This window comes from Ambystoma mexicanum, chromosome 9 (assembly GCF_040938575.1).
Source record: "Ambystoma mexicanum isolate Mex_15411 chromosome 9, UKY_AmexF1_1, whole genome shotgun sequence".
NCBI classification, from domain to species: Eukaryota; Metazoa; Chordata; class Amphibia; order Caudata; family Ambystomatidae; genus Ambystoma; species Ambystoma mexicanum.
In genome coordinates, this window is record NC_090931.1 from 666,397,910 (window position 1) to 666,686,267 (window position 288,358).

The following is a 288,358-nucleotide window of genomic DNA, read 5'->3' on the forward strand; positions in this document are numbered from 1 at the left end:
GGGCGCATATAATATGCACCCATTTAGCTGGCCTTTTACACCCGTTTGCACAAATCAGCGTCTGTATCTGTACATTTAAAAGCACATCCCCAATTTATAAACAAGATATGCTTTTAAATGTGCAGAAATTGTAGGGAAACCTATGCGCCTGCTTTGTGTAGGTACACAGTGGGTGCCACTGCATTATGGGGTCTTCCTGACCCGGTCATACAATTTTTTTTTTTTACAGCAGTGTTTTTAACCACTGTTATCTCACTTGCATTTCTGTTCCTCAAATAGGATAGAAATTTGTTTTTTGGGTCGCATTTTACATGGGCAGCCCCCTTAAAGGCCCGTAAAGAGAAATGCACTGGGAGCCTGCAGGACGTTGTCGGGAGAGAGCTTTCAACACAAACGTATTCAAGACAGCTGGCCAGCGCCCAACATATCATTTGTGCAACAGCTCAGCCCTGTGGGTATGTGCAGGTCACCTTTGAGAATAAGGTGACCTGCTCATTTCCCAAAAATTGGTTATCTAAAAATAGCATATCCTCTGTTCTTTTTTTAGATGCCCCATTTTTGGAATCAGGTAATATTTTCGCCAGCAAAAATATCGCCGTACATATGGTCGTCGGGAACGGCCATAGCCGATATTTTTGCTGGCGAAAATATTAGGTGCGGGCGTTGCGGGGGTGTCCCCCACAGGGTCCATGTGTTATTTTCGCCGCAAAAATATGGCGCTATTTTTGCACCGCGATATTTTTGCGGCGAAAATATCACATGGAACCCCATTTTTTGAGGATCTGGGCCCAAATCTACATTACATTTTTTTTTTAATGGTCACAATATGAGAGGGACGTGAGAGTGAGGTGGGGGGTGATGGGTGAGAGGTGCAGTGGTAGGCAAGAAGGCAGAGGCAGAGCAGTGGGTCAGAGGGGGAAGCAGTGAGCAAGAGAGCAGAAAGGAAGCAATGGGGCGGTGGGCCAGACATCAGAGAGGGAGCAGCAGACCAGAAATCAGAGAGGGAGTGGATGTACAGAAACTAGAGGTGAGCGTTACCTCAGGGGGAGCACTGGCCCAAAAAGCAGAGAGGGAGCGGTTGGCCAGAAAGAGGCAGTGAGCTGAAGATTGGGAGAAAGGATGAGGGAATAGTGCAATAGAATTGGAGAAAGAATGCAAGATACAGAAGTAGCCTGAAAGAATGAAGCACTGTATAATGCAGGAGGAATTTGGGAGTGTAAGGTGTGAGTTGGTAATATGATTTGGAGTGTGGCAGGGACTGGGGAGTACACATTGTGACTCTGCAGTGTGACAGAGCACATGGGTACATGTATGACAGAGTGAGAGGTTCGGGGATGCAAGTTGTGAGGTGTGTTGGTGAGAGACGTGTGTGGGTGGTTAGGGTTTGGAGAATATAGAAAGTGAATATTTTCAGCATTACAACTGATATTGATCAGTACTGTCAATAATATTAAATAGGCATGCAGAGCTAAGCCTGCAGTTCCGTCCACGTTACCAAAATTGGACAAGGAGGTTTATAATTGACTTGTGCTTCTGGTGTACTAGAGGTGTGGGGCTGATTGATGGTTTAGAAACCGATATACGTCCCTGGACCACTGGTGCCCCAGATCATTTATCATCACAGTTGTAGCAGGACATTCCATAATATACGCAGGAGAATCAGCACTCCGGTTCTGGACCTCTTTGCATCACAGCAGAATGTGAAAGTTCTGCAGTTCTGCTCCACGTTCCCATGTCTGGGGGCCTGGGTTCTGGATGCAATGTCCATTCAATGTGCAAAGGGTCTGTTATGTACCTTCCCTCCTCTCCAGTTGATCCTGAGGTCAGTGGTAAAGATTTGGCACTCATTGGCAAAGGTTATCCTAGTGGCCTCCTGTTGGTGCTAGAGCTGGTGGTAGCTGCTGGGTATCTCCTACCGGTTCGTTCATGTCCCATCAGAGAGGCGCAGAGAAGGCAAAGTCCCAGAAATACCATCTGGAGTGTCTAGAAATTGAAAGGAAGGGGCTGCAACACCAGGGTCTATTATTCAGATTTGCTCAGACAGTGCAGAATGATGAGGCCTGTCACATTAAAGGCGTTGAAGCATTTTTCAGAGGTGGTATGAGAAGAGGGGGATTCTGGCATTGTAATGTGTAATTCCTAATTAGCTGCAATACCCTCGGGACGACTGTGAGTTGAGGTTGGCATTTTCTATGGGCATAATTGGCATCCATCAGGGCATTTAGAGAGTCCTAGTGAAAAGAGGCGTAAATCTGGCAAACTGGCACTTGAAAAGTCTTTCTTCAGCAAGACCGGTAGCAGTAACTGGAGTTTGCCTGTGGGATCTCCCATTGGTATTGGGGTTCTTTTTGAGCCTTGGAGATTGTATCTCTAAAACATCGAACCCTGAAACCTGTGTTTTTGGTAGCTATCACTCTAGCAACAAAAGTACCTCACTTAGTGATTCAGGCGAAGCACTGCTCCTGCGAGTATCCAGTTATATGTTTGAAAAAATAGTTTCTACATACAAAAGTTTCGACACAAATGCATCGAAAAAAAAAGTTTGGAATGCATTTTTTTTCATGTTACAGGTTTTATTTTAGTTTCGTATAGAAAAAAGAGTTTGTTTTAAAAAGAAAACAGGGGGTTGGGTGGGAACCCCCCATTAATCTTTTTTTTTTTTTTTAAAATGCATTTGAAACTTTTTTTCCCGATGCTTTTGTGTCGAAACTTTTGTATGTAGAAACTTTGACTGTCGAAAAAATCACTATAAACCGCTCCTGCGTTGTGATCTTGTCTTTTTGCCAAGCATGGTTTCTAGGTTGAAACCCTACAGGAAAACAGCCTCTTTGGGGCTGCATGCCCAGACATGTAGGCTTTTATTCCTACCACCAGAAGATGGATAAAGGAAACCATTTCTATAATAGCTGGGACCCCTTCTCCCTCAAGGGTACTGGGCAGGTCCACAAGAGAAGTGGCAATCTCCTGGGCAGTGGCGCAGGGGTGGCAATACAGGATATGTGCTGAGTATCCGCCCAGGCAGATCTCAATACCTTTCTTCGGCACTACCGTCTACATCTACACAGGCAGGGGGTGGGTACCTTGGGGATTGGTGTGTTAACTGCTGGTGTACACTGAAGCTCACACTTGTTCTAGAGGCGCAATAGAATGGTGATGAATGCACATGGCCTGGGTGGGGTGGCGGGGGGGTGCAGCATCTGTTTTGTTGGGCCCATCCATACCTAGAGTGGGTATACCTCATAAGTTAGTAGTGGGATAAGTAAGGGGGACGTGGAGGTAATGCCTGGATTACTTACCACTACTCTCCACAACACCCAGTGGCAAATGACATTTTAATACAAACAAGCACAGAAAATAAAACTGTGGGAGCGTTATGCATATAGGGCACTGACCTGTTCGACTTTTCCGCAAGGCTTATTCTGTAACATTCATGGCCCTGTGCGATAAACATATGCAAACCTAATTTGCATATTATTGCTATTATCAGAAGTGGCTTCTTAGAAAAGGACATTACAAAGAGAGTCATCCGTTTTTGATTTTGAGGGCCTCATGAGAAGTGACATTACAAGAAGTTGGCATGACTATGGCAAGAGTCGAATTACTTTGGTGTGCAATATGTGACTGGTCGCTATTATCAAATATGGAGCCACTCTAAAGGCTAGAAAAATATGAGTGAGGCTTGTAAGGGTGCAGAAGGAAGGCTCATACACAAACGTGGCATATTTCTGGCTAGAACCAATACACGGGTAGCCAAAATGCCTCTCTATCCCTGAATGGTAGGAGCAGTGGTAGAAGTGTGCTAAATAGATGTAGTGGAACTGTGGTCTCGGCCGGGGAGAGGGTAGGCGGAAGCATAGTGCAACATGTGACGCGGCATTGTAATAGTCTGATTCATGGAATTATTTGTGTGTAAAACAGAGATCTGCGTGCCATTCTGCTGCAAATCCCTGTTTGACACACAAATAATTCCATGATTTAGGGCCTTGGCTAGTAACTAAGGATCCTATTACAACGCGCATAGGGGCATGGATGGAGAAATCCTCTATATGTCTGCATAGGAAAGTACACAAGCACTGTATTTCTGGAGCGTGCATATGCATCAAGTCAAAATGCTGAAATGTAAGTAAAACAATATATACCCATGCAGGAACACCGTTTTAAATCCTGAATGCCACACACACCACACATTAGAATGCACACATTTTCAAAAGTAACACTGTTACAATGCCCTAAAGTGGGGGGGGGGGGGGTGGCGTAGGGGGCGGAGAGTTATAGCACATTAGCCTAGGCTTTATGCTGGCATAAGGCAACAGCAGCAGCCAGTAACTAATCTAAGTGTATCCAGCCCCATCCTATGAAGTAGTCTTCCACAATGTTATATGTAAGTAACCAGGTTTTTGGCCAATTAGGAGGGAGTTAGCAAAGTTGCTCGAGGTTCTACCATGGGAAGCAATGATGTGCACTTCAGGCAATGCCAGTGCTAGAGGCAATGCCAGTGGTCATACTATGGAGAAGTTAGGTTTCCCATATAAGTAAGCGACAGTTGCAAATCCTGACCCTCAGGGGGACCCCGGTCAGGTATCCTACGTTCAGGCTCTACTGCCAGAGGCAGGCAATGGGGGTTGCTTTTGGGACTTTGCGCCCATTAAAATGTATTGAATCACCCCAGGGCCCTCTTCCTTGCTGGGCGTCGGGGTGCCTTACAGTCTTTAGCTGCAAGCCGCAAAAAGGAGTAAAAACATGGCAGAAATGTGCATTGTTGAATCGTCTACAGAATTCGCCATTTTGTCACACTCTTGCCAGGCACATCGCGTTTGTAGGACGATCGCGAATCCCCCATAGGTTAGGTCTAGAGCATCTCACAGCCAGTAGAAGTTTGAGACCCAGCCTGATAATGTGATAGATGCTGCCCGCCTTATCTTTCTAAATGTAGCGCAGCAAGTAGAAGGCGGTATTATCAGGTATAGGATCGCCCAACGGCTCAACAATGCAGGATCTTATTCCCATTTGAATGTTACGTATTCCCAACAGGCATATTACAAACACCCTATACCACCGCTACCACTCCAGCATAATGATAACCTCTCCAGAAACTACAAAATTGGTTGAGGCCCCCCTGACATTTCTGCCACATATTTACATTTACAGGCCTTTGGAAATGTGGGGTCCCTTTATAGCACGCCACCCGTGTACCACAGCGACTGGAGGGGTGTCTGTTATGCCCCTGTTCCCAGTAAAGGTTACTGGCCCTTTACAGTTTGGTGCTGGTAAGGAGTGGCGTTCCCTCATGGGGTCATTACGAGTTGGGTGCTATTCCAGCGGTAAATCCACCGGAAGACCATCCAATGGAATTACTGTTACCGCCACTTGGTCCGGCCGTATTACCGCCGAATTACAAGTGGCAGTGGCGGTGTAAGTCCACATTTTGTTTTTAGTCCATAAGACTGAATGGGGCATTTTTACCAGAATTACCGCAGCAGTAATTTCACCAAAAATGGCCAGAAAGTCACCAGATTCACCGCCAGCTGAGAGCTGGAGGTGAATCCTCCAACTACCATATACTGCTGCATTTAACCCGCACCGCCCAACTCGTCTCCAGCAACTCCTACCTGTTGAGAAGGCAAGCACTGCTTGTGCATATGACATAATATAATGGGACAGGTGGCCTCCGCCTAGCTGGACACAGACCTCCTGCTGTAGATAGAAGTGGCAGCCATTTTATTCAGCCACACCACTCCAACTGAACCAACCAACCAGCCCTTCCTATAGTATCTCGTCAGACTGCTTAGCAGCGGCAGCGCCCCGGGCAGCAAAACAAAAAGTTGGCGCCACACCTCCCTTTGCCTGCGTGCCCGTGGTCAGGGTGCGGTGCAGGCGGGTTGTACATTTTTCAATAGGCACGTATGCGAAAGCTTCAGCGCCCTATTGTTATTAAATGCGACTGCTACCCGTGGACGAGGTGCATTTAATTTCAATAGGACGCCTGTCGCGCTTTCCCCCACCAGGTCAGCTCGGGGGAGCACTTGAAAGACTCCCCTGAGCTCGTGCGGTGGGGGGGCTAATGGCACCCCAAGCGGTCGCCCATGAGGCCCAGCCCTAAGGCCGGCCCTGACTCTGTCTTAATCTGCAAGAGAAATGCCTAAAGATCCTGCGGGTACCTTCTGAATTTTACAAATGCTGATAAACGCTTATTTCCCATTCTGATTTTGCACAAAGCAATAAAAAAAATACAATTTATTTGTGCACGAACAACATTTTAAATAAATGCGTATCTAGAACATTAGCACAAACCAACACCTGCGTGCCCTGCTGGCGAGTGGGGCCTGGGTGGCAGCCCCAGTACTGGCCCTTGACACAGTGACCATTCGTGTGCGATGTCTCATTGAGATGCGTGTCTGTGTTCACGTGTGACAGCGAGCCTCGGTTCATTTGTGTGTGCCCAGTGCCTGCCCCGGTGGGTCTACCTATGAGTGTCTCTTATGCCCCTGGATAAGAGTTGTGGTAGATCAGCAGAACATGTTAAACACAAATACACGTCAAGGGACATTATTTCTGTTGTCAAGATGGGGTTGGGACAATCTCCATTAGGTTCTAGTGGTTCATCTAAAAAGTAAACGAAGTTCCTCTTTCCGAACAGTGAGAAAAAAGGCGCAGGAACGGTAAGAATTAAAAGGCTCATGGCGCTTCTGTCAGATAGGAATAATGGCCCCTTTCTCTGGATCTCTGGCATACATACAGTCTCTGGGACATAGCTCCTAGAACGCTTCTTAGCTCTTCATGCATAATCTCCAGGATATAGTGCCCAGTTGCTATTTGTATTCCATCCCGGCTGACATCTTTTGCTCTGAAGCTCAATCTGAGGGATATAACGCCCACTTCGCTTCCTTAATGAAATAGTGCCCAGATCAATGTTGTAGGTACATTAGGGCCCAGCTCACTGTTGGAGTGATATAGTGCTCAGCTCACTGTTTTAGCATTGTCAGAATGTCTGGCCCCGTTGGCTCGTTCAGCTCCTGCTGCACCGCCCAGGATCAGTAGCTCTATTGAGCGGGCCAGTTTGTGTAGTTGGTCCAGGCTAGCTGCTTACTTAGGTAGAGTCTCCTTGATCATGTACCTGCGGGCCTACATTCCCTTTGGCTCTGGGTGACTGTTGCCCTGTGATCTCATTTCTTTAGGCCATTTGTGGACCTCGGTCTCAATTTGCCCCTCTTTCATGCCCTGCGTTACAAAGAGGGGGGAACAGAACAACAGGAGACCAAAGTTGGAGGGTTCTGCACAGTTTTTATTTACAACCAGATGGAGATTGCATCTCTCAGGGAATAACAGAATGTATATTGTCCTCCGGGCAGCAGAGTAATACTCAACAATTATAAAAGCTCCCCCCATCATGCAGTCCCCGTGCCAAGGTCCATCCTCGGACAGCCTTTTACCTTCGACACCCAGATCATATAGTTACACAGGATGGTTTAGGAGAAGTCCTGTGAGACCCAGGGGTTTTCTAACACAACAGAAGAAGGAAGTTTTCTCTAATCAAACAGTAATCAAGACGAATGAAACAAAACACTGTATTCCCTATCCTAGAAGGACTTAGTGTCCAGAGTCCAAAATGTCCAGGCCCTTCGCTGAACAGCATGGTTCCTGAGGGATCACCCCAGGACAATGTTCACAAAAGTCACTCACAGTCCTCTGGAGGTAGAAGATCTCTGTGCACTTCATTTGTTGTGGTGGGGTTCGGTCCCCCAAGACCATGGTCATAGTTCAGTGTCTGTGTCCGGCTTGGTATATTGCCTCTGGTGAACACTGGACCTCTTGTATACTTAGAAATATGGTATGACAGGTGTGTAAATCTCCATCCTGCCGTGGGATATATTTCAGGTTTAGCTGCCACACCCGTGGCAGCTTATCAAATGTGTAGGTGTAAAGCTCTCACTCTTGCCCAAGGGGTTCTCTGTGGCTTGGCTGAATCACCTGGCACAGCTCTTCGAAAGGGCAGGTACAAAGTTTTCCCTCCTGTCCTAGAGATTATTCTCGGTTCGGAGCTCATTGCCTGAAGCAATTTGGGTCGGCATTCACCCCACCTAGGTTTGTCTGAAATGGGATTTCCCCACCAAATGGTTATTAACGCTAGAGTCTTGGGGTTGCATTGATGGCCTGCTCAATTCCAAGCTTGCCTGAACCCCAATGTATCTTTGTCAAATTGCTGGTAAGAGGGTTATAGCCCACCTAATTTGCTTCAGTAAGCTTTACCTTAATCTCAGACTGGACCCTACCAGTTGCTTTCCCCAGATACTCAGCAGGCCCTCTACCCCGGCCTATATTCTCCGCTTAATTACTGGATAGCCATCATCCTTTTGAGCTGCCCCCCTCCTGTTTCCTGGCTGTGCTGTTAGGTGACTCTGTGTCTTTACATACAAGCTTGTGCCCTCGGCTTCCTTCTGATGATCTTGCTCCTCCACCAATCCCTGCTTCAGCTTTTACTCCTCCACCTCCTCCTACTCTAGTTGTTAGTAGTGCGAGAATGGAAAGTGAGAAAGACAAAGAGAGATCCCAACTGAGATCCCATGTTGAGAAGACTCGAGGAGCGTACTTGGAAATGTTTGCAAATTGTAGCAAAATCATTAGGGAACCACTGCTTATATAATGACTTAGGTTGTTGTCACCACGGCAAGATGACAACAGAATGGTAGGGAGATCCCATGATTGAGAGTGTTAGCCCTCCCAGCTCAGCAAGGAAAGGGTAGGGTAGATGGAGCAGCAGGTGTCCCAGCCATCTACCAGTGAGCCTGTCAGGAAAATCAAAAACGGACACGTTGTGGGGAGCTGGGAGTGTTATGGTCGCAGTGGAGACGGGTGGGGCGTGTTTGGTGAATTGAAAATATGGAATGGATTTCTGAAGTGGAGGGTGGGCCCTCACAAGCAAGTACTGGGGCAAGGAAGAGGGAAGTGGTGGTAATGCCAGATTTACCCAGATATGTAATATGGGGAAACGAAAAGCCTATACGTTCCTGGTTGCCTTTTCAGCCTTGCTCCATGCTGAGTCACTGTTCTGGCCACCTTGCCTCTCACTTGCAGAAAACAAAAGGGTTGGCTTTAGGACCCTGTGGGAGTTGGGAGGTGCCATGCTGCCAGCACTTCAGCCACACCTTGCCTATTGGTCTGTTCCGTGGGGAGGGGCTGAGAGTGAATTGAGCACGTGTTTGTACATGTTGAAAGAGCTGCCTGGGGGTGTTCATTAACACACTTTAAAAACAAAAGGGGAAATGAACACGCAAAATGGATGATTCCCAATGTGCGCGCCTCTCTAGCTGAGCTCCTTGCATGAGAATTGATTTCATTTTAATGTATGGGCAGCGGTGGCTTCTGGAAGGAGTGACAAAATGGCACTTTACCTTTTACTAACAGAACACATGTTTTCCCAATCTGCTCAGTCTTTTCAGGGTTTTGGGGGAAGGTGGCAAGTGGGGTTTTGTGGGTAGGTAAACAACAGTTTAGATATCTTTCTTATTTCTTGCCAGCATCTTTGTGGGGAGTACATCTTTTCCGTTTACAGCTCTGAGGCAAGATTCCTGCTTTGCTGAGTGATAGTAGCTATTCAAAGGAGTGAGATTGACCCTCTATGTGCCGGGTACCATAGAAAGGACATTGACCTCGTCCTCTTGTACTACTAATTGCTCAAAAATGCCAAATAGCTAGTACAATTGATTTATTAACATTTAGAAAATCATTAACAGGAGATACAAATGTGGTACTTTACTCTTGAGGAAAAGGTCACCTCTTTGAACATCACAGACAGACATATATGCTGTTAAATGCACATACAGTAACACACTGGCACATCTTCCATGATACATTCTGCAAAGGGTTGCTGCAGATGGCTGGGATACTAAAAAGACTGTTGTGGGTCAAACTCAGCAGAAAAATACACTTTCCGGCAGCCTCGACGCTGGCATTACTCTTGAGGTAAATCATAGTTCTGACTTTGGCTTGCGGCATTAGCGTTGGCTGTTGGAGCAGATCCATGAAGCCGGGACCCACTGCGGCTCTTCCTGCGCACAGTGGATCACAGACAGAAGCTGCACGCAGGCAGTCTGTATATTGTCATTCACAACGACCCGGTCGAAGTATTGACTGAACTGCGCTTCCATTTTCAGGGCAGATTCCTCGATCTCTTGCAGATCCTCCTCCTGTGTGAGAATCAAAACAAAGAACGGCCATTAGTTGCAAACCCCAATCATTGTTGAGTATTTTTTCTTTTCAAAAGTCACAGCAAATCCTGCTCACACTTGCAGTGTTATTTATGGGGGCCATTTTGTTATTTTTGTAAATTGTACTCAGGGGACTGCCAACATGCACACTTGCAGGTAGTTTGGCCCCCTTTTTGTAATGTTCCTTGTTTGCAGTACAAAGTGTAAACACGTTGTGTAAAATCTGGCAAAAACAGGCTTACATGCATTTCTTGCACTTCATGGTGTGAAGAAGTGTATATGGCTCCTGAAAAGTATGCAAGCAGTATGCATTTACAATGAATTCCTATGGGATCCTCTGGTTTTGAGCAGTTGCTAAAAGTAGGCCGATACCGTAGGAAGCCAGTGGTTTTTCACCAGCAGAAAAATGTCACGCTGGCAGAAAATGATTTGCTTTTTGCAGGTGGAACGGGAATGGGATACAGGAGAGGTAATCCTATTCCCTGCCCCCCTCGCTGCCTTCAAAAACTACGAAGGAAAAAACGAGAATGTGCAAAGGTGTGTTAAACCAGGTATAAACCTCTTACACCTGGTTTTAGCACCTCTTTTCGTGCTGAAGGGACTTAGAAAATGACTTTGAAAGTATCTTATTTTTGGCGTTAGTTACACTTGCCAATTGGTTACGTTTGTGACCGTAAATGGATTCACAGATACATCAGATGTAAGTGATACTGGTAGAAACACTTATAAGTTACGACTGATTCACAAAAATGTTCCACTTTTACCTAGTATTGGTGGTCTGGTATAGCCTATCATTACTGTGGAATAAGCGTAAGCCATGTCAAAGAGAAAAATATAACTTGGAGATAACAACCTCTGACTATGAATGAAGGAATTTAACTAAAAGAAATGTAATCCCACTCGAGCAAAAGAAAGAATCTTTAGATATGACTGGATTAATACGAGAGCAGAGTGCCTTTCTTATAATGATTAACAAGCATTAGTCTATGAACATAAAAAACTTAATGTTCTGGCCTCTTACCTAAACCAGTCTCCTTCACCTCAAGTAAGAACAACTATTCTATGTCTTCGTTTCAATCTGTTTCCTACGCGTGACATTTTGGCCAGAAGAAGACTCTTGCCCTTGACTGAAAATTACTGCTCCTTCTGTCAGAATGTGACTGTTAAGGAAACTCTCAAACATATCATAGCTGAATGCCCGGCAGTAGAGGTCCAGAGAAAGACATTTTTTGAGTCACATATGTCCCATATTAGTGCGTTACCTGCTGACACTCAATGGTCAGTATTGCTTTCAACTAGCTCAACTAGCATTCAAATTGCTATTCACAATTTTCTGGCTGTAATTAAATTGAATGTGAATTTTGTCTCTTGCTTGGGATCTGAATTATAAGAATTTTCTGGGTCTATCAACTACTAGATAATGCTTTAGGAATTTCAACCCTGAATTGAATTATCCTTTTGTCCATTTATCAATTGAGTGGTATTCTAATTGTTCTAATTGTTTTTTTTTTTATTGGTTTCAGTTTTTGCTCAATTTTGATCCCTTTCGCAATTTCACAACTTTTCTTTTCTTTTTATTTGCATTAAGTTTCTTATGATAAATTAACTTTAGTTTATGTTTTATCACTATGTGTTATGTTTGTAATTTGTAAGATGTTTAAGAATTGTTAAATATTGAAAAAGTTGATTTTTCAGCTATATTCAATAAACAATAAAAAAAAAATAATCCCATGATTCAAAATGCGACAATTGATTGGTTTTACAAGGCAATGATAAATTATTTTGAACATATTAATTCTATTTTTTTAAAAGCTGTAACTTAACCTTAATAACCTTAATACCTTAATAAAAAAAATTCTAAAACAATCTTATGAGATTAAACCAGCAGACAATTTATCCTGACTACAGAGAACTATTTGGAAAAATATTGGTGGCAAATAAGGTACCTATATACCATCTGATACTGACCCACATTACCTTTGAGGAATCTGATTGTGATGCAGGTTGAAGAAAATCAACAGATATCCTTCAGCACACATTTTTTTTTTTATCAAAACCATCCCATAATGGCAATTTTGTACATAATTCCAAAAATACACAAATCATTACAAAAGCCTCTTGGGTGACTTAAAATAGCGGCCATAGACAGTATTATAGAACCATTATCACAATAAATAGATAACATTGTTCATCCTCTCATAGAGTTGACTGACACTTTCCTAAAGGTTATGACTCATTTTTTATAATTAAATGATGATCCTTTCAACAATACCCTTTTTTGTGACTGTATATATGCCTATTCCACCTACAAATGGTTTGGAAGCAATGGAGGAACCGCTATTCCAAAATGGTTATATAAGAGGAAACAAAACATTTGTGTTGGCATACTTAAAACTGATTTTGAACAACAACTTCTTTGACTTTCAAGACCAGTATTTCCCACAAATATTTGGGACATCCATGGGTATCACTGTGGCACCAGTATTGACCAACGAATGCGGGCACTATTTTCAGTCAAATGTATCTATTCTGTGAATAAATTCAAACTACATTTAAAATTCTTACCTCTATATATATTGGCAACAAATTTGGATTTGAACATGGAGTCTATCGGAGTTCAATTGATTTTGGAGCACCTTAACTCCAGACATAACAGAATTAAATTTACAATGCAAAGCAACTAACACACGTGCATTTCTTGGATGTTAAAATGCATTCAGAGACTTTAAACTAGAATTTAAACTAAATCTACAGATGTAAATAATCTATTGCTGGAACTGAGTTTTCATATTACAATTGACGATCCTCCTTACACTCAAGTACTTCGATAGAACGGAATTACTTTGAAAAACTGTGAATTACAAGTGCGGAATTCTGTTTACTAAACCAAATCAGGAAGAGAAGTTTCCAAGATAAAACTGTTCCTATGCCAATGGACTGAGCAGGCACAGTTCACAGATCTGACTTTATAGCAGCATCAAGACTAACTTTAGACCAGAACTGGTGTATTCCATGACTTATTCAACATCAAGTGATAACCGCAATAAAATAATGAAAAACAGGGCAATGTTTTGCATACATGGTTTCCTCAAACACCCATATTTGCCTATAAATAATTATTTTCTGAAAGAACAATTAAAGCTGAAAGAGTATCAATCTCTTGTAAAGAGGCTGCTGAGAGAAATAAACTGTATTTTGTAAAAACTGTCAACATTTAAATAATCCGATTATGGGAGACACCTAATATATTTCTTAGATTGGTCAAGAGATCATGTTACATTTTGCGGCAACATTTGATTCTAACAATTATGTTTACATTATTGAATGTCCTTGTGCATCATTTTATGTAGGCCATAAGGTCAGGAAAGCAAAAACCTGCTGGATATAAAATAACTCTAGCGTACAGCAGGAAATATTAATTCTCCATTGGAAAAACATTTCTTGAAGGATAAACAATCAATATCCATCAAGAGGAGGAAATATTAATCAACCGCACATAGGGAGATATTCTAGATTGACAAATGATCAGCCCTTTCCCCTAGAAGGACAGATTAATATTATGATGTATGCAATTTATTTGTAATTTATATATAACAAAATGCCACTGTACACATATCAAGTTTTGTGCTATGTAATCGCTAGATCCACAGAGTTTATTTACCTGTATACATGATGGACTGTGTTCAGAGTACTATGGCTCACCTCAATGCACATCTGAGTTATCTATATGATGTAAAACCTATGTATATTTTTCTTATCAATTATGTACTTTAGTATTTAAAGACTGAAGTGAATGATTTACTAACACATTTATGTTTTTGTATAATGAGGGTGATGTAATTATGCCTTCATTATAAATGCTTCTCTGGAACATACCCAATATTCAAATATATATGATTGTTGATGTTGACGATGATTGAATTTATGTACTTGTCTAACATTGGTTTGTAACATTCCAAATGATGTACATTAGGTCCTTGACTAATCTAGACACACTTTTTGATTAGAATGCCTGTTGGAACATGTTTAAGATAGTTCAGTGTGCAATTTCAGGTAATCTGTCATGCAGGTTACCTACATGATAATATCATAGGATAATATATGATCTATTAATATTACTTAGACAAACCAAGAGAACTTGAATTGCCTCAAATTAGTTTGTGATGCTTCGCATATTTCTAGAAAAGAAGACAATGCATTGGGAGTATTTAGGAGGAACCATAAAGTAATTTAACCTTTTGGACCTTGTTTACATAGCAAGGATCCTATGCACTGAAGAGATTGTCTCAACTTGTTGCATAACAGTTAACAATTTGTTGCATTATAATATATGAAACATCCAGATGATTAGAGCTTTCCATGTGGGCTTAACACAAGTCTGTCTGAACAGTCGGTAGGCTAGATGTTTTGATGATATATTTTAAAGAAAGACCACTATGTTTCTTATAATATTTGGGCATGGAGTTTAGAAAACCTTGTGAAGGCATACATATCTAAAGTGAATATGCTGAATTGTGTTTTATAGGTTGCTATATTGAAGTGAGGGATAGAAAGTGCATTCTAAAAACAGTGTGGATAATGTGAATCGACAGTTCCTTTAGGGTTAGTGAACTTTGTTTGTCCAACAACACGGAGTTTACAAATACTTGACTAAATGAGTTATGTATAATGTTTTAAAGATGGTTGTATCTGTTTGAAACCTGGGAGCTATTCTTCCATAGGTATCTTTGGGAATCTCTGTCTTCAGTCCTGTTCATATCATGGCTTCTCTGTGGGGTGGAATGGTAGCTTATGCATCAGCAGATAGGTTGCAGCCTGTGACTTCCGTCATGACTCGACAGGGGAGTCTTGCCATCCCCATCATTCACTTGACTCTTTACATTGTGTCTGGTGATGGATTCTATATCAGGGTATTGCCACAAATCCCACTTCTGATACCACAAGTCACAGATGGCCCAAAATACTCTGAGTCTCAAGTTCACTTCAAGGGGTTTTTACTTTGGTTTTGTGGGCCCTAGCGCCATCCCTCTTGCTCTCATCTCCCTCAGACCCAGGCATCTGCAATCCATTGTTAGTGCTACTGATTGGTAACCTCTACTGTGCAATTGCTGGCTTACTGTCATGGTGGCTTTCTAAATGCAGTATATCTAAACTCCCTCAGGGACTTTCTAGCTTTCCCTAACCTACCCAAGGGTTATTATTCTACAGGGAGTTTGAATAGTGCCTTGCACTCACTCTGTGGTCTTAAGGCTACTACAGTCACCCCCACTCATGTCTTCTACTCTACCCTCACTACCATTCCCCTCCTGCTTACTCCTCCCACCAGTTCTCCATGCCTTAGACATTTCACTGTTCCCGCCCTTGCCTCTACCTTTTGATGTTACCACTCCTCCGAGCTCACTCTATTACTCATTTTTCCTTCCCCTCCTCCCCTCATACTACTACCACTACTCTTCCCCTTTCGCTACATCTACTATTTGTCCTCCTACCACTTCTACTTCTATCCTCCCACCACTACTACTCTTATCCTCCCACCACTACTACTCTCCTTCTCCCATTACTACTAATCTCTACACTCCTTCACGCATGCCACTACTACTCACACACTCCTCTTTCACCTGGTACAATTCACCTCACATCCACTCGCAGCACCTACACTCACACTGCAGACCCACTATCACCCTATGCCAATACCTCACCTTCTCCCTACCATGTCTACAAAATACTCCACTCCTTCCCTCTTACAGGTCTCTTGATTCTGGGTCAAGAGATTGAATTTAAAGGGCTATATAAATTCAATAAAATACAAATAGAAATCCTCCACCTCCAGACCCACTGACCGGACAACCCACACTTCCTGTTTCCCATCCATCCTCCTTTGTTGTGATTGGATATCTGTCCCTGGCCAACAAGGCCCTGTTTCCCCCTTCCATAGTGAGGATACAAGAGAAAGACACATAATAAGGGGACTAAGCCCCACCCGCTTTCTTTGCGCAGTCTCACAAAGATTGCTGAACTCAGCCAGGGAAGTCCAAAGTTGATGAGTGCAGTGAGTGGGCAATTGAAGTGTGAGTTCTTCCGCCATTGTATCTGATGGTCTCAGGGGTTGGTCCCTCCCCCTCTATTCGTGGCGGTCTAAGGGGTCTCTTGCATAGTGCGAGGGCTCATAGGCAGGTTTCTCCCAATCTGTGGTGTGAGCGGTTATGTGGTGTTTACATGCCATTGTTGTGGTTTAGCAGGGAGAAGACTGGGGAGGAATCTTTCTCTCCTCACATTAAGTGCTGCTGTGGCTGCGTATCAGCGGTGTGGTGATCGCTTGCTGGTGCATGCTCCCTCTGTTCATTTTCCAGGTTTTGATTTCCTTGCTCAGGCCTGCAGCTACCACTTCCCCTTTGCTGCTGGCTCCCCGCACTGGCTCAGTGGACTCTGTAAGTGACCAAAAGCATGGGCACTTGGGTTCTCGGAGGTAAGGCTAAAGACTGAGATCTGCACACACATATACTGGCACAGAGAAGGGATGGGTAAACTGAGCTCTCGTCAGATGGGGCTGTCTTCTTGTTAAAGGGTTTGGGAGAGCTCCCTTATTTATCCATCGAACATGACTGCAAGGGGATCACACCCCTTTTGACAAGGCCTGCCACTGGCCTTGTTAGAGCTTTTCATACAAACTGAATGCAATTTGTCAGGATGGTGGCAAACCTCAATAAACAAGGTGTCATGATGATGGTGTCTCCAAGTGTCATGGTGCAATGTGAAGGAAGAGCCAGTCCCTCTCAACAATGGGTCAACAGAACAGGGGTTAAAAATGGAGGCTGGAGTAATTAGGGAAATGTTCAGTCTCACCAAATTCCCAAAATCTAACCAAACAACACAAGCCTCTTGGGGAGGGATGTTGTTGCTCCTTCCAGTGGAGCACAGATGGGGTCTTCAGGTCCTTCAACCCTTTTCTTAAGTTGTACATTTTCCTATCTTCTGACCTAGAGCTCCCAGGCAGCCAATTGTTTCTGGGACCTTCCTGTTCCCCTGCCTCCTAAGGGGTTTCTGTGGAGCATTCTCCTAGTAGGCCAGTAAAGATTTCCTTCCAGACTGGGCCCAATGTTGCGGGTCTGGAGCACCTGAGTGTGGTTTGGTGAAGAAGTGTGGGCCTACTCTGCCCTTATACCCACTGTTTCTTCAGCTGTTCTCTCTGGACTCTCTTTGCACCCTGACAACTTCTGGTCTGTCCTTCCTGTCTCCAAGAGTAGTCATGCCATTGTGTTATTCCACCTGCCTCTGTACCCTCCCCTAGATCAGCATGACCTTTCTGAACCTCCCTATCTTGGCTACCTAAAGGGGGACGTTTCCTGTCCTCTCCCTGCCTTAGAAGATCCGGCTCTATCCCCTTATCTACCTGTTCAGCCCCTTCCTTTTTCCCCTGATGGTATTTCATTTTACCCTCATGTTAACAATGCTTTCTCGCTTTCTCCTGTGTGGGAATCTCTCCGTCCCGCTGCAATCATTAGTTGCCTCTAAGTTCTAAGTTGTCTCCTTTTTCCCCCTCCACATAGCACTTGTCTTACCTCCTGCCCTATGACAAATCTCCAATTCCGTCTCTTTCAACACATCACTCTCCTCCACTGTTGCCTTCCAATAAGGTATCTTCATGCATCATATTTATCTCTTTGTTCTTCCAGAAGGTACCCCTCACATCCCTTTACCACTGCTCCCAAGCAATTTCCCTCACTCCAACACACCAAGACCTTGCTCCAGCTCCAGCTCCAGGCTGTTGTTACCACTAATACAAGTTCTTCATCCAATCCAATTTCTCCCTCTTCTGCCTCCTTTGCATGGACCAGTATCTCCTCCTTCCTGGTATCCAACAACACACTCACCTGGCATGGAGTCCCCAGAAAAAGGCTTTCCCACGGTTGCTCTCCTGCCAGCTCTCCCAAGGCTTTAAACTAAGTGACTGGGTTGGTTGTCTTTTAAAGGCTCATTGCGCCATCTCCTGTAGGTTGTTTTGGGCTAATGTTTGATTGTTTTCAGTATGGGCTGGCATGGTCTTTGATTGGGCCATGTGCTTGATGTTATGTGGGTTGAGTGGGGCAGGGCTAGAGCTTATATCAGGTGCTGCTGCCATTTTGGATTCTCTTTTCAGTGTGTGTTAGGTACTGGTGAAGGTTCATGTAGACTTTTCTCCTGGTTTCAATCTGCAGCAGCCTTCCTCTCAGGAGTTCTGTTTTGCTGCTGTCTGTATTCAGCAGATCAAGATACATGTTGTACGATCCTTTTGGTGGCTGGGGAGGCTGACAACTATGTATATATTAAGTGTCTGTTTTCCCCATTTTAGAAATGTCAGGATGGTTTTACAGCCTCTCCCTCTTCTGTGACTGCAGCGATGGGCAAGTCATGAGTAATCCTTCCTTTAGTCTTTCTTTTGCTATGGCTGGGAAGAAAAGCCTCCTCTGGATGTTGGGTCAGTGTAGGAGGGAGGGCTACACTTCTCTCTGCAACTCCAGGCACCAAATGTGAAAGAGGCGTTGGCGTCCCATGATTGTCTACTCCAGGGTGCAGGAAGCACCTTATGTGGGGCACACACGTCCTTCCCATAGTCTCGCAGTACTTCAATGTGCATCTGCTGGTCTTGGATCCATTTTAGGCTTTCCTTCTACTAAAGAGGGGACTTATGGGAGATGTCGTTTCTCTGTGTTTGGCTTGGCAGCTGGGTCTGTGCCTGGAAATGCTCTTCAGCATTCCTCTTGTCATATGGGACCTGAATAGGGTCTCCCTAGTCCTCTCCTCTGTGCTAAACTGCAGACGACTCTTCAGATTCAGTCCAGGTTTTCCCACTGACAAAGTGAAGAATTCTGGGAGCTGTAGTTTTTGGTATGGGTTTACCAACCGAGGGGGGCAGGGGCTGGGGGTCCAATACAGACAAGGATTTCAAATAGACCAAACATCAACATATAGCACAAAATAAAACCTTGTCAAAAAAGTCCAGAGGGGAAATAATTTTCCATTATTTATAGGAAATATTATGCATGAGGTTGCTGCATGTACAACTATGAATTGTTTATGTTTGCACTTTTTTTACAAGCTTCTATTTTGTTCTGTAAATTGCAGTTCTTGGACCTTGGGTTTTCCAAACTGATCCAGGTGACTTAGGGTGTCCTGATAGGCACAGTAAGGGTCTGTGCGACCACCTTGTAACTGCCCCCTGCCTAAGGGCAGGGGACCCTGTCACATGTGTAGAAGACTTCTTTAACATAAGTATATGCAACTATTTATTTTGCAATATATATTACACTTGTTATAAGAATGCATGTAATTGTCTTTGTATAAAAGGCAGACTTTTCCAAAGTGAGCGTGCAGTGTCGTACACCCACTTAAGTGGATGCAATATGATTTTGGAAAGAGGAAAGAAGATCACTTTACCTCTCAATCTCAAAAGCATGTTTACACCACATCTTATGCACGTGCAAGGGCAAGGAGGCCATTGACTGCACAGAAGGGCAAGACAAAGTGTTTTTGGCAATGCTGGCATATATTGGCAAAACCATCATGAACATGTCTACTTACAGTTGCAGTATTTACACTATTAGGCACATCGAACATATTTGTTTTGTTAAATTGGAAATACCGTCATTATTGCATATACCCACTACTCTGCATTGTTATGATATGATATCGCATTTATAACACGCCTATACACAAGTGTTTCAAGGCGCGAAATTGTTCCCTCCATTTTGTCTTCTTTCTACCCCTCACCCCGCTTTTGCTTCTTTCCAATTTTGTTCTTTTCAGCTTCCTACTCCCAAATTGTGGAATGCTTTGCCTTTGGATATTTGCTCCTCTCCTACTTTATCTTTGTTTAAAATGCATCTCAACATGTATGTACTTCCTTCTTCTGGTTAATGTGTTGCTTTGATTCACTGCTATGGAGTCTGCGTTGTGATCATCTCTTTTAGTTTTTCAGTCATACTTCGGTAATGTTAAAACTCTTGGATTGTTATCTTGTTTTTATTGATTTCCAAGGCACGTTGAATGAAGGCTCCCTATAAACACGTTCAAGTAAATAAGCAAATAAATACATATTGGGGTCTTACGCGTCTTTCCGTATCAGAAATATTCATCGTAAGAGTCTTGGGGCTGAAATAGACGATTTAGATCTGCAAATGAGGGTCAGTTTGTTCAAAAATTGATTGATATAGGAGGGACCAAGAAGAATGAAAATTGGCATTTGACAACACTATTAACCAAGTGGTCCACTTTTCCTTTCTACAATATATGCCATAGAAAGTCAATTGGCTGATGTTTTTATTACTTCTGCATTCGTGGCTAACTGACCCACCGCAAGTACTCAAATTATTAACATTAAAACTTATCTGCTATGTTTGCTTACTCCCTCCTAATATATCCCTCATCCGGATGCAACTCTATCGGAAAACTGAATCCTCCCATTCTTTCCTTCTCAAATCTTGCTCTTGGGTCATCGAAAAGGTTGTCTATGGGACACTCATTGCTTCTCCCATCTCTAGTGTAACTGCTGAGCCAGTTAGCGGTGCCGTCTCCTGGCATGAGCACACCTCTGTTGCATTGTAAATGGTTGTTTCCTGGATAAAGCAAGTACACTCTCTGAACACAAAAGGACTATGGGTATATTGTGTGACGCAGATCCAATTTCCCCATCAGACCACTCGCACACATTACCTTGAACTTCATGTTAACAAAATAATCAGTAATAATTCGAGCATTCTTCCGCGTCTGCCTCATGCATCCCACGCTGGGCGGTTTGATGAAGATGACGTAAGGCTTCACTTCATGATTACGGACCCCTTGAATGCTCTACCGAGGAAACAAGACAACGATAAATGTGCATGCACGACGTATTTTATAACTATGGCCACTGACAAATACACCTCAACTCGCTGGCCACTGACAAATACACCTCAACCCGCCCTCGTTTAGAGGGTGTCACTCATGTTGGACTCATTCACACCATCCTAGCAAGCCTTATGCCTGTATAGAGCACAATGAGGACACAGTGCCAGCCAACTTTGATCCCCATCGATGTACATGGTTTCTCACATTGACTTCAATGGGATCACCAGCAAAAAGACTAGACATCACCCGCCTTGGAGGCTCAATAGGTTGAGTGGTATGTGGGCAGACATCACATCTCCAAGAACACTGTGGGACTTTTACGTCACGCAATACTGTTATTTCATTTAATTGTAGCTGTTGGTTTCATCAGTATATATATAAATAGAAGCACAGGTTTACAAATAGTAAAGAACAACTGGAACTAGATGTGGTGATATTTTACAGCAACAGCCAAGGTGCCAGGGTTCCTATAGAAACAAAGGTAAACCTTGGAGTAGAATGTCCTGCGGAGGCTTGCAGAGCATGTATGTTCCTGCATGCACAGCGCGTGATTGGGGCTAGACTTTATGTTGCCATAGCAGAAGGCTCTAGTTCGGTGTCATTCAGAATACCATGTCACAAAGTCTGGTCTTTATGTACATGCATATTATAAAAACTGTCAAAGGAATGTCCCAAAATGTATTTGAAAAAGACAGTGGGCCAATGCCTGCAATAGGAAGAGTGTGTGATACATCTTAAAATATTAAAATACACTTTACTGTTGTGCCTATGCATTCTGACCATCACAGCACGCAGGGCCATCCGTGTCATCATAGTAGTTCAGGTCATCTTAGGCAGCCTGGCTTCACTGTGAGCCCAGTTCCTTGTGATGGAATGGTGTGCTGGGGCCAGAACGCCATGCTGGGCAGTGGGCTGGGATTTGGAGCTTCAGTGTTGTTTTGCCACTGATGGATGTGATTGGCATTTGGAGCTTTTATTAAGGCTGGCGTAAGGAATGATATATTGTGTGCTATCCTGCTCCAAACACCAATGTGTGCTGTACCTTTCTGATATGTTACTTTAGAATGATGTCTCGCTTGAAGATGCCCGTCTTCATACGCCTTGTTCCTATCGCATTGCCCGCTTGAGTGTTTAAGGAGCCAGTGAGAGGATCGAGGTATCTGGCGGCTCACTATTGGTTTCATATAGACTTGTATCCACTGGGTTCTACCACCTGTTGGATCCCTTCCACGGTCCTGTTTTTCCCCAGCATTGTGCTTTGCCCCCAAACCCTCCAAACAGATTTCCATCCATGTGAGGGCCCTGTCTTTCTCCGAGATGATTTCTTAATCGAAAGGGTCGCTATGGGGAAGAAAATCACAAAATAATTCAATACATCTGAGCAGGACCCCTAGGAAAGGAGCAATGCCTTTCTCAAACCAATTAAAAGATTTGGCGGCAGACACACCAGAACACTGATAATCTTTATCAGGGGACGGAGCGAAGAGGAATGACAGATCTATTGCAAAGCAAAGAGACAGACCGAAATAAAAAGTAGACGACCTTGAAAATAGGTCAAGAAGAAATAATCTTAGAGTATACTGCTACTAAAGAGAAAATGGAAATGGCAATGATGCTAAGGTTTATCCAATGGAGTTCATTAGAAAATCATGAGAGAATGATCCTGAATAATGATCTAACCAGGGATGCGGGGACGGGGCTGCAGAGGGTGCATCCTATCTCCATGTACAACTCACCAGCAAAAAAGGAAATTAAGAATCATTTTCGTGCACTTCTAGCGTTGTCTTGCCTATGGGAGAAGCTCCTTTTGGATAAAATCCCTTTAGCCTCAAGGTTATTACAGTTGGCGATGGCCGAGTGCTGAGAGAAGCATACTGTTGATGTGCACTAGCTTTTGAATATAACTGTTTGCAAGGGTTACATGTTTCTATTGTGATGTTTGGATGCCAGTCAAATCTTTGTAAAAATAAGTTTTAGAAAGTTGACACTATGGTTTTTATTCTGCACAGTCAATTTGGCCTGAATACATTTGCAACAGTACTGTATCTATTTGTTTAAGGATCACTATTTACGAAGGTGGGTGAGCATGTTCTGCAGCTATAAACGTCTATGAATGTGAGAGGCAGGTATTATTGACAGGTGTGTACGTCTGTTGGTGGGGAGTAATAGAAATTACACACCTTTTTCTTGTAAGTTTGCTACCTTAAAGCAACTGCAGACAGCCCAAGCTTCAATGCTATGATGTCACAAGCTATTTTTAGGGTTAAAGGCATTTCATAAAATGGAAGGCTGATTAAGATGAAATAAGACAGACATTTGTTTTAAGCAAAATAATTGTAATTTTTGTAATTGTAGTTGTTTATTCATTTATAGTGCGCGCTGGGCCCTGAGGCATGTTTCTCTCCAATCAATTTCACAATTTTACTGTTGCCACTAACGCCCTGAAACCTTATATAATGCAAATATTTCACGCTTCCTGACTTATAGTTTATTGACAAATATCCTACAAACAGACATAATTGCACCCAACTATCAGTCTCCAATCTATGTACCAAAAGTAGGATGTTCTTGTTTTCTCATCTTACCTGTGGGTCCAGATCCACTAGACAGACCTTTCCTTCATCAAGAACTGCTCGTACAGAGTCAATACTGGTGCCGTAGAGGTTTCCCTTGTATTCTCCATATTCCAGGAATCTTCGAGACAAATTCAGATACCAGAGTTTCAGTAAGATATGAAAAACCATTTCCTTTTGCAAAATCACTCACATGTATTCATTTGTATTTGTTTTTTATCTCATGGACTTATGACGTTATTGTAACATAGTGATCACATAGTGGCACTGCAGGATTAACTTTAAAAGGAAGACTGTATGGCAATCCTTTTGGGGAGAAATTATTTTGGTAATGATGTCACTCCACAAACAATTTCTAATCTCCCAGATCTAAATGTTTTTTAACTCTGGGATTTAAAAGTTAGTTAATCATTAAAAAACAATATCACTTTCATGGCTCTGTTAAATCCAACTCTTCACAGATGTGTTCAATATCACATTCTATGTTGAGCAATGTCAGCTGTACCAAGTGCCATCACAATTTAGTTGTTTTGCCTAATACAGAGATCTGTCGTAGCTTAAGTTCTCCGGAAAAATTAATAATTTGCAGAATCCCAAGAACGGCCTCTAGGTCCCCCGCAATGGCGGGGGAGCGTTTTCAGCATGTGAATATCTTTGTATGTAGGTTTTTATGGGTTACATGTCTTTATACCAAGGTATTAAATACCAAATTACTTATATATCGAAACATATATCTTGAAAACCTGAATAATGAATTTTTATTTTTTTTATGTCATTTTTATTTTTGAGGGGTGTCCCCCCAAATACCTGTTTACGACCCCTAAAAACCCATCCCGACCGTTTCCCCCAAAAAATGAACCCTTTAACCCGACCATAAATATATGCGATATAAGGGTTTTTAAGGTATATGTTTAGATACAAGTGATTCAGTATATAATTTTTTATATAAAGATTGTATACCATTTTTATGTATGTATGGGATTTATGAATCGCAAACTTAATTGGGAAGCAATGGCGCGCTGTACATGGGGGAAACACCAATAGGATTGCAGGTATGGAGGAGTTGGAATGGGCAGGGGAAACTGGATGATGGGTGTTTGGGGAGGGGAAAAGTAGGGTTGAGTGGAGCAATCCGCGATTGGAGAGATCCTCTTTGAAGAGCAGCGTCTTTAGGTCCTTCTTGAAGTGCAAGGTGGACAGGGCAGTCTTATCTTCATTTGTTAAATTGTTCCAGAGATAGCGTGCTTTGCAGGAAAAGGCCTGTTTCCTCGTTTGTTTATTTATTTGATAATACGCACCAAGCCCAAGGGCAGCTGGGCGCAGTGGTACAAGAATACGCGAAGCTTAGTTACAGTGTTAAATAGTTGGTACGTGCATAGATTACATAGATTCCATAGATTACGTAGATTACATTACAGTATGGGAGTCAGGTGCAATGCAGGATTAGTGACAGCCATTCTTAAAAATAGCGTATACTACAGAAAATGAAGTGAAACACCAGATGGGTGGCCTATAGCTGCACTTGGGAGAACAGGAAAGTCTGTCATAAGAGTTTGAGTTGTGCAAGTCAGGAAAGAGAGATGTTATAGGTCATTCGAGCGAAGCCATTTGAGGGCGTTAATTCTGAAACTGGTGTACGGGAGAGGGCATCTAAGGTCAGCAGGGAGTGAGTTCCATGTTTGTGCAGCTTTGACTGGGAAGCTAGTTCCTCCTGCCGTAGCGCGTTTAAATCTGGGAGTGTCAAGCAGGAAAGTATTGGCAGATCTCAGTGGTCTGATGGCGGTTTTCATAGTGATTTTTTCCAAAAGGTAGGGAGGTGCTAGTGTGTTGAGACATTTGGAGGTGAGGGATATAGTTTTAAGGAAGATTCTGTCTTTTATTTTTAGCCAGTGGGCCTCATTCCTAAATTTAGAGATCTGCTCTCTATGAGGTATGTTTAACGCTGCTCTAAGAGCGTTGTTCTGCAATCTTTGAAGTTTGTCAGTGACATACTTGTTGGCTCCTGAGTATAGGGCATTACAGTAAGCAAGTCGGGACATGATGAGCGCATTTGCCAGGGTAATGCAGCTGTCTTTAGACAGGAATGGTCTAGCGGCTCTGATTAATTTGCAAGTGTAGGCAGTAGTAGAGGAGAGAGAGTTGACTTGCTTTTTTAGGTTGAGAGAGGACTCAAGGTAGAATCCTAACGTTTTAACCTCCGGCAGGACCTTAATGATGTTATTGTCAATGTTAAAGGATTTGTAATTTGGGATTAGTTTTTTTAGATTAGAATTGGAGCCGAGGAGTAGTATCTCAGTCTTATCGTCATTCAGGCAGAGGCCATGGGTTGCCATCCAAGCCTGAATGAGGGTGTATATTTTGTTCACCATAGCCAGGTCTTCTTCATAGTTGCCCGAAAGGGGTATGAGGATCTGGGTGTCATCTGCATAATTAGTGTAGGTGACACCCAGTCTGTCCAACTTGTCGAATAGTGGTTTAGTGAAAATGTTATACAACGTTGGTGAGACACAGAATCCCTGTGGGACTGTGTAGGAGATTTGGATGGGATCGGCGCAAGAGGAGGTAGAGAAAACTCTCATTGTGCGATTGGCTAAAAAGGATTGCACCCAGGCAATGGCTTCTCCTGTGAAGTTGGCAGCGAGTCTTAAGTGGCTGCATAACACTGCGTGGTCCACCAAGTCGAAGGCTGTTGACAAGTCCAACAGAAGTAGCAAGGTGGTTTTGCCATTGTCCTTTAGTTCCTCAATTTTAGTCTTGAGGTCTAGCAAAGCTGTTTCAGTGCCATGGAGGGGGCGGAATCCTGATTGTCGAGATCCTAGCAAGTGATTAGTTTCAAGGTAGTCTTGAATTTTAGATAAGCTACCCTGTCAATTTTGAGTAAGAAGGGTACCGTTGTAATGGGTCTATAGTTTGTGGGTATTGAAGGGTCAAGGGTTTGCTTTTTCAGTAAGTGGAGGACCCAGAATTCTTTCAGGTTAGTCGGTACCGTATTTGATTTGAAGGAGGAATTACTTAGCTTTGAGATGAATGGAGCTAGGTCTCCTAGGTCTCTAGCTACGTCCTTGATTATTTGCGCTGGGCAACTGTCACCCTTGCAGTTGGAGGGTTTCAAGGAGAGAATGACCTTTTCGGTGTCAATGATAGAGATAGTCTTGAAGCTAAATGGTGGACTAGTGTTGTACTCCGGAGGTGGTGGTGGTGGTTGGTTATCGGTGAGCAAGGAGTCTTTTTTTAGATTATTTTGAGTTGGATGGAGGAGATTTTATTAGTCAAGGCACTCTGTATATTAGTGCACCATGTCTTTCCTTTGGGAAAGAATCAGTTGGTTGTATTGGGATTTCCATTTCACAGAGGATGGAGAAAATCTCTTTTGTGCTAGATTGGGCCTTTGTGATTCTGTCATTAAATAGGTTTTTCTTTGTGATTGTGATTTCTTTCTTATAGTGTTTAGATAGTTGGGCTAGTTTAGCTTTATCACTATCAGTAGGCGATTTATGCCAGGTGGCTTGTAATTTCCTTTTCTGATTTCTAAGTTCATTTAGTTGGGGGGTGAACCAGGCGTTCAGGTGCCCCTACTTGCTTGCCTGTACGCAGTTTTAAGGGGGCAATGGTATCTAGAGCCTTGATCATGGCTAGTTAAAGGTGTCCACTAGTGTGGCTGGATCAATGTTATTCTCCAGGCCATTAATGGCAGGGAGGAGAAGTGGGATGAGTTTTTCAGAAGAGATGTCTTTTTTACTCCTAGTGGGTAGGGTGGGTATCATGTTGATAATTTTAGGAGTAAGAAGGTCAAGTGAGGCAGTAAAGTTGATTAAGTAGTGGTCTGTCCAAAGTTGAGGGACAATGTCAGAGATGGTGATGTTACAATTGAGTTGAGATACCCAGTCGAGGGTTCTGCCTTTAATGTGGGTAGGTAAAAGGATTTTTTTGGGTAAGCCCATGGTCGTTCAGTAGAGAGGCTGTAGTGTGGGCATGCTTGTTGTCTGGGTCGTTGAAGCCGATATTGAAGTCACCCATCACTAGCGTTTGGGAGTGGGTTTGCGTGTTATTCGCTATGAGATTAGTGAGGTCCTCCTCGAATGTCCCTAATGGTCCTGGAGGCCTATAGATCAGATGGATGGTCATGGTACGGTTGTTGGAAAGTTGTAGTTTGGCTGTGAGTATTTCACACAATGAGCAAGGTGGTGAGTCGGCTAGTCTCATAGGTAGGGTGTTTTTGGAGATGATGGCTAGGCCACCACCTTTAGTTTAAGGTCTGTCAGCTCTGAGTATGTTGTAATTGTCAGGTATAGCTAACATCAGAGTGGGGCCTGCCGCTTCACGGAGCCATGTCTCAGTGATAGCGAGCAGGTCCAGCTTACCGTTACTTAGAATTTCAGAGATTTCCGAGGCGTGGTCAACCATGGATCTCGCGTTAATGAGAGATCCTGTTAGTGTCAGGGAACTTTTTTGGCTGCAGCTCTGTGTGGGTTTAATTGAGCGCTGGCTGTGGCTAAGGTACTTCTTTGTTTGGACTTTGGTAGGCATTGGGTTTGGAATTTCTTTTTTAGTTGTTTGTGCGCACTTGGCTAAGCGGTGTGAAGTAGGGTGGAATCTGATAGTAGTGTTGTTTCTTTTGAGTTTGTAAATACGGGGTAGCCTTGCCCGGAGTCTGTTGTTTCTATCCAGGGGAGGGTTAGCATTAAGGGAGGCGGCTGCCAAGATAGTGAGGAGCGCCATTGTGAGTAGGATGGACTGAGTGTTGGGGTTTTTGCTCATGATGTGAGGTTCGCCTAAGTTCAAGATCATCTATAGTGGCAGGAGTGTGCAAGTAGATGTAGGTGGCTAAGGGTTCTTTAAGTTAAATTAAATTATTTTAAGTTAGGTTCCCGATTGCGCTGAGAGGTTACTAGGACATGCGCAGAATGGGTACAAATAGGCAGTAAGGTTGCCTAGAGTCATTGGTCACATTAGCCTAGCAACTAGCGTGTAGCGGTAGCGCAGTGGGGTTCACTTAGGTACAATGTTCTCTAGCTTGGTGGCACCGGCATGTAGCAATAGTCAGGTAAAGGTTCGCCTAAATTCAGTTTTGCTATGAGGCTAAATGGGCATGTGCAAGGCAGGAGCAATTAGCATTTTCAGTAACACAATAGGGTTCACCTAAGTACGATTGTGCTGGAGGCTAGGTAGAGCTGGCATGTAGCAGTAGTCAAGCAAGGTTCATCAAATACTGTTTTTCTAAGAGGCTAAGTGGGCATGTGCAAAGCAGGAGCAATAATCAGTAACACTAGCACAGTTCACCTAAATACAAATTTTGCTATAGGCTTAGTAGGCATGTGCAAACAGGAGCAATATGCAGTAGCACTAGTACAGTCCATCTAAATGGGAGTTTTGCTATAGGCTAAGTAGGCATGAGGCATGAGGCAGCTAAAAGCCTGAGTAGGAATGTGCAGGCAGGAGCAATATACAGTAACACCAGCACAGTTCATCTGAGTGCGAGTTTTGCTATGAGGCAATGTAGGTATATGCAAAGCAGGGGCAGGAGGCAGTAACAGTACAGCAAGGTTCACCTAAGTTCGATTTTTACTGTAGGGGCTAGGAAGGGAAGTGCAGAAGAGGTGAAGTTAGACCGTGCAAGTTTGCCTAGGATACAGGTGTTATCATTTCTACATGGCACCAGAACAAATGTGCAGTGTGGAATCCTCTCACTTTGCAGCGTTAGCAAGGGCAAGGTTGCAGTGTACAGGCAGTAGCTTCCTCACTGCTGACAGTCAGGGGGAGTGTTGTATGCAACGTGTGGGCAAAGTACTTGTTGTTGTAGGGTCGTATTGCATGGCAAGAGAAAACAAATTTGTAGCTCAGGGCGTTTCGGAGAGGCAGTACTTCGTGATTTAATGTTCAGAGGGAAAGATTGTAGTTTGAAGGATAACTAGATTGCGCTTACGTTAGGGAGCGTGTTGTTAAGCTTACCGTGGTAACAGGGAGGCGTCGCTTGTCGGGCTGGCGACGATCGCTGAGCAGGAGTCCTGGCCTAGCCTTTAGCCATACTCTGGACAGGCTCAGGACAGGTCCTACTCCTTTGAGTGTGGTCCTTGGAGGGCTGGTTCGGCGATCGCCTTCCGGCGACCGATTGGCTGCAAAGAGGGAAGTGTGGGCCAATGGGCTGTCTGGCACGGGTCAGGCGGCCGGGACAGGGCAGGCAGCTAGACTGTGAAGCCTGGCGGCCATCTTACAAGGAAGGTAGCCTCGTGTGAGGCAATGGTGGCACTGGGTAGGTGCTTTTCCGGTGCATATGGGGCATCTCCTGGGCATAAGAATTATTTAGCATGCTTGAGGGTCGCATGCATGCAATTGCCAGGCGAAGTTTGCGTTTTTTTGAAAATAACGCCGATTCGAGCGCGAGGTGCGGTTCAGGCCATGAAGCCTACGTTGCACTGTGAATGGGGGCCCCCAGCTTTAGTTCCAAAGCGGGGTCACTGCGCCTGCATAGTTATTTCACTCTTGCGGGATCCATGCTGGAGAAGCTATATGCCTATAGTTGCAGTTGCCAGCTTGTGATTCTCGGATTACATATCAAGTTGAGAATACCCCCCATTGCGCCATTGAAAATATCCTTTGCAAAGTAGGCGGGAGAGTATCTTTACACGTGAATCTGAAAAGACGATCAAGCTTGCAAAGAGAAGTTACTTGAGGATCTGTCCCAAATTTGCAAGCTTGACTGCCCCCCTTGTGAATTTGGAAAGGATCTCATTAAGGAGAAAGAAAAATTACTTTTCAGTAGCTCGAAGTTCTTCAGTGCAGCTCCTTCAAATATTCTCCCACTGGGGTGGGGGGGGCCTCTGGTCTCCCCCGGCAGCAGAAGGATATTCCAGGCTTGCGAGTCTAAGAGGAGATCTATGCTGGAGACTCAAGACTAGCTGCAGTTCTCCACCATGGCTCTTACCCTCAGTTTCATGTGCCCAGAATATATCCCCACAGCTGGGAAGGACCTGCAGCATCTGAGACAGAGAACATACCCGAGTCCGAGACTTGCCATTTCTGGTTTATTGAATAACATTGTGGTTTGATCTTTCAATAAAGATCAGTTGCAATGCCCTTTGGTCTAAGAGGTAGTGCAAAATGCTAGCTTTTCATCCTTGCAACCGTGCTCTCGCCCGAGAAATTTTTCTATGCATTCTTAACACGGTTCAGTGACTTGTGGCTATTCCTGTATAATCTAGATGAGGAAGGAATGGACAGTAGTTGCAGTGGCGAGGCTGCATCTGCCGGCAGCCAACCAGAGCTGCTCCGGATTTCTCTTTTATTATAACACATTGCATTCTGGGGTGCCGAATATTGAGATGGTACTGTGTTGTTGCTTTGCACTGGACTTAGACATCTCTTTTATGAATAACTTAGGTTAAAAGATCAATTTCGTCTAAGAAAAAAACGAATGATATAACAATATCATTTTTATTAGTGCCTCATGCTGGATTCCTCCCGATTCTAAACACTGTAATAAAAACTGTTAATATTACCCAATTTAATGGCACTTAATATATCAAGCTTTGAAGGATGAACGGCTCATTTAGCACTGCCGGTATTCGAACTTGAGAAATTCAGGATTGCCCCATGTCAGAGATGAGCACTTAACCCGATTGCTATCCACACAGAGAACTTTTGACATATAAGGTTATGTTATATTTTTGAAACAGTTTTGGGGTGCATTTTCTTTCTAAGTTTGTAATAGTGTAATGGTACCCGTTACATACAATTGTTTATAACTTATTTATTTATATAGTTTTATATGCATGCCTTATCGATTGCAACTGTATACTGCAATACCCAGGTAAATAAATAATTATTTGTTTGTCAGAAATAGTTCTCTGCTTTGGCTTAGAGTTCTGCATCCGAGTTGGGGGTATTACAGAGGTGAGGCTCACAGCTCAAGAAGGAGATACATTAGAATACTATACTTTACTCAACAAACAAATACCCACCCAAGATAAATGGAACACATGTGCCATGGCTGTCCTATGCGGATGATATTATCTTGTTAGATAAAACCCTGCTCGGCCTTCAGCGATCATCGGATGCATTAGTTGCTTATGCATGACCATAAATACATCAACATCCAAAATCATGATCTTGGGAAAAAGTGGTAAACGATCTAAATTAAAGAGGTGGAAACTAAAGGACAGAAGGCTGAAAAATGTAGATGAATCCCAATAAAGAACAACCCAGATGAGAAATACTATAAAATTCACATAACAGCGAAATCTTGGAAAAAGTGGATGACTGTATGTCATTATATAATCCACCATGGCGGATATAACATTCAGGGTCTCATAGAAATCTATCGGACAGTGATAATACCAGGAATCATGTATGCATTGGAATCTCTACCACACAGAATGACGAAACGGCTAGATGGACTAGAAGGGAAGATATTGCGAACAGCCATGAATCTGCCAAACGCCACTGCGGTGGAGGCCTTAAGACTTGAATTTGGAGTGGTGTCCTTAAGATCATCCTGGCAAGTACACAGGGCAATGTTATATATGGAACTTTGGCAAGCAAATTCCAATTCCAATCAGCTGTATACATTATATGGGGAAACCACAACAGTTTGGTAAACAAGAATGCCTTCTTAATAGACCTGAAACATTCTACAGAAACCTTTTTCGAAGAAGTGGGCATAGATAAATATACGATTAAAATCGACCCAAACTTTGAGAAGAAATAAAAAATGAAGGCAAAACTTTGGGATAGGATAAATAACATTGATACCCTTCATACAAAACAAAGATGTAAGGGATATTCCCACCAAGGTTTTCCTATATACAAACCACAGAGTTACTTGACTAAGCTATGTTCTCTAGAATTAAAACGCTTTATAATCTTTTTGAGGCTACATTTTCTACCTACTAGAGAACACTGTGCAAATTGGAAGAAAATGGAAGATACAGACAACATCTGACGATTATACCAAGCCGAAGTGGAAAGCAGCAGACATTAAGTAACGGCATGTGATTCCCTCACTGATTGCTGCCGCAAAGGTTATGGCAACTTTGTAGTTCATTTAGATGATGTTACTGAATATCAATTTTGAGCCACACTGGGAGAAAAATCTACGCTTATCTCGGCTGCGGACTGGGCAATCTGGAAAGAGGCAAATAGGAGATTTGTTGCTCTATCTTCAGACTAGAAATCCAAATGGCCAAATAAGAAATCAGAGAGTTATGTTATTTGACATAGAAGAATTATGTCTTTTATCATAGAAAATGTATGAATATTGAGGATGATATGATATTTTATTGCTTGTTTTCTTTTCTTTGTTAAATGTGTTAAAAGTTTAAATGAAACTATGAAAGAATAAATTAAAACCAATTAAGAATATTATATGAGAAATCATCCAGAAACCTTCCTTTCTAGCTCCATGTTAGTAGCATTAACAGTGAAAGAAAATAAACTTGTCACTCAAGTGAACACTCACACTGAAAGCAGATGCATAACTTACGTTTTGTCTCAATTATCAGTAAGTAAGAAATGAAAGCCACCCTATGGCATGCCCTTATTAAAACATGAATTTCGTCTAAGGAAAAATAAATGATATAACAATATCACTTTTTGTGTAGTGCCTCATGCTGGATTCCTCCCCATTTTTAGCACTGTGATAAAAGCTATTTGATAACACCTACTTTCCAAGCCACCGTGGATGCCGGAAGCGTTCACAGTGGCACACCGCAAGAAACCTACACTCTCTTTCTGCCCATGCACATAGGTACTGGCCCAGAACCAAGTTAACACCTACGCTCCCTAACCAGCGCGGATGCCGGCATCGTTCGTAGCAGCACACCGTGAGTTACCTGCACTCTCCTCTCCTCGTTCCCCCCTGCGCACAGAAGATCATACCTCACCCGTCCCTCCAAGCCCTCCCATTTTGAACAGCGGACAGCTATTTTTGTCGCCCTGAACTGTAGGTCCCTACCTATTTATCAAAGGACCTACCAAAGCACACAGAATGCTAATCCCACAGGTTGCAGTAGGGAAAGTGTGAAACTGTGCCAGTTCAATCTGGGCTATTGGGCACAGAACGCACTTAATAGCTGGTGGGTAGGAACAGAGATATACTAAGAAGCACTTAGACGGCTCTTTAGAACAATAATATTGGTCTCGGCCATAGGTGGCAAGATCTATTTAATTTAATGTATCTCCTGTTGCACTAAAAGCATGACACCAGCCAGATCCTCCACAAGGGTAGTATGCCAACACCACCAAAGATGCCCTCGAACGACCGACCTATAAGCTTGAGAGACCAAGAGAACAACACTGAACGAAAATCCATGCGAGACTGAGGTATGTGTTGCACTTGCACGATCTGAATGACACAAGGCCTAGTAAGATCGTTTGTCTTGTCCTCCCTCTGTCTTCCCTCCCTTGTCTTGTCGCGCCTAGAAACACTTGTGTACAGGCTCGCTATAAATGACATATCATATTATATCATTATCATACCACGTCTGTGGACACATGCTACAGGCACAGCTCTCATGCACACTAGAATGCAGCTATGGCTACGCAAATCCGGTCTAGAAGCTCACATAACCGACAGCACTGAAACTCCTGATATACCTCAACACCTCAGCCACTAGTATACAGCGACAACCTACAGAAAAGATGAGGTCTAGCTGGGAACACATTGCATCTCCTGCACTAGCACTATATCCTAATCCGCCATCAGCAAACACCCACGCACCTGACCTCAGGGCTTCTTACTGGGGACCAGCCAACGCTCCTCAGTCCTAACCTGGTGGAATACACACAAACATCTTAAACTTAACTCTTAGAATCTCCCATACATGGACTTCGGTCTCAGAGGGCATTCCAACCACAAAGCGCATTGAGGCCATACAAATGGGGAAAGGGCACTATATACATGACAATTACATATGCAGAGAGCGGCTCATTGAGCCACCATATACCAAACTCGCATTGGGTTTTTTTGTTTTTAGAACTACAAAAACATAATTTCAATGGAAAATCTTTATATGTAAATCGTTCCCATGCAAATTCATTGTTATGTTTTGTTAATAAGGTTTTGTACTGCGCGCATCAGTACCGTAGTGGTGCCAATGCACCAAGAGTTTTCCGAATAGTAGCGTAGTGTGCCCCCGCCATGAGGAACCAGGTCAAGGTCTGTGGGGGAAAGGAAAAGGGCTGAGAAGTGAGAGGGTAGGTACAGCTAGAGGAGGATAGAGAAAAACAGAAAAAACTATTGGGAAGGTTCGAGGGGCTTGAGGGGAGGGTGTCCAATTGGGGCCATAGGGATACACGTGCACTTCTTGGTGTTGATCATGAAAAGTGGGAATAAAACCTGCCTGTAATACCAAGCATATTCTGGAGAGGCACTTTCAAGTGCACAGTTGTGTGTTACTGAAATTAGTGCATGATTGTGTGATGGATTCAAGACGTGCTCAAGAGTGCCCTTGAAGTGTGGAAGCTTTAAATGTCGCCCCTTGATTACCAAGGGGACCCTCAAAGGTTCGGATCTGCTTGGCCAGTTTGTGGGTGAGGCAATTAAATTATCGCTGTTAGGTGCTGTGGGCAGAGGAGTATCCAGCATTGCAAGAGTGTTAAGGGGTTCAAGGGGGGGCCACAAACAAAGTCCTGCTACTTTCCCCCCCAAATACACTTTGGAAAATGAAGGCTAAACTGACATACAATCGTTCCTGCCACCCATATGATGCAGGGTGACGCGTGTGCTGCAACTAGAACATTACTTTCTTAAGACCCTGAGCGCATTCACTAGTCCAACTTCAGAAAGAAGTTATATCATTTCTTTCTGGAGTCGGATGCACTCCGACTATAGAAAGAAATGACCTGACTTATTTCTGAAGGACTGGAGCTGAAGGCAGAGCATGCAGAACTGTCTGGTGTCTGTGTCCCGCACCGCTCCAGGCTGCAGATGCTGCAGTGGCCCAGAGCAGGGAGGGACATGGACACCTGTTTGCCATGTGCTTCTGCTCGAATGACAGCACCCTCATTGTCAGGGTGACCAAATTTACAAAATGGGTTTGCAGGACACTTTGTACGTGGTAGGGCATCAGAGTGCCCTTCAGTGCATGCGATTCCATGAGGTATCCTTCACACCCCCATCAACTTTTTTGGTAACATGAGGGGCAGATGGCATTTTAACACATACACATTACAACAACAAACTGCAGGACCATTACAGATGCAGGGAACTCGTCTATTAGAGCTCTGTCCAGGCTCTGTGGGGCAAAATACATGCAAACCTCCTAATTTACAAATGGATTGCACCAACAAAACAGGTAATTGCAGGGAGCATCATCAGTCTTTGATACTTGGAGGCACCGTGGAAGTGACTTCAAAATATGTTGCCATAAGTAAGCCAAGTGGCAAATAACTGTGGTGCAAAATAACTGAATTGCACTATTAGTATACTAGTGCAAAAGCCTGTTTACACAGGCCAAAGTTGTGTTGGGTGGAGGTTTCTCATCATTGTTTGTTAAATTTCCATTGAGCGCCTTAATCAAATGAATTTCTGTTTATATGTTTTTTCAAAAAAATGTATACATTTTCTTAGTGAATGCAACTTGAAGTATGCTGTCAAAGTGGTATCCCAGTCTTGGCCCTCTTCTGCAGTTAATTGTATGTTATAATTGTTGAAATACACATTTTGTTTGCCTGGAAGATGAACTTCGAAGTCTTATTATTGTATGTGTAAGGCAACAGCTCCCTCCAGCGGTGATAACAGGCGAAGCGGGCCGTCTCAGTCTCGACTTGAAGTCCTATTGTTTTATGCGTAAGGCAACAGCTCCCTCTAGCGGTGGAAACAGGTGAATCTGGCACATGACGGCTGTCGGACAAACATACATCTGGCCTTTTATTATATTGGATGATATGGAGCAACTCTATAGTCATTAGGCTTTTTTAAAAAAAAATAATAGCATGATATATTAACATAAGCTATGAAGTGAATCACTTACAGAGCTGCAGATAAGACACAACTGGGATGTGGACGATTTAAGCAATGGAACACATCTTCCAAGGTCTAGTTGATATAGATATTTATTAAGGTTTTGCTTTGCATTTCAGGTGCTCAAATAATACTTTATTTATAGCAATGCCTTGGAAGCAAACCACATTACATAGTAAACTAGCATTTCATAATAAACTAACTTTACACTATGTTACACAACACAGAAAAATATTGAGCAATAAGAGTATGGATATAGTTTTATTGTCCCCATCCTGCATGAAACATTACAATAGCATCATGCAGATTAATGTGAGCCTAACAAATCCCCCTTGGGTTTTAAAGCAATAGTCATTATTTCATAAAGCATGCAGCATTATGCACCCTTCTCACTTCTGATCTCCCCCATTCTCATTTCTTAAGGGACCAAAGACCCTGCTAATAGTAACTCCTACCGCCCATCAGTTCCTAATGGCTCTCATTGTAATGCTCTGTTGACACAGAGCAACGTGTCAGGCTCCAGCGAGAGAGGCTCTCCTGCTCAAACAATGAGGGTGCCGAACAGGAGGTGTCCTGTTGCCAGGACAATGAATGAACCTGCCCGGCACCCTCACTGTCCTGCCGGTGTCCCGTCTGGCTCTGAAAAGACCCACTGGGTGGGCAAGGTGCCTTCCTGCCTCCCCACTTGGTATGCCACTGACTGTGGGACAATGCATGTGGGCTGTCGGATCCTGCTAACGTTCAATTCTCTATATTAGGCAAGTAGACCACTGAAGTCCTTATCCTTGCTTTGCCTCACGACAGACCAGGGGATCCAATTCATTGGTTCACTCACATTCATTGTGGAAATGCAGAAAACATGAGTGAGTGCCACCATACGGTGGGTTTCGGAGGCATGCCATTTCTAAGAGTGGTTGTTTGGTGCCTTTTTTGTATCTAACTCTTAATTCAGGCTCACAACTTTTGCAGAAATAAATAAGGCACAAGGAGATTATGGGAGTTGCCTCGGTTCACACAATTCGGTTACGTGAGGTAGCTGGGAATAAAATGCACGCCACCTAGTTCTGCAGTCAGAAATGTAACTGTTGGGAATACCTTCACCTGAGACATAGCCCTCCACAGCCTACAAGTTAGCAGGGCTTTTAGAGGGACGAGAAGCCGAGGGGGGCTCTAACAAGCCTGTGTGGCCTGAGTGCTGGCGTGGCCTAAAGGGGCGTGGCCGACTTAAAGACCTGCAGTCAAACTTACAATCAAAACATTAGAGATGTGTATAACCATTTTAGGACCTATGGGAAAATATCATGTTTGGCCGATACTTCTTATTTTGCCTTCAAGGTTCCATGATATGCTCTGTACAGTATCATTGCCTCGTTTTTTACTTTGACTTCTGGGACTTGAAGTTCTACATTTCCCATTTTAAATCCAGAAAGTCAAATCATAGAGAGCACAAAAAATAGGACTGAGCTAGCTATCATTTGTTGAATGGGACGTGGCACGTAGGAAGTAGCAGGACACTGACAGACTTTTAAGGGTTCTGCCGCTCTGCATCGCGAAGACATTTCAAGTGATGCCCAGTTCACCAGCCACTGTATTCATGTGTCTCCAATGAAAGAAAGTATGTTGATGCTCTCTTACTGGGAGTGTTACTGGAAAGATGTCCTCACAGCACAGAGCAGAGACAGTTGATAAACTCTTCCAACAGTCATTATTGCTTTGCAATTTACTAACACACATCATACTTTTTTGTTTTATAGGGCAACCATTTAACAGCAGAAACATTAAAACGTGCATAAATAATAGAACTGTATGTAACATTTTACTATTTTTAAAATGGACTGAGCGGTAAGTTAACATATTGGGCCTCTTCACGAGTTGGGCGGTAGCCCTTGAATGCGGCGATAATGCTATTACCGCTGCATTTAAGGGTCTGCTCAAACAAGAGTATGGCAGCATTTACCCCCAGCTCTAAACTGGGAGTAAATGCGCCGGAAAATTCTGATTTTCTGCGTAATTACCACACGGTAATGCCGCCGACGGTAATTGCACCGGAAATTCCCCATTGGGACCAATGGGAATGGGGAAGAACGTTTACTGCTCAACCTGTGATCCGGCGGTAATACCACTGGATGGGTCAGCGGTAACGCAAATACTGTTGGCCAGTATCCCAGTCAGGATACCGCCCAACTCGTGATGAGGCCCGTTATATAGTTCCTTACATTCCACATCGAGATATTTACCGGCCATGGGGATTTCTTTCTATTTACAAGCTTTTTGTGCGTTACATTGTCATCAATTGTCCAGCAAATGTCCCAGAACTGGCACGTTTGCGTGTCTACTGGGGGACTGGTTTGGGAATGAAGAATACTGTAGGGGCTAGAGGCAGCCTGCTCGGTATTGCTAAAAGCACGTTTTCCCGAAATGTTTAGTGGCAGGGGTGATTAGAGAATGAAACCATTCCCATTTTTCCAGAACAATTGTCTCCTCTTCCCCTCTCCAGCAAAGGCACAATTCAGCCCATTCATCCGAGCACCCCCTCCCCATTTCTTGGTTTCCTCTGCCTGCAGCGTTGTAACACACAATGGAGGGCACACAGTCAGCATGTGATAACACAACAGTGTGTAATTCCCTCCGTCTGCATCCAAAGGCTGTTTCATAGCTGGGCGGCACCGCTGTGTTAATTTCTCCCTCTCTCCTCCCGCCCTCCCTTACTTTCTTCTTTGCACTTACTCTATCTGAATTGTCCCTGGACGTAGTATGATAGCAACAAATGTTTGTCTCCTTCCCCCTTCCTAAACATGTGCCTCCCCGCCAGCACTATCTGAAATGTCGTCAGGCCTAGTATGATAGTCGCTTGTTTTGTTCCTCCCCCTCCTCTCTCCCTCACCTCTTATAAAACTCCGGCTCTACCAGAAATGTTGTCAGGCCTAGTACGGTAGTCGCCTGTCTGTTTCCCATTTCCTTCCTATCTGTCTTTTAGCTCTTGCACTATCTGAAATGTCGCCGGGCCGAGTACGATGGTTATTTTTCACATTCTTGGTGTTCATGGCCTTTTAAGAATGTTATTGTATTATCCTTTGTTCCCTCCCTTGCCTTGAAGCACTTTGAAACACATTGGGCCTCATTACGAGTCACCCAGTATGGAAATAACGGTGGCGTTAAACCCGCCGCCACCGTTGCTTCCAAACCGGGTGATCTCAAGTCCTGCAGGTAGAGGTGTCATTCCCGCCAGGTCTGACCTGGCGGGTTTAACACCGCACGCCTGCGGGCAGACGTGGAAACACCGGCACCATCACGAGATGGTGCCGGTGTTTTCATGGTCCCCATTCCCATTGAGTCCTATGGGACTCAATGGGAATGGGGATTTACCAAATTCCGCCTCTGGAATTCCCGGGTCACCGGGGTTGTAATGTCCCGGTAATTCCGGGAATCACGGAGTCGGAATGGTAATAAGAGTCCGGCGGTAACCGAGCCGGAAAAACCGGCAGGTTACCGCCAGACTCGTAATGAGGCCCATTGTGTATAGGTGCTATATAATTTAACTATTATATCATATCAATGGCACTTTCATCACTGCTTCTCCAGTTACGTAGGTGCGGGCAGAGGATACTAAGCTCCCCTTGCAATGTCATTTCCCAAACCTATGTCAATAATTGTGGAGTTTTGATCCTCATCACTGGAAGCAGAACCACTGACGACCACTGGACGTTGGGATCCTGGGCCCGTTGTGGGAGCAATTGTTTTCGGTTGAAGCCTCACCCTGCTTGAGAAGAGACCCCAACACATTTAGCTTTTTTACCCTTTGGATGTTTGGACCACCTGCCTCTTTTTATGGTTAAAGGGACGTCTGAAGTGCCCCTGCACTCCTTTTTTAGTCTATGGTCCTACGGTCTCCTATATGGTTGCTAGGACATGGGTGGTTTATAAGCACTGCATTTCCCTACAGTGGTTTTAGGGAAAATGCTGGTGGCATTTTATTAATTTTGACTTCAACAGAGGTGCAACCCGATTTACCGGATTAGTAGCCTAATGTACCATTTTGATAGCCAAATGTATTTTTGTAAGTCCTCCTCTCATTCATTTTGTTTCTGGGCCATTTCTTTGTTTTGGGGAAACCACAAGGCAGGGTAAAAATGGCACTTGTGCATACACAGGCTCCTGGCGATTCCTGGCGATTCCAGTCGTGCACCATCTCTAGTGGTTTGGACTGGTTTAGATCAGCACCTGGCTTAGATAAGCCGATATATCCAGGGATGACTGTAACTCCACCTCAGTTCTTCTGGGTTTTGTGCAGATTGACTTGCCTGCTGGAGGATTTTGCCCCAAAGCTGCTGCTGCAATTTTAGGACCAGATCTTGCCTTACAAGCTTGGTCCCATGTCCTACGTTCTTCGCCAGTGTTTGTTTTTGGCTGCTGTACATATTTCCTGGGAAGCACTCATCGTCCCCTGATCCTGAACACCGGCCATGCTGGTTCCCTTGCACACTGACCGTTTTTGATCCATTGACCGAATTACCACCTTGAATTTGAATACGAAGCTGCCATCATCCAGAAGGGCTGTGGTGCACCACAACTCCACCGCTGCCGTTCATTGTGGCTCTCACGGGTCACCTCCAACCTTGTTTCCTCCCTGGGACCATTTTCTGCTGGCTGCCCCGCTTTGCCCTACAAGCCATTGGAATCTGCTTGGTTGGGTTCCTCCGTCATCCTGGAGCCATCCTCACCATTGCTTTCTCTCTTGGCTGGTGTATCTCACTCCTGTGATTGGAGGCTGAATATTCTTGGTTTGGTTTGCCTGGGTGTCATTGGTCTGTGGATCAAGTCCCTGTATGCTTGGGCCCTGCAATTCTACCTGAAAAAGAAGAGGTTTACTCACTAGGGTGCTTCACCATTCTGGAGCCGTGTTTTCGGGAACCACCACTATAAGTACTTAACTCTGGGTGTTGGGCTGTTGGGGTGTTCAAGAGAATTGTGCTCAGAGGTCCCCATATCCCGTGGTCACAGGTTTCTGCTTTAACCACATTTTCCTTGTGACTTACATTGGCCTGAATCCTGCTGTGCTTCACTTCAACCTGGGGCTCCTGGGACTCGACCCGGGCACAGGATCTTTTCAAGAGGCTCTGCTATGTTATGCACTGGGGTACGTTGCTACCTTATCCACCCGTCTGAGGCAGAACAGAGACGTACCTGGCTTTTTCTCAGAACTGAAGATGTGCCCACAGACTTTGTTCTGCTTTATTTCTTTGGAGAATATTTTTCCAACCTAAGACTCCTCGTGAAGTGAATTAACCTGTACTTACCAGTACCCAGACACCTGTCCCGGGGCCCCCTTATGTCCTGAGAGTTTCAGGCTATAGAACTGGCATTTCAGCATTTACTCTCGATTTTAATGTAGTTTTAAAGATTTGGCATTAGAATTATGTCTACTAAAATTTCTATGTCACAATGCAAAATCTCTGGTTATTGATGTATCTGTTTTCTGGGAGTGTAAAACTACTTTAAGTATCTAGTATTGTCAGTCTAATCTAAAATTTACTTTTGGTGGCCCTCTTGGTGGGTTTCTAAAGAATATCCTCGCTTTCTCCCTCTAGGTGCTTAGGGTTTTATCTGTCTGTCCTGCTGCTTAAAGGTTACCTGAGGCCCCTGCATGATTGGGGGTCTCCTAGCATTTACCCTTTCAAAATTAGGCAGATGATAATCTTTCAACTCCATGGGGATTGTAAAGACTACCTAAACAATGAGGCAAAAACCCTTTAAAGCATTGAAAACTGGGTGGACTGCAATTGGCTTAGACTGAGCGCATGCAAGACATAATGTCTAATGGTATCCCAGAACTCCTCGCCCTCCAAGAGAATTGACCCTTAGTAAGTAGCCCCTTTTCCGAATGTTAATATTAATTACAATGTGTATGTAATCTCGGTGTCCACTTTGACCTTTCATTATCAATCACTCAATAAGCCAATGAAGTTGTGAATTCTTCCAAGTACTACCTTAGGATTTCAAGGCAGGTCAAGCTGTTTTCATCAGAGGGTTATAGTGCAACCAAAGCCAGAACAACCATCAGCTCCTGCATTGATTATGGGAATGCTTTGCTACCTGGAGCTCCCCAATCGATGTTATACTGCCTGCGAATATCACAAAGTATTGTGTCAAGCATAGTCACTTGTACCCTCAAAGAGCACACATCACCCCCATTCTTAGGAAATGACATTACCTCCCTCTGTCTGCCAGAGTCAAGTTCGAAGCACCGATCATTGCCATTAATTCATTGCATGGAATAGGACCTTTGTACCTTCAGCACAAGTTTAAGCCATACCTCACAGCTAGATCAGTCCACTCCCCAAGTAGCAAGACTCTCTGCACCATTCTATTCAAATGGACCCGAGCCTTGGGCAGTCTTTTCAGGTCCTAGCTCCACTCCCCAAGTAGCAAGACTCGCTGCACCATCCTATTCAAATGGACCCGAGCCCGGGGCAGTCTTTTCACGTCCTAGCTCCACTCCCTAAGTAGCAAGACTCTCTGCACCATTCTATTCAAATGGACCCGAGCCCGGGGCAGTCTTTTCAGGTCCTAGCTCCACTCCCCAAGTAGCAAGACTCTCTGCACCATCCTATTCAAATGGACCCGAGCCTTGGGCAGTCTTTTCACGTCCTAGCTCCACTCCCTAAGTAGCAAGACTCGCTGCACCATCCTATTCAAATGGACCCGAGCCCGGGGCAGTCTTTTCAGGTCCTAGCTCCACTCCCCAAGTAGCAAGACTCTCTGCACCATCCTATTCAAATGGACCCGAGCCTTGGGCAGTCTTTTCAGGTCCTAGCTCCACTCCCCAAGTAGCAAGACTCGCTGCACCATCCTATTCAAATAGACCCGAGCCTTGGGCAGTCTTTTCAGGTCCTAGCATCACTCCCCAAGTAGCAAGACTCTCTGCACCATCCTATTCAAATGGACCCGAGCCTTGGGCAGTCTTTTCAGGTCCTAGCATCACTCCCCAAGTAGCAAGACTCTCTGCACCATCCTATTCAAATGGACCCGAGCCTTGGGCAGTCTTTTCACGTCCTAGCTACACTCCCCAAGTAGCAAGACTATCTGCACCATCCTATTCAAATGGACCCGAGCCTTGGGCAGTCTTTTCACGTCCTAGCTCCACTCCCTAAGTAGCAAGACTCTCTGCACCATCCTATTCAAATGGACCCGAGCCTTGGGCAGTCTTTTCACGTCCTAGCTCCACTCCCTAAGTAGCAAGACTCTCTGCACCATCCTATTCAAATGGACCCGAGCTTTTGGCAGTCTTTTCAGGTCCTAGCTCCACTCCCCAAGTAGCAAGACTCCTTGCACCATCCTATTCAAACGGAGCCGAGCCTTGGGCAGTCTTTTCAGGTCCTAGCTCCACTCCCTAAGTATCAAGACTCTCTGCACCATCCTATTCAAACGGACCCGAGCCTTGGGCAGTCTTTTCAGGTCCTAGCTCCACTCACTAAGTAGCAAGACCTTCTGCACCATCCTATTCAAATGGACCCGAGCCTTGGGCAGTCTTTTCAGGTCCTAGCTCCACTCCCTAAGTAGCAAGACTCTCTGCACCATCCTATTCAAATGGACCACAGCTTTGGGCAGTCTTTTCAGGTCCTAGCTCCACTCACTAAGTAGCAAGACTTTCTGCACCATCCTATTCAAATGGACCAGAGCTTTGGGTAGTCTTTTCAAGTCCTAGCTACAGAATCTTGGCATGCATTACCTCTGAAACATAGATCAGCTTTTAAGTTTCAGGTGTAAACTTAAAACCTACTTGTTCTAATCGAAGTCTCCTTGGCCTAATCTTCTCCTGGGCCTGATCTTCTCCTTGAGCTCAGTGCTTAGATGCCTCCAGGCCTTAGGCACTAGATGCGTTTACAAGACAAGACAGAGGTAAGATAAGAACGGAGGGTAAGGAACGGGCTGATTGCCTGTGGTCTGCCCAGGAGTGAGCACAGTGCAGCTCAGGATGGCTCAGAGCATTGTATGGAGGAAACTGGCATGGTATCTTGTGCGGGATATGGGTGATGGATGCTGTAACGCCCGTGCTGAGGTCAGAGCCACCAGGGCAGCCCAAGAGTATCTGAAGGTAGGATTCCCGGATGCTGCTAGGAAGGCCTTGCCTTTCGAGCCTGAGCACAAATGGATGACCAAAGCAAAGGGCTAGCCTGATATAGCCATGTATTGGTGGAGGCAGGTCAAGCATTTTTGTTGCTTGATGGGCAAGGGTATGACATGTGGATGATCAGGGCAGCAGCGGACGTTACCAGTGCCGAGTGTTTAATGATCTATTCCCTTTTCCTCTTTCCCCCCTCACTTTTACCACGTGTCCTGCTAGCATCCTGCTGCTACTGAAACTGCAGAGAGTTTGCAGCAGAGCTTGAATGGTTTGGGTCTATTTGACCTAGAACATTTGACCTAATCACATTTGATCAAATTTATTTCAGCTTTTTTTCCAGTTTAAAATGTGGGGGGGAGACCCCCTGCAACCCCTCCCACTTCCCCTCAACCTAATCTATACCCTTAACCACCCCCATATATATTTCTAATTAAATTTGATAGAAAAAACGTCCAAACAAATTAGATCAAATGTTTTAGGTCAAATGTTTTTAGGTCAATTATGCTAATACTGCTAGAATGGTACACCTCCCTGGACTATCCTTCAGCCGCCAGCCACTACTTATGTTCTTCTGGAGGCTCATACTTGAAACAGGACACAGTGGCCATTCTGTACCCCCGGGGTTGCTCTCCTCTGGATGACTTTCTCCATCTGCGCCCCAAGAGCATTTCTTCTAAAGAGGATTGATGTGCCTTAGTGGACTGTCCCAGTGTCCCCCAGAAAAATTGATGGCGACCCCTCCACTTGTCCCAACTTCCTTCTGGGTCTATATTGATATGATCCATTATTTATAACGCGCTTAATACCCAGAGGTTTCTAAGCTCGGACCCGGGGATCGAACCTGTGGTGCTCCGTGTCATCTTGCTTCCAAGGTGAGCACATTGCTCTGAGCTATCCTCCCGAGACATCGTTATTGTTTTTTTCTGCTCTCCTTGACCTCAAGGATTGCAATTATTGTATTGTTTCATACTGTTTTATGACACAACTTCCCTCCAGTGCAACTATGCCTCTTTGGAGGCAAATGCATTTCATCGACAAATCAATACCATCTCCAATACAGAGTATTGATAGAAAGGGCCAGTTTGAAGGAGGCTGGTGGTGGGTAGTCCTAACCCTGTCTTAGCCAATTGATCCCACTTCTGACATCAACTTTCATGAAGCAAAGTGGGATAAATGTTACACAGGCACAACACAAGGGTTTACGTAGAGGTTTATTAGGATAGTTACAATATTGCACCCAAAAAAAATAAATCGCTCCCGCAACCAATTCCAAGACGCAACATTCCTGAAATGGACCAGTGACAGTTAACCATGCAGGACATTTTACCATATTTTGACATAGAGTTTTTATGGGGGGCCAGCACCCACCACCCCTGTCATAACACCTCTCCCTTCCCCTCCACATCCGATATGTTATCCTCCTCTTCTACCCCTCTTTAGCCCCGTTTACCACAGTAAAAAGCAGTGAAAACCTCTGCATCCAAATGCGGTGATGTGGCTGCTGGGAAACAGGAGGATACCCTGATGCCCCCGGACCTGATGGTCTGCGCGTTATAAATAAACAAATACAAATACCCCTGAAATATTTAACAGGTATAATTAGTGAAATGGGTTCTCCGGGGTCTGGAGAAAACTTGTGGTCAGGATTCAAGAGGGCTTCTCCATAAGTCTGAACAGTCCATCTCAGTAACATGAATTGGACCAACATAAGAACATGTAACAATTAGGAGGGCTTCTACCCTGGGGTTCAATAAAAAAAAGTCACTGGGGTCAACAAAAAGTCCCTGGATCTTGAACAGCTCAATCCAGGGATTCCTTAACAGGATATTGTTAATTCTTAGTAGCTCACCTTCTGGGGAGGGGTGTAAGTGCCCCACACCTCTTTCTTGGCTCCTAGGTCTTTTTCTTCAGGTGGTCTGCTTCTCTTCTTGGATTCCTAGAAGAGCCATGTGCCTGGTTGTCTGTCAGGATTCGACCCGGTGCAGGACATATGAGAACCACCCAGTACACGGCCTGCATATTCTTGTACACGCTCTGGGCATAGTTCATGGAATTCGGATCTTCTGCATTTCCAAAGAAAACCAAAGAACTTACACTCCCGTTACCATGAACGAGCTGCCTGGAAGTTACCATGGCGACTATGGTGTCCCTTGCCTTCCCAATGCAACTTTTGACGTCCTGGGGGCGGGCTGGCTCACTCCCATGGAACAGCTACTTAAGCGTCCGGGTTCCGGTGAACGCCCCTTCTGATTTTGATTCATCAAGTTGCTACTATGTATCACGTATTGTTGTTTTCCTTGCTCCCGTACCCTATCTTGTTTCCCGTTCCCTCACCCTTGTACTCCTTGAATCTGACTCCTTACTGGCTACGAACGCGGAACAAAAGAACGACCTGCCTACTTCTTGCTGATTTTGCCTCGCTCTACAAACGGATTCAGACTGCTTACACGACCAAGCTATTTCATGCCGATTTTGTTCTCATTTTGCCTCGATCCATAAACAGACCCGGACCGCCTACACAACCAAGCTACTTCTTGCTGATTCTGTCTTCGTTTAGACGACGAGCTACTTCCTGCTGATTCTGTCCTAGTTGGAATTCCCTCTGCAAACAGACCCAGACCACAGGACTTACCAGTTTCCATGTGATATTTGTTCCTCTCTCCACGCATCGGAACATCCACTTCCATACGACTTCGACACAGCGACCCACGTGTGTTTTGCCTTCAAAGCGCAAAAACTCTGAGACTTCCACGAATAGCGCTCCAGAGTCGTTAGGCGTCCTCGTTTCGTCGTGACAGGTGGTCCCTTGGAACTAGAGACTTTGACCACTACCGTACTAGGCGTCCTTGTGCCGTCGTGGTAAGGTGAGCTGGGCAAACAAACTGGGTGCACAACCTGGATTCTTCCTCCCTGTCCTCCCGGATGGTAAGTGCTTCACTATCCTTCGTATCCTAGTAACATACTATTCCTGTGTAATTGTTTCACAGTCTGGTTTTTTTATTCTTAGGAATACTATCCACCCGCGAATAGTCACGTTAACTAAGAAGGGGCATCCGCTTTGTTACCAGTGGGGATAATTCACGCTCCTTTCAGGTTAGCTTATTCACTAAGCTCCCAGAGAACATTGATATTCGTGTTGTGCCCTCTACTGATTATCCTTGTCTCCAATTACAGTTCCTGGGATCGGCTGGTGTCCTCTTCTTCTTCTGGTCTCCTTCTCTCAACTAATTGATCTCTCTGCATGTGTATTTCATTCAGAGAGTTACGATGGTGGTGAGAATTCTTCGCCTAAACTACGAGAGGCAAGAATTCTCTTCTACGCCATAAGGCAATACCAGGTATCTGACAAATTTGACATTGTCAGGCCCCCAATACTCTTGCATGTTAGGCCGGGTGACTGTGGAAGGTAGGGCTGCATAACACCAGGCCGAGCTCCAGAGCTTCCACCAGGAGGCTGGCTCCCTGTGCTGATGTGCAGGATGACTTCGATCATTGCTCCTCCTTCCTTCATTAGGAACCTGCCTGTAGACGCAGCAACCCATTATTTTCGACCACCTTGACAAGTGTCAATGGTCTCCTGACTAGGAGGGGAGCTCTGTAACTTTTCTTCTTCTCTCCACTATATGTTATGTTATGTTATTTTGCATTTATATAGCGCCTTATATACCATTGGTATGGTCTGAAGGCGCTGGTAGGTTGAACGCCCTTGGGAACCGAAGTTCAGGTCAGTAGAGAGAGTAGAGAGAATCAAAGGTGCGTGTGCACACCAGGTATGTGTGCAGCTGGTGCGGAATTCATGTGGTAGCTGCTTCTTAGCGGTAGGTGTGGTGGTTGAGAGATCAGGAGTATGTGTTCGCTCTGGCCGGAATTATCCAGACCGAGTGTGGCAGCGTTTGGCCTGAGGAGAACGCCTGGCTGGGGGTGTGAAACCAGCAATGTTTACTTAGAGTGATGGGGAGTGAGCGGCAGATGCTGATATGAGAACAGTTATACCGAATGGTGTCATAGTATCTCTGTGTTCTAGTTGAGTGGTGGTGTAAGGAGAGAGTAAGCGTGGGGTGTGATTTGAAGTATGTTCTTTCAAAAAAGTCCCTGCATTCCAAAGCGTATTATGTACGACACGCAATTCTGAGCGGTCAGGTCCGTTCTATGCATTTTTGTTCATTTCAGGCGTTCAAGATTGCCCTACACACTCACAGACTCTGGTTCACCTTGCGTGCTCTAGTCTATCCTTCATTCTCTAGTGTGCCCCATGCATGCTCTCAAGTATACCATACGCATGCACTCCTGTCCTCCTCACGCATGCACTCCAGTTTACCCCGCGCATGTGCTCCTGTCTGCCTACGCACTCATCTGCTCTGTATACTCGTCCGCTCTGTATGTAAATCCATCCTGTACGCTCGTCCGCTCAGTATGCTCATCTGATCTACACACTCATTCGGTCTGCACACTCATCTGGTCTACATACTTAACCGCTTTATGTACTATTCATCCGCTCTACGTAATCATCCGTTTAGCATACTCATCCGTTCAGCCTAATCATCCGCTCTACATATCCATCCACTTTATACACTTGTTCATTCCGTTTGTTCATCCGCTCCACACACTCATCTGCCACTCATCTGCTCCGCACACTGTCTGCTCCACACACTCATCGGCAACCTCATACACTCATTCGCTCCACTTACACTCATTTGCTCCATATACACTCGTCCACCCCACATACACTCGTCCGCCCCTCATACACTCGTCGGTCCCACATACACTTGTTCGCTCCACACATTCGTCCGTTCCACACACTCGTCCAGTCTACATACTTGTCCAATCTACACACTCGTCCAATCTACACACTCGTCTAATCTACACACTCGTCCAATCTACACACTCGTCCAGTCAACACACTCGTACGGTCCACAACACTCATCGGTACAGCATGCTATTCGTCTGCTTGACAATACTACTCGTCTGCTCTACGTATCCATCCGTTCTACGTATTTATCCATTCCACACACTAGTCCGCACCACACACTCATCCGTTCCGCACATTCATCCGCTCCACGTACTGGTCCTCTCTACGTACTCGTCCGTTCTACATACTCGTCAGTTCTACGTACTCAGCCGCTCTCCATGTTCAGCCACTTTCCACACTCAGCCGCGCTCCACACTCAGCCGCGCTCCACACTCAGCCGCGCTCCACACTCAGCCACTCTCCACATTCAGCGGGTCTCCACGCTCTTCTGTCCTCTACACTCATCCGTCCTCCACCCTCATCCGTCCTCCACCCTCATCCGTCCTCCACCCTCATCAATACTCATTCGCTCTCTACACTCATCCGCCCTCCACACTCATCCGCCCTCCACACTCACCTGCCCTCCACACTCAGCCGCCCTCCACACTCAGCCGCCCTCCACACTCCGCCGCCCTCCACACTCCGCCGCTCTCCACACTCCACCGCTCTCCACACTCCGCCGCTCTCCACACTCAGCCGCTCTCCACACTCAGCTGTTCTCCACACTCAGCCGCTCTCCACACTCAGTTGCTCCCCCACGCTCCTCCGCTCTCCACGCTCTTCCGCTCTCCACACTCAACCGCTCTCCGCACTCAACCGCTCTCCACACTCTACCGCTCTCCACTCTCATCCGTTCCCCACCCTCATCCGTCCTCCACACTCATCAACACTCAATCGCTCTCCATACTCATCCGCTCTCCACAATCATCCGCCCTCCACACTCATCCGCCAAGCGCATTCATGCGCCACACTCATCCACACTTGCCCTCCACACTCGTCCGGCCTACACACTCATCCGTCCTCCACACTCATCCGCTCATCACACTCATCCGCTCTGCACACTCATCCACTCATCTGCTCTCCAGACTCATCCGCTCTCCAGACTCATCCGCTCTCCAGACTCATCCTCTCTCCAGACTCATCCGCTCATCCGTTCTCCATCCTCATCCGCTCTCCATGCTCATCCGCTCCACACACTCATCCTCTCTACATGCTCGTTCGCTCTCCACACTCATCCGCTCTCCACGCTCATCCGCTCTCCAGACTCATCCGCTCTCCAGACTCATCCGCTCTCCAGACTCATCCGCTCTCCAGACTCATCCGCTCTCCAGACTTATCCGCTCTCCAGACTCATCCGCTCATCCGTTCTCCACCCTCATCCGCTCTCCATGCTCATCCGCTCCACACACTCATCCTCTCTACATGCTCGTTCGCTATTACACGTTCATCTAGCCAGACCTTCATCCAGTGTATACGTTTGTCCGTTCATCCGCTCTCCACACTCATCCGACCTCCACACTCATCCGCTCTCCACACTCATCCGCTCTCCACATTCATCCGCTCTCCACACTTATCCGCTCATTCGCTCTAAACGCTCATCAGCTCCCCACGCTCATCTTCATTACATACTCGTTCGCTCTTACGCATTCGTCTGGCCAAGCGTCAACTCTACACGTACTCATCGTGCTCTACACACACTAACCATTCTGCACACTCATTGGCTTTAGTATTCTCATCTATTTCGTCCGATCTCTACAGACATTTGATCTTTCTAGTCGTCTGTTCTTCCACTTATGCACCCTTCGACTTAGTGTATTCATCTGTTCTATACGCTTCATCCATTCTAGTTATTCCATCTGTGTCATTCACTGCGTTCCCTCCTCATTCATTATGTGTATTTCGTCGGTAGAGGTCTCCTACTTTCCCAATGATTTATTCCTATTATCCACTTCACTGTTTCGATCTACATTACTCGGTTTTTTGTTTGACTTTCTAGTTTACATTTGAGTTTATTTAGCTGTCAATTTCTTGTTCTAGGTAGTTTGCTGGGTCGGTGTTATTGTGATGATGCTAATTTGGAAACGGTTGGTTGCTGCTTCCGCACCTCCTTGATGCTCCACAACGTGCTTGCACACCCATCCCTCCTCAACTTTCCCTCTGTCAGGCTTGTAGTGCCACCTTTCCTCCTCCTTACCTTCAAGCTCTTTTCTCTACTCCGCCTCCTTCTCTCTGACTCCTATAGCCTACTTCTGGCTCTTCGCCACTCCTTCCCTGATATCTCTCCTGACCGTCTCCAGATTGCACCATTCTTCTTCTGTTGCTATTAATCCAAACTTCCCTCTCCTTCCTCCTTCCCCCCACCTTTTACTCTGCTTCCAACCACCTTATCCCTTTGATGTTCATTGCCTCCTCCTCCTCACTCCTCACCTTCTCATCCTCCTTCCTCACCAAACACTACGGCACCTGTGTTGTTTACCTCAATCTCTTTCACTACTTCCTCATTACTCACCAAGTCCTTCACCTCCTCAGTCCTCACCACCTACTCCGGTAAGATAGCTCAGTAGGTTGAGCGCTCGCTGCTGCGATCTGAGCGTTATCTGCGATCGCAGGTTCGAATCTCGGCAAGGCCAACTCAGCCTCTCATCCTTCTGAGGTTGATAAATGAGTACCAATTTCGGTTAGGTGATATTGCAGTAAATATGTGCTCTGTAAAGCGCTTTGGATAAAGGCGCTATATAAATAACACAATATTATCATTAACACTTCCTCATTCTTAACCACTTGCTTCTCCTCTTTGTTCATCAGCACCTCCTTCCTTCTCTCCTGGTCTCTTCTCTCCAGCCTCTGTCTTCCTGATCCAAGTGACTCTCTTGCTGCTCTCGCCTTCAACTCACTCCAAATCCTCTCCTCCTCTGATTTCAAACACTCGCATCCTGCCTCAATGTCGGCGGTTTATATAGGGGAGTATCCCTGTCCCCTTGGGATCTTCCATTCATAACGGTGCCCAGGTGAGCCTGCCCAATCTTTGTGCAAATGGATTGGTGATTTTGTAAAAGTGTGTCTAATGGTACCAAGACAGGAGCTGGGGTTGTCATGCCAGAAGTTCCCTTTGGAGGTGTTGGTTGTGACGGTTCTGGATGGTTCCCATTGTGAGGCCATCTGCACCAGAGGAGGGATGATGCTTCAGCGGGTCTGGAACCAGTGGGAGTTTCTCTTAGAGGGACAGGGTTATGTTCTTTCTCCCTGTGACAATACCTTTGCCACTTCACTACGGTATGGTGGGGAAGGCAGGAGATCCTACCCGCACCACCCTAGGCCCAAATTCACCTAGAGAACGACGGCATTCTGCACCCGTTGCCATCCTACTGTTTTCCTCCAAGTGGCAGGCAGGGGACTTTGTCAGTTCGCAGCTGGTCAAATGTATATTTTTCAGAAAGGACATCCCCATGTGTGCAGCGCCATCTTAAGCACTTTTGGGGCCCTGGGCATGAACATCTTTGGGCTCCCCCTCCACCAAACCAAAGGAATTAAGTGATCAAGAATATCTGGCCGCACCCCACTCCCCCTCGTCGCGATCACAACCTACGACGAGATTTCTTCTGTTCTAGTATAGATACAGGATACTTTTTTATCAATGGCATCAATGAAGGTATCGAGACAGAGAGCTCATATTAGTTGCCTCACAGAATGCAAAGGTGCTCAAGCATGGATAGAGGAGACCAATTGGGAGGAAGGAGAACGCTAAACATACCATAGAGTGGATAGTGGATGCAGATTAGACGCTACCAGGAAGGTGCCTGTATCCAGACAGACTGAGATTAGAAGTGGGACATGGTTTTCAAATAGTGTTGCCATTAGACATCAAAGGAATAAGTGCCCTTGGTGTGCAATATATCAATGCTCACTATTATAGTCGCAGCAACACTATAGCCATTTAAACCATGAGTGAGGCTTTTTTGAAGTTAATACCCTGATAAGGAAATCACTCTGAAGGGCTGACAATGTTGAGAGCTTTAGGGCCTGGCAATTTTGAGTGGTTAGGGAATACAATGCAATACCCAGGATCACACATTGGTTATGGGGTGAAGCTGGAATTTGTGTAAACTCAGCAATTTCTTCATTTAAGCACTTTCTTTTCCAGTTCTTACTATAAACTAAAATAATATCACATTATAAAAACTGACCTGGAAAGTTCACAAATCACATTACCAAACATGAACATTTTTAAAAACAAAATATTACAGAAGGGGATTTGCACAAAATGGTAATGATTCTAGCTTCATCCCCTCCTTCCTCCTGGGAAGTATATAAGTACCAACATTCCAATCCATGTGATTTAACCGATTTAACCTGGGTTTGTCTTTTGTGTTTTTAAAGCTTTAAAAACCTCCAAAACATTAGCTTGTGAAATTGTAATTTATAAACGTGCAGAAAAACCTTTGACTTTTACAAAAAAAAAGGCCTACATAAGAAGAAAGATCAAGTAATGGCCATCAGCAAGCAAGAAGGCAAACCTCACAGAAGACAGCACAGTAATGTAAGAGATATTAGATGATTTGACCAGGATCACCTCATACTCTGATGGTAAAGCAAGGATACAAGCATGAACAGTCATGAATTTAGCTACGTATTCACCTCTTGGACTAACATTTAAGGCCATCGTTGGAGGTGATTGCCTGGGTTTTACAACATCCCGTCTGAAGAAACAAATTTCAAGACCATCACCATACGGATGACATGTTATTTTTTTTTTAAAGAACTCCCATCTGGTGCAGGTTCATTGCTGATAATAGCATCTGCTGTGCTGCAAAACCAAGTACATATGCAGGCAGGTTTATAAACTTCAGAAATATTAAAGGGTCAGCCACCCTTTCTGGAATGTGCCATTCTAATCTTGCATATAAACACCTATCTCTGCAATGAGTGCTGAACACAATGAGCTAACTTCTGAACCATTGTGGCACTGAATTTATCAATATGCATTTCAACCTTGGGCATGCCATGATCAACATAATTCCCACAGGAAGGAAGGAATGCTGCAGGAGTTGTGCCCTAGTGAAGCACAAACACTGTATACCACAATAAACACAGAATGCATTACATGATGAATTGATCAAGGCAGAATGTACTTGTCAAAACAGGCAGGCAATAGGTTTAGAGCCTCAGCAGCATGCATATTTAAGTCTGGTGAACAATGGAATATGACTTCTTTTTCAGATCAGGCAGCCTTCTGCGGACCCTTCAAGATAGGGGCCCGGGGCAAGTGCCCCTTTTCCCCTCCCAAGAAAACGCCTTTGCATGTGTGACTGAACAGGGCATGGTTGAATATAAAGGAAGACATTCGATCGACCCCACTCCAGAGGAGTGAAGGAATGCGCCAGGGGAGTTGCTAGGTCTGGAAAAGACCCGGGGCTCCGCTAATGTCGGAACTTTTGCGACTGGGGGCTAGCTAGCCTTTTGGTTGTAGCTCCTGAGATTCTATCCGGGGCTACAACCAAAAGACCAGGCGCTATAGCCCCCTTAGCCACCCCCCCCTAGCAACGCCTCTGCGCCCCCCCACGCTGGGCTGCATTTAGATTCAATGCATCTGACCCGAGTTCTTGAGAAGGAACGCCTATTGTGGAAATACCTGTGACTGTATGCCATACTTTCAAACACATCCTTGGGGACAAAGTGGTACTCGTAGCCATTGTTCTCGTACGTCTTCTGCGGCCGAGTAGTGTCTGTTAAAAAAAAGATAAAAATAATTGATCTTTTAACCGTAGATTTCTCCAAGCACAGATTACCAAACATGTATCTCACATGGGGTTACTAGCAAGGCACAAACCACCTTATTTTATGTATTTTGAGGAATACAGACTAAGGGCCTCATCACGAGTTGGGTGGTGTCCCGACTGGGTGGTATCCCGACTGGGATAACGCCCAACATTATTTGCGTTAGCGCCCACCTGTCTGTCGGTATTACTTCTGGATCACGGGTTGGTCGCTAAACGTTATTCCCCATTGGGTCCATTAATGGGGATTTTCTTCGGCACAATTACCGCATGGTAATGCCGCCAGCAGTAATTACACTGAAAATTGGCATTTTTCTGGCATGTTTACCCCCAGTTCTAAGCTAGGGGTAAACACGCTGGGCTCGAGATTAGGTGGAGCAGTAAATGCGGCGATAACCACTTTACTGCCTCATTTAAGGGCTACCGCCGAACTCGTGATGAGGCCCTCTGAGTCCAGCCTTTCCTTTTTCCAAGGTAGGCTTCCAGGCGCTTGTATATTTGCATCATTGCACTTGTAAGGCGCTTTGCCCCTGCGGCCAGCCCAAACTCCTTCTCTCTAAGACTATTTATCCAGCCCATTATAATATGGAATACAGATTCAATGGGAGAAGGTAAATGGTGATGGTATGACCCAAAGGCCGAAACCATGAAGGGATAGCGCTTAGTTACCATCAGAGTGAGAGCTTTCCATGAGCCACATAATTAAATGTAAAGTGGTCTTGTACAGCGCACCTCTGCAACTTTGACAGCAGAAATAAAGTGGGGCAAACATTAGAAGCAAACTACAGTGGGATTCATAAATGCAGTGGGGCACAACAAGGTGAAGGAACATGTATTTAGCACTATTATGTACATGCCCACTCTGCATCCGCGCCACCCCTTGCACTGGGGTCTGTATCTGTACCCATAAAGCCCCTTGCCCCCCTTTTTCTTCCTGCACCTATCAGACCTACCCTGTCTGCTGCCTTAGACCTAGCACTTTGCCAATTGCTGGATGCACTCCAACTGTTTGTTGCCTTTATTATTTATTTATTTATTCATTATTATTTATCTGTTTCTCCTTTGCTTCGCACGGTCCACTACTCCCCCCTTCCATGCACTTTTCCCCTCCCCCTGCACTTGCGCGTTCTCAATGTCACTGGGCCTAGTAAGATCGTTGTTTTGTTTTCCCCTGTTCCCCTCCCTGGCCTTGTTGCGCTCTGAAATACTTGTGTACGAGCGCAATAGAAATAAAATATCAATATCAATATCAATGCTGGCATTGTTTTATGGCATTCTTCTAATGGAGGTCTTTTTCTCATGTTTGTCTGTTTGTTTTTTTGTTCATGTTTAGTTGAACTATGACTTCACATGGAATTGCTTTTAATTTGTAGACATGTTGATGATACATGTGTAGTGTCAACATGGTTTAGCATTTGTCCTATGTGAACAAGCCCTGAAGAAGAGGAAGGCTCGAAACACGTCCTGGCTTTCAGCTTGCAAATTAAATAATTGTTCAAATTCTCTTTACACTTTCTGTTTATTACAAAGAGTTTAAGAGTAATCATTAACTGTTGTGAGGCGCACAGAGGGACATAGTGTGTTTTTTTCTTCATTTTTGCACACCCTAATGGGGACAGTCACAGTTATAATGGGAACACATAGGAGCGAGCAGAATACAGCTGGAAAACCTAGGAGCCAAAATTAGTATGGAGCAACACCACACTGGTGGAACCAAACAATAATAGCACAGTGGGGACATCTATGCGCACAATGAAAGTGGGGATTAACAGGAGCAAAGCACCCCTAACCTGGAAGGTTAATGGTCGACTGTCCGGCCTGGGCCGGACATTTGCGACATGGTGAACAGGCAAATAGGTGTCGCCGTTTGCCTTTGCCCTTAGCTGGCTACCCAGGGAAGGCTGACTTGTGAGGTTGGGTGTAAATGAATAAGCTTTGGCAAATGAAGGTCCCTGCCTTGTAGCATCGGTTCTCCAGGAGAGGTATTCTCTTAGAGTCACACACCTTCTAAAGTTAGGGCATTTTTAAAACTTGCAAATCTAAAACAATATTCTTGATCTATATTCTAAAGTTACTTACCTCTGACACTGGCTGTCCAGCATGCTTGTCTTCTTAGATTCACAAGCTTTGAATATTAACAATCCTCAGACTTCCTCACTGACGCCAGAGAATAGCAACCATGGGCCAAGTTCTCAAATGTTATTGGTGCAAGTAATGAGATGCACGAGCGCCTCTCATCACTTGCGCCCATAACATACGTGCACTATGCACTAAGGGCATCCCACATTCAGAGGTCATTTTCACCCCTTCTGCGCATTTGCACAAATGAGAGGGTATTTTTGCGCATTCTGAATGAAAGAATGGGACTTGAAATGTGCAAAAAACAAACACATTCCCCTGTATCTGTTTGGAACGAGTGAAGGGGTGTGAAATGCATGAGAGGGTAATTTCCAACCATGTCATGTATTTTTTGTTAAGTGTGATAGCTGCTCTCACACTTGCATTTCTATTCCCCAAACAGGGATAGAAATGCTTTTAATTTTCCACATTTCAGAATAACTGTCCTTTTAAGGGCTCCTTACTATGAAATGCACACAAAGGGAGCCTGTAATGCATTAGTGTTGGGAGCAAATAAATCAGTTAAAATGTGCATTTTACAGCACACCTTTTGTGAAAAAGTGGATTGAAAGCCATACAATTTGCAATCGGTTTTGGAGGCTAACCAAAGTAATAACATCAAGTAGATTCTAGGTCACCAATAGCACGCAGGAGCATTTTCCAGTGTGCATTTCATGATGCCTTTGCACACAATATGTGCCAGTATTCTGCCAGTCTAAGAAGGCATTTTCCTGCTGGTTGTGCCTATATGTGCCAGCATCCTCATGTACGAACACTCACTTTTTGCTTTAGTCATAATGCCAATAAAAATGCCATTCTACTTTAAGAAAACATGTCCATGCTGGCTGTGCCCATGACAGTATCCCCATGTTAAGCACTCACTTTGGCTTTGCTCATAATGCCATACCACATAAAGATATACTGTCCATGCTGACTGTGACCATATATACGTGTATCCCCATATTGATATTGATATTTTATTTCTATCGCGCTCATACACAAGTGTTTCAGAGTGCGACAAGGCAAGGGAAGGGGAACAGAGGAGAAACAAAAACAACGATCTTACTGGGCACAGTGACATTGAGAACGCACGAGTGCATGGTAGAGTGGGAGAGGGGAGAGGGAGAAGTGCATGGAAGGGGGAACAAAAGGAGAGTGCGGAGCAAGGAGGAAAAAAACATAAATAATAATAAATAAATTAATAAATAAAAAGGCAACAAACGGAGGGAGTGCAGCCAGCAAGTGGCAGTGCTGGGTTTAAGGCAGCAGGCTGAGTAGGTCTGATAAGTGCAGGAAGAACAAAACAAAGGGGTGGGGGCTGTATGGGTACAGATACAGACCCCAGTGCAAGGGGTGGCCCGGAGGCAGTGTGTGCGGGTGGCAAGAGGAGCAGGTACCTGGGCCCGGAGGAAAGAGGGTGGTCAGGTGAATGATGCCGAGGGAGAGTAGAATCAGCAGGGGAGAGAGGGGGCAAAGGCAGAAGCAAAGAGGAAGGTCTTCCAGAATCGGAGATGGTTCTCCTCAAGTTTTAGAGTGGCAGGGAGGCTGTTCCAGAGGGAGGCCCCAGCTGAAGACAGAGATCTACCCCCAGCTCGTTTCTTTGAAAAACAGCTGACCCTGAGGGAGTTGGAGGTAGAGGAGCGAAGAGCTCGAGAGGGGAGGTATTTGCGGAGGGATAGCTGAAGGTATGTTGGACCCAGGCCCCAGAAAGCCTTGTGGAAAATGCAAAGGGTTTTGAATTTAATCCTTCCATCCACTGGGAGCCAATGGAGAGATTTCAGAGCTGGAGAGATATGATCCCAGGGCTTGAGGCCAAGGACACATCTCGCAGTCCTGTTCTGGATAATTTGCAAAGGGCGGAGAGTAGAGGTAGGTAGATTAAAAAAGAGGGTGTTGCAATAATCCAACTTAGAGAGAAGCAGAGCTCGGGAGACAGTGATCTTCTGGGGGAAAGAGAGGAAAGGAAGAATACCTCTGAGGAGGTGCAGTAGGAGGTTTGACTTTTTTGATACATCAGCGATGTGGGCAGAGAAGGAGAGTGTGGAATCAAAGGTGACACCAAGGTTCTTGGCCTCGCAGGTGGGGATAGGAGGAGGGCCAAGGGAGGCCGGACAGAGAGTGAGGGACATGTAAGAACTCTCAATTTGGTTTTGCTTTTCATGCTTCTAATAATTCCATGCCACTGCAATAAAACAGGTCCATGCTGATTGTGCCCATTGGCCCATGCTGACTGTGCCCATTAGCCTAGTATCTCCATGAAAGAACACTCATGTTTGCACTGCCCATAATGCCATGCTACTGCAATGAAGCAAGTCCAATCTGGCTTTGCCCATTAGTCCAGTAACCCCACATTAAACACTCACATTAAACACTTGCAGCAGTATTCTCCCATGCATGGATCCACAGGGATCAGCACTGCCCCCCCTTTTTGTTTAACACATATGTGTACTCCTTGCCTCAAATCATAGAAAGGTGAGGCCTTGAATGTCAGTTGTGCGCTGATGACACCCAGATACACATCGAACTCCAAAGGGGATCTAAATGGGGGTAATACGGTGGAGAATTGTTGGGGATCAGTACGGTGATGGTTGCGAGACAACTGCCTTTGCTTGGAGACAAGAAAGAAGTCTTGCTCCTCGGCTGCTCTGCAAAACCCCCTCTTTCTTTTCCATGGCCATCTAATTTGGGGACTCCGCCCAGCACCCATGTATGTGGTTAAGAACCTGGGGATTTATTTGACAACCAGCTCTCATTTGGTCCGAAGGTAAATGTGGTAGCAAAAAAACATGCATTTTGATCTCTGTAATATCATAATGATAATGATGTGTTATTTATATAGTGCCTTTATCCAAAGCGCTTTACAGAGAACATATTTACATACAATATCTCCCAACCGAAATTGGTACTCATTTATCGACCTCGGAAGGATGAAAGGCTGAGTTGGCCTTGCCGGGATTCGAACCTGCGACCTGCAGATCACGCTCAGATCGCTGAAGCGAGCGCTCAACCCGCTGAGCTATCTTAATATCTGCTGATGTAAGCATCTACTTGATGTTGACCACATAAAGATTCTCCTTCAGACAGTAATACTTTCAAGATTGTTTGTATATCTCTTTACTGGGGGCCTGGCAAAGAAATTGTCAAGTTACAAATAGTGCAAAATTGTGCAGTGCACATTATTTCCGGCTTGAGAAAATGTGACCTTATCTCTCAAGCACCGCAAGATCTAGGTGGGCTACCGATTGATGAAACGATTTAAGAAGTGGGTCTCATGCACATTTGGAAGATAACAAAGGGGTTCACGGCTGAATGCCTATCAGGCTTACCGGCTCCGAAATATCTGTCAGATGTATATCCCAAGACCTGCTGTGGTTGGCAAGTTTCCCAAAGCATCATATAGGGGGAAAATGGTGCCGACTTTGGGCTGTCGTCTGTGGAATAACTTCCCAATGTCCATCAGTAAAAGATGTATGCTGAAAAATGTTAAACGTCGACTGAAAAAGCATTTGTCTTTATTGTATGCACCTTAAAGGAGAGGGCACAAGATCACTGCCATTTTTGATATTTGTATGTGCTTTGTTATCTATTTATTGTTTGTTCATTGTTATCTATTTATAGTTTGCTCATTGTTATTTATAGTTTGCTCATTGTTATTTATTGTTTGCTCATTGTTATCCATTTGTTTGCTCATTGTTATTTTTTTGTTTGTTCAGTGTTATCTATTCATTGTTATCTATTTATTGTTTGTTCATTGTTATATACCTATTGTTTTCTCATTGTTATCTATTTATTGTTTGTTCATGGTTATTTATTGTTTGCTCATTGTTATCTATTTGTTTGCTCATTGTTATCTTTTTATTGTTTGTTCATTGTTTGTACAGCTGGTATTTGTACTGGTAACTTGTTTGTGCTTAATAAATATCTTTACTACTACTACTACCTTGGTGTTGCCCATAATTCCATGGCACATCAAGAAAACCTGTCTATGCTGGCTGTGCCCATGACAGTTCTCCACCCATGTAAGCACACTCGCTTTGGCTTTGTTCCTAATGCCATGCCAGTTCAAGAAAACATATTGTCCATGATAGTGTGTGCAATGCCCCACTCTTCCCCTCCCTCAGGCACCGCAGTGGCTCCTCTGATTAGGTTATGTTTATTTTATTTTATTGTGCATTTGTAAGGCGCTTATGTGTCAAGAAACTGTGTTTCAAAGCGCCCACAGGGCAAGGGAGAAGGAACATGGGAGCAAAAGGCAAATAGAATAAACTGATGTACAGAAAAGAGGCGGTCCTACTAGTCCTTGTGAGCATTCAGAAGGTGCAACAAGTGCAGAGAGAGAGAAGGGACAAGGGAAGTGGGTAAGTGCTGGCAGGGAACCCGCAGTGGCTCCTATTTTTAAACCTCCACCAAAGCCCGCATTCACACACATTCTTTCTTAGTCGTGCCCGCCGGGCCCCTTATCCCTGGCCCTCATGCAACACATGCACACTCTTTGTTGGGTGGGCAGGCTGGCCTGCATGGCAACCGCTTTCTGATCCCCAGGATGTGGACCAGAAAGAGGTTGCCAAGCAATGCTGTTGCTTCTCCTCCAGCACAGGCTCGGCTCCTGAGCAGTCATTGCAATGCAGGCGCAATGCATGTCTGGCAATGCCGAGTCCTTTAACCCCTTAACTGCCAGGCTCTTATGCAAGTCTATGCAAACAGGACGAGCATACTCGTCCTCGGCGGGCTTCAGGGTGTAGAAGAGCCACCCAAGGGGGATGACTGTACCTCTTATCCCCTTGGCTCCGCCAATGGGTGCCAACAGAGGGGACTGGACGGGTTTGTGTATATTTAGGCTGTTCTGTCTTTGTCAGAACACAACTTTACAGTCCAGCCACGGGTATTGGTTGACATACTGCTAATCGCTCATGCATGCGCGGTGGCGGAGCGGCTACATGTTGCAGCAAGAGTAAATTAAAGAAAAACAGCACTTACGAGGAACTGCACTTTGAAAAGCGCTCGGGTTGATCCCAATAAGTCTTCTTCTTAGCTCGTTCACTCCGACACCGGAAGGCCCTAAGCGGAAACAAGGTACCCCACCATGAAGCGCCGTCTCCATCTTTAGGCTCATAACACATAACGCATTTCATCTGTTGTGGGATTGTGCCTTTCAGTTGGACAACCCCCCTTGCTTTATGCTGACAACATTATGTACATGTTTTTACATTAGTCCACACCAGTGGTATTCAAACGTTTTTATGCCGAGCCCCCGCTTGAATACAAAATGGTGTTGCTGAGCAGGCCCTCGAGAATAAATATGGCTGCTGCCCCCCCCCCCCCTTACATGTATTTTCTGCTTATATTTTCTAATAAAATCAGTCACCATTATCCCTTTCGGAAGAGCCTCTCCCCTACCCCCCTCGATACCCTTTGGGCCCCTCTGGGGTTTTGGGGGGGGGGCAGCCCCACAGTTTGAAGACCACTGTTCTACACTCTGGCCTATCAGAAGGGGTCTTGGAAAGACCTTAGTTAACCCAGTACAGTGTGAACTATCTGGTTATAGATTCTGACTGCATTGCACTGTCTCCTCCGTTGAGTATAAAAAAACAAGCGCTGCGCCCTCAAAAATATGTTCCAGTTTTCCTCTTGGCCCCTTTATCCTAGTTCTCAGCATCTACTCGTGCAAATGAAATCCTGCTCCTCGTGCCCAGAGGCATAGGCAGGGTAGGGCCTGAGCGGGAAAGACCCACCGAAAATCTGCAAATGCCCACTCAGGAGCACTGTGCGTTCATTTACAGATGTTAACGTCATTGCAGTGGGCGCAACTACATTAGCTTCAGACGCCATTTGCTAGACAATCCTGGCTACACCTCTGCTCGTGCCGCTAGGGAGGTCACTTCTCCGCGCTCGCTCCTTCCGCTGGGAAAGCCCATCATCCAGGCTTCCAGGCACCCCACAGCTCTCTTGTTCTGTGGAAGGTGCTTGCCAGCTGTGGCTTGCCCTGTGCCAGTCCATCCTGCAGTGCGCGTTGCTGTCTCAAGACTTGGGCCCTCTTGGCGAGTTTGGAGATAATTGAATTGACTCCAGTTTTTTTCCAGTCCCCCTAATTATGGCACGGAAGCCGGAGGGACTACCTCCAGCATAGGCACGCATTCCCTTGCGTGTGATTATTACCTCCAGAGGTAGTTCCATTCCCAAGTGAAGTCCCACAAAGCTCCAGCATGGTGACTAATCACAACTCAAACAGGTGGAAAGTCCACAGATACCACGGGTGTTTAACTGGAAGTAGCACTGGTGATATCTCCAAACTTGCAATCAGGCGCGTGATATCATCTCAGAGTGTATGTATTTTGTCACGCCTTGCCTTCTATTTGGCACATTGGTACATAGCCTGGAGCCTTTACAGAATATATTCCACGGCTGGCTGTGGTGAGCGCTGACCAAATGTTATGGTCATCAGGGCATGTCCATGGATGATGGAAAACTGCTTTGGAGGTCTTCCCGCGTCATTGGCAGATTTCTGTTGCCGGTCTACTTGGACAGACCAAAGGCCTACTGTGTCTGCGATCTGAACTGTCCTACCTTGTACATGATCCCTCAGGGTCAGGTACATGATCCCTCATGATCCCTCAGGGTCAGGGACGTAAAGTGAAAAAGCAGATCTGTGAGTGGGAGATGTCACAGACATTGCTAGTTCTACCAGGGGTGTGAAAAGACAGAGGCTCTGAGAGAAATGCCCTAAGCAGGCAACTCCTTATGAAGCTTAGGAGAGCTAAACTGGTAGTGGATTCGATATAACTATGAGTGTGTTTTACACTTTCATGCCAAACGCAGGTAAGAATCAGCTCATGCCATTATCATGCCAATAAACTAGCAGTGCAACCTAAATCATTCAACTGAAATAGTATGTTCTGTCCATTGGTTCCCCTAGCAACAAAGAATGTCCTAATAGATACTGTTCACTGAGTAGTTTTTCATCGGTGTGTTAAATGATCATGTGCCCAGAATGTAATGATCTATGAATTATTTATACATGTTCTTATGTTTAATGTTTCTGGTTGGTGTGGTCATGGCCCAGCCTGTATGCTCATTCCCTGTGTAGCCACTGTTGACCTGTATTCTGTATTGTTTCTTTTGTGCTTAGGCCAATAGTAATGACGATGGTCATTTTCCTCTCTTGTGATGTCACAATGGCAGGGACCAATTATTTCAGAGCTAGCTTCCAGCGGAAAGGATACACCCAGTGCCTGCCTTTGCAGAGTGGAAGTATAGGCTCGCCCCGTCCAAGCCACAATGCACAATACCCCATACAATGTATCTTGTTCAAGCTGAGAAAGGTCTAGTGTGGCAGCACTTTGCGGACGAAAAGCACTTAACTTACCCACAAGCACAATGAGCCGGTTCCGATCAGTTGGGCGCCGCTGGTATCGGACGACCTCTTCGTAGGGCGCTGCGCCTGAGCTGTAGCAACTGCTCGGGCACCTGGAGTAGCAGAAGGTCTGTGTGCTGTGAGACTTCCTGCGGCAGAGGCGGAAGCTTCTGCGAAACCCAGCTAGGTAGGGGCAAGAACAAGAAACCAGAAAAAAACTGAAAAACAAGCAGAGGGCATTGGTTGGCCAACATTGCAACATTCCGGCGCCATACACATAGTTATCACGAAAAAGGTTGCCCATTTATTCTGGGATAGGAGTCCGCACACCTTTCATAATGAAATTAATACAATCTTTATTCTATTTTTCAGAAAATGCAATGCACATTTTTTTATCTTAACCATTATCTTAATTATTTCCATTTAATTTTTTATTCATCAATTTATAACCTATATAAACGAATTCTTTAAAATATATCATGGTATTTTAATTACATTGTGCCTATTTTAACATCACTTATATTAGCTTGTTTTTGTCGCTCAGTTGTATCCGTTTGCTTGGTGGCATTTCTTTATGGGTTATCCTCACTATTGACAGTGCTTAAGCAACACTGCTGTGCAATGTGAAAGGCTACTCTCTTCATGTTTTTGTGTTGTTGTATGGTTTAAAATACTCAAGGGAATGGGGTTATATAAAAGGAAATAGCAGCTTGCTATTGGATTGGAAAAAATCCAAGATAGAGCAGGGCCAGGGATCCCCATAAAAGAAAGAGAGGCGAAGAGTATAGAGTAATCCACCGTATCATTGGCCGAAGATGATTCCAGAAGTATACGATTAGACGATTGCTTAGACTGACGAGAGGAAGGGGGGAAAGGAGTCGCATGCAAGCGAGCAGTGTCATCAGAGGGGGCTGGATGGAAGATAGATTGAAGCTGGGAGGAGAGAGTTTGAGTGAAGAAAGAGGAATAGTTTGGAATGGACAGCACCTTCCAGGAATTTAGAGAGAAGAGATGTTAACCAAGATTTAAGTAGACTGAAGGATACAGAGAGGGTTTCTAAAGATTTAAAGAATAGTGTCATGCTTAAAAGAGAGACATCAACATAGAGATGTACCTCTGTAGATTCTTCTAAGAGTATTTTTTCAGAGCAAGCCTCACAGAGTTAGGCTTTTCTGTTCATTCCCCTGGGTCATATCAATTTTAGATCCCAGGTCTAGATGCTTGTGTACACTCCACTCATCCCTGTCATCAAGGATGGTGCATTGTAATAGGGTGTTCTTTATGGTTCACGACACCCTGGGTGTGCCAAGTATATTGAATGCTTAAAAGAGAGAGCAAAAAGACCAGATGAGAGTGAAGTGTTAAAGCCAGGGGTCAGGTAAGGAACAACATGAGGATACATACACGCAAGGGAAGAAGGCAAATGATCAAGAGGAATGGCGGTCGGGATGGCTCTTAGGAGCAGGAGGCTGCGCATAGCCTCAGAACAAAAAAGCACAAAGCAGGAAAAAGAAGGAGCAAAAAGAACTATAGAAGATAAAGGCAATTGGGGAGAAAGAAGATCCTAAATTATCAATTTTAGAGGAAAAAAAAGATTGAAAGTCAGAAGCTGAGACTGAATGATGCACTGTGGGATCTGGAGCATACAGAACCAATAGGTTGAAGAGATAATAAACAATGACGGTGAGGAAAAAGAAAACTGCTGAGAAAGTAATAGCACTGTTGGTCAGCATGAGACGAGGAAAGATCACAAGACGAAAGAAGAGAAAAATGAGCAACAACTGAAGAAAGACTTCTGGCGACGCTGGTGAAGTTCACAAAAGAAATGACGATTTAGTTGATCAAGTTGGGGGGCTTATGTGAAGAACTGAAAGGCAGAAAAGGATGGCGAGTATCTAGAGAAGATGTCAAAATGGAAGACAAAAGAGTAAGGGAACGGGCAGAGTGAAGAAGAGCAAAATCAGTTAACAGTGGAAGGGAGCAGTGAACATCAGCAATAAATGATGACATATTAAAGCGACAGGTTTCATGTCGGAAAAAAGAGGAAGTAGGAGAAAAAAGGGGTGGGGGGTTCTAGAAGACTATATGACAAGGACAAAAAGAAACAAACAGTGAGAAAAGGGAGAGCAGATATTGGGGAATCAGAAGGAAAAATCAAAAGGGTAAAGAACAAAGAAGAATAAGAGACATGAGGTGGTGGAATTGGAATCTGAGCCAAGTGAAAAGAGTCTGCGATTGGGAAAAAAGGACTAGAAGAATGCGTAGTGAGAAGGTGAAGTTTGAAGTCTTCAAGAAGGCAGCATTTACTTTTGTTTGGAATTGCCGCTTGCCATGCTCGCATGGCAAGCAGTGCTCACAATTGAAATGAAACCCTCCTCGGCATGCAAGGGTTTCATTTCAACTGGGAACAATGCATACCATCCGTGCATGGTAAGCAGTGTTCTCCATTGAGATTAAACCCTCCCCTACATCACATGCGAGCATGCCGGGGAGGGTTTAATTGGGAGCCTGTACAATTGATGCCTATGGAGTCTGCCTGCTTTATGCAGTTGCTGGAAAACAAAAGAGGTGATGGCTGGAAGGTTTAGAATGAATCTTAACCTCTGGTATTGCTCTGGGCAACCCTCCAGACCATTGTTATTTTCCTGACGAGCCATTAAAGAAAGGGGAAAGACCATAAGCAAATCAGGGTTGGTCCCACCCCATAGAGGGCAGTCCACCACTTTGTTAGTCTGCATTTATCTATGATAGTTTAGCATGAGTTAATCCATTCATTCATGCATCCATTTAGCAAAAGCCATGTTTAAGCACTATAGTTTGTTTTGATCATTGATCGATATTTGCTGAAATCTATGCATATATATTTAGCTTGGTATTTTGTAGAATGCACATTATAGTGTGTTTCTAGCCACTATATATATTGTGTTTTTGACCATTATAAATCTGGCTCATGCTGAGCGTGGAGAGAGAATTGTGTTTATAGCCAAACACAGTGGAAGCGATGTTTCCATAATAAAATGATTCTTGGCAGACTGTTAGAGAAACAACCTTGCTGGCTGCAGAGAAATGCTTGTTTTCGTTCTGAATGAGACTGTCTCGATGCGAAAAGACAGGAATGTTGCACCGCGATAGCTTGCTGTTCTGTTCTTAGAATAGAATGTAGAAGAGAACATGTCACTGTGAACTAGTACACTACATGATAATGCTATGCTGAAATTATGTATGCATGCACAAAGTATAGAATGCACGTAGATTGACATGGAATACTTTCTACGCATACAATTATAAAATGAATGCTTCATTGCTCTGTATAACAGTAGATTGCTGTTCTGTAGCTAGAGATAGAGAGCTAGAAAGAGGGAGGCAGTCTCACAGTTGGATGAGAGCGAGAGGAGGCAGTCTCACAGTCTGAGTCCTGGAGGCTGGCTGTGTGGGGGTAGAGCGAATGCTGGAAGGGTTTGGTTTGCTAAATGCACTCATAGCTAGAGAGTGCTGCTTGTTAGAGATTAGTGACGATTTGCCATGCATGAATAAAATGCATTCTGTTTATTGAAACATCCGATCTCTGTGTCTTTGTGATTGTCTCTCTGTTTAGTTTGTTACATAGCATATATAGTTTTACACCATGAACTTCTAGGCCCCATCCCTTCTGCATGTGACTAACAAGCATCTCCAGACATGTTTCAGTCTCATTGGGCCGCATCATTGAGGAGTAGCTTGGCACTCTAGGCCCAGCAGGCCTAAATAACATAATAAACCATGTTTATATTTTTGTTAAAAATTCCTCTAGTAATCTAATTTTTCACTGGAGTGAGAACAATATAGCAAGGATTTTAAAAATACCTGTTGATGACACACATCCAAAAATAAATAGGGATATTGAGTTTCAAGCTTTTTCTGCAAAGGAGCAGTGCAACTATTCATTACTTTGAGTTACCTTTTGAAGAAACAATAGCATCGAGGAAGACATGAGATGCCACAAAGTTGTGTTTTTGCCCCATCAATTATGATTTGCAACAGGAAATCTCAAAGTTCGAAACAGGAAACAGATGTTAGAGGTAAGCGGTTTGGAAAAAGGACACACCCAGGTGTTCTCAGCAATCATAACACAAGTTTCATTTGAAAATACACTGCAGTCTATTTCAAGTGAATACAAAAATTCCAATGAAATTAAAGTTTTTGGCGTGTTCCACAGGTATGCAAAACAAGGGGGGGTCTGGGAAACTCTCTACCAGCACAAACACAGCCCATTGACTTCTCCTTGGGTGGATGGCCCCTGGGAGAGTCTCAACCAAGTCTTTAGCTCACTGTTCTTTTCACAGAGAAGAAATATCCCCACATATCAGTCTTTGTCCTGCCCAGGGGCAGTCCAGCACCAAAATGCTAGGCAATTCTCCACTGAACAAGAGTACCAGAGCAACCCCATACACGTGTTTCAGCCTAGTTGGGCATCATCAGTGAGGTGAAGCTGTGTCTCTCTAAGAGCAGTGAGCAAGGGGTCCATGTCTGGAGTCCCCTGGTAACTTAGGGTGAGACAGGTAAGCACACTCGGTTCAATTAGATCCAAAACATTGGGCCTCATTATAAGTGTACCGGTCCGGAAAAAAGGGTGCCGGTAAGCTTACCAGCACTGTTGCTTCTGGACCGGCACACTACGGGTTTGCCTGCCGGATCCTCTGTGCCCAACAGTGCTGACCCTGCTGGGCACAGCAGCCACGGTAGGCAAGCCATCACGGAAGCACCGGTACCGTTAAAAATGGTGCTGGTGCTTCCGTGGTGCCCATTCCCATAGAGTTCCAGAGGACTCTATGGGATGGGGACTTACATATTACTGGAGCCTGACTTCCCGGAACGCCGGGATTGTAATCCCCCGGTGTTCCGGGAAGTCAGGTGCCGGTAATTCATTCCGAGTCCGGCGGCAATCCGCCGGTAGCACCGGCAGGGATACCGCTGGACTCGGAATGAGGCTCATTATCTAGTACATTGTACCAGTTACATTGTCTGGTAGATTGTACCAGTTAAATGGAAATATTTTCCAATAGGTGTTTCGTGCAGCCTATGTACACAGTTTCTCAAGGCAAGGTAGCCGTGTTACTTGGTTCTCCAAAAATCAGCAAGTGCATTGCATTTCTCTAGAGTGAGTGAACTGACTGTGCTTTTCTGGAACACTGCAACGCTTTTGTTTAATTGGAACGATTGAGTTCATTGGGAAGAAACAGCAGTTTACTTTCAACTAGAACCTGTGTTATGATGTGACATGCTTCTGAGTGAATGCTTTATTAAAACCAGTGTGTATGCCTCCTTTTGCCCTGCACATTTGCACTCCTCTGTGCAAATGAGAAAAATGTGGCCGTCAAATGACGTACTTATGTAAAATGAGTTCATACATCTGATATTCAAAAGGAGGTTGGCTTACATTGGCTTACATTGCGTATTTCACAAGCACCTTCAGAACAGAAGTACGTTTTCGGCTCTCCTAGCGATAAATCAAATTCCGGGAGTGTTAATCACACAGTCTTTCTTCACCTTGTTCACTGAATGAATCCCTTTATATTCCCTGCCACTACCTGGTTCTTTTATGCCCGAAACCTGCCATGATTTAAAAAAAACAAAAAACAGTTTATGTATGGGTTTATCTGAGTGGGTCATAGGTGACATGGGCACCATAGGACATCATAGGGCATGTGCTGTTTGGATAAATGCCAATCAGAGACAACGCCAGCCCTGTTAGAGGCACTGGTTTCTATGGGAATGCTTAGTCACAAATCTTCAGAACTGGCTTAAATGTTAGACGATGTGGATGTAACCAAGATCGTTGGAGGATATCTCCTGGTTGAGCTCTAGAGCTGCTTTACTCTGAGGGCTCCTGACTCTGCTGCCCGGACATGCACTTAGCCAAAGTTATCTGGTTCAGACGTAACAAGGTGTCGAGTGATGTGTTGTAGTTCTGCCAAACACTTTGGACTTAATTTTGAGAAGAACAAGGTGTTCTGTTTCATCCCGCAGGTCTCCAATTTTGATCCAAAGATTATGCCTGCCAAGTTGAACGAATAAGATGTCCCACCCTTACAGGCGATGTGGCTCGGCAGATGCTTGGTGTAACGAATTTAGAAGGCAATTGACATGTGGTGAAATCGTTGCCTGTCCGGTTTACCGGGTCCCGCAGTGGTTATCTGGTGGCAGAGGGAGTTTTGGCACAGAAAGTAGGCCAGCAAGGACGGTGCACAAGCAGGAGTAATTCTCTGGAAGCACATGAGGAACCCTGGGGAAATGTATGGGGATTTGCTATCAGAGCGATTGGAACACAGCCTATCACATGTATAATATCAAGTTAGGTTATGTTGATTTATACCATGCACCGCTACCACACAGGGGCAGTTCCAGGCGCCTGTATGGCTCTGGAAGAAAAGGGGGGGGGGGTTAGAGAGGATAGGAGGAGAGGATAGGTTCAGAATCAGGAGGAACTGGCATCTGTGAGTGTTGTTTTGCATGTGGTAGTTGGTGCGGGAGGCCCCGTGCATTGTAATCGTATGGGTAAGACTCGTGCCTTCAGTGTGTCCTAGTGTTTGCGTTGGTTTTGAGGTGGGTAGTGGTTGTTCGCACTGGTTAGATAGTGTCCATAAGGGATCCAGAGTCATGGGCGGCCATAGCTGTAAGACTACCTGGTGTCTTGGTGTGTACTTGCTTGTTTTGATGATTTTATGGACTATGTGGGGAGGTTCACTCTAGGTGTGCTTCCAGCATCTCAGAGATGGTGGGTGTGAACATAGAATTGATTCTTGGTTTGTTTATGTGTAGTGTGGCTAGCCCAAGGTCTGGAGTAGCCGCGTTTGTTTTGTCGGAGGAGCAGGAAAGGGGAGTGGGTTAGTAATTCTTTTGGTTTGCTGGAGTCTCTGGTGTGACTCTTTGGTTGCCGCCTGCTGATATCTACCCAGGTTCTTGGTTGTGGTTCATCGGCCCATCTCACCTCCTCTCTAGTTATTTATCTGTGATGTTATTGCTGCCAGTGTCCCTTTGTGGCTGTCATTGTCTGTTGAATAATCAGGTTTTGAGGTGATGTGGCCGTCTGTGGTTCTAATTTCTTTGGGCATGGCGTTGCAGAGTTAGCAATTAGACGTGAGAACGCTGTTAAACCAAATTTTCTTTTTTCATAATTTTTTGCCTCCATTTGTAGTTTGTTGCTGGATCTTAGGTCCCTTCTTGGGCGGTAACGGCTAATCTTGTCTTGGAGGAATCAATCTCCTAGTCTGTGCAAGGCTTTGTGAGCGATCCAGAGTGCTTTGAATTTGATGCGTTTTTTTACTGGTAACCAGTGTGGGCTTTTCAGTGCTTGCATGGTGTGGTATCTTCTGTTTAGTCTTAAAAGGATTCTGGCTGCTGTATTTTGCACCCTTTGGAGTTTTGTAGTCTGCGCTTCACCCGGTGTCTGTTGTCCGGCAGTTGTGGTTGTATTTACCCGGGCTGTGTTGATGGTCTCCTATATTATGTCTATTTTTGGGCTCAGGTGGTTGTTGTCATAAAGTGCTTTGTCGGGATGGTGGATTTCATGCAGGATGATTTTTTATCATCTCTTTGATGATTTTGAAGAGCTCTTTTTGCTGATTCTATTCTTGTGGCGTAATAGTATTTTTCTGCTTTGAGGACTGTTGATTTGTATATTCTGAGCTGTCTTTGGTATTTTATTTTGGTCCTGTCGGGTGTATTGTTTTCTCAATCTTTTCCCATTATGTTTTTTTTTAGTTCTTTCAGTTCTTCTGTGAACCATTTTGCTGGCAGTTTTTTTGGTGTTGCTTTGAAGTTTTTGCTGGTGCCAGCTGGTCTAGGGCCTTGGTGAGACACCTGTTGAATGTGTTTTCTGCTGTGTCTATGGTTGTTTCAGTGAGTTTTGGTTCTGCTGGGAGGGGGAGGGTTGAGTATAGAAGATTTGTTAGGACTTCTAGGTCTAGGTTCTTCCAGTTTCTTTTCATGCTGGTATGGAGAATATCCTTTCCGGCCGGTAGGCGGGTTTAGGATGTCATGTGGAATGATATCAAGTAGTGGTCGCTCCATACCACCGGGTATAGGTGGCACTGATGCACGTAGGCCTTCTCTGCAGAAAATTGCATTCAGGGTGTGGCTGGTGTTCTGGGTGGATCCATTTCCTATATGCTTGAAATGCAAAGTTTTCAGGAGTGCGCAAAGTGAGTTTGCTGTGAATTAGTTTTCTTTTTCGAACCAGATGTTGAAGTATGCCAGTATGACTTGGTGGTCATGGTTGATAAAATGACAGCCGCGTCTGCTAATTTTGTTGTGAAGTTGTGGTTGTAAGATGGTGGTCTGTAGATCAGGAGGAATACTATGTTGGTTTGGTTGTTGAGTCCTATCTTGATGAGAAGGGATTCACAGTCTTTATAGTCGGTTGTGATGAGCTGAGATGCTTGAATGTGTCCTTTGTGTATGACCGCGACTCCACCTCCTTTTTTCAGTTTTCTCTGTTGGCATGTATTAGTTTAAAGTTGTCCGGTATGGCTTCGTTCGTATTGGCTTTGTAGTTGTCAGATAACCAGGTTTCTGTAAGAAAGAGTATGTCTGTGCCTCCTTTGTTTACTTAACAGGGACAGATGGGATGATGCCACTGATTGCTGCAACTCCATTTACTAGGTACGCCGGCGCAAATTGGCAGTAACGTTGTTTTTAGGGGCTTAGGAACTGGCATTTGTATTCCCAGGCATTTGGTTCTATATTTATCCCTAGCATGTCTCGCAGACTGTCCCATTAGGCCTTATAGATAGGTGCTGGCAACTGGGAGTCCAGGCCCTCTGGATCTCCACGTACCGGTAACTGTAGCGGTATCAGTGTTCAACCATGTGTATTGACAACAGGTCAAGGAGTCTGCCTGTCTGTATGGTCGGTTGACCATCATTTTTAGTATAGCCCCACAACATAGGGGGGAGTAGCAACAACCGCTGCTGCAGAGTTGGTAATGATGCATGCACGCCGAACTACCCCTCACAGAGTCCATTATCCTAGTATTAGGAAGTGTCTTTCTGCAATTGTTAACTGTGTGCTAGCCATTTGGTTGCAAATCTGAGAGATTGAGGGTCGGTGTCGGGCCACCACAATCCTTTCCTTTTTTAAACAAACATGATTTCAAACACGATATGAGTTGAATTGTCTGTGTTACTTTTCACTTTTGACATTACCTCTCAAGTAGACAAGCAGTGATAAACTGGAAAATGTCTAGAAGAAGTTACTAATTAATTTTTTATTTTTCCATCCCTCCCTCTCTTCCCACTTCTTCCCCCTCCTCTTGCCCTTTTCTTTTTTGATGTTGTTAATCCAGACAATCAGTTTGTCAAGTTGGTAACACACACCAATGTGATCACAAATGGGTTCTCTTTATGTCCTGAAGATGGTTTGGGTATGAAAATTAAATAGATTATGGAGCCGAAAATCGAGTCGACACCTTTTTGTCATAAGCTCCACTGGACAACAAATTGGATAGCCTAAATGACGTTTGTGGAGAATCTTTGTGATACATGCCAGTATTGTAACTAATTGGGGCATTTAATGTTAAAATAGCACTTTGCACTTTGGGTCGAATTGTAAGACCTATTGTTTTTTTACAAATGTATTACCTTGCGCTTTTTGCACAGTATGAATGGATTATGTATGTGAATGAATGTGGTTGGTTTGTATGAGTTACAGAGTTGATCACAGTTGGATGTGTGTCTTTTATGATTAAAACCAATTGTTGAATCATAAACTTAGCTATGTATTTTTAATGCATGAGATCTTATTTATACACTGTTTTCTCACCTATTTTTTATGCATTATACAAAATAAAGAATATTTTTGATAGCAATTAAATGTTTGTTTCTATGTTAAGAGATCGCAACAGAAAAGAAAAACAGTTAGATGCCATGAGAGTTTGTTTATACCATTGGGTACATACACGTTGTGAAGTCCTTTGCTTAGAAGGTCATGGATTTCGATTGAGTGTTTTGCCATGGATCTAACATTGAGAAGGCTGCAATGTTTTTTGTTTGATTTTCCTTTTGGGTTGTTTGTGTTGTTGGTTCTGTTTGGCGTGTTGTCGGTTGGGTTTCCGTTACTGGTGGTTCTCTCCTGTTTATGCCTGTTGGAGGTGGAGTTATTTTGTGCCTGGTCTCTTCGTTGAGTAGACTAATAAGGTTGATGGCAGAGTTGGTTGGTTTTGGTTTGTTCCCACTGGGACCCGTCCGTTGTTCCAGTCTTTGGTGATGTCGGAAATGTAGAGAGTAATGGATTCCAGTTTGTCCCTGATTCTCGTTGGGGTATGGTCCTCAGTGTAGTGCGGGTTGGGGTGGTTTATCAATTGTTGTGTTATGTTTGGTGTCCCAGTGGGGTCTGTATTGGTGATGCTCATTGCCTTTTCGTTTGTTGTTGCTGGTCCGTCTTTGCTTACCAAGCAGTCATATGTGGAGAGGTAGCGAGCGTTGAAGTCTGTCTTTGCTCTGTTCTTTGTTTGTGTCCTCAGGTTGTCTGGCATGTCCTTTACCCAGTTTCTCAGAGTTGTGGGATTTTGCTGGTCGCCACTTTTCTGCGTGGTTGGAGTTTCCTTATTATTTCCATTGTCCATTCTGGCTTCTTTGTCTGTCTTGTGGCGAGGCATTGTGCTCGGTTGTGGGTTGTATTCCTTTTGAATGGGCATCCTCTTTGGATTGGTGTGTTTCCTGGTCCTTGGGATTCAGTCATTGCTTTTTGTGGTTAGTTTTTGCTTGCAATTGGTGAGGTTGTGGTGTTGAACCTGTAGTTGTAGACCCTGCAGGTCAGTTGTTTACTGCTATTTCCTTTGTGGTCCTGATGTGGTTTTTGGTGTGTATCTTGTAAACCGTCATGGTTCGGTCATATGCTGGTATTTCCTTTCTGGGTCCGATGTTGTTTTTTTCCTTTTTTAGTGTTTATCTTGGAGGTCCTTTGGTTGATGTTGTAGAAAGAGGGCGGGCTCTGCGGCTAGCTAGCTGTTGAGGTGGTAAGGCCTGGTGGCTCGCGTGCCGCGGGAGAGGGTATTGGGATCGGGTACTGCTGATGGTGTGGGGACAACCTAGATTTTAGCCATTGTGCTAGTGCGAGAGCTGGGTTATGTGAAACCTGCGGTGGGTGGAGGTGTGTGGGTGGTAGACACAGCCATTACTCAAAAGGGCACCCGTACCTTAGCTACCAGGGGTTGTGGTGGGGGCCCAAGCTGGGGCAAAGCAGCAATACTTAGCTTGGGACTGCCTGGAAAGTGGGTGGAAGCCTCGGAATGCAGTCACAACCGTAAAAAGTGTTGGTGCCTAGCTTGGGGTACCTATCAGGTGGGAGAGAAGCTCAGATTGAGGACACAGCAATAATGCCAGGTATGGCTAACAAACACAGTTGGCCTCGATGTGAGATATGGCTAACTGCAATGTGGCTATCTCATATCTAGTACCACCTACGCTTGGGACACCTGAATCGAGGGAGAAGGGGCCAAAGTGGGGGCACAACAATAAGTGCAACAACCCTAGATTTGGGATACCTGGATAGAGGGAGAATGGCCTAAAGTGGGAACACAACAGTAAATGCAGAAACACCTAGTTTTGGGACACCTGGATAGAGGGAGAATGGCCTAAAAATGGTGGCACAACCATACATACAGTAGAACGTGCATTTGGGACACCTGGATAGAGGGAGAATGGCCGGAAATGGGGTACAACAGTAAATGCAGTAACACCTAGATTTGGGACACCTGGATAGAAGGAAAATGGCCTAAAATGGGGGCACAACCATAAATACAGTAGCACCTACATTTGGGGCACCTGAATAGAGGGAGAATGGCCTGAAATGGGGTACACCAGTAAATGCAATAACACCTAGATTTGGGACACATTGATAAAGGGTGAAAGGCCTAAAATGGGGGCACAAGCGTGAATGCAGTAACACCTAGATTTGGGACATCTGGATAGGGGTAGAATAGCCTCGAATGGGGGCACAACAGTAAAAGCAGTAACACTTAGAGCTTATGGTTTACTAACACAATCTGGCTAAATGTGAGATATGGCTGACTAACACAATCCGGCTAAATGCGAGATATGTCTGAATAACACAATCTGGCTAAATGTGAGATATGGCTGACTAACACAATCTGGCTAAATGCGAGATATGGCTGAATAACACAATCTGGCTAAATGTGAGATATGGCTGCCTAACACAATCTGGCTAAATGCGAGATATGGCTGAATAACACAATCTGGCCAAATGCGAGATAAGATTACTATATGAACTGTGGGCTGTACGCCTCAGACTATATGCTAATAGAGAATAAGATAAGATTGGGTTGGTCAGTTTAGTGGGGAGCAGTAATGGCTGCACCCCCTACCTGAACCTCACGTACCTTGTCAGTAGCTGCTGGTTGACAGCTGCAGGACTCACATTCTAACATCTGGAGCAGCTTCTTCCTCTGCAGGAGCTGCTCTTTGCCCCAGAGCCCTTCATTGAGACCTCTGCAATGGGCAGTTGGCTGGCCTGGTGGGATGTGTGGTAAGGGCACAATTAGCCAATCAAGAGAGGGGGCGGGTAAGTAGGCGGGAACAGGGGCCAGGAAGCAGTGGGAAGAGGCACAGATTGCCAGGTCGAAAAAGAGCTCAAAGAATGCTCAAAATACAAACTTAGCCAAGAAAATAGTTTGCAACACACACGCCTCACCTCAAGCCAGGGACAACAATCAACAATCCCACAGATGACTTGTGCGGGAGGCATATGCTACAAATGTTGGCTATTACCAGATGGCAACAAAACTGGGTATGGTGGAATCTCCACAGTGTATGATGCATAAGAGAAGTTAAACAGGAGGGAAGTTTTAAATATGGCAGATGAACTGATGTTAGTGGTGGTCACAAGAAGGAGAAGGCCCCACTGAGGTTGGGAACATTGGAGTGCACTTGGGCCTGGAGATTTCCAGGGTGTCTGGAGCAGAAGCTACTGGCATTTTTGGACCAAATTGTGATATTCTCCAGAGATCCTGGTGCCATTCAAGGAGACAGAATTGGACAACTAATCAAAATATTAGGGGGATAAAAGCAGGGCCTAAAAGTTGGAGGGTTTGTGGTATGATTCATCTGTTGACTTTCTTTTCTCGTTATGGAGAACTATAGCTTTGTTTTTGGTTTCCTCATCATTCCCGGTCCATTCTGGGGTATCAGGTAATGTTATCCCCACCAAAAATATCGCCGTATATATGGTCATCGGGAACCTCCAACGGCAATATTTTTAGTGGGGATAATTTTTGGGGTTATTGGTGTCCCCCGCTCCCTTTAAAATAATATGGGGCTTGCGGGGTGTCCCCCACAGTTCCATGCCTTAATATCGCTGCAGAAATGTGGCGATATTTTTGTATGGTAATATTTTTGCGGGGATATAAACACATGGAACCCCTTCTGGTGAGTGTGGAGTTACACTTACAGGTTAGAATGGGGATGGCTATTGTTAGAAAAGAGTTACAATCTGAGACTGTAACCCAGATGCTTATTAATATGTGTAAACTTCATACCAAACTGCCTTATTGAGTATGTGTCTCAGAGATTCCATGTGTTTACACCACAAGTAGGGGTGTACCGAAATTCGGCTTCGAGTAATTATTCGGCCGAATTCCGGCTGAAATTAACTATCCGGCCTCCGGCCGAATAATTAATTAATTATTACTCGAAGCCGAATAGGTTCCCCTTTGCGTTTTGTCAACTCTCCTCTGTCCCGATTTCCTCTGCCTTTGCTTTTTGTACATTGGCGGAAGAAGAACCCACTGCCAATGATGTTTTGAAAGGCAATTTACTTTCAGTTAGCACTGGAAGCAGGCACGCTGTCGCGTATTGCGGGCGGAAACCCAGGAGGTCCCAGCCCATCCAATTATAGCACAGGGAGCGAGCGAGCGTTCCGTCTGTGGCACTTTGGCTCTCGAGATTCAGCCGTGTCTGGGGTTAATGGCCACTTAAATAATGGTGTGTGCACCAGAGGCTCCCCTTTAGCCTCCGTAGACCAACAAAACTCTTGGTACATCGAGGTAAGCACCAAACAGTCATGCGCATCAGAAAAACAGCTGATAGAAAACGCTGTACAGTACAGAGCGTGAGGAGTTCTGTGGATGTTATTTCAACAATGTAATGCGTCGCTGGCTGCTTCCCTGTTTGCTTTCTGTGGCACAGATGAGGAGTGGGGGCAGGGGAGGTGTACCAGCGAGGAGGTGGGAAAGTTAAAGGGGGGCCGCCTGTCACATATTCAAATCATTTCCCAAACTGCATGACAATGTGTGCATGCTGGGGGCTCATGGGGTTGGGGAGGGAGTGGCCTCTGAATTCTTGTCCAGACATACCGGGGGCGGGGCCTGCAGCTGTCTCCCAGGCTCTCTGGTTTCACTGCCATTAACACTTCCATGGCAGCCGAGAGCAGCTATTATATTCCAAGGAGGCACCCTCTGGAGCAGGGAGGGCCTCCCGCTGTACCCAGGGCTCGGGCGCTTTGTTGAGGAGCCATCGAATTCCCCAATGCAAAGACTGCTAGAGAGGAGCTCTAATGGCTTAAGAAAGCACGGCAGTGATGTGCTTTTTAATCCTATCCCTGGAGGACGGCACACTGCAATTCTTTCTCTTTCCTCTCTCTTTTTTCTTTCTTTCTTTCTTTCTCTGTTTCTTTCTCTTTTTTCTTTCTTCCTTTCCCTCTGTGTCTTTCTTTCCTTCTGTTTCTTTCTCTTTCTTTCTCTGTTTCTTTCTCTTTTTCTTTCTTTCTTTCCTTCTCTGTTTCTTTCTCTTTGTTTCTTTCTCTGTTTCTTTCTTTCCTTCTCTGTGTCTTTCATTCCTTCTGTTTCTTTCTCTTTCTTTCTTTCTCTGTTTCTTTCTCTTTTTTCTTTCTTTCTTTCTCTTTTTTCTTTCTTTCTTTCTTTCTTTCTTTCTTTCTTTCTTTCTTTCTTTCTTTCTTCAGGGTCCTCCCCTTCTAAAGCTTAGTTACAAGCTTAGCTAGAGCTATGATCCATTTACAAGCATGTCTTGCACTGAAGCCCTGTAAAACAAGCATTGGCAAAGCCAACAGTTTTGGCTTGTTAGGCATACCTTGACACAGTGGTAATCTAATATTCGGTAACTATTCGGCTCCGGCAGAATACTTTGGTCTTCTATTCGGCATTCGGCCGAATAACTAACCACAAGTCATTACTGCTGTAGCCCCATTTCCCTGGTTTGGCTTTGGTGCTGCAGGGAAACACTTTGCGTAGGACTGCTCTGCCACCACCCTCATCTCTGAAGTGGGAGACACCCCTGTAATATTCACAGGCATACAGGCTCGGAATAGGTCCTGACTGACCCACTTCCCAAAGACGCTCTGCTTGCCTGGCCCCTTGGCTCTACTATCTCTCTTCTGTGCATCACTTTTCTATCTTTCTCTTTACCTTGGTCTTTCTGTCTCTATTATATCTCAATCTCTGTATCTGTCTATCTGGTACTTTTCATCTTTTTTTCTCGCACTTCCTGTCAATCTATCTTGCCCTTTTCCCCTTTCTTCTCCTAATTCACTTTTGATTCTGGACTCTCACTTACTCTCTTGTAGGTCTCTTCGTTTCTCACTCCCAACCGGTTTCCTGCTCTCACTCTCTGCCAGGCTTTGTCGCTTCCCTGACCCTCTTTTGTCTCTCGCTTTCTCATTTCTCCTGCCCATCCACAACACATTTGTCTTGCCTGCTTATACCAATGGCAGTATAGTGGTGGGTAAAACAACAAATGGCAAAAAATATGTGGTAGAATAAAAATGTCACACTTGACCATCTATGCTCTGCATATCCCTTTATTAAGGCTTTTTATCATTGAATCAGCCACAAGCAGAAGCTCTGGATTATCAATCGCACTTCCACCTTGAAGCACCAACTTTCCCAATCATACAAGTTTGCTCTGAGTCTTGATTGACTTCAAAAGCCAGCCTGTTGGGAGTGCCTTGGGGTGAATGTTGCCAGAGCCTGGCTAGCTCACTGTCCTATGATTGTGCATAGGGGGGCTGGTCCCATGGATCCAAGCAAAGACATCTGTGAACCAGACCAACCAAAATTCAGACCAACCAATGGAGATCCTCTGACCATATTCAGTGAACTCTTCGTCTTCTTAAATATAGAGTGGAGGCAGGGAGGGAAAAGAAGAAAGAAAAAGCAGTGGTCAATTCCCAGCGTGGAAAACACTCAGTTACTTTCAATTCAAACATAAAGCTGTACTAAACTAAAGCAATGCCATTAACAATATTTTCAGCTCCTCATTTGACGGCTGCAACATTAATCATCTATATTTGCAATTCTTTCCATGCAGACACGATCAAGCATTCTACAATTCTTTACAGTCAATTTTCTACACAGGGTGGGGTTGGCGATCCTTGCAAACCTTGCAAAATTGTCATAATGAGTGGGCATTATGAATCATGAAACAATGTTATAGGTTAGGTTCCGTAGGTCTGGAAATTAAACTAACAGCTTCTATTTGAAGGATCAGTATGACAAAGTACCAAATGTGCATCTCTGCATTCGACGAGGTAAACATAAATGTGGGAATTTCCTAGGAAAGTCGAATCGCTGACTCCAAAAATGATAGCGTTCGCGTTCAAGGTTCTTTCTCTGTATGTTCTTGTAAAAGGCGGCCATGTGAGGTGGTCTAGTCTAACATCTTTCATCTTAATAATAGGATAAACATGCCCATTTATATCATATATGTTTGGAAAGATCTCATCTGATCTCGGTCCACCTGACTTGGAAGTTTCTAAAGAACATGATGTCATATACAAAGGCACACGCATGATATCTAGTCAATTCGAGGCTTGATGACATCACGAAGAAAAGTAAGAACTCTGGGATGCTTTGGGTCCTTTGCATCTGTTTTTTCAAAATGTGCTGGTAGTGAACAAGGAATTTCAACTTTGTCCTAACTCCTTGAATTTTAAAGTTGTGGGAACGTGCAATGGATCCCTAAAAGTGTATCCTCATGCAAACAATGCTTATGGTGATTTTAATTAAGCTTCTCACTGGTTGAGTATTAAAATGCCAGAATAATCTGACACCACATATTATGGGGATATATTTTGTGGTGGAATATGAGCAGATCTGTTTTCCTTAAGCTATTACTATACATAAAGGATCTAAAATGATCATGGCAATCAGTCTCTTTTAAATTAACTCATGAGCATTTTCTTCTGCCAGAGGTAATGGAGCTTCGCCTTACGATGACCAATAGTTGGGCGTCTGAGGGACTGACATAGAGCAACCAGTGTGCATGTGTGAGTCAGGGCCCGAAACCTACAACTTAGTAGCTGCAAAGCAAACCCACCCTTGTCGTAGGTACTCATTGGCAATATGGGACCAGATTACAGAACGTGTCCACCGGTGCAAGTGCAATTTTGTCTCGTATTTGCATTAGGGCAAAAACTGCCCAAGTGCAAAACGCATACTTTCAATGCATTTCTGCACCACTGCAAAGTTTGCCCTAGTGCTAATACTATTCTGTATTAGCAGTAGGGCAAGCTTTGCCCTGCTGCAAACATGTATAATGCATTGAAAGAAGTGGTTGTTGGCAAAGGGCACCCTTTGCCCTGGTGCTAATACCATGTAATATTGCACATACATGTGTGCAAAAGTGTTCTAACATGGACAAAATGTTTTGTGTACTAGTGTTTGTTAATACCATGCATAATTGCACTTGCACCGGTACAGAGTTTTTGTAATCTGGCCCATGGTGGCGACTCATTTCAAAATAGGTGCAACAATGAGCCTTTTAAGGATGCAATACAGAATTTGGTGCGGGAGGAAGTGCAGAAGGATTCTTGGATTACCTTAGCTGCCAATGAGAATTATTTTACAAAAAGTGCCCCATCAGGATTCAGAATTAACAAATTGTGAAGCACTATGCATTGCAGTTTGATTGCTATATGGGATCAAACTGGTTGTGTAGGCCTGAAGGCTTTTGTATTGCTGAACATTTGTTTGCTTCTCTGCTTCCGCCGCCTTTGAAACCGTCGACCACACGATACTCAGGAAGAGGCTCCTCACCCTAGGCATCAAAGACTCAGCCCTTAATTGGATCACCTCTTTCATTTCCAAATTCTCGCAAATTATTTGCCTCCCTTCTTTCACCTCCGCCCCTCGCCCCGTCACAAAAGGGGGGCCACAAGGAGCCTCCCTTTTACCCCTCCTTTTCAACCTCTACCTAAGACCACTGCCAGCTCTCATCCACTCACACAAACTTACCTGCTACTACCACGCAGACGATACGCAGATAATTTTTTAAATCCACAGTACTCCAGCCTCCCCACTTCCCGACATCACCTCTTGCCTTTCGGATATCGACCTATGTATGACGACCAACCACCTAATCCTCAACCCGGGCAAATCAGAAATCCTAATATGAGGCAAAACTGCTCTGATCCACAAACCGTACGATGGCCAATTGCCATTGGAGCCCCATCTGCCACCTCCACCTCTGTTAAAAATCTTGGATGCACCGTGGAAGCGAGCCTATATCTCTCTGAACACATCAATTCCATATCCTGAACGTGCCACCTTCAGCTACGCATTCTAAAACAAATCTTTCCCTACCTCTCCTAACCCCAAAGAGTCTCTGCAGTACTGGCCATCACCATCTCTCGCCAAGACTACGCCAACTCCCTCTATCCCTGCGTCCCGGCACGCCAGCTCAGGAAACCTCAATGAACCCAAACGCAGCAGCCAGACTGCTCCTTGCCCTCTTGCCCAGTGAACACCCCCACACCCCCACCCGCACTCAGAATATTGCACTGGCTCCCTGTTAGCCTAAGAGCAACCTTCAAAGCCATGTACATCACACACCAAGCCCTCCATAATACAGGACCTGAGTTCCTTCAGAACATAATCATCCTCTACCAGCCCCCCAGAAACCTTGATCGGCTCAGCTCTCCACCTCGCTATTCCCTCTCACCATTCCACCAGAGATGGTGGCTCGGCTTTCTCTATCCTAGCTCCCATCATCTGGAACACTCTTCCTCTGCACATCCCCGAACTGAAAACTACCTTTCCTTAAAAAAACAAAACTGCCAATTTGCCCCATTATCCAAAAACCCCTCCCTAAGAAAACTGCCAATTCCCAATCCAAGCTTAAAAACACTCAGCACCAGGTGGCGCTGGCTGCATTCTCAGCAATGCCAACTTCTCAGTACTTGACTGCGCCAGCCGCTTTCTCAGCAGCCTGGACCACACACACTATCATACACCAATCATAACCCTGTTTCCCACAAGCACCATTAGCTGATTCACAGCCCTTCATATATGAAATGTCACAGGATTGATGATTCACTGCACCTGGCGTGTACAGGAAAACAGGTAAATTGCACCCACAGTGGTTGTGATTGAATCACCACCATCGCAGTTGAACTGGTTGTGATGCACTGTAGGGAATTATCATGGCTGGACGTGTGCCATGGACATGCCTCGCACCACTAGGCCAGGTGGGGGGCCCCTATGCAAAACTCCAGGAGGGCAATCAAGAACCAGCCGGGAATAGCTTGGGTAGGAGGGAGGGGATGGGCAGGTATTCCGCAGGGATGCACCGTAGGATGGGCCACCCATGGTAAAGGTAACAACTGAAAAGGTTCAGTAAGCGCTCGATATCAGGGTAAACTCGGCACATTATACACCTAGAAGAAGCTGGAAGTACAACCCGTGCTCCTCTTGTTGCAAATCGTTGGAGCATAGACTGTCGCTATCTCTAACCATTTTATTGCAGCAGCAAGAATCGACAGAAGAAGCCAATTACCTGAGTGGACGCACAAACAACAAATCACCACCTAATTATGCTAGGTATGTATAACGCACCAGTATGGTGGAAACCGGCCACAGGCATGGCTACTAGCACACATCAGAATACAGCAAGTACTATGGCATTATGTGATCGTGCTGTTCACATAATTCTCTGCCTACTTGCACCAGGCTATGCCTCAACACCTCTGATATCAGAAAGCAGCACAGTATAATGACACATCTGGGCACAGTGAACACATAGTGAGTCTCTAGCACTCACGCCATCTCCTGACTCATCTCAGCACCCATCCACATGCCTGCCCACATGGGTTGCTCTCTACCCGAGCCTTGCAGCCCTGCTAAGCCTTATTCGGCCGAATGCACAAACGCATCCTAATCCTACTCCATGACCCCTAACACTCTGGACTACATCCTCCCACTAACGTTGCATTGAGACTATAATAATGGTAAAAGGTACTATATAACTGACAAGTACATTATAATACAATATAATCTATTTGCTTTCAGTGACTGCCGTTTAGGTTGAAATACAGGCAGTCGTTCAAGCTGAAGCAGTACAAGTCACGATGAGGATAGGAATACTTATGTTACTCGTTTGCTACTCTCCTAGTCTTTTGGTGCAGGAAGCTGGCTGGCTGGCATGGGTGAATGGGTAGGTGGATATTATCCTTAAGGATGGGTGCAGACAAGACTGGTGATTGCCAAGTGGCATCAAGCTGATTAGCAGATGTCGAGTCCGAACGGCAACGTGGGTTCATAGAGGTCTGCCCGTAAGGTAGGTTGTGGGAGCTAGAAATATGGCAGCAGTGGACGGAGTCAATGAGAAGAGGTCGGGGCAGGTCTCGGGCATGGAGAATCACGGGTGCAGTGCGTGCAGGCCTGAGCGCAGTGCTGTCTTGTGGTGCATGCAGCAGGGCCCCACACTGAGTTGAGGCTGAAGACTCATGGATTTATAGCTGTCATGAAGGACAGGTGTTCTGAGATGGAGTAGACATGTGTGAGGGGCTCGTTCCAGAGGTGTCTAGAAGCATTGAGAATAATCTTCTGCATTTGCACTAATTCAGTTCACCTTTTGGGAAAATAAGTCGTACAATACCAAGAATAAAAATGTGGATGTCATTCCATGATTTGGAAGACAAACTACTTCCATGGTTAAGATTTAGCGAGTAAACAGGTTCCATACCTTAAATATGGAAGTCAGTTTTTTAGTATAAGAATGACAAGTAGAATTCTCCTGCCTTCAGTTTTTAAAATCTGGCCCAAAACAGAAAACAAAGCAGCAATTGGATTTGTAAAAGTCAAACTGGCCACAGGCAGTGGAAGAAAGGGCTCAGAGTGAAGTACAAGCAAAATAAAAATCCACCAGCATGTTTTAAAAAAAATACTCCTGAGTCTTGAAAACTGGAAGTGGTATTTCAAATTCTTTGCAGACCTGTTGATGTCTTTGACTTCCTGGCTTCTGGTCTCCAGATGTTTTTCTAACTTTTTCAGGACTTAAAAATGTCTTAAAATGGATCAACTTTAGCCCTGTGCATGGGTGCGTTGTGCATAAAGGTTGGGGGTAATGGTGCATAGCACTTGCGTGATGGTGAATTTCAGATGTCGAATGTGCAGGTAGTAAAGTAGACCGCTCGTGAGGATACACCACTCATGAGTTCTAGCACCATGGCTGCCTCCAAACCGGGCTCCATTACCTGGTTCCTGCAATGGGGACTTACCGGGTCATTCCGACATAGGAGGACCCGGTAAGTCCTCCTTGCAGGAACCATTCCCCATTCCCATTTGAGCCCCCATAGGGCTCAATGGGAATTGGAGGGAGGTAACAAGGGGCACATTACAAGTGTCCCGTTGTTACCTCCCTCTTCCCCTCGCGGGACCCGCAAAAGACGTCTTGTTTTACCAGAAGTCTGATCCGGGTCCCGCAAAGGGAACCTCGTAATCATCCCCGACGGAATGAAGGGGGCCGGTCCCGTACCGGCCCCCTTCATTCCGTCAATGCCAGGGTCGGACTTATTTTGATAATTGTTGTTAGCGTTAAAAATGCCCCCTTATTAGTGCATAACATTCTTGTACAACATGGAGCTTCTACAACAGGTGCAGATCCCCCGCCCCCAATACATTCTGTAGCAAGAGGTTCATATTACCTTCTTTGAGCTCCTCTGAAAGGTTAAATGGAAAGAATGCAAACAAAACTCGATTATATTCCATTTAAAATATTGACACGATTGACTCCCCCCCCCCAGCCCCTACTTTATTTGTTGAATAGGGGGAGCGCATAGTTATATTATAGTTGTTACAGCTGAAGCAATATACAAGATCCAATCAATGGAACTTCCTTCCAATGTACAGAATCAGGGGATCCGTCTATTGGGCGATCCAATTAAAGGAAAACTATAAATGCAAAATGAATCGATTTTGTTTAAAAACAGGAAGTCGTCTGGGTGGTACCAACCGAAACCAGATTGGCCTGGATGTACCAGGGCTTACACAGTGAGAGAGGCACCCCAATACTCATTTGGAGCTCCACTAAATCGATTCTGTGTGATAGTTTCTATGCAGAAACATGGATTTGAGCAAAACGCTGATATTTTCATTTTGATTGCCATAATATGTCCGCCACCTTCAATATATGCTTGTTGGTGTTGATCAGCAGGTTTTGGAAGGTTGTTTTTGCATCGAACATTTGCATGGTTTGAAAAACACAAATTACATTGGGCCTAATTATTGCGTAGTGCTACCGGCGCCGTTGCTACCGTACCGCCATAATACGAGTTGTGCTCGTGCGTCTCGCTCTGCCCGCCAAGTCGGACCTGGCAGGCAGTGCGGCACCCGCAAGCGAAACTCGTGGATGCACCGGCACTGTTATGAACGGTGCCGGTGCATCCGAGCTCCCCATTCCCATTCAGCCAAATGGGGCCGAATGGGGAGTCCCTTATTACCAGCACACGGGCATGACCCGGTAATTGCCCATTCGCGGGTGCCGGATTTATTTGCATGTTTGGAGGTAGCCTGTCTGTAGTACAGGCAGGCTACCTCCAAACTTGTAATGAGGCCCATTGACTCTCTGAGTAACATGAAAATAAGAATTTGACTACATGATTAAGCTGAGGTGAATCCTTAGAACAAAGTTATCCATGTAAAATACAGTAATTGGCACGCCTGTAGTGAAAGCAGGTACCTTGACGACCCTTCATGCATACGTATTCTCTACTAAGAAAATCGCTCTCCAAAAGAGGTACTTTAGCTCACATCTACCTGAAGGTTCAAAAGGTACGCCCACTAACACAGGAAGAGCCACATTATTTTCCCTGGACTGGTGGGAACATCCCCCAAACCCTTCTATCTGGTTATGACTCGTCAGTAGTCTGTAAAGAGAGATCGATCCACACAGCATGATCAAAGACCGCCTCGTTTGCCCAGCTCTTTTGTGTGCCGTATTTGATCTGCGTGGAGCCTTGTAAGTGCATGTTTAACTGGCAACAATGTAATCAACTGTTACACATTTAAATGGCCTCTAAGATCTCCATTCTTTGTCCAGTCGTATTTGCAGAATCGGACTGGTCTCTAGTTTTTAGTGTTGGCGATTTTGCCCGATTCTTCTAGGTAGAGACATCTACCGATTGTTGACAAACATCTCTAATGTACTTTTCACTGTCCATGGCAAAACTCGCACCCCATTTATCAGCCAATTTACTTGTGATGGCTGTGTCTCATTCTTTACAAATGCTCTGTCTGGATCAAATTATCATATTGCGGTTACTTGGGATTCCACAGTCAATTCAATGTCCTGTGATTTCCCACACCAGCAGTGAGTTTCTTCCACTGATAACAGAAGAGTGTTCCTAATCAGCTGCTCTTTAAGGTAACACATGTGGAGATGAAAGTGTGGCATGGGACCTCAACAGTTTGCTTAGGAGGGAATTCCCCTGTTCTCATTTAGAGGTTGGAATACTGTGTTGGCCAAAGAGAGAGTGTAGGTTCTTATTTTTAAAGGCAAAGGTAAAAGTTGCACAGGATCTTGTTCAGAAGATACCTGTATTAGGATAATTGTCTCGGGAGCTCAGGGGCAACATGCTCGCCTTGGAAGCAAGACATCACGGAGCACCACAGGTTCGAATCTCGGGTCAGCGCTTAAATAACCTATCATATCATATATCATAACTCCATACTTCTGTCTGCTAGCTTTCAAAACCACATGCATCTCTTCCCTAACCAGCCATGTTCTCAGTTGTAGGACTTTACTCCAATGACTGAATGCCCCCTCCCATTAGATAGAGCTCGGCTTGACTGTGTTACTAACAACCCCCCTGAAGGTTCTATGCTCTAAAGTAAAGGAGAGGCTTTTCCCAATAAATCAGGAATTTGAGAATGTACACACGATGTGTTGTTTACAGCCATCTGCAACTTCTTTGCTGATGTTGCTCGTAGGTGCATGCAGGTGCATAGCCTCTGCACAGATGGGCCACCACTACTGCACAGCATTTGGAGAAGTCCTCTGGAGACGGCGGCAGGGCAGCATGCACAACAGGAAGAGGGCACGCTTTACCATGCAACAGAGGTCATTTTGGTACGGCTTTCTCATGGGCATGCGAAAGTAAGCTTCTGGGTGATCTAGCGAGCAAAATAGATCACCTTGCAAGAGAATGACAAGAAGCAATTGAAGAATCCGAATCTTGGGGATTCGTCAGAGATGTGTAGTGAGGCACTAGGTCTACTATCATGCCCTGTCGTAGCGTGGGTCCCGAGAGGAATGACACAGGAGGTGCTCCCAGGTTGAAGCCACTCAATAGCACCCACTCTCAATTAGCAGGACAAAGTCTTCGTCTCAGTGATCAATCAGGATTGATGGCACAAACTGTTAGCTGTGCCCAATCTAACCAGTCTCTATCACCCACTTGTCTGTCCAGATTCCTTCCCAATGAGCGTGGAAGTCCCGAACCTTTGCCCCAGGGGAGTATCAGGCACTGGCGGTCGGGCTGCACCAAGTCATTGCGATTTGGACTGCATCAATATTTTGGGGCTGTGTGCAGAAGACTCCTCAGTCTGACCCTATAAACAAGGGTGTGTTTGTCATGGTTGGATTCTCTATGGGTGCTTGCGGTAAGGTGGGACTATACAACAACTACAGAAAAAACAGTGCCTGGTGAAAAGAATATATTCTCTGCTGAACAAAATGTACCCACCGGTGTAAAAATGAATAAAGCAGAATCTGGAAACAGGTAAAGAGATCATGAGAAGACCATGCTAAGTGGAAAAAATGAATCAGTGGTGAACACAAATGGTTCAGAGGATTGTGGGAGTCCTGTCAGTTGCGAGAGTTCTAGCAAGGTCCCTAGAGTGCTAACGGCATTGAGGACACTCAATGCATTATTGTATTGAAAAGGATGGAAATTCAATTTAAAAAAATGTCTGGGATAAGAAAAGATGTTATAAGACTTCAGAGTAACCTCTAGAGCGGGGTTGTCCAACTCCAGGCCTCGAGGGCTGGATCCATGTCAGATTTTTAAGATACCCCCATTAACATTCATGGGATAAATTTGTATGCAATGATTGTAAATGTATGCACAAGAGGGATATCCTGAAAACCCATAAGGATTCCGTCGCTCTATGCCTGGAGTTGGACATCCCTGCTCTAGAGCAAATAAGTTGGAGTTGAGCCTGACTCAGCCGGGTGAGACAACAAAAAAAACAGTTCCATCATTATTCCGCACCCTAGCTCACTTCTGGAGTTTATACTCTGGCTGCACAGAACCTGTGTTCAGTGTACACAATATTTGACCCATTGTTTTAAAACAATCAAAAAATCAAAATAACTGGGAAGTTCATCTCAATGCGTGCATCTGATGCATTTTCTTGTAGAAATATTGCAGCATTTGAAAAAAAAAAGTTTACAGAATTTCAACGCGCTCAAGACTTTTAGAACACCCTGTAGCTGATGTGTTCAATTTCACTGGAGGGAAGGCCCTGAGTAATGTGACAAGAACTCCAAAAGCCTCAACGATGCTTCAACTCAACTGGCCAAATGACCAAGGGCAGGCGCGAGACTCCTCTCCACGCAAGGCCTAACCTGTTCCTCGGGGGAACAAATATCACAGCATCTAATACACCTAGAAGAGCGAATCAAATTTAGGAACACCCTTAAACCGAAACTGTCCAAAAAAGCGTAAACCAGACCTTGGGGCACTAGTCTAGCTACACATCACAAATTGACTCTACTCGCAAAATCACTGTTCCATAAGTGCATAGATCTTCACTTCTACCCATTTAGTGAGACTCCGGAAGGATCGCAAGCTCCGTCTACCCATGAATGGCCTTCTGGTGTACAGCTCCCACCCTTAGAACTAAACCCTCACATTTCCTGTTGTGCCCCTCCATCTCTTAGCACCTTGAAGCGGTTTTAATTGCATGTGCCGTATTGCAAATTACCAAAAAATAAATAGTGCACTAATTCATGAAATGTTTGTAATTTGTAGCAAAAGTTAAACCATGTGTAGAATTATTTTTAAGCATTGATATTTTAAACAAGCACAGTTTTTTTTTTTACCGGAATTTGACCTACCTGATTCAAAGGTTTCTTCGTCTTTCAATGATGTGGCAAAATGGCAACAAAAAAGCTCAGTTAATCACAAAGAATCCCATTTTACTTTTCATTTGTGAAGGTGCACGTTAAATAAAATGCATTTAAAATCTCCTATTAGAACAGCTGCATAAACATTACCCCATATTAGCACATGGAAATCGTTATTGACCTGTCCATAGCCCAACAGAATGTTTAGAGCGCAGTCAATAACTACTGGCATTCACTGCATTCTGGACATTTGGTCTTCAGTAGCAGACAGGCAAATAACAAGGCAATTTGCACAGAGGATGTGTTTTCAACAAGACACTTCCACTCTGGAAGGACCATTTTATTTGCTGCATCGTGCTATTTACCATGCACAAGCGAACTATGAAACATTGGAAAATGCATTCACTTTCTTATAGAAAACCAGTTTACTTTTACACGACACCTAATGCATGCTAATGGTAAACCTCTTAAAGTTAATCCAAGCTGCAAGTAAAATGCTTCCCTATGAAGCCAACCATGATATTTAAATGCTACAAAATAAAACCACTTTCAATTTACTAACTCAGTTTGTTTATTTACTTCACTCATTCTTAAAGCAGCATTTTTTACTTCACCACTAAACTCCAAAATATGAATTGCTACTACCACTCTGTGCTAATAGCCTTATAGACCTCGGGAGGGGTCATTATCGCTTGGTGGTGGTTCATTATCCTGTGATAACGACCCCTACCTAAGTCTGTAAGGCTATAATATCTAAACCCTCACTTAAGAGGAGAGCATGAATGATTGGCCAGGATCACTTATGAAGTTATTGCTGTGAAGGTCTTTAGACATCATAGAAGTCAGAATGTGTGTTCTTCGGGACAGTATTTGAGCATGCTTGGCTGCTTACTGGATACGACTAGACTGGGTGACCTTTATAGAAAGTGATATCCAAATAAATGAGAGTGACCTTTGTGATGAATCCAAGTATGTCATCACTTCTTTCCCTGGGATGGCCTCCCCACATGTGGCCAGGGGACAGCTGTCGCTACCTGAACCGGACTCTCAAGGCGGCTATGTGAGAGAGGACCACCTGTGGGAGGTGACTCTCAGGGAGATTCGAGGACATTGTTGGAAGAAAACACATGCCCTCCTGTCCCCTTCAGAGATTTCTCCTTAGTCCCTCATGGCTTAATGGCATATTGTCACACTCATCCCCCAGCTGTGTATAAGTCTATTGTGTCTAAACCACAAAGTCTCATTAGGGAGAATATATTCATGGCTGGGACGAGGAAGAGGCAGGGAGTAGTGAAGATTACTGCGCAGGATTTTCAGTATCCACTTCCCCCCAATACATTCGGAAACCGTTTCCAGAACAAGTGACACAAGGAAGAGTGACAGAGTAATGATGATCACAAGGACCGGGCAGCGAACGCTGCGGTTTAGTTGTTGGGAAATGCATAAACAGATTGGGAAGTTTAATTACGGGCCAGTCGCAGCTGACAGCAAGCTTGAGAGAGGAAAACTGTTGACGCAGAATCACGTTGCAAACTGTAAGCTTGCTGAGCACCGCGTTGTAGGCAGGGACACCGTGGCAGAAGTCAGAAAGGCATACCCGACGAAGGAACGACGAAACCAGGGTGCAGCCAGTCCACCGCTTGGCGAGAGAAAGCCTTGGGAACCGTGCATCACAAAAACAGACCCCACAGGACTGCAGCCTGGAGGAAGCACGTACGAACGCAGTACAGCAGGGTGGAGAGAAACGAAAAGGCACTAGAGACAACCGGTAAGCTCTTGGAAGAAAGTAGGGTTACCGGGTTGTCAGCGAATAAAGGTGGCTGTGTATCAGCAAAAGAAATAACCAGTCAACCTAGGAGAAGCAAGTGGGTTATTGGGTAGTTTAATAAAGGGAAACGCTTCTTGAGAACGTCATGAGCAGGAAGCAGCAAAGTCATTAAAGAAGCCAGAGAGTTTATAACACAAGTTGACAATGGTTTATTAAACCACAACCGGGGAGGAAAGAGTAACCCATATGACAAAGACCTAGCAAGCAAATATACTAAATGAAGGTTGCGAAATGAGAGTGATCCATAATATAAAGTCCTGGAAAGCAAACACACCAGGTGAAGTTAAGTATTTGAGTAATGAACTGCTTATATAACAATGTCCTTGCAGGAGAGTACACCAAGTGAAGGTAAATATGTGTGCAACAAAGTGTTTGTGTAATAAGGTCCTGGACAAAGAGTATACCAGGTGAAGTGGAGTATCTGTTCAATAAAGTGTTAAAGTAACAAAGTCCTGGCAAGAGAGTATGCCAGGTGAAGTTAGGTATGTGTGCAACAAGTGTTTATGTGATAAAGTCCTGGCAAGAGAATGTACCAGGGGAAGTTAAGTATCTGTACCATTAAATGTTAACCTGGCAGGAGAGTATACCAGATGAAGTTAAGTATCTGTGCAACAAGGTGTTTGCGAAATAAAAGTCCTGGTAGAAAGGTACACCAGGTGAAGGTGAAACAATTGTGCAACGCGACCTGGCAGAAGTATGCTCAGGTGGAGACAAACCTTAAGACTATTCTAAAAGATCCTTAAGGAAAGGTTCTTGAATTAATGAACTGTTGGGAAACTATAACGAGAAGAGGGAAGTCCTTAGAAAAAGATATATCCCTAAAGAACTGTAAAGGAAGAGAAAGCTTGGGGAAGGGAGCCAATTCCCCACAAGAAGTGAGAATACAGAGGGGATAGAGTAACCCACTTGGAAGTTGGTCTAAGGAGCCTAGGGAAGAAAGCTAATCCATGGGAAGAAGGGCATTGTTCATGAGAAAAACCTTTTGCTGAATTGGAACCTTTGTGTTGAACTTGAAAATGTGAGCACTTGGAAAAGTCAAGAAACAATCCCCCTTAAACATTTACAGTGTATTTAGAGTGTGAGGGCCAGAATAAGATTACAGAGACAGGACAGATCTTTTGTTTGGACATCTTGACACTGGACAGACTCCACAGTGTTTGGTTTGAGGTAGGAAAATCCCTCCTAGAATAGGAATAGTGAGGCATTTTCCAACCCCAATTATTTTAATAAATGTTTATAACTAAAAATATGTCTCCTTTGTGTCCGCGTCTCAGTCCTGGCTCCTCACACCTTGCAAAGTTTAAAAAACACTTAAATAGCCAGATGCTGTGGGATTTGTAAGTGGGAATAGGGACTCTGCTTTAACATATTTTTCCTTTTTAATATGGATAGCCCTGATGGACAGTGCAGTAAAGTGGTCTTTTCAATTATTATGTGGGGAAGTTCATTTATGCCATGAAAATAGTATGTTACGTCTTAGCACATGGTTAGCAGAAAGTAGTCTTTCCTCTGTACTGACACAGAAAAACGATGGCCTTCGGCTACCTACATTCTTAGATTTAGGAGAAAATCATATTTGCTCTGTTTGTAGCTTAGGATGTGTGGAAGTGTTAACATGTTGAACATGCCACAATTCCCAGTGGGGCCTTGCCTAGATATGTTTTAAATAGTGTACTGTACTATGGGGACCTGCCATCCCTCACAGGGCCCTTCCTATTCTTTTGAATAACTGCACAAAGTATTTGTCTATCCCAAACGTTGGGTTGAATTGGACCCACCCCAACAAAATAAAAACATTCTGGTGGTGCACACTGATTCAAAAGCAGTTTGCCTCAGTCTCGATGCTGCCACTCTTCATTAAACTGGTCAGCCCAGTGGGCAATTCTTCACTGCTGTGTACTGTTGAAAAGCAGCTAACAAGCTGTTACCAAGACACTGGACTCCATCCCAAGTTTGGAAGCGTTAGGATCTTAATGTTCCCAGGCGTACAATCTCATTTTGGAATGTTAGTGGTTCACGCATGTGAGTCTTTGTTCATCAGACTACGCCATCTCTAATGACGAATTGTGGGGTTACACAGGCTCTCTGTCCGGTTATCAGCATGGAGTTAGAGTGCAATGGGGCAGACTTGAGCATCTAACATGAGTCTCGCAGCATCAGAGACAGGTACACATCTCTGTGAGGTTTAAACACTGACAACCAGGATTTGCACATGTGATTGTGGCTAGAAAGAGAGTGTTGTCTGGGGGTTCTGGGCGCACCAGAGTGTTGTGCACACTTCAGTTGATAGGCAAGCAAAAGACACTGGCCTTTCTATATGCTTACGGTGTCTGAGTTACTGAATCTGACGCTGATATTAGAAAGAGTAATTTGGTTCAAACCTTGAATATAGGGTTAGTGGACCATAATTTACGGCCCTATGTCTTCGAATTTATTACATAGTGAGATTCTGAAATGCATAGCATAATGTAACATGAGAGGTCAAATGTTCTTTTAATGCAATAGGATAAAGGTTTACAGGTTTTTAAAGCCAATCTGTGTAAAATCAAGGCACCCATTTTGAGAATGTAATTTGATCCTGCAAGGTAAATTAGCGAAGAGGCTGCCAAAATGGCAGACGTTGCTCTATAAGATTCATCTGTACTCGTACCAACAGTTTTGAATCCAATGTACACAGATGTTTAGTTAAGTTAGGGAATTGTATCTGCGGTGGATTGCACTAACTGGGTGCACTGTATGGAGTGTGCAGATGAGCAAACGAGATTAGGTACGTTTCATAGAGCATGCAAGTATTAGGGCCTCATTAAGAGAAATCCGGCGGGCTACCACCAAATAGAAATACTGTTCCCCCCGCTTGATCTGATCGGATATTACTGGCAGATTGCAAGTGGCAGGAATAATGGTAAATCCCCATTCCATGGGGTTTCATTGGACTCCATGGGGGGTATTGCCAGTATTATCGGCGCCAGCAATACCAGCTGTTTTTTTCTGGTGTGGGCCTGATTTACCTCCAGCCTTTGGCTGGAGGTAAATCAGACCACCCTACCAGCAAACTTGTGGTCTGGCGGTGCAGGAAAAGTGGCAGTAATGGAATTACCGCCACTTTTTCCCCACCCCACCAACCTTGTAATGAGGCACTACAGTGGTTTTTTCCCACATTTTTGTTCACCACATGCAAGGGTTTGCATTTAGACATGGTGCACAATGTCCTCTGTCATCGCAGTTATCAGTTGGGTCTTTGCAGATGTGAAATGGTTCTGTTAGGTTGGTTAGGCAACTGGAGAGGTGCTTGGCTGCTGTTACCTGAGCCAGAACAAGGTCCACTGAATGCCAGGAGGGAATTAGGAGACAGAGGGCCAGGGAGGCAGGAAATGGCCCCTGGTACTACGAAAATGTTTAATTCGTATTTAGGCAAAATGGATGACACCCAGTGCATATTGCAGCACATTGGGCAAGTAACATGGTCGTCAAGACTCCCATCTTGACTGCACCAAATTCTAGTTATCAAACTAGCTCACATCGGGCCACAGAAGAGGCTCACGCTGTCTGATCGCGCCGGCCTTTTGGGCTTTGCCTAAATGCCCCTTGGGCCAGTTCGAGCACGCGCCATGCAACCTGTTGGTGTGATTTGTTGCAGTCTAGGTGTGAAGTGTTTTTCGTGGGGCTAAGCAACCTATGGTGCTGTTAGTTTGATTCACCTGGGATGACGTTTGCTTTCACATTTGTATCTGTGTGTTCAAAGTTTGTCCTTTTCTCGAGCAAGTCCTCTTTTGAATCATTGCCAGTTTGTAACTTTTGATTGGCGTTCAGCAAAGGTAGTAATTGTTTCTAAAGAAGCTGAGTCTCTCTTGAAGGGCTGGGTGTGCATCAATAATTTAACCAGATGGCACACCCAGTCCACCACACAACACATCTAGTCTTGCGTGCTCCTTTTGCAAATCCCCTATATCAGGTATGTTAGTTCATTCGGTGCACGTGAAGTACACCAAGACTACAACTCCCAGCATGCACCCTTGGTCAAAAGAGAGGTCAAGGTTGGTAAGAAGGTTTAACTATCTGGTGACCCAGTACAAGAACAGAAAGCATTATGTTTGATTAGAAAAAGGGACTGAAATGGAAATGTGCTGATGACTAACATTAACACTTCTTAGCAGCGCTAAAGTTAATGCCAGAGCCTGTGGTCAGTTTCACATCCGTTCCTCTCTCAGTCCCGCCTCTGCAGCAGTTAAGCTGTTACAAAATGGCTGTCCATTATCGGTGCACCCCAGGAGCGGCTCCCCTAACATTGGCTTGCACTGAGGCCTAGCAAATACAGTGGCAGCCGCTCACGCCTCAGCATAGTAGAAAAGTCAACTTTGTGCTTTTCCGTTTACACCAAACACATTTTGGTGGGTTTTCATCACTTTATTAATTGGTTTAAACCAAAAACTATAATGCCTTTGTATGGCATGCCTAGAGATCAAGTTGTAACATGTTCCACAGACACACTTTTCTGCAAACATTTTGACTAGTTCGAAATGCAGTGATTCCATCTGCCTGGCTTGTGTTTGTGTAATGCTTGCCATGTCTCTCTGCATATAACAAATGCATTGAAGAAATCCGCATCTTCTGTGTTTTTGCGCCACCTGATATCTTCCTCAGTCGAGGTGGCAATGTCCTGCGGAGCGGCCTGTGAAAATGCACTGCTGAAATCCTGGATTGCATCAATAGCATGCGGATGCATGACACCGGCAGGGCTGCAAGAAGCAGGTGGACAGATGCATGCACGGGTGTCCTGAAGACATCTGCAAGCTGGAATGTTTAGTCTTAGAGTACGTTGAAGGAGTTGGCGACTATTGCTTGCCAAGCACGTCCAGAATGATTACATTGATGTATTTACTTATATATACATGACCAAACACATCAATGCCCTATCCTCCTCCACTGCCTATACCACGAAACTCATTTCACTTAGTTGACAATTTCTCACTCCTCAAAACTGCCTCACCTAACTCGAGCCTTCATTCTCTCAAAACTAGACTACTGTAACATGTTACTACTGGGTACTACCACCACCAATATTGCCAAACTGCAACTACTTCAAAACAAAGCCCTGCGTGCCGTGTTCGGCTTAAAACGGAATGACCACATATCCCACATCAGAAAAGAAGTTCACTGGCTCCCCGTCAAAGCAAGAATCCTATTCAAGGCCCGGACTGCTGCCCATAAATGTATTCTCAATGTTGCTCCCATCTACTTCAAAAACTGTGTAACCCAAAAGGTTTCCACCCGCTCCCTTAGATCAGGTTCTAGCACCTCTCTGAATGTCCCTCGCTAGAAGAGCAAAAGGGCGGGAGGCTCTGGCTTTACAGTAGTCGCTCCTTCACTGTGCAACACGCTACCAACCTATATCAGAAGCGAGCAGTCCCACCAGCGTTTTAAGAAAATGCTTAAAACTTGGCTCTTCGACAAATTCGATTAAGACTAATTAAGTTTGCCAAACCTAAATGTATTGTATGTAGCCTCACTCTAAGATTGCTTAAATTCCTTATCTTGTTTGATACGCAAGGTATGCCTGTAACCAGTATCTTGGCTGTAACGTTCTAAGTTGACTTTTAACTCTATAGCTTCTACTTTGCCTTTGTAACCTTGTATGTATTTAACCCTTTCTCGTTGTTTGCAACCGGTGAAGATCTCTAAGTAACCTACACCGTGATACCCCTGGGTTTGGGCGTGTAATAGATGCCGTACATAAATAAATAAAAACATAGTGGAACTAGAAGACACTATCTGTAAAACGCAGAGACTGCATACTCACATGGTCACAACAGCAACCACGCCACATTGGAGGCCAACCTATCACAACAAATCAAATCCACTTGATTCGACTTTGTCCTAACATTGATAATAATAATAATAATTTAGTATTTATATAGCGCTACGAACCCTCAGGCATCTGTGCGCTCCTTATTATTACCCACAGTGTGTGGTGCTCATTTATCGACCACGGAAGGATGAAAGGCTGAGTTTGGCCCTGCTGGGATTCGAACCTGCATCAGCGATGTCAAAGCGAGCACTCTACTTGCTGTGCTATCTGACGTATCTGATCCTTGTTTGAAATAGATTTGCTTGTATGGGAACAGGTCAGTGCCATTGGAAAGCCAGGTTATGCTGGTGGACGGTCAAGTCCTGCCAGTCCATTAATGATATTGATGTGTTATTTATATAGCGCCTTAATCCAAAGCGCTTTACAGAGCACATCTTTACATACAATATCACCCAACCAAAATTGGTACTCATTTATCGACCACGGAAGGATGAAAAGGCTGAGTTGTCCTTGCCGGGATTCGAACCTGCGAACTGCAGATCACAGCAGCGAGCGCTCAACCCGTTGAGCTATCTTACTGGCTTTACTTTTACCTCGGCACAGGCCGTCCTATTGTAGTCTACCTCGAACAAAGACCACTGTTTGGCATTTGATCTTTGCACTGCTTTACCTCCACATAAACATATAACCAGACACTCCACTAACTTTGAAGTTTCAAACAATTATTGTAAAATTTAAAAAACGCCATTCTGTGTGTGAAAGCTTCGCATTTAGGAAAGAAAGCCCCTCGGAAACCCCCACAGGCTACCCCTTACCTGTCTCCACACATTTCTCGTCGATTCTCATGTCGTCCTCTGTAAATTGAAAAAAAGCAAAACTATAAAGAAAACATATTAACAAAACGCAATTAAAATAAATCAGTGCTTTAAAATGCTGAACAAATTAGATTCTCTTATTTAACTTGTTTAAATATAAAAATCTACTTTCGTGACGTTTATTCTTTTTTTTAAATGAAGAACCAAAATGTTTACAAATATTTTAATTAAAAAATAAAATTGTACAACCACCTTGCCTAAATGTAGGAGTGAGAGTTGCAGGGGGAGAGCGCTTTTGGAGGCTGGAAACAACCAACGGGGGTGCACGGAGCAGAATATTGCCGGTCCCCAAATGGGAAATGCCGGCATAGGTCACGTGTGCTCATTGGTGGCTGACTGCCAAGAATCCACTTGAGATGTCTTTACTACAGGGGGATGGGCTGCTACATCTTATACAGGCAAGGTGGCATTACTAACCAGTAACAATGTTGAGCTGGGATGAGGGGGTAGTCATTTTATGTGTCATGAAAAAAATCTATTCCTGTTCCAGTCCTGATTAGCTACAAAAACGAACACTCCTTCCTCGTTGGAGGAAATAATTCCTAAAGCAGCCACAGAGGTACATTCCGAATGTCCAAAGACAAGAGCAGAATCGGTCAAGATACAGTTATGCATTTAAGAAATAAACTCTTCTACCTGCAACCTGAGGGTAATAAAAACGATTTCAACTAATAAGACACAATCGACACAATAACACCAAGTTGCCATCACTGGAAGTTCACCCCCAATTGCAAGTCACACAGCATTACATCATAGGTATAAAAAAACATTCTGAAAAGCTTGCTTTTTTGCTCCATCAATGACATTGGGCCTCATTATGACCCCGCCGGTTCGGATACAGGGGTGCTTGTAATCTTACCGGCATCGTTGTTTCCGGACCGGCATATTACAGGTCTGCCTGCCGGAGCAGCCGTGCCCGGCAGGTCTGACCCTGCCAGGCACAGCAGCCATGGAAGGCAGACCAGTCACGGAAGCACCGGCACAGTTAGCAACGGTGCCTGTGCTTCCATGTCCCCACTCCCATATGGGACTCGATGGGAATGGGGACTTACATTTTACTGGCGCCTGACTTTCCGGGCCGCTGGTGTTGAAATCTCCCGGTGGCACCGGGAAGTCAGGATCCGGTAAATATTTACGGGTCCAGTGGCAACCCGCCGGTAGCACCAACACGGTTACCACCAGACCCGTAATGGGCCTCATTACAAGTTTGGCGGTAGCCTTGCCGGTAAAAACTGGCAGGTTGCCACTAAACTCGCAATTTATTCCGGCACCCGCGAATGGGCAATTACTGGGTCATTACAGGCGCTGGAATTATTTCATCCCCATTCCCATTTGAGCCCCATAGGAGGCCTTAATGCTGAGGTGCTAAAGAAACCAGGAACTGTGCTAAGCTCGAGTGTGCCGCCTTGTCCTGTGCTGAAAATGTGGGGAAGGGGAGTTAACGGCTCAGATATCCTGACATATCATTTCTTGAACACTTTTCTTTTACATAACATTGTTTCCCACACTCTTTCTATTTAGAGGTAAGAATTGGCAATTGGTTTATTAGTATAGGCCCTTTTATTTTGACAAGACTCGACTAGGACTGCATTATTATTATTTGATGGTCGTAGCTTGTCCCATCTTTAGATTTAGGATTAGATAGGTGTTTTCAAACACAATTGAAGTTCAATAAAACCCTTGAACTGTGATCACTTGTGTCTGTCTTACTGTTTGATACCATACCTTCCTTACACTTATCATATGGACTTGAGGTGCTTATCTCGAAAGTTGACAATTACCTACATAAAACTACAGTTGGTAGCTCAAAGTACGATAATTAAAATCATAAGCAGCTCCTGCTATACTAAAATCCAACAAGCGAAAGAAGGTGGCATTCAACTTCTATTGAGAGCACCATGATGGGACATAACATCCCTCCCTCTTTCAAAGAAAATAATTAATCCTACTATGATCAAATATGTTTCATCTATAATGAGGAAGAACAGCTTGAATCCAATCTAAAAACGTTAAAAAACAAAGCCAATTATTGGGATTGGTTAAGCAACTGGTCTCTTATAGAAACAAGCCCAAAAATTCGAGAGGTCATGTTGCATCCACAAAAGTATGGTTATCCTCAAAAGTATATCTGAACTTTTTAGACAACTCTTAAAGTTTAGGTTAAATCTTTTAGAATTCCCTGGAAATCACGGATCCGAGAGTAGGAATTGAACTCCTAGAGCGTTATTGTCGAATCTGTAAGTGCAGCCAGATATTTGAAACATTCAAACATCTTCTTTTGGTCTGCCCAGTGTAAGGGTGCAGAAGTATGAGTCTGACACAAAGTTGACATTTGGGTTGGTAGAGACTTTGATTTAAAAAACAAAGGAAACGAAAGACCTATTTCACCCTGCTCTCTATGAGCAGTTGCTCTGCCCCAATAAAAATACTAAGGACCCAGTCAGGATGTCCGTAAAGTAAATGTCCGCCATCTTGTGTCTAAACTCTTTCCATCCCTTACACTAACAATCTAACTAATGAAAACTCAAAGTCTCATTAACCCAGGAGGAGACCCCTCTTGTTCAGGATGTAGACTCCAGGGCACAGATCTTCGTGAAAAGAAAATGTAGTTAACTGTTCACTGTGGTAAATGTTCGGCCTAAGATAAGAAAATACAGTTCCTCACTTACCTGGGAAAAACTTCTTCCTTGATTCCTACTTCCGCTTACAAACAAAATACAGTTCTCACCTGTCGTGGAGAGAGCCTCTCTTGCTAAAAACAGTACACAGTTCTCCCTCTTCCTGGAGGTAACCTCTCTTGAACAAAACACTGTCTGCAAACAATACACAGTTCTCCCTTCACCTGGAGGGAACTTCTCTTGCGCTAAACACTGTTTGAAAACAATATACAGTGCCCCAGCCTTCTTTCTTTCTTTGTGAATCAGAATTGAACCATCTCAGTCTTTTATCAGGCCTGGTTTACTAACCTGCCGGACCTGACCGTAGACTTTACAATGGTGTATCAAGTCAGGTTCATACCCTGTCCGACTAGATTCCATAGTTTGCAAGTTCCACAAATATTTGCTCTGGTTTTCCTATTTTATCCTTTTAGGCCTTCTCAGGATCTTCCGGACCGCTTCTGGGCTCCAGCCCACTGGTTATACTTGTCTTTGCCTCGAGGGGGGTGTTCAACCCTTAGATGCCTTGTTGCTTGTTTGTGCCTGGTTCTAGTTGAGTCCTAGATCCTGTTACACATTGGCAGGGCTGCCCTGCTTTCATATGGGTCCCAGACCCTACTTGTCTGCTTCTGTGGGACCACGTCCCTGTTTTACTTAGTGGCCACTTGGACAGACTTGGTATACTCTCCTGCCAGGTACTATCCCACATAGGTTTATTCCTAATGTTCGTGATAACACATGTGGTCCTCCTGCTATCACCTTGCCCCCTTTGGGATGTGTTTGTCTGGTTTACAAAGTTCATATTTGATTGTACGATTCCTCTTGTATCCCCTTGGTGTTTCCGGGATAAACTTTAGTGATTTACAATGTTCGTATCAAGTTGTACAATTTTATCCCCTTGGGTTTTTCAGGATATATGTATGATGCATCTTAGTTTTTCTAGCTCCCTCAATGCCCCAACAACCGGGCTGACCATTTCCCTACCTCTGGGAAGTCGTGGGGCAGTCTCTGATCTCTTCGGGAGGTGGAGCAGAGCTTCTCTGCTAATGACCTACTCAGCGTTCTCTCCTGCGCCGCTCTGCAGTTATGGGCATTGCTCACGTCTCTGGCTGCTCATGCCTTTGTTCTCGGTTGGATTCTGCTGGGCTGGCTTCCTTTCTCACTGCCACTGTCCTGGCCCATCTCGCTGGGACCTCTCAGACCGTCACAACTCTCTGTGCCTCGATTTCCAACCTTCAGAGCCTCTGCCATGGAACGAGTGTCTCGTTCCCTGCTCCTACAGGGCTTGCTCGACCTCTCATTGAGTCCTTCTTTCCATTTTATGATTGGGGCTGTCTCTTGACAACTATACCGCGTGTATTGGTTACATGGTGGGCTTTTGCCTCTTTGTTCCCTCTTCTTCATCTCAGTGATCTTTGGTATTAAGTTTGGGTAAGTCTCCCTCTCCTCGTCCCAGTATTTTCAATAAGACTTTCTACTTTACTATAACAGATAGAGGTATGGGGAGCAGGGGGGCCTGAGTGGAGAATAAGGAGAGTGGGGGCACAAAAGGGTCAGGTGAATACTGCGTTCTCCCAGGGCCATCATCTCTGGTCCCATGAAGTATCTTCCTCTCCATGAGATACACCCACTAAGTACCACCCCTAGCGGCCTCCCCTCCCTGGCCTCATGGAAAGGGGCCTCGGCCATTGAAGCAGTGATAATACCCTGTGATTTGTCACACCAGGTACCTTGTCAGACAGGTGCAGTTTTTTTTTCAAAGGTTTGTCCACCAGCCACAATCTCTGGCATCTGAGCCAAGTCATACATTCCACAACGCCACCTTGTAGCCATCGCTGGAAGTTCACCTCCATTTCTGAGCCACAACACCAAAGCATTGTGGGTATGCAAATTAACATAAATGCAAACCTTTTTCTTCAGAAAATTGTCTTTGTCTTTGTGCTACTTTATACATAGCCTAATCAACCCAAGACAGACATTTGCAAGGCTGCCAGGACAACCACATACCTGGTTTCACCCTTATTAGGGACCATCAGTGCAGTATAGTCCTGACATCCTTGTGGTTGGAGCATGTGGCCATGTTCTCAAACACCAAGAAAGTTATGGTGGGCTTAAAAAGGTTTGAAAAAAACCCTTTCATCTGAAATGTGAAAGTGGGAAAGTCCATTTGAGCCAAGTCATACATTCCAAAACGCACCTTGTAGACATCACTGGAAGTTCACCTCCGGTTGTGAGCCACAACAGCAAGGCATTGTGGGCATGCAAATTAGCTCAAATGCGAACCTTTTTTTATATCGGAAATTGTCTTTGTCTAAGAGGGCAGTGCTACTTTATACATAGCTTAATCAACCCAAGACAGGCATTGTCAAGGCTGTCAGGACAACCACATACCTGGTTTCCCCCTTGTTAGAGATCAACAGTGCAGTATAGTCCTGACTGCCTTGTCGTTGAAGCATTTGGCCATGTTTTCACAACACCAAGAACGTTTTGGTGGGTTTAAAAAGGTATGAAAAAAAACCTTTCACCTCAAATGTGAAAGTAGGAACGTCTGTTTGAGCCAAGTCACACATTCCACAACGCCACCTAGTAGCCATCACTGGAAGTTCACCTGCAGTTGAAAGGTTTTTTTCCAAACCTTTTTAAACCCACCATAACTTTCTTGGCATTGTGTGTATGTGTATATATATATATATATATATATATATATATATATATATATATATATATGCATAAACACAAACTTTGATGAATTATAGACACATTTTAATGATGTTTTTAACTTTTGATGTATAGCTTGATTCAAGTCAATTTGGATCTATTTTTGAACTCTACTTTTGATAGAATTTCAGTTTTACTTTTTTGTGTATGTTTTGTGTTTTATGTTTTAACTAAATTTCGCTAACAATAAAAGAAAATAAAGGTCAGTATGCTGGCCATCCATGAAGTGGCAAACAGATTAAGTTGCAACATTTTTCCACAGGCACTACTAAAGTTGTGAACTAAATAATCAAATGTCTGTGCGTCAAAGTGTACGTTGGTAGGGAACCTGCATGATTAAATAAAGTATAATTGAACATAATAACGACATAAGGAACTGTAATATAATATTGTCTATCACTTGCCATTTTCACAGTCACAACCTTGTGGTGGCACAACTAGCCTGTCAAGTTCTAGAAGTGACCACACCAATGAGGCAGAGACTGCAATGAGAGGCTTTATCCAAGTGAAACATTTTGGAATTGTTTCCTTCAGAATCTATCCCTGCAAGGAATGAAGAATTTCCTTTATTCAATAATTATGTGTGACATTGTTGCAGAAGCAGAAGCAGATTCTATCCTTGCTATAGAGTTCTCGTTTATTTGTCATACTTAGCCACTTGCTTTTGATGGTTCCCAGAAGCTTGTAACTATAGAAACGTCTGCATTCCATGTCTATCAAGTTGATGAATGCCATAACTTCCTTGCTTTAAAAAAGTCACACCCTCCCTTTTTGAAGTAACGAGCTGATGCTTGCCATGGCTACTTGGAGCATTTAGCGTGTCGGTACAACTTACCCGTATTGGTAAAAATTGATGTTTGTTTTTTGAGTTAGATATCATTATAAGTCAGAAGTGATGTTGCCAGTTTCAGAATGTGTCTATAAGTGTTTGTTTCTAACGTGTTAATTCACTTTTCGTTTATAGTCACCTGAAGAAGAATTCTGTAACCTGAAACTTTGTGGGCTAAATGATCAGTGTTTTGTATCCAAACTTGAAGTGTAAATTGTAAATGGCTATTTATAACTCGCTTAATAGCTGTTGCTCCGCATCGTCGTGCTTCCAAGGAAGTGTAACATTTTGATTTGCAACAATCAATTTGAACATTATTTATGAATTTTGATTTGCAACAATCAATGTGAACATTATTTATGAATGACGAAATTCAATAATAATCATATAGTGATATTTTGGCAGCTAAACAAGGGCCAAAATGCAATAGCTAACATAGTCATGAACGTTTATGCTAATGAGTTGGTGAAGATGCTGCCAATTTTGACAAGATTTTTGGGCTGACAAATGTTCCCAGTTCATAAACTCAAACGCATTCCGTTATGCAAAAAAGGTGCCGCAAAGACTCAAGGTTTTATAGACAGATTGCTTTACTGCATATATACAGTGTGAACTTTGCAGCATACCTCCAAAAATAGCTTACCAATTGGGCTGAGAATCATTGCATACTGTCCATATGTCAAACAGGTTTTCAGAAGGGCCTGGGGAGAAATGTAACCACTTTTATAATAAACGTACTAAAAGAGAAGACTTTAGTTAGGGAACAAGACCCTGCTGTTTGCAGCCTCCTTAAATTTCACTGTTGCACTTGTCTTGGTGGATGGAGCCCAGTTAGGGGCAAAGGTAGATGCCTGGGGTCTGGTTCAGGGGCTGCTTCCATTTAATGATATTACTCCATTCAGACACTATCGTCAAGATCAGTCTAGATGCTGGAGGCTCCTTCTTCAAAGAAATACACATTAACCATGTGTAAGCAACCCCTCTTTATTTTATTTGTACTTTTTAGACCTGGACTTATAAAAAGACTTCTAATTTTCAGGCCAAATTGGGCTGCCAAGACATGAATTGGCTGGCGTTGTACTTGTTGACGTCACCCACTTTGGCCTCTAACGCAGCCCGGATGCTACTTTGGAATTTGCCAAGATTAATTCCTTAGACATAAACCTGTCATAAACCAAGATTGTGAGCTTTAATAACTAATGAAAGCAATGTTAACTCTCATGGCATTTAGGCAGTGTCAAAGTTGGAAGAAGTGAGGGGACTAATGGCAAGCCTTGATGGACAAGCCATGGTCCTCCATTGAGACTACTGAGAAAACCACAGATCACAATTGTTTGCCAAAATTATAAAATCAGGCACTCTATTTATTAATTGATTGATTTGTTATTTCTATAGCGCTCAGAGCCCGAAGGCATCTAGGCGCATAATAGAAACTCTTGCATGGGATGCTTGAGGCCCGCAGAGATACAACTAGATCCTTCTGCCTCGTTTCTGCCCAGTTGGGAGTGCACCCCTAAAATCATCTAATCAGTCCTGCTTCTTATAATCCGTTCTGAAAGTTACCCTTAGATCTCAGGATAGTGACTATCTTGACAAATCATGAATACACAGAGTTTGTGTTTCTCTGAGGTTGCCTGCAGTGCTTTCTTGTGGAATGCCGTCACTTTAGATATGAGACAGCAGTTTGTAGAGTGTGTAGAAAAGTGCGCAACAGCCCATCAAGAGTGGTAGTCACAGCAAATGTTAACTGTAAACAAAAAGTGTATTGTAAAAAAAGATCCTCACTGAGGAGGTGGCCAGATCGTTGGTCCTGGCTAAGGTTGCACTATTGCAATAACCAGTACTTGGGCCCCCATAGATACTTCAGGTGCACGCCCTGCGACCTATCTAGAAGAAGTCAGCACTGCTCATTCCCAGAGCACATCACTCCTGCCCTCAAGGCCCTTCACAGGCTCCCTCTGAAGGACAGGCGTGCATTTGTATCACTCCTAGAGCGTTCAGGGGCATGTGTCCTTTGTACCTTAGAACGTATATCAAGACATACATTCCACCTCTTGCATTTAGATCCACTAAAGTGAGAGGTCCCTCGTCTAACACGTTCAGGAAAAAGAAACAAGGTCAGTCGGCTCTGGCGGGACGTCCCTCGGGAGTAAACTACCCCTGAACATACCTCCTGAGGACAGCCCCCTCACATTGTGAAAGAGGCTTATCAGTTTCCAATTCACGCAGGTTCAGCCTGTAAACTAATTGGAGAGTTGCCTGCCTGACTGGGGAGGGTGCTTCCTGAGCACCCACCCTCTTGCTGCACAGGTTGTCTCCTCCCCCCTTGTCGCTGTTATGAGGAGAGCCCGGACTCTTTGAACAGTGTGTAGCAGTCAGTGGTCGAAGTGTAGGAAAAGAAGTAGTGGAACTATGTTCCCTGCTGGTCTGCCCCGCTACCCACAAACCCCATCCCTGTGCCCCCTGGCACACACAATCCAAACCCCCAAACAAACACACCTGCTATTTATGGAAATGTGCCGTGCAGTGCACTGAAGTGCAAGCTTCAACTTCTTCCTACACATTTATTTTAAAACAAAACCATTCCAGAATGGGTTCTTTTTCAAATAAAATAATAGCAACAGTGAAACTTAAAAATAAAAAGTATGGGAGCACCTCTCCTGACCGCTGCGGCCCACTCCGACCTCTGGTAGCAGCGTGAACTTACCCCTGAGCCGCTATGTGGTGGACACCGTTCAGCTACTCCCTTAACTGAAGCTGTTTCACGAGCCTTTTTTCCTTGTTGGTGTGTTCTGTGTTTTTGCATTTCTTTTTGCTTGTCGTGTCACACACCCCCAAATCCCCCCCCCTCCATGCGGCCAGGAGAAGATAGAGCCCTGGACTCGATGAACAACGTGGAGCAGCGGGCACTTATACCCGAGCCACTATGGTCAACACCATCCAGCTACCCATCTCCGTAGCTGTTTCACCAGGCTTTGCATTTGTTGCTTTGTCCTGTGTTTTTGCACTTGCTTTGCTGGTCGTGTCATCTTTTCCCCCTTGTTGCCATGAGATAGAGCCCCAGACTCTTTGAACACAGTGAGGCAGCGTTCACTTGCCCCAAGGCCGCTTTGATGAACATCGTCCAGCTACTGCCTTAGCTGTTTCACCAGGCTTTGCTTTTGTTGCTTTGTCCTGTATTTATGCACTTGTCTTTGCTGGTCGTGTCATCTTCACCCCTCTCGTTGCCGTGAGGTAATGCGCTGGACTCTTCGAACACTGTAGAGAAGTGTACACTTACCCAGAGCGGCTACGGTGGGCAAGATCCAGCTACCGCCACAGCTATTTCACTAGGCTTTCCTCTTTGTGTTGTGTCCTGTATTTTTGCACTTGTCTAGAAATTGACCTCTTACTGGAACTGACCTTCTCCCCTTGACTGTACCCCTGCACTTATTTTGGACTGAATGCCTTTTTACACCCACTCGTTTCCCTCGCCGCAATCTTGGAGTCGCCGATGCGGCATCCTAAATTAATCGTAAATGAATAAGCAATGTCGAATTCAAGCGTGCACAGTGTACTTTACTGATACACCACAACCTACCTGAAAAACCAAATTCTACCCAATAATTCATAAATGTAAAAAACGCTTTACGGTGTCAGTAATTTTCACAACTTCACCCACAGCTATGGGACATGTTTCCCCTGAACATGAGAAGAGAAAAGAAATCCAGCGCTTTCACGTGCCGATGGACAGACAAAGCATAATAGCCCCTCATAGTCTCCCCTGGGAGGTCACTGGACTTTTATGGAAAGTCAGAGTTGCTTTCTAAGTTACACCCGCTGACTTGGTTTAGTCTTTTCTTTTTTAGGCAGCAAGCTAGGTTTAGGAGAAATAACTCCCTCAAAGTCCAAAAGCAGACCCTCCAGGTGCCTCAGGCCACAACAGTAGGTCCCCTCCTTTGCTTTCCAGGAAGAATAAGACAGCATCTCAAACTCTACCTGCCCTCGCCTTAGTGCTCCCTCTTCAGATGTCTTTTCTTGTCCGGCTCCCAGATATAATCAGCAAGGTGCAGTTCTCCCAGTCCTGCTTTCTACAGGATGTGAGGTTGTGAGGGCCACTCTTGACTCATCCTTCCGCTTTTCCCTTTAGGCGAGCTGCTGATATTGGGTATCGGTCCCTGCTCCAACAGTTGGTCACCTGTGCCAGCCTTATACCCTTTCAGCCCATTCACTCTAACCCTGCAGGAGAACAGCCATGGTTTAAACAATCCCCAATGACATCTTGGTTGGAATTGCTCTCTTGAATCCACCTGTAGAAGGCCACACGTGATCAAAGCTCCTACTTATGGGGAGTCTATATTTTGAGGTAAGTCTGCAGACTCCTTTTTCCAGCATTATTTGGGCTGTGCTGGCACCTCCCCTGCATGCCTGTTCATCAATTCCTGTGCAAAGTCTTTCTTCATTACCAGTCACTCAGCCTCCTATCCTGCGTACCTGTCATCAATGGCCTGTGGTACGCCATCTTGCGGTTCTGGTCTCACTTCCGTATATGACCCCAGCCCCGTCCCAGCTGTGTATGTGGATTCCGATAGGTCCTCCATGGCTATCTTACCTAGATCTCATTGGGAACCTGACCCCGGACACGTGATATTTTCACTGGTCCCAAAAATCCTGCCATCCCATCTGGGGAGCCTGCTGAGCCCACAGTTCCTCCCAATCAGTAATTTGGAGCTCAGGGATCCCTTCAAGTGCAGATCTCCCACCAACATCAGCGATCGAGCAATCCTTTCCACCCAGTTAGGCTGTTTTTCACAAGCATCTTAGGGATGAATGTAAGGACCAATATAATTATTATTTTTTATTTTTTATTTTATTTGTATATAATCTAAAAATAGATTTTTACAAAAAGAAGCAGAAGATACAAAATAACATTTCATTCATTCGTTCAAGTTGAAAATCATAAGTCTATTTGTCTGTTGTCAGAGAGCTTAACAAATATAATTATAGTGCTGAGTCCCAGAGCCATTCAAAGACCAAGACCAGTCTCCATTGCAATACCTAGGGCCGCTATTCAAAAAGAAAAGGTTTCTTCCCTATAACAATAATTCTCCCAACCTGATCATTTGTCTGGATTGAAAAGCTGGGATGTACTGCCACTGGTGACAGAGGGGAGTTAAATCTGGAGAGGAACAAGTTACTTACCTGTAATACTGGTTCATTAACTGTTGACATCTTCTGTAGAAGAGGCAGGACGGTTCATGAAATGCGTCAAATATTTATAGTCAATCTGCACTATTCTGGTATTGGAAGCGTTTTGCTATTTTACATCAATTACTCCTATTGCAGGCATTCTGGGGCCCTTGAAGGGACCTCAGAGCAGCGTGTAATACTACACAAATCACCCAAGATGCAGAACAACAATAACAACAATTGAATACAACCCAAACACTTGTTCTTACCTTCTTCCACAGTAGTTACTGCTCCACAAGCAAAGAGATGAAGCAGGTGAACAAAATGAGAGATTTGCATTTCCGAAGCTGACCTCAACAATTTAAATAATACAGAATGATGCTGGACACCAATGGGGCCAATCAGAGAACAACAGGGTACAGATTAAAGGCCATGACAGGTGGGTGAGATGAGTACACTGTGACATATTTGGACAAAATCTGATTCAGAAACCATTGTCTGCTGCAATCTATGTGATTTCTTCCCAAAGTTAAATGCATGTTAACTTGAATCTGCCCAGGTTTTGCTTGTTTTTCCACTTACATTTTTTCGTATTTATTTGATCCATTTTTAAAAATATGTTGGGCCATGATGGCAGTTTATGTGTATGCTAGCTGGTAATGTCATGTTATGTCATGTTATATAGTACGTGATCTTGTTTATGTCGGTTTTCTTTAATGTCTAACTTTCAGGCGCCTTGAAGCAGTCACAAGGTGGCAGGTAGCACTCCCTAAACACGCAAATAAACACAGGAATGGAAAACAAACCTGGGAATGTAATCTGGCGACCAGACTCTGCACTCCTGTTTGCCGTAAGACCCACATGCTGTCCACAACGACTCTGTAACCATCCCTATAACGGTCCTACCATGCCTCTGTAATCTTCAGGAAGCCTGATCTGGGTATTTTGCTCCGGGGGCAAACATGGACGAAAGACCACTCTCATTTAAAAGTCTCCATATGTCCTTCCAGTTTTCCCATCTATTGAACCTATCCATCCATGGTGTGGAAGGACTTTGCCCTCTGTGGTAACTTGGTCATTTGTCCAACATAACTGTCAGTCTCTCTCTCTCTCTCTGTCTCTCTCTGTCTCTCTCTCTCTATACAAATGGCAAAGTGCAACCACTTCAACAGTAGCTATTATTTCACGGTACACCCCGTTTTGGCGCCGCCGTTTGGACGCAGGCTGATTTGGTGTGACTGCTTCGGTGCAGCAGCCATTTTGGCGCACCCATTTCAGGGCAGAAGCTTTCCTGGCGCCATCGATTTGGCGCGAGGGACATTTGGATGCCCTCACGTCAAATACAAATGGATTACTTGCCACAAATGACGCTCATTGACAGGTACTATACCTGTTAACGTGTTTCATTTGTGACAATTAATCATTTAATGCTGGGGCATTTCCTGGTGCATGTGCAAATGCGCACTGTGCTGGAGGAGCAACAACAAACCCAGTTATTACAACACATTCCGAGCCAGGGATCAGGACATGGACACTGGGTGCGTGGTGAGTGGTGGCCATGAAGCGAGCTCTGGAAGACAAGGACCCGCACACTGCTTCCCGGTGCTATGCGGCCGCACGGCACGGGTGCACAGCCTCTTCTGCCTTTAATAACAGGGGGTGGTGTGCAGGAGGCGGAATGATGGTGGCAGGTGTAAGACAAGCAGCGGGTGACATGGCTGCAGGAAGCACAATTCACAACAACAGATGTGCATGCTCACAGCACAAGACAGGGGCCATGAGCTGGTACACCTGGTCCATCCTGCAGCTCAGCACACCTCATCCTGCATCTTTACACACCTCGTCCTGTTCCCACACACTCCACCCTGCATCATTCTACTCTGCAACATCCTTATCCTGCACCTCCACATACCTCATTCTGCTCCTCTGCCTGCCCCACATTGTGATCCTCTGCGCACCACCCTGAACGCCCATTCTATTCCTCTACACACCCCCATCCTGCTCCTCCACTCAGCGTAGTATCTTGTACGCCTCCATCTCTCACCTCTGCACCACCTGTCCTGTTCCTCTGCACACCCTTTTGGAGCAACCCACTCTTATGTTTTCTCTGTTCTGTTCTTCTCTATCCCCCATCCTGCTCCTTAGCACACATCCGTCTACTCTGCACGCTCTATCCTGTTCCTCTGTATGTCCCACCGGGCCACTCTGCTGATCTCGACGCCTTATTCTGGTCTTTTGCCGACCTTCTCCTGTTCTAAACCCCCTCGCCGTTCCTCTGTATGCCCCACTCCCTGTTCTGCTCTTCTGCATACCCCATCTTGCTCCTCTCCACACTCGCATCCTGGAACCCACAGTCATCACCTTTCATGATTGTTAATTTGCAGTGCGTCCATGGCCCCTGCAAACCTGACAGTGCAATCCTGACACGCCTTCCAACCCCCCGACTGAGTCTTGCACAACTTGCATCGCAGGAAAGCATTTTGTAATCATGCCACTATTATTCTACATCCTAAAAACATCATGTAAGAAGGTCAACTTTGAATATGGACCTTGTGGGTGAGCCACAATGTGCAAATAGGAGGACTGCATTCAGTATCTGCCTCCTGTTCTTTATTGGCTGTCTGCGCTCAGATGCCCTTACAGTTTTTGATAAAAGAATCACCTGCTATTCTTTGAATGTGCACAAGTGACATATTTGAACATCATCGTTCATTATTTTAATTTGTAAAAAAGTTACATATTTCAGTATGTTTTGGCGCGACAATGTCATTTAAAAAAAATGACAGTCTTCGTGCCAAAACATACTGGCCCCGTAACGTCCCCGTGCTGAATTGGGCGCGCCAAACCAGCTCCTGCGGCGAAACGTCCACGCCGAAACTGGCCGCCTCAATATGTCCTTGTCCGATCATTTCAACATACGGATGCAATTTATCAGTGTTAGGTTGCCCTCTGTTGTCCAAATGGCAAAGTGCACTCACTTCAACAACAGCTATCATTTCAACAAACAGAAGGAGCATGGTTCTACCCAGTCACCTTCGCCTTCCACTATCGTGAACATTCTGAATAATTTCAAGTTATTTCTTTCCACCCCACTTTCCTTCACACATGGCACGGCAGCTCCAGTGTCAATGAACAGTTAATTGCTGGCTCAACGTTCAAGTCTCTAAAGATCGAAACGGTGTAGGACGAATGCCTCCTCACGAGCTAAAACTGAAAGTAGGTGCTGTAATTATGCTACTACGCAATCTTATGCCATCACAGGGACTCTGCAATGCAACAAGGTTGACAATTACGTGTCTACAAAGACACATCATAGAGACCTGTGTGATCGATGGAACTTAGATACTGCTCTTATAGCGTGCATACCTCTCATTCCATCTGATACATTTAGCCTTTTCAATGACCATTAATAAGTCACAGGAGCCTACACCCCCTTCCTGGAAGCGATCAATGGTGATTCCAATATTTAAGAAGGGGGACAGAAGTGACCTTATGAATTACTGACTGATATTGACCTTTAAGATATGCTAGAATGGCGTATGTTACACCGGGAACAGCCAGTGACTCCTTAAAAGTCTGACCACCGCTGAGCCAAAGCCAGTGTCCATGCCCTTAAATGCTTTGCACAAAATCACAACTTCAGATTGCACTGAGACTACTGTGGTGGAGGGTTAGTGCAGTATAACATCTTTTTTGTTAGCATAACATAAAGAGGACACAAAAGAATTCTCAATTTTGCTCACTTTTGAGGGAGTTGCAAACAGAGCACATTTTTCATTTCTGATTATTCAGCAAACAATGACAAGCACTAAAGGACAACACGGACCAAACAAAACACACCAAGGGATGCGGTCACAGCAGCGAAACCAAGTAGGGCCAGAATACTCCACTGCCCACCCTCCCTGCCCCCAGTCCTGACCCACAACTAGAGAGATCTGTGAAGAGTAGCCCGCCCAATCAACAGACAGACCCAGGGAAATACACCCCACACGCAATTCATACACTCTGTAAGGCCCAGGCAGGTAACGCATTAAATCAAAGCTCATCCTAACTAATACCCCATAACTAGAATATTCTGATAGATTACCACCTCCTCAAATTTATTACAATACCAGCCATGCACCAATTTAGCAACCGACTGCACAACAGGGCAAAAAGCAAGTGCCCCAACTAATCCCTGCCAAAGAACTAGGAACACACTGGGTACAACCAACCCTTGCCCTCAAACCCTTAGGGGCAGTCAGCCTCCATGATTGGAGAGGAGGCGGGGCAGACCAACAAACCTCAACTAAGAACGTGGGAAGGTACCATCAAGCGGCAATAAAAGACACCCTCCAGAGGCACTGTCAAACTAACCAATGTACTAACCAATTCCCCCTTCCTGTTCCAACATAACCAACTATGTTTTTCCGCTCAGGTGTTTCTGCCTCCAACTACTACTACTCCAACCTCGGCTGATATAATGGGGAGGAACCTTCCCTACCCCCTTAATAATACATCTTGTAGTGAGCCATACAGGGAGGGCTTCCCTGGGGTGTCGGCGGCATGTTCAGGGACGGAAGACTGGTGGGCTCTGGTGGATCCCCACATACCACCTCTGGAGGCTTCCCCTTGCCCTCAGAGCTCCCCAGCCCCACTCCTTGATCTCCCTGGAAGTGATTTTGCCACAGAAGACATACCCCTCCTCTGTTTAAAGCAATAGGCAGCATTACTTTTTATTGCTTTAGTTTTGGGTGTTAATTTAAGGTGTATGCAACACGCCAGGCTTAGAGTCCTGGACACATAAGGGACCTACAGCAGAGCAAGCTTCTGGCACTGCTGACCAAGGAGAATTGAGCAGCTCAAGTCTTGAAGTTGAGACGGTGGTTAAGTCATTGAGGTAATTTATACTTTGAAGACTCTCTTCAAACTACCACCCAAGGTGCCAATTATAAATATATATTTTGGGCCACGCGGCCACCTTTCCACAGTGAAAGGGAGCATTACTGTCACTTCAAGCCCTGAGCTTGTAGAGCCTGTCACCGGATGGGAATGTATTGGAATCTTTGCCAGACTTACTCTAGATTCGAACTGGCACATTAGAGAGCTGGACTGGGTTAACTAAACATTGCCAAAGTGTTGATGCCTGGGTTCAGTGCCTCAACCTACACTTAACCTCCTGCAGGCATATGCTTAACCAGTCATTTAACTCCCATGCTCTAGCCCACACACATTGTCACGCAAAAGTCTCACTAACAAGCTTGGGTTGCCGGGCAACCACACACGATGAGTTGAGCAATGTAATGGGATTTAGGGATAAGAAGGTTTAGCAGAAGCTTGGCTTTGAAGTCCATTACAATGATTGATGCACTCACATATTGGCGACTTCAGACAGACATGAGGCTGAAACGGCTGAGACCACCAAAACTCACGCTGTTTCCTGTAAGATACAAATAATTATTAAAAACATACTTTTAACATATATATTTATGTGCACGCTAAATGCATGGCAATCCGTTGATTTGGTAACTGCCGGCCATGAGCAAGATCCAGTGATGGAAGTTTGTGGGTGCTTCTCTACTAACACTTCTTTCCCCCGTTCAGCCCCCGTACGCCTCCGGGCCATTGGTGTGCGGTATACATTTAAAAATGTAAACGGCATAGGTAAGCTAATTCATTTAGAATGTTGGTTCGGGGTCCACTGGCCCCCTCTACTGCACACCTGCATGCTATTGAAGAGCACCCACCTTTTGAAGAGCATATTTTGTGCATTTCTTTTAATTAGGGTAGGCTTGCAGGGTCTGGCCTTGTGTCCCTTCGATTTCATAGGTGGACTAGACTATTGCATGACCGCCTGTCAAACATGTTGGCAGCATACATTGCATTGTTAATGATATATTGCAACCAAGCTCAATTGTCTGTAACAGCGCCACGATGCCCCCGGGCTTTTGTGCGCTCTATAAATACTAAATAATAAATAAGTATCCCCCCTCACCTCCTTGTGGAGGGTGCAACCTGGATATATGGCCATAGTTTGCTTCCTTTAAAGCATTCATTTGGCTAGATGGTTTCCACAGAGATGTTATTACTGTTGTCTTTAGTTTGAATGACTTCTAGTAGTTGATCAAATAAAATATGACTTGACCTGACCTTTTTCCTTGAGCAAAATGTTTGATAGTAATTGGATTCAACTTGAGGGGGTGTTGGTTCATCTGCTACTGCATTATCAGTATGATGCTGGAAAAGATAGGCATGTCTATAGAAGCAAGGTATTGCATGTAGAGTAACATATTGTATCATACACAAAATGAAAGCATGCCAAGCCAAACTATTAAAATTGTGATGGCCATGGTCGGAGATAAACATTTAAGAGCAAAGGTGACAGCGCGCACACCTGTTGAGCTCGGCATGTTTGCAACCAGGACTAGATTGGTAGTCTTTTTCAACAACTACAGATAGTAAAAAGACACCGGCCGGCTGAGGGCAGACACTTAATCCCGATCTCCCAAAGCCTTTGTAGCATGAAGAGATGGCACACATTATCAGAGGCTTCCTAGGAAGTGAGGAGGACCAGTTCAGCCGTCGCATCAGAGTCTAACGTCGCTTTGAGATCACCCAAGAGCACTATTAGAACTCACTCTGTGGCATGGCCGGGCCAAACGCCCGCTTCAATCCAGTGTTGGACATCATGTGGTTCAAGGAAGCTTTGAAGTAGCTGTGCTATGGTCTTCTACAGCAAATTAGCTGCACAGTGCATATTATAGATGAATGATAATTTACCATCCTGTGCAAGTTTGCAGTAGGTTTTTCTTTAACAGAGGGATGACATGAGCTTCCTTTAAATCATCAGGATCTAGGCCTCTCCAAGAGTTGCCAATACAATTTATAAAGATGGCAGCAGCTTGACCACCTGACAAAAGCAACTGGTAAATCCTTGGTGGTAAAGGGTCTGCTTGGAGACCAGGCAGTTCACTATTTTTCACCAACCTAACAAATCGATCAGGGACCAACGGGGCAGACTCTGCCAGTGCATACATGGGGAGAGGAGCATGTATTGCTGTATTCATTTTTGTAACCTTTTCACTGAAGAATCAGGACTAAGAGTTGCAGAGGGTTTAATGAGGGTGAAAAGTATTCGTTAAGTTCAAGGGATTGCTGAACTCCTCCAAATATTCAACAAATATTTCTAAATGTAGGTGGGTATTAAAATGCTACCTGTGGAAATTCGTGTTTGTAGTTATTGTTAAAAAGCTTGTTTCATTTCACTTGTAAATAAACAATACAATACACAGGTGGTGAATGTTCTGTCCTTTACATGTTGAGCAAACAGTTAAAGGTGTCGTTGTTTCGCCAACAGTAATTACTTCGTGGTAATTTAACACAAACAATTCCTTCGAATTTTCATCTAAATATTTAGGGAATTGTGGGGTAAGGGCTAAAAAAAGGGTTGCGAGGGTTTTGGGGCAGAGGCAGTAATGAAGGGAAGGGGGAAAATATGGGAATCCCCCCCCCAAGTAAAAATAAAACATTATATGAAAACATAAGAATTACTTTGTGATAAATTACCACAAAGTTATTAATGTTGGCGAAATGACAGGGAACCATAGGTATTTCTAGGATGATTTAACAGGGACAAGTGGCTCTCTTACAGGTGATCTTGTGTACCTTAATTGGGAGCTTCATCGGACAAAAAGATAATTCGAGAAGTAGGTAATTAGCTTGGAACCTTCAACTTGTAGCAAAATGAACGTTTATAGATCAAGAATTGTACAGGTTATCTTATATCTATGTGTGCCCTGCGTGCCATTAGCCGTGTGGTAAATTAAAAATGTGTTATAGAGTTGAGAGAGTCTAGACTGGCAATGGCGGGAGAAGCAGGGACCACGCAAGCGGGCAGATGCTGATGGCACACAGTGAGAACTGCAGAAACTGCTGAGCCGCTGTCCGGGACTGGAAGAGGGGGAGGGAGGGGATATATTAATCAGTCAGACTCCTGCACTGCCTTTCAGCTGTTTATTTCTCTTCAGATGACTGAAAGACCAGCAGATCAAGACAGTTGAACTGTCCTGAGCAGACACCATTAACTGCCATTCAGCAGGGGAGGGCTAACCTCTTGAAGACTGTTCAAAAGTGTGGAATTCTCCTATTTTAGGCTCTTGTTTTTTTAATTAATGAGCCTCACACTAGTTCACTGTGCATGTTGCGCTGCTTTTTATCGACCCTTACAGGTGGTTTTTGAAATGCGATCCATCTGGACATCCCAAAAGTCCCACATCCCATAATGGAACAGCTGCTCAAGGGCCTAGCTGAGTGCAAGCACTTCTTAGAGATCGAGAGTAGGCCGATCACTAACTGCATATTCAAATCTATGAAGCCATCTAAAAACAACAGTCCAAAGTCTTAGTGAAGGTTGTAGCAGCCTTTACGGAAGCCAGTTTAAATCTACCTGCCCAATCCAAAACCAGCCTGCATTTTACGAATGGGAAGACCCAGCAGTCTTAGGAAGAATGGGCACTGTACATCCCCCCACTTTTCTTCGGAAAGATCAAGACCATTTATCTATTCACCAAACATGGGGAAGATGTTCTTTTGAAATACATTTGTGTCATTTTCTCAAACAAAATTGATTAGTATGTGTGAGGTTTTAAAGCACTTATGATTTGCAATAACATGAGGTTGATCCCTTTCAAGCGTTTAATTCCACCAAATAAATCATGAATTACTTCTTTAAATTTAAGTTTAAATAAACAGTACATATACTTAAAAAAATGATACTTTAAAAAATGTGGATTTGCAGAAGGGGGATTCAGGTTAACAATATGTTCAAAAGAATTATCACATTAAATCAAATTTAAGCTGGAAATTCTCACACTTTAGTATGGCAATCATGGGTGTTAAAAGAGCTAGTCCATTTTTCTTTTCATTTACCCTCTTTGGGGAAGAAGAGTCTTTCTTCATTGACAAATAAATATGTATATGTGTTCCAAACAAAAACCAAATTTCGTGGAAGAATTTGTTATACTTCCCAGCATATCCCAAACAGATCTGAGTAAGCATGTTAAGAACACTGTTCAGTAATTATCCATTACTAGTATCTATACTTTAAAAAGTGGTAATAGTAGAAATGCATATTCAGGAAACTCACAAAGCAGCTGTTGGAGTGGTGGGGTGTTTTAAAATGTCTGCCATTTGCATTACAGACATAGTCCTTTGTTTGTTTATATGAAGCATATGACATGCATTATGCAGTGGAAACAAACGCAAAAAAAGGATAAGACCTGCAAACATGCCACAATCCACACTAGACTTGACATTCTTTGCTCAATTTAAAAAAATGTTAGGCAAGTTTAAAGAATTGTGGGGAGGACTATATTCCACAAAATAGCATAACTTAGAAAGTTGAATAGGCTACAAGCAAAAGGATTCCCCTGTGAAATGTTTTTATAATTATTTGCACAAACTATCCATTTGTAAACAAATAAAAATAAGTTGACAGTTAAGCAAACTATAATAATATTTGCAAATACTTTTGAATAAATGTTAGAATATCATCCATAGAAAGACTTTCATTTTGGTAGTGAGCAGGCTATGATTAAGCAAACGTAATGAGAATTATGTCTCTAGAGTAAAATGCAAGCATTGCACTATACAGAGGGTTTCTCCAAGATATTATCGTTCCCAATTCTTTTTGTATTTGGTTGTTGACAACCACACTGGAGTAAAATTTGAGATAATAAGGAACCAGTAATCTAAGAATAATATTGGGGAACACAGCCTATGATTATTGATTGTTGAAAGGTATGGCTCATTGAATTCTAATTTTAAAATGTTATCTTGTTTTTGGTAAGATTTTTAACAGAAATTGAAGTTGGTCAGTGAGATTGAATTGTAATTCATTCATATTGTGGCGTATTATTAGAATCTGAGGACAAAAATTATTGGATATTGAAGATTAGAGATATTTTGCAATATGTTTTAAAATCTTTAACGTGTCAGAAGTTGTGGGAGGTCAGCATTAACAGGTATGAATTTATCAATAGATAGGATGAAGTTCAGGACTCACCACTGGTAACTGGAGTTTGAGGCAAAAATATAAATAATAAGTTAAATGTGTTCATAATAGTTTGTTCTGAAAGCTTAGTAGTATTAATTTTAGACTCTCAATAAACAAAGGTTTTTTTGGAAAGTGTTTGCAAACAGAGATTATGTATGTTTGGGCTCACCGGCTGGAGCTTTTGCAAGATATGAGATGCCGATGGCATTAGAATGTGATAGGGAGAATGCAGGCACCCAAAAATACAGCATGATTTATGTTTCTTATATGAATTCCATAATTATATAATTCAGCAATTCATTCCAGTGCCATCCAAAGATAGCCTGTGCTCTGGGGCTTGTATTAGAGATTCTCACTGACAAGTGTAAGGAAGGCATGGTATCAAACAGTGAAGACAGACAAAAGTGATCTCAGTTCAAGGGTGTTTATAGGACTTCAGTGGGTTGGTTGAACGTCTATCTACCCTAAATCTAAGGATGGGAGCATGCTACAACCATCAAATAATAATAACGCAGTCCTAGTTTAGTCTCTGTCAAAATAAAAGGGCCTAGACTAATAAACCTATTGCCAATTCTTACTTCTACATACAAAACGGTGTGGGACAATCATGTATGCAACAAAGAAAAGTGTTCAAGTAACAATAGGTCAGGGCGGTTGAGCAGTTGGCTACCCTTCCCTATGTTTTCAGCACAGGACAAGGTGGCACGCTCGAGCTTCACACACACTCTGGCCTCTCTGCCATGAGGATACAGTTCAAAGCAAAGGTATCAAGGCCTTCTGCCAAAGCCTCTTTTCCAATAACAGGCTCTGTCAGAACAAACAAATGTCAAGGTTCCACTCTTATCGGGATCTTCACATGCACAAGTTCTCGCTTTCAGTATTCATCATGGCTTCCCTCCTTCAGGATTGGACCCCATTTTTACCACAATGTTTACACTTGGTCTCCCTTGTTCGGGCTCGGACCATGGATCTCCCTCATTCGGGCTCGGATCATGGATCTCCCTCGTTCTGGCTCGGATCGCTTCTCCACAATATTCACATTTGGTCTCATCGTTTGGGCTTGGACCATGTAGTCTGACTTTTTATGGTTTCCTCTTAATATCCAAATCAAAGACTTTCGAATGTGCGATGGGTTTTGTTTAAACCGTCGCAGCATCACTTCGATTCACTTTGTGCAATGTTCTGATCAATCTTTTACTTCTTGGCGAGATACCTCACAGAGACCTTCGATTGAGCACATTCACAGTGCTGGACCACTCTGTGAACTGTATCGTATCTTTCCTTCTCAAGTTCAAACATTCATCAGTCGTTTAGCTTTACTCGCGTCTTTCATCACATGCGTTTAACAATGTTCATTCAAGCACTCTTTATACAATGTTGCTGACTGCAACCTTGACTTCACCATAGACGGGTTTTGCATGGGTCTCCCCGACTCACTGGCTGTGTTGATCTTTCTGGCGCTTCTTTGTTCTTGAAGCCAAGGACGATACCACAGTGGCTGCTGCTCCTTCCCTTCTTGGTCAGTTATGCGGAAGGGCCTCTGGTATCTCCAACACACAACGTAGGATTCTTCAGCCTGGTTTCCTGGCCTTATGCTTCCTTCCTCGAAGGTTTCTTTAAAGTAACGGTTTCTTGCCGAAAAGGTCAAGGGTATTTCCCTCCTTGGGAACCCTTCTTGGTTTGCCATCTTTCTCCCTTCGTTCAGCTGCCGACTGGAAACTGCTGTTCCTTCGGGTGCTTTGCCTCACTCCGAGTGTGCTCTCGTGCTCCGCCTTTTATCTGTGTGATGAAGTTTAATAGGAGTCAGGTGTGAGTGATTGTCAGCAATTGCCTGACATGGCCTGACAATAGTAGCAGGACATGTCAGGTACACTGCTCGGCTGTGAGTCTGTTTTCCCCCAGAGCGGGCAGTCTGTGTGGAAGTGTTTGTGAAGGAAAAGGGGGCAGGGGGTAAAGTTCCCACATATCCTAACTGCTAGAATGGGGTAAAAGTGTTACAGCGGGAGGGAACTGCCCGCCCACAGTTTCACAAGTGTGCTAGAAAATATTCGGGCCCTGGCACTTATTTTCTTGCAAATTAAGCACTGAGCTTGGTGGACATTTATGATATGATATGATCTGATATGTCATTTATAACGTGCCTGTACACAAGTGAGGGGGAAACAGAAGACAAATACAACGATCTTACTAGGCCTTGTGTCATTCCGATCACACAAGTGCAGGGGAGAGGAAGGGAGGAAGTGCCATCCGGTGTCCCACTTCCACTCCCCGAAGACCCTTCACCCAGGTGATCCTCCCTCACTGGTCCACCCCCAGGGTCTGGAGCCAAAGGCTCTGGCCGAGCTCTGGTGACCTGAGAGAGATCCACGGGGACTAGGGGGTGAGACATGTTCTGGTTTCTCACACAAGATAGATAGTGTGGTAAGCCATATTGGGGTCACAGAGTTTATTTGGTTCATACCGGACATCCGCCATATTGTAATGGTAAAAAAGACCAATTATTGTATTAAACAGCGGTGCAGATTCTTCATTATATGTATTTTTTGTATTATAAGTAAGAAAGAAAGTTATAGATCTTACAGGAGGATGGTTCAATAATAAATAATAGTGGTTTGCTGTATAATCTAGGATGTTTGTTTTTAACCTATAATGCCATATGAAAAGTAACATGCTAGTACGTATAATTCTGAAATGCATTTTTTAGGCATCAGACAAGATATTATAGAGATTGAATTGGCACAAATGTATGATTTGTGGGCTGCAACGCCAACTGCAACTCTGGTTGAAGCTGTGAAATTGCAACCCACAAATCATAAATGTGTTCCAAATCAAAGACTTGGACCTCTATAAATGCTATGACATAAAGCAGTATCTTTTGGAGGTACGGAATTTTATTTTGAATGATACCAATTAATACCAATTAATAAACACATCTCAAACCTAAATATTCAAATTGGACAAATTATGCACTTATAAATAAGAGCATGTGTTGCCAATCAGTTGTAAGTTAGAAGTTGTTTTTAGACATCCCTCATTTTTAGCACATATCAAAACTAAATATTCATATACAGATCTAATGCTATTATTAATTCATATATAGTCCGTCCAATGGTTTATTAGTGAAAGGTTATTTTTTAGAAATTTCCTTCGACAAACATCATAATTTACTGATATAAATATACACGTAAATTTCATTATCTTTGTTGAGTCGGTTTTCTGTGACTTTTAATCGGGAAATGTATTATGCTTCTAATTTTCATAGTTATAACATACTGTTAACTCCTAATGGATGTGTCTTCACAGTGTAAATACCAAATAATGTTAGGTTTCCAATATTCTTTAATGCACACTGTTCCAACCACTGTATAGCCACCAGATATTTTGCATCTTTGTTTTTGATGGCACATATATTTATGCATTCTTGCTTTTAATGATTTAGTCGTGCTTCCCACATAGTATTTTTGAGAGATATATCCAATAATATATATACTGTACGTAGTCAAACATTCAATGAATGTATTTATTTTTATATGATTCGTCAGTTCATATATGAACTCTGTTTTGTTTTTTTTGCATATTTACACGCTAAAAGAGTCACAGATATAGAAACCTGCTATCTGTTCTTATTACTAGGTATTGCTAGAAAGTATTAAACTAGGATATGGTTTGTTCTGTATGTTCAGTGATTAGTGAAAGTTGTCCATATTTGTGTAGTTTAGACTGTGCTGTGAGATTTAGCCAATTTCTCTGAGTTCATCACTGTAGATATAATTAGTGAAAATTGCTGGGACAATAAGCAATGGCACTACCTTTCCTGTGGCTCCACATTGAAATAAAATCCTCTATTATGGCTTAACCTTCAGCAATGTATTTTGCACTCTCCAGATTTCTCAAGCTCTTGCAAAATATAGAACATGCCAATTGTATTTCTAGTTGGTTATCCAATAACAATAATTATGTGCTAATTGTTTTCCAAGATGTTAAAGATGTAATAATGTTGTGTATTATACACTGTTAAGAATGGAATAGTACTATTTGTATGATTGCTGCTCTTGGGTCTGAGAAAATCATGTGAAATAATGGTTTTTGTTTTGTTAAATACCAATGTTAATTGTATTTTTGTAAATATCCACTTTTTCATGTCTCGTCATTGCTTATTTTTCCTGTGTATTAAGGTAATTCTCCTGGCAGCAGTACCTTTCAATCCTAATGAGCGCTCCATATGGAATATTTATTTTCCATGATAAAGGATGTGCACTGGTTGCAGGCAAAGTACTGTTTGTAGCACTTCCTTTTCTAAATATTCTTGTTTGTATATTATTGTCTTGAATTAAGAGGATCAAATATAGAAAGTTAATTTCTGTTTTACTGACATGTGTAGACACTGGAGGTTTCCTTTGTTGTTATGTAGAAATCTAGTAAATGTATGCTCTCTGCTTTATCTACCGTAGGGTGATGGACTAATACATTGCGATTTTGTGTTTTCTTGCTTGTGACCCTTATTAAGTGTGAATAAAGGAGATATAAACACAGTTATTGCCCCCAGCCATACTTAAAACCATGCTGTTCACTCTGCTGACCGTAGGCACACCATGAAGTGGTGAAGGTTATTTTGCACCAGCCCAATTCAACCTTCCTGTTCAGATTTATTATGCCACAAAGTCAATCTAGTGGAAAGTTGACGAACCTTGGTCGTAGCATAAATTAATATAATATGATTCCTGCCAGTCTGAAGGATGATGGATGACAAAACAGTTATACATTTGGAAACTGAATTGATTTCTGAAAATATCGGATCTTTGAATAAAACTATCTCTGTGCCAGGATGTTCTTAACCAGTCAAGTGGACCTCCTCTAATATTCCATTCCATTTGGATAAAGAACCGTTCTCTGTTGGCAGTCTTTTGAGCTGCATTTTATCCCTATGGTTCTATGGATAGGCATGAATTGGTATTTTGAGCCTCTAGGATTCCCAGTTCAGCCCCAGCATTCTAGTGTTTTGATGCGTAAGGCAGCTCAGTCTTATGGTTGGTGGAAGAGGTTCCAGATGCTAATCCCTCTAGCGAGTGGCTCCATATTTGTGCTTGAGCTGGTGGAGTGTTTGCCTTTTCTTACCTCTTTAGCAGATGGTTTGATGGGATGAGCCCAGCACAGATGCTGAAGTCTGAGATCTTTCTTGCCTGCCACCAAAGGGCGTCATTCTGGTCAACGATCTGCAGGATGTCCCCTTTCTTGAACGGCAGCCCGGCATCTGCGCAAGGGATGGCGGGGTCCTGCTGAGGGCAGTAGTCTGCCATTGCACGGACATAGAGCTGATGCACACAAAGATGGGGGAGTCAGTTAGAACGAGATGGACCACCTCGAGCTTAAGACATGTTAGAAATGATCTTCTTATCTAAAATAATTCTGTTCTTACACTCAATTCTGAGACATCAAAGTCCATCACTGAATAAAAAGTACGTTTCGAGGACCTCTCCTCAACTACTGCATATGAGGAAACAGTCTATTGAGTTTCTACTAGCTGAGAATTCTTTTTGTCTAAGCACATGTCAGGGTGCTCAGCAATTGAAAATAGTGGCATGCTTTATTAAGTTGAGGCAAACTCAACTGAAGTGGTTTTCCTTTTCACATGTACAGAGGTGAATGACATATCATACTCAAACTTGTTATATAAGAAAAGAAAATTGGAGACTGGGATTCAATCTGCGCTCCACCAGAAATGTATAGGCAGGTCTATAATAAATCTCAACTTTAACAATAATTAGGTCCAATAAATAGTTGTAAGTCCAATTCTTTGATTTATTATTTGTTTATTGAGCCGACACGTGTTTCAAGCAATAGCTCTTCATCAGGGCTCCTTTCACTGTATTGGGTTTTAGTTTCAAAATATACCTCCATTTTAAAGGTTTAAATTCAAAACAATGGTCCCAATAACTTGATAATGTATCTGTCCTGTCACCTCGAATTCAGAAAGTGAATGTCAAGCATTTGCTGTGCTGATCGTTAAGGCCCGGCTGCTTCACATTGCAGCAGCGGCTGAATTGGTTGAAGCATTATCATGTGCTTCGGAGCTTGGAGGCAAGTTCATGCCTAACGGCTTTTTGAATTTGAGGTGAGTTGAGGTTTCTAATTTCTGGTGAAGCGCAGATTGAAAGCCAGTCTCCCATTTTCTTGTCTATCTCATTGATTGGGTCGTTGGGGCGACAACCACTTTTTCTGGGTTTCTTTGTGGCACCTAATACAAGGGAGTCCTAGGCACTTGCGCTTTGACAAGGTGTGGTTCCTCACTGTTTTTTAAATAGGGAGACAGGGGACCTCAGATATCAATTGCCTTTCTAGGGACGACACTATTAGAAAACAAATCAGAACCAAACACCCCATCCCTCCACAGTATATTTAGCAGTATTCAAAATGGATGGGATCCAAATCCAACTGTGACTCACTCAACATGCGTAGCACTGTAATGAATGCTGGGGAAGGAAAAAAACAAAGACAAATGGCTTCCTTACGGGTTTGGTGGTGCGTTAAAAAAGTGTCTGTGAAACCGTTACTGTCACTTTATTTGTGGTCACAAATTTGCCACCACTCTTACTGCATCATCAAATTCCAAGATTGGATTTTAAGTGGAGGAGTTACCTTCAGCATGAAGCTGGAGGTAACTCCTCCACTTTATCCTAGAAAAACTGAGGAATTACCAGAGGTGGAATTACCACCCACGGCAATTCCCCCAAGCTACCCATGAAGTCCTCTGCACTTCAAACATTGGGATTAACATGACAATGTTGCCATAGGCAATTAAGTAGATTGAGGCTGGTTGCAAGTGGCAGTAAAGCTATTAAAGTTTCCCGCCAATTCCTTTGGAATTATTGCCATACTCGTAGTGAGGGCCACAGCTTTGGAGGTGTAGCCCTAAATCCTTTCATGGTTCCTTTTGATGGACCCTCCTCCACCCCTCGCAACCAGCTCTACAAGGAAAAGTGTAAACTTGTCTTTCTTTATGCAAACATTCTGTCGAACTCTGCACCCTTCGCGTATATGTCCCCCCCAGAGGTAGCAGCCACCACAGAATAGAAACGAACGCGAACAGAACTTAATCTTCCAACTTTGCTTAATCTTCCAATTTTGAACTTAATCTTCTAACTTTGCCTATTCATTGACATGATAGGACTCTCTCTCAGATCAGACCAGTCCTTCCCCAGTTTTAGGAAAAACACCAAAAGCTGGCTATCGGCTAAGGACCATTGATGTGACTTAGGCTACTCACGAAGGTCCTTCAATATCAATGTATTGTCCTCGCTATGTAACTGATGCTATGCACCTTCCTTTTTGTATTATATTGTATGTTCCCTGTTGTATCTGCTGTATATAATGACTGTAACTATGACTTTGTCTTAATGAAAATGGAATTTACTTGAAATGCACCCAGATACCCTCAGGTTTGGTGCGCTTTACAAATCAATAAACAAACAAACAAATATGATACGTCATTTATAACGCGCCTGTACACAGGTGTTTCTAGGCATACAGATCTCTGAGACAGGAAGCAGAAGACAGAATCCGCAAGTGCTTCCACCTGTTCATCCATTTCAGAGTGAATCATGTGATTGCATATAATCTCTACTACTCATGCAAATGTACTATTACAAACCATCTTTTTAAATCCTGGCCTTACACATCACAATTCATTCAGAGAGAATGAGTACAATGGACCCAATGAATAAATGCATTACTATAACGCATCCCATCATTCTGGCACAGGGAGTCTGATAAGTTTGGCTCACCAGATGTTTTGGACTACAATTCCCACCAGGCCGAGCCAACATAGTAAATCGTGAGGGATCATAGGAGCCGTACTCTAAAACACTGAGAGGGTCGCTGGTTGCAGTGCTGTGTTCAGGATAATTTTCACAACCCTATGCATTGCAATTCCAATATTTTTGAAATTAGAGAACACCCAGGGAAAGTTCGGAAAATAGCTCAAAATACTGCCTTGGGAATAATGCATATATTCAGAGGAGACCACACGGAAATGCGTGTTTACTCCATTAGAGTGTAGGTTCTCTGCAAATGGAAATCCCTCCAAGTCCACAATCGGGCCCCTGCACAATTTTTTTGAAGATATTTTTAATACTGAAAACAAGCAAGACTTTTGTGAGCGTGTCAAAATTCTTGGTTTTTGCCACTTTTGACATAAGCCAAACCAGATATGTTCTTGCATAGAAAAGGAAACCGTGGTGAGGCATTTTCTGACATTCCAATCCTATTCACATTTGTAAGACAATGATTAGTTAACCCTTGGTGTGTCACATGTGTAAGGACGTATAAGTGGGTCTCACCATTGTCTGGTTGTTAACTGGACGATCCGACACTGGAATCACTTTGAACATGATGGTGCCATGCGATTGAGTCTAGAGACATGCAAAGACAACAGGCAGTCACATACATGGATAATGACATGCTAACAGTTGAACCCACCAAGGCTGTAGTCCACCATCACCGAAGACCACAATACGAAGGAAAGAAATCCCACCTTCCTTATCCTGATTTGCAGAGACAACTCTGTGGGATGTCCAGTTGGTATTTGTGTTTATTCGGCAGACTCACTCTTGGTTTTCTGCTGGCAGATAGGACCCAATGTCCAGAAACACAATGCTGCCTGCAACTGGTTCCAGCAGAACCCAGCCATAACTGGTCATCTACTGTTTCCGCCAGGGCAGAATGGTAGATGCACAAGTGTTTCAAGGTGACTAAATGTGTCAGTGGGTCACACACAACACTATATATTGTATTTAGTGGCTTTCAACACACATACATATATATATCAAATGGAGGCAACTCAAAATGTCCGCTGTGTTATGAAATGGAGACTCGTAGCTGCAAATCCCTTTTTCTTGCTTTATATATTTCCATTAGTTGCATTATGAACGTTGGGGGGAATCACACTATGCTTCTGGGGGTATCAGTGACTTTGTCATAGCCAGATAATGGTCCCATGTGACAATATCCCCGCACAAATGTCGGCATACAAGAATGGGGCCGTTTTTTGCAGCGATATTACCCCATGGAACCTAAATGGAGCGGGGGACACCCCCGCAACCCACGCTCCCATTTACCCACATATCATCCACCTGAATAATGTCACCTATGCCGTTTCCCGGCGACTATATGTATCGCAACATTATTTATGGGGATAATATTACCTGATACCCAAGTAATACAGATACTGTTTACATCACCCTGGTGGAAGTTTCATTTGACCTGTTGCAAATGGTTTATGCCGGGTCCAGTGGTTGAATATGAGTTTCTCTGGACATCTTCTTGATGCCTACCGGACTGCTATGAAAAACATTCCCATTGTATATCGCCAACAGGTGTTGGTGCTTCATGGTGTCAGTTGGTATTCCCACTCAACTTCTGAACTTGCTTTGCTTGTTCTGTGGCTCACGCATGCAGGCTAATGCCCGTAAACCCATATGGTGTAAGCGGCTCAAGTTAAACCAGCGGTAACAGGTAAACTGTTTTGCCATCAGATTGATATTTTAAAAAGCAATACATTTCACATTAGAATCAAATGATAGTACTGAACTAGGGAATTAGAATTGCTCGTGTTCAGTGCAGTGGGGCTGGTGGCTGGTGCTACCCCGAGAATAGAAATGTGTTTTTCATGTGTAGTTACATGTTATGTGGTTGGTTGTGGAACAAGTTCGGCATGGTTTGCTTCGTGCAGACACCCCAGGGTTTGTGTTGTGTGCTCGCTGGAACATTAGCAATCGTGACGTTTGAGCAACACACCAGCACCCGAATGTGTCCAGAGGTTTTGAGGACAGACAGGGTTTGCTTCCCATAGTAGGTTTGGTGGTAGTATTTGTAAGTAAAGGGTAAGGGTGGCAGCTGCACAAGAGCTCCACTGGTCGCCTGGGAACGTCAATATGTGAGGCATACAGGTGGACCATTCTATTACATGATGAGTCTCAGTTTCAGTCTAGCTCACTTCCGCCAGGTTTTTTTGCACTTTGTTTGCGGCAAAATGCATATGCTAAGTGGGGGTAGGGTATATATGGGGGTCTGCGCCCAAGCTTTGCCACCCAAAAAGGTGCACAATTCAGCAAAATTTCATTCAGCGAAAAATGTGCAGCAAAGGTTCATAGAATCTCATTTTCTGGTTTCCTGGTCATTGCCAGAGGGGGCACCGGAGCGGGTAACAATTCTGCAGATGATGTTCCCAATTTTTAATATGTTTTGCTGATGGTGTAGAAGTAACACAGAAATCAAAGGGGACTCACGTTTCCGTGTTACTTGAACACCCTTTTCAGAAAGCATTCGTAAATGCCTCCCTCCATATAGATGCCTGGCAGGAGCCATTCACAAAGGTCCTTATGGAATCAGCCAGCTTCTTGCAGGTACCAGCTTAAATGCATTCGGTTTTGTGCACCATCACAAAAAATTGAAATGGCCCGGATCGTATAGATTTTAAACACTTATTTTTGTATGATCTGGTTCATAGAAAATTATACCGAAAGCATCTTATGAACAATACTAGTGCAAAGGCCTGTGTACACGGGCCAAAGCTGTGTTGGGTGGAGGTTTCCCATCATTTTTCTTGTAAAATTTCCATTGACCGGCTCATTCAAATTAATTTTTACTTATATATTTTTTTAATGTATATATTTTCTTAGTGTATCCAACTTGAAGTATGCTGTCAAAGCGGTAACCCTTTCTTGGGCCGTTTCTGCAGCTAATTGCATGTTATTGTTGAAATACACATTTTGTTCGCCTGGAAGATGAACTTGGAGTCTTATTATTGTATGCGTAAGGCAACAGCTCCCTCTAGCGGTAATAAAAGGTGAAGCGGCGCATGGCAGCTTTGGACAAACATACATCTGGCCTTTTATTATATGGTAAATATGATAGACATGTATTTGAAAGTGGTCAAAGGATTTTGGAGGCATTCAGCCTACATGCCATTGTGTGGTACATTTTTATCTGCAGTTTCAGATAGTGCTGTTGCACATATTTTTGACGCCCCGTCAAAGCAGGATTTTTCCTCCCACTTTAACACCCGGTTCCTGTAAACTTTGAATGATTATATGTAGCCTCTTGTACAAGGCATTTTAGGGAGCAACCTAGTCTTGCTTTGCTTTAGAAAGGGCCCATTACTCCAGAGATCGGTTCTGGTTGCTGCATTCTAGGTAGGCTACAATGACAAGCTATGCAATTATTCTGCCACCCCCCTCATCCCTAAATGGAAACCTGACAAAGGCTATGCTTCAAAGTGCTAATCAAAACGTTAATGCTCTATGCTAATTTCCAAAATACCACAGGACTTGTACTGAACACTGTTATAGGACACAGACACACAAAAGTAATGTCTAAAATACCAGGATGTGGATGACATTCTCCGGCTCCAGTCCATCCACTGGGACGCCGTTTACTTCGACCAACTTGTCTCCTGCGTAGAGCAATCCTGCGAGATACAAAAGGAGAGGATCAGGAGGCTTTCGCTCGGCCTAATTTGGAGTGTATCACTTACACATTGTGACATGAAAAGAGACAGGGAAGAGGAGAAGCTTGATTAGTGCTTAATTTGTGAGGGCGGGATGGAGGGGGGTTTACCAGGGCTCAACCCAGGCCCTTATTTCTGAGCCCCGGCACTTATTGTCTCAGACTCAGATTGATTATGGAGTAATGATAGCCAGAGCATCCATCAACCCCGATCAGCAGGTGCGAGCTGTAGTTTAACACTAAATGTGCCAACACTGTGGGGAGCAGCTGTGGGTGGTGGTAAAATGGTGAGGAACTACACGCCCACAGTGTCACAAGCATGCTAGAAAATATTTGGGCCCTGCCACTTATTTTCTTACAAATTAAGCACTGAGACGGACATTTGTACTGTATATTTGTACAGTACTATATATTTTGAAGCACCTGCCCCACCCTTCCAGGTTAATGTAACTGTGTTCACACCCTCATAAACTGCCTCCACACTGGTACTCAACTTTGTGCTATTGTAAAGGCACCCTTCCAGGGAATGTCTCTGCCATCTGCAAATGTGTTAATGTAAGTGATTTCTGATCAAAATTGGAATCTCTATTGTTCATATAAATACCAATGGTCCCTGGCCCATTTCAGTAGGCTGCAATCGTGTATGTCACCACTTTCCTGCCTCGATGTGAACTGTGTGAATTCCTTTTACCGTTATGTTGTTCTAAAGCAGGGTTCAGATTGGAGGACCTGCAGAGGATGGGTGTGACCTGGCTGTGCATCATTGCCCTAAGCGGGCCTGGGGTTTACATTATTTTTGCTGATGTGCCTGGCCTGTCTTTGTAGGCTGGTTATGCATAGTCTCTCTCATTCTTGTTTCTGATTGGGGCAAAATCACCACCTGTTTCTCTGCAAAGTACGCCATTGTTGGTTGGTCAATGAAAATGCACTTTCACTCACACTGTTAAGCCACTCTATGTTTGGTGACTTTTTGTAGGCAGGGAGCCCTTGATTCTCAGCTGGGCCCATCGCCCATTAGCACTTTGGTGATACTGGGCAGCATACTGTGCTTCATACCGTTGCAAGTCTCCTTACCACCACTGGATATTTTTAGATGGTGACCTAGTTTCAGCCACTAGGTTTTGGTGACTGTTTATAGGTCCCTATTGCAGAGAGCCCTGGATTCTCAGCTGGGCCCATCACCCATTAGCACTTTAGTGATACTGGGCAGCATACTGTGCTTCATACCGTTGCAAGTCTCCTTACCACCACTGGATATTTTAAGATTGTGACTGCTTACCGCTTCGATCTGCCAACCCTCCGTTGATCACACGAGCAACCATGATTTCTCCTGTTATCTCATGACGTTTAATGGTGGCACCCTGATAAAATAATCAAGATTTGAAAAAACTTGTCAACAATTTTGGCATTTCTTTTCCAGAATCTTTGTAACAAGGCCTAGTTTTGGAGGGGGAGTAAAATATGCACATGATACAAGGCCAGTAGTGAAGGGCCTGGAGTTCCAAAAGAAATATCTCATGGGGCCAATGCAAGGCTACAATGGCTGCATAGGCTGCAAGGCCCACCCAGGCTGTCCATTTCCTTTCCATCTTTAAGTGTAAAGAAAGGTTTGGTACCATGTTAGTCCAGTTATAAAATGCCACACAATGCTGCTTTTTTATACCTTCATCTTCCTGCATTCCATACCGATCTTGAGCCCTCTTCAGTGATATGATATGATAGCTCATTTATATAGCGCCTACACAAAATGTGTTTCAAAGCGCTTCAAGGCAAGGGAGGGAACAAGGGAAAATACGACGACATTCTTACAGTCCATGAACAGTAAGGATGTGAAATTAACTATGGTACTCGGCCTGACGACATTTCAGATAGTGCAAGAGCTAAGACATAGATAAGGAAGGTTGGGGGAGAGTGGGAAGGAAATGGAAACAGACAGGCGACTACCGTACTAGGCCTGACCACATTTCTGATAGAGCCGGAATAAACAAAAGGTGAGGGTGAGGGGTACAGAAAGGGAGGGGAGGAACAAAACAAGAGACCATCGTACTAGGCCTGACAACATTTCAGATAGTGCTGGAGGGGGGCTGGGGAGGAAACAAGTAAGGGGAAGAGGGGGGGAGACAGACGAGGTTGCTATCATACTAGGCCCAGGGACAATTCTGATAGAGTAAGTGCATAGAAGAAAGTAAGGGAGGGAGATAGAAAAGGGGAGAGGATGAGAGAACAGAGAGTAAGCAGTCAAAAAGAGCAGAGAAGCAAGAGGGGAGAGCAAATACAATTGCAGAAGTCAGTAGTAACACATAATGTTGCCAGCCTGGATACAAGATGAAGATGGGAACAGCATGATTCAGGGCCACCATGAGAAAGAGTGACACACCGTGAATCAATGAAGTCCATAAAAGTCAAATCCAGCATTGGCCACAAGACGGTGATGGTTAAACCAGAATGTATCAGGACAGACTCCTGCAGAAGTAGGATGGAGGGAGCAGAGGGGGGGACAGGGTAGAAGAATCAACTGTGTTTGTAACAGGTCTTTTTGTATTTCCTTCCAAACTTTACTACTATGACGACAGTACTTCAGGGTTCGACACTGGGGGGAGCTGGGGGCTATTTAGCTCCTGCTTATAGCATAGTAGAGCCTGGTTAGCTTGAAACCAATAGCTACCAGGAGCTACTTTTGGCTCCTAGGGCCAACTGGTGCCTTCCAAACATGTAAATGTGACATTAACTTTGAGTATTTGAGAACTTTAATAAAGAAGACGTAGAACAAATCTAATATACATTTAAACCCAATGTTTCATAAAATAATGCCTACAGGGTGATGCCCGACACCCAGGAGTGGGTTTTACCTCCTGCTCATCGAATCGAATCTCAATTTCGTACCCTGCACTTGCAGTTCTACCTTGTAGGTTGCTGAGCATATAGACCGTCTTTGTCGCGTTCCAACACACTTTTTGTAATCTGCGAGGCCCAATCAACTACATGCAAATCTGCCTGATCCAAAAACATAAAAGGAGCAGTGCCCCCCGAAGTACTGCGCCGACCACCAAGAAACCCCAGATGTGTTTCCTCTGTCTCTTTGGGTGTTGTGAGTTGCCGATTGAGTCCCTCGGGACAGGTGTACTTCATACCACTGGATACTCCATACCACTTAAGGGTTACCACTGAAAGCCAATGGTTCCAATGCCTACCGCTTCAGCCAGAAGGCCTTCCCATGTATGAATGGTACTGCCAAGCCCGCCACGGATGCAGAGGTATCGCCAGTGTGGGCATGGGGGTGCTATAGTCTTGTGTAGCCCCGGATAATTTCCAGACCTAGGAACACCGCTGCAAGGATATGATATGATAGGTTGTTTATAACGCGCTTAGTACCTAGAGGTTTCTAAGTGCGGCCCCGGGTATCGAACCTGTGTTGCTCCATGTAATTTTGCTTCCAAGGCAAGCGCGTAGCCCCTGAGCTATCCTCACGAGACAAGGATGCCTTGCAGTTTACACTGCATAGTTATTCCATGAAAACAGGTGGCAATGCCCTGCTGCGTGCTGTCCATCACTCTTAGCTGAAATCCCAGATTTTTGTTTTGGGACCTGCTAATCTTTTTGCTTTAATTATTTCAATGAAGTGCTCTCTCCAGGGGTGTTGAGAGCCAGCGGGGTCACCGGGCACATATACACCATTTTGCAGCCCAGGTCCCCCAGGTCAGCCAGACCTGGGAAGTGACTGGTTGGGGTTAGTCCGAGAGTGGGAAGTAGAGGCCAGGCATAGCGCGTTTCTGCACACTGTTGTAGTTGAGACCCTTTTTGTATACAGGGCTCATGCAGCAGGGTCTTTGTACAGGGAGCAAGGGTTGTGTGCGGAGCTGTGTGTTCTGGATGAGTGCGGCACGTATAATAATGGCTACTATATACTTTCCTGAGGGGAATTCCGTGTAATCCACTATGAGCATTGTGTCTAAATCTCTGTCTACCCCAGTGTTCATACATAGTACTGTGCAGAATGGGGGAAAGAGGAACAGCACTCCCAGTACTACTAAAAGAGCTGGGATATAGGGGATGCATGAAAAGGGCCTTCAATACACTGGCCCTCATTAGGACCTTGGCGGAGGACCATGGCGCTATTAGCACCATGGTCCATGGCGCTAAGCTGCCAACTCCGCCATGGGGGTTGGCGGACTTACCGCCCCATTCCGAGGTTGGCGGGGCGGTAAGTCCCCAATCCCCATTTACCCTTCCCCATTCCCATTTCTGGCCCCATAGGGCATAATGGGAGTGGGGAAGGCGTTAATTACGCCACCGTAAATTACGGTGGCGTAATTAACAACAAGGTCCCGTAGCGCCATGGTTTTTACCGCCTGCAAAAAGCAGGCGTAAAAATCACCATGGCGCTACGGGAACTCGTACTCAGGCGGTAAGGGGCGCCATGGTTTACGCCGGCGTAAACCCCTTACCGCCTGGGTCCTAATGAGGCCCACTGACTGTAGGCTCGTAAATTGAGCACATGCTGCAGAGACACATGTCACGTGCAGATCACAGATACCAGTCCCAGTGCGATAGCTCAGCAGGATAACGCACCAGCTGCAGAGATCGATGCATGGGTAAACGATGCTTTGGTTTTGATGCTGTGGCATTTCGATGCTACAGTTTCGAAGAAATGACTAGGAATCCAATAGATTGTATGTGCAAGGCCAGTGAAATAGCCTCGGGGGTATGTTTGTGTCACATGTCCAGACGCATAGCTCACAGGGTAACGGGGCCAGCCTCCAATTCATAGGTTCCGAGTCGACTCAGCCCTTCACCCTTCCAAGGTCGGTACATTGAGTACCATAAATAGGGTAGTAATAACACCTGTCATTTAAAGCCTATTGAAACCGCAGGAATGTGGTTGCTTGCGCTACACATAAAACACCAAGCATTATATTATTTGTATGTTGCAAAATCCAATACCAGTGAGATGGTAAAGGGGTTAATGCACTTGCTACAGAGTTGTGCATACGACAGGAAGGTCAGAGGTCCAAATCGCAATAAGATAGCATATGGGGTGAATGTGCCTGCTGCCGGGATCCAGGTGTAGCCTGCAGCAAATGAGTTCCAATAATAGCAAAGTAGCTCAGAGTGTGATGTGTTTGCTGCAGTGATCTGCATGTATCCTGTAGACCCCAGGTTAAAAAGCTTCAGGACCAACTTGAATGTTCATCCCCCACGGTTAATAGTATACTAGGCACATTTGTGTAAATGGGGTACTTGCTTCCTCTGTCACTGTAGTATTTAGATACACCAGCGATTGAGCACTTAAATGCAAGCTAATCATATTTTTCTTCCCAAAATTAATTTTTTTTTACTTCCTAAAATTGCGAGGCAGGTGGGTGTCCCCAAGAACAAGAAAATGCACCCCAAAATTAGAGCGCTGAAAAGATTGACATTGTGTAGTGGTGCAAAGTAACAATTTCCAATTAACAAGTCAAATGCATCGGTCGTCGTGTTTTTTTTAAACAGGACACACATTTGATTTGATTTTGATTAATTTATTACACGCACCAGACAGAGTAAACCGTATTCGGGCGCAGATGACCACTAAACGTGAATCCAGAAAGAGAAACAGCAGGAGTTTACTTATATTAGACTTTCATTTTTTATTGAAATATGAAGGTTTTTAGTCTCTTCCTGAAGAGATCTAGAGTTTCACACATTTGATCTCCAGTGGGAATTGGTTCCAAACTTTGGGCCCAAAAGCTCCAAAACTTCTGTCTCCTCTCATGACACAGTTGGTCCGTGGAATACAGGTCAAGAATGTATCTTCCGAGCGCAGGTTTCTTCTTGGATGGTATAACATGATGATTTTGTCAGCCAGGCAGGGTCGGACTGAGACAAGAAATAGGCCCGGTCACCCAAGAAAAAGTGGCCCACCCCTCGCCTCAAAAAAGTGGCCCACCCCTCGCCTCACGACCCTTGACCTCTGATGATATCACCAGAAGTTATGTCATTTGACCCCATCGCAAAGTGAGATCCCGGGAAGTGATGAAACACGACTTTCACCCCTTGACAAAACAGGAAGTGGCATCAAATGGCATTGTTCCTAAGAACACTAGGAAAAATATTAAATTTCACTAATGTGATATACATTTCATACAAGAATGGATCACCATATGTATCATTAATATCCATATTGTCAAATTACTGTGAATGCAAGCAGAAGTCCAAGGCCAAATGATGATATGTTATTGTATAGCACTTACGCTTAAGCTCTTTTTCATAGAACAAATATGCATACAATATCACCCAACCTGTTTTGGTACTCATTTATCGACCTAAGAAGGATGAAAGGCTTTTTCAAATAACAAAACATTAGAAAAGAAAAACGTTTTTTTTTCTTTTTTTTTTCTCCAAACCGGCCCAGGAGTGGCCAGAAACCAGCCCCCACTCCTCTGGGACGATTTCGGCCAGGCCACGGGCCGAAAGGCCGGTGGGCCAATCCGACCCTGCAGCCAGGTAATCGGGTGCAAGCCCTCTCAGGCATTTAAATTTTTTTATTTTGAATTTGACTCTATCCTCCACCATCAACCAGTGGAGGGATCTCTGCATTGATGACACAGTAATATGCACACATTATCAGTCTGAAAATAATGCCTGACCCTCACTTAGAGAGACAGCTGAGAAGTAGGTAGCAATGCATACATGTCTATATTTACTTTCCCTGTCCTCCTCTTTAAAATCCTATTCGTACATTACGTTTGAAAGTGTCTTGTAACCTCTTCTCCACTTTGGATTACAGGAAGAAAGCCTTGCTTGGCATCCCGCAGGTTTGCACATAGTCATACTCAGCCGTCACTTAATTGCTAATCCTTGTAATTACTGTTAATGCACCAGTGTTCCTACAAAAGATCAAGAAATGAGGCTTCCAACAGACACAAATGTTCGACCTCCAGTTGCCCGACTCATTAGTTTGGCCTATTAGGTGGCGCTTTAGCACCACCTATAAGCCAAAACTATTGCATTAGAGTACAGATAGGGAGAAATGACAGATAAGGAGGGACACAAAGCTTGTAGCTGTTGTTTGGTTATTTGCCCATCCATTCACTGCCAGTAGCCATGCTAATCCCTATGGTCTTTCCCACCCATCTCCTGCCCTATCCCACCCAAAACACCTTCTCATGGAAACACTTTGAGATTGCTTTCAAGTCTCACCATCAAACTATGCACTCAAAGTGCCTGGCAGTGTCTTTTCAAAGCAGTCTTCTGAGAGTTAATGACTTAATTGGCATTGTAAACTGCTGCTGGTGTAATAACAATGTCTTAACCAGGTCTGCCTTCGACCACTCTATTTAGAAGCATTATTTGTCTCCTTCACCGTATTCCAATTAAAAACAAACAATGGCAAAGCCAACAGTTCTGGCTTGTGTATTAGTGTATTAGGCATTTGCCAGGCACTCCTATTAGATGCCCAGGTACTCGCACCATAAGTGCCCTTCCCATGCTTACACAAAAGCCCAAACTGTTGCCATTGCCAATTCTTGTTTTTTGTACTCCCTTGGAAATCAGGCGTTTTATTTTATGAGTTGATGTTTCTGCATGAAGTAGCACAAATTACCACTCGCTTCCCAAAGCTGCTGGCTCTTCTCCCGAAAGATTTGCGTGACTGTGATTATTCTAAATTAAAGTAGTTAAATATTATTTGTCTGTCCCCATTGAGGAACACAGCTGCCCATCATGTAACTTTTCCTGTCATCTTTGATCGCCTATGCTGATTGGGAAGCTCCGACCTGGCCCAGTTCGGTCACACTAGAAGGCAGCAGGGTCTAGGGGCAGTGTACCATTCTGCCTCCCCTCTCTATGACCCCAGCTCTCTCTAACACAGAGGTTTTCGAACTGTGGGACATGCCCCCCCCCAGTGCTGCCGCATTCCCGGGGGTGGGGGAGATGCAGACCCCCAGCCTGAAATTTTAAAAAAATGAAGGAGCGCTGCTGGGCTGACTGACCTGTTAAAGGGAAACACTGTTTCCCTTTGACAGTTCAGTTCCCCAGCCGCACATGCTCACTGAGCCATGCAAGGCTGGGAGCACTTTGCTTCGCCAGCCTTGGATAGCTCATTGTAAGTGCTGGCTGGGGAACTGCATGTCTGTATGTACGAAGGGGGGCTCCTGCAACTCCTCGCACATACAGACAGAGCAGGTAGGAGCAGGGCATTTCAGCCTCCACACTCCGGCCCCAGCAGGGCTCTTGCTTCCTTATTTCTGCTCATGATGCAGTAGCGGGAGTGCTGGGGAGGAAAGTTCAGGGCCGGGACAGAAGGTAAGTTTATGTTCAATTATCTTTTATTTATTTATGTGTATGGATGTGTGTATGCTTGTTTTGTGTGTGAGTGTATGATGATGGATGCTTGTGTGAATGATAGAGTGTTTACGGTGTGAATGTGTGTGTGTGTGTGTGTGTGTGTGTGTTTGTGTTGGTCTGTGGAGCTGATTTTGGCGAGTTGGGTGGGGTGGGAGGGTTGTACAATAAAGGCATTTCAAAAAATGCCTTTGTTGCACAATCCCCCTACCCACCTGCCATATTAAGCTCTCCTTCTGGGGCGCTGTGGAGCCAAGGGGACAGGGATGGTATTTTTCTACTGGACATCTTTCATTGATGTCCAGTAAAAAATACTTTGCTTGCCCCCCGGGCCCCACAGTGCCCTGCATACACACATAATCGCATTGATTGTGTGAGGCCCTGGGGATAGAGATGGCATCTTTTTATTGGACATCTATGATAGATGTCCAGTAAAAAGTACCATGCCTGCACCCTGGGCCCCGCAGTGCCAATTGCAAAGAACCTTCTTGATTGGCTCGGGCTCCCTCACTATGCTTGCTTGCAATGGCATATCTGGAAGAAATATTTATGCCCCTCCACTTCAAAAATTCACCAGTCACCACTGGCCCTGGGACTATGCTGGGAGCGGCACGGGCCCAGGGACTGTGGTGGGAGCAAGATGGGGGAGCCATGACATAGTGGTGGGAGCAAGGCGGGGAGAGCCCAGGGACATTGGTGGGAGGAGGGTGGGGAGAGCCCAGGGTCTGTGGTTGAGTGGGATGAGTCAGCCCAGAAACTGTAATGGGAGCAGGTAGGGGAGCCCAGGCACTATACTGGGAGTAGGGTGCGGTGACAGCACGCAATAGTTCATAGCCATTTGGACTTACTGTCCATTTGGCATTTTTAGGGTGGGGGGGGGGCCAGTTTGCCCACATTTTGCTCTGGGGAGGCCCAGGCCAAAAAAGTTTGAAGACCACTGCTCTAACATGTGGTGGTGGAATACCATCTCGTATGTCTGTTTTCCATGACTATGGTCAGGTGATCTGGCTCCCAGCACCATGGCCAGAAGAAAAGGACCATGGAACAGAGAAGGAAAAATATTTGTCAGGGGTAAAGTCGATGAGTCTTGAGAACTCTGTCCTGCAGGAGGGGCAGAAGGACTGTGGGGAATCCGTCAGAAGAGGCCAAGAGGCGTAGAGTCGGTCGGAGGATCTTTAACACAGAGCCCCTCAGCAGCGGCCAGGGTGAGATGGAATCCGTGCCAAACCAGCAACCGGGATAAAGCTGAGAGAAGGTGCAAGAGAAGGTGTAACACCAACCACCACGGCTAAGAGGAGCAAGCCCTGACACCGACCCAGACTGGAGAGCAGAACAGGAGACGAGGAGAGTAAGGACGTTGCCCAACAGTGAGTGACGGTTCAGCCCTCGGAGAGGTGCGCAGGCAGGAAACAGATTAGAAAGAGGCAAAAAGAGCCTACGACTGGGGCAAACAGCAATGTGAGCGCATTGAGAAAGTGACACTGACCCGGGACAGGGCCTGCCTGAATGTGGCGTATACGTCCCAACAGTGCTTTAAGAAAGGGACATTAAAGAGAATACATGTGAGCTGGAACTTGTAGTGTATTAAACAACTGACATTGAAGAAAACCACTGCACGTTGGAACTTGCATTGTAAGTTCCTAAAGTGGATTAAGGCGGAAGAGAAACGCTGTACAGTGCACACTGGAAATCGAGTGCAAGTTCCCAGAGCATAGTGAGAAAGTGGAAGACAAGGTAAGCAATGCATGCTGGACCTCGTAGTTCAACTTCCTAGACCTTACTGAGAAAGTGAAAGCTAAGGAAACCTTGAACACTGCACACATACACATAAGTACTCCAAATGGGAACGGGCACTCGTAATGTAGCCTCTGGCTGGAAGATTTACAGAGCTAGAAGTTTCATTACGGGCTGCAGCGAGGAAGGACAGCTGTATCTGAAATTACACCGGTCAGATGAATAGTGGGATCTGGGAGGTTCATTACTCACTAATGTTGTCAAGGTAGCGCAGTCTCCCACAGCACACCTGTCATTTCCATTAATTAGATGTTCCAGGAAGTGATGGCATCTTCCGGTACGGACGGAAGTCAGGCAAGGTGTGATGGCTTCCCCACCAATGCTCTGGCCAAATTCTACTGCCAATTGAGTTTAAATGTTACGCTCTTTCTATAACAGCATATATACTGTGCCAAAACTAAGGTACAGCAATAAAATAGAGCTCGACATGAAATACCAAGTGTCAGAGAAAGGGCGTCAGGAGCCATATGCAGGAATGCACACATTGATAACGCATGCTACAAATCAGCAGAGGACCGTAGATTCCAAAGTTGGAGTGAGCGATACCACATACAAGGAACCAGTGGTCGAAGTGTAAGAAAAGAAGTAGTGGAACTATGTTCTGTTGTTGGGTAGCGGCCACTGAAAAGGAGGACGCGCACACCGGAGTAGTGAACACCTCTTTATTTCTCTCCCTGCATTACAATGACTGGCGCTTCGCGCGCCTTACCCATAATTCCCTTTCCCCAGCCTTCCGCCGTAACATGGCTCCGCCCCCACAACGGTGGGGGCAGAACTCCTTAACCCCTGAGTGCACGGCAACATCACCCCCGAACAATATATTCAAACATAGAAATCAACATTCTTGAACAAGTCTCATAGGTTTCCTTACGACTCTCCGTGGCCTCTCCTCTTGGTCACCTGCCTCTTGCGGTTCCGTGGTTCTCACTTCCCCGCTTGTCTCTCCTGGGTCTCCTCCCGGAGGGATCCACAGGTCATCCCGCGGTTCTCGTGGTTCTGGAGAGGTCGACCGCTGAAACGGCTCTGTTCCCTCTCGTCTGGTGTAGTGTCTGAATTGTTGACAGTTCCTGGTGACAGATCTGCTTTGATCCTCGGCCGTCACCATCGTGCCTTTCACGGCGGTTACTCTCATTGGGCTTGGAGCAAACCGCGGATCTGTCTTTCTGGGCGTTGGTTGCTGGACGAGTACTTCGTCCCCAATGTGGAAATCTTGTATCACTGCGTGGCGGCGAGCGTCTGTCTCTCGTCTTGCTCACTCCTTGGCTTCCGCGTCCCTTCGGAGCACGTCCATGTCAGGCAGCTCCTCTTCAGATGGATTGCACGGTATGCGGGTTCGCACTTTGTATCGAAACATCAGCTCGGCAGGTGTCTTGTTGGTGGCTTCGTGAGGAGTGTTTCTGTAGTCCCGTAGGAGTCGGCACAGTGCCTGGTGTGGATCGACTGCTTCTACTCTGGCTCTTTGTCTTGTTTTCTTGATCGACGCCATCCCATTCGCTTGTGGGTGACGAGGAGTTATCTTCATGTGTGCGAACCCTAGGTGTTCTGCTAGTGTTCCAAACTCGTATCCACTGAACGGGGGCCCGTTGTCGGACTTGACTATTTTGGGGATCCCCAATCGCTGAACACTTCCTCTATTGCCGCTGCTACTTTAGGGAATGCGGTGGTGGTGACTGTTTTGACGATCGGGAAACGTGAGTGTTCGTCTATTAGGAGCAGGAGGTAGTCACCCTCCTCTGTGGGCCCATAGAAGTCCATGGCTACACGCTCCCACGGCCGTTCAGGTATCTTTGTGTGTTGGAGCGGGGGTGGATGTTCCGCAGCAGGAGCCGTGCACTGGCAGGCATGGCAGTTCTTCACCCATTCTTCTACCGCTGCGTCTAGAAACGGGAACCAGATATGGCACCTGAGCTGTCTTTTGGTGTTCTCCGCTCCTCTGTGTCCCTCATGGGCTGTGCTGACTACCTCGTTCCTGAGCGTGGCAGGGATGACGATTCTGCAGCCTCTGAGGAGGATGTCATTGTCCTTGACGGCCAGTTCGCTATGTACCCTGGCTAGCCTTTCAATTTCCTGTTTGCACACCCCTGGTTGTGCCAGCATTGCCCTGTGGTGATCTCTCCATTTGTTGGTCAGTGTGAGGCTGATGGCGAGAGCCATGGTGGGGTCGGCCGCTGATGCGGCGGCAACTCTCTCCAGGGATAGCGCCGGTGGTAGCGAGTTGGATGCAATGTATTGTACATAGGCGATGTCTCCTTCGCGGGTTAGTGGAGCCCCGACCGGGTGTCGTGACAGGTAGTCCGCGGGGTTAAGGTCACCCGCCGGGTCGATGCACGATGTTGTAGTCGTATTCTTGTAAACGGATTCCCCACCGCTCGATTCTAGGGGGCATCTTGGTGTGCGGGTTGCCAAAAAGCGATAGCAAGGCCTGGTGGTCCGTAACCAAAGTAAACTTTTTCCCAATGATGAAGTCATGGAAGTGTCCGCACGCCCAGTCGGCGGCTAGACTCTCTTTCTCCGCCTGGGAGTAAGCCAGTTCTGGGGTGGACAGGGCTCTGCTTGCATAGGCGACCAAGTGTCTCGGGTGGACGTCCGCCCCGCTGGTTTGGGCTAGGATGGCACCAAGGCCCACTGGGCTAGCGTCCACCACTATTTCAGTGTGCCAAGAAGGATTGAAATACGCCAGGCGATGTGCTTCCATCAGGGCACGCTTGATGTTGGAAAATGCCTGGTTGCACGCAGGGGTCCATTCGAAGACCGTTTCCTTCTGAAGGAGCTTCCGCAGAGGGTCGGTAAGGGACGCATAGTGTGGTATGTACCTCGCACAGTAGCCAGCCATGCCGAGAAACGAGCGAACGTCTGCAGCCTGACGCGGTTCATCCAAGTTGGTAATGGTGTCAACCTTGTCGGGATCCGGCATCATTCCTTCGCTGGAAAAGATGTGTCTGAAAAATGTCAGCTTTGTCTTGCTGAAACGGCACTTGGCGATGTTGAGAGTGAGGCCCGCTTCCTGGAGTGCTGCACACGCGGCAAGTAGAGCTTTGTCATGAGACTCCTTAGATGATCCAAAGACGAGGATGTCGTCACTGTAGTTCAGTGTGCCCTTGATGGGTCTGATCACCTGCCGGATGGCCTCCTGGAAGATTTCCGCGGCTGATGAGATTCCAAAGTTCAACCGCCGGTACCTGTAGAGACAGTTGTGGGTCGCAAGCGTCGTGATGGGCCTGGATTCCTGATGCAGCTCTAGTTGATGGTATCCTTGGTTGAGGTCGAGTTTGGAGAACATCCGAGCGTTATTCAGTTGCACGATCATGTCCTCAATGCATGGGCCCGGATGCCTCTCACGCTGAATGGCAGTATTTGCACCCTCATGTCCACGCACAAACGGATCTTTCCTCCCTCCTTGGGTACGACCACGAGCGGGGAGACCCATGGTGTTGGGCCTGTGGCTGGTTCAATGATGCCATCCGCCAGCAGTTGTTGGAGTGCGTCTGATACAGCCGATTGCAGGTGGAAGCCTACTCTCCGGGGATGTTGCGGTACTGGCCTCACTGATGTGTCGATGTGGAGCCGGATGGGAGGGGCCTTGAGTTTGCCCAGCCCAGTGCAGAGGTTGGGGAATTCTCTCGTGATGTCAGACTGTGTGACCAGGTTCTGCGGCTGGTAGCATGCGATGGAGCCAACTGTGTTTCTCGGGATTACGCTCTCGGAGGTCGCTGTGATGGAGTCTCCCGGCCTCACATGTATTTCAGTCAAGCCTAGACGGGATGCCGTGTGATAGCTGAGTAGGCATCGGCTTCTGGCAAGCGACCGGATAATGTGTATTGCTGTATCGACTTTCCGGCCATTTAGGAGAAGGCGTTGTGTGAAACATCCTACTGTCGGTAGGGGGGTGGTAGCTCCCCACTGAAATATCCTTGAGCGAGAGTGTTCGAGTGCCGGTGGGTCTGGTAGTGCGGCATAGTCCTGCTCGCCCATAATGTTGACGGTAGCGCCAGAGTCAATCATGAACTGGAATTGTCTGTTTCCCATTTTGATGCAGATTTTTGGGGCTTCTCTGGCCTCTTCAGTGTCAAGTATGAGGTTGACAAACTCGTCATGGTCATATAGGTCATATGGCATGTCATATGCGGCTCCCTGCTCCTCCTGGTAGAGAGTCTCAGGCCCGTATTCCTCTGGTGGATGATTATATTCATCCGTGAAGTATCTGGTTCGATCAGCCTGCTCCGGCTGTAGTGGATACCCCGGTGTTTGTTATTCGTCGATGGCCCTGACATATCGCCTTTGTCCGTGACCTTGTTGGTAGTACCTGGGTTGAAAGTATCGTGGAGGTGGCGGACGGAAAGCTAGCCTGGCAGGCGTTTGGGGCCTCGCAGGGGGAAATGGTATGCCTTCCCGGCATACCGAGTGAAAATGTCCTTCTCTCCCGCAGTTCGTGCACCGTTGTGATAAAGCCGGACATGAGCCTGCATGCGGAAACGACATCCCACAACGATAACACTGTCTCTGTTGGCGGGGAGTTTGGATGGTTTGAGTTCTGTATGACTGTGGCCCTCTGTCACCTAGGCAAGATGGTTGAATGGTTGCGACCAGTTCCGCTGTGTCCTGCTTGGGGTTACTCAGGTTTCCCGTTGATGTGGCTTGGGCATTAACCCTTTCATGTATGCGAGCGAGCTCGCTCACTTCCTGAATGGTGAGGGGTTTCTTCAGGAGCTGTTTTTTGAGAGCAGGGGATAGGCAGCCTTCAATGACCCTTAATCTTATGGCTTCCTCCAACGAGAATGCGTCAAATTGGCAATTTGCGCCTTTCACTCTTAGGCGGGTTATGAATTCGTCAACTGTCTCTTGTGGCATTTGGGTGCACTTGTTGAAAAGATAGCGTTCATAGTCACGATTAACTTCTATGATGAGGAGTCTATCTAGAGCATTGATCAAGTCCTTGAAAGTATTCTGTTCAGCTGCAGGGATGGTCTTGACCACAGTCTTTATCTCACCCCCTACCAGGTTGAGGAAAATGTCCCTAATATTGGGGGAATTACCATCACCAGACCCCCTGACGTAGTGCTGGAAATCTTCCATCCAGTCAGTCCATCTGGGCACCTTCGTGGCTTGTAGAGTCATGGTGAAGGGTGGTGAAGTCGCAGCTGAATTGGCTGTACGATATGGGCTGGTGTAGGTGACCCAGGGTGGGACCCTGAGGCAGATGCCGGCGTGCTCATGATGCCAGGAGATGTGTTCGGCACTTGTGTGTGGTTAGGTTATGCTGATGGAGCGTGGCCTGCCTGGTGTGAAGAGGGATGGCACACGTCCCTGCTTCAAAACTGCCAAAATGTCCTTATTGGGGTTTTTTTTTTCTTTTCCAAGGGCGTGGGCAGGCTTTGCCAGCACGCGACGTAGGGGGGGGGGGCCCGCAGTAGATGGCTAGGGCTCCCCTGGGCAGTTCCTGGAGCGTTCATCGTCGTGTGAACAACCAGGCGGATCCAGCGTCGTAATTCTAGATATGGCGCAAGATGGAAGGCAAAGGGGACAACTGCAGCGTTCCCGGAAAGCGGCCTGTAGTTGCTGCCCGTGTAGGAGGTGAAACGGCAGAGGGAGGCACAGGAACGTCTTCAAATGCGCTTGCAGCGCGGAGGCAGCAGAAGATTACGGAGGAAAACGGCGGACTGCCGAAAATGCTTCGAACGCGCTTGCAGGGCGGGAAGTGGCAGAAAGCCACAGAAGGACGGCGGACTGCCGAAAGGAGGACTCTGTGGGCGCACGGGGATGACCTCGTCGCCAGTGTTGTTGGGTAGCGGCCACGGAAAAGGAGGACGCGCACACCGGAGTAGTGAACACCTCTTTATTTCTCTCCCTGCATTACAATGACTGGCGCTTCGCGCGCCTTACCCATAATTCCCTTTCCCCAGCCTTCCGCCGTAACATGGCTCCGCCCCCACAACGGTGGGGGCAGCACTCCTTAACCCCTGAGTGCTCGGCAACATGTTCCCTGCCAGCTTGCCCTGCTCCTCACAAACCCCATTCCCCTGCCCCATCCCACACACAATACAAACCCCCAAACACATGCGCCTGCTGTTTAAGGGAATGTTCAGTGCATTGCACTGAAAGTGCAAGTTTCAACTTCTTCCTACACTGTTATTTTAAAACAAAACCATTCCGGAACGGTTTCTTTTTAAAATAAAAGTATAGGAGCTGTAAAACTTAATTTAAAAAAGTAGAGGAGCACCACTCCCAAACGCTCCCGCTCACTTCGACCACTGCAAGGAACCAGTTTAACAGGTGCAAGAAGGACGCAGGAGATTCCAGGTTTAACTACCCGGTTTATTGCGATGGGTACAAGGCTTGGGGTCAACTAAATGTAAAGTAGCCTAACTTGCGGTGGCTTCTCCGTAGGTTTTGAAGTTCCTGGGTTCAAACAACAAGTCTCCTGGTGCAATGCAAAGTATCTAAATCTGGTGTCCCCTCTGGGAAGTATGTGTCACTTCCCAGTCACCGATGGTCTTTGGCTTTGAGTATGATTGCACTTCTTTCTTGAGGTCTAGTTTCTTCGTATTCGGTCTTCTGCTTGTTGTCTTTGCTTCTCAGATTCTTGGGAGATTCTCCCACCTGGGTCACAGAACTGAGGTATGAGGCCTTGGCATCAGCAAGAGGGCGCGCTGAGTGCCGCCAGACCCCAGATACTACCCACTGGTTGGGCCACTTGGACTTGTCAGCAGTCTTGGTATGATATGGTACCTCTTCTCCATGTCTTGGGGGCTGATCCTCTTCACCAACACCCCACTTTCCTCTACCCATGTGACAAACGACGACAACCTCATACCTAAGGATGCCTTCCATACTTCTCCTCTCTTTCCCTCTCCACTGCCTTCCACTCTCACCCCATCATCATTCTGCCACAGGCTTGTGCCTACATGCCCCACCACTTCCCTTCTTTCAGGCATGTCTCGGGAGGATAGCTTAGGGGCAACATGCTCGCCTCGAAAGCAAGACCAAACGGAGCAACACAGGTTCGATCCCCGGGTCCGCACTTAGAAACCTCTGGGTATTAAGCGCGTTATAAATCACCTTTCATATCATATCATGTATTGTGCCTGTTCCTTCTCCCAATCTGTTTCCGCCCCACCATTGTGATATCTCTCCATTTCTTCTCTTTTGAAGTTTCTCCCAACCTCATCCAGTGCTTTCTGTCCCATCCACACTTTGTGCCTTTCCTAAACCTCCTGGCCAATTTGCTCCACCCTACTCTCACTCTCCTCATTGGCTGTCCCTTTCTCATTACTCTGCCACTCCTCCTTCTTTCTCTCCTCCTGACCCCTTAAGTTCCTCATGTTCTTGATCACCTCTCCTCCATAGCTATCACCACTTCTTTGCTGTCCTCTTCCTCCTCTCTGGCCTCCCCATTCCAGATTGCTTCTCACTTGTCCAGCTCCCACACCCTGCATACAGCACCTCCAATGTCGCCAAACACCCACACTCTCCTGGGCCACAAACAGTCTTTTCTTAATGGCTTTCTCATGTATAGGGTGTTGTGATCTGAAACGGGATCATCAATGGCTGAGAGCCCCAAGCCTTCATAGAGGCTGGCCGACATCTTGGAATCTCACTTTGTGCAGGAAAGCGTGGGATAGTGGATCTGAATAACTGGTACGACGTCCTTTCATCGCCTGCTTTTTCATCACCAGGCTTTTAAACGTGCACATTACATCGAATGTTCTCATCGAATTTTTGAGGGGGTGGTGGGCAATAATAATAAGTGTGGGTGGAGGATTTCCACCCCCCCAAAATAAAAAAAATAAAAAACATGAGCACATTCGATGGAATGTGCACGTTTAAAAGCCTGGGGATGAAAAAGCAGGCGATGAAATGACATGGAACCGATTAACTGATTATGGACTGGGACTAGTAAGTGGGAAAATTCCCAAGCACGCCGACTACCGCAGGTAATAGTAAACACGTTCTAATTGCTTTTGGACTTCTCTGATCCCCATTCCTCCCAAACTGATCAGTTAGTGAACACAGGTACTTCGTCTCTGCTCTGCGCTCTTGATAATATCAAACTAGGAATTCCAAATGTCCTACCTTGCTGAGGGATTCATGGAATTCACTTATTCAAATGGATGGAAGCTTATTTGAAACTGGACCTTCATATCACTAGTGGCCCTAAACGGGAGCAGGCCATGGGAATTCTCCTTGTGACAAGGAAGGCCCATTCAACAGGACCGGGGTGCGGTGGGATAAGCCAAGGGCTCCTCCAGACACCAGCCCCAGGCCCAAAGTGGCAGCTCCCACTCCCCATGGCTACCCCACTCTTCACCCCAATGGGCACCCAAGGGACTTCCTCACAATAGTCAGATGGCCAATCAGAATAGGGGGAAGAACGATAATCGTGCCTGGGTTCTCAGGGTGGGGAGGAGAAACATCTGAGGGAATGGAGAGGAACCGGGCAGCGCCATCCCTAGAGACATGAAAACTGAGGCAATAGAGAAACCAATTCAAAGGATTATTGAGTAATCAGGATAATCCCTCGCCCTTTAAAAGAGTTTAGGTAAGGGTAGGAAATGGCAGAACCAGGACGACTTCCAGTTCCAGGCACAGGAAGAAGCTACAGAGCCACAGAAGGAGAGAACTCTATGGGGCTCATTACAAGTGTGCCGGTCCAGAAGAAATGCTGCAATTACCAATTGCGGCAATCCCATCCCATGGAGTTTTATCGGACTCCATGGGAATGGGATCCTACCGGCACTCGCCCGACCGTAATATTAGGTGGCGGAGACAGTAAGGGCAGTTTCCTGGTATCCCGCCGGAATTACTGGCGGCTTTCCGGGAAACTCTTACTGAGGCCATATGTTTCCTGAGAGCTGCCACTCAGCTGTTGCAGAATGCTAAAGCCAAAGGCGGGCGGATTAGCATAAACCTGCTGGTGCTTTATCTGAGACCCTGGCAAAGGCCAGCGAGAAAGGAAATCTAGTTGCCACAAGCCCACTGAGGGCTATATCTCAGCCAGAGACCAGAATGAAAATGTCTGGAATTTAAACGGATGGTGATAAATGAAGAGCCGGTCCGATAGCACAGCGAGTAGAGCGCTCGCTTTGACATCTGTGCAGAGTCCGCTGACACAGGTTCGAATCCCAGCAGCGATAAACTAAGCCTTTCATCCTTCCGAGGTCGATAAAGGAGCACCACACACTGTAATAATAAGCAGCGCTCAGATGCCCGAGGGTTCGTAGCGCTATATAAATGCTAAATTATGATTATTAAAAGGGGATGCCCTATAGCAGTTTCGATTATTTAGGCATGCGATTTAATTGGAACGATATGTGCGGAATCCGAATATCTGCACTGCTGACCATCTTATTTAGCTTTATAGGGCGAATTCCCTGTCAATTGGTCTATATAGAGCTGCAATATGGGGCCAAAGGGAATGCCATCAGTAGTTACCTTCGAGTATTGGAAAAGGAACTTATATATATGCACAGGGAGGTAGGTATGCGTTTTGTGGACTATCTGGTGGCCATGCAGCCAGTGTTGTTATAGTTCTCCATTTGGAATAATGAAGACACCGATTTAATCAAATCCTTGATTAGTGCCTGTTTTAATTACATTAATAGCAGTCTAATGTCTACAGGTAAAAGGGACTGGTAGATTAAATTGAGGAAGCCTTGGCAAAAGATGTAACCATGGAAATGTTGGCGTAGAATGGGGGTGCGCTGATGTGAAATGAGACTTGTGGTATCCCCCTCCTGAGCCCCAAGCTGCCATTGCAGATGAACTGTCATGGGCAACCAATGAAAGGCAGATTTCAGGTCGGTGTAGATGAATGGTCTCACCTGTCATGACATAATCAAGCAGATGGGAAATAGCTGCATGTGTGGGGCAGCATTGCACTTTAGTGCACTTTAGTGCACTTAATGACTTTTTGCACTTTAAAACCTTATTGGTAACATTTTATTTTATTTTTACATTTATAGCAGCGCACAAAGCCCGGAGGCATCTAGGCGCTATTCACAGTTACAAGTACAGTAGCTCAGTCCACAATGAGTAGGACAAGGCATGATGTTACAGAATAGGGTATGGTTGTATGGCACAGCACGAAAAAGCCTCACCCCATGGTGCAGGGGGCTACGGTGGAGATACAAGTAGGCATATCAAGTCAATATACAGTAGATGCTACATAGGCCCAGCAATAAAACGAGGGACGCGGAGCAAGGTTATGTCACCTCTTTATTCTATAATATTAAACTGCGCCCCCTGCGGAAACCCCACCCCCAACACGTGACATGCCCTGTGACCAAACCGAACAACATGGAAACAGGACAGGCGGGTGTCCCGCAGTAATCATAAACATAGGACATTACAGATGCAAGTGCGGGAAAAGAAATGCCGTAAGGCATTTGATTACTATCAGTGGTTACAGGTTCAGTGGTTACATGTTACATGGTTGAAGGACATAGGTAAGATAGGTCATTCAGTGTCTGACAAGAACACAGATATGATAGATGAAATAGCATAGATATTAATGCCTCCGAGAAGAGTGTGTTCTTCCCGGCCTACTAGGTCCAGCATGGAAGCGTGGCGGCGGGACAGCGGGCACAAACGAAAGAGGTCATAAGTAGCAGAAGCCGGGAGGGTCCCTGAAATGGGTGTTCCTCTTTCTGAGCAATTCAAGCAAAAGGGCAGAGGACAAGTAAACTGTAATGCATCAGGTGTCTCCCGTCTGGCCGGGATGCTGATCTTCCTCTGTATAGCAGTTCCAAATTCACCTCCAGGGTAATGGCGGACAGCAGTGGAGTAACTTTGCTGAAAATGTTGGGGGGGACATTACATCTGAAGAAAAGGTGCCCTGCCAAATGAATGGGGACAACATGGTGTGCCATGAAAGTTGGGGGACAAACATCCCTGTCCCCCGCTAAAATTACGCCCAAGGCAGACAGCATGGCTGCTCTACTGGGCCTCTCGGCTCCATTGGCTGTTCCAGCCTGCGGTGGCTCACTCTCCACTGCCAGGGTCTCGCTGCTCTAGTTCTTGCCTTTGTGTCCACTCTCTCCACTGAGGTCTCTGTGTCATTTATATTGTATCTGGGCCGGAAGGATAGCTCAGGGGCAACGCGCTTGCCTTGGAAGCAAGACGACGCGCAGCAACACGGGTTCGATTCTCGGGTCCACGCTTAGAAACCTCTGGGTATGAAGCGCGTTATAAATAACCAGTTACAATGACCTGCCCCCACAGAATAAAGAATGCCATTGGATCTCCTTTGCATGGTATTGTTTCAGGTGGACGTTCTGCTCAGCTGTGGGGTAAGCGCATACCACTGTGCCTTTCAATGGAAAACAGACCATTTTGAGGTCAGGAAGATGTCCTGCCTTCTGTGTGCTGCTCCGCATTTGCCCTCCGCAGGGGTTCGGTGACTGCTGCTGAAGCTCTGGTGGAACTTCTCTACGTGATGCCTCAGCAAAAGGGCTCGAGTGGCGAAGTGCTGCGCCCTGGTCCAGGTGCTCACACAGCTGCATAATTTTAATATGAAGCCTTGACACCATGCTAATGACAACGGCCAAGTGCTCGTATTTCCTAGGCATCATCACAATTACTGTTCTGGTCTTCTGCACAAGGGTTAAATGGTGTTATCACTGGCCTTATAAACAATTGGGGAACTGGATCAGATTTGGGGAGAGGTGAAAAAACACATACTCTTGTAAACATAATGGCCCTCATCACAAGTTTGATGGCATCTCGGCAGTAAATCCAGTGAGATACCATTAAACGGAATTACTGTTACCACCACTTGGTCCGGCGGTATTACTGCCAGATTACAAGTGGTGGTTTGGCAGTGTTAGTCCCCATTGGTTTTTGGCAGTAATATCGCCGGAATGAGTGCATTTTGGTGGTAAGGTGGCATTTTGCTAGAGGTTTTTCCTCCACCTCTCTGCCAAACTCGTATTTGGGTGGTGTGGTAATGCACTAGTAACAGTTTTACTGACGCATTGTTACCACACTGCCCAACTTATAATGAGGCCCAATGTCTCTGATCCATTGATGGGGTAGTCAATGCGAGGAGTACTGGTCCACAGGGCCTGGTAACGCCCTGGTCCACGGAATGCGCATCAGATCTTGCGGCGGGGTCAGGACTTCTTTGCATAGCCCTGATTAAATATGATTTTAAAAAGCTATTGCGAAATAAACAGAATCCTAATTTAACAATTGTACTTAAAGGAATGCGTCCCTTCCAGCCACGGATCGTTCCATACTTCTTTAATGGGACTTTGAATGTCCTGATCTGAAGAGCAGAGAACCCAATTTATTAGAAATTACAGGGTTGTTAAATATAGACTAGTCCAATAAGCAAGTGTTGACGGATTGCAGGATTATTTTCCATGAGCCTGTATATTAAGGAGGTGGAAATCCCTGTGGTTTGCAAGATCTACCGTGAGCAAATAGCATCTCCTTGCCTAAGAACGCAAATTCATATTTTACTTTGATTGGCTGCTCATATAATGGAGAAGAGTACAGTTCAAGGAACATCTGATATGATGGACTACAAGATTGCCCCAACTAGGCCAATCTGAGGAAACTGTTGCTTAAACCGCAGTTTATTAAATCAAGGATATGCTACGGGGATGTCATTTATTTTTTGTACACTAATAGTGTTCTGGAAAAGAAAGTTGTAATGTGAGATATCTTGAAGGGGTGGTTGAAAAGCAAAACAATTTTATGAAAAAAAAAGTCTTTGGTTCAGATATATTTTTTAATTGCTTTTTGGGCCTCTTAATTTATTCTTAGAATATGGGATTACTTGTTTGTTGTGACATACTTGTGGTCAACTGTTGAATGTGTATTTATCTGTTGTTAATGGAGAAATCTGAAATAAAATCCTACAGCTACTACCACACCGTCATCCTGTGGGCGTGTCCCAACCAAGCTTCAGCGACTGTGAGATATTGCAGATTTTGGGGCGGCAGCGACTACTCACCAGAGGCTGTTTGTTCTTCACGAGGCAGACGATCCGCATGGCCTCCTCATTCTCAGGGATGTTGTCTGGCAGCGGTGGCAGGATTGGTTCAAACTCTTTCTGGGCCACAGAGTCATGGGCGCTGAGCAAGGCCTGGAAGCAAGAAGGAGAACCGTGATCAATCCCCGCCGTGGACATATGGATTCAGCCGATGCCTCCAATTACTTATTTACACGCGCTCCGAGCAGAAAGGCTGCACAGAGGCTGCAAGAAATGAGCTTGTACGGGATTTTGGAGATGGTGGCCACAGGAACCATGGGGATGAGCAGAAGAGATGGCAACATGTCCTTGGGCCTCATTACGACCCTGGCGGAATGGGTTTAACAGCGCCGGCGCCGTTAAACCCATTCCACCGTATTACGAGGTTCCCTCGCGGGACCCGCTCTGGACGTCTGGTCAGACCAGACTTTCTTTGCGGGTCCCGCGAGGGGACCAGCATGCTAACAACGGGCCCGTCATTAACGGTCCCGTTGTTAGCAACACCCTCACATCCTCATTCCCATTGAGCCCTATGGCGCAGAAATGGGAATGGGGATTCATTTTTACCAGGTCCATGGAATGGGCAATTACCGGGTCCACCAAGGTCGGCATGACCCGGTAATTGCCCATTCCACGGACCCGGTAAAATTTCATTACCGTCGGCAGCCGTGCCCTTAATAAGGGCACGGCTACCTCCAATGTCCTAATGAGGCCCCTTGTCTGTTAATCTACTCTTATCAAAAAACCATACTCATCTGGCATCATACTGTAGATCATCATCAGTCAAAGGTACCCCACTTTTGTCCTCCTTGTAAGAAACTGACATGTTGCCGCAAAAAGCCACAGTCCTTGTGTTGTCCTTAATATGAAACATGGATTTATCATCACAAAGAGACCACCGTATCCCAAATTATATGTTTCTCTCGAACCTCCATGGTGAATGTAAATGTTGGATACAACTTGTCGAGCCAAAATGCAGTGATACCTCCTATACATGGACAACACCCACTCCAGATCGCCTAGAATATGCTGCGTTTAATAGTCCTGTGTGAAAAGGTTCACCTAACTATGGGCAGTATTGAATTCCATTGTAGTTACCCTTTCTACTGGTCCATTATTCCCAGCAAGGGAATGGAAATTCTATATTACAGCATTAGTTATTGAACATATTCACTGCTTGGGGTCAACTGCTAAGGTCATGAAGCTTGTCAGATACAATGGGCCTCATTGCCAGTTGGGTGGTGTGGTTTAAATGTGGCAGTATTACTGTATACCGCCACATTAGCACACCGCCCAACTCTGAGTTAGGCAGAAAGTTGAAGGATGCACCTCCAGCTATGAGCTAGAGGGAAATCCATTAACTATCTGCCCAATTTTGGCAGAATTACTGCTGCGGTAATTCCATGGTTTCCAAAGAAATGGGGACTAACACCGCCACCTGTAATCCAGCGATAATACCTCCGGACCAAGTGGCGGGAAACAGTCATTCAGTTTGGTGGTATCAAAAGTGATCTGGAAACGATCTCTAAGTGGATTTACTACGGAAATACCACCAAACTTATAATGAGGCCCACTATATTTTACAAATTCAGATTTACAAATAAAATGAACATCTTCTAAGAAGGTTTGACATAACCTTCAGTTAACATGCAGATCACCAACATTGTTGAAAATGGAATAGCCAGTTAATTTACAGTCAGATTGATGATCCAGTTATGAGAGTGGGTTGATCGGGAAGAAGATTATAAAATGGAACCTGTCTCCCGCATAGAGATTTGATACTAAATGTCGGTGGCTGTTATGGACTGTGGAGGGAGTTGACTGCATTGTAAGAAGCCATTGAGTGTGAGGGAGAATCCTTTGGTTTGCGCGGCAGGAGCTCCTGCCACGTCCCGCTCCCAACAATGCTGGTGCAAATGAGAGGAAAGTGGGAAGAACTCCCCCAGATTGTCAGTGAAGGGGCGCACAGTAGGGGGGGCACTCTGAGCTAACATTTTCTTAAAGCTTTTGAAGGCTTCAAAAACCGAAAATAGCAGAAGCATAGTTCACATTGAACTGATCGACTCGTGCTTGCTGAGTCCATTAGGAGCGAGCGTGGTATTATGGACTTTACTTGGTTTTGAAGTACTTCCTAGTTGTGCACGGCGACAGTGGAAGAGCTCTTGGCTACCTCTGTCATGCAGCAAGGATTTCATCTTTCGTCTCAGCTGCCCGTTTTATCCTGACAGTGTCCAGGTGGGCACTGCAATTGCTGCTCCCCGATGCCCTGGAGTGGCCGCAGATATGAGGACTTCAAGAAGTTTGCTTAAATTTGCCATCCTAAGATCTAAACCAGCCCACTATTTTTTACAACCTAAGAGTGCATCCACCAGACACGGCGGTGGTTCTTCGTAGCTCGATGAGCAATTTGAGGGTTCTCTTTGGCTGGTGGGTTCCTTCCAGCAAGACCTTGAATATAGCACTGGAATCTAGGTATCCCGCAGGTACTTCATCAAAGTTAGTTGCTCAGAGCACGTCACAGTGTGTATTTAGGCAAGTTAATAACTGGTAACTTTGACAGTGCAGTGGAGGGTCCCGACAGTGCAGTTAGCCCGAACCACGTCAAGGAAAGATCTCCTAGGTATTTTTTCTGACCCATCAGGAGCTGTACGTTTGAACCTTGACTGTTTATGGCCAATTCCACCTCAAGAACATCATCAAATCCTGAAAGCTGCGAGGGGAAAAAAGAACACAGATTCTCCAGGGGAGATCCCTGGCCATTTACCCACACTACCCTAAGGAGATTGTGGAGAAAAGGAAGGCGTTTAAGGATGCAAAGGCCTTGGCAACTGAGAAAAACATGAAAACTATCTTGATGAAACCTGCTGTTTAGAAAATGTACTTGGATGGAGGTGTGAAAACAACACAGGACCCTGCAGAGGCTGAACTTTGGCTGAAAGCTGCTGGGAAATCGAGGATTGACCTGGAATCATTTTAAATTTAAATGTTATAAGTTTTAAAAATTGGTTCTATTTAGGCATAATTGGACATGGTAATACGATATGGTAACAAGTAATCATTTATTACAATTTTACAGTGGTTTTACAGTTTGTAATGTGGTTTTCGGATTATATATATTAATTTGTGTTTGTTTACCGTTATTAAAGGCTCCAATGGCATTTCACCCCGGGCTCGTGTCATATAAGCAATTTGAGCGTATAGACGTTGGTCGCATATGGTGCCTTCCTCTAATAGGAAGTGCGGGTCTAAGGGCTGGCAAAGGGAGTGTAGAGTTGGAGGTGATGTGCATTGAGGAGTGCAGTTCCCTGCTGGGGGACGGTAGGCCCATTATGGCTCTCGGGTTTGTCGAGGGTGGTCTGTTCGTTCACTTTTGGTCAGGTGCATCGGTGTCGGGTGAGGGGCGGCGGTGCGTGGTCTGTTCCCTGAGCATCTATCATTGGTCCCGGGGTGGTTGTCTTGGGGCAGGCCGGATTCGGTCAGCGGCTGAGGTCCGTGGCTCTAATTGAGCTGTGATGTGTTATTGCATGCTGTTGCGGCGTATGTGTGGCTCTGGATGGCGGTTGCAGTTTGGGTTTGCTTCGGGATGTTTGCTTCAGGGTTGGTGGTGGATGCATGGGGGCGAATAGCGTGTTGTAGCATTCGGGTTGGTCCTAGGTGTGCTACGCTGGGAGTGGGCAGGTAGGTCATTGGCGTTGTCCTTGATGGATGTGGGAGCCATCAGACAATCATTGTAATATGGCATGTGCAGTTCTGGGGACTACATAATGTGGCTTATGGTTGTTCTGGGGCCTCTGGTTACAATTGAGCAAACCTGTAGGCATTGTGCTGTAGTATCTGGTTATTCGGGAAAAATGTGAAGTGGGATGGGTCATTTGGGGTGATAATGATTGTAAAACATTGCGACTCACAGTTAACCATCCCTGCGGTTTAGATCATCCAATTAGCATTTCCTTCATGCCTGAATCAGTTGCTCCATGTAGTGCACCTAGAGGATCTGAGGTTAAAGGGACCAGCAGTTTTCACTTATGGGATTAAATTTAGCTTCTGGGAGCTCTGTATTTGGTATTTCATAGATGATTATCCTGAGCAGATCAAGTCCAGTATAAAGCAGATTCCGTGAAGACACGAGGGCGGTTTTGGTGGGGACATCGGGATCAACATGTTGTTCCTGAACTTAAAAGTGGTCTGTGTTTCAATTGGATGTATGAGGACACTGTAGGATCCGCAGGCACCCTAGCTGCCGGGAAGAGTGCGGCGATGGCACTGTTATTAGGATCAATGATGCCTTCACTCCGGGTTTGAGTTATGTGTGCATGCATACGGGTTGCTTAAGACCATTTAAAAGAACATTGTTGAGTGGATATAGAGCCGTTTAGCCGTCTCTAGTTTATAGTTTGTCCGCAACCGTTTGAGACTGACAGTAATGGGTAAAGAGTGTAGTGCTACTGTTATGTCACTTGAGGAATTTGGGATAGATGTGCTATATTTCTAAGACTGGAGAATGAATGGGGAGGGAGGGGAATGGAGCTCTCATTGCATATGGTGCAGCAGGGAGGCACTTTTGGGTTGAGTTTGACAAAGCCAAATTGTTGTATGTGTTTTTGTGTTTGTTTGTTAGTTGTTCGTTTGTCTTTGTATGTCAGCAGTGTGTGTACATTCCCACAGGTTTGGGTTCAGACGAATTGTCAAGGATGAACAGATCCAAGGAATGTATAAAGGTGGTCTCTTGGAATGTAATTGGAGCGAACTGTACAAAAAAAGGAAGAGGATTTTGGAACATTTGTATGGGATGGGGGCTGATATAACCAACTATGAAGATTAAGAACCCTTGTGTTCGTCACAGTAGGGTCTGGTCCTACATGTGAGCCCATTTATTAATGGCCGCCCGCATTCCATCCACAAAGAATGAGTACATTTTGGCAGAATAGCGAAAAGGGACTAAGTCAATTCCTCCCGTAATAAAGGGATTTGTTTTTTCAGTACCCGCTAGAATCAAGCAAGACCCGGACGCAGCGGTTTGCAGTGAAAGACAAACTGTGAAAGTAAGTCTTTTGTTCGCTTTGGACGGTGCCCTCAGAGGCACCTTCACATATGTTATGTTATGTTATTTGGCATTTATATAGCACTCTATATATCATTTGTATGACCTCAAAGTGCTGGTAGGTTGAACGCCCTTGGGGACCGTAGTCCAGGTCAGTTGAGAGAGTAGGGTGCCATAGGGTGCTTGGGTGAACCAGTTATGTGTGCAGCTGATGTAATCGCCTGATGGTAGCTGCATCCTAGCATTAGGTGTGGAGGTACTGAAATTGGTTGAATGTGTGCAGTCTGGCGGGTAGACACTAAGACTGGGTTCTGGCTGCGTTAGGCCTGTAGGATGCTTATTTGTGCAGCTAGGCCGGTTTGTCATGGGATATAGCTGCGTTTTATTAGAGTGATGTGGTGTTCATGGGGTACTGTTCCTATATAGCAGCTAAGCTGGATTGATCGAGGGGTGTAGCTGCACTCTAATTGCGTGATGGTGTAGAGTAGAGAGTAAGGATAGTGATATGGGAGATGAGTGTTTGCATGGAGTTATGATCTAAGGAGATCGATATTCCGCATTTCAGGCATGCGGTTGCTCATTTGCGAATTAATAAGCGTATTCAGTGATGACATTGTTCGGGATCTCATTGAGCATTAGTCATCGTGTTGCTAGTGTTCAATCGCTTCAGATGGTCGTGGTTGGTATTATGGAAAGAGACATGTTTTTAGAGCTTTGCAGAATGTCATATAGTCTTGGGTGTGACGAATATGAGGGGGAAGCGAGTTCCACAGTGTTGGGGCCAAGGTTGAGAAGGCGGATCCTCCGATCCTGACAAGAGTTCGAGTTTGGAATCACTAGAAGGAGGGCAGTGTTTGATCTTAGGGTGCGAGTGAATGTGGAGAGCGGATGAGTGTGGAGAGCGGATGAATGTGGAGAGCGGATGAGTGTGGAGACTGGATGAGTGTGGAGAGCGGATGAGTGTGGAGAGCGGATGAGTGTGGAGAGCGGATGAGTGTGGAGAGCGGATGAGTGTGGAGAGCGGATAAGTGTGGAGAGCGGATGAGAGTGGAGAGCGGATGAGAGTGGAGAGCGGATGAGCGTAGGGAACGGATGAGTGTAGGGAGCGGGTAAGTGTGGAGAGCGGATGACTGTGGGGAGCGGATGAGTGTATGGAGAGGATGAGTGCGGAGAGTGGATGAATGTGTAGAGCGAATGACTGTGGGGAACGGATGGCTGTGGGGAGCGACTGAGTATGGAGAGCGGCTGAGTGTGGGGAGCGGCTGAGTGTGGGGTACGGCTGAGTTTGGGGAGCGGATGAGTGTAGAAGGCAGATGAGTGTAGAAGGCGGATGAGTGTGGAGGGCGGATGAGTGTGGAGGGTGGGTAAGTGTGGAGGGCGGGTGAGTGTGGAGGACGGATGAGTGTGGAGGGCGGATGAGTCTGGAGAGCGGATGAGTCTGGAGAGTGGATGAGTGTGGAGAGCGGATGAATGTAGAGAGCGGATGAGTGTGTGGAGCAGATGAGTGTGTGGAGCGGATAAATACGTAGAGCGGATGAGTGTGTGGAACGGACGAGTATGTAAAGCAGACGAGTATGTAGAGCGGACGAGTACGTAGAGCGGACGAGTGTATGGTGCGGATGAGTACGTGGAGCAGATGAGTGTGTGGAGCGGATAAATACATAGAGCGGATGAGTGTGTGGAACGGATGAGTACGTAGAGCGGATGAGGCCGTAGAGCGGACGAGTACATAGAGCGGATTGGAGCGGATCAGTGTGTGGAGCGGATCAGTGTGTGGAGCAGATGCGTATGTGGTGCCGATGAATGTGTTCAGCGGGTAAATGTGTGGAGCAGATAAATTCGTAGAACGGATGAGAGGGTGGAATGAATGAGTGGGTGGAGCGGATGAGTGTGTGGAACAGATGAGGGTGTGGAGCGGATAAATTACTAGAGCAGATGAGTGTGTGGAACGGATGAGTACGTAGAGCGGACGAGTAGTATGTCAAGCGGACGAGTAGTATGTTGAGCCGATGAGTGTGTGGACCGGATGAGTGTGTGGACCGGATGAGTGTGTGGACCGGATGAGTGTATGGACCGGATGAGCGTGTGGACCAGACGAGCGTGTAGATTGGACGAATGTGTAGATGGAACGAGTGTGTAGACTGGACGAGTGTGTAGTTTGGATGAATGTGCGGATTGGACGAATGTGTGGATTGGATGAGTGTGTTGAGCGGACGAGTGTGTGAAGCGGACGAGTGTGTGTGAAGCGGACGAGTGTGTGGAGCGGTTGAGTGTATGTGGAGCAGATGAGTGTATGTGGAGCGGATGAGTGTATGTAGAGCGGATGAATGTATAAGGGGCGGATGAATGTGTGGAGCGGATGAGTGTGTGGAGCAGATGAGTGTGTGGAGCGGATGAACGCATGGAACGGATGAGTGTATGGAGCAGATGGGTATGTAGTGCGGATGAGTGTGTTGAACGGATGAGTACGTAGAGCAGATGAGTAGTACGTAGAGCGGATGAGTATGTGGACCGGATGAGTGTGTAGATCGATGAGCGTGTAGATCGGATGAGCGGATGAGCGTACAGAGCGGATGAGCGTACAGAACGGATGAGTATACAGAGCAGATGAGTATAGAGAGCGGACGAGTACATAGAGCGGATGAGTACATAGAGCGGACGAGTACATAGAGCGGATTGGAGCGGATGAGTGTGTGGAGCGGATGAGTGTGTGGAGCGGATGCGTATGTGGTGCCGATGAATGTGTTGAGTGGGTAAATGTGTGGAGTGGATAAATTCGTAGAACGGATGAGAGGGTGGAATGAATGAGTGGGTGGAGTGGATGAGTGTGTGGAACAGATGAGTGTGTGGAGCGGATAAATTACTAGAGCAGATGAGTGTGTGGAACGGATGAGTACGTAGAGCGGACGAGTAGTATGTCAAGCGGACGAGTAGTATGTTGAGCCGATGAGTGTGTGGACCGGATGAGTGTATGGACCGGATGAGCGGGTGGACCGGACGAGCGTGTAGATTGGACGAATGTGTAGACTGGACGAGTGTGTAGATTGGATGAATGCGCAGATTGGACGAATGTGTGGATTGGACGAGTGTGTTGAGTGGACGAGTGTATGGAGCGGACGAGTGTATGGAGCGGACGAGTGTATGAAGCGGACGAGTGTATGTGGAGCGGATGAGTGTATGTACAGCGGATGAATGTATAAGGGGCGGATGAATGTGTGGAGCGGATGAGTGTGTGGAGCAGATGAACGCATGGAACGGATGAGTGTATGGAGCAGATGGGTATGTAGTGCGGATGAGTGTGTTGAACGGATGAGTACGTAGTGCGGATGAGTAGTACGTAGAGCGGATGAGTAGTATGTTGAGCGGATGAGTATGTGGACCGGATGAGTGTGTAGATCGATGAGCATGTAGATCGGATGAGCGGATGAGCGTACAGAGCAGTTGCGCATACAGAGGGGGTGAGCATACAGAGCAGATGAGTATACAGAGCAGATGAGTATACAGAGCAGACAAGTATACAGAGCGGATGAGTGCGTAGGCTGACAGGAGTACATGCGTGGGGTAGACTGGAGTGCATGCGCGGGGAAGACAGGAGCGCATGCGTATGGAATACATGAGTGCATGCGTGGGGCACACTGGAGAATGAGGGACAAACTAGAGCATGCAAGGTGGACTAGAGTGCGTGAGTGTGTCGAGCTGACAGGAATGTGTAGGGCAACCTTGAACGCCTGAAATGAATAAAAATGCATAGAACGGACCTGATCGCATAGAATTGCATGACGTACATAATATGCTTTGGAATGCAGGGAACATTTGTAAGAGCATATATCATACCACACCCCATGCTTACTCTCTTCTTTACACCACCACTCAACTAGAACACAGAGATACTATGACACCATTCGGTATAACTGTTCTCATATCAACATCTCCCGCACACTGCTGGTTTCACACCTAACACAGCCACACTCGGTCTGGATAAATCCTGCCAGAGCGAACACATACTCCTGATCTCCCAACCACCACACCTACCGCTAAGAAGCAGCTACCACACGAATTCCGCACCAGCTGCACACATACCTGGTGCGCACATGCACCTTTGGACTCTCTCTACTCTCTCTACTGACCTGAACTTCGGTTCCCAAGGGCGTTCAACCTACCAGCGCCTTCAGACCATACCAATGGTATATAAGGTGCTATATAAATGCAAAATAACATAACATAACATAACATGGGACGTATGGTTTTATCTTTTCTTGTAGGTACAATGGGTCGGTCTTGTGCACTGCTCAGTGAGTGATGCATAGGGTCTGGAAGGTGGCCCTTCGTCCGACTGGGAGCCAGTGGAGGGTTCGAAGAGCTGGTGAGATGTGGTCTCTTTGACCCAGGGCAAGGCGCAGTTTTGCAGCAGCGTTTTGGGCTCTTTGGAGTTTGTTGAGTTGGTATGCTGGTGCTCCTAAGTATAGGGAGTTGGCATAGTCCAGTCTCGACATCACAATAGACTGCTGCAAGTCTTTTTGGGTAGGAGAGGTAGGGAAAGATGCGTCTGATAAGTTTGAGGTGATAATGACAGCATTTCGACCCGTTGTTGATTTGACGGGAGAGGGACAGGCCTGAGTCCATAGTGCAGCCTAGGTTTTTCACTTTATCAGAGGGGTGGCAGAGGGGGCCCAAGGGACGGGGGCCATGGGAGCGGATGCAGATGTGCTAGAAGGGCAGTATTGCCGTACACCATGATTTCAGTTTTAGCAGGGTTCAAAAGGAGGTGGTTTATTGTCACACATTGATCAATATTACGGAGAGAGGCTTCAAGGTCTGGAAGGGGGTTGGTGTCTGACTTGGGAATTCTTAGGATAATTTGGGTATTGTCAGTGTAGTTGTAACAGGAGATGTGCATTCGGAGGATTCCTGGTAGAGTGGTCATATAGAGGTTGAACAGGAGAGCAGACAGGCATGCCTCCTGGGGTACTCCACTGTTCACCGAGCGAGCAGTTGAGACATAAGGGGAGAGGGGAGTTATTTGTTTCCTGTTGCTGAGGAAGGAGGCGATACATGTGAGAGCAGTGCCACAGATTCCTTGGGAGTGAAGGCGGTCAAGGAGGATAGAGAGGTCAACCGTGTCAAAGGCTGCAGAGAGATCGAGGAGAATCAATGATGCGCAGCCTTCAGAGTCTGCAGTGACCTTGAGATCATCCCAGATCGATATGAGAGTGGTTTTAGTTCCATGTCATGGTCTGAAGCCTGATTGTGCATGGTTGAGGAGGTAATTGGATTCTACAAAGGAGTTGAACTGGGAGTATGATGTCCGGTCAATGAGTTTTGCGAGAAATCTGGTGTTGGAGATCGGTCTGTAATTCTTGGGGTCAAGCGGGTCAAGAAGTTGCTTGATGTGCGCTATTTTGAAGACATCAGGGAAGATGCCAGAGGTGAGGGATTCGGTTAGAATGGCTCTTGCATGTTCTCCTGCGCAGGTAGAAGAGAATATTTCTTTCAGGACAGAAGCTGGTCAGGGGTCGAGGGACGACCCGGAGGGTTTGCTGGCTGATAGTAGGTCACAGAACTCGTCACTGGAGATGGGTTTGAAGGAGTCGAAGGTAGGGAAAATGGGCATCGGGGCAATGGGATCAGGAGTGGTCAGTGATGGGGGAGGGACAGTTTGGTGTTAAGGGATGTCGTCCTGTCAAGATCAGTGTTGTAGAAGTGTAGGGAGAGGGAGTCACAGAGTGATTGTGTGGGGGTGGATTGGGTAGAGGGGCAAGTGGGTTTGACGAATTCTGATATGATCATGTGAAGCTCTTTGCTGTGGTTGCCACAGTTGAGAATTTGTTTATTGTAATAGGCTTTTTTTGATTTTATAGGGAGAATTACATACCAATTCATATGAATCAAATAGGAGGAAGAAGTCTTGAAATGAATACCTGGAAGAGATATGTACAGGTGATTATAAAATACAGAATCATGACAGATAACTTATGAAATTGTGAACATAAGAACTATTGAATGTTTGATTATTGATTATTTATTGTAGATATGAAAAAGAATCAGAATATTGGGTAGACAACTCATGAAGAAGGGGGACTACAGACCCTGAAACGCGTAGAGAAACACACAAGGATTGAACTAATTACCTAATATTGATTTTTTTCCAATTTAGTCATATGTGGTGATTGTCTGAAATCCATTGTGGTAAATTGTCTACCTGAAATCAGAAAATAAGAAGCCTTTTCTTTGAGTGTAAAATGATTCAATTTATGCTGTAAACTCAATGAAATTGCAAATTGGGTAGAGTGTTATATGATCAAATTGTGAAGAAATCACATTTTGAAGTAAAACAATTGATTTCTTTGATCAAAAAATCTTTTGTGTGTGAATGCTATTATAACAAACCAAATGATTGATTGTGTCTACCAAGGATCCCCAACGTGTAGCTCGAGAGCAACATGTTGCTCGCGGCACCCTAAATTGTTGCTCGCCAGTTGCTCTTGTCCATGGTGTGGAGTCCTAGAAGGAGGTGCTGAATGGATGAGACCTCAGTAGCACTGAAGTCAGGACAGGGTCCTGGACTGTTCAAGAAGGTTGGCCAATGAGCCGCTGTGTTTCCAGCTGGCTTATTTTTATACATGCAAGATTTGTGTTTGGTGCCACCATGCACATAATTGTTCAGTAAATGTCCTTAATTGTTATGGTAGTGTCATTGCTAAAACCCCATGCTCTCCAGTTACTTTGCCCAGCTGATAAATGTATTAATGAGTACAATATTTGTACCATGTTTGTGTCATGGAGAAAATTGGCATATTCTGTTCCTTGGTTCAGCTAGTATGAGCATAATGGGCAAGGAGATGGTATGCATCCCCAACTTTCCTTTATTAAATAATGTGCATGCCCACTTTCTGTACAAGTGAGGTTTGTGTTTGATGCCACCATGCATATTTATTGACAATATTCATTTTGGTGTCACCTGTATTTATTATTACATAGGGCCTCATTACGACCTTGGCGCTCCCGTAATGAAGGATGCCGGTACGGGACCGGCACCCTTCATTACGGGAGCACCTATTACGAGTTTCCCTTTGCAGGACCCGGAACAGACGTCTGGTACAACCAGACGTCCTTTCCGGGTCCCACTAGGGGAAGATGGATCTAATAACGGGCCGTTAGTAACGTGCCCGTCGTTACCTCCCTCCTCATTCCCATTGAGCCCTATGGGGGCTCAAATGGGAATGGGGAATGGTTCCTTCAAGGAGGAATTACCGGGTCCCCCAATGTTGGAATGACTCGGTTATTCACCATTGAAGGAACCCGGTATTGAAGCCTGGTATGGAGGCAGCCATGGTGCTAATAGCACCATGGCTGCCTCCATACTCATAATGAGGCCCATAGTGTCCTAGCGGAAAAATGGTAATCGTTTGATACTCTGCCCATCTGACACATGGTTAATGGGCAGCTATGGTAAATGAATGCCACATTTTTCATAATTAATTTGCCCTGTATTCCAATACAATTAAGTTATTGTTAATAGGTTTAAAATAACAAGCCAATTAATTAATTGAAATACTTAGTTAACAATACCACACCCCTCTATGAAGTGGTCATCAAATGCTCAAAGGTTTGACCAATGTTTGCCACTAAGTCTTGTGTAAAATCCCTTTTGGGCAGAGAATTGAGAAAGGTATTTTTTCTATTCTTAACCACTTTTTCACCAATGCAACAGCCTTCTCGAGCTTTAAAACACAACCTTTGCCATAACATTCCCAAATAATTCTCAGGAGGTAACCTCCAAAGGCCCAATGAAGTGATCCTACCTGAAGTACTAATTAATAGTTAATCATATTTCTCCATTAAGTCAGCAACATTTAAAAACATGTTTAATATTTTTCATACAATTCACACAGAAAAAGACCAAAATAAAAAAGCAATTTTAACATATTCAAACTAGCTATATATAAAAGTCTGATCATTACAATTAATTATATATAACATAGCTCCCATACATTCCATGCTTATGCAAAACAGAGAAACAACAGCAAATTAACAGAAAATCTTTGACTCCTATTTTGCAAGTGCACTTTGTGCTTCCTCCTGCACACGTTCTTAATTTATTGAGGAGTGGGTACATTGTAACATACTATTACCACCAGCCTCCTGCATTCTTGGGATCTTATTTCACAGATTTCTCCTTGCCATCTTATTTGTGTACGTAAGTCTGTATATAAGGCTAAAGTGGGCAGCCTATGCCTATTTTGGACATCTGACTCTTTTTCCATCGGAAAATCTCTTGCTTTTGAAGCTATTTTGAGTTGACTTAATGCACCAAATTTAGTTATATCCCATCCCTATCCAAATGGACAGTGCCTTACAACCGCCCATAACCACTAGTATTTTTCTTCACCAGGGGAGGCTACAATCTCACTTGCATTGAAATTCACTTTGATTAGCAGAAAATCCCAGATGTGGTTTTAATAAATAAGGAACATTCTTGACTGGCCTGACACTTTAAAATTGAACACCCCCAATTCAGCTCACAAGGCGCTAGTAGGTGTATCTGCAGGGAGACCTGCTATTTGGCACTGGAATTTATTTTGCAACCCCTTCAGGAAATGACAGTTCTAACCACCCTAGGATTTGCGGCCTTAAAATCATGGAACAGACCTTTGTCTTGTATACCTCCAGACACTTCTCCAATCAGAATGCTGCAAATAACAACATAAAAAGCCATTTAATCATTAATTATGCCTTTTCAGCTATCTTCATAAAATGACTGAAGCAAGCACTGTTCTTTCAGAAGGGTAGGCTCAAATAAAAATGAGAGTGCCCCCCATCTCTACATTCATTTAAAAACTAACTACAAGATTTCCCCCTTTGCCTGAACACCATCATTTTTGTTTTCATTATATTTAATTTCGAACTGTAATTCCCAAAATAGTAACTTGTGTTTAGTAGGCCCTGTTAGAGACCTGCTGGGGGCAAGTCCAAAATAGGTGTGTCTTCTGCATAAGGAAGCATGTTTCAAAATGAACCCTTCAGGCAGAGGGTGGATTAACTTTCCTAAGAGAAGTTCTAGAATCAACATCCAAGAGGAATACATTGGGACCAACTGACATCCCTGCTTGTCACCTTTATTGGTGTTGGAAAACAATGTATAATTCCACAATCTTGTATATTGGACAGATGCTGAGATGTCTGCGTATCATGTTGGATAAGACTTAAAAAACCATTAGTGACCGGTAAGAATGTAGAAGTAGGACTCGGACACAGTGGGCTCATGTTGATTGACACATACTTTTATTGAAAGTAAAAGGTTGGGGGACTGGGGAAACTCCGGCCTTTCCCGAAAGCTAAGAGGGGCTTCCCTTCCTCAACCAAAACTAAGGAAACTGTCAGGATGTTTTGTCAAAAGTAAATAGTCCACTGTCACAAGTCTGAAGCCTATTTCCATCCCTCACACTATTGACTAACCTATAAAAGACAAAAGGTCTTCTTAATTCAGAAGAATAGGTTGTAGATCCAATCAAAGAGTTCCAAGTAACACAGGTTCCAAACCCAAAGTTCTTAAATGTAAAACAAAGTTCTATAAAGTTCTTAGATATTTCTCTTTTGCACAAACTTCACAACAACCAGGGGCAACAACTCCCTTATCCTGGTTCCTTCTCTTGGCAACTCTCTATTTATTGGACCACAACCAGGGGCAATGACTCCTTTGCCCTGGTTCCTTCTCTTGTAGGTACCAGTTCTCTGCTTCTCTCTCTTTCCGCTTGGGCCAACTTGGTTCACTTCCCTGCCAAGTATGGTCCTTAGTAAATTACTCTGTGGTTTCCCTTCTTCTCATGGGATTGGGCCCCAGTCCCCTCTTTATGTTCGGGAACTGGGAGCCCTCTTCTCCAAAGTACCACCACGAGGAAGAAAACTTGTGTGTTTTTCGTGTAGTGGGTCCCAAACCCCCCTTCTTTGCGTGAGGGTACTTGGAGCTCACTTCTCCCATGTACCACCACAAGGAAGATGACTTGTGTGGTTCTCGTGTAGTCGGTCCCAGACACCTCTTCTTTGTGTGTGGGTACTGGGAGCCCTTTCCTCCCAAGTACCGCCACAAGGAAGAGGACTCAAGTTGCTTTCCTTTGGTGGGTCCCAGACCCTTAAGTTTCTCTTGTTGGGGGACAGATATGGTTCACATTCCTGGCAGGTACTGTGACTATTAAGATGCTGACTGCACCGTCTTAGTTTCCCACCAGCCAGCCTGAGAGCTCCCCCTTTGTAGTGGGCTGTGGTCTGCCCGGGAACACTGCAGTGTCAATCTTTCCCAGGGCAGTGTGGTCTTCCTTTCACGCACTTCACTTTCTGCAGAACACCGGGAGCTTCTCTCTGCCAGCTCGCCTTCTGGTCCTTCCACTGTGTACTGGCCCTTGTCCTTCCAGCTCCCCTCTTGGCATCCTGGTGTGCTTCCTTGCACCTTCCTGTACCGTGCTGGCTCCTGCAGCTCCTTCATGGAGGACTAGACAACTTTTTCCTGAGTCCCTCTTCCTTTTCTACTCTGCATTGGCCAATGAGCAGCCAGCAACATCTTGACTGCTCATTATGGTTCTTAGGAGAACTCTTCATGCCTCCGCTCCTCCTCTTCATCCCAGTACTTATTCCAAGTTGTCTAGAATGCTCATGTTGGTTATGTGTAACACTCTACATTCCTCCATGCATCTTCTTTGTCTTGGTGGTTGTCAATAGCATATCTTTCAACTCTTCCCCATTCTTCCTCGTCTCAGTATGTCTACCCTTGATCTCCCTTGGGTCAGTTGTGCTCTTCATAGGCCCAGTACTTATCTAGGGAAATGGCAGGGTGACTATAGCTCATGAGGCTATTAGGGAAGGGGTTGTTCTTTGGGTTATAGGAAGGGGTGGGGGGTCTAGGGTCTGGTGATTGGCGAGGATCTTGCGTTCTCAGGGTAGGGTCATTCCTAGTCCCATGAGGAGTTTCCTCTCCCATGTGATCCTCTACCTGTGAACCAGCCTGAGGGGAACTATTGTACCGAGGACATACTGTCCTGGCCCCATGGGAATGGTCTCCCCCATAGGGGAGAAGGGACAGCATCCACAGATTTGTCACAGACTCCAATAAAATGTAAATTATGCCACATTATGTTTCTATCAATCAAATACCGACGAAATCCACCCTCGAGTGCTAAGTACTCCATAATTGGGGACTAACAGCGCCAAACCACTACTTGCAATCTGACAGTGATACCGCTGGACTAAGTGGCAATAACGGTACCGTTAAGAGGCCACCAAACTTGTAATGAGCCCCAATGTCCAGTAAGGGATTTGGCCTATAACCGTGAGGGGCAGGTGGTCCAAGAAATACAGGGGATGGCATAGTGCCTGTCTTGACAACAGAAATAAACATAATACGATTTGTTGTCCTTCAAAAAAGCTCCATTGTTTCTCAAATTCTCTTTTTGTCTTAAGGCATTTTTTATGTCATTTTGAAACTATAAATCTGACCAGCAGTGTACACACCCCTCATTAAATCATGGTTCAGTTTTCTTTTCGAGATTCTACATTCTGCTTTGAACCATGGTGCATATCTTTCTATAACCTGGAACTCCTGAACTTGGGGGCACGGTTTGCCAATAGCTCTGTCCTGGATAGTTTCTCCTAAAGACTCAAACAAACTGATGCTTTCCCTTGTGGCCTCTGAACTATTCAACAGTTTTAAGAGAATATCTTAATTTCTAGTGCATAAGTAATTCTTTACAATGCCTCCTTTTCGAGCGTAGGCATCGCCAAACAGCCTCTCTGGCTGTCAGATATCTTCTTCGTGGTGCCTAACCTGGCCATTGGAAAATGATCTCAAGAGGATTGTATTTACTCTTTACAATAAGAAATGTAACAATTCATTGCATTCCTGAAGAAAAAAAAATCCACAATACAGTCAACAATGACTGTGGAACAGTAATGCCGATCTTGCATGCCCAGGAATGCACCATTTGCCATTAAAGATCCCATAAAATCCTAGGCAGAATCTCAGTAGACCTGAAAAATCGGTGCTCCATTTGTGGCCATTTTTACTGTCCATACATTTGCACTAATATTTTGCTCGGGAACCTGAAACCCCTGGTAATGTTTATTTACTCCTACTCTATTTGTGAACAGCTGGACTGGTCCTATATGTCTAAAAATGTACTACTGACCACTCAATTTCCTCACATTTCTTGTAAACAACGACCTAACATCAAATTAAGTTAAAGGCCTTGCACATTTCCTTGACTAGAATAACACGTGGTCTAGATTAAGTACTGCAAATTAAATGTTCTATACACAGTTTTAACTTTGTTACATTTCTAATTTGTGTTGCAATCATTTGTCCGCCAACTGTGCGCTGATATGTTCCGTCGAAAAATTGATGTTGCTCACCATTTAATTTGATATGCCAATGTTGCTCATTGCGCACAAAAGGTTGGGGACCCCTGGTGTATACAATACAAATTTGGTGTGCAGGGGACGGGAGAGTTCCACAAGAGTGAGGACCTCTGATGTTTTTACATTTGTATGCTTAAACCTACTTATGTGAGTATAACAAGTTTCCAAGCAAATCTGCTGTTTTGCATATATATCACTTGATGGCACTAACCCCGATTTATCTGCACTGTTTTGCACTTCTGTGGCATTCATGCACTTGAGATTATGTGTTTCTATTTGTCATGTTAAGGTTTTGTATGACCTTTGTACACCACCCTCTCTTGCGGTCACTGGTGTAACGTTTTAAGAACCATATTTTTGGTTTTTGAATGCTATGTGTTTTTATAACAAATGTTTTAAAATACATTGGTTTTATGACAAATTAGAGGTAATGTGCAGCACTTGTGCCACAACTGCACAGTGTTCAGAGGAGGTTGACTGGTCTGCACAGTAGAGGGAGGGGTAGCCGAATACTGGCGTCTTGCCTGCCAGATTCCATAGGAATCCATTGTACACCCTGCTTGCCATGCATAAATGACAGGCAGCGAATGCTGAATGTCCACGGCGGTGTGGAAAAGGGAGGCGTAGAGTGGAGTATGCCTCCACTCTACACCCCCCGTTTGCACCCCGCCATGCAAATGATGAAATTTACATGACAGGGTCCTTTTTGCACCAGAGTCCATACACAATAGGTTCCCATAATGTATGCATAAGGATCTTAGAAAATAAGCCCCCTTATGTTTTGCGCAGACCCGTTTTTGCATTCCCACAAAATTCTACCTGTAACATGTCATTGGACCTTTTTTCGGTGCATTTCCAACTACAGGAATGAGAAGGTTTCACACGTAGACACATCCATGGAATAAATGGCAGGCCAACATATATGAGATAAAACGCCTCTCCGACCCCACAGAAATTGGGGCACTGAAAAACACCCCTCTTTAACATCACTCCTCCAAACTTGCCTTGAAGTGCGGGTTTCGGAGAAGTCGTCTCAGTTCTCGTGTCTCCGCAGACTGTGGGAATTCTCGTAACAACTCAACCACCTAATTAAAGAAGAGATACAATGAGCATAGTGTCAATGAAGAGAGCAATGGTATCACAAGACTGTTGTGTTAGGCCAATGAGTGACTATGGCTATGTTCTTGGGTGACGCACACTACTAACAGCTTCATCTCAAGGCCCAGGATCCCACTGTGCCATCAGAAGGCATCACATCCACTCAGAAGGGTCAAGGTTGTGACCAGACTCACTTTTCAAAGATGCAATTATACTTAAAAGTATGCAACAATGCCCTCTTTAAATTACGTTCTTGTAGTCACTTAATTTCCATTATTATGAAATGTCTATTTTCTGGACTATAATGCTTAACTTTTAAAAGAATGATTTCGACCAATCAGCTGAATGCATTCTGGTCGTGAAAATAATTTGCGCCGTGCTGTGTGGGTTCCTTCCTTCCTCTCTATGGGACACAGTGAATGCTGCTAAGGGAGGCCAACCGAAAAAAGGCGTGTGCATGAATGAAGGCAAGTATGTCCTTTAGTCCGATGTTTGATTCCCGAAGATCCTCCTTCTCTAATTTGAACATGTTTTCTTCTCTTTAGACAATCAGAAAGTGTGGAGTCCAGGCTCTAACCACACTAGATGCCTGCTTTCCATGCTTCTCCCTTGCTCTTCTCACAGCTTTCATCTCTCTAGCCAATCAGCACCCTTGTAATGGAGGCTCTAACTGCTAGTAAAGGCTGCATTCCAAGCAGTAGTGTTAAAGCCCTTTTTATCAGGCTTTGTTGTGTGCTAGGTGACCTTTGCCCTTGTTAGAGGCCCATGCTTAAGGTTTGGGACCGCAAACTTGGGCGGTGGTCAGCTACCACACCATAGAGCCCGCTGGTGCGAGCTGTAATGCTTCAGTGAAGCTCCCGCCAGTGGAGGATCTGCCTGGACACCTTCAAAATGTGGATTACCGAAGGATACTCAAACTGAATCCAACTAGCAGGGAATCCATTCCCCTGACATAAGACCATCTCCAATCTGAAATCGAGTACTGTCTGGCCGACATGAAGATCAAAACCGTCACCATCACCCTATAAACAAGTGGCAAGTCTGGAGATTTCCTTATAGACGCCAACTGTCAAATTCTGTGTAAATGAAGCACAGACACAGGACGTACAAGAAAGCTTCTGTAACTGCGTACCTTATTTCTTTTGACCTTACCCCTCCCCGGGTCTCTAATATGACATCTTTCTTTTTTCTTGTCAGTCCAGCGTAATTCCAGATGAAAATGTGGTGTTGTGCAGGACATGACATCTCCTGCAGACTCAATAGAAACATGCTATCTCGCTCAATAGCTTCGATCACTGTGTAGGTTGCCTAATCACCCTCTTGGAAAGACCAGACTGTGGATCAGTTGCGTGTTCATCTGGATCCAGAGCATTCCAGGATCATATTCATCTTCCACAGAGACAATGCCATCATTTGAACATTAATATGGCGTTAATCTCCCATTCCAAGGGCTGGAACGGGGGGTTACACTCCAGCAGCCCACGTTATGGGCCAGAGTGAAGGGAGGCCGGATAACAAGGGATCCTGCCCGTTGCCCCCGTTCTAGCCCTGGGAACGGGGGATTAAGGCTATTAGCACCCCAGGTTGCCAAAGCGGTAACACGGGGTGCTCAGAAAAAAGTATTTTCCTTCGTTCAATGGGATGCCGTTCATGTGGCGTTCAACGAAGGAAAATACTTTTCCAAGATGGCCGTGATGGTTTCCAAGGTGGCCTGCGCGAGCCATGGGGAAGGAGTGGCTGCGGCGGCTAGCGCCGCGGCCGAAATAAGATAAGTAGGGGGGCAATGGACATCAAAAATAAAAAAGGGGATAGAGTGTGGGGAGAAGATGGCGGCTGGAGAGCTGGCCCTCAGGCGGCATGGAACGCTGGTTTTCATCGCTGATTCAAGCCTGCGTGCTTAGCCACCTGATTGGTTGGCTCCCTCTACCAGGGTGCCAATGTGGGATGCTACTGAAGTCATTGTTCTTTCTGGAAGAGGATGAGTTTCGGGCAATAAAGGCCACATCTCTCGCTGTGGCAACCATGGAGCCAGGCTCAGCAGTTGAGTTATATAGAGCCTGTGCTATTAATCCTTTAGTGATGTGACAAATCTAAATTGTTTGCTTTAAATTACTCATAAGGCGGTCCACTAGGCCATTCACCTGCAGCTACAGCAGAGTAGCTTACCTATGATGAAAACCCAGGAATTTCGAGAATAGTTTGAAGCCTTGTCCACTGAAAGGTGGTTCATTGTCAGTTTTTGACAATGCAATGGTTTCCCTTCTGCCGAGACATTTTATGAAGTGCGGGAGTGACTGCTGTCACTGCTCTTGATAGGATCGCTTGAAGTTCTAGGTATGCAGCAAATTTATCTAGAACCACCAGCATGTAAGCACCTGTATGGGTGCATCCAAAGACATTGACGGCTATCTCTTCCCATATAGTGCCAGCAATGACAATTAGGAGCGGTTCTGGGAACATGCGAGGTGCAAGGCTCTGGCATATTTGACAAATTTTGGGTATTGTTTTTGCTATCCTGTCCATCTTGGGGAACCACACATACTGTTGCAAACAGTGCATTAGAGACAGTGCACTTTGATGGCCTTCATGGGATACAGCTGTGGTTTTGTGATGTAACTATGAAGGGATGACAATCCATTTGCTTAAGGAGTATGCCCTCATAAGATGGACAATGTTTCCTAAATTAGCAAAAGAGTTTTTAAGTTGTCGTGGTTAATATCGTCCAACAATTTAACAATATCCTTGCCCTCGTGCCTTGTCTGCATTAAAGCCTTTCAACAGCCATCGACAATGTGGGATCCTGAGTTCTGTGATGAAGCACAAGATGTTCTCACTTCTCCCCAAGGGAGACTGCCTTTCCGATGAGGCCTGGGAGGTGAAGCTGCTACATGATAGTCCCCCTGGGGTGGTATAATGGGGGAGGATCTCAAGGGAGGGACTCCCCCTCCAGGGATGAGTATGGCCATCTTGGGTGCAGCCCTTGTAACATCAGCACCCCCATATATCCCCCAAAGACTCCAACCTCTCTTTCCTCGAATAACCTCATTGTAGAGAGTAAACCTATGTACTGTTATCAGCTGAGAACTATAGGGAATCTGAAAGTACTATGACAAAGAAGAGTGTAGGAAACATGAAGATCACTTGCCGCACATGTACGGGTATGAGGTGGCACTGTGCCAGTATCGTGAACAACACAACAAAAGAGATGAAGGAGCCAATTGGGAACCAGCTACATGGTATAAAAAGCAAAGAGGGACAAAGATACCTGTCGACTCCAGCCAAGACAGGCAGCAGCTGTGAAAACTCCCATGTGCAGCAGTATCTAAGCTGGTTGGGGGACCAGAGAAGGAGGAGCACGGAGGACGCTGCAGAGCTGCTGCAGCCTTTCTTCTTGGGTGTCACAGTAGCAGTTCCCAAAGCCAGAAGGAAGTTGCACCGCACAAGGAAGTACAACGCTGACAGGTCAGACGTGGAGAGAAACCCAATGAAGCCAAGATGCAGGGAGGGAGACCGTGCTGCCATCACAGAGAGAACCACCAAGAAGCCAAGCAGCGTAGAGAGAAGCTGCAAGGTCGTCGCAGACATGGAGAGAGGGTCGAAGCAGCAGAGAGGCAAACCCTGGAAGCCCCAGCGAAATACTGACATCAGTATGAAGGTAAAGGGAGGTACGGGAGACCCGGAGGGGACTTGGGGTTGGAAGGGAGGCAGGCATTAAAGACTCTCCCTTGGCCTAACAGTTGGGACAAACTCAGATTGGCTCGTGTGTGCATCATACCTACCTAAAAACTTCTCTTCTTCGTGTCAGTGGATGGGGGAATTTCACTGACCACCAGGGAAGGGTCAAGGACCCATACCCAAAAGGAACAAGGGAAACCAGTGACAGTAACCTTAACTAAGAGAATAACAGGAGTCATCTTCCTCGTGTACTTGGCAGGATAGTGAACCAAGTAGGCTGAGTACAAGAAGAGAAACCTGGAGTGCAGAGAGAGATACGAGTCATCATCCTCGTGGCAATACTTGGCAGGTTAGTGCACTTTCAACCAGGAGAAGGGGGTCATTCCCCCTGGTGAGAACTACTAAGATTTCTGAATTCTTTAAGTGAACTGTGTTCTGTGTTGAGAATACGCTAACCAGGGGAAGGGAGTAATTCCCCCTAACGAGAACTATCGAGATTCCTGAAGTGAACTGTGATCAAAAGGGATCTATTCTCCTGCACCACAAACAGATTAGCCTTATCTGCTTTAGTTATATGCGTGAGGGACAGAACTAGGGATTTTGACACAGGACGGTGGACACTTCAGTTAAACAGACATTCTGACAGATCCTTTTTCATCTTTAGTTGAGGCAGGGAAACCTGTGAAAGAAATAGGGATGGATAGGCCCGTCTCTTTCTTTTTCTTTTTTTTTTTTTAAACTTTTCTTTATTGGCAAGAAGTAGCAGCCGGTACAGTGTAAATTAGCACAGTAACACACATTTCACAATAAAGCATGGTTCATGGCATACAAGTATTACAGAGGGTCATATACAGTGCCAGCTGCGGTTAACCTCGGTAGAGGCGTGCTTCATGTAATGAGATCAGCCCCCCGATCAGGAGAGGGAGGGGAAGACCGGAGCTCCAGGTCCACCTTTTTGTTCAGGTAACTACAAAACTCAGTCCAAATGTTTTTAGGGCGAGCATTACCAGGAAGCATTTTAACATAGTCCTCTTCACAGGATTGTGTCCAGGTGAGGGCCTTGAGCCACATCTCCAGAGAGGGAGGGAACCTGCGCTTCCAGCACTGCAAAATACATTTCTTGGCCACACTCGCCGTCACATTTAAGAACTTGGCTACCCGTTTCGGTTCAGTCCCTTCCCAGAGCCCAAACAGGAGAGGCAGGGGTTCAGGATCCACACGGAACCCCACTATTTCAGAGAGGGCATCGAGTACCGCGTTCCAGAACAGGGCCAGTGCCGCACGACCAGAACATGTGTGCGTGGTCCGCATCGCTAGCCCTACATCTCTGACATGGGTGCGATTGATCTCAGGCAAATTTTCCAATCGCATAAGGGGTGTAGTACAGGCGGTTGAGCAGCTTGTATTGGATACACCTAACTCTGGAGTTAAGGGAAACCCTGCGGGTGTGCATGCACATTTTGGACCACATATCATCTGTGATGTCTAATCCCAGGTCCCGGCTCCAGGCATCCCGGACAGTGTGGGGGGGTTCAGCAGCCGTGTCATCAACATTTTATATAAGTAGGATACGATACCCCTACAACCAGCGGAATTGGCAATATAGCAGACCTCGGGGGATTCAGTGGGTTCGTTCGGGTATGAAGGCCACAGGCCCTGGACCGCCGCCCTAATGCGGAAGTATTGCAGCAGTTCTAGTGGGGAACTGGAGTGGCCGGGCCTCCACGTCTCCGGGGTGATGAATTTCCCGTCAGGGAACAGATCAGAAAGTGATCTGTATCCCAGGTCCGACCAGTGGCGTATAAGGAACTGATCCTGTGTGGGGGTGAGGCCCGGGAAAGACCAGAGGGGAAGCCATTTGTAGTACGGGGGGGAGTCCGAATTAGGCGTAAGGATCTGCCTCCATGCTTTGATAGTGGAGGCCACTGGGTCGGCAGGGGCGTGCGTCTGATACGAGTGAAATAGGATCAGGGACATGACATTCACCTCCTCGGTTGCTAGGATTTCGAGTTTAACATGTGGGGGGGGTTCGTGGTGGTGATACCAATACGTGGCATGCTGGGCTTGGGCCGCCGTCCAGTACTGGGTGAGGTCAGGAGCTCCAAAGCCCCCCCTCTCGTAGGGGAGGGTCATGTGCAGCCACTTCCTGCGCACAGCACCCGAGTGCCAAAAAAAACCGGCGAACTCAGAGTGCAGGTCCGAAAAGTATTGTTTCCCGGGCCAAAGAGGAACATTAGCGAACACATACAGGAGTTTAGGCACGATGATCATTTTAATTAGGGATAGTCTCCCTGATAGTGAGAGGGGAAGGTTCCGCCATCTCTCTATTCTGGTACGAGCGTACTGTGCGGCGGCCCCATAGTTATCAGACACTAACGAGGCTTTCGAGAGGGCCACATGGACCCCCAGGTATTTGATGCCCTTGGGCGCCCATTTGAGAGGAAATTCACATGCAGGCTGGGGGGTAGCAGGAGTAAGGGGAAGGATTTCTGATTTAGAATAATTTATGGCGAAGCCTGAGAATGTGCCAATTTTTATGATTTCTCGTATGATCGGGTCGAGGTGGACTGAGGGGTTTCTGACATATAAAAGCACGTCATCTGCGTACAGTGATATAATTTCGGGGGTGTCTCGGAGGCGAATCCCTCTGCGCACGTGGTTGTTCCGCACACTGTCAGCCATGGGCTCTATGGCCATAGTAAATAACAAGGGAGAGAAAGGGCACCCCTGCCGCGTCCCTCTGTGGAGGGAGAAGGGGGCCGATAAGCGGGAGTTGACCAGGACTCTGGCTAACGGATTAGTGTATAGTAATTTAATACAGGACAGCATGTATGGGCCAATTCCCATCTTTCCTAGCACCGCCCACAGATATTGCCAAGAAACCATGTCGAACGCTTTTTGGGCGTCCAATGTCACGGCCACAGCGTTGGCTTGGGGATCAATTCTGGAGATGACATTAAACAACCGTCGAATATTTAAGGCAATTGAGCGGGCAGGCACAAATCCGCTTTGGTCAGGGTGGATGAGATATTTCATGATGGGGAGGAACCTGTTAGCTATGATTTTGGCGAAAATCTTGGTGTCAGTGTTGATGAGGGATAGAGGTCTGTAGGATCCGCACTCATCTGGGGGCTTGCCCGGCTTAGGAAGCACAGTAATGACAGCCTCCCGAAGGGACCGGGGGAGGGTGGCGAGACGCAGCGACTCCTCCCAAAGCTCGTGAAGGCGTGGAGCGAGGAGAGTAACATGCTCCTGATAGAACTCAGCGGTCAGGCCATCCGGACCGGGGGCTTTTCCCTTAGGGAGGGCCGAGATGACTGCAGTTATCTCGTCAAGGGTTAAGGGAGCATCTAGTTGTTCTTTGGTGTCCAGGGATAATAGGGACATTGGGATGCGTTCCAAGAGGTCGTCCAGGTCTTGTGGGCTGTGCTCCGATTGCTGAGCATAAAGGGTTGTATAGAACTCTGCAAAGGTCTCAAGGATGGGGCTGTCGGACCAGTGTCGCACTCCATCGCTATCTATGATGCTATCAATGCGTGCCCTACCACTCTCGGCCCGGGCGAGACGGGCCAGCACTCGGCCTGGTCTCTCACCCTCCCCGTATTTCTGGGCCGCGATGGGGCGGGCGAGGTAGCTTATCTCGCTATGGGCAAGGGACTCGAAGGTGTCTAGTTCGGTTCTAATCTGTGCTAGTATGGGCGGAGTCGGGGTGACCGCATATTCGCGCTCTAGGTCTCCAAGCTTGGTCTCAGAGCGGTGCAGGGAGTTTCTAATATCTTTGAGTACCCCGGCCTCCCTAGAGATGCACATGCCCCTGATGAAAACTTTAAAGGCCTCCCACCTTACCCCGTCCGTAGTGTCATGGCGTTTGTTGCTGTCAAAAAACGAGGTGATATCTGCAAGAATGTCAGCCTTGAAGACAATATCGTGTAGTGTGTCAGATTTAAATCTCCAGTTAGAATGCGGAGGTAGGGCAGGGCGCAGGGCGATATCCAGCGTGATCGGGGAGTGATCGGAGAGTGTGCGAGGGAGAATCTGTGAGGTGAGTGTTTTGCCCCTGAGGCCCGCAGAGAGAAGGAACAGGTCAATCCTGGAGTGATTGTCATGGACGGAGGAGTAAAATGTAAACTCTTTCGACACCGGGTGGAGAATCCTCCAGGCGTCCACCAGACCAGCGGTGAGCATGTGTGCGTGGAGGCGACGGGCAGCCCTGGACAGTGTTCTGGGAGCAACCCCGGATCTGTCCAGGTCGGAGTCCAGGATGAGGTTCATATCCCCCCCCAAATGATGGGAACCCCAACATAGCCAAGAAGGATATTAAGGATATGGTCAAAGAATTCGGGTGTATCAAGGCATGGAGCGTATGTGTTGACCAAAAGGCACTCTGAGTTGGCTAGGAAACAATGAAGGATCACATATCTGCCCTGGGCATCGATATGGCTGGCGCGAAGGGAGAACTCCAATGACTTGTGAATCAAGGTGAGGACACCCCTGGATTGGGAGGAGAACACAGTGAAATATTTATTAGGGCCCCAAGCCGGGGCGAGCGAGGACGATAATTGTGCAAGGGCATGAGTTTCCTGTAGGAAGAGTATCTTGACCCCGTGCCTCTGGACCTAGGCCGTGACCCTGCGTGCCTTGGTGTAGTTGCTAAGCCCCCTGATATTCCAGGACATTAGCCTAATGGACATTTATAGCAATTTAGGGGGGATCCGAGTAGTGTGTGTCAAACCTTGCCAAATAGATGCCGGCCACCAGTGCGGTGGGCTGATGTGTCATTTCAGAAGCTGCCACTGTCTCACCTTTTTTGTTAATATAACTTCCCCGAATAACACCTCCCCCCACCCTCACTGCCACCCCCATCCTAGCAGTGCCCAGAAACCCACCCAAATTCTCATGGCGTTCGTACCAAAGCCAACGTGGCTGGTTCAACCCCCAAACCAAACAAGGGGGCAGCCCATGAACTGAACAAGCCAAACTCGGCGTTGCAACTGCTGCGGGAGTAGCTGCTGCCGTGACCCGGTCAACATAGTTGAACGGTGGAGTACACCAAATAGTGTGTAGCGGTGATTAAGTTAAATCGTGAGAGGAGACCGCATAGCAGGGCCCAGTGAGCAAGGGTTGTAGGGGTATATAGTCCATGTAAAGGTGACATATATCGTGGACAACACATCTGCGACCCTCATGACATGTCTTAAACATTCAACAATGAGTTGCGACAATAGGAGCATTCATAACAGGAGGATACATGAAATAACAAGTAGATCACAAAGAACAGGCGTGGTACCAGCACCACAATAAGGCAGGTATCAGGTGTGTAACAGGCCAGCTCAAACCTCATCACCAGGGTCGGCCCCGGGGCCCGCGATAGGAATGTGAGCCTCGATGAATTTCACCGCCTCCTCAGGGACAGTGAAGAAGTACAGTTTATTACGGTGATTGAGCTTCAGCCTGGCGGGGAATAACATGGCATATTCTACCTTCCTCTCTCTGAGCATCTTCTTCACTCCATTAAATTGCCTTCGCTCCATTTGGACACTGACAGAGAAGTCCGGGAAAATGTGAATGATCTGGGATTCAAGTCTTAGTTCCCCCTTTTCGTGGGCCAACCGGAGGATGTGGTCTCTATCCCTGTAGCTGAGAACTTTGGCAATAATTGGTCTGGGGAAGTCGCCCGGTTTGGGGCGAGGGGCCAGTGAGCGGTGAGCCCGCTCAATAGTAAAGAAGGGGGAAAGTGGAGGATCTCCCAGGAGGTCTCTCAGGAGGGCCTCGACTGCCAGTTCCATTTTGCCCTTGAGAGCCGACTCGGGAACCCCGACGATGCGGATATTGTTCCTGCGGGACCTAGATTCCAAGTCATCGCACTTCGCCTTGACCTGCTTCATATCACGCACCAAGTCCGAGACCGTATTCTGGAGCACGTGCACCTCATCCTCGGTTGTTCCAACCCTAGTTTCGGCCTCACCTAACCTGGTGCCATGCTGATCCAATTTGGTGCGCACGGAGGCTACGTTGGCATTTATGTCGTCTAATTTTTCGTGAAATGACGCAAAGTTTTGGCCATAGACTCCATGAGCGACGTAAGGTCTGGCTGAGGGGGGCAAGAGGAAACATCCGAGTCGTCAGGAGGAAGGGCAGCCTCGGCCTGAGCTTGGTCCTGCTTGGCTAGGGCTTTAGCAAACTTGTCCATTGCCCCAGCCTTGTTGGCCCCACGTGCCTTGCCGGACATTCTCAGGGAGCACCTTGAAGAGAGAGTGCGTATTTTCCGCGGGGAGGCAGGAATGGTCCCCAAGAGGTTTAGAGAGGGCCTCGGGCCGTGACCAGCACCCAGCCTTGGTGTGTTCCGGGACGACAAGTCCACTCAAGGGGCCAGGGCCGAGGCGGCCAGTAGTGGCAAGCAGCAGAGTCAGGGGCACAGGGTACCCTAAGGCGTAGTGAGCGGGAGCCCCCTTTAGCGGAGAGTATTGGGTGCCCAGGACGGCACCAGCAGCAAGAGAGTGGTCACAGGGGGGCGAGATGAGTCCGGGGTCCCTACCTCCCCCGAAATGGCGCAGGCGCAGCCCAGAGACGAGGCGGAGCAGTAGAGCCTGATGTGCAGCGGACAGATCCCTCGCTCCTCTCACCTTGGGACCCTGTGGGTCGAAGAGCCGTAGTTTGTCCGGGCCTTAGCAGGGCCACCAGCTTAGCAGTGTGTCCAGGCAGGATCTAGGCCCCGAGCCCCAGTCGGCCCCGCGCAGCAGCCGGCAGAAGGTACCAGCAGAACAGTCGGCGGGGGCCTCGATTCGGAGCAGGCAGCTGGACCGCGCCAGGACGGGCCGCGCCGCCGCAGGGGCCAGCGGCACAGGCCGCAGGGCACTCGGGCGGTGTGTGCACGGGGGCTGCTCTGGCAGCCCCCACTGTAACTTTGCCCGTCAGGGGCCGGCGTCCCCCTATCAGCCAGAGGCAGGAGCGCTCGGAAGCGGTGCCTCGGCGGGCGGCCAACGGCTCTGGCGTGGCCCCGCAGGCGGAGCGCGGGCCGCAGATGTCGGAGGGCGGAGAGGGGGCGGCCCAGGCGGCCGGACCCCGAGCCGAAGGAGCGTCCACCCCGGCGGGCCGATGATGGGGGATGGGCCGCAATCAGCGTCACGCGGGCCGGAGTCCTTCAGAGGTGGAAGTGATGGCCCCAGATGTCCGTTTTCGCCCAGAACAAAATGCAGTGTGTAGCAGTGGCAATGGGCAGTAGGATGCGTGGGGTCTCGGCGATAGCTTGTCTTTAGAACCGCTGATTCCGGCGGATTTGAATCTCGCGGGTCACAGAGCTTAGACGCTAAGCGGCCATCTTGTCGGCTGCTCAACAGCGCCCCCGTCTCTTTCTTTTTCAAGAAGAATAAAAGTCTTTGCCAACCACCATGTCGCCTTCTTCTGCACCCCTACAGCTCTCATTCCACCCATGTCAGTCAGCCTTAATGATTCTGGTCATGCACTCTTTACCAGTTGATATATTGTTCGGTGGGTAACCTACTGGTGGCATGTGTTTGCAAAGAATGGCTTGAGAATAAGTCAATGTAACACAAAACAAGAATCGGTACATAGTCGTAAATTCTAAGATAATTTTCCAAAAACTGTTATTGTGTTCCCTAAACCTCACTCTAGCTGGAAGAACACCCTATCCCTCCAGGTTGTTTGCACCCTAGGTTATGGTGGTGAGGGCATCACCAGGTTTGTGCAACATTATAGCATGCTGGGTACTGCTTGGCATATCCCAAAAGAGTACGCACCATGAGCTGGAGGGATTCCCTTTACTCTGTTGTTTCTCTGTCTAGAACATATTATGTTGTATACTGAAGCCTCCTTCATAGTCACAGATGGTAGAGTTTTACAAATAAGAAGGTTTTTTAAATAAATATAATGGGTTTTGTAATAAATATAATTCCTTGAGCAGCAGGATGCAATCTGCGAGGCATTTATTTGGGGCAGTTAGGTTGCCTGTCTAAGGGGGCGGACTCGCCTACAAAGATTACAGACTGTGCAGGGCTTGAAATTAAACATTTGATGAACAGGCAAAAAGTAGCTCCTGGGTATCAGGCATCACCCAGTAAGTGCGGAAGAAGGAGCTAATACCCAATACCTAAGGGGGCACAAATGTCAACATGAGATGTAAGCCACGCCTTTGGGTCATTATACAGGACCCGTTAAGCTTTAAATGTCTTCTAGATGTGTTCTGATGCTTCCCTATATGCATTTACAAACAATGTAACATAGTTTGTTTGGCACCAGTTGGCAGTTGTGTCAAGGTAGTTTCTTAACTGGTAGCTTGCCACTGACAGACTCTTGTAGGCTATTAGCTAGAGCCAACTCACTCCCAGCAATTTGGAACCTTGCTGGGACTATAAAGTCTTGGACTCGGAATAATGAATATTGCCCTCAGTGATGGAGGCTGGCGATCTGGGCTTGGTTTTCCAGACACCCTTGCTGACTTACCTCGTGAGACAGCGTGCGTGCTTTGGGCACGACTGGAATAGGCTTTTTCTTGACATACTGGTGAAGGCATTCATGAACCTGATGGCAAAGGGGCAACAAAAATCACACGTTACTACACGCTCATAATTTGTTAAGCCAAAAATCACTGATTTCGTGATGTTTTCTTATACGACGGAAATAAATGTACTTGTGTTGAGAAAAACATGGAAACCCAAGGTGTTTTTTTTCTGGCATTACAAGTTTGGCTGTACAAGTTTGGTGGTAACGGAATTACCATTGTTTTTCCTGCACTGCCAAATTATAGGTTTTGGGGCAATTACCACTGGCGGTATTTCTATGTGGTAAAACCACCAATTTTGGAGGAAAAGTGGCGGCTTCACCTCCTGCTTGATACTGGAGTTAAATCCTCCACTTTACCTCCTAAAATCGTCAGATGTACAGCACGGTAATACCGCCAGTGGTAAATCCACCACAAACCCTTATGGAGCCCTATGGACTCCAAAAATGGGGAATTACATCACTCTACTGCCACTTGTAATCCCACAGAAAACTCACAGGACCAAGTGGCGGTAACAGTAAATAATTACCACTGAATTACCGCCAAACCCGTACTGAGGCCCAATGTGGGTTTAGTAAAGCGATTTCCTAACACACATTATGTGAGCTATATAATGGAATTGAAAACAAGTGGTAAATATTCCCACATTGAGGAATGAAGAAATGGCGATCATTATCACCGCCACACTTCATTAGTAGAAACATGCAAAGGTGGGGCTGACTGGCAGACACACGTGGTTAGGGGGCTAAGGCTGCTTCAGCAGCTCCTGGAGTAGTAAATCCTGCGGCAGGTCCATGCTTAAGATTGCAACCACAGAACGCACAAATATTTTCAGTGAATTTCTTAGGGTTTGACAGCATACAGCCATGATGCAAAACCCAGTCCATTTCCAGCTTTGCCCCTTGACTGATTGTCCCTAAATTTGCACCCAAATAATCGCACCATGCCAGGCAGCACAACAATTCACACTGCACTTCATATCCCAGTATGGATGTCAAGGTCCTTACCACACCCTCCCAAAAAGGAGAAATCCCCAAACCGGACCAGATCATGTGTGTAAATGATGCTGCATTCAGACAACAGCGTGGGCATTTCCTATCCTTAGCGTGGCCACACAGTTGATGTCTAGCCAGGGAGAGGTATGCCCGATGACCTGTCTTGAACTGAATCAATCGAAATGTAGTGCTAACGGCACAGTTGCGCATATTCTGACCTAATTGATTCCATTGCCTATCTCTGAATATGGTACCAAGATCTTCCTCCCACTTCCCTCTACATGAGAGCACCTTCGTAGGCGTCTCCTGCTATGCTAAACGACATATGGAGGAGACAATATTGCGACTGCCAGATGCACTTATAAGGATGAAGAGAGGCAGATGTACACGTCATTTATAGAGCCCACCCCTCGCCTTCGTCATATTGGAAGAACAGCAAGAAAACACTGCATGACACCTGGTATCATTCAAATACCATATTGGCGATATGGGAGACATGCACTCAGACAACTGTATCAAATGTACCCCAACCAATGAGGTAGACACGAGCCTGCAGACACCACTGGACATAGAAGAACTATAAGTAAAGTCTGACAGGTGTGAAGTGACGTCATGAAGAAGAGAAGAAATGAGGATGCACTGAACTCGATGTATGGATATCTAGAGAATGAAGATGTGACTGAAGTAACGAAGTAAACATATATGCGAATATAAAGAAAACAATATACACTTAGAAGTGACAAGATATGTAGTAGATGTACATATGAAGAAACGGAGGGTAGATAAGACAACGTAGAAGCTTGCTAAAGTAGAAAATATCACGCAAGTAAAGCAGCCATGTTGGAAAATGTTGAGAAAATGGATGTCGGCATCGTAGTGAGAAGTCGAGAGGAGACAGACCAAGGCTGCAGAGCTGACAGGCACTGGAATACAGATATGTGCAAGAGCAAAGGGTATATGGATGGCTCAGAATCAAGGATGCCGCAGCAAGAAGCTAGTGCAAGGTACGAAAGGAGTCGAAGAAGATAAGCCATGTATGTAGGATATATTTTTCTTAGATTAAGTAAAGGAGTAAATAATTGTGAGTGCCAAGTATTGTTCAATCAAAGATGCAGAAAGCATATGCAGGATGGAGCAACCAAGTCTACAGAGGCCGAGGAGAGTAATAGCACCCAATATAATTGAATCTAATAGCACTAAATAGAAGGACAGAACAGACAAAATCATGGTCTCCTCACACATGATTCAGGACTGGAAAACAAAGCCTATTCATAAAGCTCCAGAAAAAGATAGCAATGTACCTTCACTCCCTTTAATGTTCCTAGGAAGAGAACAGTCAGCAAGGTCAACTACAGAGAAGAAGCCTCCACTTAGGGCCTAACTGATGAGAAATGGTTGGCTAATTAGCTAATGGGGGCAGCTGTCTGACATTGTTCCCTTGCACCTGGGTTTCATTGCTTACGTGCTGCTAACGAGTCGTATGTCCAAGGTTGGAAGAGAGTGCCAACCAATCATGAGGGTCTATGTAATGGTGCACCATACATTGTTGCAGACGCCTATTCGCTGCTGCTATTCTGCTATTATCAGTATTTTATGTAATTAGAGGTTGTTCAAAACGTGCCTACCAGATAAGAGGCATCTAATGATGATACTAACACTCATATAAACTATAGGTATATATGTTTCCCTTAATCAATCCCTCCACCCAGTAGGTTTTTACTGTTAGCCACGTAGGATCATGTCATAGCTGATGTATGCCGAGGTATAAAACCTTCTGTGTACCTAAAATGCATTGAGAGTGTGTGAGCTACAATCTGTTTGTTCGCCAGGTTTCTCTACTTTATTGAATATATAATAAAGTAGTATTTTGCCATATTCCTTGAGGCTGTCCGGTTATTTGGGCCCGAGATCATTTATTGTGGTAATCCCATTCGGCACTTGGAACACTCCATGTGCTACTGCACGAGAAATTGCAGGAGAGGAGTTGTCGTGATTCCAACAGAAAGACCGATGACCATGCGCGAAAAGCAGCACAGAGCCAAGCATATTGGAATAAGCAAGAAAACCCAGTCCCCAACCGGGCCACAAATTGTTCCTGCATTACAAAGTTCCCCTCCGGGTACAGATTATATATTAACCAAATTCCCAGTGTCTGCCACTGCAACGCAATGGTTTCATCACACACAGGTTGTAAAGTCGCAATCCTCCAGGCCGAGAGACCCTGTTCATAAAGGCATCCAATTTTCATCTTACACAGCAACCTATGCCAGGCATGAACTATAAAAGTCACCGGATCAAAACGACACCTGTCCTGAACTTGGAGTGACACACGACTTCCCTGTAGAAAGTAGGAGGGGTGAACCGATGTTCATTCGATCCTCACATGTGGGGAAGCACATAGCTCCCGGCATCCAATACGCAGCAGAGTGCACCTGGGGAGCCAAATAGTACAGCTCTACACCAGGGGCTGAAAGATCACCTCTATCATAAGAAGATTTATCTTTAATAGGTTGAAAACTCCGGTGTGGAGTTTCACCATTACTTCAAAAGGCACTGCATCAGGATAACATCTGGTTGCACCCCATATTTACTGAAAATACAACCAATGCTTTTGTACCCAAGTCCAATGAAGGTTTGAATGGGGAGAAAAAACATTTGCATGACCCGGGACACAACTTTCTCCTCCTGCACTAATCTTCACCAGCCTGGCTAAAAAGCTTGGAAAGGACCATGCCACTTCTTTAGAAGGCTTACAGCAGATACTCAACGGCGGACAAGGTTATAGGGGTATCTGGTCATTGCATCAAAAGCAATACCATCAAATGTCTTTCCATCTAAAAAATTGCATTAAAAAAAAGCATTGAATGCATGTTTTTTAAAGGTAAAGGGTTTAGTTTAATGTTAATGGGGTTTAAAAGGTAAAAAACGGGGTTGGGGGAACCCCTCCATTAAAAAAAAAGAAAATAATGCATTAGATGCAATTTTTTTCGATGCATTTTTTCGATGGAATGGTCTGTCGAGGAAGCGTACAAAAATGTCGACCTGAGAATTGCGACGGCCGAAAAGGCCAACTTTTTTTTTTAAACCCCCTTAGTCCACATATATATGTGGGGGGTATGGGATATTATAGTGATATGGGGGGCCGCGGGGGGTCTCCCTCCCGCATATCTATGTGGTGCAAAGAGGGTTTAATTTTAAAAAAAAGTCAGCATTTTCGGCCGTCGCATTTAGGTGTGGTCTCAGTGATCACATAGATCCGTCTGTCGATGGTAATAATTCGATGCACTGACCATAAACCGTTATAGGCTATCAAAATTGACATCAATAAAAAAGGCCCTCGTTGGCATGATTTGATGCAGTTGTTCTTGCCAACCATCACCAAACCTAAAATGTCTTCCTGTCTTGAAAGTTTGTGGAATATTTAGTATTCACCCAACTAGTAAAATCTTTGAAAGAGTATGGCTTTGTCAATGTCTCGTAGTCTGTCTTCGGGGATGGTTATGGCCCTGGGCCAGGCCTGATCTACGTGACAGGTGATTTTGCTAATGACAATCGCCTGAAGGTTGTATTTCATGCCTTGTCATGTAAAATCTGCCAGCGGCTTTTGACATCTGGTAGATTATAAGCCCACCTTCAGGTCCTGGAAAGATTTGGGGGATCTGATGATGAGTAGATCTCTACTTTACTCCAGGGCAGGACCCAAATAGGGAGCATGCGCTCTTCTGTCTAGTTGGTGGATTTTGTCGCTTATGAGGTGCCAGAGTGCTCAGTCCTGTCACCAGAATTTTCAATATATATGCCAGGCTGCTAATGACATCATCAGTAGCATCATCAGTCGTCAGTATGATGATGCCATACAGAGGTAGAACTATTTCCAATGCAGCCACAAGACAGCACTGGAATCCTTCACAATCTGCCGGACCGAAGTGGTACATTATGAAGAGTAATTCATATGTGGACCTCTCGGTCTCTTTGCCCAGATAGACACAGCTTCACCACAATGGTGACATCCAACAAGTCAGTAACACATTTCTGGGGTGGGTGCCGGTGCTCTTGTTCAGTGCAGAATTCCCTGGCATTTCAGTGCTGGACCATCCTTAAGGGCGAGACCAGACTGGCATGCAAATGGATATTCATCCTAGGATAAGGCACATTGCGCTAAAGTGTGATTGCAGACCCTCCCGAGAGAGAACCTTCCCTCAGAAAAGGCTATTCAAGCCGTATTCATCTTCAGTAGAGGGGTGATCACGTCTTTGCCCGCTTTCTGACCTCTCAGTTGTAGCTAAGGTCCTCAAGAGAGCGGGGATAAAATAATGCAGCGATCCCTATGGAAATATCAAGAAATGTCTGTTGTTCGTAGTTGGGATTTCATCCAACACAAGGGGTCAGATTGTGTATTGATGCTGAGTAGAGAGTCAAACTGACTCAGCTGCACTAGTAACTTGTCTTTGACAACATAGACCATGACGTCCTATTGGAACATCTACGACTAGTGCCAGGAATGACATACGATGTGTCATAGGACCAGCAGTTTAAACCTGGCAGGTCACACTTTTTTAAGTCACCTCCTGTGGCCTAAAGCATGGTGTATGATATAGTTTCTCCTTTGTCATTTAACCTCCACCTATGCCAACTCACCCATATGATCATCCTCGCTCAGCTCCATTTCCACCTCTATGGCACTGATGCCCAGCTAGATACTTCTGTCGGGGTAACCAAGAGAAAGGCACCATCACAGTAATTCTTGATGTCGCCTTTTCTTTGGAGTCAAAGATGAAAGGATCATGCTAGCTTCTATGTACCTGCTATAGTCAAGACATTAGGTCTTTGGTTCAGGCAATGTTTTTTAAGGCATGATCAAATGTGTAGCTACACAAGTTGAGGTCTGTGGGTGTTTGTGTGCAATGTGCTTTGAGAGTGTGGTTTTTAATAAGCATGGGCACTCGTGCGTGCTGAGGGGCCACCTGTTCCAATATGGAGGCATTGTGGAGTTGTACCCAAAAGATCTCAGTTTAAGCTTTCCACAGGATGTCAGTATATTGAGCCTTTGCCGAAATAGCTGCATGGCGGGTCTTACCAAAATGGCCATTTGGTGCTTTTTTTCAAAGACTGGTCCTTGATAACTATCTAATAAGCCTTTATTATGATGCCCATCTAGAGTACCTTTAGACAAAACTGACAGCTGGCGGGCTGTGTGATACGCCGTCTAGTGGAAGTAGGAGAAATATGGTACATGCGATCTACTAAAATCAGGTTGAGAATTTTGCCAATCGGCCACATGATGTACCAATTGGAAATGAGAAGTGAACTGATAATATCAGGCCTCATGGCAGGGATGCTGTGTTGGAGAGTGGCATTGATAAAAATTAACAAATCACATCCATCTTCAAGCATGTTGTTTCAATTATCTCCGGTATCTGTTTCTTATGAACGTTTTTTATCGATAAAGTCTCTCTATTGCATCACATGTTTTCTTCCAGTTGCATATATCACTGATTAGACTTCCTTCTCCCTCCAATTTTATCCTACACAGAATTTTTACTCCAATTCTCAGAATGTAGCAGTAACTTTTTGCACTCAATGTCGTTCTCATTCACTGCACCGGTAGTCACCCCGGTTTGCCCTGTCCTGGACTGTAACCCTCTGCCTGGTTGCTTGCTGAATCAAACCTCCCTTCCCCTCCAGCCTAACTGCATACTGTCATTTCTTGTTTTCTTCATTTATGCATCTGCTTTTAACTCGCACATTGCTCACTTTCTGCTGCCTTTTAGCGGCTTACTTAAAAGTCGAATTTAGGTGTGCTTTATATCTGTGCACTCTCCAGTTTGTGCTGCATTTTAGTGCTTTTTGGGAATTCGAATTTAGACATGCTTGTATTTTATGCATTGACTCTTCCATTGCATACCACCTTCTAGTGTGCTTGCCTGGCTGCTAGGCCACTTGGTGAGTTCCGATGCACTGTGCATCTTCCCCGTTTCTCTCTCTCCCTCTCCTCTGCTACCCCCATGGCACCCTCTATTGCCCTTATCTATTCCAACTGCTATTCTATCACCTAACCTACCTCTCTCACGAGGTCTGAAAGACAAAAGCTGAAAAAAGCTCTCCTGGACTCTAACCCAGGCCTGCCTCTTGCTGACAACTACGTCAATGCTACTTCCAGGCAGACTCTTTTCTGTCCCTTCTCCTGACTCATGGACCCCCATCTGGTGTTCAGTCTTCCCTTTATCCTCCTCAACCATTAATGGTGGCACTAGGTGGGAAGTACTCCTAGCATACTTCTCATCCTCTATGTATATTATTAATATCTATCACAATGGCACTATCATGGGACAAGGTTTTCAACCTACTCGTCTCCTTCTCGACCGGCATCTGCCCTCTCTCATAAATGTCCTCCCTTCTCCTGCCCTCCTTCTTCTCCCCCATCTTTCCACCATCACCGACGAGAGTTTCACGCCCCTATAGCTCCCCTTGGAAAGCCTTCAAAAGTGGTAACCAGCTTCACTTAGCTTCTCGGATTTTGAATTTGTGCCTTTTGATATCCACGTTCAGATACCTCCCATGTTCAATTGTGCAAAGCAGGTGATCAACGAGGGGGCATTTCAGGAGCACATTCAGATCCTTAGACTTGATGCGCTTTGGAATTCATGAGAAGCGGAGGCAGCACCTGCACTGTTTGGAGCAGGCACAGAGGGATGCGAATTGCATGAGAGGAACATTCTTAACCCATCAGTACATTTGTTAAAGTCAGACCGCAATGGAGTGAACTGCTGTGGTGCGCTTGCATCTCTAGCCCTCAAAGAGGGATAGTAATGCTTTTTTGGTCCATTTAACAATACAAGTCCCTTAAAGACCTGTCACAGTGAAATGCAGTTCCAGCATTCATATAGGTGTTACTGCTAGTGGCATGTAATACTATAGTGGCAAGCTTGCATGTACACCACCGCATCATTTGTGCTGGCACTCAGCCCCTGAGAAATACACCTACCACCTTTGTGAATACAGTGACCCACCTTTTCTTAGAATCACACAAGCAGAAAAAAGATTATCCTCTGCAGTTTTTTTTTACTAGCGTGATTATTTGCTAAATGAACCCAAAGTGCCAGATTCTCAAAAATAAACGCAAATGAAAAACACCCAGAGGATATACTTTTGTCATTTGCACTCATAGCGGAAATGCACAAGTCACCTTATTCTCAAAGGTGACCTGTGTATTTCAGGGGGCTGATTAGCAGCACAAAGATGTACTGGCCAGCCCCCTTAATACATTTGTGTTGGGTGTGCGCTCCGGACACTAATGTATTAGAGGCTTGTGCTGGGAGTGTTTATCACAGTGGCATGCCCTTAAAGGCCCTCTCACTGTGAAATATAAGCAAACAACATAATTTCTATCCTTTTCTGAAGGATAGAACTGCAAGTGGGAGAGAAATGAACCTTTCATGCATTACGTTTTCCCCTGAGAATGGAAGGGTCATTGGTTTCTGTGCATTTCAGGGCACATCCTGTCAGGTACAATTTCACTTACTGCTATTTTACCTCTCTATTTGTGGACCCCCTAAACTTGTTGCTTTTGTTTCAGACTCTTGTCCTGACTTTCTGCCAGTGGAGCACAGCCTTCAGCTGCACTCCACTAGGCTTTCGCTCATCGTTATGGGGAAACTGACTTGTCCTTCAGGCAGTCAATACTGAGAAACTTTGTTTCTCTTAGTCTTATGACTTTGTTGCCATTATTGGCAACTGAATTTCAATGCGCAAAGTTCATTACTTTACCACGCACTAGGATCCTTACGTTTCCGGGCCATAGTCATCCCTCAAGGATTCTTTGGAACTGGACAATGTGTCTAGTAGTAGACTGGTGGTAACAGAAGCTTTTTCATGTGTTTTTTCATTTCTTTACCGAGCCATACCGTGCTTACAGTGGCCGTGCCACAAGTTCTTTTGTTTTCTCCTTTGGCCGTTTTGTCCGTTGGGCTTCCTCCTGGCCTTTGTAACCCGGGGAGCCCTTATTTGGGCATGCATCCACCCGCAAAAGCCAGCGCTTTTTGTGGGCTAATGCATGTCACGTGTGTAGGTACCCAGGAAGTGGGCTGGGACTGTCTGCTCCCAATCCATACTACTGATATCTCTGGATGCCTGGTGTGCACGAGAGCATTAGAGCCGCATTGGTCCCTGATTGGACCACTGCTGGTGTGCATGAGTGGGGCAGATCTCTTCATTGGCTAGCTGGGTGCGAGCACTCACTGGACCTTGGGATATGAGGAAGGGGCCTGAGTGCAGAAACGCAGGTCAACAATAGGTCAGAATTGACCTATAGACAGAGATAAGTATCCAGGGAAGTGAAGCAGATCCAAGGTCTGACTGGAACCGCGCAGAGAAGGTTTGGCACCCTGAGCCCGCTGTTGTCCCAGTAGAGGCCTACTTTGCGATCGATCTCTGAAAATCTGCAAAGGTGCTTCAGCCCCTTGGAGTGGTGGGACCAATTACTCTCGACGCCTCCTTGTTGCCCTGCAATGAGCCTTCTCTGAAGTGTCTCTGGGCCCACCAGTGGACTGACCAGCTTGTACTTTAGCAACAATGCTGGAGCGTTATTTCATTGTGTTCGGCTCAAGCTTTGGGGAAATCCTAGATCGCACTGCAAAGCATCTTGCCAAATTTTGTTGTCCCAGCTGCTTTGGGCCATGAGAGAGAAGCGTGCATCAGACCGCGAGACTTGGGTGCCCCTATGTCACTGTGCAACAATGATGGTCATTGCTGGCAACTTTCCCACCTTTCTTCCAGTGTCCTGACACGAGCTGCATCAGTGCGTTCTTTGTCTTGCATTTGTGACGAGAGATTGAGCTCCAGTTGTAAACCAGATCTGCATCTGCACCTGCAGCGCATGTGCACTTTGAAGCTTAACCAAGGAGGGAATTTCGTACTCCAGCGACCATCTCCAAGCCTGACAAGTTTGGACCCTGAGTAGGTTAAGGGTGATGAGTAATCATACCACTTACCGGTGGCCCCTAGATCATCCAACCCGTTTTTACACAGAAAGGATCCCTTGTGGTCCTTGCCTTGACTTGGGTGGCTCCTGCTTCCTAAAGCCATCGAAGGTTGGGGACAGCTTTGTTCTCTGCAGCATACTCTCCTCTGACTCTCGGAATCGAATTTCCACACTCCAGAATCTTCCCTCTAACATTTCCTTCTAATAAAATATTGTACTTTGTAGCTTTACGCATCACCGAGCGCTTTTACGCATGAGCACGACACTGCGCACAAGGCTCCAATCTTCGTAGGACTGGACTTACTAAGTTAGGTTTATCCACCTCTGGAGTTGGCCAATGCATTAAAGTTTGTTTGCTTTCCCTCCTGACAGGTTTTGACAGGATACCACACTTTTCTGCATTGACCGAAAAGTGACTGTACATATATTTTACATAGTGCGTGTTTAAGTAGTGGTATTACTGTGTGTGCCATTTTCACCTCTGTTTGTTCTGGGCCTAATAAATTGTGTATTTCTGATATACTACTGTCTAAGGGTAATTTTTGTCGTCCTACTGTGTGTGCTCATTCAAGTCCTCAGATCACCCCCACTAGTCCTGAGAGTTAGCCTTGACTGCTCTCCAAGCTACCTTGAATTGGCCTGGTTAACTTTGCAGCAGTGTTCCCTGTTTCATTAATAAGGGTGGCCTCCTAAACAACTGTTCACCAAAGCAGAGGTTAGAAATCCATTCTAACACATCCCATTTGTGAAGTGGGAATGCACGTTGAAATGCACAAAAACACCACGCTATTTGCAGAAATGTGAAAAGTACGCGAAAAGGGCATCTGAATGTGAACATCTAAGGTGCGAACATTCCGATGCCTTTTGTGGATTTGGGTCTACCTCTTTTGGTGTACATAGTGGGCTAGATTGTCAAAAATGGCACAAATGAAATGAGAGTAGAGAATGAGCTTGTTTCATTTCCGCTACTTTCTGAAATGCTCTAGCCACCTTATTCTCAAAGGGGACGCAAGCATTTCAGGATGAGCTGCTTAATATCTCAAAGATGCCCTGCCAACCCCCATTGCATACTTTAGTGTCAGGAGCACACTCCCGACGGTAATGTGTAACAGGCTCCCAGCAACCATGTGGTATTTCACCGGGAGAGGCCATCTTGGTGAAATGACAACAAGAAATATTTGCATTCCCGTTTGTGAGATGGAATGGAAATGGTAGTGTGACAGCCAGGGTTTAAACCACGGCTTCCAAACTTCAAAAACAAATCATGATAGGGTCAGAAAAGAGCCTTTCATGATTAGTGCCTCCGCTTGCGTTTCAAAAAGGCACAAAACGATGACGCTCATTATTGGGCTTTTTAACAGCACATTGCATTTGCATATTTGAGAAGTGCTTTAAAATGCCCAGAAACACCCCCCTACTTGTACAAAGGGATAAAAAAGGACATCCCTATGAGCAGTGCCCTTTGTGAATTGGGCAGCTACTTTTTTTGACGCAACTTGCGCACACAAACTATTTGAGAATTTGGCCCACTGAAAAGCTGGACAGCTGGCAGCCACCAGGATGAGTGTCGGCAGTGCTTTATGACCACTGTTCTTGCCATGGTAGATGGAGCATGCAAGCTTGTATCACCCCGCTTCAGCGCTCATGGATCCTTGCTTGGAGAAGGTGCAGGAGAAGAGGACAGTGACCAGGAATGGTGGGAACTAAGCAGGATGGTACAAGATGGGCAGGGGAGGAAGATCTTGGAAAGAGGCATGGGGAGCAAAATGGGAGAATACAACACAATATTTGCACCAGTCCTAGTCTCACTCTGCCCCCATCTTCCCATGTGAATGCTGACCTTACCTTCAGAAGAGCTTGTAGCCAAGGAGCCCGGAGCAAGCTGTAGAGCACCCCAACACCATTCACGTCCCGGTCGTAGAAGAGGGTCAGCTCTTCCAGCACCAGGGAAAGAATTTTTGAGAGACCTGGAATCGAAAGACACCGAAAAGGAATGCATGAGTGATGCCACACCTTGAACCCACACTGCCATTTTACTAGAACATCTGTAGTTGTCCATTGCCACCAACAAAGGGCAGGCATGGTTAACTTCAATTCTTCAATATTGTCCTTAACATGTGCAGCTTAGTTCCAGTTTTGCATTGGGCTTCTATATCCGAGTGTGCACTCGATGCCACTAAATATCTCCATCAAATTTAACCGAATCAAACTGTCAAACTAATTCATTAATGTTCTACTCCCACCTTGCCTAACACAACCTTTTCCTGGGCCCTTCTGGGCTGTTTCACCATGTGATCTCACTGCTATTCCCTTAGGTCCCATTTCTTCCTGTTTCAGAACTCCACACTCAACCACCTCCGCCAAGCTTCAAGACTCCCTTGCTTACTCACAAGGGTTCGGCCCATTGGTCTCATGGCCCTTTGCCAACCTGTCCACACTGAAACCAGGCGTGTTCTTTCCTTGTAAAAACCTTTCCCCTTTATAAACGCAACTTCCCAGTTAAAAGAAACATCCTAGGTGCAGTGGTCGTTGCCCCACTTTGTCCCCGTGTTTCTCCAAGCTGACAGTGAACTCCTTTACCAAATATATATCTGCTCCAGCGAAAGACAAATGCACCTTCACTGCTTAAACATTCCTGTGATTTTAAGCATTCATTCACCTTCCTGGGCACTGTCCCAAATGGCTGCTGTGGAGATGCCCAGGCCAAACAGCTAATACACATTAACCTTGTCAGTACTTCTCATCAAGCTGACACTAACATGATATGCAAGCAATGTAGCTTCATAATTGTGGGACCCCAGTAGCCACCACACCTTAATTAGTCATGGCTTATACTGCACTGGCAGTAGAGTAGGCCCAAAGGTCACATATGCATTCCTGACAGCGGCTGGTACACAAAGTTCCAGCAGGAAGAGGTGACTTTTGAATCATTTGCACCCCTGGCTCACACTATGACTGTTTATTCTCGTCAGCTCGATGGCACATTAAATTGTAAAAATGAGCCATGTCTCGTGATGGCATTTTGGCTACTGGGGTCACACAATTTTACAGTAACAATGGGATGAAGGGGCGGGGGGCTAGTGAATTTAATGTAAAGCATGCCGGCATGGTTCTGTGACAATCTAATCTCTCCTTACAATGTCATTAAAAAGGAGAAAGAAATAAGCTTTGCGAGGCTAGAATTTTGAGCAAGCTCTCAAATATGAATAGACCTAATTCGGGAGGTAACCTATAGTGCTATTCAAGTCAGAGTCCATCAAAAACATTGAGCTAAAACTAAGTGCCTCTTTGACAAGCGGGAAACTGCAGCATTACAAATAATTGGGTGATGGCAAGGGGAGACTGCCTGTAAGGACCGGCTTGGTGTGCGCAGCATGCCGCGACCTGATACGGCAGCCACTGGAGAATGCCGTGGCACTTTGGCCAGCAGAGGCAGTCTGGGAGTGGATCTCCCACGATTACACACGGTGACCCTGCGGCCAGTCTTTTGAAGCCACTACACTATGTGCATCACGTAGACTGACGGAGGATGGCTGCTGAAGCCCTGCTCTTCAGTATTTGAAGGGTTTAACAGGATGCAGTAGTTCTTCTCAACATGGGAAACTTTTGTTCTAGTGAGGAACCCATTTGTACTGTTTCTGCATGTCTTTCGAGCTTGGCCTCCCTAAACGACCCACCTCCTGACTATCCCTTGGATCTGGTTGCCTGCTTGCCCGTTTTACGGTGTACCAATGCAGGCTACTCCGTCCCTGAGATCCCAATATATTTTTGGAGCTTCTGAGTAGGTGTTTCTGGATTTTGGATATGTCACCATCTGTTTGGATATATGTACTTTTTGTCTGCTTACTTGTTTTTGGAACCTACTGCCACCCCCCTGAACTGTTTGATGGTTCTAGCACTCCGGATGTTGCTTACCTCTGATTGTCCCACCTAATTGCATCCTCATGCCACCTGGGAAGGGTCTACGTCACCCTGTTTTGGACTGCAGACTCCAAGGTAACTGTTACCCCATCAACATTATCATGTTTCTTCCTCTAAATTACCAGCTAGAGGAAAAGCCCCTTGGTAGTGAACCCTGTTTTTTTAACTCAATATTTCTGCACCTAAGTATTAGGTTCTTGAGAGGCAGTTTATTGGCCAGAAATTCCTCCCTCCAGGAACCTCTATTGTGGGGTCAATTTGCTGTCTTCGATCAAGCTTAGCCGAGGCTCGACACTTCCCTACAGGGAACTCCAGAGATTTCCCTGTAGGCCTCTACTCTATGGCTGCCCTGGTTTTCTGCTCCTCTTACCCCTACTCTCTCAAAACATGCACCCCTCCCTTCCATCTCTCAGCATCCCCCACACCCTTTTGAAGTAAACCATTTGTTTTAAAGTGTCCAATGTGTTATTCCTCACTCTTAATCAATATTATATATCAGTTTTTGAAATGTCAAAGTAGAATTCCAACCATATAGTGGTAAATATGCTTTACAATTCACTATTTGGGCCTGTGTTTTCCAGATGTTATTGTGGGAGAACCATCCATGCTTAGAGAGGTTGGGGTTGCTCACACTATTTAACATAGGGCCATTAAAAAAAATATTTCTGGGGCCACAATTGGTTCCCAAGCCACTCCTGATGGCACAATATTCCAATGAATCCTAGACAGAGCATCTTATGTGGCCAAGGAATGGGGACAATATTACCAAACTGAGAAGCCAAAAGAGGAGAACAGTGTATAATCCTGTTTAAGGGAAGTCTCAATAGAACTGCATTTGAAGCATGAAGGTCCCTGTGGCAGGGATTGACTAATGCCATTTGAACATGGGCCGGGAGGATAGCTCAGGGGCATTGCGTTTCTCTTGGAAGAAAGACAATGCAGACCAATACATCCCTGATGCCACTTTCAAGTGCTAGGAGGGAACAGGAATGATGGTTTATGCGAAGTTGTAAACATCACTGTGTTGTATCGTGTTGATTCTTGCATAGTAGGTGAGACATGAAAGTTGAGTGGGGAAATAGCAGCGAGGGAACTGGGCTGCACCTTTTGTTAGGTTGTTTGTCTTGTTCGAGAGTGTGAATCATCTCTTTAAGTGCTGCCCTTAAACGAAGGGTAAATAATGTGTACACAAAATACGCTGACTTCCTTTAAAGTATTTTCTAAATGTGATTCAATAGGAATGATGTAACCCATCCAAATTAAAGTTAGTATAGATGCAAAGCATTAATTTGTCAATACATGTTTCCTGCCTTCGTCCATTCAGACTTTATCCCCAGTCCAGCCTTAAAGAGACAGGTTAGAATGGACCATTTTGCAGAATCAAGCCCTGATAAAGTGCTAAAAGATGAAACATGTGTTGAAAACATAATGCTTGACCCGGTAATGCTTGACCTATCCATCTAAACTACCTTTAATTTGAATTGAATAATACATATTTCCCAGAAAATCACTTTTGTAAATTACTTTGAAGGAAGTCAGAGCATTTTGTGTAGACATTGTTTAAAAACATCGTAGCACTTTTTCCCATGCAGTTTAAGGCTCCAGCGACAGCCTAAACAGCCTAAACAACATTAAAAAAACTGACAGGTATCTACACAAGGGATGAAGATGAAAACAAAAGAGAGAGATTGAGGTGACGCTGAAAAAATGATAAGCATAAGGGGATACTTAGGAAGGAAAACATTTTGTGAAATTGAACACTTTTTGGTTAAAGCAGAGATTGTTCCGTTTGAAAAAGATAGATATCTATTACTTCCAGGGAACATCGTGACTTTAGGCAATTCACTCTCTTCTTCAAGAAACCTTTTCCCAACACCCTTTAGGCCAAACTCCCAGCCATAACCTGAAGAGTAAAAGCTCCAAGAAAACCCTTTTCAGTTCTAGTTTTCCTTCATGTAGAACTGATCTTCCATATGGAATAATGGAGAAATACTCTCCAAGTACTTTGCATCAGGAACCATCAATGAACTTCTATTCCCACAACCACATATGTACTGAGATGAGGAGGATGAAGGAATTGATGCACAGCAACAGGAGTGTCAAGCTCGATGAGCGTGCTAGTTGTTTGGTGAAAGCACCTGTGCGTGGGACTTTTGTAACCGAACTATGAGAGAAAGCTCAGGCGAAGACGTGGAATCTCCATTTAAAGCAGACAGAATCTGGAGGCACTAGCCGGTGCGCGGAAGCTGTAGGCATGAGCTGCTGTGGTGGAGCAACGGAGCTCTCCAGCAGAGAAGGAAAGTAACGTGGTGCAAGTAGGGCATGCCGTGGAGATGCCAGGAACCATGAGAGGATTCCTGGGCATCCAGCAGCTGGAAGAAGCAGCGTTATCCTTACCGTGAGCTGAAGGGAAGCTGGCGTGCAGGAGCAGAGCTGCAATAGAAGCCAGAGGGAGGTTGTAGCCGCCCAGAGTGGGAAGCAAGTGGCAAAGGCACGCTGCGTAAGGGCAAGCAAGACCAAAGACGCTACACAGAGCCAATGAGTCAGCCCGAGCAGAGTGGGGCCTCTGGGGCATTTCGGCCCCAAAGAGAATTCAAATATTATGAAATTACAGAAAGCGAAATAATAATAAGATTGTTTTTTTATCGCAAGGAGAGAGTGACAACCCAAACCTCAATAAGAAATTAGTGCACGGAATGCAAATCTGGGGAAAGCTTGAAAAGAACAGTGAAACAAGTAGATATACCAAGTTAAGAAAGATATATGCTGCTTGGATTTAAAGAGGAACTATGATATATGAGAAGTCCTGGCAGGAGAGTACACCAGGCAGTTGTGAGTGCAAGAGAAGTCCTGACAGGGGAGTGTACCAGGCAGTTGGAAATGCATAAAGGGTCCTAGCAAGGGAGTATACCAAGCACATTGCAAAAATACAAGGAGTGTCAAGCAGAAGCAGTGTTTGTTAAATCAATAAGGAGTTGTGCTAAAGAAGGAATTTGTGTTAAAGAAGAACTTTACAAGGCTGCATAGCTTTTCACCTGACAGGATTTGTTGTGGCCCAAGAAAGACACAAAGAACTGTTAGACCAAGAGACATTTGTGATAAAAGTGAAGAATCCAGTGGAAGGGAATCCCCCTCTGGGACAAAGGTCTTGTCCATTTTGGAGAACATTTAGTTTGGAGCTGTTCTATTTTTTGCAAACAACAGTTTAAAGACATTTCCCTTCTCACTTTATTATTTTGTTTTTAGTGTGATGGTCAGGATAAAAATGTTTGACACAAGGATGGCGTTTGATTTCTGACATCCTGACAAAGACAGATCCTTCATTTTTGGTTTTAGGTAGGGAAACTCCTGTAGGAGCAGGGTCAGTGAGGCATTTCCCGTTTAAGTTAATGAAAGTATTTAACAAGCAACAAGACAACTTTGTGTCCGCCTTTCATTTCTGACCCCTCACAACCCCCAAACCAATCCACACTGTCTCAGACCCCAAGACCTCGCAGTCAGCTTCTACGCTCATTGGTGCTCGGCTCTCTTTAAGGGTGTGTTACTGTTTAGTGACAATGTTCAATTTTGAAAACGCAATTGGAAAATGTGGACAGAAGCAAAAAATGCATGAAGGAATTCTGTCGAACAAACTGTAGTTGTTCAAAAATTCCCTTTTTTAACTTAATAGGGTTTGGAAGATTATGTAACACGCCACCTGGCTTTGTGTTTGGTTCATAGAATGTTGTGTGCTCTGGCTTTTTTTAAATTTCAATATTGTTCTTATAAAGATGTGAATTGAGAAAAATACCCACCTTTTGTGCAAGGCTTCTTATTGCACATTATAAACCCCTCTGCAACCCAGCTCACACTACAGGGATTGCCTTAGACCGAGCGTGATCTGCAGGTCGCAGGTTCGAATCCCGGCAAGGCCAACTCAGCCTTTCATCCTTCCGAGGTCGATAAATGAGTACCAATTTCGGTTGGGAGAGAGTGTATGTAAATATGTGCTCTGTAAAGTGCTTTGGATTAAGGCGCTATATAAATAACACATCATTATCATTATTAAAGCGCTCTACAACCCAACAACCCACAAACCCTCACCGCCCACCAGCCCACTTCTCCCTTCAACACCATGAACACCATGCCCCAGAAAAACAACTGCACTTTCAGCAAATTTGTGAAAGGTGGTACAGATACACACCTGGGAATGGTGCGTGCCCCAAAATAAGTGAAATAAACATGCTGATGTGCTGGAAAAAAGTGTTATGGCCCATACATTGTATATCTTGAGGGGTCTCCAAGTGGGTTACTCATGTGAAAAATCCACTCCATATTTTCTGAATATCCACTCCAAATATTTTTGAAGGAGTGAATGGGAATGAGAGTTGTTTACGTACTCGTCGTCCACGTAACCTTATGTTGTTTCACTTGAGGACCAGAAAGTGAGTGGCCTCAGTTCTCCCGATTTCCACAATGGTTGGCCTAGAAGTGCTTGATCACTTTAGTGCAAAACAATGTCTACGTACCCAGGGAACGCTGGCCAGGTGGCTCCATCGCCTCCTCTTCTCTGCTACCAAGCAGCCCTCCTCATCTCTCCAAAGGAACCATTCACTCAAACTATGTTCAGGCAATTGTTTTTTTAAATCTGAAAAACATAATGTGCAAATGAAACAAAATTGCCATAAAATACTGAGCAGCTCTTAATGTGTATGTGCAAATATATATATATATATATATATATATATATATTTATTAGGCAATAAAGTTGTAATATCTAACAGAAATGAAGAACAAAGATGCTCAGAATATAAAATATAGATGGCGGAATCACTAGGTTGGGAGTGAAAGGGTCATCTATTGATGAGAATATGATATGTGGTGGAAGGCTAGCATAATGGGATCTAGACCAGGGACAATCACTAAGGAACATACATAAATAAGATGTACATTGGAGGCCTAATGGGGGAATCTACCTAGGTAAGGTTTACATATTTACATTTGTGTATGAAATTATCATGAGCGGCAGCTTGGGGAGAACTTAGCAGCGGTATTGAAACTGTGGGGCGCGACCCCCCGTAGGGGCTGCGGTGTCATGTCCAGGGGGTTGCGCACTCAGAGTCTGGAAAAAATGTAAAACAACTTTTTTAAATATTTGTTTTAGTCCTTCATTTCTTTGAAGGATTAAACGATTAATTAATGTGTATAAATTGGTGCATTTTAACACTTCAGATTAACTACTGCGTATGATCAGACTTTTTGCTTAAGTAGAAGGACAATCTTGTGTCCCTGCGAGGCTCACTGGAAGGGGCTGTCAGCAGTGCACTATGCACGGAAGTTTACAATACCCCAGGAAAGGGGGCACTGGTGTCCATCCTACACCCCCACGCCCCAGAAAAGGTGCAATGTAAGAGGTTCCGCAGACAGCATAGGGCATCATTGGTAGTGCCCATTGGAATGAAGGGTTTGAAGTGTGAGGGGAGCAATTCCTTGTGTCTTGTAGTGCGGTGTAATTGCCAGTGTGAGTGCTTGAGTGCTAGAATCACAGAGCACTCCAGTGTCTATAAAGGGAATGAGGGAGGGTGGTGCTGTTGCCATCATCATTATAACCGTGAATACTAAGTGCTTTGACAGACATCTAAATGGTACCTCTTTTGTTATGGGCCCGGAGACATCAGCTCTCAGAGGCTGGTGGGACAGCATCCGAGCGTTGGTTCTCATAAGGATAAGGGGATGTGGGCCAGCACCAAGTTCCAGAGGTTGAGTCTCCTGGCTGTCGGAGTGTTAGTTTCTTAGGGGTCCAGCCTGCAGCACTTCTTAGTTACATATGATCCATATAAAGTCTTCCCAGTAAAGGTGTTTTAGGGTTATCCAAGAAACGCCCGCACTGGTATAGTCAATGCCCAATTGCATTACACACTTAAGAAAAGGCTGGGATTTAGGCTATATTTACTCCTGTAATGACATTGGACAGGAGCAAGGATCCTTGTTTTAGGTGTTGAGCCTAGTATATAAGAATCCTCATGTTTATCACATTAGTGTACCACTTCCTAGTGCATATAGGGAGATGGCTCCTGTGTTCCGTATTTGTGCCCGCATTGCATACATTCAGTACTGTCCCACTCTATCCGGATGCTCAGTCAGAAGCCTTGGGTAATGACCTAAATTTAGCATTCCCAGAGGCCAATCATCAGCAATGTGCTCTGTGTCCCCGCATACGCGCAGCTCACTCTCCATTCTCCCACACTTGCACCAGAGCACGGTCTAGTCTGCCGCTGTGGCCTCAATGGGGCTCCAGACCCAGAGGCGTTACTAGGGGGGGCTGAAGGGGCTATAGCCCCGGGTCCTTTGGTTGTAGCCCCGTATAGAAGCTCAGGAACTACAGCCAAAAGGCTATAGCTAGCCCCGAATCGTGCCAGTCCCAACATTAGCTTAGCCCCTGGTCTTTTCCAGACCTAGCAACACCCCTGTCCACGCCTGCTCTTTGCTCTACCCACTGCCCTCCTCGGAACACCATGCCTGGCCACGCACGCCTCTTGGCATTTTACCCAATTTCTTTTAAAGGTGTTCTCTAAAATGCAGCATTTTAACCTATTATTTAAATAAAATCCTGGGGGAAGAGCCCCCAAACCCCCTTTGATTGGTTCGGGCTTCCTTGCAAAGCTCAGTCGATATGGCACATCTGGGGGAAATCTTTAAAAGCCTTCACTTAAAGAATTCACGGGCTAGGAGTGGGATGAGTGAGTCCAGAAACTGTGATGGAAGCAAGTGGGGGAGCCCAAGGACTATACTGGGAGCAAGGTGCAGCGATGGCACATGATAGCCATTTGGACATACTGTCCATTTGGCATTTTTGGGAGGGCCCGGCTTTCCCACAGTTTGCTCAGGCCAAAGAAGCTTGAAGACCACTGGGTTGGTGTGTGGGTAGATGAGGCGGTGCCCCTTCACCAGCTAGTAAGTGGCGCTTTAGCCGGGTGTTGAATCATTTCAAGGCTAGGGTGGCTTTGATGGCCTGAGGAAAGCAATTCAGTGCAGGGCGTGTAGTGGACCCAAGCAGAGAGAAGGAGTGGAAGTGGGAGGAGGCACAGATGGTGCCCGGGACAGAAAGGTTGTGGAGGAAGAAGGATCACAGAGTTCGAGAGGAGTAAAGTGATCTGCATAAAAATTAAAGCAATTGGTCCTAAAGGTGATCGGAGGTCTATTGGCACCTCTTCTTCCAAAGACAGTGCTATGAACAAAACAAATATACTTAACATTAGCCAAACATACTATGAATATATTATTTATTTATTGCAACAGTTTAAAATCATACATGCAAACCAACACATTTATCAAAACATCAGTTCTAAAAAACTAGTGTTAGTAGCAAACATAACATGTGCACTTCATGAAATTCAATTTCAAATCTCTAATTTCCCGTCTATGGTAGCATTTCTGCTCTTCTCCTTATCAAGGGTTACTTTTAGCATGTTAGACCTGTCCAATGTTCTGATCCTGTCATGTGATCTCTTTACAATTTTAGACGGATACCCTCTTGTAGGGTCCGCCACCCAACCATCACAAGGCATCTTGTAATGCGGGATAGGAACCACCTCCACCACCAGCTGGGACTTAAACAGATAACCTAAAACATATCAAATGTTAGGTAATCTGGGAATGCATAATTAATATATGCCTGTTTTATGTTCCATGTTTTTGTCTGTTTCTAATGTGTCACCTGCTTGCCTCAAAATACGAATATTGTATGTAATGCCAAATTATTTTTTTCTTTCTTGTAATTGTTCAATTTGGTGACTTTTTAAAAACAATCATGTTTCAATTGCCAGCCTGGAAGACAACCTATGGTCGAAGCACATGTCGGCTGCAATCAGACATTGCTATCTAACTCTGAATAAAACATGCATATGGCAAACTGTTTTACTATTGGATGAACTTATGATATTTACTGACAACCAACAGATACCTTGCTGGCCAAGCGCGATCCGCCAACCTAAACGGATACTCTTTGTATCAATTGTGAAGGCCTGGGGTAGAGCCTCCTTGTGTTGGCGAAGCAGCAGGCTAAAACTGATACTTGTTTAGAGGGCCAGAGCGCACCCACCAGCGGCTTTACCCTTCATTATTCTAACCCCTATATATTTTTCATCATGTCACGATTCCATTCCTGAACCTATACCTCTGGAAGGTAGCAATTAAGTGAATGATAAACGTTGTAAACTTCTCAATTTTCTCTTGATTGGGCCATGATATTGAACTGCATTGTGCCCAATATTAGATTCCAAGTAGAGAGAAACTCGCAACTCGGCCAGCCTCAAAACTAATGGCCCACGATCATACTGAGCATCCCATGGAGGGCTAGAGAAGCTAGTTTTCTGTTTGGCATCATCATGTTATCTTTTTATGGTGTTATCATGCAGAGCGATATGTTGTTATTGCATTCTGTTCACTGGGTGGAGATGCAATTAGCTAGATAATTGAGTGCAATTTCATCGATCGATTTAATGGCGATAAGTAGGAATTTCAAGAAAGAGAAGTTTTTTCATGGAGAGCCATCCAGTTATGTGTCAGTATGTAGAGATGGTGAGGGATCTGGATAGGTTGTGGAGGGGGCATGTAGCAAAGTTGAGAAGAGGGAAGGAGAAGAGGAGAAAACCAAGGAGTAGCTCGGGCAGTAGGGCAGTTTTCCGAGGACAAGGGTAGAGATCAGCCTTTTGGCTGAGTGGTGGGTGAGCTGGGGGTGGGTCTGCGTTATATTGAGAAGGTTATGCTTAACAACAGTGACAGCAACCATACAAAACTCTGGATTTCTTAGGTCACTGTCCAAGAGAACTAGAAGGTTTCAAGCCTTGCGTGATGGTGTAAGAAAGTCGATGGGGGAGGAGCTGGGAGAATGGGAATAGTATTGGGGCAGGAAGAAAGATGAACTCTATCTTGAAGGAGGCAGCATAGAGCAATCCATTACCTAATAGCGGTGAAGTAGCAGCGGATGCATTCAAAGATAACAGAATTCAAGGAGGGAAAGGTGAAAAAGGGTAACCTGGGTTAAGAGGTCGTAGTAAGAGCCAAAGCATGAGATGAGTTTACCCAGAGAAGGAGGCATAGAGGATGAAGAGGAGTTGGCTGAGTACTGAACATTGAGGGATGGCTCCTGGAAGGGCGTGAGGAGGAGATGTCAGACTTCCATGAACTAGAGAATTAACAATAGGAGAAGCAGGAGGTCACCCACTTGAGTAAGGTGTCTTTGAGCCAAGGTAGGGGAGAATTTGGAGGTGGGGGGGATTTTTCACAGTGTCTAAGTGGAGAGGAAAAGTAGAAGGCGTAAGGAGGAATGATGGGCATGGCGAGGAGTAGTTCAAATGTTAGAGATGTAGGTGAGAGCAGATTCATGAGAGTGTTGTTGTCAGGAATCAGGGTTGGCAAAGGCGTGGAGTGTGTAAATACGCCTATTGAGACATTAGGGCTGGAAAGGACGTGGAAACTACACTTCCCAGCATCCTGTGTGGTTTTGAGTAGTTTGGCTCGTGCGCGCCTGCCATCTGTATTGCATCAAGAATCAAGCACAGCTTAAAAGGCAGGCAATGGCTGCAGGCAGGTGTGGCTTATTGTTAATTGTGTAGCATGAGGCAGACGGCCGCGTACGACTAAAGGAGCCGGGAGTCAGCGTGCGACGAGAAACCATGAAGGGGAGAAGCTATTAATCTTACGCGGTCACAGTGCGGCAGGAGCAGGAGGGACGCTGAGTCACCGGCAGAGACAACGCTTTCAGTTCTTCGTCTGGGAAATCCTTTGGGGCTTCCCAGACTTAAGATAAGTACTTGTGGGGGCAATATTATTCGCAACTGCTTGAAAGTGATTTAAACGGATTCCATGTTTGTCTGGGAGGTCCCGAGGGGCTCCCCAGACCTGAGATAAGTAACGCTCTCATTTTCTTGAATTCAATCTCAGGGGAGAAAACAAAGTGTGCTTGTTACGAATGTGTTACATGAACTTTGCAAGCCTTGTGTTGAGTTAATGCAGGAAGTACTGCATATGGACAAGGACATTTCACTAGGGAATGAAACTAAGGGGAAATGCATTCATGTTGTATGTTGCTAACGCCGCCCTACGGGCCATGTGTACTATCTGATCATTCTGGGAAACTTTCCCTTATGTGTGTTCATTTTGCTTGCTTATGTGTTGTTCAATTCAGATCATGATATGTCCGAGTATGGTACAGTACACGTATTAAGGTGTGCCATTATGCAATTAAGTACATGTTAGGAGTGCAGGTGATATTACTGTTTGTTAAAGGTTAAACAGAGTAGGGGTTTCTCCTGGTGCTTCCCCGGTCCTATCCACATTAGGAGTTCCTCACCCTCTTTCCGGTGTTCCTAATTTCCCCTCCCTATCCACAAACTCTCCCTAACCCCTGTTCCCCCTATTGGCTGCCACGTGGCGACCTGTTATCTAAATCAGGCGCCTGTGCCAACCACGGTGGGAGGGTCGAGTTCATTCGGCTTCCGTGGTTCGGGGAAGAGTGTCGATCTCTCTACCCTCCAGTTAGTGTGATTGTGACAGTTGTGGTGGGTCAGAAGAAGGCCACAGACTCTTAGATGACATGATATATGTCCTTTTATTAAAGTAAAGGTATAAGACCTAACTTTCCCTATGACTATGGGTGATCCCTACCTACTTTACTAGGGTGCTCGTTTGTCAGTCGTGAACGTCCAAAGAAATACTCTGCTGTCCTAAACAACCTAACTAACCCTACCACTAACAGAAAACGAACTTAGATGCCTCCATTCTCTTGAGGGTATTGCTAGTACTAGTCTTTAATAGGTGATCCGCAAATCGTCTGTTGTGAATTCTTGTATTAATCCCTTTAGTTCTTTAGATGCTAATCTTTCTCACTCCTTGTTTAATCCCTTGAGGGAATTTGGTTTTAATAGGAGCCTGTCACTCTCAAGTTATCACAGTTCCACTTTTCTTGCACCACTTGATTCTGTAACTGATGTCCTGCTTTAGTCTTTATTATCAAATTACAGGATAGCAAGTTCTTTTCCCCTTTCCCGGGGTATTCTCTTCCACTGATTCTCTTTTTCTTTACCCAGCTTCTCATCTAGCTTGTCTCGTGATTCAGGAGATTCGTATCTATCTGGTTTCAACATTAACTCACTTTCATGACTTTTACTGGGAAGAATTAACTGTGCGATATAACGATTATCATGGGCTTGCAGGATTCATATTTACTTTGTTTCAAAGTTAACTCCTTTTCATATCCACTACTATGACGACTTAACTGTATCGTATAATGATTGTTTCCTGGTCCCCAAGCTTCGTATCTATTTGTTTTCAAAGTTAACTCGGTTTCGCCTTCTCTACTGGTACGAGTTAACTGTGCTAGATACTGATTGCTTTGAATCGGTCTGTACCTCCCGGTCTCCCGTTTACCTTTGTTCTTGCAGGAGAAAGTTTTCATAGGGGTTCTCTCTTGGTAACTCGCTCTCTCATTGCATTATGCGCCGCCGATGTGGTCCTATCTTTGGCGTTCAGCTCTTCATACTCTCTCCATGACTCTTGTGATCCTGGTGCTCGACTGCATGCCTGATTGTCGGGAGACCTCCTGTTGCTGTGGATTCAGCAATGTTCTTCAGACTGACTGTCTGCCACAGATTAGTTCCTGTAGTCTCACCTCCACTTAGCCATCCGCCCTGGCACCTTCTCAGCATTCGGACCGCTGCACATCTAGCGTCCCGTATTGCCCTTGCAAGCGAGTTTGAAACTCGCAGGATTCTTGGTTCTCGTCCTCGTCAGCTGTCACACAGCAGATTGTCTCGCTCAGCTTGCATCAGCAACTCTCTCTCGTATCCTGCTGCTCTCTCCTCCTCTGGACAGACTTCCTTTAACATACTCTTACCAGTATAGTGTACGTCATGATTTAAAGAGCCATAACCCTTCTCTATCGGACAATGATATCCTTGAGGAGTTTAGTCATCCCATTTATAATAGTTAATGGCCCTCATTGCGAGGTCAGCGGTAACCCGCTGGTGCAACCGGCGAGTTGCGGCCGACCCAGAGACACTGAATTTGCCGCCTGACTTCCTGGTGCCACCAGGACATTATAAGTCCTGTTGGCGCGGGAAGTCAGGCGGCGGGTTTGGTAAGTCCATGGAGTGGGGAGACGGAAACACCAGCATTGTTGGTAACATTGCCGGTGCTTCCGTGAAAAGTCTGCCTGCAGGGGCCGTTGCGCACAGCAGCTCTGACCCTGCCAGGTGCAGCAGCCCTGCAGGCAGACTCATAGTGTGGCGGTCCAGAAGCAAGGGTGCCGCTAACCTTACCGGCATCCTTGTTTCCGGACCACCAAACTTGGAATGAGGCCCGATGTCTTCTTGTGGTGTAACACATTCTATGTAGGCCATCTACAGATGCAGTTCCTGCCTTGTTCCCTTGAGGATTTGGACATTACAAGTAACCAAATTTGATCATGGTGTATCCAGCCTAAGGGAGTTCCTCATGGAAACGGGAGTCCTTGTCCCCAAAGGGGGATTCTCTCCTGGTGAGGTCCCACTTCCCTCTACCCCTAGGCAGGGTATTGCGGTGTGGGGCCACCCCCCTAGCCTCAAAGGAAGCGGCTGCCCTTTGGGGAGAAGGGACAAATTCCCTTGATTCATTACAGTGTTTACAGCAGAATCCTGTTGTTTGTTAAGATACAGATAAAAACACATATCTAAAGGATTTTTGGAGTGGCAGGGCGGGAGGCAGACAGAACAGTACATTCTGGGGATTGTTGTGAAGATGGTTTATGTAACATGGGCATTATTTTGGCTGTTTTGTAGCAGTCAGGGAAGGTGCCTGTTGAGAGAAAGAGATTGAAGAGGGAGGAGTGGTATCAAGAGCTGACCAGCACAAGCTCTTTGATAAAAAGGATCAATGGGAACACTGGATAATTTGCTGCATGGAGGATAGGTAGTAGTTCAGTGGGGGAGGTGGGAGAGAAAAGAAGTGTGATGGCGAGGAAAGGGTGGGGCTGACTGGAGGTGGAGATGAGGGTGCAAGAGGGGCCGGCCTTTATGTACTGTAGTGATTTTGGAGGGGAAAAGGAAAGCAAAGACAGATGCAGAGAGAAACTAGAATAGGAGCCTTTGTTAGGTGGGAGAAAAATATCCTTGAGGGCAGTGGATAGTTTCTGTGGGAGTGAGCCAGGAGGGGATATAAGCTCTCCATAGTGACAAAATAAATATATCGAATTGTTTTTTATATTGCGCTTTATGCCAGTCTCCAGCCTCTAAGCGCGGGACCGGGTATTAAACGTGTGCTGCGCACTGTTGTCTTGTTTCAAACAAGCACATTGCCCCTGAGCTATCCTCCCAAGTAGTAAGGGGTCTTGGTAGAGTCAAGAGCCGTGGTGAGTGTGAGGAGTGATTCTTTTAGGCAGTTAGAAAAGTAGGAGAGTGTTCTTTACACCAGCGGCACATGTGGAGGCAAATGGTTGTCCTCGCTGTTGAATGACTCTGAGATCCATGTTTGAGGCTGAGGCGGTATGGGCTAAAGGACTGAGCAGGATAGTGACACCTCAGGGAGGTAACCAGTGCATTGTTGAAACCAATAAATGGCAGTTTGATCAAGTGGGCCCAGGATAAAGTCAATAGGCGGGATAGAGGGTGAAGGGGAAGGTGGGGGAGTTGCTGATAGAAGACGGGTTTGATGAGGTTAGAATGGCTGGAGTGGGGAGAGAGGAGTGTTCTGGGTACCGTTTACAAGGAGAGTGGGTGATGGGAAGAGAGAAACAGGGACAGGTGGAGTGGTGGGGTCAGGAATAGTGAAAACAGAGGCCCTGTGGGAGTGGGAGAGAGAGGGGGCTGTAAGTAGGAGAGCTTGGTAGAAGCATGGTGAGCTGAGGGGAGCAAGGGCCTTGTAGGGAAGGCAGGTGTGAGGGACGGGTCAGAAGAAGAACAGGAATATTGTACTCACTTTGTTGATCAATCAAGGAGGAGTCAAATGTAATGGGGAGAGGGTGAGGAGTTGGCAGTATTTGAGGGCAGAGCAGGGTGATTGTGTTTGCAGAGGCAGATAGGAGGGCCATAGAACCGTACAGGTCTCAAGAAGACTAAAAAGAACTTCTTGTTCTTTGCAGTGTTGCCCTTCAGTGTGTCCTACAAAGGGGCATATGTGGACGGGACCATTCATACAAATCAGAGAGTTGACCGCTCTTAGAACTGCAAACTGTGGGAGACATAGAGGCCTATGGTCAGGTGACCACTCATGCAAATCACAGGTCTGACTACGTCTAGGAAAGGGTAAGGTGGGAGAGGCCTCGCTGGGTCGCTCTCTTCCTCGAGTGAAGGAGTGATCGCCAGGAGATAGTGCTTCTTTGGCTGCCTCTGTGGAGCATACTGTCCTACTCTCAGTTGAGAAACAGGTTTTACTCTGTCTCAGTCAACAATGCATTAATAAATATGCTTTGTTCCAAAAAAGACAACAATGTATCTTCTGCTGGAGGATTTAGTGTTTCTTTGCCACTGTAATCACGAAGTATGTTATGTTAAGTTCATTTATAAAGCACACTGCTGCCAATTTCATGATCACCAGGTGCTCACGTGGCTCTGCCAGGAAAAGTGGGTAGGGTTGGTTAGTGAGGGGGAGAGGGATAGGATAGATGTGGTGCTCATCTGTTGATGTGTGCAGAAGTGGGTGCAACTGGCGTCTGTGCGTGTGAGCTTTCAGGAAGTGCTTCTTTGTGCAATGGGCTTGTTGTGTCCAGAAGAGCATCATCCAGTGTTTGATGAGTGTGTAGTTTGGTAAGAGTGATGTGTGGTTTGTGTGTTTTCATTCACTAGCCCTCTGGGCATGTGTTGCAGGTGAGGAGGGTGGGTTGTGTGGGAGAGAAGAAGAGGTATGTGGGTTTTGGGTGATTTATGGTTATTTGTAGTTATGTTATTGTTTTCCATTCTAAATGTATCTCTTGTTTTCCTTGTTTCCGGTTTATGTTTTGTAGATACAGGGCCTGTGTAGGTTGGGCGGTCTGTTCATGGAGTGGCTGTTTATTGGTTGGTCAGTATTTATCTTGACGAGTTGAAAAGCAAGGCTTTTAGACTTTTCCTGAAATGAAGGTGGTCTTCTGTTGTTCTTATTTCCTTAGGGATCGAGTCCCATAGATTAGCTATCAGATAGGAAAAGGCAGTTCCTCTGAATTTTCTTATCTTGTAGTATCTTGTTTCTATTTGGAAGTCGGTGCTGGATCTTAAGTCTCTCCTCAGGTGGTATTGAGTGATTTTTGTTTGGATGAATTTGGCTCCTTGTCCGTGTAGTGATGTATGGGCAATGCAGAGAGTTTTCAAGTTGGTGTTTCTTTATTGGTAGGCAGTGTAGACTTCTTAAGGACGGTGTGATGTGGTCTCTTCTATTTAATCTCAGGAGAAGTCTTGCTGCAGTATTTTGGATGCGTTGTAGTTTTTTGGTGAGGCCTTTGGGCATTCCTAAGCATAGACTATTTGCGTAGTCTATCCTTGATAATACCAAGGAGATGTTTGCGAGGGTTCTGTGTGCGAAGTTCAGGTAAGGGAGGAACCCTCTTAATAATCGGAGGCAATAGAAGCATTTTTTAGCTATTCCGTTGACTTGTGGTTCCAAGGTGAGGCCGTTGCCCATGAGGATTCCCAGATTTGATATCACTGTTGACATCTCTGGTTGGGTTCCCATGGTCAGGGGTCCTGTGAGGGATGTCTGTGTTGGACTGTTTTCTTGTGGGGCAATTAGCATTTCTGTTTTGGTTGGGTTTAGTTTGAGGTTGTTGTTTGCCATGCAGGTGTTTATGTCGGTGAGGCATTTATTGAGAGCGTTGTCTGGATCGTTTTCGTTAGCTATCTTGAAAATTAGTTGGGTGTCATCTGCATAGTTGTAGGCTGCAGTCCATGGGCCTGAATGAGTTTCATTAGGGGTGTCATATAGATGCTGAAGAGGAGTTGGGAGATGCTTGATCCATGTGGTATACCGAATGTAATTTCTTTTGTGTTCGATGTGAATGGTGAAATGCAGGTTCTTTCTGTTCGTCGGTGAGGAAAGATTTCAGCCATTATAGTGCAGCGCTTTGTATGCCAGGTTCCTCCAGTCTCTTGGTTAAGGTTGTGTGCCTGATCATATCAAAGGCAACTGATATGCCCAGTAGTACAGGGGCTGATGGGTGTTGTTGTCCGTGTCAATTTTTTGGTCATCCCAGAAGTATGTTGTGTTTTATGGACCAACGCCTGAATTGTAGGGTTGCAAGACCTGCCGGTAAATAGAGGAAGGGAGCATGATGTAATTAATTATGTGGGGAAGGCATGGAGAGTGGACAAAGGAAACAGAGTCCCATTTATAAATTTAGGGTGGTTCAATTATCCACCAGAACTATGTCCCTTTCCCGCTTCTGGGTGGAACTATCGGCTCAGGGAGGGAGGGGCGGGGAGTTTGGTGAATGTCACTGAAGGATTCTTCCATCATCGCAACTATGTTTCTGATTGACCAGCCTGTTGGGCCTTTACCCACTGTCATCTTCTGTCTTTCAGTGGCCCCAACCTATTTGCTGGTCATGGCACATGACCAACTCCAGTAATGCCTGTCTTTCAGAGTTCACTGGTCTTTTGAGAAGTCTGATTTTTCTAGAAGCCAACTAACCTGCACAGATTTCCCGCATTGCGGAAACAACTGACCATGGAATCCTGCTGAGCTTCATTCTCATATATAGATCTAAGTGGGCTCCAAGTGGAAAATAAACACCATTCTCGAAGATGGACAAAACAACCAGCCAACACTGTCTACGCTTCCATTTGATGTAGTAGAACCGTGATAACTTACTCAGCTGTGCTAAGCAAGGAAGCGTACATTTTCCAGTCTGGTCATTGCAGAAGTGACAGAGCTTTGCAGCACTGCTTGCTGCTCTTTATCCATCATCTCACCACTTTCAGCAGGACATTGCCTCACTCCACCTTCACAGGGCTGACACGGTTTGTTCAACTGCAACATAGAGGATTTCATGCTTCAGGACATTATTCAGAAATTGAATCAGTTACATTTCCTTCACCAGAATAACCCCCCTTCCCCCACCACTCCCCAAGTTATTTCTGGAAAAGGGAGATTTCCCCAGAAACGAATGCCAGAGATATTCCTGAAGTGTTATCAAGTGCCAAGTTTTAGTAAACCGATTGGAAGTGCGGGGACGGTTGAGGGGCTCCAGAAGGGAAATTGGGGTGGGGCAATTCTCCTCATGAGTCACAATGCTGAAAACATATTCCTGGTTAACCGTACCAACAAGATTGTGTAACAAAGGGCTGAAAGAAATGGGGAAGGATGAAAATGTGTCACACAATTGAGCGTCTACATACATCAGGGGTCTGCAACTTGCAGCCCACCAGGTGATTTGGACTACTCCCAGTGCTGGAAATGGACACAATTTACTGGGGGAACTCACCCCTGCCTTTGCACAAGCAAAATGGGAGGTGGGCAGAAGTGGTTTTAGCACTCAGATGACGGACAAAAGGCAGCCTGGTGCGACACCTTCCCTTCTCATCGCACCAGCTACAACACACACACCCTCGTCCCTCCTTGCTGTCAGTCAGGCACATTGGAATAACAAAGAGCAGCTTTAGCTCTCGCTCAGAGGGCCCAGATAAACATTTGTCAGGGCTTGTGGGGGCCCATTTTAATATGATTGCCCCCCCCTTGCCTACAGTTAAGTGGACTGGACACAGTCTGTGGCATCCTTGGGTTGCTTAAATAAGAATGGATACAAAGGAATGCCCTTTAATATCAAGGGAAAGGCAGCCAGAGGCGAGCTGAAACACTAATCTGACACTTAAAAGTTAGTAATTGCTCCGTCATCAAGGTGCTAACGCAGATGAAACCAAAGTAAAAGGCAAAGAGGTGTAAACACTGCTGGATGCAATCATAGGCAATCTGTAACCTGCTGCCAAGCACACATTTCAAGTCTTCAGTTAAGGCAGTGGTCTTCAAACCAGGGTGACCAAAGAATGTCCATGGGGCCCCAAGACTCTTTAAAATAAGATTAAGATGAATGTTTTTAATATAAAAGTGCATTAAGGTAATAGAAAATATAACAAGTAGAAAATCTGCTTATATTGTAAAGAGTCTGGGGGAGATGCTTGGTATGAACATGTTTGAATACGACCGAGTTAAGGTGACAGCAGCCAGAAAAGGGCAGCCTGTAACATGTACACACGGCAAAGTGCACATTTAATGCCATGAAAGAAATATGTTGTTATAGGTAAAACAGCCAAAATAGGGGCAGCTGCGTGAGCTCCCCTGACCCCCCAAGGCTCTTGGACACATACACAGCACAACAAATTCTCCACACTATGGAACTCTTAAGCATACAAGGCACTGATATGTCCTAATTTGTCTTCCGTACCTGTCCAGCAAAACATATGCAAAACCCTAATTTGCACAATATGGATTGACATGATCAGTAGCGACATCACAGTAAATAACATCACAAGCAGTGATATCAGTCTTCCAAACTCTAGGATACCTTTGGTAAAGACATTAAAAGAAGTGTTCATGTGTAAACAAGAGAATAATATGCTGTGCAATATATAAATATTCACTATTACAAATATCCAACAATTCAATAGTTTCCTAAACCATGAGGGTTTTTCTTCATAGCAAAAATTGCAATCTAAATCACTTATAGCAACACCCAATTTGAGCAGATCAAGCACAGTGAGATTACATGATTAAATGATTTGACCAGGATCACACATTTCGATAAAGGGGTGAAACTAGTATTTGGACCCAAGCTGCGATTTAAGCACTTGACTACATATCTTCCCAGTAATAGGTCACTTAAATATTTTTTAAGGCTTGGGTTTCCAGAAAATTATTAGTTTTCTATCAATGCCTTGAAAAGTACACAAATCACATAAGAAACCAACCTGACATTACATACATTGTTATAGAAATAGGTCAAGCCAAAAGGCATGTATAGCTTTCTTTTCACCACCTTGAATGCACAATTGCAGTAGCAGCCTGCAAAGGAATGGGGACCTAAAAACAATATCATTTGGTTTTAAATAAGGTATTCACAGTGAAGGAGAATTCAATATAAAGTAATCTTCTTGACCATTATTTTACACAACATGCAGCGTTACACTCCCCACCCATTTATTATCACCCACCAATCGCACCTTTTAAGGGACAACGTCCTTACCCCGGTGCCCCTGTGTCTGGGTCATCAACCTCTAATCAGTTTATTGAAATGAGGTTGACACAAAGCTGAAACTGGGGGTGCTGGTGGAGCATACATTCTTATCTAAGTGACTGAATTTTATTTGTTTACCTGTTCATTTATCTGCAAATAGGTGGGCAGCTAGGGCAAGCACCTGCCCACCTCGCATCACAAACATGCTCTCCTTTTACTCCTTTCTCTCCTGCTTCCAGTTTCTCCAATGCAGGATTCTGTTTGCCCTCCTTTTTTCCTTACTAGTTATTTCCTCTCTTGTATCCCACTCTTTCCCTCTCTTTTTGAACACTATGTCATCCTCTGTTCTTGCCTCAGTCCCTTATCCTTCTCTTATCTTTTCTTTCTCCATTTCTGCGAAAGGTTCTTTGTTATAAAGATACTGCGCTCTTCCTCATTTTGCTACTATTCGCATACTCACCTGCCTTCCTTCACTCAATTTTCCCCTCCCTCGTTCACCCACGTCACACCAGTTGCCTTTACATTGCTGCCCCTCCACTGCCCATTCCTCACTCACTTGCCTCCATTCAGTCCCTTTCTCCTGCCCTCCCTCATTCTTCAATTCTCCCGACTCTTTAGATCTCCATTATTCCCCATTCTCCTTACACTCCTGAACCCTCTGCTCTGCATTTCCCCACCCTTTAATCCTCTTCACCCTGCATTTCCCCTCACGCTTGTGCCTTATTAAGTATTGTGCCATTCCCCTGCCCTCGTTCATTCTCTGTACCCATTCACCCTTTTACCCACACCTGGCTCCATTCAATCACTGTATCTCCTACCCTCCCTCACTCTCAATCTCTCCCTCACGCTTCTACCCTCTTTCATTCTCCACTCTCCTGTCCCACCAGTGTTCATGTTACCTGCTGCGTCTCTACTTTCCTCCCTCACTATTGTGCCCTTATTTCCATTCACTGCCTGCAGCAGGGCCCTGTGGAGCTGGAGAAGATATGTAGTTGGTGGGTTGGAGTTAAGGGGTCTTTTAAGTGCCACAAGCAGCAGCCACAAAAAAGGTAACCCCTGGTTCATTTGGGGATTGAAATGTGAACTCCTTTAAGTTTGTGATGTTCAAGGACATTTCAAGTGCGTGGGGGTAAGAACACCGGGGACATGCAGTGCTTAATTTGTGGCAGGGTTTGCCAGCTTTGGCACTTATTTCTGAGCCCCGCCACTTATGGTCTCAGACCCAATTTCATTATGATGTGGTGTTTTTGAAACTGCATTATTTTAAATTGGACCAGTCATAGTCACACAACAAGCAACAACCGTGTGCACTGACCAGGGTCTCTGCACCCTGAACCCGCTCATTGTTATTCATGAACCGGCTGACCCAGGTTGGCAGGGCAGTGCTAGTTATCCATTTTCCTTGACAGCCATGAGTTGGGGCAGCAACCAGTGATGGGTGATTGTGCTGGCCATGCTCACACAGTGCTCCAGTCAGCCTGCATAATATTGGTGCAGCTCCACCACTGTAATAAGCAGCAGTACCACCCCGGCAGTCTGGGTTGACATCAACTGGGCAGTCTCCATCCAGCAGCGCCAACACAGAGGCAAGGCCAGGCAAAAGGCCAATGCCGAAAAGGAGTGGCTGTCATGAGTGCCAACCTGTACAATATCTTGCTGCACTTTTGGCAGGAAAACTAACCAGTTCAGTAATGATTTTTCCTGAATTATTCAATCTATTTACTACAGGAGGTAAGCATGTTGCTGTTTTTTCTGTTGAAACATGGGAAAAATGTTCTACTTTCTGACTATAGAATGACAACCAAATGTTACCGATGTTGTGTTTTAAGAAGCACTTAAATATGTTTCTTATTTCAAGACACAACTAGTACGTTATGCTACTTTGTTATGTTATTTGGTGTCGGTATATCGCGCATATCACTTTGGTACTGCATACATACATCACCTAGCATAGTTGCAGCTTTAACTCTAAATATGCTCACACCATGGGGAGCAGCTGTGGGTGGTGGCAACAGTGGGCTGGGAACTGCCCTCCTGGATATGTAACCGGAGTGCTAGAACATATTAGGGCCCTGGCACTTATTTCTTTAGAAATTAAGAACTGGCAGTGCTTAATTTGTGCCGGTGTTTGCCGGTGGGCAAAACCGGCACTCTTTTTTTGGGCACCGGAACATCATTGGGTGGGCTCGCACAAGTGTATCTGCTTTGTTTGTTCCAACTTCCACTTCGATCATAAATCATTGTGATTTGATTTGTGATCTCTCATGCTCTGAGTCTGCTTGCAGTTGCAGGCGATGGCTGGCTGGGCCTGGGACTACAGCACAACAAACAGCCAGTGAAAACCAACATTCGGTTGTTACTATGCAGTATTTGATACATTTTGTATAGTAACACAGAATGTATAGTTTTCATTGGCTGTTCTCCTGAGCCAGTAAAATGACATGGTGACGTGTGTGTGGGGGGTCAGTCACGTGGGTGTTGTTGCAGAGAAAGCGCAGCACAACCTTCACTTCACAAGTACTTGTTAAGGCGTGGCGTGAGGCGTTATGCCGTGAGAGAGCCTGCACTGCCTAAGCCAGCCAGCACGTATGGTGACGTCCATCCCATACAACATAGTTGCTTAAATAAAAGTACCTCAGCCGGAGGGCCTATTGTCTATGTACCTAGTTGTTGTTGTGCAGTGCAGTGCCACCCCCGAGGCTCCGACAGGACACTCAAAGGAGGAGGTAACGGTAAGTGTAACTTAAGTCTATGTGGTCCGCATGTGATGTGATGTCCTTGCATTATAGCTAGCACATATTGCAGCCGTGGATATGTCCTTTAAAAGAGCCCATGTCTTTCACCATGTGCCCAGGGTGTGCCAGCTGCCAGGCAGGCCACGAGGCAATCACACCCTGCATTGTGCGGTCGCAAATTAAGCCACACATTAACACACATGCACAAGGACCAGCGACCGTGTAGTTGATTGGTAAAAGGGGGGCACAGGGAAATAGATAACACACAGTTTGGGTGAAAAGACTAGTAAGCATGGAGTACCATGACACTTGTCAGGGGTGGGAATGTAGGATGTGGGTCAATGCGTGCACAGACCACAGAGTTTACACAAGTTCTTAACCTTTCAGATGCCTTAGCGTCTATGTTGTAGACGTGTTAGACAGACCAGCATCTTTCTGCCGTAAGCGGGCCCGACGTGCAGGACTGTAGCCTCTGTCCATTTGTTCACAGTGGAAACTGCAGTTGCTTGCTAAAAACATGTATTCCAGGACTTAGGGGGCTGGGCCTTGGCCTGCTCAGTCTCTTGGGATGATAAATGCCTGCAGAAACACAACAGAGGGGAGGTGACTGTCCCTGGCCCCTGAACAGTAACTCCTCCTTCCCAATGTCCCCGGTAACCTGCTCATCCTGTATTGCCCAATACGTCATGTTATTTTGTATAAAGGGTGTCCTTGTCTCTTCTTTAGCATATTATACAAGTTTCGTGAAAGTTACTTCCTGGAAAGCTAAGTTCTTTGAGATCAGAGAGGGAGGGTTGCTGACCAGCCCTCATGCAGCACGCTGGCTAGGGCTCCTGCATCACATATAGAATGCACATGTTTATTTGGGCCGTGTAACTACTGCATGCCCACAACAAATACAGTGATCCATTTCTTTGGTCCCAGTTTAAACATGTAACCAAACATTTTTGATACTCTAAAACAGAATGACTCATTTCCAACCCCAGGTCTTTATACTCACAGGCTTCCCTCCTTGCTAAATACACTAACGTCTTTGAGCCACCTGCATGTGGATGGACTACACGCTTAAAAGGATCATGCATTCCAAAAGGTTTGCAAATAGAAATGAAATGATTACCAGAGACACTACAGAACAATAGGATATCCCTGAAAGGTGAACCTTTTGGGTGGTGTTTGCAAAAACAGAACATATGCCATTTACCTGGCCTCTTGGTGCGAATTGCGGTCATAGGTTTGTTCAGTCTCGCAGATGGATGCGACGGATGTGGGCGTGAGGGAGGAGTGGTTTGTGACTGACCCAGTGCTGGTGTCGGGTGCTACGGGCAGTGTCTGTGTCGGGATAGGGGCCCGCCTTGAATACCGTAGGCTCTGTCCGCGTTTGTGCCCTAAGATGCATGTCCCAGTATCTGTGTTAGAATCCCATTCTTCTGAATCACAGCTGATGATGTATTAAATCCTCAAATCCGCAACTGATCGACAGTTTTGCCAGTGTAGATCAGGTGGTTATTTTTCAGAAACTTGGCATTTGTAATATGGGACAATGGTATTTCAAACATCACTTATCTTCTACAGACAGAAAGGAGCTTCCGAATTTGCAGTAGACAGCTGAACAAAAACAACACGCCCTTTTTTCATCATGGATCAAGAATAAAGACACGATCGCCCTTGAATGGAGGAGGAGGAGCAATATGCAGAGTTGAGCGTCCGATGCGAGCATGTAACTGAGGGGTGGAGCCGCACAGCGGAGCCGGCTGTGGCGCAGGCAGTGGCCAACGCAGAGGTGAGACGCCACCAACCAGACACGGGAGAGTGCAGAGGCAAAGGCAGTTCCAGGCAAGCCCTATCTGGAGGCGCACGCATACGGAGGATGTGGTGGGCCCGGTGCCAGCAAACCACTGCGGAAACCATGGATCGCGAGATGAGTGAATCCTTCACCCTCAACTAGAGAGACAAAGAGCGAGGTGCCGAAACAAGCAGAACAGAAAACCTGCTTGTATCCAGACTGGAAATGCTGCAAGCAGTGGGGAACGCCACCACTATCCAAGAGACACCGCCGGACTGAAAGAAACCCAATGGAACAGAAGGTATCTGGGTTGTCCAAGGCAGAGGGAGGCAGAGAAATGAGAGAACAAAAAGGGAGGAAGGATTGGTTGCCATATGCCCCTACGGGGGTCAGAAAGACCGTAAAAGAGAGAAGTAAGATAGGTTTTACAGGAGCCCAAGAACCCCAAAGATTGTAATCCACCAGACAGCTCAGAGGAACTCCCAAGAGCTAAGAGAGTCACCTAACGAGAGGGGTTACCCTAGAGAGATAAGAGAGACATTGGGACAGAGGAACCCAATGGGGCTCGAGAGGCCCAATAATGACAATGAAGAACAAATACCAGGGGAGCACAGAGACTACCAAGACGTGAAGCAAGTAGGGAAAGGTCACTACAAGTTGTGGAGAGGGGTCAGGGAAACACCCCTCCACTTAAAGAAATTGAGACACTTTGTTTTTTCAGAGACATAAGACTTACTTTACTGTATTTAAGGAAACTTTGGAACTTTCAGAGACTGCCAAGACTTGTTCAAAAGAAACAAGAATTGTGCTTTCTGCAGACCCTTCTTGAATCCAGAACCAGGAGAGGCTCCTGAGAATCCTGAGGAAGATCGGGGTGAAATCTCGCACACCGACTAGTTTTTCTTTTATATTTCTCTAAGTGGTAGGGCCAGTTTAACAGACAGGTTTGGACCAAGGACTCTTTTTTTTGGTTTTGAGTATTGACAAGTACCTTAGTTATAGTCTTGATAGGAAGGGAACTCCCTCTTAGCAAAAGGGCTAGAAAGGTATTTTCTTTTTAAGTAAAATAAAGCATCTTGACAACATGCCCTCTGGTCCGAGTTCATCTTCTGGCTTGCCACAGTCCTCACAGAGGCAGCAGATATATCACTGAAAGGGGGAAAAATGAAATACTTTAGGTGGGAGCTGCATAACAAGCTGGTAACATTCACATTGTGTTTACTATGTTTATTTTTTGGATACATAGATAATAAAACATTTGGATTACCGAGCAACTTTTTAAACGACCCTAACATAACGAAAAATACTGAATGTTTTATTTAAAATATATATGGGGTGGGCTAAGGGAATAAAACGGTGTCGGGAGGGGTTTGGGGTGGGGTTATGGAACAAGGGAAAGGGAACTTAATGGGGGGACCCCCCACCCACACCCCAAATAAAAATTTTAAAACTATTTTTTGTGAAAAAAGTTTTCGTTATTCCAGTTTTCGTTGTAATCACATGGAACCTTATTTTCCAGTTATGAAGCAAGAATAGCAAATAAAAGTGTGCTTCATGTTTGCCCTCGGGAAATATTTTTAGATCAAATGGATTGGGGCTAAAACTGTTCGTCCCATCCTGTAATAGCTAAGCAGCAAAGTTTCGATAATCGGGTCCCATATGTTTTGAACTACGGCTGCCATGATGCCTCATCATTGACTATGCCGGCTAGGGCTGATTCCATCCGTAGCCATCCAACAAACACATTCTTCATTTACATGCAGGATGTATAGTTAGCTGTTAGCTACTCCGTGGTTAAAGATTCTACATCGTACCCACTTTTCATTGGCTGGGTATTTTGGACGGTACACCTTTCTGGCCATGTGGGGTGCTGTCAGTAAAGACATGGCAATCAATGCATTTTGCTTACTTCATTTATTATCTAGACACTTGCTGTCAACTAGAAAGTCTGATTAAAATGAAACAATCCAGTTAAATCCTAATATCATATTAAATACAACTTTTGGAAAAAAAACACCCTTCCTTAGAAAATTGAGTCAAATCATTTGATGTCGAGGAAGAAGTGTCGTCATTTTTGAGGGAAATTCAATGAAAGGAAGTAAAAAAGTTAGGGTGGTGATGCAAAAGCATCTAATGTTGTCACCCATGGAATTGACGTACCCACAGTTTTATAAAAACAACGCTGCTCCCAAAAGTCACAGGCAGTCAGAGATTTCTGTGTGGTGGAAAACGGTGCAGTTATTTCACAGGAAAGCAGCCTCCAAGAGCCATTTATTGTGCATGCACACTCATAGATGCAGTGTTTCGCAGGACCTCACAACAGTTGGGCCCAATGGCTTGCACGGCTGGTGCAAAGAGAACGACATTGCCAATGGATGCATGAGCTTAGAAGTTGACCGCGCCAACGCGTTGGTGTTGCTTTTGGAGCTTTGGCTGCGCGTGCCGCCTCACCGGTGGAGGGGCTCTGGAGTTTGCACACAGGGCTGAAGAAGCCCACAGCGCAGGGCAGTAGTACAGAGCTCCTGCGCTCCTCTGCCCACACCCGTGTTGCTGCTGCTGCCTTACAGAGCAGGACTGTGCAAGGTGTTGGAAACAGGGTTGATGAGGCATTTCTTTGCTAGGGTGTTCTGCTTGCTTGCTTGGTACTGTTCGTTTCCATGGGCGTAATTGTAGGGGGGGGCAAGGGTGTTTGCCCCCCAACTTTCGTGGCACACCCTTTTTCTGCCCCCCTCATTTGGCAGGGGCCCCTTTCCTTTAGATGTTATATCCCCTCACAATTTCAGGAAAGTTACTCGACTGGTTGTTTCACTCTGCGATAGGGAGGTGAGCGGGGAAACAGGATAGTACATCAAAAAGAATTTGTCGAATACAATTTTGTCAAATTTGTTCCCTCTATATCAATTTGGCTGCAAATATATGCAGGGGGAGACCCCCCGGAGCCTCCCTGACCACCCCCTATATTTATTACCACAATTGCCCACCCCCCCCACAAAAAATTAGACAAATTTGAATTCAACCAATTCTTCCACGTTGTAATCTTCCTATCCCGGCTAGCAGAGGCAGTAGGAGAGGTCATGGTAAAAGAAGAAGTCCGGATTCTCCCTGTGTCGGAGCAGTGACACACTCCTGCTCTGACTGCCTCTCCTGCTTTGGCAGAAGGATGGTAAGGCCATAGGACACCATGTATCACTGCTACTTGTGGAGCCTCCCAAGTGCTTCTTTCTCCTACTATCCAGGGCCATTTGGGATGTGGGCAGCGGTTCCACGAACAAGACATGATGCATACAATGAAAAGTCAACGGAAATAACAAAGAGCACTGGCCGTTGCCTGCCGTGTCCCATCTATACCAAATATTTGGCTCCCTTCGGGTGCCCCATAGCCAAATCTAAAAAGGCATACAAATCTAAAGGTTGCACATAAGAGCTATTGTTTGCACTGGGAATGCTTTCAGTCATATACAAAATGGTCAGGAATCGCAGTCAGTTGACAGTCTTACCGGGAAGATAGCTCAGGGGCAACGTGCTCGCCTTGGAAGCAAGACGACGCACAGCAACAGAGGTTCTATCCCCGGGTCCGCGCTTAGAAACCTATGGGTGTTAAGCGCATTATAAATAACCAATTACAATTGCAAAATGTGTTCACTGTCGATCTCTAAATCCAATTGTGTATGGCAGCCATATTCTGCATTAAGCCTGGTTGTGTAAGGTAGCATATTCTGCATTTAGCCTGTTTGTGTAAGGCAGCTGTATTCTGCATTTAGCCTACTCATGTAAGGTAGCATCATATTGCATAAGGTGTCTCTAAATTCACTCACTCAATGTCTGTCTATGCATTTCAGGCCCTGCTCCCCTTTTAACTATGTGTTTTCTAATTGTATTCATAGTATGTCTTTCTACGCATTTTAGGCCCGGCTCTCCTTTTGAATCCAGGCGATATGTAGCACGGCTCTTTGTACATAGACAGAACCCAGGATGTAAACATTGTTTTTGGGACAGCTAACCCATTTTCTTCGCTCACAACCCGCAAATTCGTAACTTAGCGGAAGGCACAGGCTTGTTTCCCACACCTTGCACTCACATATAACACAAACACTATTGCACAACACCTCTGCCATAAGAATGAAGCTACCTTTAACAACAGAAAATTCGAATTGTAGTTTCCCACATAATTCTCTATTTCCTTAAACACAATCCACCCTGTTTAGTTCATAGTTTACCTCTGCTGCGCCCATCCACACACCATTCGGGCATGGGTGACTTGCAAGGTCTGGCCACCCTTGCACAACTGTAATGGCCAAAATACACACCCACAGAATAGCAGCTCCCAATTTCTTCCAAATTTGGTCTGAGAGCGTTTAACCAAACAGTGCTTTGGGACCATAATTATGGTGAAAAGCGCTATACAAATGACAAAAATGAATTAATATGAGTCCACATGAGGAGTATTTGGACTTGAATTACTGTTTGATGTCTTTTCAATCCCTTTCTATGTCTTTATCCAGTGTCAGTGCTTCATTTATAGCAGTGGTCTGCAATTTTCTGTTCTCCAGAGGTTTTGGACTACAACTCCCATTAATTACCAGTAGCTAGCATAGTTAATGGTGTTGATGGCTTAGGTATGCCAGACGGCTGGGGGTTACTACAAGCTCACCATCCCAGCTCCCAGGGCCCAACAACCCTGCCCCAGTATACAAACGGAGGACTCAGCCAAGGGGAGGTTAGAACTGTCAAAACCGTCAGGGATAATACAGCACATTCGAAAATTCCCAGAATCAGAGCTCCCAAGCCAGAGTCGGGACATTTTGTTACCGTTTGATGTCACAACATGGGCCCTTCCCCAAAAACCTAACAGTCTGTCTGGTTGGGTGATTGTAGTGGTATCCCTTTTGGATAGCACCCATAGATCTGGTTGATGGCCTTCACATGTCAGGTGGCTGGCTTGCCCTTTCCCCAAGAAATGATCTATTACACTGTTGCAGGGTCGTAGGATTACCATTGGCCCTTGCCCTCTGCCATCCACCCCCTGGATTTCTGCTACCCGATTGGCTGGAACTGGTCTTCCCAGGCCTGGGACCCAGCTCTGTTCTCAGCACTCTGTGCACCTTCTCAAGGTGATGAGAATGACTATGTATTCCAATCTAACTGTTAGTACTACCACTTATGCCTGTGCGAGTGCCCTCAGCGTTGCAATGTTGTTAACGATTCCATGTGTCACTTCATGTCTGTGTTGCTGAGAACAGTTCGTCTTACCACCACGGGTGAAGGGCCATTGTCTAGCTCAGCTGCATCACGTGGTTGAGGACCACGAAATCAAGCTCTTTTGGGCTGTAATTTATGAGGATTTATTCTGTTTTTGTGCAGCTGGCTCCTTGTTGTTTTAGGTTTGGAATGTGTCACTTGTCGCTGACCTTGGCTGCGAGCCCTGGCCTGCTGTTCTGTGCACCCTGGTTCTGCTTTTCCCTCTTCTCTCGTCCTGTCGCTTGTGGCCTCATATAATCCTCATTTTAATTATGCTAGGATTTCTACATATCTATACCGTGCTATATTTCCCATAGGTTAGTCGCGTTTGGTCTTTCCAGGCTCCTTCCATGATCCTGTAGTTCCATAGGGTTAGTTGTGATCAGCATCTGCCAGCTTCATTTGCCTTGCGTTCAGCATTTCTGCACTCGGCTAACGAGAAAAATAATAAAAGCTTTTGACAGCATGTATATGTATCTGTCCTCTATCTACAGAACTGTGTAAGCATGATTTTCGTGTGCGCGCGTGTATGTTTGTGTAACCGTGCATGGCTGCGAGTGTACTTTGTGACTAGCGTGGCTATGTCGTGGTGTCACTAATGACCTCCGTACACTTGCTTCTCAGCATAAATCAACGCCGTCCATCGAGACATTTGGGTCTATGACCACTGTTGAAGCACCTGGATCCATAAAGACATTGACTGGATATGGTTTGAATGGCTGTCTAAGAGAATATCTGTCCGCATATGTAGATGTTGCTGCCCACCAGAGGGCTGTCCGAATAGCAAGTTGCTTTGTGTGTTTTTTACTCTTTGGCCCGCCATGTTCACAGGAGTGAGGAGGGAGAGGCATTCCTGGGACCCTCTCTTCAGTATCACTCATGGGAGTTGTAGTTCAAAACATCTGGAGAACCACAGACTGCACTCCCCTGATTTACAGTAACACAGCCACACATGTGAATCTAGACAACGCGTGAACTAACACAATAACTTGTGCCACTAACACAAACAATGAGTGTGTCACAAAAACAGTCTGTTCTGACCTGTACGTGAACATAAAACTTTCAAAGACAATCACACCCTTTGCATTGATACACTTGAATGAGCAGCCTGGCTAATACACAGAAGAAAAAATAACAGAACAATAGTACCAACAATCTAGACCCGGTCCTGTTCATTGAAAGACATAATACATGCAGTAGCCAGGACCTTTTAAAAGCCTGCCTTTCATGCAATACATGTTTTTAACACAATGGGATTCATGTTAGACGCCTCTATAAATTTGCACGCAGGTGACCTATTACGTTTGCACCTTTAAGTCATTTGCACTACGTAGTGCAAATCAAAGGTGCAAATGCAGGCATAATGTTTTCACTTAGCAGTGCAAATGTAGTAAACGCTGCCCGCCCTTTGTGCTTAGCAAGCAGCGTTCAAAAAAGATCCCTATTGAATCCGCCCTCTTTTAGCTCGTGTTAAAATTAGTCTGATTCCATAAGAATACAAAGCATTTGCAAGAGCTAGAAAATGCCACGTTGGCGTAAATGTTTGTGCATTTGTATGACGCAGAGGATGGCAGGGGTGGAAACGCCAATTCCGTTCCGCGTCCCGTCCCTGCCATACAAATGAATGAAAATGTGGAGTAGAGTGAAAAGCATGCGTACATTTTGGGTGCATGATTTTACTCTACGCCACAGTGACAGTGGCACCCTAAAGAGAGTATTTTGTTTAAAAACACCGTAATTGCACTGAGAGGGCCATTAACATTTACGTGTCCATGATCCTCCACTTGCAATGTAGATTGTTTTTGGGAAGGGGTGTAATTTAAGGATGGAAATCTAGGTGGTCCTGCGTTCCCATGACTTTCTACGCGCGTCCCATGAACAACCGTTTATGTCGCCCTCCATATACTTACAGGCGGGCAAGCGTAACATGTATCCATATGGATGATGCCTGATTGTGCGCAGGTGCAAAAGCACGACACCATAGGGATTCTAGTATCTCCCCCACCCCCATCATACGAACATTTGAGATCGATGGAGCTGCACGCGGATTTACAGCACAGAAGGGGCCTGGGGGAGAGGCTTGGTGGCGGGCAGGAGGGGGGAGAGGTTGGGGGGGGGGGGGGTCTGTGCTGTGAATTAATGAAAATGGCACGGAACGTAATTTACGACCCATGCCCAATTCCGCCCCAACCGAAATTTCTTCCAATGAGGACTGTTTATTTTATTTATTTATTGGTGTTTGGTACCATGCAACATGTACACAGGGAAGGAAAGGAGCAGGTATGACGGGGGGACGGGGGGGGGGGGGGGTGAGGTGATGGAAGGAAACGTAAACAAAACGATAAGGTAATGAGTACGAGCAAAGTATATATATATATATATCCAAGACCTTAAAAGCGCCCAATAAAGAGATTAGTCTTGTCTAGGAAATAACAAAGCATATTTGAAAACCTAAATGAAGAGGGCCCGACTCATGGAATTCTTTGTACGGTTCAAAGTGACTTTGCACCGATGACACTATAACCCTGATTCATGGAACTGTGCAAAGTGTATTGTTTCAGGGCAAAGTCCTTTTGTACTGCAAAAATACAAGTTGCACAGTTCCATGAATAAGGGTTTGTGTCAGCGGTGCAAAGACCTGGATTTGTTTAGCTTCGTCGGTCGGTCATTTCTAGTGGGAGGAGCTTACACAGAACGTCTAGTTTAAAAATTAATATCTATCTATATATTTCTTTTATAGCGCCATTCGCCCAAAGGCTTCAAGGCACTCACAAGACAAAAGAACAACATAAAACATCGAAAGTGAAGCAGGGAGGTAGAAAAACGACAGAAAGAGTGGGTTGAACCTGTCTGTGCCCATATCAAAAAGATGGTTTTTTTAACCGTTTCGTGAATATGAACTCTTTATGTATATCCTCCAAAAAACAATTGTTATTGAGTTCCATACTAAGAATGTCACAGTTATGATTCTTTTGTGTTGTATGGGTATGTTTTTGGCTACAGATAATACCTAAGTGTGATGTTTTGTTATGTCACCCAAACTCACTGCTGTCATTTACACGAGCTTGTGGAGCTTGGCGACTGTCTTGTGGGACCACTGATGTACCCTACTTTAGCCATGTTGTTTGCAAGGTGCCAGAGTACAGGTCTGTGTACTGATAGAGGGGCGTGGTCCGGGAAGGGCCGTCGGTACCTACAGATCCTCTCCATGTTCTCCCTGTTCCGGTTGGATCGGGTGATAGGAGTCCGTGTGATCCCTAGTCTATGCATTCCAGGGGAGGTTTTTGACAATATGACATGTGGGAGGCATTTCAAGGTCTACAGTCGTTCAGTAAGTTAGGTGTGCAGTCATGCCATGGCATTTGGACGCCAAGGGGTATCTGTATGCACCAATCGGAGCGAGCAGTTTCTGATCATTGTTCTGGGATTTTTAGTTAGGGCTTTCAGGGAGCACCTACAAGCCAAAACTATTGAATTAGAGTACAGCTAGGGAGAAATGGCATATGAGGAGAGACCCAAAGCTTGTTGGGTGTTGCTTGGTTATTTGCCCACCCATTGACTGCCCGTGGCCATGCTAATCCCTATGGCCATTTCCACCCAGTTCCTGCCCAAAACACCTCCTCGTGGGAACTCTTTGAGCTCGCTTTAATCAAGCCTTACTATCAAACTTTGCACTCAAGTGCCTGCCAGCGTTTATGTCTTCTGAAGGTTAATGTCTTAATTGAAGTTGTAAAGCCGCCACAGGTGTAGTAAAAATGTTTCACGAGGTCTGCCCTCAGCCACTCGCTTTATAAGCACTATGCACGTCCTTCACTGAAGTCCTGTTGAAAACAAGAATTGGCAAAGCCAACAGTGCTTTTTGTGTATAGGTATTGCACATTTTCCAGGCACTGCTATTAGATGCCCATGTACTCGCATCGTTTTTCACCTGCTACCATCAACAGCCAGTTAATACCACTACAGAAGTGAATGGCAAGTGCCTTCCCCATGCCTACACGAAAGCCCAAACCTTTGGCATTGCCAATGCTTGTTTCTTGATGCATTGGACCATGTGATGCCGGGGTTGTGCTTGGGTGGCAGGAAAGCTGAGACAGCATGGCGGGGCGTTGGGTGAGAGTACTGCGAGGTGGGGTATTATAGATTCATAGGCCCCTGCTGCATATCTGCATGCCGATAGTTTGTGAATGAGTGCCTAGTGCTCCTGAACAACTCTGGTGATAAGGAAGGCCCGGCGTGCCTCAAGCCTCTGGTTTTAGGAGGGCAGTCTCCGCAGGTAATAGATATAGAAAGTGGGAGGTGGGGATTCACATGCACTTGGTCTCTCACGGTGTGTCATGTAATGGTATAGTGACCAGATTAAAAAAGTGAAAAAACCGGGGCAGAGCAACTAACATAAAAGTAGGACTAACTCTTGAAAGTGGCTGTCAAGGCACCACACGTCAGTCTTCGGAATCGTCTCGGCGCTGAGACATCATGCGGATGTCGGGGCAGCTCTTCCGTGGTTTCGCTGGGAGGATATGCAAGGGTAGACTTGCTCTTCTCTAAGCAAGATGGTCTGCTCCATAATGGTGGTCATCGGCCCTGCAGCCGGCCATCCTATCCCTAAGTGAGCGAGAAAACACTTTGAATGGATGAAGAATTTACTGCATTTCCCAAATACACATTTGATAATAGGTTAGCATTTAGGGCATTTCACAACACGAAATTCAAAGTATAATGGCTGAAAAGGTGATAGGTGAGCTCAAAGTCATCCAATAATTACAGTTTCCTGTTGTGCCTGGAAGCGATAGGCTCGACAGAATCAAACACAATCTGTGGAGCCCTTTGTAAGCATGTTCTGCACACTGCATGCTGAGCTTAACGTGGATGGTGTGAACACGCGGATGGCCGCCACAGACCATCCGCTGTCAGGGCCACACACGCAACACTCACACTTGGGCAACACAATGAAGGCATGGAAACCGGAGATGCAGCACATGTCTCTCTTTATTCTTGACATGATCCTAACTGAACTTCCCGCCCCCAAACGCCCACCTCCCTAGACCCAACGTCACTTCCCTAGGAAATGTCCATAAAGTCGGCCAGCCCACACAACAGTGTGGCGAGGCCATGACATCGCCCCACTTTTTGGAGCAATGGGTCACTCAATGTTTGTTACCCCATTTCCTCGATCAGTCTGAGGGGCTTCATGCGACACCTCTGTGGCCTCACAGGAATGCAAGGCGTCGGCAGAGGTGAGGACTCACGTCCGCGGCCACCATCTTCATCAGACGATTCCCCATCACCAAGGTAGGGTTCATCTGAACCTCTCTCATCCAGACTGTCGTCGGGGTGTTCCCACTCAGGCTCTAGCGGGCTCACAGCCTTCTTAAAGTGCAACACATTTCGCGTCACTGACGAATGTCCATCCCCACTGGCAGTGATCATGGTGCCTTTCCTGTTCCTCACAGTCAGATGTCCTGGTGCAAAAGTGGCATCTTCCTTCCGACTTCTCGGTTTGCGTATCAACACCTGATCTCTGGGCTCCAGGGTAGATTTGTGTGCCTGACTCAGAGCGTCGGCTCTGTCCTTCCTCTTGCTCTTTTCCCGCCGGTCCTTGTCTCTCGCTTGCTGTTCTAGTGAGGTGGGTGGTGCCAGGTTCGGACCTTCCGGTATCCTCGTCTTTTCAGGTCTCCTGAACACCAGATCAGCAGGGCAAACCCAGGTAGTGCTATGTGGGTCATGTCGGTATTCACTCAGCAGCTGATAGAGGGCCTGCTCAAAGGACTTGTTGAGAATGGTAGCCATCTGTAAAGTCTTTTTGATGCTTGCCATAAACCTCTCGACAATACGGTTTGCGTAACGCTTATCTCAGGTGTCTGTGGGAGCGTAATGCCTTTTCAGCTGAGGACCTGTTCTATGGGCACTGATTCTGTGGAAACAACAATTACAACAAAACCATTATTGTAATCCCCATTCACAATCTAAAACTGTGATACAGTATACCTTGAAATAACCCACCCTTCTCACCTGTGCTTTTGTTTTTTGGAGCTCTACATCCTGTATTCTACAGGGGCGCGTTGGGTAGGTGACACTTGATCTGAGGGTGCCGTGGTGTCGAAAGATTCTTAACTGAGCAATGTCCAAAACTTCTTCTGAAGGTATATTGGGCTAGTCGTTTGGTAAAAATATTATATACAGTTCATCAGATACTGAATGGTCCCTACGTTGGAGAGATCTCTCTTGCTAGAATTTCCTTTAGTTTTTGCAGGTTTGTGGTTCCCTAACAAGGGCTGATACTGTGGTATGGCTGCAGCTATACTCGTTTTGAGGAAACATTAATTTACGTCAGTTCGTCAAAAAAACGGAGTAATGGCTGCCTTTAGAAACAAGTGCGGTAGGAAATAAGCTAAGAAAAGCCTTGCTGAGACTTCAGGTAGCACAAATGTAACTTCTTCTTTCTTTCCTTTTTACAAGTTCATTCATTCATTAAATACCTTTGATTTGCAGGTCTTTGGAAAAACTGTTGAAGAAAATACCTTCGAACGATGCAGAGACTGCTGTGGAAAACTTTAGGAAGAATACACTTCGACCGTGGACGAAAGCTGCTGAGAGAAGAAATGCTGCGGCTGCAACAGAGCTTCTGACAGAAGACTCAGAGACTACAAATATAACAGCGGACTAAGGAAAATACTTGGAAAAAACTTCGGTTCGGTAAGTCTTTACAATTCTACTGCTATTCTGTTGATTTTGCTGTGCAAATTAATATCTTTGACTCGTTTTCTTCTATTGACATGTTCTGTCAGGAGATCGCTGGAAGCGTTAGCCACTGTCAGCGGAGAAGACGCAAAGCAAGAGCTTCGGCGGAGGCGGGGCTTAAGTAGCTCCCTCTGCGACAGGTGTAGAATGCACTGTGAGTTATCTATGGATGTAGCGGTGGCCATGTTGAGGGTAGGAAAGGCAATGTGAGTGTAATGAGCCTATGGGTACAATGCTAGGAGTGAGGTAAATGTCTCTTGCACCAGGCTTGAAGCCACTGTTGACCCATGAAGTTCTTTGCCTCCCTAGTTTTACTGAATGGAATCTGTATTCCTGTTCTGGGATCATGACAGTCACCCCTCCTTGCCCCCCCAACACCACTCCCAAGGATGAACCCTCCGGTCCTGGCTTAGTCGGGTGATTTTGATTAAACTTTTGGAGTAGTTTGGGGGCATGAACATTTGAGCTAGGTTCCCAAGTCCTATCTTGTGGACCAAAACCTTTCCAATCTATCTGATAGAACAATTTCTTCTTAACTATCTCAGAATCTAAAATTTCCTTTACTATGAATTCTAGTTCACCTTTGATGATTTGGGGTTTTGGTGGTGGCTGTAATCTGGTCCCTGGATTCTGTGGTTTGATCAGAGAGACATGACAAACTGGGTGGATTCGCATGTGAGAAGGTAACTTTAGTCTTACTGCTGCACACTGGCGTAACAGAGGCCCCCGCAGCCCCTGCGGTGTGGGGGGCCCCGCGACCACATGTCCTGGGAGGGGGCCCCATTTGGAGTAAAAAAAAGATTTTTGTTTTTTATTTCTTTTTTATTTTCTTTTTGAATTCACTCTGCATTTATAAAGAAATAATTTCTGTAACAGAAATAATTTCTTTATGAAGACAGAGTGAATACAAAAAGAAACCTTCTTTTTGAAGTCCGGGGGCTACCCCCACTCCATGACATAGAGACCCTAGGCTGGAGGCCTCCATATCATGGGGTGGGGAAGGCCTATGACTTCAACAATGAATAGTTTATTTTTGAAGTCACTCTGCCTTCATAAAGAAATTATTTCCATTATGGTTCAGTCCTTAACAGAAATAATGTCTTTATGAAGTCAGAGTGCAATCAAAAAGAAACTATTTATTTTTGAAGTATTATGGCTCTCCTCAACCCCATGACGTGTGCGTGTGTGAGTGTATAGTGAAAGAGTGCACACAAATGTATGGGTGGCTGCCTGGGTGTGCCTGTATGATGAAAGGGTGAACACTTAAATGTATGGGTGGGTGCCTGGGTGTGTGTGCCTGTATGGTGAAAGGTTGCACACTTAAATGTACGGGTGGCTGCCTGGGTGTGCCTGTATGGTGAAAGGGTGCGCACTTAAATGTATGGGTGGTGGCCTGGGTGTGCCTGTATGGTGAAAGAATGCACACTTAAATATATGGATGGCTGGGTGTGCGTGGGTATATATGGTGAATGGTGTGCGCAACAAAACCTACATTTCAGGGGGGCTAACCCTTCAAATGTTTGGAGAGCTGCTAACTTCACTTGTGGTGGGGAGGAGCAAACTTATTTGTATTTGTATGGGGGCATCTAACTTCTTTACGCATTTTAATGAGACTATTCTAGTGCAGCTTCAGTCTTACAAACAGTTAACTCTCTCCTTTAAGTCTGAAAGCACCCACTTATGGACTGCCCTACCCTTGCAATCACTCCCCTGGCATGCAAGTACTAAACCCACAACACCATTTCAATTGCTTAAAAATGTTGGCATTTGAATGCAGGTACTAACAGTGAAATGCTGTACATTAGTAATTGCTGGGCCGGGCCCTGCCCTTGTTAACAGCGGAACCCAGGTGCCGTTTAACATCTGTGTCCTTTTTTGTCCGCCAACTGCTCTGTCGGTCAGCCAGGTCAAGTCAACATAGCCCACAATTTAAGGGGGGAGAGTGCTGAAGCCCAGTCAGCTCAATGGTGTTGCACCACTACTTGTGTTCAATGCCTTTATTACTTATTGGGAATCTTCATTACTCCTAGCCCTATTTTTACTCATCCCAGTATTTGTGGATGAGGCAGTACTTGTGTATGAGGCAAGAAGCCTCATACGTAAGCACTGGGACAAGGAATAGGGACGTGGAGGTAATTCTGGGCCAAGGAGCTGATTTTGGAGGTTGGGGTAGGGGATGGGAGGGAGAGGGGATTTGTGGGGGAGGGGGTTTGTGCAATAAATCATAATGGTCGTCCATGTCCATGCTAAGCAGGCATGATATGTGGTATTTGTGGCTAGAGAGGCATTTTGGTGCAGCCAGTCTAGTCTTTCCTCAGTTTGGTATGACTTTTTTTTTAACTGGGCATTTATGATAAAGCACTCCTGCTAAGTGTAATTACCTGGCTAGACTGACATTTGGGTTCTGCCAGTCTAGCCATTTCTTATTGCGCACTGTATATTTTTCTGGGCATCTGTGATAAAATTATATGATATGATAAGTCATATATAACGCACCTGTACACAAGTGTTTTTAGGCAAAACAAGACAAGGAAAACAGAGGGAGGACAAGACAAATGATTTTACTAATCCTTGTGTCATTCAGATTGTGCAAGTGCGAGAATGAGAAGTGCAAGGGGAAAGGGAGGGGGCAAGTGCAAGGGAGAGGGGAGGGGAAAACAGGGCAGCAATGCTCTGAGTAAGTGCAGCCAGGGCAGCACGGCTCTGGGTAGTGCAAGGAGAACAAGGGACACGCAACACTCCCACGTGGGGCAACACAATGAAGGCACGGACACCGGAGCTGCAGCACACATCTCTCTTTATTCTGGACGTGATCCTAACTGAACTTCCCGTCCCACCTATCCACAACGTCAATTCCCTAGGAAATTGCCATAACGTCGGCCAGCCCACACAACGGTGTGGCGAGGCCATGACAGATTGTGCTTCAGCAAAGTTAGGGCTCGTCTGAAATAGCACGCCACACCAGAAACATGCCCCTAATAAACACTCCTGCATACAAGAGCCCAGAGGCGACATGCATGCAGGGGCAAAGTCATGGTGTGGGCACATGCCCCGATACCACCATATGCTTTGGACGGAGAGCAATAGGTGTCCATAGATAGCGTCCCTTTGGATGTATTCTTTAGTTTTTCTGCATGTGTGTTTTCTATGAGGTGCCAAGAAATGCAGGAAATGGCCTGCCAAGTCCCTTGCCCACATTGTGCCATGCCGCCTTCCCCAGCGCCTGGCCAGTGACAGCCAGAGAGACCGACCCTTCCTCCCACACCATGCCGCAACTTCTGCTGGTTCAGAGAAGTCACTGAGATCATTATATACTACAGTGTCCACCCTAAGGACACCCCCGTCCACTGCACGCCCTAATGCCGACTAAACAGCTAGATCATATTTGAATCAAGGAAATGTACAAATTAAATCTGAAAAATAAAAACTCGTTCACTTCGAATCTTACAATCCAAAATTGTCTTTATTGTTCTGATGTATATACAATGCTCAATGCGTTTTGTGGTTATGTACCCCTTCTTCAGGAGAAGAACTTTAGATACAAACATAAACAGACCACATATCTTACATATACCTCTCAAATAAAGTCATTATATATAAAGAGCTGCTTCCATTATGTCAACCATAGATCATAGTGTTTAACATGCCATAGGTTTACAGACTAGTTACACAGTGTGATGCAAACCCCCTTTCGATTTCCAAAGACGTTTGCAAGTGTACCTCGGTAACCATCCCCCTCTACCCCATACATTATATACACCTACCTCTATTAGAGTGTTCTTTCTACAATCGCATGTGCAGCCAGATACTCAATGGAACATCCATTTAGACTCCATAAACTTCACGAGTCACCCCAAGGTGTAACCAGAATATCTAATAGCCACTCCATTATTCTTACCTGACCAGCTAAAGTGTGGGGCTTTCGCTGATCCCCAACTGGTGTCAGGAGATATTCGCAATTTGAACTGCGAGAAAAGAAACTTATTTCAGAAACCCACATGGGTATATTGGTATAGAACTCTCCTTTGCCCTAGTTAGACAATCAGAAACTTAAAAAATAAAAACAAGTTCGTCCATACCTTAAGGGGTAGTCCAAACTGTATATGTTTTTTGAGAATTGAGAAAAAGCATCAAGCACTTTTTTCAAGAAATAGCATACATCCCAAAAGATCTTTGCCTTCATTGTGGTGGTACTGATCTAGAACACTCAACTAAAATGGAGGCTTTTAAATTTTTGAACACACAGACCACTGGTTACAACCGAGCTAAGGCAACAGAAATTCCGGTTTGTGTCACATCCCGAATACTACTCCTTTCAGAGGATTTCTGCTAAAGATATTCATCATAGCAATGCAGGTAAATATCCTTACATACAGAATTGGGTGTCATATATGGAGCACCATGCCCACCCAATCTGCCCAATCCCTGCCTTACTCTTACCGCGCGCGCCCTGCAGGTTCTCCCGCGTGACGTCACAGCTGCTTCCTCTGCACTGGTTTTCCGCGTCAGACTCTGGTCCCTGTGGAAAGGTTAACCGCGTTTCTCTCCACTTCCGCCCTGGGGACTGTTGCGTGCCTTCATTATATTTTCTGTGGAGAAATATGTTGTCTCGTTACAGTACTCCAGAGCCGCCGCCCACCTCAGGACCTAAGAAGCTCTCTCCCGCTTTAACCCGTCTCGAGCCTCTAAGAATTTGAAAGTCTCCACCGTCGGCTCATTGGCACGTGCACATGACATATAACCAAATATCGGCGTATATTTGGTTATATGTCTTGTTTACGATGTAAAATAACAAGTTTCACACACAACAAACCGAGCGTCATAAATAAGGCGGGAGAGTATTATGGATTCCGGGAGAAACACTGCTTCGGCTCATAGAATGAGCGCCCCGTCATCTGTTGCAAAACGCCATTAGATTTCATTCGTGACCCTAATTGGGGCCGATTTAGTCACAGCACATGTCGCGTTTGAAGGCGTATTCTGTAATTCTCAGATATTGTTCCCAGTGGTGGCGAGGGCTGCTTACCTGAGAGTGCCCCGCGGCAGCCAGAGGGTCCAGGCGCTGTGGGGAGCCCAGGGCGGTTCTGGTGGGATGTCGGGCGTCCGAGTGACCCCTCACACTCTGGCTAATCCCTGCGCATCCACTGCCCACTAATCTGCACAAACCCGCTCAGCAAGCCACTTACGCTCCCAGGTTGGAGCAGGCAAATCTCCTTAACTATTTCTCACAGGAGAGGGCAATTCCTGCTCCCCAACACACAACGCCTCGGCTGTGTTCCGTGCTCTGGTTTTGTTTTCCTGCCCTGTCATAGAGATGGACTGCGCCCTTATGAAACCAGCAGGGTTTCAGCCATTGGTGCCCACACATATTCTAACCCGTCTTTAGTAGGCCTCTGTTCTGTCACCCGCATCTGTTCCATAACTCCACCATACCCTGCAGGCTGGCAACCAATCGTGCAAACTCTATATTGCACACACAAGGATTGCTCTGCTGTCGCCTATCACTTACGTAGGCCTTTCTGCTCAAAACACAAGTATCCTCTTCAAAATGAGGACACGCAGAGCTGCCCATTTCGATTGAGTCATTTTTTTAAAGCGACTGAAAATTGCTAGTTTATGCTCCGTAAAAAAGTGAGGTTGCCCAGTTCGTATTACTTTGAATGTTATACACAGCAATGTTTTTTTTGTTTCAGAGGTGTGGTGTTCGGGAGGCAACCCGCACACCGAGGGCCTGATTCGGAGGTCGGGTAAACATGGGCTAAGCAGTCGCAAATGCGCATGAATCATTGCGCCGCTTTTGGACGTCTGTGTTGCGCCTCCATTCTGACATCAGCATGGACGTCGCCAGTACATTGTTTCATAAAAACAAACGGTACACAAATGTTGCTTGTGCTTTGTGAGTGCAATTTGAACGAGTTACTATTGAAAGAGACGTTGGCAACGGCATCTTTTTAGTTACTTAACCCCACATGCAGTAAATAACGAAAACTATGCTGATACTTCTTGCCAAATTCGAATGCATGGACAAATAAAACGGCAAAGCAGCGACCCTAGTTGTGATGTCACGTGTATCGCGGGAGACCAAGGTCACGTGCCAGTGTGTGGGGACATCACGTGATCACGGGAGCGTGTTCTCGCGAGATCTCGTCATAACATCCGGTTCAAGCTGAATACTGCATGGCATTCACCGGGAAAAGTCAGTTGAGGGAGGCCCACAACTCACAGGACTCCCACGTGTGCTCAGGGACAGAACTGACATTTCACGCTCCCACTGCCTGCAAATCAACCAACCAGCACATGCTTACATGTGCAACTGAAAGTCGGGCAACTAAATCCTGTGCAAAGCAGTCCACTCACCAAGTAACACCCAGGCATCGCCATATCTAGCACAAATGCAAGCCCGACGAGGGCAGGAGCAAGCCCCTCGGACCGGAGGAGCATCAACCCCAACCCAGATCGCCCAGACCCTGCACTAACCACCCTCATGGCGCCATACGACCCGTTTGCACACGGGTGCTGCCATCTGAAGGGGCATCTGGCTACAACAATTCGAGTTGCATCTCAAGGCCAGGGAAATCGTCACAGACAGAAAAAAGCACACTTTCCTCCTGCTCAACACCGGTGCTGTGACATTACGCCTTTTCAACATGCTCCCCAACAATGGCGATGCAGACGACTACGACACCGCCAAAGCAGCGCTGACAAACAAATTTAAACCCAACCTCAACCCTGACTATGAGAGATTCCACTTTTGTATGGCCAGACAACACGAAAGTGAGACAGTAGACAACTTCCATGCACCGCTACGGGAGATGGCGGTAGGATGCAAATTTCCTAATGAAGAATTCGCAATCCGGCTCCAGATCATAAATGGAATTTCGTCGGAGAAGCCGAGGAGAGCCATCCTGTCGAAGAACATAGCGCTATCCCACATCCTTGAAATGGGATGTCTTCGCAAACGCACAGACGACCAAGTGGCCATGATTGAAGCTGCGATCCAACGTCTACCGCTAGACAACCCTCAGAAGAGCGAGGAAGTTATAGCCATCAAGAAACGTCAGAACACCCGAGATCAAGGGGGAAAGGGCTCTAACCCCCTCTGACCCTATAAGCTTCAAGGGCGAGAGAGCACCTGCAAATGGTGTGGAGGCCCATGGATCCGGGGGGAACCGTGCCCCGCATGGGGTTTGACATGCCAAAAGTGCAACCGCCTCAACCACTATGCAGCAGTCTGTTTGCACCCACCAGGTGGAAGAGATTGAGAGCAGGTGCCACAACAGCCACAGGAGCACCGAAGAAAATTCGCCCCACGAGAACCCCCTCACCAGCCGAGTAGGAAAGGAAGAGCAAGAGCCGTGGACTGCGCGCAAAGATGACCAAACAGCAGCGGAAGCAAAGAAAGCAATGACAGTGACTCACCCGACAGGCGCGACAAAGAAAGACGAAAGAAAGCAGGCAAGACGATACACTGTGTGCATCTTATTTCCGGGGTGGAACCACAGAGGTTCAGACTAGGGAAGAGAACCAAACAATGGAAGAGGGCCTCCTGTACCGTTATCTCAGACGGAAAACTGATGAAAGTGGTCATCGACACAGGGGCAACCGTCAACGTGATGCCAACGGTTGCTTTCAACAAACTCAGCCGACACTCCAAGACAGGAGGGTACAGCTCTTCACCTATGGTTGTAAGCAACCGCTGCCAGTGCAAGGATCCTTCCGGTCCGACCTCTCCCAAAACAAAACAGCCTGCCAAACAAGAATTTATGAAGTAGACACTGGCTGTGAGATTCTCCTAAGCTGCAGAACACCTTAAAACCTACGGCTGATCCACTTCGTGTTCAGCATGCAACCTACAGAGATCGACGACCTGCTCAAAAAGCACCACCACGTGTTCCAGGGCATCAGCTGCCTGCGAGGCAGGTCCATAAAACTACATATTGACCCCACCATTGAGCCCAAAGCCGTGCAACAACGCTGGGTACCTTTCCACATGAGGGAGGCCGTCGAAAAAGAACTTGAAAAACTAGAAAAGGCCGGCATCATAGAGAAGACTTCAGGACCGGCTCATTGGGTATCCCCCATGGTGGTGGCACAAAAACCCAAGCAACCAAATGCTGTGAGAATCTGCATAGATATGAGGCTCCCGAATGCAGCTTTTGGCCCTTTGAGCAGGTTAAGTTGGTGTGTGAGCTCCTCATTAAATTCTAGCATGGCAGTGAGTGGCCTATAGACTACAATTAGGTTTAAGCTGCTATTGTCTGTTGGTAGGTGTTTTAGATGCAGAATTTCACTTCTGCTGCATGATATGTTAATCAGGAACAGGTGTATAGTATCTCTCGAAATTATAGCTACTCCCCCCACCCCGTGGCCTGTTTCTCTATTGGCGTAGTAGATGGAATAGCCTTTCGGGACATGTGGGGCTTATCGGCTCTTTTAGCCATGTCTCAGTGATATACAGGATATCCAGATTTTTCTCACCTATCATGTCATGAATGCATTGGGCATGCTTGTTTAGTGACTGGGTGTTTAGTAAGCACATCTTTAAGCCTGGTTTTGGAGTGGTTTGGCTTGTGTTATACTGCTTCAGGCGAGATAATTGTTTATCTTTTTTTGGAGGCCTATTTATAGCAAGGTCTCTAATAGTAGTAGTCTGCTTCTGGCTGGCTCTGTCTAAGGCCGCTGCAGCTGCTAATTTGGCTAGATTCATGCTTTGATAGCTATGTATATCTAACAGAAGTTTTTCTGAGGGTAACAGGCCCATGCTTACCAGTAGTTTGGGAGTGGATGGCCTTAGGTCCCACGGGCAGCATTTTATGCGCCAGACGCCATGGAGGGTGAGGACCTGCGCAAGACTGGCTTAGCTCTCGAAGCGCCAGCGCCAAATTATGTTTCCCAGCTACGCCTCAGACGTGACATTTCCAGGCAACACAATAACCAACTTTATTGTGAAGCTGGCGAAACCCGTAAATTTGGAGGGTCAATGGGCGGTGGCGCTAACTGAAGTTCAGTACGACCGATCGTGAGATACTCTAGCCCTGGGAGGAGCCAGTTTTATCATAAAACAAACAAACCCTGCGCGGCTCGGGTCAGGCGGATTTCCCAAGGGGCATTAAGCAAACATACAGGAACTTGTGAGAGTCATCAACAAAGCCGCATCAAATATACCCGAGTACGGTGACGACGCTATGCCTAGACCCGCACCAGAGGAACGTTTTTTTACAGGGCCAGACCCATCTGTTAGGTTTACACGAGTGGGGAAACTGAGCAACATAGTGGGGACTGTGCAACACATTGGAAGTAAAGAACCATGGGATAATACATGCAGCGTCATTAACAGTTTTTTTTATAGCTTATTGCTTTACAGCAATTTCGTGGAATATCAACAGGTGGGGGATAGCGAAGCCCCACTACTTAGACCCGTGGAGATTAAAGTGTACAATGATATTGTGAACATTCAATACAACAAACCAGATTATGTCCCCATGTGCAAACAACATGTTGACACCATCAACATACAGATAAGAGATGACCAAGGACAGTTTGTATCATTTAAATGTGGAAAAATCTGGCTGTGGTTGTACGTTACACCGCCCTAGCTGAAAGAATGTTAAAACAGCATTATAATGGCTGTGGTAAAGAACTATGGAGACCCCGGGGCCAATATGGAATATTATATGAACCAGGCCGGTTATGCCATATTTCAGCGGAACACCCGCAATGTATGGGATGGGACTCGGGGGTATCTTTAAAAGTCTTTTTAGATGCGCAATACCTTTCTACGCCGCGGCTTTGAACTAGCTAAACCGTACGTGAAAATGACAGCCGGCAATATTGCAAAAGACGTTGTGGGAAGCGTGACAACGGCGGTTGCTGAGCAGCTTGCCAAACAGAAAAACAAGGGGCAGGACAGATCAGGCCTCATTTATAAACCACGCAGGAGCGTGAAGAGGAAGAGGTTAGTGTCTCTGCTGCGCAGTCCTCCGAAATCCACCAGGAAAAACGGATCAAAAGCGTGGCACACAGTCAAATAGGAAGAAGCATGTTATTTCTAAAAGACACAAGGGTGGTGATATTTTTTAAAGAGCAATGGCCTTCTTACATAGAGCCTCGAAGGGAATGTCTAAAATCGGAGCTCGATCTCTTTACCGTACCCCCGACCCAAAACAGCATTGATAACAGTTTCTTTATTGATGTCTCGCCTCTGGCAGCTCTATCACCATTAGCCCCCATAGAATGTTTTGTATCTGGCTCGACCAACATGTATCTGGATTTGAACGATACGCTGCTACATCTGACATGCAAATAAAAAAAGATGGATGAAACCAACATCGTGGCTACAGCATGAGCAGGCACAATCGCTTACCCGATAGCCACCATGTTTAATCAGGTGGACGTGACGCTGGGCGATCGAATGATAACACCGAGCGATAATATGTATACCTACAGGGCCTATATAGAGAGCCTGTTAAATTATGGCCATGATGTCCTGGATAAGTAGCTCTCAGCGGGTCCCTTTCATTACGATAACACAGGGCATTTCGACAACACCGTTCTGGACAGTGAGAACAAGGGATTCGCGAGAAGGCGCATGCAGAAGCGCTGCAGATATCTAACAAATTATCCTGTGGAGAGAGACGCTCTTAAAGTCTTCATCATTCTTACCTTTAGCTGGGATACAAGTGAAGACAACACATTTTTGGGGCAGCTGCGAGAAATAATCATCATGGGAATTGTTGAAACAACAGCCCTCAGCGGGGCATACGATAAAAACCCATTTGAGTTCAAACACTAACATGAACTATGCAGCGCTGCACAAGGACTATGTTCTGATTCCTGCCAAAGCATATACTACCAATTTTGGACTCAGAGAATACATGGGGCTGGTGGCTGTAACGGGAAAGCACTTGCGTGATGTACCTGTTTCATTCACATATAACAAGTATTCTCTCGGCTATACCCTACTGCCCATTGACCTCAGACCCGATAACGCATCAGCAGGGCATTTCAAACCCATCAGGAGGAGAAATGTACATGCTGAAATAAAGTTTGAAAGAAAACTAGCCATCAAACACTCCCTGCTAGTGTGAAGTGTTTGATAGCGCTCTTCAAATCAACGCACAAAGAAACATACTTTTTGATATTTAATGGATACTCTAGATAAAAGGATTAATGGGCAAGCATAGACACACCCTGAAAACATTTGATGGTGTGTATGCTAGCGTTACATGTACCAGGAACCTATTTAGAAATCATCCGGTTAGCCTGGTGGGGAACACCAATCTTCAGGCCTGGGGTCGAACACATTGGATAGCTTTTTGGCTGAATGGAGATGTGCTGTCATGACCCTGGCCCCTGGCCCTTACTGGCAAGTCAGCCTTCCAGTTAGGGCCAGGTCAAAGGCCTTAAAACCTCATCCAAGACTCTCTTGAGTCAGTCCTGGCGCCAGCTCATAACCATCATGAAGACCAATATTAGAATGGGATTATTTACTTGGGACTATTTAACTTGGGGTGGGGGGGTTCAGCCAACATGGAGGCACACACATAGCTCAGTTACCAGGAACTGAGCTATGCGGTCTAGTCCTTTGGGTGTGGCAGGCCTGGGACTACTTTACCTGGACTACTTTGGGTGTGGCAGGCCTGGGACTATTTTATCTGGACTACTTTACCTAAGACTATTTAAACCGCACCCAAACAGCAGAACATGCTTTGCGTTATTCTGCTGTGGGCAGCGTAACGCTCACCGTGTCTAGTTCTTTGATGCCAGTTTACCTGAAACCAAGGACCTGCAGAGAGAGAAAGAACACTACAAAACGTACCTGGAACAGTATCCTGTCTTCGATCCATCGCCGACTTCAGTTCCACTCACCTGAAGGTACGAACTCCATCATCCGGCACCGCATGCATCCTGGAGTACCATAACTTGGAAAGAGGAGAAAGAAAGACAGCATTAGTAAGCGTTTACTTGTGTTTCCTCCCGAATGAAGAAAGCCACACAATTCTTACCTGGGTAGTCATCTCCTGGTCAGTATCATTGCTGGAACATTACGGCGCTCGACAAGGAACATCGCAACCTGCAAGGAGAGAAAAGACACAGGTTAGCAAAATAAAAGGCGAAACAGAGCTGCGCTTCGCGCATTACTCACCGGACAGCATCGCGCACACTGCGCTTTCGCCTACCGGCCCATGCTCATCTTCAAACTGCATGACAACACCAAAATACCTCTCCATACCTAAAAGGAAGACATGGGGGTGGGTAAAGATCACTTAAACCAGCTAGGATTCCATTCCTTTTTGGGGCTGGGCAAGTGGGGACTGCTTATAGAGGTGATTAAGCAGCTGTGTTGTTGGCAAGGAGTTGCGGGAGTCGCAGTTTTTAGCCCCTCCAGAAGGCATTGTTGGGCAACATTACCCACGACCGAAGTCGGAATATTTAAATCAGTGACCACTTGCATAAACTCCTTCCAGCCAATGGGAGCATTTACTGTAGCAGTGGGGTGTCAGTTTTTAACACCGTGCAATAGATTGTGCAGGTTCAAACCCCTTAAAGCTGTCATGGCCACAGGCCCCATAACACAAAAACCACACCATCTAGTGATGGGGTCAAGGGGTCACCTGACTCACTTATGTCCCTTTGGGACCCATAAATACAGGGGCCCTGTCCTGGCACTAGGCTCATATAGAGATGTGAGCAGGAATACTTTATTTTAGTGCAGAAGTGCTTTTATTTTACAAGAACTTTCCAGGAGCTGAAAGCCTTTACTCCAGAGAACATCCTCATGTGCTGACTCATCGGGTGTGGCTCCCTAGGCCTGGTCTTCATGTGCTGACTCCTCGGGTGTGGCAGGCAGTGTGAACCTGGTGGGTGTGGCTTCAGAAGTTCAGCTATATAAGCTGCTCCATTCTTAAGGCCGGTGCTTCACGTTACTGTGTACTCGCGTGCAACGTGACACTCACTGCTGCTTGGACCAATTTACTTACCTTTGAAACCAGGCGTTCTCCTGCATACTCACCTCCAGGAAACCAGTGCTTCATCGCTTCATCTGCAGACTCATCTCCTGACATCCAGTGATCATGATCCCGACGCCGCAGCACTGCACTCTGCATCCACAAACTCGGACCCTGTGAAGAAGAAGAAAGACAAGGTTAGAACACCCATCCTAGGACCGCGCCGCATTTGAACCCTGCACGCCCCCCTAGTTAACAACTTACCAGCTACTGTACCGATGCAGCTTCGTTGCTCATTCCCTCTGGCTGACGCCTATAGCTCTGCAGCTTCTGCCGGGCAGGCAACATAACCTGCAAGGGAAGAAAGCAAAAGAGCAAACATCAAATGTGGAACGGACAGCAAGACAATAAACTTTATAATACAACAAAAACAGACGAGGAAAGACAAAGGCAAACAGGAACACTTACCTGAAGTATAGTGGCTTAGTCTCAACAGGACTGGACTACCACGTGCAAGGGACCAGTGAAGGAACTCAGTCCAGATCATACAAGCGCCCCTGCCAGAAGCAGCAGGATGGAGTGCTCGCCAAAACTAATCAACAGGTGAGCTTTCCAGGGATAGCGCATCCCACGGGTACCATGGTTTGGGAGAAGGGGTCTGGAAGGGAATCAGGTACACAAGCTGGCATACTCACACCACCTATTCTCCACGCAGGAGCAGTCCCAAGCAGCATCACCTATTACCACCAGTCACCACATAAGCGCATAGGGCGAAGTCGGACCCGAGCGACCTCACCCCTGGGAGGGCTGCAACCATGCCCCAACGCCTCCGCAGAGACCAGGTGAGCGAAGCCCCTTCGAATCTCTGACTGGGCATTATGACAACTTGTGAAAACGGACCAGTTGGCCCGATTACTGGGAGAGTTACGGGCTGAAGTTCATGTCTCAAGACAGGAAACCAATGCCCTAAGGAGGGATCTAATTGTGAACCGGGAGCGGACAGATGAACTAGCAAGGCAAATGCTCCAAGCCCAGGCAGGCCAGGTCCCACTGCCGGGGTATGCCCCTCCTGCCGCGCCTCCACAGCCCACACCAGTACAGGTGGTTCTTCCAGGGGGGTTCCCCTGGCCCCACCAGAACACTTTACAGGTGATCCGAATAAGTATGTCATCTTTATGAATCAATGTCGCCTACATTTCTTGTGCAGACCTGGGGCATTCCCCAACGATCAAGCGAGAGTGGCATTTGTACCCTCATATTTTGGAGGTAGTGCAGCGGACTGGTCAATACCCTTGGTAAACCAGGATGATCCTTTGCTTCGAGACTTCAGAGGTTTCCAGCGTGAAATGGAGAAACTATTGCACAGCATACTCATGGGCGGGCTCTGGACAATGAACTGTTATCACTACGGCAGGGTAATCAAGACTTCCTAACAGATATCACTTCCTTCAATCATCTGATAGCACAAACTGACTGGCCAGAGCAGAAAAGAACTATGCTCTTTTACCGAGGCTTGCGAGGGGAACTTAAGGACGTATTAGCCCAAGTAGTAAATCCCCCGGAAAGATGTGCTGAATACATCGACCTGACAGTGCAGCTCGATCACAGATGGCAGGATCGGAAGATGGATCGGGCCAAGGCCGAGGGGCTGTCGATCTACGTGCGACTCCATGCGAATCAAACCAAATCACATGATCAGTCCGAGCCAATGCAAATCGGAGGCTTGCGGAGCCCACTCACCAAGGCAGAAAAGGAGAAAAGGAGACAGCAGCAGCTTTGTTTGTACTGTGGTAAGGCAGGTCACTATCTCTGAGAATGCCCGGTGAAACCACCCAGGATAGCAGTTGGAAAAACTGACAAGGGTGAAGAAGAATAGGACTCGGGGAACCTCCAACGCCTGGCAAGCGTAGGGGTCCACTTGTCGAGCGGTGAAAAGGAACCTATACAGACCTCACATCGAGTCATCCCTGTGCTCCTGGTAAACCACAAGCAACCGTCAAAAATACATGCTTGGAGGCATACATTGACAGTGGGACTGTAGGAAATTACATGGACCAAGATCTGGCTACCCGGATAGGCCTTCCTCTCCGACAGAAGCAGGTTTCGGAAAATGTCCCAGCAGTTGATGGATCTCAGCAATCATCCGGCCCAGTGACGCATTACACCGAGAAGGTCACGCTTCTGTATCAGGACGGTCACCAAGAGGACATCACCTTCGATCTCATTGGCGCTCCTCAGTTCCAGATGATATTAGGAATGCCCTGGCTGGAGACCCACAAGCCCAGGATTGACTGGCGTAAATGGGTTCTGACCTTTCCCCAAGTCTGTGCCGACACCCGTTATAGCAAGGGATTCTCATTAAAAGGTCTTACCAACCCAGGTTCGTCGAAGAAAGAAACCATACTGTGCCTCACCAGTTCACTACCACCTGAATACCTGGATTACCAAGATGTCTTTCAAAAAGAGCAAGCAAACACCTTACCTCCGCACAGACCGTATGACTGCAAATTGATCTAGTACCTGGAGCTCAAGTTCCCTGCAGCCAGATTTCTGCCCTAACAGAACAGGAAAACCCGCATCTAAAAACATACCTCGATCAGTATCTGGCAAATGGCTTCATTCGTCCATCCAAGCCCCCTGCATCCTCGCCCCTCTTTTTTGTGCCTAAAAAGGAGGGAGACCTGAGAACTTGCATTGACTACAGAGCACTTAACCAGATCATGGTTAAAAAACAGTACCCGTTACCGCTTATCCCTTAGCTCTTGGATCAAGTCAAAAACGCTCAGATATATACAAAACTAGACTTACGATGGGCCTGCCATCTAGTAAGAGTCAAAAAAGGAGACGAGTGGAAGACGGCTTTTTGCATGAAATATGGCCTTTATGAATATCAGGTTATGCCCTTTAGACTATGGGCCTCATCACGACTTTGGCGGTAACCCTTAAATCCGGCAGTAGCGCTATTACCACCGGATTTAAGGGTCCGCCAAATCAGGACTTCGGCGGATTTCGCCCAGCTCTGAGCTGGGAGGAAATCCGCTGAAAATTTGCGCTATTACCGCAGGTGGGAAATCCGTAGGCGGTAAGAGCGCAAATTTTCCCCATTGAGCCCAATGGGGAATGGGGCATTCCCGAATGGGCTCAATGGGGAATGGGGATTTACTTTACCGCCGAACACGGCAGTAGGGCTAATACCACCGGCGGTAATTCCGCCGGCGTTACCGCACAAGTCGTAATGAGGCCCTATGTAATGCCCCGGCAGCTTTCCGATTTTTCATGAATGACGTGCTCCGCAAACTGTTGGACGTCTGTGCTCTTGTCTATATTTATGACATTCTTATCTATTCGACGACCAAGGAGGGCCACGTCAAACAAGTCCGGGCAGTTTTGGAGAAACTGCGGCAACACCGGCTATATGCCAAATTGGAGAAATGCTTCTTTCATGTGACAGAGGTACAATTCCTCAGCTTTATTCTCACACCACGGGGCATACGCATGGACACGCGCAAGTTAGACACCATCCTTAACTGGCCCTCTCCGACATCCATTGTTATGACTCGCCACCGTGCTCCCCATCTCCAAGCATCTCCGATTTGGCAACGCTGGAGGTTACCATGGAGACGTGGTTATTCCGCTGCCCATTCTTCGTGTAGTCACATGATACGGCGACTACGTGCTCTACGCGTAAAGTAACGCCTCCTCCTCCTTCAAATACGATTGACAGAGGTTTAACGCTGCTTCTAATTAGCGTTTTTCTTACCATTACTTCGATCCAGTTTTTCTCCGCTTGTGACCTCGGGACGTTCTCTCGACCTTTCTACCGGATTACCCTTGGATACCAAGTCTGACTACGATTAGCCGTTCCATCGGCTTGCCGCACTTGCAGCGGCATCTCGGCAGTTGTTCCGCCTGCTTGCCGAGCCCCCTTGCTACCTTCATCCTATCAAGCAAACCATCCTGCCGGCTTGCCTCACTTGCAGCGGTTACCTTAGTAGCTGTCCCGTCTCCCTGCTGAGCCCCTAAGCTGCCTGCATTCCATACGGTAAGCCTGTCTGCCTACCCGCCTCTCCGGCTGTTAAGTCTCTGTGCTATTGAATACTCTCATACCAAAACATTGAAGCATTGATTCTATTTTCAATCGACTACACTACGCAGCCCACAACACTTACCATTGTCTTGTCAACCTCTGCTTATGAGAAGATGATAAACGCATAAACTGCCTACCTTGACCAACTTCAAAACTACCCAGTGAACTATCTTCTGAACTACGGTGTTTGGGACGCTTTTCACCAGCAACTGTGCACCTTCTGGAAGCTCTCCTGTAGTGCACCATCCCGAATCTAGGTTGCGACCCTCGTGCCGTTCGGGGTAGTTTTCCTATACTAACTTTCCTGTTTGTTATTTTTTCCTTCCGTTGGTTAGTTCATTTCCTACCTGAAAACACCTATTGGGTAAGCATTGGGCCATTGGGGTTAGTCTTCCTGGGAATTAATATGTTATCGTTCTTACTTATCTTTTCATTGTTTCCAGTACTCTTGGTGCCTGACTAGCCACCATAGTTTCCCTAGAGCCCTATCAAACCATCTTCCAGGTACTATTGTTTGGTCTGATCTTGAATCAATGCATTGACATCCAAAGTCAATTACGTTTAATCGTGTCTTTGTTTATTTCTTACAGCCTGGGTTTGGCGGTGTGGATTTCCCCGCTCTTTTGGGTAATCAATTCCTCTGACTGTTTTGTTATACAGCAAAGGGGTGTGTTGCCTTAAAGAGTTCCTCGAGTTGAGGAGGTCCAGTTCTGGATTGTACCCTTGTGCACTCCAGCTTGGACTGAATACTTACCGGAGCTGCTCCCTCTTCAGTTATATCCCAGGTTGAGCAACGCCCCGACCAGTTCAGCAACTGGTGAGTAACATCCATAAAGGGAGTACAGAGTGTACTCGAATTCGACAACTTTTATCGCTGGTTCATTCCCGGGTTCTCCCAGATCGTCCACCCAATCCCCTCTTTACTACAGAAAAATAAACAATTTAATTGGTCCGCAGAGGCAGAGAAAGCCTTGCAGGAGCTGAAACAAGCATTTACCATAGCACCAATACTACGGCATCCTCGACCAGAACGACCATACGTGGTCTAAACTGATGCTTCCAACATAGCAATGGGAGCAGTCCTGTCACAACGAGACCCCAAAACAGGTCACTTGCATCCCGTGGCATTCTGGTCTCAAGTTTTCAGCCCCTGAATTGAATTATGCAATCACTGATAAAGAACTGCTAGCAATTAAGGCAGCGTTTAAAGCCTGGAGACATCTTCTTGGAGCTAGACATACAGTCACTGCCGTCACGGATCATCGCAATCTACAATATCTGAAGACCGCTAAAGCGCAATCATCACGCCAACTCCACTGGGCTCTCTTCTTTGTGGAATAAGACTTCGTCATCACCTATAGACCCGGAGTACGCAATGGAAAAGCAGAAGCGCTGTCTCGAATGAGTGAGGGAGAAGAGGCATTGACTACACCAGACCCCGTGGCCATCATCCCTGAAGGACGAATCCAAGGCATTATTGCCACAACCACCACTCTAGACAAATTAAAATCTGACCTGCAACACTTGATGAGTCCACCAGCTCATAAGGAATGGCTAGGGAAGGGAGACGGTTATATGATTGTGGACAACCTACCATACTACCAAGGACGATTGTACATCCCGGATAAGAAATTACAGAATCAAATCATCGCAAACTATTACGATTCATTAGTAGAAGGGCATCCGGGAATAGCCAAAACCCAAGATAAAATAAAGAAAAATGACTGGTGGCCAACTTGCCGAAAGGACATTGTCCAGTTCATTGCAACCTGTCGCACCTGTGCACAACACAAGTCTCAAAAACAAAGTCCTGCAGGTCTGCTACATCCTTTAGAAGTACCCCCAGCACCTTGGCATACGCTATCAATGGATTTTATTACAGATCTTCCCTCCTGTAACAGATACAATACCATCTTAGTCATCGTAGATCTGTTTTCCAAAATGGCTCACTTTGTTCTCCCAACTGCTTCTACTCTGCCTACCCTGTTTTGGAACAGATCGTCTGGCTACACGGGTTCTCATCAATATTGATATCAGACCGAGGAACTCTGTTTGTCTCTGCATTCTGGAAAAGGTGTTGTAAAATTGCCAAAATTTCACCTCTGGTTATCTACAAGCCATCACCCCCAAACCGGCGGCTAGACCGAACAGGCTAACCAGACACTCGAGCAATACATAAGGTGATTGCTGCAACAAACCGAGGATACCTGGAAGGACATACATTGGTTAGCCGAATACGCATATAATAACTCCATTCACACCAGTACTGGACAAAGCCCATTCTACATAGTGTATGGTTGACATCCATGGACATCCGTTTTCGACCCACTCGAATCATTAGAAATGCCCGCTGTAACGGCCTTACACAAAACCATCACCCAGGTTTTTAAGGAAGCAGCAGAGCATTTTGCCAAAGCCAAAGAGAAACAGAAGCAGTTTGCGGATCGACACCGAAGGGAAGCTCCCAACTACCAAGTCGGAGACGAGGTTTGGTTAGCATCCAAAAACATCCCCCTGAAAGGACCACAGGCCTTCCGTCCCAGATATCTTGGACCCTACACTATCAAAGCTGTGATCAACCGTGCGGCCATGAAATTAGAATTACTGGCCCACATGCGGATCCATCTGGTCTTTCATGTCACTCCTAAAACCTTTGAGAGCAGGTACATGGATCGATACTCCACCGGATCCCGAAATAGTTGAAGGAGAACCAGAATACAAAGTTAAAAGGATCCTAGACTCTAAAATGGTCCAGTCCAAGTTATACTACCTTATAGACTGGAAAGGTTATGGACCCCAAGATTGGACCTGGGAAACCAGTGAGCATGTCCACGCTCCACGATTAATCAGGCAGTTCCACTGCAATAACCCCACTAAACCAGGGTCAGGCAGGAAACCACCCATGAGAGGGGCCTTGAGGGGGAGTGCTGTCATGGCCACAGGCCCCAGAACACAAAAACCACACCATCTAGTGATGGGGCAATGGGTCACTTGACTCACTTATGTCCCTTTGGGACCCATAAACACAGGGGCCCTGGCTGGACTCAGTCCTGGCACCTTTGGCACCAGGCTCATATAGAGAGGTGAGCAGGAACACTTTATTTCAGTGCAGGAGTGCTTTTATTTTACAAGAACTTTCCAGGAGCTGAAAGCCTTTATTTCAGAGAACATTCCCATGTGCTGACTCATCGGGTGTGGCTCCCTAGGCCTGGTCTTCATGTGCTGACTCATCAACCTGGTGGTTGTGGCTTCAGAAGCTCAGCTATATAAGCTGCTCCATCCTTAAGGCCGGTGCTTCGCGTTACTGAGCATTCGCGTGCAACGTGATGCTCACCGGCGCTTGGACCAGTTTACTTACCTCTGAAACCAGGCGTTCTCCTGCATACTCACCTCCAGGAAACCAGTGCTTCATCGCTTCATCTGCAGACTCATCTCCTGACATCCAGTGATCTTGATCCTGACGTCGCAGCACCGCACACCGCATCCACGAACTTGGACCCTGTGAAGAAGAAGAAAGACAAGGTTAGAACACCCGTCCTAGGGCCGCACCGCATTTGAACCCCTCGCGCCCCCAAGTTAACAACTTACCAGCCAGCCACTGTACAGGTGCAGCTTTGTTCCTCATTCCCTCCGGCTGCTGCCTCGAGATCTGCAGCTTCTGCCGGGCCGGCAACATCACCTGCAAGGGAAGAAAGCAAAATAGCAAACATCAAAAGTGGAACGGACAGCAATTCAAGACAACAAACTTTACAATACAACAAAAACAGACGAGGAAAGACAAAGGCAAACAGGAACACTTACCTGAAATATAATGGCTTAGTCGCAACAGGACTGGACTACCACATCTGGCTGGCAAGGGACCAGTGAAAGAACTCGGTCCAGATCATACAAGTGCCCCTGCCAGAAGCAGCATGACAGAGTGCTCACCAAAATTAATCAACAGGTGAGCTTTCCAGGGACAGCGCATCCCACGGGTACCACGGTTTGGGAGAAGGGGTCTGGAAGGGGATCAGGCGCACAAGCTGGCATACTCACGCCCTCTATTCTCCACACAGGAGTAGTCCCGAGCAGCATCACCTATTACCACCAGTCACCACATAAGCGCAGAGGGCGAAGTCGGACCCGAGCAACCTCACCCCCGGGAGGGCTGCAACCGTGCCTCAATGCCTCCGCAGAGACGAGGTGAGTAACAAAAACCCTGGCTTTGTAAATAAACTCTCCACCTTTCTGTCCACGCGGCCACATCCTTTGCAAGTTTCATCTTATGTAACAATAGTTCCACATTAGTCTTATAGCGTTGGCTAAGAGTGTTTTCCACATCAGCCACAACCAGATCTGCCTCTGGTGGAGTCTTCACACCACTAGATTATTCGGGCGGCATGTATAGGTTTTTTGCTTTTCTCTGCATTGCAGCATTGGGCGTGGTTTAAGTATTTATGCAGATATTTCTAATAAGGCCGCTTTATCATGCGCTGCTAAATCAGATCCGTTTAAAACATCCTTCATTCCTGAGTCGAGACGGATGGGATTTTCTTTTCGTATATCCCAATCCGGCGTGGGTGTGGGTGTCGTCAGACTTTCTGACTGACATTTGTCCCCTGAGCAAGCTGGTGATTAGCAGCAGGGCTATGCCTATTGTATTGTATTTGTATTTATTGAATTTATATCCAAACGCTTTACATGAGGAACAAGTAAGATACAACAAGCATAAATAACAATTGAATTAAACCAGAAAGCAGTAAAAAAAACAATTTACATTATGGAAGAGGATTGGGGAGAAGAGAGGCACCAAGGTGTAAGAGGAAGTAGGAGGAAGAGCAGTGGTGAAAGCAGAAGTAAGGGAGGAAGCAGAAGGTGTAAGGGAGAAGAGTGGAAGAGACGAGGATTAGAAAAGTGCAACAATTTACATTATGGGAGAGGATTGGAGAGGAGAGAGGGACAAGGTGTGAGAGGAAGTAGGAGGTATGAGCAGTGGTGAAAGCTGGAGTAAGGGAGGAAGCAGAAGGTGTAAGAGAGAAGAATGGAGGAGATGAGGATTAGAAAAGTGTAGGAAGTGGGGTAGGAGGGAGTAGAGTGAAAGAGGGTGAGGTGGGACAGAAGTAAGAAGGGGAGTGATCCTATTAACATGCTGGCCTGCGAGGCCACTTTTCATTTAGTCGTTCGCGATATTTTCTTGTTTCTTGATGACTTTTTTTCTTTTTCAACACACCTATTTGACGGTGTGTTAGGGGGACATGTTCCTTTAAAGTGTTCTGAGCAATCTCTGAAATAGTGGCCACCAAATAGTCGGAGGCCGCGTCTAAAATGGCCTTGTGTTGTTGAGGGGTGGCATATACAACCATTTTCAGCAGCGCAATGTTTCTGCGTATGAGTGTCTACATGGTAAAAGCGCAACCGGCTACTGGCGTGATATTGTGCTTAGGTTTGTTTTTCAGATATCTTTTTCAGGATATAAACAGTGGGTAATTCAAGCAGAAATATATCGGTGCACAATCTATAATCCTCTCTAGTGGTTGTTTTTAAATCAACCAGGAGATATCCATAGGGCTTACGCGTTTTCAAAAGCCTCCATGAAAAAATACATTTTGCTCAGATACATCTGGCGGGCTATCATGGTAAATTGTTGTTTATTACAGGGGTTTTTAAATAACACTATATTTAGTGTTATAGATCTGTTGCTCTTGCCCTTGTTAAATACGTTTTGCACAATATAACAAATGCTCAGATTGCGGTGATGGGAATATTGAGTAAAGGCATTTTCTAGTTCAGCATTCTGACCCTCCTCGATCATCAAATCGTCCAAAATAATCATATTCACCATGCTCAGCAGCAATAAACGATCGTCTTTGAGACTGTTGGACATACCCTCTACAAATCAAAGGTGTTTAAACTGCTGTTGCAAGGGTTTGTAAATAGGTTGCGAGCAACTGTAAAACCAGATAATTTTATCGGGGACATGTGATATTGCGGTGTGGGCATTTTCTAAAAGTTTATTGACAAAGAAGTTGTGTTGTAGCCTGATATCCATAATGAGAAATACTTGAGCATTTACAACATTTTTACAGATATCAAAGTGTGAGCTTCTAGGGTGAAGTTAAATCACAGCAGAATCTTCTAGAAGTTGGTAAAACAAACATTGCTGTATCTGCATAGTTATATCTTGTGTTGAAGTGCTACGTAAAAACCTACAAATGAAATGAACGGCCTCCTCTACATAGCTAGAAGCTGCAAAAAGAAAACATGCTACACCTCTTAAAAACTGTATAAAACCCATGCAATATATATCACACACAATAAAACATTAGAAGTTATAATAAATAATTCAACATATAGCATTCCAACACACCTGTAAAAAACAATGGGTTGTCATTTGTCAGCCATCCCATTACACCTGTTCTTGAGGACCGCTGATAAATCAAAAGAACAACTCAATGCTTTTGGGACCCCCAGGACAATCCTCGGGCCCTTTGATGAATCAAAAACAAAAAAGAACAACTCAATGCGTCGGGCCCGCAGACAGTCCTCTTGCCATTTCATTAATCAAAAAACATTGCTTCATATTCTGTAGTGCCGGTTCTAGAGATCAGAGCCACGAGGTGCAGCACCCTGTGATTAATATCTTGGTAGCAGCAACTCCTCTGGTGTATAAGCCTTGTTTATGACAAAGCAATAGGTGCCACCACCCCCTCTACAGCTTGTGCTTGCGGATAATGATGGGATCCAAAAACCCTGCTTCTTTCTTGAGACATTTCCATAACTCTTGTTGCTGTGGATCCTTAAACTAGCCCAAAAGCCATTCTCCATTGGCAGTGGCAACCCTAGGCCTTTGTGGCTTTAAGTCCCCTGAGAACCAGCAAATGGCACATACCATAAATCTTTGCTATGCAGATCCATCCTTGATGATTGTGTGAACTCATCAGACACATCCATGGACATTCCTAGATCCATTTCCCTGTGCTGTGTCTCAGCAGGATAGCTCAGGGGCAACGTGCTCGCCTTAGGAGCAAAATGAGGTGGAGCAACACAGTTTCAATCCCTGGGATGCACTTAAAATCCACTGGGTATTAAGCACGTTATAAATGACTAATGATCATCATGCATTGATGTTTGCAAAATTGCACAATCTGTGATACATCCCAGATCCATGACATCACCATCTGCTGTTTGCAAGGGTCCACATACCACACACAGTACTGGAACAGCACAGAGACCATGGTGGTTTGTCGGACCCCCAAGTACCATTCTCTGGCCCTAAAATCATCCAACTCCGCAGGCTGTTTTTCCAGAATCGACCAGCTACAACATCAAATTGTTGAGAGACATTTATATAAAAAAAATACAATCAGTATAAAACATATTTTACACATTAAACATCAGCGTATCTCAATATGCAACAGCTTAAAACCTTATAACAAACAAGCTCACCTCGAGCCTGTATAACACACTGATTCTTGCCACCCTTAAACATTTCAAACACTTTGTACAACACTTCACCAAATCTGTGTTCTGCGACACATTGGCAGGACCGCCATTATTATATAAAACGCAGCAAAAGTTGCAAATATATTTTAAATTGATGGCACACAATTAATTAATAACAAATAATCAGAGTGAGAGAAACCACACAGTTTCACAGTTATAGCATGTACAAAAAAACATCGTTCTTGAGTGCTACGAGGGTCAAACACATATTAGCCCCATGTTTTGTAATGCACATGAGTGAATCAAAAGATAATAAAAACAACAAGGACACTTTGACTTATAGAGCTTATTATGAAATACACAAAAGTATGGTCCAGTCAAATTGACTGGAGTGAATGGACATTAGGCATGTTTCTTCCTTTCTAACATCTCAGGAAATCAATTTACAGATAACAAGTGAGCCCAACACAAATTCACGGTGCAAAAATGTCAGTGTTGGTGATGGACACTGATACAGAAAAGGGGGCCGTCGACACTACTGTGTTTTGGCCAAAAAAGGTAAGCTGTCTAATGAAGCTGGCTCAAGGTGGGCCTTCATCAGGATGGTGGAACAGGTTGATAGAAGAGGTGTCCTGTGGTCTCATGTGCCAAAAGTTGCTACTGTAAAAAGCTTGTAAGCTGGTACCCTTCTAAATTCCAAGACATTCTAACCACAGGGTGCTGTGGTAGTTCAGGTTACCGCAAGTGCCAGGACAGCATGAGTCTGTGCTTGATAACTGGCGCTCTCTTGTTGGGAGCCGGTGGGACCCATCAAAACATCCGGGTGTGATCCCGTTGTACACATGCTGGGCAGCGAAGATCTGCAATAGCGTGGCACTGGAAGCTACTGCTTCCCAGTCCAACGTGGAGACAAACAATGACCGCGCATAGCACTCAAGAACAATGTTTTTTTTGTACATGCTATAACTGTTTCTCTCACCCTGAATATTTGTTATTACATAATTTTGTACCCACCTGAGTAAATCAGGGCTTAGCCGGGTGCCCTTTTTTTGAGTTGACACACAATTAAGAATACACACTGCACATGAATCCCAAGTCTAAATTAAAATAATGTAATTATTACAAAACATAGATGCAAAAGAGCCACATTCAGGTAAGGCCCCATTTATAATTTGTGCTCTCCAACCAGGCCCAGAGTCTAAATTAATATAATACATCAACCTTGAATTCTGGCTGTAAGCACAGCCCTTCTCAAAACTTAAATAAAAAATATTTTCTGCACACCCTATATCCAAACCGCTAGCATGCGGCAGGTATTCTTCATAAACACTAAAATAAAACCCTGGCTGTAACATTCTCCATGCCTGTGTGGTTACTTTGAGCATATTTCACTATACCTATATAAAATATCATGGCTATTAACTTTGTCAGTGCCTTTTCTCTTCTAAAATTTAAAAACATATATCAAATATGTGGCACACAATTAAGAAAGCACCCTGCACATATGTTAAATGTAGCGCCTTGGTGCAGAATTTGTTTCACATTGTGTCACTTTGCATGTGCTGAACAAAAAAAGCAACGCTTTCCAACTAGGCCCAGAGTCTTTAATACTGTCTATAACAATTCTCCTTCTGCACCCCCTGTATTCAAATTCAGATCGCTCACATGCAACAAAAACACTACTTCAAAATACACTCACTATAAAATAATATAAAGCCATGGGTCTAATATTCTCCATTCATTTCTGCTTCACTATACCTACATAGAAGGCCAAGGCTAACAACGTCGTCAATGTCTGTTCTTTATAAAATCTGTTCATACATGGACCAACCCTGAATGCATTTGTAACATTGTTTAAATCAACATTTCCGTTTGGTTGCGTGCAAGAAAAAAATGGCATTATCTCCACGGGGCCTGTGCCATAACATAAGATTAACCCATGTGCTGTCTGCCACGTCACAATGCCACATGTAGCTTGTATTAAGTGAAGTGTGCATGGTTACAGTCAGGCCTCATCATTAAAAACGTTTAAATAATTGTATAATTTTAGGTTTAAAATTGGAATTTAAAAAAAAATTGTAGCAGTATTGTGCACTGTCATCTAAACACACACTGCTATTTAGTGGTGTGCACTGTAACACCCAATACATTTTCTAAATCTATATATAAGGCTTTGCACTATTTCTGCAAGCTGCCAGAACCCTACACCACATACATGTTTATAGTGCAAGCCCACCTTATCTTGCCAGGCTCATTCCAGAGACAGAATCTGAATATTCGTCATATAGTTTAAAATACAACTATTTACACCGGCTTGCATTTTAAAACTGCTGTAGTTTTACATAGTATCACAAGCCCACACTTTATAATGACTAGCTAACATTTTCTTCATGTTTGAAACTTTCATAAATAAAGATGCAATCTGTTACTCTGAAATGTCCCACACGTATGTCAGGTGGCTCTTTTAAAAATATTGATACAGATTATACTATCCAGCCTGCAAAACCTCTGATCTCTACATTTTTTAATCATATCATTAAAAAAGCACCCTGTAACTAACATATATAGAGATGCAAGCTGGCACAAATACATTTCTTACACGTTCATATGTGTAACAATGGCTCACAATTGTATATCTTTCTGTGGCTCCCTACATGTAAATAGCCTATAAACACCATCATGAAATTCTTTTTTAGCACAAGGACCATGAACCATGCTAATACATAGTCTGAGCCTAATAACACAATTAAAAGCCTAGAGACATTATCACAAAAGTCCACATTTGTTTTTTTTAAAGCACAGGCTTGTAAGCCTGCCTTATCGCTCCCACAGCCCACATTCTGCAGTCAGTCCAACATACAGTCTGTCAAAGATGCATTTCTTACATGATCACACGTGTTTAACACTGGCTCACAATTTTATATTTCTGTAATTTTGATACATGAAAATAGGGTTTGCTCTTAAGCGCTCTAAATATAAAACACCAAGCACAATTTGTGTTACATTTCGCCACTCATTTAAAAGTGAAATCCATCTCACCTTTTTTCCTTTAAAAAAAAAGAGGGTCTCTTCTGTCCCAGGTCTTGCAAATAGAGTCCCGATGATCCAAACCACAGGGCAGCAGCAGGGCCTGCAATTCTTCAGAGAATCCAAAACAATATTTTGGCTGGTGTCCAAAGTCTGCTTTTAAAGACCTCAGATGGGCACCCACACCCATACTATTGGCTTATCCATAGCCTCCACCCTGCATAATTTGCACATAGAGTATGGCTCAGCCCTCTGCATGTTCATTAGTCATTCTTACATAATACTTGCTACTCAGAGATAACACATTGTGCGCACACGCCCATGTGTTTTTGCAAGTCACAGTTTCAACATTGCATCATTCGTCTGCCTGACCGAAAATGGAAAACTCAGCTGAGCCAGCCCACATGGCCCTCTGCCGTCAGTTGTGAATTTGATGCCTTAGTCAGGTGTGAGCATTAAAGATAAGAGCCCGTCTCTGCTGCTGTGTGTGTGTGACCCTGCCAGAAAATCACCACAAGTAGCCCATTAAAGTGAAGTAAACATTGCTCAGAGCTTCACTCTTCATTTCTAAATGGTTGAGTCCAAAGCCACAACATTTTGTTTTTGCTAGCATAGGACTGTTTTGCAGCCATGAAAATTTCAATAGGCCTAACACTTCTAGCTGGGTAGCATACACAAAATTCTGTTGTGCTGTCAAACTACATTTTACACTGCCAAAGAAAACAGTTTACAACTTTTTGGTCTCAATCTTTTAAACCTTTTTTTTTACCAGCCTCTATTTTATTGTATCAAATTTTAATGTTAGTAAAATATATATTCTCAGGCTATTCAACTTAAATGTTTTTTAAACACATATCTCTGCTTTGTCATCTGATATTTTTAATGGTTTCATGCCTGCCTATTGGGCATGAAGCTGTGTTTATGTGAACATTGTGTTTTTAAATGGCAAACATGCAGTACCAGAAAGCATTCTGTCATTTTGTCTCTGCCTGCACAAGACTGATTTGCAGCCATGAAATTTTCAAATGGTATAATACTTCTGGTTGGCCAGCGTATGCAGAATCCTGTTGCTGCAGTCCCATGCCTTGGTGCTGTAAAAAATACACTTTACACTGCCAGAAAAAATCACTTACAACTGTTCGTCTCAGCCGTGTAAAGCAGCCTTTGCCTTTTTTTTTTTTACCAACCTCTATTGTCATTCTTTCAAGCATGTTAGTAAAATATATATTCTCACGCTGTGCAACGTAGCTGTTTTTATTTATACCCACAGCTCTGCTTTGTCATCCTATATTTTCAATGGTTTCATGCCAGGCTCCATATCTACCTCAACCTATTATAAAAAACATTTTTTATTCACATTTATACATTTCTATTCTGCTTTTCTTCACTTTAAAATGCCCAAACCCAATTATAGCTCAAGCCTCTCCACATTTTAAAATTATGACGGTGTGCCTTAAAAACACAACCTCCTTTTTATATTAAATCTATATCAAAATTGTTATAAAATCATGACATCATCTAGTGTGCCTAGATTTATATTACATCTATATAAATTTGTGAGGTCAGCTATTACACCTAGATTTATATTAAATATACATACAAACTCATAAAATCGTGATGTTGTCTATTGCTGCTAAACTTATAATACATCTATATAAAAAGTTTTATAAAATCATGGCGTCAGCTTTTTTATTTATTTATACATGGCGCCAAAAGCCTGCAGGCATCGGGGCACCAGGGAGAAACAAACACAAGAAGACATAGGCAGACAAGACGGCGATCAGAAGAGCTAGGTCAGATCACAGATAGGCATTATTTAAAGAGAAGAGATTTTAGCTCTCGTAAAAATCGCATTAGGTTTTCTTCTTGTCTCAAGACCAAAGGAAGGGAATTCCAAAATTCGGCTGAGGACTGGGAAAGATTTTCCCAGACCATTGGTCCGCTTAAAACTTGGATTGGTGATCAATGCTCGAACAGATGAGCGCAAAGCTTGTCTAGGCTCATAAGGTGTCACCATTGTTTGAGTTAGGCTGGCAGCGTCCCGTGTAAATATCTATGGGTGATCACAACTGACTTGAAGTGGACCCTTGCATGTACCGGGAGCCAGTGTAAGTCTTGTCGACTGCTGGAGAAAACCAAACCCACTCCTGCGTCATCAACGCATCTGCACGACAAAATCCTAACATTCGCAGTCTCTCTCTACACAACTCAATTCCCCCTCCAACAGGCAGCAGCGCACATGTGTGCTCCCAGACACATTTTTATATAAACTTTATATTCACTTTATATCAAACAGATATAATTGATATCCTTTTTAAAATCAAAATACAACAAACACCTTATATCAAGAAATATACATTTGATATAAAATAGATATATTTGATATCAATTTTATATTAAAGGTATATCAAGTGTATATCAATCACATATCAAAAGTTGGCAGGACTAAGGACACAAAATGGGAGTTCCCACCTGTCAAAAAATGTAACATTGCAAAAAAGGGGGCCCCATATACTACTTGCATCTCATGATTGCTGCAATTCTAATGAACATGAGTAATCTTAAGTAATCATACCTTTAACAGAACTACAGGGAGCTGCAGTGTGCGGGATATTTGTGAAAATAATGCAATGTCTGCTTAACACACACTTGGTATGATGATGATGTGTGCATATAAATACAAATGTTAAAGTTGAGGAGGGACTGTATGAAAAAAAATGACTTCTTGCCACAGTAGTAGCATAGGTGATCTCTCACATCCACTAGCAAGAAACACAGTAAGGGCTGCATTTCACGTTGATGGAAATGGATTAAATACTGTTCTTACCCGAATGTAAGGCGCAAATATATCTGAACACACCAACACAAGATGTGCACACCACCCAGCACTATTTTATTGGCTTTCATGACATGCAAAAGGAGGTTTACCTGAAACCAACCCCCAGAACCCCTGCACCAAAGGCACATGTACCTGCCCGTACAAAGGTATTAAGGTCGGGTCAAGTGCCTGTCCTACAAATATCATCAATCACTTCATGAGCCTCGGCCCAGAATGCCACCTTTGCCGCCGTAGATCTGCTCTAGACCCCCAGAGGGGACAGAACACCGGAGGATTGGTAGGCCAGGGAGATGGGGTCTTGCACCCACCTACTAAGAGTAGGAACTGAGGCCCTAGACAAGGGATGTCATTTAGGAGTCACCAGAGGTCGCAGCTGCGACCTCTGAGGTCTCCCTTGCGACCTCTAAAAAAAAAACTTGAAAAAATCATATTTTTTTTAATGCAAGCTCTTGGGCTGTGGCCAGCACCATGTGGCTCTTTACTTCTGGGGTGGCTGGCTTTCTTGTTCAGGCCCCTTAAAAAAGGAAGAAAAATAAGAAGTGCCACATGTCTAACACTTTCAGCACTGACCCTAAATAAGAAAGAATAGGAATACCAAATAATGTGTCTTTCTGGAATTCTATACAATATTTGCTAGACTCATTAAAGGTTTATTTCAGGCACACTTCAGGGGGTGAGTCACTGATTTAATCTGTTCTTAAATGCCTCAACTCCGCCTTTCATCCTTCTGAGGTCAATAAATGAGTACCAACACAGGTTGGGTGATATTGGGTGTATATTTTGTCTATATCAAGCGCTTAAGCGTAAGTGCTTTATAATAACACATCATTATCATTTGGCCATGCACGTCTTCTTGCATTCACAGTAATTTGGTAATATGGGCCTATACACACTGATCTTAATGATACATATGGCAATCCATTCTTGTATGAAATGTACATCACATTATAGTGATATCATGACCATATTTTTCATAGTGTACAAAGCTATGTGATGCCACTTCCTGTTTTGTCATTGGGTGAGGGGTCATGTTCCATCGCATCCCGCAATATGACTTTGGGGTGGGGTCAAATGACATCACTTCTTGTGATGTCATCAGGGGTCCAAGGGTCGTCTGATGTCACTTCCGCTATCCCTGCATTTTGGTGAAATGATGTCCCTGCCCTAGACCCAGATAGATTCCTCCCACAGGTGGCAAAGAGATTGGTATCTTTCTTGAAGGCACTGGAGCTCTCAAAATAGATGAGGACAGCTTGATGTACATCAAGATGGCTCCAGCCAATTGCCTCTTTCAGGATTAGGAAAGAAAGCAGGCATGACCACTTCCTGTGACATTTTGACAGGAATGGTCACATCTAAGAAATAAAGCATGCTCATGAACCAGCAAATACAGGGGCCTACAGGTATGGGCACATTTTTCACCCAACCTCCTGCCCAAAGTAATCACCACCAAAAAGGCAGTTTTTATGGACAACATCTTCATGGAAACCTCCTCCAAAGGTTCAAAGGGAGCGGCTTGGAAAGCCTTCAGGACAAGAGGGAGATCCCACAGAGGCAACACAGAAGCCATTACTTGTCTATCCAGTGGGAAACCCTTCAACAGCCTGGATGCTAGGGAAGAACCCACTGGAGAAAAACCACCTAGCCTCAAAAGGCTCTAATGGCTGCCCACTGAGTCCCTAAGGTGGAAAAGACAACCCCAAATTGAAACCATCCTGAAGGAATTGGAGATTCCCCTGGAGCTGGGCAGCTGGCAGCAAGAAAGTCATGCCTCGGGTACCAGTCCTAAAACACCCTCCAGTGTCAGGAATATGATTTCAAGGTGGAAGGACGTGTGTCCCTCTGTACAGATTCTGCTGACCTTCTGGAGGGTCCTGTTGCCTGAAGCTTCCATCTTTCAACTTCCAGACACCCCAAGACTGGACCACCCCTTGAGCTTGAGGGGTCAGAGCAGGATGTATTGGCAGGAGAAAAACTGGAGAGACCGCTAACTCCAAAGAAGGGGAACCCAATTCCTGTGAGGCCTAAATGGAGCCACCAGAAGGACTACCACCCCAGCCTCCCTGATATTGATCAATAACATCAGAAGCAGCGGTAGAGGAGGAAAGGCATACAGGAGGCCCTTCGGCCAGGGGAGAATCATTGCATCCGTCTCCCAAGACTCTTGATGGGGGGAACTGTTAACAGAACCCAAGGGTCTTCGTGCTGAGGGTTGAGGGGAACAGGTCTAGCCACGGAGTCCCAAACTTGTTGCACACAGAAAGGAAGACTTCCTGCTGGAGCTCTTATTCACCTGACAGGCTGACCACGCAGAGCCTGTCCACTATTGAGTTGTAGCATCCCCCGATGCTGATGGCCCTGAGAGACCAAAAAATTCTGTTATGCCCAAAATCCCAATTCCTCTGAAAACAGACTCAGGATCCTGGACCAGGATCCCCTTGACTGTTCATGTAGGGCAGAGTCATGGTGTTGTCTGACTGCAACAGAACAGCATTCCCTCTCAGAGCCTGGGCAAATGCTCAAAGAGCCCAATACACTGCAGCCAACTCCCTCCAGTTCAAGGACCTGGGCGCATCCTCAACCTACCACTCTTCTTGAGAGGACTAATTCTGCATTACTGTCCCCCAGCCCTTCATGCTGGCATCAATGGTAGCAGTGGCCAGCCACCGCTGAGAGAGGGGAATACTTCAGCAGGTTGCTTAGTTGAAACCACCATTGAATTCCGTTTTTCCATGATGATGTTATCGGGATCAATCGGTCAAAATCCCAGTCTTCCTTGTTCCAGAACCAATGCAGGTGGTACAGCAATTGTCTCAGATGGAGGCAAGACCATGGTACTAAAAATGTGCATGAGACCATATGTTCCAGAGTCCTGAGGAACTCACTTTGCATCCCCATTGATGACAACAGAGACTGAAGAGATTTCTGCACATTGGAGGCTCTTGCCCACAGGAGAAGGACCTTTCCCTGCAGTGTGCAGAATCATGCACCAATAAACTAGAGATTCTGAGAAGAGACTAAATGGGATTTGCCCCAGTTGACCAGGAACCCTGTCATCTCCAAGTGAGCAGGACATGATGGTATAACATTTCCTGAGAGTATGCCTTGATTAACCAGTCATTTAGGTAGGGGAATACCTGGATGCCTTAAAACTGAAGATTTGCCACTACCGGCCCAAAGACCCTTGTAAACACTCTCTGAGCCATCTTCAACCCGAACGAGAGGGCACAGAACTGTTCCTTTTTCCTTGTTACTGAGAACCATAGGAAGTTCTGGTGACTCTTCCAGATTGGGCATGTAAGTGTGCAACCGGTAGATCCAGGGAAGCCAGGAAATCCCCTTCCTGCATCAGTGTAATAACCTTCTGGAGTTATTCCACCTTGAAGTGTTTAGTCATGATGGAGAGGTTCAGGATCTTCAAATGTATAATCGGCCGTAACAATCGAGTGGGTTCCCTGCCCTAGTTTCATTTCCAAGAATAGGCTGCATTGCTTTCTTCCTGAGGAGATTGTGAATGGCCTGATGCATCACAGTTCTCTTGTCCGTGTGTCTGGGTAGGGGAGTCTGGCTAATACAGAAGGAGTCTGGATGTCCTTGAACTTTATTACGGTAGCCCCATCTCACTGCTCGATTTGCACTCGGATAAGAGGACTTGTTGAGCCACACCCACCCGAGCCACCCCAAGTGACCTCCCAACAGACATGGCGTAAGGACATCTGTTCATTCTCAGGAGAAGCCGGACACCTATTTCTGGGACCCTATCTAGGCCTATCCCTGCTCTGTTTGCATGTTGCAGAACCGTAAGGATGAGGCTTGCCCCTAGAGGAGGACAGTGACTTAGGTTTTAAATCTGGTTTCCTCCTCTGGTTGCCAGAATGCTTGTCTGCCCGGAATACCTTGTGGACTTTCTCTCTAGGGTATCACCAAACAGGGTATGACCTTCAAAGGGGATCTTCATAGCTATTGACTTCTGATGAGTCTGTATGCCAGTCCTCAATATGTAGATGGCATCTGCCAGCAATAATAGAACCCATGGCCATGGCAGAGACTTTGACCCCATCAAAAGACAAATCCGAAAGGAATTCGACTTGTGTGTTAACATATAAGAAAATAGGCACAGGATCCGACCCGTCTTGTATCTCTCTTGACACAGACCGCAGACCTCCCAGGGCCGTCTCAGCAGTGTAGAATGAATATGTTCTAGCTCCCATAGAAAGATGTTCACCTCCAGAAGCTTTCCTTAGAGCCACATCAGACTTTCTGTCTGTGCCGTCTTTGACTGCTCCATCTGGAGCCATGGAGAACGGTCCACCAGACTTGGAAGAATAGTGTCAATTTGAATAGTCTGAGGAAAAAGCTTTCTTACCCTGTAACAGATATAACTTAGCAAGGAATCTGGGGACTGCAACCCTATCAGGTTCCATCCATTCTTCTAATATTTCCTCCTGACCTTTGTTAACAGGGACAGTCCCATCTTCAAAATCTTCTTAAACTGGGGAGGATGAATCCTGGTGGTGACGTCTGTAGCAGTGGTCTGGTTCAGCGAAAATCACATAATGAGAAACCTGGATTAGAACTGTGGCACCAAAGTCCTTGTACGGATATTTTCCCCTTTGTTCCCCTTCTCTGGAGCCCAGTGATACTGATTAGGAAGACTCTGAGGAAGAGGCGGAAGATTCTTGAGGGGTGGGAGGATTCTATGCTTCATTCATGCCTTTCCCTTCTCCTGAATAGCTCTCTGAAAATCTGCATCAGCCTCTGTTCAGAGAACCCAGACACCTTATTCCTAGACCTTTCCCAGGAAGAGGAACGGGATGAGCTTGCCTCCATGTGTTTTCCTTTCTCTGTGTGCTTCCCTAAGCACCCTGAAAACTACTCCCAATAAATATAGAAGCCTGAGCCTGCTAGCAGCCCGGCTGAAAGCACCCAGCCGGCATGCAGGTTGTTGCCTTGGCAATTTTTTCTTTTTAACACAAAAAAGGGCAACACACAACTGCATGTGGTTTTGTGAGATGAGCATGCACAGTGACCGAGGAAATCCAGGGGCGATGTGAAAGACAGAAGGATAGGTGGGAAAAACTTACTGTCCCTGCCTAGTCCCAGAGGGAAAACCTTCCTTAGAAAGCGCTGATGAAATGCTTACAAAAAAGGGGACAGTAAAAGAGGGCAAAGAGAAATCATTTTTGAAAGATCATAATTTAAGATTGGTCACTAGTGTCCTCCTAGATGAGTATAGGCGAAATAAGTGTTTAAAAAGAGTACACACCTAGGGCTAAGAAAGAAGGGATCGATCTGTCTACTTTGGGTCCAAACTACTTTAATATCCCGTAGCCAGGTCGAGCAATCCCTGATTAAGAACTAAACATAGCTCAAGACAATGCTGCAGATTGTCAATGTTGTTCGGTAGCAGGTACTCCCTAGTTAGGGTGAGCTTGGTTTCAAAATGAAGACAAAAAGGCCCACAACACCCGTCCAAAAAGATGCTAGGTAGTTGGACAGAGCGTGGGACAGTTATAAAAAACATATACAGGGTTGTTCATGGTATAGGTAGAACTGGTTTTGGTCTCCACCATGTAACAACCACTGTCTACCGGTTTCAGTGGTGTATATTTTAATGAAACCACTTTCATCAGGACAGTCTTCTTAAAAACGGGGATACTTGGTGATTCTCAACAATCAGTCGCCATTTTCTGCCACCGGGTGCATATTTTACCCTACTTCTTAACACCATTGCAGGGAAGTTCAAGAGGAGAACCTATGGACAAGCAAAAAGATAATCCATAGTCTGTCCCCAGACACTGCCACAGGCTCAAGTGCTCAGAGACTACAGTCTGAGTATCTGTGTCTCTCTTAAGTTAAATGAAACTAAGACATATCCATTTTACACACTTTCAATAAGGTAAAGTACAGGCAATAGTTGTTTCTGCATCAAAGACAAAACCCCCTTTGCAAAGCTACTATTAGGTGAATCTTGAGATATGTATATTCTCTCAAGTGAATGTTGGTGAAAAACAATCCTGTAAAAACAACCAGACAGGGTAAGCACAAAGCCTGTACTAACCTTCCAGCTGTAAGCTGTCATGGGTCTGTTCAGCGATTTTTTATCATTGTAGGCAGAGTCTTTTTGACATGTTCATTTGTCCGTGTGTGTTCGATATCACAAACATGTCACTAAAAAGGACGGAAGCAAGAAAAGAGGGCTGTCACTGACAGCATGGTCCGTGCCGCCCCCCTCCTTCCCTCCCTCCCCTTTGTAAGTATAAGGACGTGCCAAGCTAGTATCAAATACTCTACAATTTTACCGCCTGGAAGTTTGAAAAAGCACTTTTGCTCTTGTGTTCCCAGCCTCAGAAGAGCAGAACCGGACGTACAGTGCATCGACATGCTCTGCCCCACAGCCATATCCAGCAGTTCATTTAGAGATCCAGAATTACAGTACACACTTAATTGTTCTCCGAAGCATAACTCCCCGAATGGTCTGGAGCTACTTTGGTCACTGCGCGGGTCCCGGATATGGGCGCGCGTACACTCATCACGTGTTTGTGTAGTGAATCGCGTATCTACGTGACCCAGAAGGTATGTCTTGACGCAATCCAGCCTGATTCGTATAACGTGAGTCAGGCAAGTCAGGCATTCCGAAACGAGCATTTACGGAAAAGACAAAAAGGCAAGTCCCCTCTAGTGTGAAGGTGCAATGGCAGATATCTTGCTTCTATGTTTGAAAATCAGTTTGAAAAGCCACTGAATGCAAAAAAAAGTTATTTCGTGCATGTCGGGTTAGACATATGACCATGATGTTGTATATATTGCTGGAATTGGATATATTCCTGGAAATGGATATCACGTGTGCTGGAGTGGAGCAGCAGGGTTCTAGATGATCCTGTATGGACGAAGCAGTCTGATGATAGTTAGTTATTTATGTAATAACAGAGAGAGTTTGCCACGGAATGGACTCATTAAGACCCCCTGTGTCTGTTTTTAAACAGAAGATCCAATTCTGTTCTCGTTTCAGAAGCATGCTGGCAATATCACCTCCTCTTCTGGGGCATTTGACCCTTTCCACAACGTTCCATCTGATGTCCTGTGGTGTATGTTTTTGTTGGAGAAAAGGTGCCACCAATGGTGCATTTTCGCGTTTAGTCCTAATACAGGACATATGTTCCTGTATTCGTTTATTTATGGGTCTGCTCGTCATCCCTATATAGATGACATTACAGGGGCATTTTATCATATAGATGGCATTTGCTGTATTGCAATTGGTGCGTGTATTTTGTTTCCAAACTGTACGGTGACCCAGATCAAGGGTTTTGGCCGTGTGGTAAGGGGACATACATTGCAGTGCCCACAGGGTGAATGTCCTACTACCAGTGTGGTATCCCATAGTGTGGTTTGTGTGTCGTCACTGGGTGCACAAGGGTGTCTCTGATGTTTTTTCTTTTTCTGATGGCAAACTGAGGGGGTGGAAGGTTAACAGCCCCTACGTTAAGTATAGGCCAGAGCTTCAGGATTTCCCTCTTGATTGTATTGGTTTTAGTGAAATATCCAAAGACCGCAGTTATTGTTTTCTGTCCTTCTGGTAGTGTCGTCTGTTGTAAAGTGATGTCCCGAGGGATATTCCTCGCACATTTTCTTGCTTGCCTAATGATCTTCTTGGGATATCCTCTGTCCAGTAGACGTTCTTTGAGGATTATGGAATGGGTGTCATATTCCTGAAGGCTAGAACAGTTCCTCCTGTACCTGAGGAACTGTCCGAGGGCAAGTTATCGCAGAGAGTTTTCGGATGAAAGCTCGAATATTGCAGAAGGGAATTGCGATCAGTGGGTTTTCTAAAAACTGTAGTGCTCAGAATCCCTACGTCTGCACATATCTCCACGTCAAGGAATTGTGTTGTCTGTTTTGTAGCGTTGTGGGTGAATTTCAAGTATCTGTTTCTGGAATTCAGCCACAACATAAGTTCATTCAACATGACTTCATCGCCTGTGAAGATAAAGAAAATATCATCAATGTATCGAGCCCATTCTGAGATATTAGACAGAAATGGGTTTGTTGCAGGGTATGTATGTGTCTCCTCAAAGTGAGCCACATACAAGTTTGCCAGGGATGGAGCAAAGGTTACTCCCATGGCAGTTCCAGAGCACTGCTGAAAGAAGGTTTCTTTGTATAAAAAGAAATGTTTTGTCAGTGCTATTTCTGTTAGTTGTAGAATGAATTGGATAGGCATATCAAGGTTTGGGCTCATATCTAGGAGTGTTTTTTTGACAATTAGTAGAGTCTCCATCTGTGGCATGTTGGTATATAATACCTCTATGTCGAGGGTAACCAAATATTGTGTCCCTGGGTCAAAAGGTAAGTTCTTAACCATTTTAAGAGTACTTGTATCCTTTAAGTAGGACTGCATTTTGGGAACTTCCGGTCTAAGCAAGAAGTCCACAAATTCGGAAAGAGGCTCCAAAATGGATTGGATTCCTGCCACGATGGGACGGCCTGAGGGTGGTGAGATTCCCTTATGTACCTTGGGTAATGCATAAAAAGCCGGAATTCTGGGGAATTTTGGGAAGAGAAATGCTGCTTCTTGGGAACTGATGTGGCCTTCACATACTGCTTCTTCCACAATCCCTGTAATCAGGGTGCAGAGGTTTTCGGTCAGATCGTGGGGTAGGACTTGATAGTGTGTCCTATTGTCTAAGAGTTTTGTCACCATCGACTCATAGTCAGTACTATTCAAGATGACTATCAAACCTCCCTTATCTGCTGGTTTTATTATGATGGCCTTGTTGGTGCTAAGCTTCCGGAGTGCACAACGTTCTTCCTTGGAGATATTCTGGAAGTTAGTTTCTTCATTTTCTTCAATACTTTCCAGTTTTTTCATGATCGCTTTTTCAAAGGTGATTGATTCCGCCAATATGTTTTGTGGGTAAAAGCTAGATTTCGGATGGAGACCGGTAGCGTCCTTCCTTGTGTTTCAGTATTGTTCGATTTCTTGTTCACCAAAATCTTTTTTGAGGCGGATATTTTTCATAAGTTTAGCTAGGTCAATCCTAGTTTGGAACGCATCATGTCGTGCCGTAGGTACAAAGCTGAGCCCCTTTTGCAGAACCTTGGTTTCACTAGTAGTAGGTGGATGTGTGGAAAGGTTGATCAACAGTAGGGCTACTGCAGAGGTAGTCCTCTTCCTCTGCTCCTCGTGACTCTGTCAAAATCTTGATTGTATCCTCTGTTCCGACCTTTTCCTCTGCCACCTCGGCCTAAAAAAGGCTTCCTTTGATTTCCTTGTCCTCTTTGATTGTATTGGTCCTGGAATTGGACCCTTGGCAACCAAAACTGCCCATACCTTGCGTCTTGCAAGCCTACATAGTAAAGAAAAATTGTGTAACCGCTAGCCCAGCTCCTTACCTATGCCCTAGTGTAACCAGGGCCCAAGCACCCTGGGAAGGGGCAGTCGCTTGGCAGGGCTCTGGCACCTGTGCACCCAAACGCAGAAGGCTGGCAGAGGTCCATCTTCCTCAACGTCATTTCCGGTGTTAGGGTGCCGTGCCCAGAGCTCCACAGGGATGCAGTCCCATCATCCCCTCAACCAAGGTCCCTCGTTTTGCAGGGACCCCAGGAGCAATGGCCTGTAGAGGACCCATGAGGCTATTACTTGGCAGGCCCACAACCAGATAAGTTCTGTCACCCTCTCTGGCTAGTCCACAGAAAGTCAGCGTTAGGTCAGGCAGGTTTCAGGTGAGTTATATCCCCTGGGGAGGGGCAGGACACATGCAGACAGGGTAAATACATAGAAAAGGGGTTCTTCGGGGGAAGTGGGACACCTCACGATTGGTACTAGGACGAGGAAGAGGGATGTGGCGTTAATGACAAATTCATTGGGCAGGCAAACCCTCCCCCCAAAAAAACACTCCGATTAGCTCTATAAACATCTACAAAATACACTTCATAACACTGAAACACATTACTCGAAATACCACGGCTGCCAGTGGTAAACTCTGAATTGGGTGGATTTTCTGAAATTAATTTGAAATGTCCATATTTTCACTCTCTTTGTGGCTCACACCACTTATTTTTGTCCCTTAACACTCACTTAAGGGACCAGGACAACACGTTTTTAATTTGCTGGAGGGGTTTTCATATTTTCTTTTCTTCCACCCTTTTGTTGGAGATGGCATTTGCAGAAATCCTGTGCAGATTTCCAGCTTGCCATCATGCAATATTTACTACATGTCAAATTCCCATAAATACTGAATGTGGTAACTATTTCATGACCTAAAATCAGATGGTACAAAAATACAAGTAATATTTGAAATACTGCTTATTTTTACTGCTTAACTCAAATGGAGGATGACCCAATTATTATCAGCCCTCAGTTCTCCGCTCTAGCTGCAAAGAACCTGCAACACAGTTTTTAAACCGCAATATGATGGATGACCTTTCTTTATGAGGGAAGCAGCCCGAGTTTTAGAATATTCTTTTATTTGGTTCTAACATGAAAAAGCTTCAGGTCCAGAACACAGACCTCTTGCATATCAATCTTACACAGATGTCTGCTTTAAATGAGGCATTACGTAAAGCTGAACATTCCTCCAATTGATTCAAAGCCTCCTGGTTCGGTCTCACCTTACTTTCTGGTTCATCCTCCAGCCACATGTCAGGGGTTATTTAACATAGAGACACACTTCATCCTCCTACCCCAAACACAGAAATGAGACAAAGTCCACAAATAGAAGGGGAAATCTGAAGATCAGGATAATGCCTAAGATTGTAAAGAAAAAGAAGGCAAATATCAGGCAGTTACACCAGAAAAGATACTTACTAGCCTCCACTGTGTGTTACACAATAGCCCACAAGCTTTAAATCGTAGGAACAGGGGGTTGTAGCACCCTTGCTCTCTGATCTTCTCAGGGCTCTTTTCTCCTTGGTTCTGTCTACGGTTTATAGGCATCCCACACCCTTCTTCTATGGTCTTATTGGTGGGGGTCTCTTTCTGCCAGGTTCTCCTTCTTGGGTTGCATGGGTTACTGCAACCTTCTGTTATAGAGGCTCCTAACGAGTTTGCCGGTATCCCGCCGTTATATAGCGTGAAACTGTGACTTAGTCTGCTGGAATTACAGGCAGATTCCAAGTAGTGGAAACACTGGTAAATACCCATTCCATGGAGTCACGCAGGACTCCATGGGAGGATTTTCCGGTGTTACCGGCTGGTAATACTGGCAGTTTTTAGCCGGTAGGGTGGCAGATATACTTCCAGCTCAGAGCTGGAGGTAAATGCTCCACACTTCCGGCAAACTTGTAGTTGGCCGGTCCGGAAAAGTGCCAGTATACGTTATTGCCAGCACTTTATTTCCAGACCAGCCAACTTCTAATGAGGCCCATAGTTTTCTTTGGTTCTGTCCCCCACTGCTTCTAAGCCTTGGATTTAAGGAGTTCCAACACTGTTCTTCTGGATTCAACAAGGGGGAGCCTCCCTTAATCCCAGCCCCAGAATTTCTAAGTGAGATTGTGAGGGGCAGGCCTTCCAGCAAGGATCAGAGCCACAGGTAAAGAGGAGGCTTCCATAGAGTGTTTATTGGGCTCTCACAGCCTCTCACCTCATCCCACATTTACAGTGCCTAGGCTCCCCTACCACCCACTCTAGTCTGCCTTTCTATCCTTTGGCATATCACCACACGCGCCATGTTGACAAAATACTTCAATAGTTGTTCTTTTTCTCAGCCTTCCTTCTAAGCTTCTCATGCTGCTCCTCAACACCTCACCACACGTTTGTTCCGCCATATGTCACTTAATAGTGTCTCCCTGACTGAAAGAGTGAAGCAATATCAGGACACCTCAGCAGGCTAGATCTTGGAGTCTGGAGGGGTGAAGTTGAGCAGTCTTAACTTTACAACTATATCTATACATATAGACACAACAGACACTATAGCCAGGGTCTCCAACGAGTAGATTGCGGGCCACTGATAGCTCACCTAAGACATCTGTGGTAGGTCAGAAGCTAAGCTACTCTGTCCCTTCCACTAAAACAAAAATAACAAAAGACCAGGATAATTACTCCCTTCTATTAGGTAGGGTTCCTCAGCCTTACCTGACAATTTTGAGATACTTGTTGGCTATCGCTTGGATTTATTCATTTATTTTTTATTTATTAACTTATTTAGTTCTAAGGTACATTTCCAATTCTTTGGCTCCCCTATTCATTTTCTTTGTAGGCTTCTCCTCCTTAGCATTATGGGCTTTGGAAATCCTTGTACACTGTCTTACTTAAGTGTCTATGAATGTCTCTCCTCTGAGATTACTAGGGATACTGAATCCCTCTTTATGTGGTTCATGTTGTCTGCATTTCCGTAGTTCAAACTCCTTATGAATAAGACATTTGATATCATGATCCTCCTCCCCTGATTCACGGACTTTCTCCTTCAGATAATTATTGTAGACCTAACAGTTACGCTTATTCTCTTGTCCAGTTCTTATGTCACTGAGATGAGCAAAAGAAGTTTTGTACTGTTTCTAATTCTTTTTAACTTCTGACTATTTACTGGGACAAATCGATTGAGTCCCTGAATGCACTTACTATTCTTCTTAATTTTCGGCCACTCACTGGGATGCGTAGACTGCATCCCTGAGTGAGAAGTGTCTAGATTGGCGTATCGCGCTCTGCCCAATATTTGCCAGATTCGCCACTTATATAAACAGTGTGACAAAAGTCCAAGAATTATATAGGATTTATGAACAGAAATCTATTTTTATTTTTCTTCAAGAAAGTCAACCGACACGTGTTTCGAGCGAAGTCTTTTTCAAGGCAGTCATCCAGTATTCCGTGTAAATGCTCAATGTAGTTGTACTCGATTATTTGGATAAATCCCAATAAAGCCGTTCATCAATATCATGTGTGCACTCTGAATTACATATCACTAATGATTCTGTTGCTCCCCATGTATTTGAATTAAAAAATCAATTGTAAGCATGTTGCTAAATACAGGTATCAGCTGTCATGTATCAGAGCCGTGCTGGTCGTCCAAGGGTTAAACCCCAAAAACTGCAGCTGTGTGTCTTTCATTCTTCTTACTTTCAGACCTCTCACTGGCACGAGTAGGCTGAGCCCCAGAGTATCTCACTTTTCTTATCTCCAGGCCACTCACTGGGATGGGTAGGCTGAGCCCCAGAGTGTTCCTCACTCTTCTTAGTTTCGGGCCACTAACGGGGATGTGTAGGCTGAGTGTACGCTTTATCCCGGTGTTCCCTCTTGCACCACCCCGGTTAACTTGCTTCCTACAGGTTGGCGTCACTGGGCCTACTTGCAGGATAGGCACTTCCCTTGTAGTCAGGGCAGCTTCAGTTTTTGCTCTGACGACTCCTGTTTCTTTTGTGCTGCACCAGTGCTCCAGCGGTCTCTGCGTTGTTGCCAGACTGAACAGTCCACCTCTCCTGGTTCACGCCACTGCCTTCAACTGGTTCTCTCTCCTGGGGTTTTCTTCCCACTCGCTCTTCTGTCTTCAGCTTCCTCAGTGCTTCTTGCTGACAGCACCTTGTGGCTTCATCCCAAAAGCGGATCTCATGGTCTTTCCCAGAACTCCTGACTCCGCTGATTTGAAACTCTTGAGTTTCACTTGTCTCAGACAGTAGTTCATCTTCCCTTTTTATGGTAGGTTGGCGGGTCCTCCAATTGCAGGTTTATAGTCTGTTTTCTCTTTTAGTTGAGCATTCTTCATTATTAGTTCATTCTTCTTTGTCACTGTAGTGTTGGTTCCCATCGATTGAGCAATTGATATTACTCGCTCAGCATTCTTCTACACAGTAGTTTTACTATATTGTTCCTCAGTTTGGATTTTGGGTTTTATATCATAGTAACAAACAGTGGCTTGTTTTGATGGATAGTTCTGATGTTACTGTTGTTCCAAAAGAGACCGCTCTAGTGTGTTCCTCTGCAGAACAGGAGTCCTTGTCCCCAAGAGGGGAGTCCCTCCCTGTGAGTTCCTGCATGCCACCACCCCTAAAGGGATTATTGCGTAGCATGTTCACATCCATAGCCAGACAAGGAAAGCCTCCCCCCTGGGGACAAGTGACAGAATCCCGTAATTCGTCACACTTACCAGTAGCTCCTCACTTCAGACACTAAAAACTGTCATGAATTTATGTTTGCCATGTCAGATGTGCAGATACACTGCATGCCATAGAGTTTTCACCTATCAGCCAATGTGATTGCCCATCTCTGTGAACCTGCTCTTTTCACACATGAACTTCCTAAAATCAAAACTTTGATTCAGTCTGACAGCATCGGAGTGCTGTTGCTGTTTCCAGCTACACACCAGATTACTGAGCACTTGTGGACAGCATGCAGTATCAGCCTTCACAATGAATGGTTGCAACACTCTGATATGTTTGACAGTTTTTAGGAGACTACTACCAATACAATAAATAAAGATGCTTTTGAAGTTATTAAGATCATGGTACATGCAGATCTTCCTTTTTTCACATAAAAAGCAAATAAAGCACCCAAAAAAATCTTGTACAAATTTTACTTGGTACTCGTGGACATCACCACCCCAGTAGCTCTCGCCTATTGGCCACTAATTACTAGTATCTTTTGCTAATGTAAAGGTTGGAGACATCTGCACTAGAGATATTCTGGAGGAATTTTGATCTTCTAAACATGTTCTGTATCTTGAGGCGATAAATCCAACTTGTCAATTTATTGAACCTGTTTTTGACTTATTGGAACGGATACAATCACAAGGTTAGACAAGAACTCATTGGAGATGTGCATAAGTAGAGAAACAGCGCACCCTCAAGCCTAAATCCTCCGCACCCTGGTACACTCAAGACCTCAATCCTAACAAACAAACCATCAGAAACAAGAAAAGTGTTGGCAAAAATCCTGCAGCGCATCCAACCTCGCCCTGCTCAAGGAACTGTGTGCTACATGCAGATGATTGGGCAACACTGCCAGGGCCAACTACTACCAACACACCATAGCCAAGGACAACAAAGAAAGGAGAGCCATCAAAGCCATCAAGCACTGCATCAACCCCCTGCCCAACCCACCATAGCACAATCCATTGAAAAATCCACCTCCATCAACTCTTTCTTCGTCAGAAGTGGCAGACTTAATCATATCACAAGATCTTGATATGCTCTGTCTCACAGAAACCTGCTTCTCTGATACTACAGATCATGCATCTCAGCTAGCCTCTCCACCTGGTTACAAAATGTTCCATACTTATCGTACAGAATGTAGGGGAGGGGTGTCACTATTATTCTGAAAGAATTTTTTAACTCACATACCATTACTTTGAAATGTTTGAATCTCCTTGATGACTGGGAATATGCAACTATAAAACTACAGACGAACCACAACAATGACATTAGTATGTTAATTCTGTATCGCCCACCTTCTACTACACCTGTCTTTAAATAACTCCTTGCTTTGATTTCAGACTACTCCAAACAGTCCTCTCCAGCCATCACTTTAGGTGATTTTAATGTATGGGACAACAACTGTATAGACCATAACACTGCTTTGCTTCCCTGAGTTCCACTCTTCAGGCCACTGGGTTTGACCAAATAGGATATGATATGATGATACAATATGATAGGCATTTATAACGCACCTATACACAAGTGTTTCAAGGCGCGACGAAGCAAGGGAGGGGAAACAGAAGGAAGACAGAGACCGCGATTCTACTAGGCCAGGTGACATTGAGATCGCGCAAGTGCAGGAGAGAGAGGGGCGGGGGGAGAGAGGGGCAGTGCAGTGCATAGGATAACAGTAAAATAAATAAGACAATAAATAATAAAGTGTGGCTCGCTGGTAGCAAGTGCAGACATCAGGTGTCAAGTGCTTGTGGAGGGTGTAGGGATACAGAAACAGTCCCAGACTGCAAGGGATGCCAGGCGGGCAGTGCAGGTATGCAGCTAGCGGGGAGCAGACCGGGCCCGAGATCATAGGGTAGCCAGGTAAACCAGTGCAGTTTCAGATGCAGCCAGGAGATCAGCAGGGGAGAGGAGGAGAGAAAGCAGAAGCAAAGAGGAAGGTCTTGAGGTGCTTCCGGAACCAGAGATGGTTCTCCTCAAGTTTCAGAGAGGCAGTGAAGCTGTTCCAGAGGGAGGCCCCAGCAGAAAAAAGAGATCTACCACCAACTCGCTGCTTGGAGAAGCGACTAACTGAGTTGGAGGCAGATGAGCGAAGAGCCAGAGAAGGAAGATATTTAGGAAAAGAGAGTTGAAGGTATTGAGGCCCCAGGCCCCAGAAGGCCTTGTAGACAATGCAGAGGGTTTTGAACTAAATCCTCGCCGCCACTGGGAGCCAGTGCAAAGATTTCAGTCCTGGAGAGATACAATGCCTGGGCTTGAGGCCAAGGACAAGTCTTGCAGTCCCGTTTTGGATGAGTTGCAGAGGGTGGAGAGTAGAGGCAGGCAGATTTAGAAAGAGGCTGTTGCAGTAGTCCAGGCTGGAGACAGTGAGCTTCTGGGGAAAGGAGAGGAAAGGAAGAATACCTCTGAGGAGGTGCAGCTGGTAATGTGACTTCTTAGAGACGTCAGAGATATGAGGAGAGAAGGAAAGTGTGGAGTCGAAGACGACCCAAGGTTTTTAGCCTCACAGGCGGGAGCAGGAAGAGGGCCAAGAAAGGCTGGCCAGAGAGTGACAGGAAAGGAGGGCGCAGGTGTGCCGATGAGGAGAATCTCGCATTAAGGCAGAGATCGTTAGTGGCACACCACTCCTGGATGGCGGACAGTCAGAGATGAGAGAGGGAGAAGAGGTGGTAGAAGGCAGCCTGAAAATGAGTTGAGTGTCATCCACATAGCACTGAAAGTTGGGGCAGAGAGCGGCAATGCGGTGGGCAAGAAGTGCCAGGGATTGGCTGAACAGCCAGGGAGAGAGGTTAGGCCCCTGGGGAACACCACAGGTAGAGAGAGAGGAGAGGAAGAACCCAAGTTGGACCTGGGAGGGTCGGTCAGAGAGGAAGGAGGTCAGCCAAGCCAGGGCTTGATCGGTGATACCCAGGTTATCGCGGAGACGGTTGAGCAGGATGGCATGGTTGACCGTGTCAAAGGCAGATTAGAGATCAAGTAGGATGAGGACACAGGGGATGTTGGAATCAAGGTTGGAAAGCAGGTCTTCACAGATGTTCAGGAGCAGTTTCCGTGCTTCTGGCAGTTCTGAAGCCAGACTGATGCTCATGGAGACAACCAACAGATTCAGAGTGAAGATTGAGCTAGGAGATGGCCAGCTTTTCCAGGAGTCTGCCTAGGAAAGGAGTGATGGAGATAGGATGATAGTTAGCCAGGCAGGAAGGGTCGGCAGAGGGTTTCGTAAGAAGAGGGTGCACAAGGGAATGCTTCAGGGGGAGGGGAAGACTCCAGTGGCGAAGAAGTGGTTGCAGAAATCAGCCACAGAAGGAGCCAGGGTGTCAATGTGGTCCTTGATGGTTTTGGAGGAACAGGGGTGAACCTGTTCTGACGAGACTTTCATAGATCGGGCTTATCTAGAAACCTCGCCTGAGGAGAACAGGGGACAGGCAGAGAAGGAGGGAGGAGAGGTGGCCGAAGAAGGGCCAGAGGAAGAGCAGGGAGTAGAGGGAGGAGGGGGAGAGGAAGAGAGAGAGGACAGAATGTCCTGAGTTATGGAGATGAAATAAGAAGCCAGGGCCATGCAGAGGGCCTGGGAAGGGATAGGAGAGGTAGAGACTGCAGCAGGATTGGCCAGCTCCTTGCAGATTTTAAATAGTTTGGCTGAGTTGTTAGATGCCGCAGAGACGCATGCTTTGATGTGGACTCTCTTCTGGGTGCGGACGGAGAGCCGGTATTGCCTTTGGAGCAGGCGGCAGGCCAGTTTGTCAGAGGATATACCGGAAGCACACCATTTCCTCTCAGCCACACTGCACTTGCATTTAAGAGCAACGAGGTCTGAGTCCTACCAAGAGTTGCACTTGGCTTTGGGCTTCAAACGGATCCTCATGCCAGGGGCAAGAACCTCGAGAGTATCAGATATAGCAGAGTGGAGCATGGAAAGGGCTGTGTCAGGGTGTGAGTCAGCCAACAGGGGTGGGGGGTGAGAAAGTGGCGGCGAAAGCCACAACTGACACACACTTCATAGGTCGGATAACCGAGAAGGTAGATGGCAGTGCTGGAATTGACTTGGCCTGAGGGGTAGACAGGGTGAGATGGGAGGAAAGGGGAAAGTGATCACTCCAGGAGAGAGGAGTGGTGAGAGGGATCGAAAGGGGAAGGTCTGAAGAGATCAGAACATCCAGAGTGTGCCCTGCAGAGTGAGCCGGGCCAGAGGAGAGAATAGAGAGTGAGAGAGAGTCGTAGAGGTCACGAAAGAGTCCAGTGGGAGGACAGAAAGCATCCAGGTGGATGTTGAAGTCTCCAAGAAGGAGGAGTTGAGTGGTTGAGACAAGGAGGGAAGAGGAGAGGTCCGCCCACTCAGAGAGGAAGATGGAGATCTGAACAGTTGGCCGATAGATGGTAGTCACAGTATGGGAATGGCTATGAGAGAGAGAGAGAGAGAAAGAGAGAGACAGAGAGACAGAGAGAGAGAGCCTGCAGACAAGGCATTCAAAAGAGTAGGCCTGCGTAGGAATGACAGAGGCAGGGATCCACTCAGGAAGATCAGAGCTACACCCCCTCTGGAGCGGTTGGATCTGGGCGCAAAGAGGAGCTTCTAGCCATCAGGGAGGAGGGTGTCAAAGCTTATGACAGAGTTGGCCGTGAACCATGTCTCAGTGAGACCGAGGACATCGAGGTCAAGTTCCTCCAGGAGGCTGCAGATGTCAGAGGAGTGTTTGACAGCTGAGCAAGAGTTTAGAGTGGCAATATGGAGAAGGTTGCCGTCCTTCAAAGACTTCCGGGGAGGTGTACAAATCAGAGGTACGCCCTGCGGAGGTGTCGAAACAGCCCGAAGGGAGGGGGGGAAGAAGATGAAGGAGGAGAGGGCAAGGTAGCCAAGGAGGAGACAGCAGGGGTAGGTGAGGAATCCATGGAGGGGAGGGGGGGGACAACAGGAGAAGAAAGGAAATTGATGAGGCACGGGAAGCGTCTATCAAAGAGGAGAAGGTTGGCCTGAGGGCCTTGGACCAAGACGGTACCATTAAAGTAAACATTACGATGACCTTAGAGTAGTGGAAGGAGGCCAAGAGGGCCTTCCACCAGGTGCCACCATTAATGGGAGAGGAAGAGAAGGGAGAAAGCACAGAGACCATATCTAGAGTCCATAGGTCTGGCGAGGGAACCACAAAGAGGATGTCGGTGAAGGTTTGCTTGGAGGAGGCACTGGTATATGTGTCAGCGATAGGGAGGCCTGGGTTGGAGACCAGGATGTCCTTTTTAAACTTCTTTCTACCAGATGTAGTGAGGAGAGCAGGATAGTCGATAGAGAAGCAATTAGAAAAGATAGGAGAGACAGAGAGCACCATAGAGAAGGTAGGGAGAGGAGAGAAGAGGAAGGGAGTGGTAAGGGGTAGGGGAGAACACTGGGGAAGGACACAGGGCAGGGAGCAAGCAGACAAGACAGAGAGAGATGCGACACATTGACAATTGGACAAGACGACAGGCGCTTAGATAGTGGTAGAAAGGTTCGCTAGATGAGTGCTTTGCTAGGGGCAAAGCCACAGAACGGCAATACTTTCACAATGCAATTTTAAAAACAGGAGAAAACACACCTAAGGTTTGTGAGTCCTGAAAAGTGGGGAAAAGGCCTTGGTCTCACAATGTAATTTTAAAAACAGGAGAAAAACACAACTAAGTTTGAGAGTCCTGAAAAGTGGGGGAAAATGCCTAGGTTTACAATGCAATTTTAAATACTTTCACAATGCAATTTTTTTTATTTTTTTTTATAATTTTTATTTTTGTTCAGAGGGTTACAACAGTACTAAACTGTTTGGCAATTGGCGAAGCACATCGATCATAACAACATAGATAGACATTAACAGTATAGGTTGCACATTTTCACATCGCATAGTAGTACTAGAGTGGCGACGTCGAATCATCTTCTCCATCAGATATCATATTACACAAATATAGCCTGAACAGTGCCCATATATCTTTGGGTCGGCATCTCGATGGCAATGTTATAATAAATTGTTCCTCCAGTTCATTAATCATTGACAAGTCTTTCAAGAAGTCCAGCCGTCTTGGAAGATGTATTGATTTCCAACATTTCAGTATATTACGTTTTGCAACAACACATGCCAAATTAAATAGTCGTCTAGTGGTGATGGCGGTTTTACCGATATCCCCAAAGAGATATTTCATTGGGGAAGGTGTGGCAGGTATCGCCGTGATATCTTCCAGGATCTCCGCCACCTCCCCCCAGAATGCGGTGACCGGTGGACAGGCCCAGTACATGTGAAAAGAGTCTGCGTCAGGAGCATCGCATTTAGGGCATTTTCCTGTGTGACCTTGTACAAATTTAGCCAACTTAGCTGGGGTATAGTGTAGCTGGTTAAGGACCTTAAACTGAATGAGCCGAAGCCCTGAGTTCATGGATACATGTTTGGTCAGCTGGCAATATCTCAACCACGTGTCTTCACCTAGTTCCACCCCCAGGTCACGTTCCCAGTTCCCCTTAATATCATTGCTTGACTTGGAATGTGTTTGGACTAGACTGTAGAGCGCAGACAGACTTTTACTATGACCACCCGGTTCCGTCATGGCTGCTATACATTCATGTGTGGCAGGTTCCTCTGGGAACGAGGGCCATTTAGCGGCAAAGGCAGCCCTCATTCTATGAAACTGAAATCGCTTAAGGTGATCTCCACCCACCGGACCAATAAAATCGTCAAGAGCACAGTATTTTCCTTCCGGAAACATATCACGCATTCAAAATTGCTTTTGTGGGTCCCAAGCACCCTGGAGGGCCCTATCAAACGTGGGGCTTATGCCTGGGAAGTTCCATAGTGGTACTTCTGGATCGTACAGTGTTGTAAGGGCGAGCCTATTACATATCATAGACCATGCGCGTACAGTGGCGTTGACAGGGTCGTATTTGCATGACTCTTTTCGTTTAAGATCGAACATGACTGCTCGTAGTTCTATAGGAGAAGCCGCAAATCTTTCCAGGGGGATGTGTGGAGCAGTGTCTTCCGGGTCAAACCAGTGTCTAGCAAAGAGTGCCTGAGATGTTAAGTAATAGAGTTCGAAGTCTGGGGCTGCAATCCCACCCTTTTCAAAAGGTTCTGTCATTTTGGACCATTTCAACCTAGGCGTCTTCCCTCCCCATACAAAAGTGGTGGTTAGACTGTTGAGTTTATTAAAGAAGGCTCTGCCCGGCCAGATCGGTATATTGCAAAAGAAATATAGGAGTTTGGGTAACGCCGTCATCTTAAGTAAGGATATTCGCCCATATAGGGATAAGGGGAGCCTATTCCAGGATTGTAGTTTAGCTGTAAGGGATTGTAAAAGTTCACCGTGATTTTCAGTGTACAGTGTGCTCCAGTCTTTTGAAACCTTGATCCCCAAATAACGGATATGTATAGGTGACCATTTAAATCCTTGTGTATTCGACATTTCTCTAGTACTGGGCGTGAGCGGGAACAGTTCCGACTTGGATACGTTAATCTTGTATCCCGAGTATTCAGAGAACGTCTCAACCTCCAACATGATTGGGCTTAGGTTTACTTCCGGGTTCCTAATATATAATAGGGTATCGTCCGCATATAGGGATATGATCTGCGGCTTCCTCGTCATGCGAAGGCCTCTACATGCATGGTTTTGTCGGACATATTCAGCCATGGGCTCTATGGTGAGCGCAAACAGGATTGGGGAAAAGGGGCAGCCCTGTCTCGTGCCTCTACCCAGACTAAACAGGGGCGACATGGTTTGATTGGTTAGTATTTTCGCTCCCGGAGAGGTGTACAGTAGCTTAACACAGTTGACAAAGTAGTTTCCCAACACAAATCTCTCAAGGACCTGAAACAGATAGACCCAGGAGACAGAATCAAACGCCTTCTCGGCGTCAAGGGAAGCCGCCACCGCGTCAGCCGCCGGATCTATATGTGCCATAACTCCGAAGAGTCTGCGCAGATTGAGAGCAGTAGACCTCGTTGGTACAAAGCCCGCCTGGTCTGGATCCACCAGTATGGGCATATAAGGCAGCAGCCTGGTGGCCAGAATTTTTGCGAAAATCTTTGCATCTGTGTTAATAAGCGAAAG

At 45.4% G+C, this 288,358-nt stretch overlaps 1 protein-coding gene across 20 annotated transcripts; it reads right to left on the bottom strand.

Annotated features, from left to right (window-relative positions):
- Positions 1-7,261: 7,261 nt before the first annotated feature.
- On the bottom strand, positions 7,262-241,058 carry MPP4 (MAGUK p55 scaffold protein 4). 20 transcript variants are annotated; one of them, XM_069615481.1, is made up of 26 exons: positions 240,923-241,057; positions 240,337-240,485; positions 239,795-239,861; positions 233,568-233,760; positions 217,044-217,202; positions 204,758-204,876; positions 198,174-198,295; positions 186,296-186,373; positions 174,067-174,147; positions 155,599-155,730; positions 133,807-133,888; positions 132,404-132,489; positions 129,362-129,433; positions 126,141-126,337; positions 116,347-116,411; positions 111,262-111,279; positions 99,560-99,598; positions 91,102-91,122; positions 86,687-86,701; positions 80,832-80,873; positions 64,769-64,939; positions 62,383-62,463; positions 55,143-55,236; positions 23,654-23,762; positions 20,895-21,029; positions 7,262-10,184 (listed from the first exon to the last, which is right to left on the bottom strand). In XM_069615481.1, exons 6-26 carry the CDS (start codon positions 204,783-204,785, stop codon positions 9,993-9,995), a joined length of 1,860 nt encoding a protein of 619 aa, XP_069471582.1. In that variant the 5' UTR covers positions 204,786-204,876; positions 217,044-217,202; positions 233,568-233,760; positions 239,795-239,861; positions 240,337-240,485; positions 240,923-241,057; the 3' UTR covers positions 7,262-9,992. The 20 variants fall into 20 exon arrangements, with proteins under 20 accessions (XP_069471582.1, XP_069471580.1, XP_069471584.1 ...); XM_069615479.1 differs by lacking the exons at positions 233,568-233,760; positions 239,795-239,861 and adding an exon at positions 205,228-205,350; XM_069615483.1 differs by lacking the exons at positions 233,568-233,760; positions 239,795-239,861 and adding an exon at positions 224,912-225,069.
- Positions 241,059-288,358: the final 47,300 nt, after the last annotated feature.

Coding starts and splice junctions, on each gene's coding strand:
- MPP4 (XM_069615485.1), bottom strand. CDS start 204,785: ATGGAGCCACCTGGCCAGCGTTCCCTGG. Junction 129,434..132,403: donor AGAATGTCATCCACATCCTG/GTATTTTAGACA, acceptor GCATGTCTCTAG/ACTCAATCGCATGGCACCAT. Junction 64,940..80,831: donor TGGTCAGAGGATCTCCATTG/GTTGGTCTGAAT, acceptor GCCCCTACCTAG/CTGGGTTTCGCAGAAGCTTC.